Source organism: Gymnogyps californianus, chromosome 17 (genome assembly GCF_018139145.2).
Source record: "Gymnogyps californianus isolate 813 chromosome 17, ASM1813914v2, whole genome shotgun sequence".
Classification (NCBI taxonomy): Eukaryota; Metazoa; Chordata; class Aves; order Accipitriformes; family Cathartidae; genus Gymnogyps; species Gymnogyps californianus.
This window is the reverse complement of record NC_059487.1, coordinates 321,274-591,926: the sequence shown is the minus strand read 5'-3', so window position 1 is coordinate 591,926 and position 270,653 is coordinate 321,274. Positions and strand designations below refer to the sequence as shown.

General features: G+C 45.5%; 8 protein-coding genes and 1 non-coding gene across 15 annotated transcripts; 6 read left to right on the top strand and 3 right to left on the bottom strand.

The window, feature by feature from the left end:
* Positions 1–4,226: 4,226 nt before the first annotated feature.
* Positions 4,227–6,557, top strand: SLA2 (Src like adaptor 2). The gene is made up of 7 exons (XM_050907548.1): positions 4,227–4,300; positions 4,411–4,530; positions 4,669–4,755; positions 5,063–5,166; positions 5,859–6,008; positions 6,177–6,303; positions 6,407–6,557. Exons 1-7 carry the CDS (start codon positions 4,227–4,229, stop codon positions 6,555–6,557), a joined length of 813 nt encoding a protein of 270 aa, XP_050763505.1.
* A 6,370-nt stretch (positions 6,558–12,927) lies between these two features.
* Positions 12,928–87,236, bottom strand: PHF20 (PHD finger protein 20). Of its 4 annotated transcripts, XM_050907062.1 has the most exons (22): positions 87,205–87,236; positions 84,655–84,701; positions 83,171–83,218; positions 79,572–79,626; positions 72,989–73,103; positions 66,445–66,616; positions 66,146–66,230; positions 65,315–65,394; positions 61,363–61,750; positions 60,855–60,962; positions 59,694–59,870; positions 58,689–58,862; positions 48,464–48,742; positions 37,941–38,114; positions 34,499–34,597; positions 32,426–32,587; positions 29,989–30,158; positions 24,302–24,401; positions 20,781–20,976; positions 17,488–17,887; positions 15,884–16,067; positions 12,928–14,805 (listed from the first exon to the last, which is right to left on the bottom strand). In XM_050907062.1, the coding sequence occupies exons 5-22, from the start codon at positions 73,069–73,071 to the stop codon at positions 14,663–14,665; spliced, it is 3,174 nt and encodes a 1,057-aa protein (XP_050763019.1). In that variant the 5' UTR covers positions 73,072–73,103; positions 79,572–79,626; positions 83,171–83,218; positions 84,655–84,701; positions 87,205–87,236; the 3' UTR covers positions 12,928–14,662. The 4 variants fall into 4 exon arrangements, with proteins under 4 accessions (XP_050763019.1, XP_050763017.1, XP_050763020.1 ...); XM_050907060.1 differs by lacking the exons at positions 72,989–73,103; positions 83,171–83,218; positions 84,655–84,701; positions 87,205–87,236 and adding an exon at positions 81,850–81,943; XM_050907063.1 differs by lacking the exons at positions 48,464–48,742; positions 72,989–73,103; positions 83,171–83,218; positions 84,655–84,701; positions 87,205–87,236 and adding an exon at positions 81,850–81,943.
* Positions 87,237–94,747: 7,511 nt separating this feature from the next.
* On the bottom strand, positions 94,748–152,288 carry LOC127023326 (rho GTPase-activating protein 39-like). Its single transcript, XM_050907399.1, has 10 exons — positions 152,236–152,288; positions 124,067–124,465; positions 113,322–114,636; positions 108,857–109,403; positions 107,422–107,511; positions 100,919–100,992; positions 99,208–99,407; positions 98,199–98,290; positions 97,465–97,634; positions 94,748–97,029 (listed from the first exon to the last, which is right to left on the bottom strand). The coding sequence occupies exons 1-10, from the start codon at positions 152,244–152,246 to the stop codon at positions 96,835–96,837; spliced, it is 3,093 nt and encodes a 1,030-aa protein (XP_050763356.1). The 5' UTR covers positions 152,247–152,288; the 3' UTR covers positions 94,748–96,834.
* Positions 152,289–162,534: 10,246 nt separating this feature from the next.
* On the top strand, positions 162,535–162,606 carry TRNAE-UUC (transfer RNA glutamic acid (anticodon UUC)). Its single transcript has one exon. It is a non-coding gene; the product is annotated as a tRNA-Glu (tRNA).
* Positions 162,607–166,393: 3,787 nt separating this feature from the next.
* Positions 166,394–198,706, top strand: RBM39 (RNA binding motif protein 39). 3 transcript variants are annotated; one of them, XM_050907529.1, is made up of 17 exons: positions 166,400–166,678; positions 170,091–170,153; positions 171,999–172,048; positions 175,736–175,930; positions 181,482–181,547; positions 181,655–181,708; positions 183,060–183,177; positions 183,806–183,958; positions 184,522–184,659; positions 186,216–186,281; positions 187,222–187,426; positions 187,631–187,708; positions 193,295–193,327; positions 194,379–194,454; positions 194,621–194,726; positions 197,531–197,609; positions 197,705–198,706. In XM_050907529.1, the coding sequence occupies exons 2-17, from the start codon at positions 170,103–170,105 to the stop codon at positions 197,803–197,805; spliced, it is 1,569 nt and encodes a 522-aa protein (XP_050763486.1). In that variant the 5' UTR covers positions 166,400–166,678; positions 170,091–170,102; the 3' UTR covers positions 197,806–198,706. The 3 variants fall into 3 exon arrangements, with proteins under 3 accessions (XP_050763488.1, XP_050763486.1, XP_050763487.1); XM_050907531.1 differs by lacking the exons at positions 194,379–194,454; positions 194,621–194,726; positions 197,531–197,609; positions 197,705–198,706 and adding an exon at positions 189,425–189,548 and having other exon boundaries at positions 166,394–166,678; XM_050907530.1 differs by lacking the exons at positions 166,400–166,678; positions 170,091–170,153; positions 171,999–172,048; positions 175,736–175,930 and adding an exon at positions 180,254–180,587.
* A 1,983-nt stretch (positions 198,707–200,689) lies between these two features.
* On the bottom strand, positions 200,690–203,554 carry ROMO1 (reactive oxygen species modulator 1). Its single transcript, XM_050907415.1, has 3 exons — positions 203,508–203,554; positions 202,734–202,864; positions 200,690–201,053 (listed from the first exon to the last, which is right to left on the bottom strand). Exons 2-3 carry the CDS (start codon positions 202,862–202,864, stop codon positions 200,945–200,947), a joined length of 240 nt encoding a protein of 79 aa, XP_050763372.1. The 5' UTR covers positions 203,508–203,554; the 3' UTR covers positions 200,690–200,944.
* Positions 203,555–203,634: 80 nt separating this feature from the next.
* Positions 203,635–218,609, top strand: NFS1 (NFS1 cysteine desulfurase). Its single transcript, XM_050907381.1, has 13 exons — positions 203,635–203,750; positions 203,911–203,971; positions 204,967–205,083; positions 205,702–205,785; positions 206,460–206,612; positions 207,646–207,739; positions 209,752–209,886; positions 211,313–211,470; positions 213,513–213,618; positions 213,795–213,876; positions 215,861–215,944; positions 216,071–216,160; positions 216,795–218,609. Exons 1-13 carry the CDS (start codon positions 203,635–203,637, stop codon positions 216,856–216,858), a joined length of 1,344 nt encoding a protein of 447 aa, XP_050763338.1. The 3' UTR covers positions 216,859–218,609.
* A 4,195-nt stretch (positions 218,610–222,804) lies between these two features.
* On the top strand, positions 222,805–266,992 carry CPNE1 (copine 1). 2 transcript variants are annotated; one of them, XM_050907510.1, is made up of 17 exons: positions 222,814–222,865; positions 225,863–225,913; positions 251,387–251,515; positions 252,072–252,251; positions 253,016–253,090; positions 253,320–253,391; positions 254,063–254,146; positions 254,618–254,707; positions 258,590–258,688; positions 259,877–259,963; positions 260,064–260,123; positions 260,451–260,584; positions 261,249–261,303; positions 261,382–261,433; positions 262,833–262,966; positions 264,773–265,009; positions 265,805–266,992. In XM_050907510.1, the coding sequence occupies exons 3-17, from the start codon at positions 251,387–251,389 to the stop codon at positions 265,919–265,921; spliced, it is 1,605 nt and encodes a 534-aa protein (XP_050763467.1). In that variant the 5' UTR covers positions 222,814–222,865; positions 225,863–225,913; the 3' UTR covers positions 265,922–266,992. The 2 variants fall into 2 exon arrangements, with proteins under 2 accessions (XP_050763466.1, XP_050763467.1); XM_050907509.1 differs by lacking the exon at positions 225,863–225,913 and having other exon boundaries at positions 222,805–222,865.
* Positions 225,851–235,044, top strand: RBM12 (RNA binding motif protein 12). Its single transcript, XM_050907508.1, has 2 exons — positions 225,851–225,913; positions 230,461–235,044. Exon 2 carries the CDS (start codon positions 230,483–230,485, stop codon positions 233,123–233,125), a length of 2,643 nt encoding a protein of 880 aa, XP_050763465.1. The 5' UTR covers positions 225,851–225,913; positions 230,461–230,482; the 3' UTR covers positions 233,126–235,044.
* Positions 266,993–270,653: the final 3,661 nt, after the last annotated feature.

Sequence of the window (270,653 nt, the reverse complement as noted above, 5' to 3'; positions counted from 1 at the left end):
GTGTATTAATGAGCGAGTAGTGAAGTGACAAAACGATTAAATGAACAAAAATATAAGTTTGAGTCTGTAGAAGACAGGAGACTATCATCAAAGAGACCAGACCACCAGATACCACGTGAAGTTCATTGCTGCGAAATGCAAGTGCTGGATGCAAAGCAATGTACGCAAGAGAAGAGCTGATGTACGTGCAGCACTGTGATTTAATGCCAGCTAACTACACTGAGAAATGATTCTTCCTCAAGTTCCCTTATGAAAATACAGCAACAGACCAAAAGAAAGGCAAATGTAATATTAAAATGACAATGAAATGAGTTAGAGGAAATAATACCACAGCAGGGGTTGGTGCGAGCTCGCCGAGTATTGTTTATGATGATGTGGAGCAGGAGAGCTCAGAGCTACAGGCTGCCCGTGGACAAGGAACCCAGGAGAGTAAATAAATGAGATGTTAGCAATGTGGAAGGGGGGTGATTAAGAAGAGAGTTTTGTTGCCATGGTGGTTCATAGGCATAAGCAAGGCAAGATTTGTGGTAAGGGTTGTCATATATTTTATTACCCCAAGGATAACTGGAAAAAGTAAACTTGTTTTCACATAAGCAAGTGCTTTTCCTGGTAAAAATACAAAAATCAAAGCTAAATATGAGTTGAGAAATGAGTTTAATTAATAAAGGACAAAATGTTTCTTTGGGTGGCATGAGCAATGCTAACCAAATGCAGGAGCAGAGCTTGAGCTCAGGACGGGCTTCCCTGGGCTGGGATCCCGAACCACACCGGCGCTGGTCCCGCTAGCTGCCGAGGTGTGAGCTGGGCACCCGCCGGCTGGGGTGCACACGGTTGTGCATTTCCACACCTCGAGGGGCAGCACTGAGGTTAGAGTCGCTCCCTGGAAAATACCGGAGTGTTTCCTAGACCTCTTTCTTCCAGCTGGCGTTGGGATGCCCGGGGAGGGGGCTCAGCCGGGGGTGAGGAGGCGGATGGAGCCGGCACTTTGCAGCTCTCCCCTTAGGACTGAATTCCCAGTTGCTCAAAACCTTGGGACAAGCTCATTCAACGGCACTCCCAGCCCAAGATCCCAAATCTTTGTATCGGTAGAAGTGTGCATCCTTTTCTTCCGCAGCACGGGGCGAGTCTTGCTGAGCTCAGCTCTGCTGAAGGTTTCTCGGGCGTCACTGAGGGACAAACACTGATGGTCACAGCCATGGGCTGAGGTTTCTGCCAGGCGGCTGCTGGGCTGCGGTGCCTCCTGTGCTGGAAGGTGCTGTACGTTACCCAGAAAAACCACAGTTCTTGCGAGAAGGCAGCTTCGCTCCGCTGACTCCAGCCCCGTGGCCGCAGCTGCAGCCATGGGCAGCCCCTGCCCAGGCTGGAGCACGCTGCGCACTCACAACTGGACGTGCTCCTTGGTGAAAGGTGATGGAGTCAGACTCTTCTTGGCAGTGCCAGATGCTGCTGTGAGGAATAACGGCCAAAAATTTTGGTTTGGGAGGCTCAGAACTGATACTGGGATTTTTTCCTTGTTTTTAAGCCAGGAGGGTGGTACAGTGGTGGGATGAGAGCTGGGGAGGGATGTCCATCCTTGGAGGTTTTCCAAGGTGGAGCCACAGCCAAGCTGGTGTAGCTGGTGTCAGTCAGGCATTGAGGAGGAAGCAGGACTGGGGCCCTCAGGGGCTCCTTCCCCCAGAACATCCATTATTTGATCTTAACTCCTGAAACAACCTGCAGGGATGGCTGCTGTGGCTTGCTTTGCTTGGAGCCTTGTCCCTCTCCGTTGGATCCGAGGTGCATAAGCTGGCACGTTACTGCCGCCCCTGCCTGCTTGTAGGGAGCTCCTGGGTGCAGCCTGTGGCCAGAGAAACCCACGGTTATGCTTTTGCCAGCCCTGTGGGCCGCATTCCCACCCATGCGTTAAGATAAAGCCCCTTTGCCCAGCCCCACTGGCCCAGTTGGGGACGGGGTGGCTGGGGGCCCCATTCCATTCACCAGCACCAACCCAAGAAGGTGCTGGGCAGCACAGAGCTGGGCTCGGGGGAGCTGAGGTGCATTTGGGACAGGTCATGGCATGCCAAGCATTGTCCCCCACATCCCTGGGGACCCCAGCAGGGCTTCACCACCAGTTCCAGGAGCAAATGAATCTTCTCCCAAACATAATCAGCCCCTTGCAAGCCAGCAGTGTCTGAGCTCAGAGAAGGTTCAGGGGGCCCTGAAACCCAACAGCCGCACAAGGCCCCGGTGGGTGGCTGCTTTCGTAAAAGCTCTTTTCCGTGTGCATTTCACACCGTCACGGTGGTTTATGATTGACCAGAAACTTTCAAGGGCACAGCATAAATTGCAGCAGGATGTTCAGCCGCAGCAGTGTGGCCGGGGCAGGAGGCCGCCGAGCCGCCAGCCCTGTGGCGGGGGCACAGCAGGAAGCATGGGGGGGGACAGTGCCGCACAGCCGGGCTGTGAGCGCCAGCATGGCATGGCCCGTCCCAGCTCAGGATGGCAGCACAGAAGCTGCCGAGAGCAAATCCCAAGGACTTTCCTTGAGGCGGGGAGGGGTGGGGGTGTGCAGGGACAGGGGGGGAAGGGTTCGGGTGTGCTGGCTGAGCCAAACGGGGTTTGCTTTGAAAAGTGAGACATCTACACGCACTTGGAAATGGTCTGTCCCTGCTGGCCCTGGGCTGGGTGGAGGCTGGTGCTGGATGGGGCTGGGACTGAGGATGAGGATGGGACAGAGATGAAGCTGGGGCTGGGGCTGCTCCCACACATAACCCAGCCAGGCGCGGGCACAGCTGGGCTTGCCAGTGCTGGGTGCGGAGCAGCACTGTGCTGGGGAGGCACTGGTGCATGGCTGTGCAGCATCCCACTCACTGCGCCACAACCAGCACCGCGCACCATCCTGAGGGCAGCGCGTGGCCCTGCTGCTGCGGCAAGCAGCTCCGGGCAGCAGCCGCCGCGCTGAGGAGGCACCCTGGGACCCCCTGGGGTTTGTCCTGGCTGGGGACGGTGCTTGTCCAACCTCAACCTCCGAGTCCTGGAGTCAGCTCCGCTCCCGCTCTCATGTGCCGCCCATCCCTCCCTCTTACCCACCCCCAAATCCCATGCGATGACCACAGTGCCTTGAGTGCCCTCAGGGATTTTCTTAGGCCGTGTGCCCCTTACCGAGGTCCCCCGCGGGGCGCAGCTGAGCAACCTTTTGGCTGAGTCAAAAAAGAGAAAACCCAGCGCGGGTGCAGGCACACATCACAGGAAACAGCGGCAGCCCGCAGCCCCGGCTCCCGTCCTCGCACCCCTCGCCGGCAGCACTGCCAGGAGCAGCCCCAGCTCCGGCACCCAAAAACACCCAGCCCTAGAGCAGAGGGACAAGGGCGAACCAGGCAGGTCTTGCGAGGGCAGGGGTTGCCCTGAACGAGGGAGACCCACCACGCCAGAAGGACTCCCTGCAACCTGGGTGCCCTGAGGACCCACACCGCTGGAGCAGCACCCCACGGGGCAGAGCCCAGCTGATGTCTGCCCACCCCTGATGGCTCCCACACAATGGTGACAGCGGCAAGAAGCAGGTAAGTGGGGTTTGCCCCCCTCTGAGGGCAGCAGTGCGTCGGCGGGGGGGGCTCAGCCCGGGGCAGGGCTGGGTCACATACAGCTTCGGCTGCACCTCTCTGTGGCTGAGGAACCGAAACAGGCAGAGGGGTGTCCCCATAGCCCCTGAGCTCCCCATGGGGACCGGCAGCTTGGGGCGTTGGGACAGGGTGCCCCACACACCAGGAGACCCTGGGCTGGGGCGGGATGGCAGCACTCAGAGGGTGAGCATGGCCAGGCGCTGCCCACCATGGGGCTGTGGATGCCCCGTCCTGGGGAGGGCCCCCAGCTTGCCCCAGCTGTGGCTGTGAGTCCCCAGACGCCCTCCGGGGGTGGGGGGAGATGGTCTCCTCAAAGGGCTCCGCGGGGAGCTGCCTGCCGGGCTCAGCCCCAGCCCAGAGCCCTGCTCTGGCCCTGCCTTTCTCAGGAGCCACCGTGCTGGCATTACCCCACAGCAATGCCCTGCCCTGGGGCACGGGGTGGGTGACTGCAACCCATGAGCCTGCATCCCGACACAGCCGTGCCGCAGGGCTCGTGGTTCTGCATGGGGCCAACTGCTCTGCCCAGGGCACACGGTGCTGCTGGTGCCGGGCCTGAGCCTCTCCTCCTTCCCTCCCAGCCGTCAGCAGCCGAGGCTGGGGGCCAGGGGCACGTGCTGACCCCAAGGGATGGGGAGCCTGCCGAGCCGGGAGAAGCCACCCAGCACCCCGCCAGCAGTTGCCGACACCACACAGCCCCCACTGCCCACACAGGCAGGTAAGCGCCTGGCAGCTGCCAGCTTGGTCAGCATCCCCCGGTGTGCACGGTCCTCATGCCCCAGCTGGGGCTGGGTGGTGCTGGGGGAGCTCTGAGCCCCCTCACCTTCCCCGCAGACCCCAGCGGTTTCCTGGCCCTGGCCCTCTGCGACTTCCCCTCTGGCACAGCGGCGGCTGCCGTCCTGAGGATGGGGGAGCAGCTCCGCGTCCTCTCCGAGTAAGTCCCCGCACTGAGCGGGCACTCCCAACCGGTGTGCAGCCCGCAGGGCCATGATGGTGGCACCCGTCCTGGGTGTCCCCTCCCTGCATCCAGCAGCCTTGGCCCCTCAGGATGGCTCATCCCTCTTCCCTGCAGGGATGGGGAGTGGTGGCTGGTGGCATCCGAGGTGTCCGGCAAGGAGTGCCTCATCCCCAGCAGCTGCGTGGCCAAGGTCAGGCACAGGTAAATGCTGGGAAGGGTCCGTCCCAGGGTGGGCCCCATGGGACATGGCCCCACCGCAGAGAGCCTGGCCAACCCCAAGGCCAAACCCTGGCCACCGTGCCGGAACGTCCTGCCCTGTTTCTCTCCCTGGGCCGTGGAGCAGCACTGGGGCTCGGGGAGGCAGCACAGCGTGCCGGGGTGTCCCCACGATGTGCACTGCTGCACCCCGAGCTATCCCCTCCACTCCGGCCGGGGCAGGAGGGGCCCTGGGGTGCTGGGTGTCCCTGGGCAGCCAGAGAGGCTCTGCCAGCGCCCGCTGCCTGTGCAGGTGGCTGTATGAGGGCGTCAGCCGGCAGAAGGCGGAGGAGCTGCTGCTCCGGCCGGGCAACCACAGCGGGTCCTTCCTGATACGGGAGAGCCAGACCAGGCGAGGTGAGAGCCCTCGGGCCCCGTCTCCTGTGCCCCCTCCCAGCTGTCCCCACTGGGGTGCCGAGGACACGAGTGGGGCCCCAGTGGGGTTGATCCTCCATCGCTCGCACCTGGTGGCAACGGCCTGCCCCGCGTGGCGGTTTCCTGGGGCTGCTGCTCCCTGCTTTGTGCTGAGCCTCTGCCTCTGCCACAGGGCCTCAAAAGAAAAAAACACCAGCAGGCTTCCTGCAGCTTTTGGTTAAGCAGAGAAGTGAAAAGGCTCAGCCTCTGAAATGAAACAGGTCCCTATCACAACGAGGCGCTGAGGGGACTCTGCGAGGAGATCCTGCCGGGTGCCCCAGTGCACGTGGCTGATGCACTGGCATGGTGCTGCAGGGCCCCGTGGCTGCCTGGGCACCAAGGGTGCCGTGGGGCTGGGGATGGCCCATCCCTGCACGGCACCTGGAATTGGAGACTCGGGCACAGAGCCACAGCACCTGATGCTGATGGTGCGTGGGACGTGGCAGGCAGCTACCCGAGGTTATCCCATGTCCCAGCACTCATACGTCCCCCGGTTTGGAGGTGCTGGGGGAGAAGGGTGCTGCTGGCCACCCCCATGGGGTGATAAAATCCCTGCTGTGGGAGAGTGCAGGGCAGTGGGGCTGAGTGGGGTGAGTGCCCACAGCAGCCCAGCCACGTGCCCCTCGCCCCGGCAGGCTGCTACTCGCTGTCGGTGCGCCGCAGCGAGCGCGCCTCCTGGGACTCGGTGACACACTACCGCATCCACCGCCTTGAGAACGGCTGGCTCTACATCGCACCCCGGCTCACCTTCTCCAGCCTGCACGACCTGGTGGACCACTACTCTGGTAATGCCCTGCCAGCCCCCTGGCACCCCCAATCTGTGGGGGGGGATGCCCTGCGCCTTGCAGGGAGGGAGGGGGGAAAGGTGGCAGCTGGTCCCCCACCTGCCCGGGTGCCCCCGGAGTTGGGGCAGGTGAGGGGCACCCTGCTGACGCTGCTGGCTCCCTGCCCAGAATTCGGAGAGGGGCTGTGCTGCCCCCTCAGAGAGCCCTGCTCCATGGAAGGGGCAAGGGCAGCCCCGGTCCCCGCCATGCCCGCTGTCGTGAAGAAGCCATCACTCAACTGGGACAAGATCGACAGGTAGGGACGGCCGGGGAAGGGGCTGGGGGTCCCCCCACCGCCCCTGCCAGACACACAGGGGGCTGGGGGCTGCCCGCTGACCGCCCCGTCCACCCTCACGCAGCTCCCTCCTGTTCTCGGAGGCCGCGTCCCCACCAGAGGAGGACTCTCCCATCAGCCTGGGCCTGCGGGAAGCCATCAGCTCCTACCTCCTCCTGACGGAGACGGTCACTCCCGAGCAGGACCCCACAGGGAAGGGGGCAAAGAAGAGCTGAGGGCCAGGCCCCACTTGGCCACAGCCCCACAGCAGACACCTGGCCCTTGTTACAGCGTTCACCTGGTTTTAGCCACAATTGCACATTGACGCCGTGGGAGCCGGGCACCCAGGGGCTGTGGGCCTGGACACAGGACAGCCGAGACCAGGGCAGGGACAGGCAGGCACTGATGCTGGAGGAAGGGGCTGCCCCAGGGCCGGTCCTCCCCAAAGCCGGGTGCTTTGGGATGTGATGTTTGAGCACCCCAAGCATCACCCAGCACCCATGGTAGGAGAAGGCAGAAGCTGTACATAGAAGGAGCCCTGCCTGCCCTGTGGGCTGCAACGGGGCCCCGCCACATCTGCACTCCCACAGCAGCAGGGAAATGGGATGCAAATGCCCAAGCCAAAACCACAGCCTGACGCCGTCAGACCCATCAAGCTCATGCACAAACTTTTTTGGGGTGGGGTGTCAATGCAGGACAGGGCCTGTGAGCAGCAGCTGCAGACCCTCGTGCTCTCACCCACCCGTAACTCACCCCTCTGCTTGTTGGGACCAGCAGAACAGCAGCCGGGAGGAAACCAGCCTCTTACTGCGCCCGAAGGAGCTGATTTTTAAACTTTTTAACACATGGATTGTACTGGGTTTGAGGTCCATAAAACAGGATTCTGCTGGACATGCTGCAATAACCATTTATAATATCTTAATTAAAGGGCATCTCGGTCACAGTTGAGTGTTTGTGAATAAATCATGAACTGCCAGCTGCAACCACGGGGCAGGTTTCCATCCAGCGCAGCCTGGGGGGTTTTGCTGCTGCCGCAGCTGTTGCCCCCGGCCCTGCCAGCAGCTTTGCCAACCTGGGGCGAGCCGATGGCCACAGGTTAGGTCTGGCCCTCAGCCAACACTTAATGAGCCCTAGAGGTTTAAAAATGTTTAACATCACAACTGCTGTTCTAGAATGGGGAAAGAAATGGGTCCATGCCAGGACTAGACGATTGAAAAAGGCAGAATGCAAATACTTGTGTCCAACCCCGATCTAAGCTACACCTCTGGGCTAGAGGGGGCCTCAAAAGCAGCAAAAATGCCTCAGAACAGCAACACACCTGAGCCTTTGCTTTCAACAGCCCCTTATCACCAAAGCACAGCCTGGGGAAAGCACCCAAAGCTTCCTCTGCAGTGAGAACCGGTGCAGAAGCAATTTCGCTGTGTGGCGACATCCCTTCCTTCCTTTCCTCTACGCCCAGAGGCTGGTGCAGCAGGACACCCCTGACCTGCAGATTTCCTGCCTGTCCTGGTTTTGGCCAGGAGAGAGTTAATTTTCTTCCTAGTAGCTGGTACAGTGCTGTGCTTTGGATTTAGTAGGAAAATAATGTTGATAATACACTGATGGTTTCAGTTGCCGCTAAGTAGTGTTTATACTAAGTCAAGGATTTTTCAGCTTCCCATGCCCAGCCAGCAAGAAGGCTGGAGGGGCACAAGAAGCTGGGAGGGGACACAGCCAGGACAGCTGACCCAAACTGCCCAAAGAGCTATTCCATACCATATGACGTCATGCCCAGTATATAAACTGGGGGAGTTGGGGAGGAGGGGTGGATTGCTGTTCGGGAACTAACTGGGCAGGGTTAGGTGTTTTTTTTTTTTTATTCTCTCCCCCACCCCACTTGGGAGGGGGGAGCGAGTGAGCAGCTGCGTGGTGCTGAGTTGCCGGCTGGGGTTAAACCATGACACTGCCTCTGACATGCTCGAATCTCCTCTTCATTTTCATGTCTGACAAGCTTGCTCTTGCAAACCCACCATCACCTTCTCATTTCCTTCCCACAGCAGCCCAGAGCCTTACCCACCTGCTGAGCTGGGGGCCTCGAGCCCAGGTGTCTTTTCAGAAGAGGACACAGAACAGGGTTTATCCCTCAGCCTTGACTTTGCCCCACAGCCGAGCCCACTGCTGTCACCCCTGGGGCCCCCGAGACAGCTCAGAGGGTTTTGCTTCCTTTATTTTTGCCATTAACCCATGCTGTGTGAACGAAGGCCGGCTCTTGGGCCTCCTTCCTCCACCTCCAACCTGGGTCGAGGTTGTTGAACACTTTTACACCACAGTGACAGTTCCACCTCAGACTGGAGGCAGCCACAGTCAAGAAACTGTTTCTCTGCTATTTGTAACCTGGTGACAGGTAAGATGGCAAATACCTGGTTGGAAAGCCTGTTCGAATCCTTCCCCAGCACTGGCAGCCTCCGAGCCCTCCTCCTTCCCAGCCCCAAAAGCTCCTTTTTCTGGGCATGCTTCACTCATGCTGGGAAGCATCTTCACAGGCCCGCAGAACAGCGGGGCAGCAGCACCCTGGGGGAGTGCTGGGGGCGGGGGGGGATCCCTGGGGGGATGCCAGGGTGCCCAGCCCAGGGTACTGCCATCCCCGCTCCCTGCCTCCCACTGTTAAACACTGCAGCCCCAGTTAACATCACAGATGCCAAACCAGGTTTTTAACAGCTGGAAGAGGCAGAGAGCAGGTCCCAACACCTCCTCCCAGCAGCAGCTCTCGCCCCAGACAGGGGAGGGCAGAGGGGAGAGGCAGGGGTGCAGTGCTGCAGCGTTGCTGCCCCAGGTAGCGCAGGACTGGGACGCCGAAGGCTGTGAAGGGACAGAGCAAGCCCCGAGGAGACTCACCGGTGCCAGGGCAGCAGAGGATCTGCCAGCTGCCTCAGCCACCCAAGGGTGGGCAGCCGTGGGGACCCAGCAGGGACAGGGGTTGCCGCCTGTCCTCACCAGAGGTGCTCCGAGTGCCCAGGACGCTCGTTTCCCAAGGAGCTTCTTGGATGCTCTCTGCTGTGTGTCCAGGGCATGCTGAGCTTGCAGAGCTGTGGCCACTTTGGCCGGACCAGCCATAGTGACCTCCTCCGAGAGCTTTGTCACCGACTTCCTCTGAAGTGACAAGCACTTAGCGACACCTGGATGTGCAACCTTGCCGTACAAGCCTGTGCTCTGCCCCCTCACCCACCTGAAACCAAACTGTTCGATCATCTCTTTCACAAGAGCAGCCACCAAGCCTTTGCTGGGATCAAAACGACTTCTGAAGGTATTTGGAGGAGCTGCAAAATAGCCAAGGTACCTTCAGTAGCTTTGGACCTCTATTCAGAGGACACAGCCATTTCTGGAGCCTAGATTCAGCGTGGCATTCAGCAAACCAGTACTCCAACTGACACACGAGGGTACGGAAACCCACCACTTCACAAGCGGGTCCTTCCCTTGGTGTCCCTTGCAACAGTGTATATATGGAATCTGCATTACTTAAAACCACCACAGTCTGAAAGCTCAGGAGGCACACACAACTCCTCTCCTCCTCCTGAGCCCAATGCACCCAACATCCCTAAACGATGGGAAACAGGGCCCACACCGTCCTTAACTTGGTGTGGAGTGTTAACCAACAAGACTCTGTGGCATCATTCAGCCTTCACTGACCAAACACCTCGATGGCACATGAGCACCACCAGCAGAAACACCCTGCAGGCAGAATATGATGAATTCCAGCTTTGTTGTTGTTTTGTTCCCAGTTCTGCTGTCTGCATGTATGTTCTAAGAGGAAAAAAAGTGGTATTTCCTGTTTGAACACAGACTTTTTTTTTTGGTTAGCGTGGCAGGTGTTAACCAGAGCGCGCTGTACGTAGTTTTTTCCCTTCACAAGGGAGTTGCTATGCAAATACTGAAGTATTAGTACAAAGATATGAAATACTCTTCTGAACAACTGTAATAGCTTGAGGTGCTCAACAACGCCATTGGAAAAACCAGACCAAGTCTCAGTCACAAACGCTTTCGCAATCCGATGAAATGCCAGTGCTGCAGCAGCAGGGATGCTACTCTAGCATCAAAGTGAGCATGAACAAGATCCACGGTCTGGACGATGATCAACAGTAGATCATGTAATTAGAAGAGATGATATTTTGGTCAAGTAACAGTAAGAATATTAAAATGGTTGTGTCAGATTTCTTAGGCTGAGGAACTTCCAAGGTCAATCTACCCCATGAAGGCTGACAGATGACTTAGCAACTGCCTCCTGATGCAAGAGACTGCCCCTACAAGAATCTTAAGATCAAGCAAGTACAATAGGGAGCTTGGACAAGCTCAAATCAGAAGGCACACATTCTCAGAAACATAGCTAGCCACAGCATACATTTCAGTAAGTTATTTCAAATTCAGATCACATCTTCAAAACCTGATTTTGACATTTAAGTGATCAGCAAAACCTACATGATTTGACTGAACCATGAAACACATGCCTGGATCTGCCATCAGTGGCAGCAGTTTCTCCAGGCTTCACAAGCCAGGCTCTAGCAGAGTGAGGCACCCCCTGGCCTTAAGATCCAGGAGTTATACAGGAACAGTGTTTTGAGAACAAAATTAGGAAGGCCAATTTGTTAGGGAATAAACTTGTTTTCCTCCCACTGGAGAAACTGAGAGGGGAAGAGATGGAACCAGAAAGGCATCTGAAGGCATATCAATGCTGGCCCTGCTTTCAGACACACCCTGCATCAGGTACTTTCCTCTCCAGCACTTCCTAGCTTCTCCCCTTCCCGTGCCTATGCATTTTCTCTGTATGGATTGTTCAAACGCATCAAAAGCTCCCTTCCTTTGCATTAATGCTAAAGCAGCACTCCCTCACGCAGCAAACACGCAGCTTCTACATCAAGCTTGCTGCTGCTGCCCAGAAGTGACAGCAACTTTCAGGAGAACATAATGGGTGCAGCACCCACGTGTTGTTCCCTTCCAGTGCAACGCTCCCAAACCTACCTGAAACGCAACTGGTAGCCCACTGCTACAAGGGAAAACACGTTTCCACCCGAAAATTGTATAGAAATTACATATTCTTCTCTACGCAGTTCGCACTGCACAGCTAACAGCACTTGTCCTCATTCACCTGGTCTTAGGAACTGTTCAGGGAAGCTACGCCTTCAGGTCTCTGCACTCTTGGAACGAGCATCCTGGCTCCACACTTGTCTCCCGGCACAGAATTCTCATACACACACTTCCAGATGCTACAGCGCTGCGCTGTTCTGGTTAGAGCAGCTCCTTATCCACAACACGCGTCTTTTGTGAAATGAACGATCAGAGGGATGAGCCAGCTGCCCCTCTCTCATCCACACTGCCAAGTGCTCAGCAGCAGCCCTGGTAGGCTATTCGTGGAAATAGGAACAAAAATTAGGGTCAGATTACATATATTAGGATTTGGGAATAAAATGTACAAGCTCCTCACTAAAACAACATCCAACATAAAACAACACATAACAGTTTACCTATTAAGAATACTTATATGAGACAGATCTGGAAAACAATCATTTCCATACTTCAGGAACAGTTAAGATCTATATTCCTGTCAAACTACAGTACCTCCATTTCAATGCTATGTGAAGAAGAGAAGTCCAAAATTATTTTATTGAATAATCATTAATTGAAACAAAGACTTTACTAAGACTTAACCAACAAAAACCTATTTATTTATTCCAAACACCAAGATACAGAAGTTTTCAAGTTTTGCAAATATTGCTCCAAAGCAAAATTCTATGTACAGCGCCCTCGGTTCTAATAGTGCATAAACAAAAACAAATATACTTATGTACCCACAGTGCAATGTTTGCTCATTTCATCAAGGCTCCACGTTGCATTCACTTGCCAGTGATTTAAAGAAATAAAAAAAGTGACCTGCCAGACCGAACAGCTGGTCCAGACTAAGAAATAACAATGTGGAAACTTGCAAAAACAGGGACAAAAATGAATCCAGGCAGAGCACAATAAAGAATCTTTCCTGAACATGAGAAACGCTACTCTATTTTAAATAAATATTTTCAGTCTTCATCTGCAAGGGCTTCCCTAGCTCTACTAAAGGAAAACAAGTCTCTGGTATTTGCCATTTGATCCACCCATCAGAACCGCCTTTTCTTCCAAACCTTAAGTACTGCCCTGAGCAAAAATAAACTGGCAAAGTAAAAACATACAATGAACACACAAAAAGCAATTGCTTGGGAAGGAGAAGTTCCACTCTGGAGTGAAAAGTCTGCTCAGGGATTTAACTGCTTTCACACCCTCAAACTGTAAGCACAGCTGACTTGTTATTAACAACACAGCTATGTTCTTCGAGAGACGCCCGGTCAGAGTGCTTGCTTTACAGATTTTAACCAGGGAACACCTTTCTGGTCGATCTCACCTGAAAAAACCCAAAAATCTTCACAGTTGCCTGGGGTGCTCCTTCTGATGCTGTTCTGGTTGTCTGGTTATTGCCGCCTGTTCTAGAGCTACACAGTACACATGAATTCAGGTGTCATTAACAGGAATGAGACAAGGTATAAGCATTGGTCTCATCTTCAGAGAGCAAAGTGATTCTTAAATATCATGTAAGCTTTATTCCAATCGTGTTACAGAAAAATAAGTTTATTTTTCTGCTGTACATATGTTGTATTCACTATATACCAACTAGTACTATAAAACTGTGAGACAAATTATTCCCTGAAATGAGTCTTGGCACAAAAGCCTCAGTTACTAGAGTAGCCTAATTATTTTGTTTTCTGAAGGAAATAAAATACTCACTGTGTAGATACCATTAACTCCTACAATAATATTGGATATTTCAAGTTTACATTATTCTTCGCAGTATACAAACATTACAGATTCATATCCAAAATTAATAATTTGTACAGTTATGGGCCTTTTAATTACAACTGTGCTTAAATTTTACCCTTTGGTGGTACCATCACACACAATAAAATCAAGGTAACAAATCCAGCTTTTTAAGGACACCCTCTAACTGCAAAAACAGCTTACCATTTTCCACAGTGAACGTAACTCAGCAACATTTGGGAAGGAAAACTAAAGTCACAGTCATTATTTATGGAGCTATGATCTGCAGCTGAAAGACTTTTAACGTCTCAAATACTTACGATACACCAACGTTTCAAAAGGTACTGTATAATGTGATGGGAACATAAGCAGCATTTTCACCTTGCTCTCAAAGTAATACAAACCAGAAAATTAAAACTTAAGGTACAAAAAGGGACTTTGTGAACATACACCATTTAAGATAATAACCCACTCGCTGTCTGAGAGGACAGTACCTCATGCATAGATCTTGAGGCTTTATTTACACAAATATAAAATAAACTGATTCCCAAAACCACACATTCATAGAGTAAGTCTTTACAATGAACACGTTCAGAGTATTGAAAAAAGTCTACATTTCAAAATATAACCGGAATGGCAATTATTAACAAATGGGTAGAAAACTACATAACGTCCATTACAGACCTTGTTGAAGTCTGGAACTCCGAGCACATCTCCAGTCTTTTCACAGCGGTATTTCATACTGCCGCAACAAGGGTGTCCCACTAGCACTGCTTCAGGAGGCACAGTATGGCCATGTTTAAGAGCTCAAGAATGCACATAAACACAACATTAATGGGTTTCCCCAGTACCAAGTCATGTGATAGTGACAGGATAAATATGGAAAACAATCATTTATTCTGAAAATAAGTGCAATCCACCTGTGACCTTCTGCTACATCATTTAACACAGAAGTGGGGTTTAGGCCACTGTTACTTGCAAACTTCCACGTAACACTTTATAGTTAAGAGCTGGACATTCATACTTACTAAGTCTGAAAACTGTTATAACATTTCCTAATGATTAAATACTGTGTGCTATTATGCATAAACCAGAAGGAATAAAACATGACACAAGTCACTTAAACTATGCAAAGTTATTTACAACCTCTGTCAACTAAACATTTTTGGCTCTTAGAACTCTGTTCTTCAGTGGCACAATTTTTAGTCAGTTTAATTATGAAAAAGTCTACCATTTCAATGAGCAACTTGTAAGGAGTGAAAATTTAAGTATCATTTATGAACCAACACCCAACCTCTGAAGACAACAGTATGACCTCTTCCATACGTTATAATTGCCTAATAAACCCGAAATTACGATGAGATAAAATAACCTTTTTGCTGTTCTTTGAACAGCACTTCTTCACAAATCCCTGAAGTCAATCTGCATCACATGCAACCAGCATGCTAATTTCATTTAAATATACAGAGCTGTTCACATCAGATGCTCCAACTTCACACTCAGTAACAGTCTCCAACATTTTCTAGTCTCATGTTGAGCAGCAAAGTGCAATCTGTTGCACTTTGCCTAGGTCCGTTATAAGCTGCTTTATACAATGTTTGAGTTGTGGGAGTCGAGCCAGTGGTTCTGGTGGTTCCAGCTCTCCTGTATAATCCAGCCAGCTCTCCAAAACTGCAAAGAAAAACAAAACTGAGTCACAAAACAGGAATTCTTGAAAGGTGGTCAGACTGAACTACAACGAGTTCAGGGGATGGGACAGTATCGCGGAAGGAGACCAACACCTTGAAGACAGAATACATCTGCCAAGAGATGCAGCAGTGGCCATTGCCACTAACTAGATCAACAGGCTAGTTTAACCTAAGGGCAGTATCTGCTGAAGAACTGATGGGCATTACCCAACTATTGACACATCCAGCCTTGCAATAAGGAAATTCCTGATCGGAGTAGCAACGCTCTGAGCAGTCCTCCAGCTCAGCAGCAGATACAAAAAGCCTAACTTCTGTGAATCAGAGCTTCTTCATTTATGAAATAGGCATTATCATTACAGGCCTGATTGATCTTCATTACCTGAAATATTCCTTTAGTTGTTCAACCTTTCAGTACCTTACTGAACTACAAAGAGAGGACTCTTACTTCGGCAAAGGTTAGATCCCCAATACCCTTGCAAGAAAAGCTGCTGTTGTAACTGCTATACAACCAATGGTCAGACTTAAAGATGTTAAGAAAAAGAACTATCCTGGATTCTTTAATGTAACACATAAAGGGTTTAGAAGTTTTCCATTACTAGGAAAACAAATTTCAAGAGACATTTAAGTAAAGAATTTGGAAGAGACAGGAAAACATAAGAGCCTTGTGCACCAGAGAGGCCACCTAGAACAGGCTAACACAGCCAGCAAGCACCTGAAGAACAGGAAAGTTCAGATACACTGAAGAGCTATGGAAAATGACAAAAACCTGAAAGCAGAAAGACATGGAAGATATTCCACTACATCATCTGATGCAAGTATTTAGAGGTGATCTAACTAGAACTTCTATAAAATTCTGCTCAGTTTTAAATTGGATCTTTGTTTTAAAATCTGCCCCCCAACATCAGCAGCATGTCTACTTTCTATTAGTAAATGCAGTAAATCTGACAAAGCAACACTCATCTCTTTGTAGGTCTGCAGAAGTAAAATTCAAGTTAACAATGTTTTGAACACGTAGTTCAGTTAAATACAGTTAATTTTTGAAATAGAAAAATGTTACCTACCATCTAGCTCCTTCTCAATGAAATCCATTCTGTGTATGACTTCATCTTGCAGCGATTCCACATGAGCTAAAAGATTAAGCTGCCACTGCAGCTGCGAGTTCACAACTCCTTCTTTGTCTTTTTCCAGCAATTTCATTTCAATAGCTTCCTCTGGAGAGACTTTCTTTGAGACAGACTCTCTTACCTAGCAGAAATACAGACATTAGTATTTGTTACAGTGAAACAGAACTGGTGAGCCAGACTGTCTGGCTCCTTACAGTTACCCAAGCTAATTACTCAACTAATCTTAGGCTAGTGGAGGACAGAGAGACACAGGAAAGAGATCATACACAAATATTAAGGCAGTTTGGGCAAGAGGATCTAAATATAGAAATGCTTTTATAGGTATTTTGCCAAGACCTATTCTTTGCACTTCACAAGCATCTGATTTTCAAAAGATAACATATATACACATAGCTAGCTCCCTGCCAACTTCCAGCTGGAAGATACTGCACTTAATCTGTGCATCCTACGGAACACTAAAGCCATCTTTAACATGACCGTAATAAACTAAAGAGCAAATGATTTTGCAGTGAGAAGGGATTTTTCCTGAAGGAATCTAATCTCAATTCTACTAAAACTTTCATTGAAGCACCTAGGAAAAAAAACCATCACCACCACTTACAAAACTTGACTACACTGTCAGCAGTGTTGATTCTACTCCCTTTTTTTCAGCATTCTGCTGAAATACAACAGGATTTAGAAAAAGGCTCCTAAAAGATTGAAGAACTGAAATATATGCCTTTCTGGGAAACAAAGCAATCTCAGTTGATTTGATAAAGAAGTTAAAAAGAACATAAATTACATCTTACATATGCATGAAATAAAAGCTAAACAACCTTTAATCTAAAAAAGGGAGGTGAGGATTTCCCAGAGGCTTTCTAACATTTGTCAGACCGTTATTTCATATGACTTGGCACTAACTAATCGAAACAAAATTTTGGCATTGGGGTGTAGAAAGAAAGGCCTCATAGACCTGACAGAGCTGAAAATGAGAACCAAGAGTTGAAAAGATAAAACTAGAGTGCTCCAGTAGGAAGAAGATACAGGACTATTCAACGGTGATCATTCTTAAAAATCAGTTCAGGCTGCTACTTTTTTTTCCACCATGAAATGCTGCCTGAAGAACCTGGAATTAATTTAGTTAATGTAACTATTAAAAGAAACATGGGAACAAGATGGAAATAACGAAAAGCTGGAATACCAGTGTATTTGGTAGTATCATACATGCTTGCCCTGTTCTCTCTCTATCCCGTTGCTAGTGTTTATTTTGACATTTAACACACATAAAAGTAAGAAGCAATGAACTGCCAGTGGACCATAATGCATGTTCCACAGACTGTGCAGATGACTTAAGGTCCAGAAGTCCTCTTCAACCTAGATTTTTCTTTTTAAATTATTTGAAATGGAGGATTTGATCATGTCTATAGTTTTAATTCGTATTGGCAACTTAAATTTAACAGTATAGGAAAACACTAAACAAATAAACAAACTATTAAGAAGGGTTGAGTTTTGCACTTTGCCAGGCAAACCCATCCTCTATGCAGACAGGGTTATTTTAATACCTTAGAGTAATTGTGTTTGGATTCATTTTCCATCTTGCATATTTCTCGGTCCAGATTCCAGCCAAATCTCTCTGACAGGGCATCATCCCCGTTCTCCCTTATTCTATTTACTCCATCATCCATGGCTGAACCTCTAGTTTCCACAACCAATCTCTGCTCTATCGCAGGGTAGTAGGCCCGAGGCTTCTGGTAACAGTGTTCACTGGTAATGTAAGACTCCTCCACAGAAGGAATGGTTGAGGGTTTCTCAACTGTCCCATTCCAAGTTCTATAACTTGTTGTCTCCTCTTTGCAACAGTTTTCCTCAATGTGAATGATGTGTTTTGTATGAATTTTTTCATCCACCGTAATGTGCTTCCAGGGATGGCACCAAAGCTTTAGGTCAGGATGTTCTTTATTTCTGTTCAAACATAAAAAAAGTAAAACACCCAAATTTAAATGTCAAAGTGACTGAGCAAACTATCCTATTACGTAAAGAAATTAAGTAAGAATATTTGAACTACTACATGCTTTAGTCATTGTATCAGTAAAAAATACCCAAATATTCTGAAATAATATAATTTCACTGACCTCAATTGTGTATCTTCCTACAATGTTCTGTTAGGTTCGCTATTTTCATTTCTATAACATGGTATATAAGCCAAGTGTTGGCATTAAGAAAAAAAACCCTGTAGAATAAGTTTCAAATAGATACATACAACTTTTCACCAATGTTGCCCTTGAAGGAGCATTTTGCTTCAATATTTGCAATTTATTAACAGCATAAACTCATTTTCACTGGGATATTTTTAGTAAGGTAAGTCAAGTACACTGAAGCCAAATGAAGATTTTAACAATTTTAAACACCATTAAAACAAAAAGACCCCCCCAAACCACTCAGCATCAAACTTTAGCCTGTAGTTCCCCAAAATAAACTCCAAAATTCAATTCATTGATCTTTTATAACCCTCTAATAACAACAATTGGGGACATGGGGGGGTATGGGTGTGTGGTGTAGAACTTCTTTATTATTTCCTTTAAAACTTTTAACTTTCCTTTAAATCCCAAGATGCTGAGCAAACTCTACTGCCTGGTACACCACCATGCCATAGTCCCCCCCCCTGCTTCTTCTAAGAATTCTTATTTAATTGTTTTCAAATTGACTAATACATTATTTATTCCAGCAGCAGGGACAGGTTTAGGTATCAGATTCTTACATGGATATAACAAATAAACAAAAAATTTAGAGTGACCATTGTAACTGATACTGTTCTTCCACATGTCTGTCGGGCATTAAAACAGCAGTAAAAAGGAGAGCAAAGCAGAATCACTCTGCTTATTTACAAAGGGTAGGCAGCTTATCTGCTACAGGCTGCAAGAATGCAGCAGAAGCAAATCCTGACCCTAAAGCACCTGCATTCAGCTGCACAGAAAGGAGGGGGTCTGCCCCAAAACGCTGCTTTGTGCTTCCTTGCAAACAAAGGTGGATGTACTTACTCCATTAAGCTGATCCAGCTTTTCCAGCTGTTAGCCAAACCACTCAACAAAACATGACCATTTTACTTCCAAAGTAACTGCTTTCTAATCCATTCTACAGTAGCTAAGGTTTCTTCAGTGTCTATCAGAGGAAACTACAGTTAGTACAACTGCCAAGGACTTGCTCAGACCACTTTTATACAAGCACCTCTACCTCCAGTGACTGCATGTCTATGATATCCTTGGTGAGCAATCCTGAAGGCATGTCTAGAAAAGTGAAAGCCAATGTTCATTTATGGAAGCCGCCTACTCCGGCTCCACTGATATGCTACACCTAAAGGCACTATTTTGCCCAGCAAAAAGCAAGGGATAACTTTACAGAAGACAGAAAATTGAAAGATGATGCACCAGCTACATAAGGATGAAAATTCAAACGCTTAATACTTGAGCAACCTTTTAACTATTGCCTTCCGAAGGCTGGCTCTCCCTCCCATTGCACCAAAGCTGTCAATGTCACCTCTGATCCTTTGCCACCTCCTTGAAATACTGAGTAACACTCTCCTAATTTCAGGCAGCTGTGAAATCATCTCCTCTTCCCCAGATGGCAGATCTACATCAACAATATAATCATTCTTCTAATTCAGCAATTTTTAAAATCCTTTCTGATTTTTGTAATGATAAAGAAAACAGGGGCTATAGCTTTTAACAAGATGGTCCTAACAGGACCATACCTCATCTTTAATTAAACCAGGTCATCAAACCAGCTTCAGGATGGGAGAGAAAAGGAACAAAGTCTGTAACAAGCATCACATACTTGGCCAGTGCTCCATACCTTAGTACTATGCAAATCTCAATTTACTCTACAATTGGAAAGTCACAATCTATAATCTTGTTATTTAAGAAAAGGCCTAAGGAGTGGTCTTACAATATTTATGTCCCACCCTCTCCAAAGAGGAAAGAGATTACTTACAGATCTGACTAAAGGATACCATAATGGAAAAGCAAAATCTTATCTTACAATTGTTGCTCTTTTGCTTTAAGCGTTATTCCACTGTTTAAGCATCTCAAGTACTGCCAGTGGCCCTACTGCATCACCACAGATTAAATTTAAAGGGAAAAAGTTCTAAAGAACACTGGAAACACTAAAAGCTTTGCTTTCCAAATAGCTGCTGCTGTGCAATTTATCAACTAATAAATTAGAAATATGGAAATCACTCAATTTAACACTGCTGGATTTGAGTTAGAAAAAGATTTTTTTAGTCATCAGAACCCAAGGATGACTTTAAACAGGAAAAGATGCAGAAAACTTAATTTCTACAGTGACTACAGAATATGTTATTTTTTATATGTATCTGTAATAATCTTTGCATAGAAATGAATTGCTACAGGTGACTGAAGGTGCAACTGCTCTCCCACTACAACAGAGCAACACATTATGCCAAGCAAAAAGATCTTATTTCTGCTGGAAAAGCTATGATTTAGAATTACTGGAATGGAGAAGGCAAGTGTTACAAGAATGCTGCCATAGGTTATACGCCTATCCTCTTCTTGTTACTTTAATCTATTTAGGTGCTTTAGTAGAAGCTGTTATTAGTTTTCTCCCTCTTTCCTTCATATTTTCCCAACCCTTCTATACACATCGTCAATTTACACTCCTCAAGACACTTAAATAGTTAAGCAGCAAAGTCCTTTTCCAAGATCACGTTAGCAATTCAAACTATGTTGTTATATATCCACAAAGCAGCACAAAAATAAGTCTGAATTTCCGGTTATTTTTCTACTATTTGAAATCTAATTCACATTGAGAACATGCCGACTGATACTTAAATACTGCTTACTGTAATATGCTCATCTTCAGCTGCAGTCCATGCAGTACTTCTATCACTCTCTGTACATCGCCAAGAAGTTGGTGAGTGGCTACTATCTTCTTGGCATTCTGGTGGGAATAATTTTCTTCCAAAAATGCTAAGCCATGCATGTGACCATTACTTAACCACTCCTTCTCATACCAGTACTTTAAGCTGGACCTCTGACCTAAAGCAACAGTAATGAGTGTGTTAAAATGAAGCATTAACTATGGTATGTTAACATTACTGGTAGTAATTCTGATTATCTCAAAGTCTTGCAACACCTTATTTGTTCTTATCAATAGCACCAACAAAGATCCTATAATAGCAGACAAAACCCTGAAGACATGAAGAACTTGTAAAGTGGGAAGTGAGATAAGCTCAGTCAAAAACCTCTGCCCAATTGTAAAAGCATTCAGACCCCAAATTCCATCAAAGGACATCCACAACAGGTAATAGCAGCTGATGCACAAAGAAAAATGTATTTTTAGGAGGGTATCACACTGTCTAGTAGCCATGGTTACAACTAAAGCTACAGTTTGAATACAGCTCTCTGCAGACAGAAAAATGCAGCAAAAGGCAGTTAACTTCCCTTCTCCAGTGGTCTTGTTTTTAAGCATCATACATGTATTAGTACAGTCATTCAAAACTAAATTTTAAAGGAATCAATGATGAGGTTCTGATGGAGAATTTGCCTAAGTCAGGCTATTAATAATGCTAATTCTAGCTTAAGAGGTTTGAGTATCAACAACAGCTGAAATGAAATTATGTTAAATATGATAAATGCATCAGTAAAAGTAACTTAAGAAGCCAAACAAAATTGTATTAGCAGGCAAGAGTGGAACTTGAGATGCCTGCTAAATTGCAAAAACACAAACAAAAAATTCCAAGCCAAAAACCCAACAAAAGCCCACACACCCGCTGTAAAACGTATTGTTACAACAGATGTTCTCAGAAGACAGCTCAGCACCCTGAGAAACACCACATCATTCACTGGCCTATATACAGCCCAGTCTGTGAACCTACAAAATCAGAGATAATATCGGAGCACAGACTTGGAACGATATTCACAAAAAAAGTGTCCAATATAGGCAGGTTAATATTGACTAGAAGTTTCAGCAGTTAAGGAGAAGCTAAAAAAACCCCAAAGAGTTACTAGGCAGCAGAGTAAGAACAAGAGACTGCACTACATGCATATTAGGTAGCACCGCTGCCTATGCTATTAACTTTGGCACAATGAAGCAAACCGACTCTTTGGAAGCCCTACTGAGCAGTGAGCAGAACAGGTGTTTATATGCTTTTGGATGGCAGTTATAGAATGGCAGCAAAATGGTTTCTATAGCATGCCCTGTATGAACATCCATGGACATAAAGGACACTTTCAAACTTAAATTCAAACTAACGCTCTGTCTCGGTAAAGGAGTAAAAAGCAAACGAGTGCACTTGTAAGCGCACTCAGCCACTAGGCTGTATAGAACAATACTCAATGTTTTGAGGCAAGACCTCCAAAAAAACTCTTAAACAGAAACCAACACAGGGAAAAATGAATTTTCAAGGCTATAACAGCTCAACTTTTCAGGCAGGTACACTGTATCAAGCAAGGGATCTTCTAGGTATGGCCAAAACCACTTTGGAGACATTCCTGACATAGCTGTATTAACCCCTGCACAATTATTTTTGTGTTAGAGAAGCTACCGTCTGGGATGGAAAATGAAGTTCAGTCCAGAAGAATAAAATTGTGAATTTTAGAACTCCATGGTGATCTGAACAACATTGAGATTATCCAACTGAAGCCCATCCATGGCCTTGTTTACTGAGGGGTGTACTCAGAGACAAAAAGTGCTCTCTGTCTAGGTATATAACCTTAAGAAAAGACACAAGACAATATCCAACAACGTATGGCTTGAATGAATCTGTCACATCATAAGCATCTTGATAATGTTTAAGCAAGGGTAAATGTTAACAAATCTCTTAAAAATCCCACTTGACTCAAACAAAATGTCTAGAATGACAGTTAGTACTATTTTTAGGCATAATTACACTAATATTGCTTTTATTTCCAATAATATGAATGGTGCTGTTACAAGTCCCAGCACTAAACTGGGGAAAGCTCCAAAATAAGAGTTTGCTGAACGGCTATGCCCAGTTTTTAAAGCAACTTCTTTGCGGATTCATAAAGCCTATTTAGCTCATTTCAAGCCAACAGCAGATTCACTGAAATTGAGAAGCCACTTTTGCAGTCAAAAAGTTGGATATGTTTTCCTTTTCCAAGACAGAGGTAAAAATTAATCCCAAATAAAAACAATGTAAGTTTCAGGATCTTCAAAGTAATAGTTAATAAAAGTGATTAAACTAATTAAGCAAATGAAGTGTTAGTTGTAATCAGTTTTTACCAAAAAGCATTCTGATAAAGTTTCTTACTAAATACAAATAGTTCAAGTGTGATGGCACAACTTCAGTCTGCATTTAAACTTAACTAAAGTGCACGACTAACTCAAATTGACACAAATCAAAGCAAAATATCTTGAAAATAGACGGTTAAAATCCTGGATGCAAGATACTGTAAAAAAACTTAAGTAAGTGTTAAACTATTCTACTACTTAGATAACTGAACGTAAGCATAGCGTGTCTTCCTTGCTATGAGTACAAACAACATTAGTATACGAACTACACAAATCAATGAGTTAAGCTACGAAAGAGTTGGTAGTTTTAAACAGCCTCAAAAAGCAGAGATCACAATCCAAGTATGTATATAAACCAAAAGGGTCTTGTAATCAGGCAAACAGAGGTCCCACTTTCTCATAATTTATGAACATGGACTCAAGCCCGAACCTCATCCGTTTCCACATTCAGCAAGGCTTTATAATTCATAGTGTAGGAAGTCAGAAAAGATCCACCTAAGGATAATGTTACCTGCTGCATAAGATGGACTAAGACATTTTAAAATATATAGTTAGGAGTAGAGAACATATTGCTTAATCAATTCTGACTGCATTACCCAAGATAAATACAAATATGAATTATCTTGGGCAATGCAGTCAGATGGATAAGATCCATGGCTGCTGAGAATCAGTGAGCCTCTTGCTGACTTATTTTAAAGAACGTGTAAGCCTGGTCTTGTTGGAGGAAAGCTGAGGTCACATCCCATAAGATGTGCCCATTGGGAGTCTTTGCTTAAGTTTCCTGAGTGCTTCTAAATTCACTTTCCATAGCCAGACAGTATAATCCTTATTACTGGCAAATATGTGACAGATGGTGACCACAATCAAAAACATTCATTTCTGTTCCTGTCCAGCTGTAATTCCACAATATTGGCTCATGTACATTCACATAAATTAAACTTTCTGTATCTGTAAGTGAATTCAATTACCTATAATGACAGAGACAGCTAGGGGAGCAAAAAAAAAAAAAGTAGTTTAATCTTTGCAATATATATATATATATAAAAATATATATAAACTAATAAAGTTACTACATACATAAGAAGGCTCTGTAACCTTAAATTTCTGTACCTGGAGGATCTTGGCAAATATAGCAGGTATATTTCTCAGGTACATTATCTTCCAGTAAACCCATACAGACTCCATGCTGCCAGCACAGACACTCTTCACACTGTTTAAAGTCAAGAAGTGCACATCAACAGAAATGAAGCCTACAGGAGCTCAATACCTCAATTAAGAGACACATCATCTACATATTTTAAGACAAAAGGCTGTATTAGTACTCACCCCCCTCTTCCAGCTACAAGCAAATACATTAAAGAATCAGACTACAATAAAATTTGAACCCTTCCCACACATTTTTCACATGGATTTCTGGAGAATGACAACAATTACAAAGTGGAGGCAGAGATCCTGAAAGGTGCAAAAATGCTCCCTTTGGAGATGAAAATCCTTCATGAAATGCATGCACACATAATCAGGACAGAAAACAGTATGCAATCAAGCTTTTTTTAGCAAAATATATCAAGTTTTCTGAATTAAAAGGTTTCTCCCTCAAACAGTGAATCACATTCAATTATAAAATCCAAGAGATATTTATGTCACTTAGGACTAGCCAATGTTATGCTTTACTGATACAAGCATCTCTAACATTTTATCTATTTCAAAGGTAGAAATGAACAATACTAATATAAATATTATAAATAAAAAACTAAAGTGCAGATGCAGTTGTACTAGCTTTAAAAACTTCTGACATCCTTCCAAGTGTCAGCAATCATATTGACAAAGACTGAATATAATTTGGCCCTACTTTTTTAGCATAGTTAAGCTATTTAAAATGCAAATCACTGTACTTAGAGTAATACGGTTTTAGAGCAGGAAAAACTATATCCACATGTTCTGTTTCAGTCACTTCCCCGCCCACACACACTCTAACAAGCAGACAAAACTTCAACTGTAGCCTAAAGACCACTGAAACATGGGACAAAACCCAACTAAGAATATTAAGTCAATTTTGATTTGAAACTGTGGTGTCAGTTCAGAATTAGTATTTTCACAAGCAGTGAGACAACAGATCATAACCTTTATTTCTCAGAGCACAAGCCAAAAGCTTAATGCAGAGATCTCATCAATATTGGCAAAGGTTTTCAAAATGAGCTACAACAAAACACAAACAGCAACTGCAAGCAATCTTAGATGCTGCTCTTCACTGACTTACAAAGATGCTGACTTGATAAACATCTCATCTGTGTTGATCACGACTTATTAATGCTCTTATCTGCTGCCTTTCCTCAAGCTAGGAGAGACAGAAAGGGACCACCAGTTTTTGAATATGTCATTGTATTAAGTTAGTGGTCTAGGTGTGGAGGAAATAGAAGCACTGGGAATGGAGAATGTAAAAGCTTAGAGAGAAACAGATTTCTGAAAGATGGGACTAACAACATTTTGCCTTACAAAATGGGTACAGTCCTAAAGCAATAAGGAGATGTTTTCAAAAAAGGCTGAGAGACCATCCTTCTTTCACAAAGATGATTAGTAGGAGCCAGAAAAAGGTGTCCTAAAACAAAGAAAACATTAAGAAAAATAGACTGCATACTAAAAATAAGAAGGGAGCTCCTGGACCTAGTTACACTTGCATCCTATAAATCATGCCATATGGCACAGAGCTGCACTCAGTGATTTTCCAGGCAAATTTGCCTAGAACTCTAATGAAGCATCCCAACTTTTTTTATTTTACTCAACTGATACTTAAATATCCACCCCATCAGGGCACAGGTCCTTCTTTTTATCTGCATGTTCTACTTCACAGCTTGGCTGGCCAAGCTACAAGATATTGCTCTGGACACATGCTACACAGAAGCTACCCCCTGCCCAGGCAGTAGTAGGGAGATTCAAAACAAGCCACCTAAGAGATTTTGAAGACAAAAAACATGCAGAGTTGTGCAATAATATTTAAATCAAAGTTCAAGTGTGAAAGAAATAACCAAACCCAATGGACATGTATTTAAAGCAGCTTTTCATCTACCAGAACAAAAATATCCTAAGTCCATTTACATCCATCACCTCCAAGGCCACCAAATCCAGCCCCAGAATTCTCTACATCACACACAAATTCACCAATGTTTAGGTATAAAAACCAAAAGGGACAGACAATGACATTTTGTCTGGACTTTTCTGGGCCCAGCCTTACCCTAAAAAGGGAGTGCTGTGCCTTCAGAATTAATACACAGCAATGCTAAGCTACTACTTTACACAGGCTCCATAAATGAAATCTAGTAACCTCCTTGCAAAGTTATAGAGACTGGAATGAAACAGCATTAACCAATGATACATTATTTTTCATACTTCTTTCCAGTTTTAACTTCTACTAACTGAGGCAGGTACTTAAATTAAACGCAAAACCTTATTTCTGTATCCCGGTGTAATGAATGGTATTCTTTATGCACAAATCGCTTGAGAGAATTAATTTAAGGCAAGTGCAAGATAAAGGAAGAGTTTTTTGCAAAATCTCTAAGCTGAATTTTTTTGGAGTTTTATAATTAGTTTAAAGACCTAAATTGAACAAACTCTTGGTTTAACTGTGTAAGAGTTTCATTAAACCTTAATGGTCCCTGATCTTTCAGGAAAAATAAAGGTGCTGCTTGTGTTTAAAATTAACATTTTTTTCCTCATTATTTCTAAATTTGGCACATTCATGGAAATGAGCACCGTTCAAAGAGAAAGTGACTTACCACTCTCTTGTAAGAGGGTACCACACATGTATCCTGGGAGGAATGAACCTCCAGTCACATGCATGGAGAAACTGCCTGGGCTCCTAATTTTGATACCAAGTCAAGGCAGACTGGCACACAGGTACATGCTCAAGCAAGTACCCCAAGCGTCAGCATATTTCAGTCAGATCTTGTCACAGTAATAAGCAGGGGCAGAATAAACACCCCAATGGAGACAAATGCAAAAAATGAAAATATTCTTCTAAAAACCCATACACTGAGCAAAATTACATATCTTCAGGAAGAGAAGACAAGTCTAAACGCAAGTTCTTTAGGGTAGACACTTCCAAATTCGAGTTTCCAAGTGTCAAATTAAAGTCTGAGTAAGAAATAGGGAAGAAATCTTTCCTTCTTATAAAGGTATGACAACTACACAGGATTCTCACTCTATAAAGTCCAAGGGAAGGGTCAACCTCGGCACTACACATCTGAACAGCTGAAAATAGGCTCCCCTTGTCATAATTCCATAGTTATATAACATAGCATCTTTGCTTTGTATTAATGCTCTATACTTAAAGAACTAACTCAGGCATTTCTACATCAGCAACAGAAGACCAGACTGTTCAAAACATTTTCCCAAAAACTACAGGCTGACAGAAAGGTGCGGGGAGCACAGCATTTGGTACCTTAAGCAAACCATCTGCCTAACCTACCCCCCCAAAAAATCTTGTTACCAGCTCCTTGCTCCCCAATTCCTATTGCTTCAGTCCCCACAACGAATGCAGGTACTCACCATGCCGTCAATCTGCATCTCTTTTCCAGAAAGAATAACCTGCTCTGCTCGACAATTCTTTTATAAACGCAGCTAAAGTGTTTAAAACTTTGCAATACATGCAAAAAAAACCCCCAAACTAGTTCAACCTAGAAAACGATCTCAGAAGCAGCCCACGAAACCTTATACGAAAGCTATCCATAGACCATGTCCTGAGCTAGCTGACAGTTCTCTGCATTCTGCAATCATAGACTAGTGTTGCGCCTCCTTTTGCCAGAAAATTATACTCCAGGCTGTATCTTTGTGTTTTTCATTGAGCCACCTCCTCAGAAGGCAGCCAGCCCCCTTTATTCCCAACTGTCAGACTCCTTTTCCTCCCATACACTCAGATGCTATTTATCTAATTTTGACCACTGCTCATCAGTGCATTCTTTCCTACTAAGCACAAGGTATCTTTTGCCCTGCGTTGTCAGGATCCAACACTAATACAAAGGTGTGCATCAAAATGAACTCAGCCCTAAGAGAGAAAGTGTCACACCTTCCAGAGCAAACCTCCATAAAACAGTATGGAAGGCCAAAGAAAACTACCCAGTGAAGCTAGCTGTTAAACTTGACCATTGAGGACAAAAATCAAACCTAGCTATGTTAGCTAATCCTATTAAAATTTTTTAAAATTAGGTTGTTGGTGTTCAGAGCAAAAAAGGTGTTTCTACTGTCCTGCTGCAGAAGCCAAGAATTCTTCACACAATTTGAAGTGTACCCCCCTCTTCTCCTTAACAGGTCTCTGCCTCCACTCAAGCAATGAAGTCCACCAAAAGATCAGCAGCACCTCTGAGGTAGGTATAGATCAGCTTCCGTCTTTCCTCCTAGTTCCAAACAGCAAAAAAGAAATGCAGTTCACAGGAACATGCCAGGAACTACCCCAGTAAGGGGTCCCATAAAGCGGGATTCAAACCTCACAAAAATTAGCAACAGAATGCCTGGGAAAGTGAATTCAAAAGCTGCAGATGGGGGTGAGCTTCATGTGCCAGAAAAGTATTTCTGAAGTCAGTGTCATGCCATATCCTTTCACAAATAAAACCACCTCCTCAAAAGAATGCAATTACCACCTTAAAATTTGCAATGAGCACAGCTGCCAAGCTATGCTACTGTCACTTTGAGCTGAGGTCCTACAACAAGCAAAAAAGTTATCTAGACAGGAAGGGTGAGAGCCTCCTAAAAAAAAAAAAAACCCAAAAAACAAACCAACCACCACCAAAACCCCCCCCCCTCATTTCTTCAGAAGGGCAACTATGAAAAGCTCGTGATCTCAGTTCAAGAGCTTAAGCCCCTGCTTATGCTTCTTCTACGACGTAGGGGGAATTACCAAAGGGGACCAGGCAGCTCACGTAAGAAGCAGTAGCAAAATGAACTAGAGCAAAAAATGCTGAAGAAGTTTTTTACTTGGTAAGTTTGACTTCACTATTTGAATGAATAGGAACTGGGTGGAATGGCTCAGAGCAGCTATGTGGGGAATGGTTTCCGGATAATTTACAAACATCTCAAAAGTAGAAGTAAACAGCCACAGCAGTTCCAGAGAGGTTTTTATCAACAGTTTTAAGCAGGAGAGATAACAGACACTGCTCTGGCTGGAAAGAGTTTTCTGTAAAGTTGTTTTAAAAAGAGTATGTATATGGAGAACGGACAGATGGCCTTACGCAGATTAGGAACTTTGAATTTACAAACTACAGAAGCAGCTGCAGAATGAATGAATGCAGCTCTGCTTCAAAAGAAAAGACTCAGGTAATGATTTTTTTTGTTCATCCTATCTAGAGGATTGTATGTTTAAGTCAAGCTTCTTGCCAGGGCAGAGAAGTGGAAGGGTACCACCATCTCATGGCAATGTTCTGAACATGCTCAGAACTAGAGGGAACCAAAAAAGCCAGATAAAAAGCCACTGATTTTAAATACGTGTTCTCTAAACCTAGGAAGTGTTCTAATTTTTAGAAAAATGCAAATCCACAAGTGACAAGCCAACTGTTAATGCCTTGTATAGAATTGTCCCTCCTCCCCACTCTCCTTCGATTAAAAAACCCCAAACTGTATCAAAAAGCAAAGTTTTCTACCTATCATAGCAGCTGCTCACCCTGACAGGTTACCTTAAAATTTATGATTTCAGAGAACAACAATAGTTTATTTCATGTACAGAATGTACCTGTGCATATTTCTACAATAGCTTTTCCACTGACACTTTCCACTGTATTCACTGAAATGTGCATTCACCCTCCACTTCATACCTGAATCATGAAGTCATTTTCTTCTTTTACTTCACAAACACACCGAACAATCTCAAAATCACTTTCTTCAACTTCTTCATCAGGGTTCGTGGTTACATCAACATCCTGACTGCAGTCATCATCACTCCAAAGCAAGCTATCCACAGATGACTCACTCAGGGTGTCATCCTCTGTACAAAAAGTAGTTAGATAAAATCCCGAGTAATTACAAAAAGGTCAAATAACTCTCAAGATGTCATTCCAAGTATACAGACATACATTTCTAAAAGCATGAGTTCACTGTGTAATTTAAGTAACATCACAATGTTACTACACTATGTAGTAACCTTCAATAAACAGTAAGTTTATTGAAGGTTACTACATAATGAAGTTATATTCTCGTTAAAAGCTCCTTCAAAATATTCCAACTTAACAGCTTCTGTCATTAAAACTGTACTCTCAACATACAGTGCCTCAAACCAAAGGCACAAAGACTCTTTAGACAAGTAAGTATAATAAACAAAACCAGATTTATAAATTCAAATACGATTCATACTAGTTTCTGCAATTTGTATAGAATTGTGACTTGGTACTTTAAGTGTAGAGCTCCCAAAAAGATAAGAGGGTTCTGTCTTATGAACCATTCGATCTCACAAAGTAATGTCTCCATTACAAAAACATTCAGAGTGCAACACAGAATTTAATCCTGCTTCAGAAATGATTATTTTCATTTAGTCTCCTGTTGAGGACACATTAATCAATTCAGGAGCAGTGCACTGCCCAAGGTATTCTTTAAGAATGCTCCCACGCTACTTAAAGCATTAATGCATCTCCGTGGATTGAATAAAACCGCCAAGAAAATCTTTATTGAACAACATGCTAAACTGAGATGCTTACCTCAATATTAATGCAATGTCTACACCTTCCTTGGGGACAGAATGGGAGGGTCAGAGGGAGAAGACAAGGATTTTAATTATTTGGGAAATACTCTAATGAGCTGGAGGAGAGCGGAAGGTAAAAATTTTAGCCACTCTTAAGTAGACTGTGGTCTCTCACCTATATTGGGTAGAACTATTGTGATCACTTAGCCCCTAAAACAAGACTGTAGAAATAGAAGAACCAGCCTGTGGTATTAACTAGATCTTTTGGAGAAACACCTGTTCTCAAATTTAAGGGGCTGAGAAGCTAATGCATTAGTTAATTTTCATGTTTAGAAGTTTTATTCCACCTCTGAGATAGGACACACTTTCCTGAAGTACTCTGGAAGCAACAGGTTAAGCACACTGCACTTTTCATTCTACAGAAGAGTTTTACTATTACTTACACCAGATCATGTTTATCTAAGCTCTGCTTTTATTGTTAGTACAAATTCTGCAGATGTAAAAAGCAGCAAAGCAATTGTGAAAAGGATGAAATAAAACCATTTCCAATACTTTTCACCTCTTTCAATGTCTATGAACTGATCAAAAGAAGTCTGAGTAACTGATGGCCAAGTTACTAAACCACAAGTACGTTCTATGCTCCAAATGCTCCAAAACCACAACTGATCAGACTTGCAGAACATGTTTTAAGACATTATCACCATCTGCACTTCAGTAGTTTTTAATGTTTCCTCTTTTCCCTATATAATGGAATTAACCAAAGTTAATTTTTACATTTTGCCTAATACCAAAGAATAAAACAGTTGTGTCAAAAAAAATTAAATGGTCACTAACAGTGTGTCTGTACAATAAGGAATTTAAGGTTCCTGTACATAATCAAGCTGTCATACATTTCCCATTTCAAATTTGTGAGCTTTAAGAATAAAGAACAAAATGTTTGTTGTCGTTTTTTATTGTACCAGCTTGTGACAGTAAATAGCAAGATGGACTAAGACATTAAAAATTATGAAAGCTGGAACACAGCAGCCACATTTTTGTGAGCTCTGTTTATGAAGTATTATGAAGACACTAATAAATAGCTACTCAATAGCTTCTCATCATTATGAAGCTCAGAAAGTCATTATAACCATGTATCATACTGTATCTATACAACTACACATAACCACATCCAGTGGTCTCTCAAACACAGCGCACACTGTATAAAACTTGCATAGCATCTATTAACTCTGAATGAGTTATTACCCATATGAAAAATTTAATTACTGAAGTCTGAACATTGTTATTATAGAGTTAATAAGGTGCTGCAAAAAGGTATGAAATGAGTTTGAGTTCTGAAATAAGGGCAACAGTCTCAAAGCTTCTGTGAAGGTAAAGTCAAAGCAAAAAGCAGCAACATCAAGCTCTGGCAAATGAACTGGGTTCAACTTCTTCAGGCAGGGGAAAGGAACCACATGCAGTCCTGCATAAGAATAGCCAAATTTCCATTATGAGTACCAGCTTTCGCGTGTCTCAGTGCAGCTCACGTTTACTGGTAATGAAAGACAGAACCAGCAAACCATAGAGGAGAGTCATCTTACCATTTGTTTTTGATTTTCCTCTGTGCTGTCCAGAATCAGAGCAGTGTAGCAGTGTGCTTGGATGGGCAGATGATTTATTTGAAGAAATACATTTTGTGACAACTGATTTTTCAGGAGAAAGCTCCTGCGAAATATCTGTGTTTTCTTCACTGCCAGAGTATTCTGTAAAATTGTAAGAAGTGTTATTAGAAATCTGTGGTCAAGAAAAGTTGACAGAAGAAAAAAACAGCACCATGCATGCCCATAGCAGGCATGTATAATTCACTGAGGCACTTTTCACTTCAATATGCTAGGACTCTAGGACTTCACGATGCTGCTGAAAGACTTGCAAGCTTTCTAGAGGCAAGAAAGTTATTGTCTGAACCAGAAAAATCTTATGCAGCTCAGTCATCCTTCACTGCTGACGTAAGTGAGAAAGGCCGAAAGACTGGTTACTTAAACCGAACTATTCTTCAACTATATTAGTCTACAAATGCTTTTGCATTACAGGCACTTGTACACAAGCACTGTTAGCTGGAGATCTCTCCCTCACATCCCGCTATTATTCACACGGGCTACACACGCTCCCTAATCTCACAGACTACAGAGTAGACAGAAAGCATCTCTTATTTTCCTAGTGTATGTACGGAACAGGATGCATGGGTGGAAGAGCAAAGCCCTGACTAGGAATGTGTGGAGAAAAGACCTAAAACAGCTCCTCTATGAAGCACCCATTTGTCACATCCTGGACTGTATATAAACCAAGGCTGTCTGCAGTTATAAGCAGTACCCTCCAATCAGTTATCTGGAGAAAACCTTCAAAGTTCCTGGACTGAAGAACCACAAGGGCAACATCAAAAAAAGGCAAGCAACATTTTAAAACCCAAGGGTAGACGGACAAGCAGTCTCTGGGTACTATTTGTGCAACTATTGCGTAAGTTTACAAATTATACTTTGCATATTATCATTATATTTGAGCACACCATATAATCAGAAACTCACTAAAATGATTTGTTTCAGTGCAATTCTCACTCAGGCTGCCTGTGGTTCTTTCTTCCCCTCTACTCTCTCATGACAGCTTGCCCTATTTCTTCATGGCAGCAAACAAAAAGGTAAGGTATTTTCTTTCCTGTCTCAAACTCCGCCATAAGGAGCTCTAGTTTAACAAATCATGCATGCCAGATTGCAATGTGCTGCATTAATGATCCTAGACGTCCATCAATGGCAGAGAAAGTTGCCATGCTTGATCTGTAAACATTTCACTAGAGAAATCTTTCAAAATCAATTGTGATTTTCAGAAGCGAAGAATCTAATCACCAATAACACCTGGGCCTACATATGAAGTTCAAAGTGTAAAGTGGCCCAAGGAAGCATTCCCAAGCCTCTGTAGATGAAATCAACAGAGAAGACATATTCCTACTACAACCCTATTAATGTAGGTGGAACAGCATGTTGAGACACGGACAGAGGGACACAGCATGAGCACAGACTTTGAATCAGGCTTTTACTTCATCTCTCCAGGAGAAGAGAGATTTATCCTTTAGGAAAAAAAATTTAGGATCCAACAGGTTTAACAGAGCTCACTGTCACAGCCTCTGAAATCCCACACTAAGTGAAGACGTAAGAAACAACAAGGTTAATGGCAGAAAAAGAGGACCCATCAACATTTCCAAACTCCATCATGCATACAGAAGCCCCAAAATTAACTCATATAACTGAGAACATCTGATACACGGGGTACTTGGTAACAAAGAGGATCTGCACCCTCTCTAACTGGGTAAAACTTGCATACAAGTACACTCGCTAATGAAAAGCCAGACTTAAAGACGGACATAGCCATTTTGGAGTTAGATTTATTCTGTGCCATTACAAGCACTACTATAAGCCATCATCCAGCATTAATGACGCACCTCAACCAGGAAACAAATTATCTTGCAAATCACAATTTAATATTAACCACTTAATAAAATCAGAACAGATTAATGAAGAAAGCAGTCTTATCTGCAATGCCCGCTCTTAAGAGCGTGGAACTGGGCAACAGGCAAAACAAAATAATGAAGCCATTTTCCTCTACAGAAGAAAAGAGAGCTTTACCAGGCTTAGTTCTCTTTTTCTTTTTTTTCTTTTTCTTTGACTTGGACCTTCCATAGTCTTTGGATTTTCTTTCTTTGTTCTTCTCATGTTCTTTAACAGCTGAAATTAGACAACATTCCAACTTAATTTTTAAGATATATACACACTTAGTCTACTTATTAATTTTCTTAAAGACCTCCACAGTTTCTTTAGACAATCAGGGCCCATTCACTGCAAAAAACAACAAGAAAACTTATTTCTAAGAATTCCCAGCTCTCATAATTGGAATTGTCTGTTTGAAGTCCTAATTTGACTGTCCCATAACAAATTTACAATAGCATGTGGGAGAAATCAACTGTACACCAATGCCCATTTACTACTTATATGCTTCAGAGATTATTAAAAAAGAAAATACTGGGGTATTTGGTATATCCATTTTCTAAATTATTATGGCTGAACATTTCAGTAGCATTGTGACAGAAGTCTGACAAGAACAAAACCGCAACCCCCCAAACTCTAGTACAGTTCCTCAGTCAATTTTTTTTTTCATTGAAAATGGAGTAACAACTGGTTCAGTTGGCTTTAACTGCTATTCTCTCACCATCTGTTCTCCATCCTGTTTTTATGGGAATAAAAAAACACCATAATTGTTGAATGATTGTTTGATACCCTTCAATCAAGTCCAACCTCAAAGCATGCCTCCAGAGCACTTGCCACAAAGTATAACCCCGCTGCAAGGTAATGTGCACAAACCCTTGCTTTCCATATCCTAGCGTTTGTTTACAACTCATGTCTTTCAGATTTAGGTGTCTGCAGCAAAATTTCTAGATACTTACACAGTTCTGTAAGTAAATTATCCTGACTCAGCTGAGACTACAGGTGCAATCATAAAGTCTACTATGGAAGGATGCCTTGCATCTCAAAAGGGTCCTTAGCTGATTAAGCCACTCACCATCCCATTTAGAAACCTACTTCAATTTTTGATTATTGATATCAGAATAAGCACCTAGAGATACTCTATACTGTAAGAAATCTTCTCCTGCACAAAACATTTAAGAACCTTAGCCAGTCTCTAACCACTCGTGAAGCAAACCAGCAATACCAGCATATTATGTTAACCTCTTTCATGCATGCTAATAGTAAACTCCACAATTCTCCATCTAAGGCTACACATTTATGGTACCAACAGCTCACTCTGAGGAACTGGAAGTCCCAGTCATATTTTACCAGCTGTGATGAGCATGCAGGAGACATGCTGATTAGCTCCTCCTCGTGAGAGTCTTCAGCTCTATATCTCCTCATCCTCTTAGTCCTTGAACATCTCCTGCTACTTTGCCACTTATATTCCTCTTTTGGCATGTTATTAGTGATGGCTGCTAGAATTGTGCATTGCCAGCAGCCACATTAACTGCTGACACTGATGGCAGCCTGCCATACCAATTACGTGTCCTTCAAAGGCAATATGACTGGCAGCACAAAAGATAAACTTCATCCCCCCTCCATCACCATTTGTTGAGGGGGGTAAAAAAAAAAAAAAAAAAAAAAAAGAGGTTAATATTTAAGTCTCAGCACAGGGCTTCCAACTTCCTTCTTAACTTTCCTTTGTCCTCATCTCCTAGTCCTGCAGCGGTCAGGATCCTTTGGGTACCATTTCCTTCTCCCTGCTCACAGGGATGCAAGTAAGTTCTGCCTTTTTATTCTTCCAGAAGGGCAAAGAGACAATAACTGAGGTCAACATAGGTAGGAAAATTTTGCATCTTTTCATTTGATAATTGAAATTTGCATGGTCAGATCATCTGATTTGTTTTAAGATATCCGAGAGCACAGAGTACACTACTTCAGTCACTATCAACATATCTGTGATAAATATGACAAAGAATTGTCACTTTGTTCCATAATTTTTCCCCTTGAGCTTGCCAGTATGTCATTTAAAAATCTGAAAAAATCCAAGTATTTGCAGCTTTTTGTGTACAGCTATCTTAACTGCACAACATAGTTAATGTAGGTTTCCCTAAAAAAAATCTGCAAACAATGAGTATTATAAAAGGGACCTTCCAAAAAACCCTGTACTGAAAAACCTTTTTGTCTCAAGTTGCTTCTTGTAAGCACTCTGAAGTCCAGTGAATTCTCACTGAAAAAAAGACCAGATAAGGAGGCTACCTAGGTTAGGAGCACCCTCATAGATTCACATGATCAAAGAGAAAGGTAAACTGCCTTATATAATCCTAAAAATTCATCACAAAACAACTGCATTTTTAAAAAGGATGTTTTGGCAAAAACATAAAAATACCTAAGCCCTCTCAATTTCCTTGAATGGCAGAGAGACTAACGAGGACCAGGATGAGTACTGAGTCACATCCTCCACCACCACCACTGTGAAAGTTTATTCTAGTCTCTATATGCCATAAATGTCCCACTGAGTCAGCCCAATGAAGAGACACTAATGGATCTCATTCAGACCTTCCTAGAACGGAAGGCAGCAAAGGATGCCCTAGAACAAACAGAGGAGGTAAGTACTGACTGCTATGACCAACAATGACAGGCAAGTAAGGTGATCTTCTCAAGACTATCTCCAGAACAAAGATCCCCTGGTGCAGATAGAATAGTCTAAGTACAGATTTTTGTTTGTTTGTTTTCCTCATCACTGTGACTCAAATTCTCACCATGTATCTGAAGGAAAGTGGTAATGTAGTAAATCTGGAAGTATGCTGAGAATTATTCATATATTATTTATATAAATTTTTAAATATATGTAATACATATGTGTGTACGTATACATACACACACCCCACCCCCTGTATGGCTGCTACCCACCTATACTAGAGTAGATTCCAGTATAAACAGGGTTTACACTATACCACTGATCAAAGTCATGAAGTAAGGTTGCTGAGAGATGTTTAGTAGCAAGGAGTGTTGACTACCAGAAGTAGTCAAATGCTATTAAAAAAAGAACTATAAAAGAAAAAACTAGGTCATCCTGCCACTCCCTTCCTTCCTCCCCCCCCCCCCCCCTTTTGTTTTTTGCTTTATTACATTTAGGTATCTCAACAAGTTCAGGATTACTTAAAATATATAATGCTTTGGACAACCAAAAGTTTAACAGAATTAAGACACATGTATCAAACAAGCAAAAAATAAGCAAGAATCTTTTCATGCCCTTAAATACTTCAGTACTTTTTACATCTTAAAAATATTACATACTGACTGGAAAGAATAAACCCCAATGCGTATAGCAAGAAAACTTATAAAATTCCCTGTATTGATTCTTCATTTGAAACTACTGCAAAGAAACAGTGAAAGAACACCGCTTACATTTTATACTGTACATTCATAAAAAATTAAACTCTCTAAAAGAAGGTATACAGAATACTTTCTTTCAATATTATCAGTTCCTTACAATGCTTAAAACTTTTCCAAGACTTTTCCAAGTTTAACTTTTTCATGTTAAACTAAAAAGGCGTACCATTTTCAATTCTTTCTTGAGGCTTCCGCAGTGATCTCACTATGTGGTTCTTGGTTTGTTCTCTAACAGAATGTCGGTGACTATTTAATGCACTTACAGGAGTTGAAGTTCTTCTCTTTTCTATTTTTTCATCTCTGTATGGGGTACTCCTTAGGGCTATGTGTAGAGGAGCATCTACAAAGAGAATAAAGACGAAGTCCAAGCTTTAAATTCTTTCAAAATGTAAGTCTGCTTCACCAGCAGCAGTTCTGGTAGTCCACGTGGAGCATTTCTGATCAGACATGCTGCTCAATTCACAATCCTAGCAACTTGACCATGGAAAAGCTTTTAAACAGAAGGTGATTTAAAGGCTAAAACCTGTAATGCTTTTGTTGGTTTGTTTTGGGTTTTTGGGGGGTTGGTTTGTTTTTTGGTTTGTTTTTTTTGTGTTTTTTTTTTTTTTCCCAAAAAGAAGCAGTGAATGCAAATGCATTCCCCAAAGCTCTATTCTTCCAGAAATACTGCTGCTTTGAAAAAAGATGGAAAGAGAAACAGCTCAGTTTGGCAGAGATATGCGTCAGGTAATTTTTATTATTAGTTTCTTTAAGAGAAAAGAGGCCTTGTTGCTTTAATTAGAAGAACCACAGCCTGTTCTCAAAAGTATGCTTTGTAATGAGGCATATAGAAGCGGCATAGAGAAACTCTGCACATCTAAAGAAGGGCAGTTTTTAAATACCTACCACTGGAACAACAGTGTTTCAACTGAGAGTGAGATGCAAGAATTCAGGATCACTACCTAAAATTCATAAAATTCATGAGATAGATGTGGCTTCATCTGAGATTCCATCCACTATTTAAGTCAAGCCAAATAGTTCTCATCTTCGTAACTACAGCTAGCAACTCCTACCGAAAGACTCCTGGACACGGAAAAGGAGAGGTGAAGCTGATAAAGAGCTAAGGCTGCATGGCATGTAGGACAGCCAGACTAAACAAGACAAGTACATTGCCATTTTGGAGTATGACATCAAGTATCTTGGTCAATGAGACCCAGTAGCCAAGGTGACAGCTTGCTGACTTTCATCAAGAACGTCCAATTCTATCATCATAAGCATCTCAAAAGTTCAGTGGATACGAAAGGCAACTTCCTTCCTGTCTGAAGACTTATATGCCAGCTGGATTTTCACTTTGACACCTAACTAAATTGTGAGCACTACCTGAAAATGACTGAAAACAGAAGGAAAAAGAGTCCAAGAGAGCATACTTAGGAGAAGAAGTACTCTGCCCTGACCAACACTTCAAATTGAAGCTATAACAAGACACATTAAGACATGTCCTTACAGAGCTTTCAGAATCAAGTGGATCTCTTCAGGCAAAAGAAACTCCAAGATCCAGAAATCTGAAGGCCATCAGATGACCTTTTCCCTGGTCCTCTCACTCTGAAGTTGCATTAGAACTTAAAGAAAAAAAAAAGAATAGGAGCTGTTCATCACTATTTCTGTAACCAATCTGTTATGTTCTAGTCACCTGCCATAGTGCTTTACAGCAGCCACAACAGAAGACAGAAATTCGACCAAACCCCAGATTTCCACACAAGACTCTCTCATAAAGGCACCTTCTGTCCAGTCAGGCAACTCACTGTTGCCTTTCCCTGGGTGCTTATTTACCTCAAGAGCTGCAAGACTAGAAAGTAGCATGTTTTGTCCATGAAGAATTATCAAAACCAGAAGATACTCCTTGATAAGATACGCAGTATGCAAAAGTATCAAAACCAGAAAATACTCCTTGGTAAGATACTGCAGTATGTGTACGGGTTCCATTTTCAACAGGATTAGCTTCTCTTGCAGGAATAAGTATAAAGAGGGAGTGGGGTTTTTGGCCTTTTTTTTTTTTTTTTTTTTTAAATACAGGTCCATTTTTGTAGGACTTCTTGCTAACAGAATTTGCTCATCTGAGGACTTCCACGATTAGTGGGTTGAAAAAGACATCATCAGTTCAGACAGACAACACTTTTTCCCATGTACACGGTAGCTGAAAAATAAGATTAAGGTACTTCATAACCTGTTTGGGAACACCAGTGTCCTAACAAACATTCTGAAATTCAAACTGTTTGTAGCAGTACATGGTGAGAAGTCATATAGACAAGCCTTTCTTGAGCTTTCCTGATTGTCCACCATTCTGCATTGTTTCAAAAATATTTACGGAACACCATCTCAGAGAACCCCAAAATTACAACACAAAAACCTATACAAACCAGACCACCTTCATTTAGGCGTCCTAACTTTCCCCTCTCCCAACAGCTCAACTCAATTTAATGAATTAACATTTGAAGAACCCCATGGCCACCTTGATCCCACCAGTCTTTCAAAGAGCACAAGGCATCTGGGCTTCCTGCGGGCCGAGATCTATGCACATAGACTCTTGGTGGAACAAAACCGTATTTCGTTGTATTGGGTTTGCGTGGCAAGGTTTTGGTAGCGGGGGGGCTACAGGGGTGGCTTCTGTGAGAAGCTGCTAGAAGCTTCCCCTATGTCCGATAAAGTTAATGCCAGCGAGTTCCAGGACGGACCCGCCGCTGGCCAAGGCCGAGCCCATCAGCGACAGCGGTAGCGCCTCTGGGATAACAGATTGAAGAAAGGGAAAAGAAGTTACAGGGGAGTTGCAGTTGCAGCAAGAGAGAGGAGTGAGAAGATGTGAGAGAAACAACTCCGCAGACACCAAGGTCAGTGAAGAAGGAGGGGGAGGAGGTGCTCCAGGCGCCGGAGCAGAGAGATTCCCCTGCAGCCCATGGTGAAGAGCATGGTGAGGCAGGCTGTCCCCCGGCAGCCCATGGAGGTCCACAGTGGAGCAGATATCCACCTGCAGCCCATGGAGGACCCCACGCTGGAGCAGGCGGATGCCCGAAGGATGCTGTGACCCCGTGGGAAGCCCACGCTGGAGCAGGCTCCTGGCAGGACCTGTGGACCCATGGCCCCGTGGAGAGAGGAGCCCAGGCTGGAGCAGGTTTGCTGGCAGGACTTGTGACCCCACAGGGGACCCACGCTGGAGCAGTCCGCTCCTGAAGGACTGCACCCCGTGGATGGGACCCATGCTGGAGCAGTTCGTGAAGAACTGTAGCCCGTGGGAAGGACTCATGTTGGAGAAGTTCGTGAAGGACTGTCTCCCATGGGAGGGACCCCACGCTGGAGCAGGGGAAGAGTGAGTCCTCCTCCCCTGAGGAGGAAGGAGCGGCAGAAACAACGTGTGATGAACTGACCCAAACCCCCATTCCCCGTCCCCCTGCACCGCTCAGGGGGGAGGAGGTAGAGAAAATAAGGAGTAAACTTAAGCCCGGGAAGAAGGGAGGGGTGGGGGGAAGGTGTTTTAAGATTTGGTTTTATTTCTCATTATCCTGCTCTAATTCGACTGGCAATAAATTAAACTAATTTTTCCCCAAGTCGAGTCTGTTTTGCCTGTGACAGTAACTGGTGAGTGATCTCCCTGTCCTTATCTCGACCCACAAGCCTTTCATTTTATTTTCTCTCCCCCTGTCCAGTTGAGGAGGGGGAGTGATAGAGCGGCTTTGGTGGGCACCTGGCATCTAGCCAGGGTCAACCCACTACATTCATGTCCGTTAGTTTTTTTAGCTTCGTGAGACTGAAGTTTAAGGAGATTTTTGCCAAGAGTATGTTGTATCTCTTATGACACATAAAGGTTAATACATTTCTGTAAGATTTTTCAGCCACCAGTAACACTGTCCTGGAGGAATTCAAGGGTACTCTATCATACACTGCATGTATTTTTCTTCAATAGCTGACAAAAAAAAAAATAGTTATCAATAAATATGTTAAGTTCTGAAACACCTTTTGTTCCATTGATAGAAAAGTTTAGAGAGTCTATGAGATCTTTGAACACTCAAATAAATTTTAGGAGTCGAGACTAAATTTGAGGAGATTTAAAAACTGGAAAGTTATCCTAAACTTTTCAGAAAGTAAAACTTGTGCTGCAAAGACCGAAACTTGTAAGCCTTCCACATTTAGTGTCCTGCTTCCTCTCAATACATCATTTTCAAGTATAATTCACACAGGCCAATTTATGAAATTACCCCCAAAAGAACAAAGAACAATTACTTACCATAACAACCACAACCAAGAATTTGTATTTAGGCATATGCCTTTAAAACTTGCACATTCCCCAAGTTCAGACTTTCTGCGTTAGTACCACCTGCAGAGTGTGCCACGTGCTTCCATCCTCCTGACTCCCTGAGCCAACCTTCACTCTCCAGAAGGCTTCGTATTCCTCTCTGCCTCCCCCCAATCGCAGGAACTCCTGATTTGCAGTTTCAAGCAAGGCCAAAGAGCGTGCAATATTTACACAGACAACACCTTCAACTTTTGTTAGTGCTGTAACTAACTTCTCTTGCAAGTCACTTGTCCATGTAAGCACTCTACTGAGACTACCAGGCAACAAGACGACTGTACTGTGAGTCTGTAGTGAACAGCAGGACTATGCTCATAGAGTCTCTGACTAGGAAGTGCATGGCAGACTCCTATGCATTTCCTAAAGCTGTCTATGCAGGTCCCATGAAGACACCTGCACTTGTCTTAGAGATATCTTGAGGTGGGACACAGGTGGCATCTAAGCTACAACTTCCACACATTCCTGATGATGACCAACTCAAAAATCAAAATAGATATTAGTACCCTATAATACCTCTATGATCCAGAATATCATTCACCATCATTAGAATTACACGATTCTTACACGATTCTCCACAAATACACCACAAAAGCCCTCCTGACATCCAGGGCAGTGAACAGTTTCACTGTTCTTGAACAGTGATGTTGTAATTAAACACTAGCAGATTAATTTCTAGCTCAGATGACACTAAATGCCACTAACAGGAACAGGAGATATGTTCATAAAAAAATGGAGAGGGAGAGGAAGAGGCTTGCTGATTAACTGCCCACAGCCTTCTTCCATAGAGTTCTTTCAGGCCTCTCTTCTCTAAGTTTGGGAGAAGTATCCTCTTCCACACAGAAAGGTGATCCAGAAGCAGTGAAGGATCTTAGAAACTAACAAATATAGATCTGAGATATGAAACCACCTCAATCATGCAGAAACCACAAGGACAGAGCCTTAAGAGAACTTACACCTAAGCATGTCAAAACTTGGTGACAGACAAGGCAATAGCCTTCTGTCCAATGGAACACAAAAGATGTCAGACCCCAGTTAAGAAGGTAATTCAGCCTTCACAGTAAGCAGAGACTGAATTCCCAAGTGTTGTGAACTAGACAGTATTCACCATCCACAGCTGTGAGATCATTTGCTGAGAATATCCACTGATATTTTCAAGAACTGAAAGACCACATATTATCTTGACTTATAGCTGAAGTATTTCACACAGCCACTCTCCACAAACTAAAACACAGTATTCTCAAGCCACAAAGACGATGAGCAATTCTGCAGAACACAGAGGGTGTTAACGCAGATCTTCACCTACTCCAATGAGAAACCCTGCGTTTGTAGGTCACCCACACACATTCCACTGCCTAGCAAAGAGGCATCCATCAGCCAATATTCAGAGCAAACAGGAAACCCCCCCAAAGGATCACCCTGAAAACCACTGAGCCACACGCCAGAGGTTCATGTTAACAGTTATCAGTTGACAACTGAATGCCTTAGACATTTAAAGCTGTCAGACTTGCTTGTTTGCCTACCTGTTCCCTATACACGCACAGTCAGGATCTCATCAGTAACACGAGTAAAGACGAGACCCTTTTTTCTTTACATGTATTCCTCGCATTAAGACACTTACGCATTAACATGACATACTGTAACTCACTTTGAGTAGGCAGAATTTTCTAACAACGAGGTCATGTACCAAAAATTTAAACTACTGACAAAATGCATTGTTTTTCTTTAAGTACCTTTTACGGACTCCTCAGTAGGGACAGATTTTCTACAGTCTCTGAACTACAAATCACAGGTCTGTTGCTTTCTTTTCTTCCTCATGGCAAGGAGAACAGCAGAGCCGAGACTGGCAGCAACCTGCCAGACTGAGGCTGCCATTATATACCCACATATCAAAACTGCACCCTAATACTGCATGGCATTTTTAAAGTCTCAAAACCAGGTTTAACTTCCATTAGAGCAAAAGTCCTCAGGGGAACTGAACTATGTCCTAGGAGCCTAAGGGTATCAACTGATGAAGTCCCTGCCAGTACAACAGTTCTGCTGAGGGCAGTACCGAGTCTGTCAGCACTACTAAGTGGTTATTAAGAGCATTAAGAGTACACCAGCCACCTTAGTGAAGGTTTTGATGGCATTTCCTTGCACACACGTATCAACTCCCCTACTTGTTCACATCTAACGAGGTCAGAATTTCCTGACAAAATCTTCAGTACCTATCAAGTATAGAGTCTCTCCAGGGTCTGACATGAGGTGCATCAGGTGTGCCAGCACTGAAGTCTGGCACAAGTTGACTTTCAGATTTCAGAAAAATTGTTCGACAGAAGGGCACGAACTAAACTTTGCTGAACCTCCAAATGAAAAGATTTTACTAAAAAATGAAAGTCACCAATTCAGAAAGACTCAAAGTCAAGATGTTCAGATGTTCAAATTATGAGTTGCAGATACAAAGAATGAAATGAAGTTATTCCGTGCCTCATGCCCTTGGAGTGGTCTAGGTCATGAAACAACAAACTTTATTAAAAATAACCTTTTGCAGGCACTTCACATAAAATAACATGGACAGACAGACATATCTGAAAGAGAATACTGGCACCTTCAGAGGTAGTTCTTTACAGTGAGTGTTTGTAGGGCACAAGTCACAGAACGGGATGACATACTTTAACATTAAACTAAGTGATTGTGCAGAGAAAGAGAAGGGACCACAAAGAAAAACAGCCTATCTTAAGGTTAATGCATATGAACATGGAATGTGGTTCTACTTTTTTATTACAGCAATCAACAAGTAACTAACTGCCAAAAATTTTAACAGATACTACACCACATTCAATTTCTAAGTGATAAATTTGATAGAACATCTCAATTTGAACTGTCAAAAACTTAAGCAACTCTTTCCTGCAAGACAGACTTTGAGCAGCCATCTGCAGCCTATGCTCAAAAAGTCTGTTTTAAGCTTATGCATCCACATACATCTGTGCAGGTCTTGATTCTCCTCTTTAAGAGAAGGGCTGCAGGTGGCTCTGTAATGCCCCTGCAGAGGTGCAACGCAGCCTGAAAGCTGAGGGCAGAAATGCCTGCATCTCCTATATTCCAGGGGGACACAAGATCAACTGCCTTATTCTCCAAGGACAATTCTTTCAGTAAAGACCAAACAGCAGTGATACCCATGGAGGTAAGTATTATAACATGGGGCTGGGGGAAGACTTGTTTCATCATAATGATCTTGTAATATTTCCTGATAAATTAATGAGAAGAGGTATTGCCTGAATGCATCCAGTAGCCATTCAAGTTTGCATCATTCTGTTCAGAGTAGTAAGGCATATCTAAAACACAAGCTGGGCAACGGCAGTTCCTTACCCTCTGTTCAATGAAGAGCCACTACAGAATTTAGATAGATATCTGTCAGTTTTGCCACTGCAAAGGTAAGATCCTTCTTAGGGAAAAGGGAGAGACAGGACAAATCAGTTCCACATTAACCTTTCCAGCTCACTCAAGTTTTGAAGCCAATGCCAAGTGGCACGATTTACATTTCAGATGTTGAAGTTTCACAGTCTCCACTTTAGTGCAAAGTAATTATACTTAAATTATTCCTTCCTGTGTCCCACAACATGGTCATTGAAGGCCACTTACATCCATCTTTTCTATGTGTCGAAATTCTAATTTTAAGCACTACAGAACAGTAGCAAAACCTTTTCCTTGAATATTGCATAATTTCCTAGAACTTCAGGAACAATAAGTATTTTCACTTTAAATCTAGCCAACAGTCCAACTCCAGCATTTATTTATTTTAATGTGCAGAAACAGTAAGGAGTCCCAGAACTCCAAAATAAAACGTGTGAGATAAGGCCTTAAATGTGATAAAGCTTCTAAAGCAAGAGTATCTCCAAGCTTATGGAATAACAAGACTCTTGATTTCTAAAGTCTTGTTTGTTAGAAATTGCCACCTTTTCTTAAGCACTAAAACCTATTTAATATAGTGAAGTATAAGAAAAGGACATTTGTACCAAAAGGTAAAATGATTTAAATATATTCACTTTGAACAGGAGAATTTTTGCTCACAAAAGAATTGTAAAGATTTAAAGTAAACCCACCATGTACCATACTTAGTTATGTATTCAAGAGCCTTCACTCTCACTAAGCAGTACATCCTGAAAAGCCTTTTTAAAAAGGTGACAAAAGTGTTCAGTAGACATGGAGAAAGTCTTGCTTAGCAGGCTGTCTTCCTATACATGTCATCAAGAACAGAAGAGATGCTTGCAAAAAGACAGGAGAACAGAACACAAAATGCAACAGAATGAGCTCATAAACCCCACTGACTCTACTTTAGAATGTGTGGTACCCCCACCACAAAAATTAGAAGAATTAAGAACACATCGAGTTAAAAACCAAATGGCACTTAATATCAGACATACGCTATAATTGATATATAACGACATTACTTTTCCTCATCGAGAAAAACCTTACTGTAGCTCCACAATGGCAGGCTTTGACAGTGAAGGTGACTTGAAAACTTTACGGTCCTACCTTCCACCTTGATGCACTGTTCAACAGCTGTCGGCACACCCCAGGGCTATTTGCAGGGATATGCTATGAAGCACATCATCGAAACAATCCAGGTTAAAAGTATCCATCCACAAATGCGGAATGAAAGGGGTGGGGGCTTAAAATATGCAAATACGGTTACAACTCAACACCATAACGAATTACCTGCCAGTGCAGCCAAGATGATGATAGCAAACCAACAGCGCGCACTTGGGGGAAAGGATAAACGAATGGCTCAAGATCTTGAGTCACTAGTCAATTCATTCAAGACAATCACAGGAAAACAACTTCTCAAACCAAAATAATTATGCAGTTACAAAAACAGAATAGAAGTCTGTTTATGGAAAAGCACATGACATGCAAGAAGCCTGTTCTGATCACTGTGCAGTTGTTAGCAGCCATTCTTCATAAAGGGCTTGTCTCACGTGTGTTTGTCAAGGAGGTACTTCTGTTTCATTTAAGCTGCATGCAAAGTATAACACACACAAGTCGGCACATCCTAAGACATTTAAAGAAAAATCTTCCTCTACCTAATCAAATCTTATGCCTTTGCATTATTTAAAGTTACAGAAGTATTTGTGGGAGAGAAGTTTACATGTAGCAGCAGTATGTTAAGTTACACTTGTCATGTTAGGAACAGCCCGTGGCACCTCAAATGAAAAAACATTTGCTGGACACATTAGGAAAAGCAGACATGAAGCAAAGTAAGGCTAGATATATTCTGCTGTAGTGAGCTGTAGCTCAGTGAACAACTTGCAAGACTTTAAAATTCTTAAACAGAATATTAATGAAAGATCAAATGCAAAGACAAAAAACCACCAGGGAATTCAGCAAAGAGAAAGCTGGGTTTTATAAAACAGGCTCAATCAGAAGACAAGATAGATGACAATTTTTATGGACCTGCAGTACAAAGAGAAGTCAGTCCACAAGAACAAAGTTTCGACAGGTTATCAACACCACTGCAATTCACAGCTAGACCTAGATTGCCATTCTGATGTTATGCAAGACACAAGGAAGAAAGCGCTTCAGAGAATGGGATGGCGAAGCAGAAGTTAACATGATTCTGAAGACTGCAAAGCAGCTGTAACTTAAGCATTGATTTTTTTCCTAACCATGAAGTTTTTATCCCTTTCCACTACTGAAGACTGCAAAGCAGCTGTAACTTAAGCATTGATTTTTTTCCTAACCATGAAGTTTTTATCCCTTTCCACTACCCATCAGTTGTGTGAGGATCTTTTTCAAGTACAGCTGTAGCAACTGCATTTGTTAAATACTAGGACTTTTTTCCCCACAGGTCCAGCAATGAGAACAGTAAATACTGCAGAAACTGGTACTGGATATCTAGCCAAGTATACTCTTGAAGTCAGACCATGAAATGTAAAGACCAAGTAAGAAATAGGAGAGAACTGGAGTTACCCACCCTGTTTCCTTAATACAGAAAAGGACAAAAGTCTTCGAACTATACTATTTAGATACTTGTCAAGCTGGGGAAAAAAAAATAAATAAATGTCAGAAACTCAGGGAATTGTAGTTTTGAAAAAAGAACAGAGTTTTAATACTCAAGTGGGTTGTTACAAAGGAATAAGAGAAGCTGCATAGTTGGTTCATTACAGAACATGATCTATATTTCCAGATGAGGGAACTTCTTCAGTTTTCTTCAGGAACTTCTCTAAAACGTAATGTTCACACGTATTATGCTTCTTCTCCACAAAGAAATATGCTAAGATTGAGCCCTAAGAGACTCCTTCAGCCCAAAAGAAAATCAATTTCTGCTCTTTCCTGCTTGTCCTGTCTGCTGCTGTTTAAAAAAAGGAAGAGATCAGCAACATACTTACACAGTGAACCAGCTGTGGTCCGTCCTCTTTTTGACCTTTCTTGATTAGCTTTTTCAGAAGCCAAAGAAGCTCTGGTTTGAATATTTCTTTTTACAGGGTTCTGCTGTGATTCTGCAGCCTTCTCCACTCCATGAAAGTATTTCATGTGATAATGCAATAACTTGGCTTTGCGGAAGGATTTTGAACAGTCCAAGAACTTGCATCTAAACTTGTGATCTTGATCAACAGTTGCAGCTTTTTTTGATGCAAGAAAATCTGCTCTCCTACAAGGTTTTGTTACTGTAAGAACAAAACAGATAAATTCCCCCATGCATTTGCTATATTTATCAAATGGTTTCCTAAACTTAAAACAACAAAAAAAAGTTAAATGGGCATGCACTCAAACATGTTAGCTATGAAATGTTAAAAATAAAGTTTTAATGCTGTCTGCCTTTAAGATCAATAGGTTTTAAGAGAAAACTCTGCCCTACTGTGCTCTTAAAAATTGGTTGTCATGACCCCAGTGTTTTTATGAATGAGTTATTGTCATAAAACGACGTTTTGCTTCCATGAGTCCCTTGCCCAACAGCTAATATCACTGTATATAGTGCTACTACAGATAGGAGACTGAATTACACAGCGATTGTGTATTTTAGTCAAATCACTGAAGATTATGTTCTATCAAGTATTTATTTAATTGTTTATAATTGTTGACATCTTTGGTGAAAGCCCTTTCCAAGGAAAACAGTTCTGCTTCTTTGCTTATAACTATTTTGCTACCTGCTTTCTGGATGCCTTGTCCTACCACCAAAGTCTCGTTACTTCCAGGAACAATGGAAGCAGTATGTCAGAACTACATTTTTCAAGTAAAATTGAAATTCATTTAATCAATGAAAGAATGAAACTAAGTAAAAGGAAAATTGCTTGCATCTGTTACAAAGTGTCCCCTATGAGCTATAGTTAATTAGTTTCTCAAAAAAAGCAAGGAAAGTCTCAGACTCAAATGGAAGAATGTTTTAAGGCATCTGTTTTACAGAGCACTGCTGTGCAACCCAGGGCTATACCTAAACTTGACCTGGTAAATTCCTATTTCTTCTTCCAGCATTTCAGAAACTTTTAATTCATGTTTTTGCTAAGAAATACACAAAAGAAACATTTTGAACTAAGAGTAAATCAGATTACTGTCACCAGTATCTGTACCCAATACAACAGAGGAGAGGTAGAAATCTGGAAACACACAGATATAAAGAGATGCAGGCAATTATCCATCACTAATACACACACAGCACCAAAAAATCCCTCACCAACTAGAGGACAATGGAAAGGAGGTGTTATTTTTATAAACCAGCTTCCAAATATAATTTTTCCATTTGTTTTGCCAGTACTAAAATAATATTTCCATATTTACAAGTATTCTCAAACTTGGAGGGTTAGGAAAGAAGAAGTGTTTAAAGCTAAGACCCAGACCTAGCAACAGTGATGCAAAACTGAAGGTATGCAGCACATGAATGAAAATTAAGACATTATATTAGAAGTAGTTGAAAACAAGGAACACAAAGGACCCAGAAACATTACAAACAAGAATAAGTGCAGAAAGAATAAGACTTTCCACAAGTGCGCATATGCAGGAACGCATTGAATGGGAGTGTTAAAGGTAGTGTCAACACAATCTTGGTCTAAGAACACAGAACAGCTTGTTCAGAAATTTTTAGCATGTAGCAACAAAAATGGTGTTAGTGAGCTGCATACTTAAAGGTTACATCATAGTGAAGAAAAGCATCCTAGATAGCTGTACCTGAAGAACACTCAGTTTTTAAGTACTGTGTTATGACAAAGAAACAAAACTTGGAAGTCATTCACAGAGAAAGAACAAGTAATGGTACTATGAAGGCTGATGTACAGGGAAGGACTAAGTAGTCATATGCACATCAGACTGGTTAAAAGAATATTCAGTTAATTTTGAGAAGAAAATAGTAAAAATGAAGACACTGCTTTTGGGTGTTTCACAAAGATAATGACAAGAGGAGACAGAGAGACATTTTGGCATAGCCATATTAAGAACATGATGACAGGGATGCTGCTTCAAGCAATTACGGTAATAAGATTGCAACAAAGCCAGACAATTGGATCACACTTGCAGAATGACTAAGTTTGCCAATACCAAAATCAAAATATACTGTACACCATCAAAAGTTGCATTCATAAAGAATGAAAAAATATTTCAGGAACAGTCAGTGAAATGGCCTGTGGGTTTAGTGAAAGCAAGTGCAGAAAGGTTCTCTTGACTGCAAAGCTAAAAACCAGCATTCAGGACAACAAAAGAGAACTTGTTTCTATTTAATAACTAACATGAAGATGGGAAAACTTAACTGCAGCAGAAGGGGGTAATGGGGTCCGAAGATTTAGCCAAAAAAATATTACAAAGATGACAAGGGAAACTATTATACCATCACACAACCATTATGATGAGGCCCTGTATCCAAGCTCAGAGCACTTCCCCTCCATTGAGATGGACAAATTCTGGAGAAGATACAGGGAATGGCTTCTAACTGATCAGCTACAAGTTAGAAGAGGAGCACAGGATCATGTTAGCTGAAGTTTAGAAACAGAGATAACAAAGACACAGGGTAAGGGGAAGGAAAGCAGACAACAAACTTAACTGCAATGTGCAAAAGGAATCTATTCAGAGTAATAAAAACACAGACAATCCCACACAGTTTGAAACAAAGCTTAAATTATTACCATCACCACCACATTTGGGGGCATTTTCCTTCTTTACAAGTAACACAATAGAACTCCCTGCCGCCAGGGCACAGCCAGAAGCTGATGCCCAACTCCGCCACCCAGGAGAGCCTCTGAAGAGCCTGTGCTCCCAGCCAAACACTCCGAAGCCAACTCGTTATGCCAACATCTAAAGCGGGGAACTTCCATCCTTGCACATATATACAACTTTTGCTCACAACACATGGTACTAAAACTGGTTTCTATGGAGAGAAACTTTTGCTGTATTAGCTTCAGATTTTCAGGCACTTGCCTTTTCAGAGGAGCTTGGTGGGCGTTTTCTCTGAGTACAGAGGAAAGTTAATGATAGACCTACCACCTGCTATTTCTTCCATGTTTATAACCAAAATTAAGACTCCTCACCTGGCATTCAATTAGCCATTACAATATTAAGCACAGAGACTCAAGGTCAAACAACAGTGTCTCCTTCAACTTTCACTACGTAGGAAAAAAAAACAATCCCTCCAGCATTCAAGTCAGCAACTTCTCTCACTTCTCATTGTGCTGTATTATCCAAGGTTCAAGCTATGACCATGTTCAGCAGTAAGTTTACAGTAAAATGTCACCGTGTGAAGCTTCTGAGTCCACAAGAGATTCCCCCTCGAGTTCTTTGTTTGAATTGACTCCTGCTGGGACAGGAATGTTTGGCAGCAGCACAGTATCTTGACTGAAGGTCTGCCATCCTGAGGCATCTTCTGCAACACATTGGTAAGCTATCCCAAAAAGCCAACAGTGCACATAACACTTAGCATTTTCCCCCAATTAAAGCTGGCCCTGCTGCAGTTTCTAGCCATTAGATCTTCACACACAATTGCCTGTTAAACTGATGAGACTTCTAGCCTCTATTTCCTGGACTCCACAGAAATATTAAGCAAAGATCAAATTACTCCTTCACCTGCTGTTAAACTAAACACATCAAGTCTCTCTAGAACATATGTTCCCCAGTGCTTCCATCTGTATTATTTTCAAGATTATTTGTCTGTTATCATTACCTTTCTTGAGCTGACACTTTTTACACTGTGCTTTGGATCACTTCACACCATTGGGCTAGCTCCCCCATTAATTACCTATTTCTTTGTTCTTATTCCTTCTGAAATCTTGTGTTGTTTTTCTTGAGCTCACCAAAAGTGTTCCTGTTCATCATTTTAGCACCCAAACTACGTTTCTTCCTTTATTTTCAAAAACCTCTTTCAAGATCTTAGTTGTGAAACAAAGAACATCTTGCCTAATTGCTCTTCTCAAACTACTTTTGTTAAGGACAGCATCCAAGCATTTCCAGTGCGTCCAGAATCCACTCAAGTAGATGCTTAGTGTAATAAATACATACAGTATCAATAATCACAGATCATTACATGTTTACAAAGTTGTGATTTTTGAGCCTGAAACACTACTTGACATTGCAAGAACTACTCAAGACAGTATTTCATATGATCCTCCGCTCACCATTTTCTCCCTCAGCTGGCACTAAATTTGTAACAATAAAAACAGGGAAGTCTGTACTGCACAAAAAGCTCATAAGCATGCAGTGCACTACTGTGCAAACCTCAACATACCTTTAGAGGGGGCTAGCAGCTGGGTGGATGTAAAGGCTCTACCTGCACTTTGAGGTGTAACTGAACCACTGTGTCCAGATCATGGTGTCTAGCTGTACGAAACTAAGTGAGCAAGGCAGGATGGACTTCTTTACGTATTGTATTGTTAGGCTTAAAATGACAACTTTTACACTGCCGTGAAGTAGTCAAAGCCTACCTAGGTAAGCTGCAGGATAAACAGCTGCTCTCTCAAACTGGATGCAAAGATACCATGTTTCTCCTTAACTGAAACCCAAAGCTAGAAGTGACAAAATTAGAAAAACACGCGGTAAGTATAAGGCAAATGGAATCCCTGATGCATGTCTATGCAAATAAAGTAATCTTAACAGTTCTGGGAAATATAACTACAAACACAATAGCAGATCTGCGCAAAGCAAAGGCAGCTCACCTTTAAAGTCAAATCAGTTTGCAAGAGTAAAGCCACACGAACAGCTGTAGACTGCTTCTAAGCCCGTTTTCAGATATATGAAACGGAGCTTTAACTGGCTGCAAAAATCCACCAACAGACTGTCACCTGCTTTTTTGAAAAACAACTTGATTTAGCTAAATCCTAATCACCAATTCTGGTCACTAAATATCAGAAGAGCCAAAAACCAGCAGAATAGGATTTTTATCCTCTAGTACATGTAATTAATCAGAATTTTGCTGAAAATTTTAAAAAAGGAACTTCAGTTTTGACAAGCAATGCTATATTGCCCTTTCAGAACACATTACAGACATACACTTTTTAAAACATAACAAGCATATAAACACTCCAAATTGTATTTGCTGTTACAAATGTCTGCAACTACTAGAAATCTTGAATCATCTACCAACCAGTGACTGGGAAAACACTCTTTAAAGAGAGTGCTTTTGTCCTTAAAAATTCCTGATATTCAAATGATATAAAAATCATGTTCTTCCTGCAAGTTAAAACTAGTACTACCAGGGTGCATCACCCACCCATGCCAAAACAACACTAACACAACACACTGAAGAAAATGAAGGTTATTTTATTATGTTTTGTAGTATTTTCCTACAGGAAGAGGATGAATTCCCATCAAGCGACTAAAATTAAAGCCTACAGACAAATAAAAAAGTTAGTATTGGGTTACAACGTTGCACTTATTCTGAGTATGAGAAGTTATCTTTCCCCTTAGCTTCCATGCTTTATTTTGTGGGAATCTTGCACAGAAGAAATACCCCTTTTTTCCACCCGCATGACCTACTCCGACAATATACTTCTCCCCTTTCCAAACCCCAATTCTCTCTAATACACATGGCAGTCTGGGAACATAACTGTTTGACATACAGGCATTAGTATCTGGAGAGATGTCTATCTGTTCCCTTGATAATTACCTACGAAGTAAGTTAACTCAGCTTTCAAGCCTCCAACACCAGTTATTTTCAGGACAGCATGCTCAGGCTCTTTAACACCCCCCCAAGGGCAGGAAGCCATTGGCGATTTCCTGAGACATTTTCAGATCCCACACCAAGAGGCCTCTGTCACGCTGCTGCACACACACGCTACTACCAGGTAAAAGCCCAAGCCTTACTGTTCCCCCATCAGGCAGCTCATCAGCACTGGAGTATGCAGGCACGATCTCACAAGCAAGACAGAAGCATGTACAGGAAAACACAGATCCACTTTTAACTACAGAAGATTTATCCATGATAGGATCTATGGATTTTGAAACTCTTGTATCAACAAACCACTCATTAATAACATTTTTAATGTTAATTAAGTATGGAAGCGTAGATCTTTGTACTTGGAGTTCAGGCAACAGTATTTACTCAAAAAGACCCTGTACAGTTCTTATGCCCCATCCTTACAAGTTTTCTCCAATAAAAACACCTGCTTGCCACATCTGGATGTCCACCCAGGTGCATATCTGGCATTTCTAATGTTAAATGAGATGGCTTTAATTACATGAAACAAAATCCACGCTCAGAAGTGTGGATTTTTCAGACACCACCACAGTGCTGAACTTCAAGTCAGAATTCAATATGGGTGCATATTCCCGCATTAACTTTAATCCGACTCACTCATGTACTGACAGAAGTGCCAGTGTCAAGAGTGCACAAGCTACACCAGAGGCTTTGGGCAGGCAAGTGAATCAAGTCAGTCCCAGAGCTTTACTGCTGGTATACAATTAAGCAAGCTCAGAAGGCCAAATCCCGCGCATCACATCAGTGCGACTGACACCACACACGCAGGTATTACACATTCAGCTGGAATTCTCCCCAGTTTAAGCCCAAATTACAAATGCTCAGCAATATATACATTAGGAAGTCAGAGGTAAGTGGTAATAATGGCAAAAGGTATCCAAAGGGATCACAGTTTTTTGAACTCCCGATGGTTCAGTCGCACACCAGCATTACACTGGTGGCCTGCCCCATCTACCTGCCACCAAAATTATGCTCCCCAAATGCTGAAAAAGCAGAATTTAGAAATACTACCTTATAAATTTCAAATGTACAAGTGAATTCCTCTCCCTACTTCCTCCCTTACAAAACACAGCATCTCACCCCAACACATATTATACAAGTTCAAGGGGATAAAACAAGGCAATTGCAAACTGCATCTGTAATCTCAAGCAGAATGTAAGTATGCAAGTAGAGGAAAAAAAATCTGCTGGTATTTTAGTTTAACTTAAATCCTTAAATCTGTCAATCATTTCCCTAAAGTTTTTTCATGGAAGGAGAAGAGATTTCCCCATCAGCAACAAATACACAGGGAACTAACATTTTTACACAACCAAGCCTGTTTTGTCTATTTGTTCTTTCATAGTCACTAGAACGGATTTGTTTGCTGTAAACCCTAACACATACTGCTGAGTACATTATAGCCCTGAACTCAAATCCCCATACTTTTCTTTTTTTAAAAGAAGCCTTCTCTGAAGATGACCATACAGCTATGACAACACCCCAGTTCACGTACACCAGTAAAAATTTTTTACTTTGAAAGTCACCTATGAAATCACCTTTGATTTCACAGTTACTTGAAACTAAGACTTTGTGAAACACCCTGAAAAGCACCGCATCCTCAATGAGTACTTAAGTCAGAAAACAGATGCCCTTGCAGGAGGCATTTTTTAATCGCATTTGACCACTAACCCCAAAGCTTTGTGAATACACACATTACGGTACCAAGTAAAATCATCTTTATTTTTGAGAATGTTCCCTGACTACTTCTGGATTATTTGACAAAGGTAATGGCAACAGATGCCTTCTTAATACTGCATTAACTGTTTGGAAGAACATCTGTAACCATTAACAGTTTTTCCATACTGTTAATACAGTGTGTTCTTTCAAAAAGCCAAGACTTACCATTCTCCAAATTCTCAGACCTTATCAAACAAAGCTGTGGTTTGTCAATCTGTAGTTCAATGAGTACCTCCAAAAGATTATACAAAAGATAAGTGTCATCTTAATAACGCTACACTTCAAACTGAAAATTTGCAGGAATTTACAAAATAAGAGGCTAAATGGTTGTCAGCTAAATAACACACTTTAAGAAATGCAGTAAGTTTATCATGCAAGATCGCTGAAGTTAAAAAGCATTTTATCATACTGTTTTCCTACATAAAGTATGTCCAAAAGGTGACTGTATCCACTGTAGTGGAAAGCTTTGCCATACCTTCTCTTCTATTAAATAGTTTGTCAGAGGCTGAAAAGTGAGTATTTTCAGACATACTAAAAATTCTTTCAATTTTCAAAACTGCTATGACCTGCTATATCTCTTAGAAGAGCTGTCTCTAAGGTGCCAAGTCCTGTATACTTCACCTCAGAGCAATTCAGTTCACTGTACCTGTTTGGAGCCATGCCGGTACCTGCACACCTTCTCACATGCCTAAGACTGAAGTCACAACAGTCACCACTCTTTCTGCTTGCCTGAAGCACAAGATTCCAACAGGATCAAGAAGCATCACTGCTTTTTAGCATTTCTTTGCACTCCCAATGACACAAGAGTCTGCAGTCCTTCTGTTAAGAACTCCAGGGACATCTTCCAGAGACCCAATGAAGGGGGGGGGGGGGGGGAAATCAATGCTCCTTTGCTGTTACAGCAGACAGCCCCTCCTGCCATCCACAAAAGCTAATCCAGGGTGAAAATTTGCAAACAGGACATGGCTGTTCATCTTAAAATTACATTCAAGGATGCCTGTTCAGTTTCAAGGGCACCCTGGAGGAGAGGAACTTCAAATTCCAAAGGAAAGAGCTACAAAGCACAGCACTAGCTGCTAACATTGCTGGTGCTGCAAACTTCTAATAGACAGGGTACCAGTTTAGCTAACCCAGATGGCAGACTATTACAGCAGTACCTGACAAGCGCTTGTGAGGAGCTTCACCAGTTGTCAGCACATGAACTTAAGGAAACCAGTGCTCTTACACTGCAATCACTCAGAGGAAGTATTCAACTTAAAGTTTAAAGTGTACATTAAATTGGTTCTGCCTGCTACAAGAGGGGGACGAACAAATTCATAGCCACTGGAAGGAGCAACACTTTTTTACATCCTTCCTTTGCTTCGGAGACTTGCAGGCAGGCTGTCAATAGCTCCTGCACTCAGAGCTAATACAGAGAGTAATGGCATTTCCTTGGTATCAGAGAGATTAATGTTCTGTTCAGGTTCAACAACCAAACAGTGGTTTTGCCTTCGTCAGCCAAAACAAGCTACAACCCATCAGTTTAAAAAAAGTTAAACCCAGAAGTACTTTACAGACTGAAAAGGACAGAACAGCCTGACTAGCAAAAAGAATCTGCAGCCACTCCCTATCTTCTGAACTCACTGCCAGAACGCAGGGAAGGAAAGACATCATCTCAAAAGACTCTGGATATACCATAGCTAGAAAACAGGTGGGTATATCATCAGCCTGGTTAGGAAGGAGAGCAAGATCAAAAGAGCTCTAATTTTTAAATTGTAAAAGACCATTTACACATCAAACCTGAGCAAAGGAAAAGAGGTAAATTCCTTCCTCCACTGAAGGTGCACGTCAGCGGCAAAGGGAGAGGACATTTCATTTGTACAGTTACACAAGAGTGGGTGAAAGAGGACACATGCAAGCAGGAGGGTAAATTTGGAATAACCAACAAACAGGATGAAAGCTAGCACATTACAGATTACTCTAGCAATGTTGAGCAACTGTAAATCCCTCTAAATGCTCTGTTCCACTTAAAATTAAGCTTCTTTGATAGAACATAAACTAGGGAATTTGTAGTTCAAGTTTCCCCAGTTAGCTGCAGATGCAAGTATTAAAGTTACAAGAAATAATCACAGGACAGCACTGTTTTGGCATAGTCTACTATCTGTATAGGAAATTTCAATTTGAAAAAGCAAGGTAAGTACACTCCCCAGCTAAGAGAAAACAGAATATATATATATTATTAAGACAGACACTGAAATGTTGGAACTATTTCAGAAATTTGCACTAAAACCTCCAAATAGTCTAGGATGTAAAGTACAACAGAAGCCAAAACATAAGGATATAGAAATGCACAATCAGGAATCCCAAACATCAATGCTACCACATACCTGCAGCACAGAAATGACAAAAGAACCTCATCTTTTAAGATGTAAGTCCAACTTAATCCAGAATTACAAATATTAAGTTATAACCTGAAAACAAGCATTTGTTAATTTCACCGTTCACATGCTAAAAATATTACACCCAGTCATTTAAAAATTGTGATTTCCACTTTTCGGAAGATTGCTGTCAGTCTCCAAAGCATAGGATCAAAACTGAGTCCATAAGGAATACAAATAGGCATTTCCCCCTGTGGTTAACATCGCAAGAACGCACAATTTTTGTTAGTGACACTCATACAAGCACAAAACACCTGGCATCAGTCGCCTTAAGAAATGCATCAATATTAAATATGAAATCAAACTTTGTACCTGTAGCAGCAGCAGGTTCTTGAGTTCTGACAGTAACAGAGGAAGACACAGTGTCTTCAACTTTTTCTTCCTGTAAACTGGCATCTGTACTGAGTGCTGTGCTATGCGATGTGTTTCCAGGAGACCCTTGTTCACTGAAACTTTGGTCAGATTCAACAGGAATTTCTAACTGGACTAGAATGGAGGAAAAAATTTCACTGAGTAACACGCACACAAAAGCATATTCCAGAACACTCATGTGTGCGTTCATCACATTACAGTGGAGACAAATATCCATCCATGCTCAGACTGCTTGCTGTTGTATTACCACAAAATTAAGTTTTTACAACACAGCTACTTGTAGCAACACTCTAAATTTAGAGCTGCTTAGAAACACACAGGCTGCTAACTCTTTATAGCCTAAAATGGGACAGGTCTCCTCAAACCATTATCATAGCTCCTGCTGAAAGAGAAAGGCAGGGAAGCACAGGGCAGAAAAAGGGAGCATTATCTCCACCCAGTCTAAGAAGAAAAGCATCCCGTTTGATGTTTTTAGCATTCAACAAGAGGATTAAACTGTAAATTTAGCATTTGGGTTACTTCTTCAATCCAGAAGTGTTAAAACTTTGGAATTACCTCATTTTCACAAGCATAACCTGCATCCCGTAAAAAAAAAACAAAACAAAACACCCAACCACAACATTTCCTTTAAGTTATTTTACAACCTATAGAGCTCTCCTTTTGCAAGGGCAGTTATCCCAGCCAGTTATCCCTCTACTGGAAAAGCTCCCTCCATGCAAGGGAAATGCTAGGGTTACTGATGGAGAGGGAACCAAAAGCAAAAGGCAATCAGGGCAGCAGAGACACACATAAACTTTCCTTGAGTTTTCTCTGCACTGCTGATGAAATCAGGCTGTAACTGCAGATATAGAGCCTGCAGGCTATGCAAGTGAAAATACAGTACTTGCAACAACTACATGACTGCCATGCCACCACAAATCCAGAGTATACCAGGAAGCTGCTTACCCTTCTCAGATTTCTTTTGATTACATACTGCATCTTTCAAAGGCTGAATTTCCGTTGAAGTTGTGACATGATCTGTATTTAAAATCTCATGGCTAATACTAGACGAGAGTCTTGAAGATCGTCTCCTGATCTGGTCTCTTTCAGGGTTATCTGAAGAGTTCTTCAATTTTTCCTGAGCTGGAATAGACACATTTAATGGTACCATGCAGTTACAGGATTACCAAATAGCTCACAACCAAACGTTAAAGATCTCCCCTCCTAGTGACAGTTTGAAAGTGTGTTTTTTAAAGACTGAGGTTAATAGCAAAAGCTAAGCAGCCCTGGTGATTAGACCTCTCTGTAAGAGCTACAATCACATTAACAGTTATAAATAAGCGTAAAAATAGAGCAAAAGCCTATCTTACAGGTGTCTCAACTTTGTCTTTTAGTAACAGATTTGAAGAAAGAATACAGATCAATATCGTACTGGTAAAACATTGCTTTAAATAGCAACCGGTCCACAGACATAGAGTAATACCAGAAGTTAGAGGAGACAATTCAGACACAAACAACTTGACCCTAAGCTGGGTAACGTATGTGCCCTGAAGTTTTAAGACTCTGTGGTCCTAAGGAAGGGAAAGACAGCCTTCTCCAGATATTCATCTCCTTGTTCATGATACTGCTATAGAGAATATAATTTTCTTTCCTCGTCAACACACTCAAGTTCTTCAACATCACTACACAGTATACCAAGATAAAGTAGAAGCTATTAGACTGCAGTGACATGAATATTTATCTAGTATTGAAGTTTCTTCGCCAAGCAATGTGGTAGATCCTCCATCTAGTAACTAAGGAGTTTCTACAACTAGAAAAAGGCTTTTATAACCCTCCATGTATTGGAGGCAATATAATCACTGCCTCCCCTATGTCTATGAACTTCTGCATCAAGACTCACAGCTTGTGGCTCCTTTATCCAAACCCAGCTTCCAAGATTTAGGATGAAATTTCAGCATGATGATGCTACATATGAATGGCCAATTTAAGAAAAACACGTGCTGCATTTCAGCCATTCCACATATCACAGTTCAAGGTTAACACTACAAACTTTTTTCCCCCTCCAGTTAAGCTTCAACAACTTATATGTCCAAATACTGAGAGAGTTGAATACCAAAAAATACTCACACAAGTTTTTTTCAATCCTGGGACGCTTCGATGGAACTTCACCTCCTTTAGGTATTTTCCGACGTCTTAACTCCAAAGTTATGGGCTGCAGCGTCTGAGAACTTGGCTCTACATATTTAGGTAGAGAACAAAAATTGACCAGATATGACGTTGCGAAACTTTAAAACATAAATTCCCAAGCCTCACAACTTAAAATACTGGACTTGCATAAATAGTTTCACCAGGCTTTCCAAAGTCCACATATCAGCATTTAATCCTACTGCAGACATGTTTTATAATATATGAAGATTACTTGCCTAAATCTAATCTCTGACCAAACCACTGAAGCCCCAAACCTGACAAGTATGCTCTCAGCTGTCCTAACCAAGCCTGAACAAAGATGAGTTTAAAATTTTTTAAAAGTTTCTAGATACTTAGGCTGTGAAAGAGCAAGACATTTTTTCATTCCTTTAGGTAAGCTTAGAAGGGTTCTGATATATGGCCTAAACATTTAAGTTTAGCTACATACCTGTTGGAGGTGTTATCGGTGGTCTTCCACGTTTTCGTTTAGTTTCTTTTGCGTTTTCCTGTGGACTCTTTACATTGTCATTCTCAGGCTTCTTCTCAATTTGTGTATCTACTGAATATTCCATATCATTCTCTGATATATTCTCTTTATCTTCTTTTCCATTCTTAGATATATTCTTTTCTGAGACCTTGCCTTTTTCTGAGATGACTATCAATTTTCCTTCTTTATCAGGTTGCCTAACTCTTTTCTCAGTCTTCAATGTCTTTTCATCCTTGTCTTTCTTTGCATTACCTGTGGCTTTCCTCTGTTCTTTAAATTTCTCCCGCTTTTCAGGAGACGACGGAATTTCATTACCTCTTTCCTTAGGCTTAGCATTACCCACAATATTCTAGAATGCAGAGAATGACATATGAAAGTTAACTTATTGCAATCTGAAAGTCCTCCCCCACCTTTGTATTTAGCAGACTTGCATCCTTGTCCAATTTTTCAAAGGATAAAAGCATATACTCTATTGCAACCCACAGATTAAAACTTAGAGGCACTTGAACTATTCAAGGACCCATGCAGCTTCAACAGGACAGTGCAACAGATTCACTCTTTTCACAACTCAATGGCCTAAGAGATTTGCTGTTTCTTCGTTCTCATGTGCAGGTTAGGTCCATACTAGCTCGCGCAGTACTACTTAAAGCCTACTTGGGACACTGAAGAAAGAGTGGGAGTCAAGAGCACAGAAAAGGGCAAACAGCTCAATCACTTGGATGCAAAAACTGTTTTCCTTTCACAAAAGTGTCTCATTCAAAATAGACCAGTATTTAGCTTGTAATTATCACTGCTACTGAAACGTGCTAAGTAGAGTCATGTAAAGCAACTGCAATCACGAACTTGATCAGGAACCACATGATGTTAAAATTTACACATTTAAAGACAAAAGTTTAAACTTTGTCTTTATGTAATTTGTGTTCAGCATGAGAGGACGTGAAAATTCTTAGTAGTCCCTGGCCAGCATGCTACTGACACAATATTCAACTGTAATCTCATTTCCCCATAGTTCTTAAACAGTAAGACCAAACCAGGAAGAACACCCCTGTATCAACATGTCACTGCTACTCAACGTCCCTTCTGTTTTGTGATCAGGTTTCATATTAACACCACTTGGGGGGGGATGTTGATTTTGGCTTTTTCCCCCTTCCAATGATCATGCTACAGGCTGTCCCAGAACCTCCCTGCTCTGATGAACAGAAACCTTCTAACACCTGGATTAATAATATATATTTGGTCACGTGTCAACACTGCCTTTAGTTGAACTAACTTCCCTCTTCCTGTTGCCTAATAACTTGAAGAATTACAGAGCAACCATACTCCTTTCTAGCCACAGTTCTGCAAGGCACAACAAGTTTAAACTTTGAACAAGGATCAGAGGACAAGAAAGGCTAAATACCTCTCAATATCTCTTCGGGGAAAGAAAGCAGAACAGCTGATTTGAGTTATACAAAATTCTGAGAATACACTTAAGACTAGCTCCTTGTACTACACTACATCTTGCCTCTTCCCATCCCAATCTTCCTATCTACATGTGGCTTACATGAACTGATACCTTTTAAGATTGCCATTTTCAGACCACAGTCCTAAGAAATAATCTTGATGCAATAAAATTATATATGTGCAATCTGCTCCACCCTCTATGATATTATTTCAACCATACTGGGCACAGAGGTGATAAAAAAATCCCCCTTCAAAAACGTGAGATCAAATTGCTCTATATTTCATGAAAACAGCTAGGCAAAGGGGAATAAAGTCTTTCACCTTCTTAGGTGTCTGAGCACCACTTTTACCAGACATAAAAATCTGTCTTCCGTAAATTCCTTAAATGCCACAGCTATGGGAGAAGCTTCAGTGGAAACTCAAACTTTAGTAAAAAAAAAACTCAAAAAACAACCCTCAGACATTAGGTTTCATCAGCTGTGCTGCTCATAGAACCATCCTGTTTGAATCAAGCATGTGGTACTGGAACACACACATGGAGCATCTTAATCAAATTATTCTCAAGAAACTGAATCATAAATACAGTATGTCTGAATTATTTCTTGATGTTACTGAACTCTTAAAAGCTGTGTGTCCTTGCATAAGTACATTCACACTGTGCAGGTCATTAGCATTTTACCATCACTGTTCAATATAGCACGTTAAGCCCTCTACATAGGGACAGAGTAACACTGTCATTAAACAAAAGACAACCAGCTTACATCGCTCCCTTCAGAAATCAAGTGGTTTGGGGGGCTTTTTTTTTTTTTTTTTTTTTTAAGAACAACTAAGATATGAGCCATGTGTGCCTTCATGGCTACAGTCTCTCCTACTGATGAACAAGAACAAGACACTTTCCCTCCACTGCCAGCATGCTGCTACATTAGTGCTGTACCTGAATCCACACCTTAAATAACTTACATTCACAACTGAATCTTGAGCTCTCCAGTGGCTCAAGTACTTTTTTTAAACTTTACTTCTGATTGTATAAACAGAGCTCACCAGGAAATTCTCCCTTTATGCTTTTTTATGCTAAAGGACAGACCAAAATGTTCTAGCATAACTTATCTCTTGGATTAAGAGAAATCTTTCCAGCCAGCTATTAAATAGAGATGAAAACTCCTTTCAAAACCTACCCAAAGCTATGCAGAAACATGAAACTCCCTAAAGGAGAGAGGAGAGACAAAATATTTTGCCTTTCTTATGCAGAATATTTCTTAAGATTGTTCAACTTCATGTATTTAAGGTTAAATGTGGTAGAAGTATTTCTCGTGGCAATGAAGATTCTTCAGGTAGTTCCCTTGTGAGTATTAGTCAACCCTCAACCAGGCACAATTATTACCATTTGAAAGCTATGAAAAGCATTTCATGGCAAATCTGAAATAGTTTTCCCTCCCAGCCTGGCAGATACACAAATCTGGAGACCTCCAAGGAATGGCATGCCTCTTCACAACAGTGACAGGTTTAAATTGTACCCATTAATATTCATTAATGGAATCTGTATTTAAGACTTGTGTTGGGGGGAAGGATTCAATGCCTTTGCTCAAGCTTAAAGTTCCAGAAAACTAAAAGCAGAAGGCACGACTAAAAACACAGGCTACAACTACCACACAGGAATGTGTGGCAACATCTCAAACTTAAAACCATTTCTAATGAAAATTATTCTGAAGCAGGTACTTAGGAAGTTTTAACCAAGTTACACAAGACTAGAACTTGTCAGCCTTTCCTACAAAGTGCCCACACATGAAAACTGAAGTACAAAGCAGCACTTCTTCCTTCTCACCATGAGCAGGACAATTTTTTTTTTTTTTTTTTTTTAAATAGAATGACTCACTACTACTGTCCATCACAAGCTGAAGGTTGAATCCACAGCACTGAGCAGGTGAAAGGTTGGTAGAACAGCCAAACCATAGAAGCAGAACGTGGATTAGTAAAAAAGCTCATCTTCTCAAAATTGTGAGGTGAAAGATTACTAGACAGCTTCCTTAGAAGTCTCAAGACAATCAAGTAGTTACTTTGGGAAAGAATAGTTTCTGTCCACTCCATAGTTCCCATCCCTTAATTTTTAAGATTTAAACTAATTTAAACTAATTTTAAACTAATCTCAAACAGGTGAAACAACCAAAGTGTGTTTCAATAACCTCCTACTAGCTTTAGTATGTACATTCTGAGTCTTCCAATGATTTTTAGAAAACTGATTTATATGCCTATGACTTCTTTAATTCAAGAGGTGCATTCATGAGAACGTGAACCTGAGAGCTTTGCAAACCATGAAGATTTGCATAACCTTTTCATTTTAATGGATTTTATTTCAGATGTAGTGTGTTAGCAATAGAGATGTTTCATTCATTTCATATTTTATAATTCATCAAATCCAGCCACCTGAACTGTCACTTTTAGAATACACTAGTAGCACGAACACAATACTTACCTGATCTTTGGAAAAAGCTTTGACATGAATGTTTTTGACAGTCTGAACTACACCATCATAAAATTTCACAGTGTATGTACCTAAAATTTAAAAGTAAAGCATAAGAGTTTAAAGATCAGAAGTTATTTAACAGAGCACTTGCTAACAGCTCCAATACTCTAGCTGCATATTTAGATCTAGATAAAAGCTGCCTTATCTGTGTTGTTACAAACTTCAACAGCAGAGGTCTTACCACAGGCCAGGTAAGGGAGAAACAGTGAAGTTACCAAAAATAATTATGGTAAGCATAAAAGTGCATGTCTAAGCTTACAGTTGCTCCTTAGATATACTTTCCTCACAAAACCTCAAAATATTTTTGGTGGAATACTCCAACAGACAATTACACAGACTTCTCCTTGATCTTACAATGTATAGTCAATCTAAAGAAAGCACAGCACAAGAACAAGTCCTTCATGGTTCCTTACTGATATTCAAAAAGGAGAAGCATGGCTGTGCTTCCCCCCCCATTTGTAAAGGGCTTTTGCAGCTCCGATACTAGTTTTACTGCAGTTACATGTGTCTCTTGATAATAAACTTAAGAAACAACTTTTCCCAAATATATACTTAAAGCAATTACTGACTGGATATCCCAGCAGAAGGTTCTTTTATCTCATGAAAAGGCTAAGAGGTTAGGTTAAAAAACTTGATGGCAGACTAAAACATGTAACTGAAAATAAAACTTCACAGTTGTCTTCTGTCTGCTGGACTATCTCTCCACCTAAGCAAAAAGGTTAGAATACAATTAGAAACGCATTACTAACAAGCATGACAAAACCAAAAGTGACTCCTTACCATCTTTGTTAACAGCAGTAACTTTGGCTGGATAGAAGCGACAATCAGACCAGCATGCCAATACCTGATCATTTATATGAAATCCCTACAAGACAGTAGTTAAAAGTGTTTTCATCTGAGAATTACCAAAACATACAACTTCATTAAAACATCAAAATAACTAGTTTTCCAATAGTTAAAATAAATCATAAAACTTATACAGCAGGCAACACAGCAACAGTGAAGCATTTTAATGGTCACAATTCACACAACTGCACATTAAACTGTTAATACTCAAACGTCCTCTATATTCTACTTACTGCACAACCTTCTTCCTCATGTAATCCTTCTTTTCTTAACTGTATTTTCTCTAAGGGACGCAAATAAGGACTGTCCCAACAAAACCATTCATCATATCTATGGTTCCAGCGTTTGAAATGGATAAGTACTTTTCCTTCTTCATAATCAATTTCTTCAATGTGAGCTGGATACCTGGCCAAAAGGTAGATTAAAATATTTCAGTTAAGAATAAGGTAAGCTGTCTCAGACACTTAACTACAGTACAAAACATTACACAAATGGAGCCTTCCGCATGATCAAAAGCAAAATGTCTGAATATCTGCTTGATCAGGTGTGATGGGGAGCCAAGTAACTACACCTAACAACCTTTAGTTCCTACAATGTTAATATTATTTGATGTATCACTTGTATAAACAATAAAGATGCTACAAAATGACTAAGAGCTCAGCACAGGACAAATCCCAAAACTGAACAGCAAAGGCAAACATTGGCTGCAGGAACAGGAGACAACTAAGGAGTTCTTAGTCTAGGGTGGAAAACACGTAACAAGATCAAGTAGTCAGAAAAACCTTCCCTACACCTAGAAATTTCACATATTCACAAAACTGATAGCTTCAGCTCACTCTTTATCAAGAGTAACACCTGGAGGTCAATACACTCACTCCTCTCGGAGATATCCATCAACAGGCATCATGAATCATCTTCCCAGTGTAACAGCAAAAGTCTGGCAGGCGCACTAAACCTGATTTAAGTTTCAGATTCTCAAAGTTAAATTTCATCTGCAAAGTCCTGAGACTTTTAAATAAAAATCTCTCAGTATATCAGAAGCACAGGAATTTGAGATGAGGCAAACTCAGTTGATTCTAATCAGGAAGACCTTATACACTATGCATTTCTTTAATTGCATTGGTAATTTGTAACTTCAGTATTTCAGAATCATAGCGTATTTCATAACATCCCAAGTATTGATGTTTTCCCCTCCACAATAACAGTGCCAGGAGAAAATCTTCACTTGTCAGTGTTTTCAGTTATTTGTGGAGAGGCAAGGCCCCACTGAATTCTTGAACAAAGGGCTGAAGAAAGAAAAAAAAACCCAACAAAAAAACCCAACCCACAGCACAATTCCACAAGTATTCTTTACCTGATAAATCACACTTAAATAGAACAAGTGGTAGAAAGAAATGGCATCTCGAAAGGATCAAGCCTGATGCTAAAAATAAAACCCAGACATATCAGAATTAAGACTTAAATGCAACACAGACTACCATTCTGCAATCCTACACAGATGAAAAGCTAACTACAACTGAAATTCTTCAGCAGATCTGAGACACATCCAGTGACGACTTGTTCAACAAGAGCTACAAATAGGTCACGCTAGAGACTTACACTGCAACCTCAGACTAAGGCCCTGCCTAACACTCGATGCCACATGCCTCAAGCTATGCCATTAGTTCATCCCAATATATTATCAAAACACACAGAGCAAAGGCTGTGGAGAAGAGGAAGACAAATGGGAGGTACTTATGGCAGGGACATCTCTAACTGGTTACCAGCTTCCTAGGAAGGAAGTAACTTCCTTCGTGTGACAGTCAACATATTTCATATTTAGGTAACCCCAAGCACTGCCCTGCACAGGTTCATTAGGGGGAAATATTCACAGTCTTTCCACATATAACAACATAGTTAAATTAAACGTAGTTTAATTAAACAATTAAATGTAGTTTATTCTTAGGTATCTCAGCAACTGCCTACCACTAAGTACAGGTAATGACAAAAATCAGTATCCGCTTCCCCACAAAGTGCAGCAAAAACAGGGGTTGGAATTCCCAGGACCTCTCAACAAGAGTCTAGCCAAAAGGACACTTTTCCCATCAGGACTGCAATGGGCCTAGGGCTTGTCCAGATTCTCAAAGATCAAGAGGGAAGCTGATAAAAATGACAGAGTACTGACTCAACATTAAGCTAAGAATCCAGTCCATGCAGATAACCACCTCTGGTAAACACACTCAATCCACTAACCTTCTCCTACTGGGGAGAGACAAGCCCAAGTGACAAGAGCCAATAACTCTGTGATGCAAGACTGTTCCCTGCTTCACACCCAGTAAAAGGAGGAACCTTCTCCACCAGAAGAACCATCACCCCAGAACCATGCACCAGTATCATTGCACGTATGCCACCTCACCTTCTAAAGACTCCCTGATGGGGAGAGATGCTGATTTATCATCAAGAAAAACATACCTGACAATGAGACCAAATTTCAGCCTGGTTGAGAGCTAGTGTGGGTGAACTGGAGCTCTCAGCCAGCTCCTGGATAACATGCTGCAAGGTCTGAACAAATCTTCTCTTTCTGAAGCAACCAACATCAGCAAACATATGTTCAGTGCTCTTGACTGGAACAGTAAACCTATTAGAAGCTGCGCTAGATCTATCCACAAACTTTGACAGCCCCCTCCCTGATACCACCTTCCTTTCAGACGCAAAACACAGCACTGGCAACTTCGAAACAAAGAAGAAAGGTTCATAGGTTCTCAACAGCTCTGAGCACCACATATTGACAGTGCAAGCTTCCTTCCTCCAATATTTGTACCCTAGCCTTCAAAGCGTTAAGCAAGCATGCCACATCAGGAGGCAAAAGTCCTCACAGATCTATACAGAAGAGGAGTGATACAGCATATCCATATACATGCACCAAAAAGTCTGCGAACAGGCCAATGGGTACAGGTAACTTAAATGAAATTCAGACTCGTTTATCAAGAAAACATACTATGGGAAGATACACAAAGTGAAAGGTCAATAGCTGAAGCCTGGCTAAGGCCTGAAAATGAGTACAACTGCCGTGTGTCCAGGGATGGTCCAACACATCCTCCCCCAAACCACAAAGGAAGCATTTAGCTGACTCCATGGGTTTTCAAGGCAGCTAACTGATCCTGGGTAAGAAATCCCCAACTGGTACTGATTTGAATATTTATCTAACACTGTGAAAAACAAGCTGCAATCAGACACTACTTCTTGCAATACATTGGGAGGCCAAAACAAGTAGTTTTCCAGCTCAATTCAAAAGGAATGATGAGTACCTTTCAAGGCCTTATGCACTGGCTAAACAGTAAGGGAAAACCTCCAAGATGCCCAAACTGCTGGCATTAGTTCTGGTAAGAACCCAAGCGGCAATCAAAAGCTCAAACAGCGTAACTCTCAACACACAGGGGTTAGCAATGACTGGCAACTTCAGACTACTGCTGTCAGAGCACAGCAAACAATACAAAAATGGGTTTCTTGTAGACACAAGTGTAAAACCATCCTCTTCTGGGAAGACATAAATATCTGGAAATTCAGAAACAGAGTGCTGACTGAAGGAGCTCCTATCTCTCAGGCCTGGACTAGTTTGTCCCCCTTCTCCTTTCTTATATACCAAAATGGAATTGCCGCAAACTCCCTCTTCTCTTGGAGGTAGGAAGGAACAAGCTTACTGCAGTCAAAGCACTGCTGAGAGGAAAGGAAGCATCTAGGAGAACCATGAAGGTTCTCCATACTATGAAGGACAACAGCTACGGGGTTTCATCTTTTCAGTACTGAGACACAGTCCTGACAGCATGAGCAATTAAACTCATGGGACTGACAATCTAAACCTTAACAGGGTAGCACAATACTAATCTTGTTTGGAATACTCAAGAGCCTCAACCAGAATCAAAAGTTTCTTCATATCCATTTTACTCGCACAACAGGCAGAAGAACTTGAAGAGGTGTCATCACAACAAGGTAACACAAGATGTGTCATCATTTGCCTACTGCAGGCATCCAGTGCAGAGTCATACGACCTCTTTTCGATAAGAGGTTGTCTGCAACTAGCCAGCACTGAAGAGTTTAAACGATCCAATGCAAAAAGTTTCAAGAACTCAATTCAGCCGGGACAGTGCGTGCATGTACATCGTTACAGCTAGCCTCTCTGGGATCTCTCCATTTAGGACTGCACTACTGGAGCAGTCCCACTACTCCATCCTCTTAACTCCAGCACTAGGTACCAAGAGACCTTTCAGCATGCACGGAGGCATTGCCTGATGGCCAGAGCTCTCCCCCTTTACTGCCCTGAGGTCAACAGACTGTCCCAAGCCTTTCATGACAGCTTTGATGCATCAACCAAGCCCTAAGAACTAAGCCAAGCACCACGAGTACCCACTGTACTCCCTGGAGTTCAAGTCTCGGAGGTGACAGACAACTGCACCAGGAATTGAAGTGCACTTCCAATACATTATGATTCCAGATACAACAAAGCGACCTTTGATAAGAGCTCTAAAGATGCAAAACTCACTTTGCATTTTGGCAAGGAGCAGACTCTGCATTGACTACTCTGCTGGCACACACAAATTTTTTTGCTCTTCAACAGGGTTGGCATCACACCCAAACACTCTGAAAGTCCTGCACTAGCATTTCAGGGCACAAGTCACTGCCATGAAAGGCAGGTAAATGGGGCTCTGAGATGAAGTACTTTCCAAAGCACTACTGCCATTTGAGAAGCAACAGTGGCCCGTGAATTGACTGGTGCATTTGGTACTGAGCACAGAAATCAAAGCCAGCCCTCCGATCAAACAAGACACTTCTGTCTATGTTTAAGTGCCAACATAGCAACAGAAGTACACACAAGAAAAGCTTGGACCTCTGAAGGTCTAGCACTGGGAAAAGCAAGTACCAGCAAACAGAAAGTTTTGTATCCACGTAAAAGCAGTGCATTGTAACCACACCATAGAGTGGTCCTGTTCACGCAGCAGCAGGTGAAAGTAGCGAGGGGGGGGGGGGGGGGGGGGGGGGGGGGGGGGGGGGGGGGGGTGTCTGCTGTCCTCTACAAATCCACACCTGGGGGGGTGTCAGCCTGTTGCTAAGAGAAAATAAGCCCCCAGCTCTTACAAATTTTGGTTCACAAACCCTGAAAACAGAAATACACGCAGATCACCAGTGAAGGAAACATGGACTTTCTGACCCAGGTTTCAAAAGTTTAGTAAGCAAAAGAAAACTTTCAGAACTGGAGAGTTAATAACTAAGTTGTGAGATCAGAGTTGCAAAACACTGTGCATTAAGACAGGTCACTTAAGATCAAGTGTTTTTTAAAACCAAACAACATGGCTTGGTTTTGGACATGCAGCATATCCACAATTCAAATTTAAGCCAAGGGATATGTGGAAAGTATAGTAGGTGTTGAATTCCCCCCACCCCCCCACCCCAAGTTCTCCCATGTGAGAGCAGTGTGCCCATACTTTGAGATACTGTTGGTTGTCCAAACATGTCAGAAGGATAATAGTCATGGACACAAGTTATTAGCCTTAATCAAACATGATCTATACTAAACTGCATCTTTAATAAGCCTGCATTACAGACAGGCTAAGAAATCTCTTTTTTGTAGGCGTGACTATTTTTTTTGCTGTATAAACAAAGCTCAAGAATACAAAAGATGCATGCAGATTCAGATCGAAGCCCTACCTACGCAACTCTTGGTTACACAGGAAAGCCAACATAAGTATGACTTAATGTTCATACTTCATGTGCTTTCCATAAAGAGCTACGCTTACTCATTTTCACAATTCCAATCCCCTTGTACCTGGAAAGTAGAGAAATACTCTGCATGCAACCAAGATGTTTTGGAACAAGTGCCCTGTGTCTAAGGCACTGCTCCGTCCTTCTGGGATGTCCAGATGGTTTTCAACACTGACTTATGCATGCTTAACCTGCTGGCAGGTTCCAGAGTCTAAAGTACAATCATGTCTAACACACAGACTCTTAAATAAAAGTCAACTACAGCTGATTTCAGGAAAGAGAAGATATCTTAAGGAGCTAACAAAACCAAATTAATTCCTGTATTTAAGAAGTGACTCCAGCAATTTTCATTGTATGCCTCATTCACTGAGCATTATTAAATGCTAATTTTTGAGTTGACTTCCTAAAATGAACAGAGTTAGAAGGCTCAAAGTTAGCCCAAGTAACTTTTAGGCCCTTTTTCCCCTTCTTACTGCAGTGCTTAGTCAAGAAAAGTGTTCTTCCTCGTAACTGAAGTCTGCAAGAGACAGGCTCCAGAGCAGACTTCTTAGTGCAGAATGCATTTCCCCACCCACTTCTTTAATTCTAAAGCTGACCACCCTCAAATGAGCACAGGCCGTAACAATTTCAATCAGACTTTAAAGCCTATGAATTCACAACAGCAATGGAAAAGGAAGTAGTGAGGAACTACCTTGGGTATTCTGTACTGCAAAGATTTCTCTCTCCATAACGTCTGCTCTGCAATCTGTGTATAGCACAGAACTTAAAGTGTGAATTCAGAAGTACCGGAGTCTGAAGTCCCACTAGATTTATGAGTAGCCCTATTTCCCAGGCACAGATAACACCAGTACACTTCTTTTTAAGGGTCAGCACAACATATCAGCATCTATCGCCCATTTCAACCACTGGTATATAAACTTTTATAAATTAACTACTTTCCTACAAACCAATGACCAGGACTCTAAATATTGTACCAATACAAAATGTTTAAGATATTAAAGACTTAGAGTTAATATAATATGAATGGTTTTAAAAAAATACCAGTTTTTTAATCTGTCACGGGCTTCCAACTGGGCTCCCACCTCAAAGTTGATCCCTCTTCTATTCGGAGGATGTTTTGTCATTTTGTAATATCAACACTGCTGATTTTATTCCCCTGAAAAATGCAATTAAATATCAATCACTAATCAAGACATACACAAAATAAGCTTATGTACCATAATCCCCAAAAGCTAGATGTTAAGGGACCTCTGTATTTCTGGTTTGCAGAAAGTAATGGGGGCAATTATCTCTTAAACAAGGGTTCCCAAGTGACAGTGTGCAGAATCATTCCAAAAATGTGTTCAAAATGGTAGCTACTGGACCATGAAAGACTGAAGCTCAACCTTTGTCCATCAGTCCAAGTTCCAGGTCAATTAAGAACTCTGCAACCCAATGTTTATTCACAACTGAGATAGAAGTTTCATAACATTCTCTCCCCCCTCCCAGTTTTGATGAAAACAAGGAATCCAGTAAACAGGAAGTGGGGAAAAACAAACACAATAACAATCTTTCAACAGCTACCATGTTAGTGAAACACTCAAGAACACTATGTCTCCTCATCCCTACAAATGCAATGGAGTTCAAATATGTAGAAATACGTGGTTTCTTTAACCAGTTTTAGAAGACTGTCTATACTGCTTGCATATTTGCATTGCTTTCTTCCCACTTCTCTACCATTTTAACCAGAAAATAAAAACAGTCTTCATTACGACATATTTCCAACAGATAATACAAAGGTTTAAGAAATCTTGCCAAAGTAGTTTCTCTCAAGGTACATTTAGTGGAAAGCCTGATCAGGAGCTATTTTTCCCAAATTTTTGTCAGTCGTTTCCCACAATTATAAGACACAAATTATGATCCATTCCTGTAGTCTTCAAGCTCACAAGATCCAAAAATACAAATAAGTTTTATTCAATACTGTCCTCCTTACAAGTAAGGCTGTATCTTGAAGATTCAATTAAAGATTTATAAAATGGATACAAGTTAAATTAAAAAACCTTCTAGTCTTACACTACAAGAATAAGGAGACATGCACCAGCAACAGAAATAAGCAGCATTTTTGTTCACACAACGCATAACCAGCAATGATATCAACTGAGCTAGCATCCATAAAAGGATTAACATTATTTTATGAAGAACTACTCTAAGTTGAAGTGTGGTTCAGAAATCAAAGATCTTTAGGAAAGTCATAAAGCTTCTTTCGCAGGGAAAAGCTACTCCATCAACACACTTTTAAAATCAGGCCATTTGCCAAGGGCTGGCCATGGAGGCACCCCCACCACCTCGAGTATCATAACCACATTGCAAAGAAACTTCTCTAGAGGAAGACAGCAGATCATCTTCTGGCAAAGCACTGCTTTTAGACTTATCTTCACTACTGTTAAAGCAGCCTGCAACGGTATGGGAAAAAAAATGCTACTGCCTGTAAGCTCAACACAGGGATTCACACCAAAAGAAAAAATATTTTAGCCACCTAGGAACTGAGAAACATTGCTAGTTACTTTTCTAGAGTATCTGATAACAAACTGTGAGCTCACCCACCATGGATCTGAATCAGTCCAGGAATGACTGTCTTCTAATATGGCTAGAGGTTGGGGCGGGGGCAGATTTACCTACCACCTCCATAACTTTTAATTGGGAAAGGAGAGGGGGAAGGAAATTAAGGAAAACTTAGGATGGTTGGGGTTTTACATTCTGATAAAAAATAAACAGTAAGAACTAAAAAAAAAAAAAAAAAAAAAAAAAAAAAAAATCACAAAAAAACCAAAAACCCCATGGAAATCCAAGCAGCTAGTGCAAAGCTACATTTTCTTTTTTAAACAGTTTATCCACCCACACCTCAAACATCCACTATTTTCCCTGCAGATTTACATCATTAAAATACCACTTTCTCACACTAGCAATAGTATTTCATGCCTCCAAATGTGGAACAGACACACATTTTGCTTAACACTTGCAAAAGAAATTACAGGTGCAAGATGACTCTTGTCCTATTAAACTTATTTTTCCTTTTCTCTAAGTAGGGACACACAGAGACAACGTACTCCTAAAAGTACTGGAAGTACATTATTGAAGCTCTCTGCAGTGGTCCCCTTTGGTAATAGCTGCAATCCTGAAGAATGGGAGTTATTTCAGCTCACCTACATGAGGCTGAAGAGGAACATACACATCTCCTGACTTCAGTAACAGGGTCTCATACAATAGGGCTTCTATAAACAAACATCAATTTTGGGAGGAAGGCCTTACAGTTTCAGTCAAATATTAAGAAACCTATGAGTATCACAACTAAAGGGAAGTCTGACAAAACAGCAGAAGCCATTTAACCATATTTACAGAGGCTGCAGATCCTGTGAAAAATCTGAACTCTGTCCACTTTACAGCAAGAGTCAGCTGAACATCAGCATTTGTCAGAGCACACACGTACTGCACTTCACTAACTCAGCCAAACTTGTTACAAGGCAGCTGATCAGAAAGTTGAAAGACAGAAGAAATTGTATGGACAAAAGTCTCGTATGACTGCCCCCTCCCCCAAAGTCTTCCTTCCTCTCCCCTCCCAAATTATGAAACTTGGGCTGTTTTGGGTTCTCTCACATCCTGCGACTGGATTTAACTTGATCCAGCAGTCCCTATACTCAGCATGCCTTGCAAAGCAGGCTGTCTTTTTCATTTGCAGCTAATTTCAGGAACAACTTCCTCAAGCAGATACATACTTGGTAGAACATTACACAAGACGAATTACTCAATAGAGGATCTCAACAATTTTACCCTGAAACATACAGCCTTAGAGCAAGACTGAAACCATATGATACAACCTTCACTGGGAGCCATCACATAGCTCTTCACAAACAAGGCCAACAGGCAACACTAAAGCCCATCCACGTTTCACCAGCATGACCTTGACCATATGGAGAACTTCGTTTCTCAGAAAGAAAGCACTGAACACAGGGGCTTGCCTCTGCTTTGAGATTTTATGTTTCAGCCTCTGTCCTCTCCTGCAAGGACTACTTAAAAACCCTGAACTACATCAAAACTGATTGTTAACAACCCCAGGCTAATCAGACACAGTCATAGCTATGACTCAGAAATAAGAACACTTCACCAGAAAATCTCTTCTAAAATTTTCTTCAGCAGAAAATGAATTTGTACTAACTTGGTAACTAAATCGAGACACGAGCAGGCTTTTCACTTTGGTAACTCTGGGGATCCATTTCTCTCAAGTGCTCAAGATCACAATTAAAACAAGTTACTAGGCCTACCTCCAAAGCTGTACGGCTTTTCTCCAAAACTTCTTATTCCACTACAAGGATTAGACTTGTTTCAGGAACAAATACTCCAGGATTTAGACAAGTCATTATTTCCAACAGAAAATATTTCTCAATCTACGTCACTGAAAGTACACATTTCTGTTGTTTAAAAGGGAGAGCCTCTTCTTCCCCATAAAAGTCACCATGAGGTAATTTAGCTTTTAAAGACTATTCAACTAGTCAGATACTTACAGGTACCAGTCAGGAAGGTACACTTATATCAGGCCAATGCAGAGGAGAATATGCTTACATTAATATTGATCCCTTCAGGAATCATGATTTTTATCTTTTAAAACAAGCTTTCACTCTGCAAACAGTGCGGGTCCTGTATACCCACACCTGTAGCCGTTGTTATTCTCTTCAGTTTTAAGCTCTGTCAGTGCTGAGCCCCAAACCTGGCACATCACTAAGTTCCAACAGAAGAGGGGTCCTCTGGAAACGGAAGAAATCTTTCGTATTATCATATAGGGCAAAACCAAGCAGTTATGGCAAACCTTCTCTTTCACTAGTAACAGCCTCTATTGTTTTCTCTCTGGAAACTGCAGAATCACTGAAGTCTTTTTCAAAACCTCACCTACCTTTGCAAACAGTGTCTTCCAAATCACTGGTAAGTATGATTAAACCATTCCCTATGTACTATCACACCAAAATCCCTGCCTTTAAATCAGTCCCACTTCCAAACTTAGTACTGTCTCAATTCAGTACTTCATAAGCAGCTCCGAGGAAAGGCAATTCACTCCCACAATTCAGCCTCTTATTTCCTTCATTCTAGTGTACCTGTGCCAAACCCAGGGATTTCCCACCCCCCCATCAGAGCACAACAGAGGAAAAAAAAAAAAGGAACTCCATGAAAAGCCATAGTTCTCTGACTTGATAAAGGAGCACGGTAAACTTTGACAGTTTGCATAAATAAAAGTTTTCAATGTAAAGAAGTATGAAGTTTTATTCTGGATGGTAAGCTTGCTGTCCAATTCCTGTGAGGCATTCTACATCACTGGTGATTCAGCAGGACTACATAGTAGGACAGGTAGTGGGTTAATAAAAAGCACTGGCAAAACCAAGGAGTAAAAGCAACTAGCAAGAGATTGTCCTGTGTTCACTGGAGATGCAGCACAGGTGTAACTGAACTGGGATACTGAGGGCAGCCCCAAGATTTGAATTGCAGTTCCTATACAAGCAACAAGACACAAGCTTGTTTTGTTTCCTCCATGTATAGCAGTATAAGCAGTTTCTATGCCAAAACAGGTTTACAGTCGATTCCACAAAGCCTAAGCTGACTCTGCCATTCACTCCAGCACCAGTGTTCCAAAACTGCTAGCGTATCTATGTGCCCATTTTGAAACTGCCAAGGACTAAGTCCAATCACATTTTGCACGTAAGGTTTTTATTGCTCTGCAATAGTTAGTTTTGACCTTTTACTTATACCATCTGCATACACGATACCAAGCCTCGCATCTTCATCAGTGGTAAAACAATGAAAGCCTCACCCAGTTCACCCCCTACAATATGCACGCCCCCATCAGGAATGGTCAATCCAGAGAAGTCCATGGTCCCCACCACAATCGGAAGACCTTGCAAGTGGATGACCACAGCCATGCTGTGCTGAAACCACACACCTGCAGATGAGAAAAGGTAATGGCTATATCAGACTGCAAAACAGTATTTACAGACACCATTTATATCATACAATCCTAATGGCATCTTACGAAGACTAAGTACAAGTCTCACAAACATTTAAACACCACTTTTAAAAATTGTTTTGGTGCTGACTTGGGAAGCTGATTACAACAGACTTATTGCCTGCATACAAAAAAATTCTGCCTACCAGGTTTTGCCTACAGCAGCGTTGCTACCATAAAGTATGCCTCACTGTATTTTACCCTACATATAAAAACAGAAATAAAACCCCACAGCTGTTAAAGTATTAACCCAGAAACAGTTTCTGTATTCATCTAAGGATCCCCTTGCTCCTTCCTCATGTTTTGTTTATGCATACCATTTCATAGCAAGGTGAGTAAGTTTTAGGACACAACCATAAGTTTCAGAAGATGTCCTTAGCACTGGTATTTCAAAACACAATGCCTCAGATCTTCAGTCAAGTTTTTTCTTAAATGCAACAAGAGCAGAAACAGGGAAGATTCAAACTGGACATGAAGACCACTAGACACTGCAACAAATTCCAAGCAATACTGCATCACCTCCCTTTTTCTATCCAAGAGACACATTTCAAACAAGACACTGGACTACATGCAGTTCTTATTTGCACCATGTAAGATCCTCAACTAGATCTTAACCCGCACTCCCTTCTTGCTTTAAAAGTTTCCCAGATTCAATCAACAACTACACAGGCAAACTCTTTAACTGAGCAACACAACACTGAAATTGGATCCTGAACCGATACTTACAATTGCCATAACAAGAACACTGTACAGCTAATTCCTCAACACTGAAACATTCCCTCAAAGCACAAGACTTAGTATTTTATTTCAGATTCCTATTTTTCCTCTAGTTTATACAAGTAGACTAGCAAAACTGACACCAGTAAAAAAAGAAATCTACATTTGCTCTCCTCTTCACGCAGAAACTAAGACTTACTCAAAGTACTCGGTGACAAAAGCAAAAAGGTGTCAGTAAACATAAGTTGCCCTCCCTGGATCAAGACCCTCACACTCTCCCTAAGATTACAGGATATCGAGACTGTCATTTTCATCCTCTCAACAATGTCCCATGTAACTGTGCTGTCAATTCAAGTTGGTGGTGAGACTGGGACAGATCAACATGGAAGCAGTAATTATGAACATGGGCAATTCAACAGAACAGAAAAAATATTTTTCTATAATAAACCCTATTTGAATTACCAAGTGCAATTAAAGAAATAAATACTCATTACTGAAAAGAATTCTTTTCAATCATTTGATCATCTCTCATTTAGCTGTTCTGGTTTCCCCTCTTTTTTCCTGTAACACACTAAATGTAAGAGAAAAACACTCTTAAATACTGAACAAGCAAAAAGATTTGGGAAAGGGTTTAAGTCACATGAAATAAACCAAGTTTTTCCTAAATAAAACAACATTCAAGAAAACCTACTTTAATGAAACTGCCATTTTTCCCTCTAACTGAAAATGTGCAGTCTTTAAGAATATATGGATTTAATTTAGAGAAATACTATCCACAGTGCCTCTGCAACAATTAAGAAAAACCTGAATTTTAAAGCAAAACTTCAAAAGCTTAAAGAAAAGCTACAATTAACAAAGCCAAGGATCCGTGCTTATACTCACCAAGAAGAAACTCGTTGCTTATATGGCTGCAAACATTCCAAACACTGTTGTACAACTACAGGGAAGGAAAAACATGTCATGTGAATTCAGAGACTAAAAGCAGTTTAGAGTTAAAAAAAAAAAAGTGTTCTCTATAGCCAACGATATCCCAACCATAGAGTAACACCTCTAGAACACCAATTTAATCTGAAAATATTTTAATACAGAGGGTCAGCAGGCTGTGATCCAAATTAGAGAAACTTAGAGATCCTTACAGACACACAGACAGTCCCTCCACACATCCACATCAAATTTCTCCATCATTTATTTATCCTTTGCCAAACAGAAGCCACCAGTAACTTTATCATTACTCCTACTTTGGTGCACCAGATATTTCAGAATAACCCCATTAACTAAGCAAGTGGACAGTGTAACTACCAAACCTTGTATATGCAAGTAACACAAAACTCAAGGTACTGTCTGCAGACGTTTAAAGAATAGATCACTGGCATGTTAAATCCACCATAGGGGCCACGTTGCACTTAAAGGAAATTACAGCCTACAGTCAGTTTTATCTTGTACGTTGAGAATGTATGATTCTAGGTGAAATGACAGGCTAAAGATCCAGCACAGACTATCATTAGTTCACCACCTCTTCCAACGGATTGCTAAATACGAAAACAAGAATTCCTACTGATGGGTGTCCCCACACCCCTTTATCTCATTTGCTTTTTTGCCTTCCCTTTCTCTGTTACTCCAAGTTGCAGAAATTCTTAACTGCTCTCCCCACTTTTCTATCTAACCGCTATTTGGCAGACAAGACTTTTAAGCAAATGTATCTGAAACATTCAAAGATACTTAAATGCAACCAATCTGCCCCAAATATAACAGCCTCTTTTCCTCCCAGGAGTTTAATGAGAACTACTACTGAGAAACCCCCACAAATATCACTGCATCAATCACACTCCCGTCACCCAAACAGTCTTTAACTCTGAGGACAGTAGCTAAAAAAGGAGAAAGCTTCAATTCTGAAATACCAAGTATGAGAAGCAGCCCAGAAACAAAACCAAAACTGCCAAATCTAAGTCAAAGGGTCAAAATGCCCGAGTGTTCTAGATCTGGAAGTACATCAAAATTCTTTTGCAAAACAATTACAGCAGACTGGGATTCGCACAAGAGAAGTCATAATTTCTGATGTAACACTGTCCTGTTTCAGCTGGGATACGGTTAATTGTCTTCTTAGTAGTTGGTACAGTGCTGTGTTTTGGATTTAGTGTGAGAATGATGTTGATAACACACTGATGTTTTAGTTGTTGCTAAGTAGCGCTTATCTTAAGCCAAGGACTTTTCAGTTTCCTGTGCTCTGCCAGCAAGCAGGTGTGCAAGGAGCTGGGAGGGAGCATGGCCGGGGCAGCTGACCCCAACTAGCCAAAGGGATATTCCATACCATAAGAACTCTCACACTCAGTATATAAACGGGGGGAGTTGGCTGGGAGGGGCAGATCACTGCTGGAGCATCAGTCAGCAGGTGGTGAGCAACTGCATTGCGCATCACTGGTTTTTTTTCCTTTTTTCCTTCTTTTTTTTTGTTATAGTCCTTTTCATTACAGTTATTATATTTGTTGTTATTGTTAGTATTTATTTTACTTTAGTTACTAAACCGTTCTTATCTCAACCCACGAGTTTTACCTTTCTTCCCCAATTCTCTTCCCCATCCCACTGGGAGCGACGGAGCAGCTGCACGGTGCTTGGCTGCTGGCTGCGGTTAAACCATGACAAACATACAATTCCTACTCATACTGGTGGATTTCTGCTGCAGTATCATGGTGGTTAACAAACTTTAAAATAACCCGTATTGAAAGATGACTTGTTAAAAAACCAACCAAAACCCTAGGTCAGATACAAGCCTTCAACAAGCTCAAATTACAGATACACTCTTATTTAACGAGCATGGCTTTTCAAGATATATCATGGTAAGACTGATGCTTTCTGAATATTTAAAAATATCTTTTAAACTATTCAGAGAGACAGAAAAAAAAACCTTCTTGCATTTAGAAATAATTCCAACTGCCACAAAAAAAGCAGCCTAACAAATCAGGGAAAAAAATTACATTAAACACTTCTTTCATTGAAAAAGCTTCTAGCAACTTAAGACTCTAAACATCTCTATGGTTTTAGATTTTCTCAGTTAAGAAAGAATAAATTTAGTGTGAAGGATATTTTAAGGTGTAAATTAATATCAGACAGCAAGAATTCTCTCAAGGAAATTAAGAGTTCAAATGTTTAACAACTAAACGACCTGCAGACGGCTCAAGCAAGCTGTGTTGTTTCTTATGGAAGCACAATCTCCAGATCATGAGAGTTCACCACGTCAATCCATGCATGTCTAGCCATGTGACCAAACACAAGCCAAGATGACCAAATGCAGTCCTCTCCTGTCAACAAAGACATCCTCAGTTGGATAAACCACATTCATCACACAGCAGAGGGATCTGCGTTTTGGTCATACGAGAAATAAACTAGAAGAGTCTCTCCAGAACAGTTTCTTCATCCACAAATCCAATTCATGTCAATACATGCAAGGCTTCTCCGGACTGCAGGAGGAGTGGCAGAAATATGCTACAGCCATTTGAGTTGTTCTGAGAAGCCTAACTTAGCCCATAGATTGGGCACCCCAATGCAATTTCTCCTGTTTTTCTACATGAACTGAAGCTGTATAAAACCACTTCATGATGCTGAATGCACCGAGTGTAACCGTCCTTGAAAAGACACTTTTGCCCTGCCTAATGGGTACCTATGGGCTCACAGTGCCTCTGTCAAATAAAAATGAAATCAGGAAAAGGAAAAAAAGTGGCCTGATTCTCATTGCCATTCTATACTCCCTCAGAAGCAAAACCAACAAAAAACCCACAGAACTCCTTGGACAAACTTACTTACAGTGGGACTATATTTAAATATTTGGTTTAGGGTGGTGTTGCAGCAGCCTAAGGTTGAACCTATTGAACAACGCTGGACAAGGCCCTAACTGTCAGAGAGTGGCCTTGCATGACAGATGAGGAAAAGAACCACATGTGCGCTCAAAAACTCATATGACAATTTCACGATTTTGCAAAGACAACAGGTTTCTTCTTAAAAGACCATACCTTTAAGAAATGGGCAGGGTCCAAGAACATGACTTCCATTTGCTTACATATTGTCTGCTTGGCTACAACACCTAGATCACTGAGTCTAATACCATTTTGCACTCAATGCCAACGTTTTAAAGTCAGCACAAACATTCAAGCATTAAGTGGCTCTGAAGTATTACCACCTACATCCCTTTTGAAAACAATACCTTGGTATTCTAGGGAAGTCCACATTTGAGATAGAAATTTAATACTTAAAGCTATGTGTTGGTCAGTAAGCTGACCAATTAATTCCTCAGTTTTGACCAGAGGTCCTGCCCCTGGCTTTGAGGTTGCTCTGGGTGTTCCAGCAACACGCTATACACTCAGATCGCTGAACCTAAGACTTTTCTTATTAGTGAGCATCAACATGTATTTTAGCTATTAGAGGAAAAGATTACAACTGAAAATGGAAGGAGCCAGTAGGAAAGCACAAAAATTATCTGGTAACAGTACCTGCAGCAGTAACTGGACTTGGACTTCTGACTCTTAGAAGAAGTCTACCTGTAAAAACATCCATAAAAAAAATTTGAGAAACATTTTTCACAGATAATTTATAGCACCTGCAATACTGGCCACTGAAAAATCCCACAGGGCACTGTTTCCAGTCAGTATATAGTGTTCTGACACTTAGACGTGGCATTCTCAGTTTCATTATTCAATTGCTTCCTGACTGGACAGGACCAAATCTACCCTACCTGTTAACAAAGAAGGGGATATTTTCATGAGTCAAATAAAGGGAAATCTTACAAGTTACACTACCATGAGCTGTGATGAAAAATTACATCTTCGTTTAAGATACTGCATTAAGCAGACAAATCATCTGTGTATGTGCCACACTGTAAGAAGGATGTGACTCCCCCATTTTATTACAAGAAGGAAAGAAAGGGATGCAGTTCCAGCTCAGAGATGAAAGGACAGCAGGAAAAACAAACAAAAACAAACAAAAAAAAAATCAGTGCATCTTTTTGCAAGACTGACAACAGCAATACTGAGAAGACAGAGCTGCAATCTAGGCAAAGGACTGATATAAATACAGGGGATCACATAACAAAAAAGCCATTAGCAACCTGCATTATAGTGAAGAAGCAATTAAAGTCTGGTATACTTGCAACCTCTGCTACGTTAACAGAAGCCTTTAAGCTTTAAGCCTTCAGCTTTAAGACTAACTAAAAACCCTAACTCAAACCCTATCAATGGCAACTGTCTTTGTGCCACTGATGCACAGGTCTAGGCTAAGAATGCTCAGTTCTACATCTGGAGCACTAGAGGTGTTCAAGATGGTTTCCCCACTCAAGCACTCTGTGGAACAAAAGGATATTCTCCATTTCCTTGGGAAAGAAGTGCCGAGTACAAGTAGCAGAAAAAGAAGTCTGTTTTGAAACTAGTATTTTAACATCAGCAACAACATCAGGAAAGCTCTTTGGTGCCAACTTCATACTGAAAAAAATACCCCACCCCACACTACGCAGTAGTCCTTCCCCTCTTTCTTTTAATACAGGCTACCTAGCTAAACACACAGATGGAGATGTTATATCTCTTTTTAACCAATTTCATAAACCTACCTGAAACGGAGTTCTTAAAAAAAAAGAAAAAAAAAAAGAAAAAGGCAGACTGCAGCTGGCTGTACTGAAACAAGGCTGGCTGAAAGTTCTCAAGCCCAGTGAAACCACACAAAGGCATGTCAACAAAGTAACAAGCCTCAAAAAGAAGTAATTACATTCCAACATGCATTATTTTCTGCCACACACATCTGCAGTCAGTCAGCATGGACACATTATACACCCGCACGCGCATGATCACTTAAGTCTAGTGCTTGCATCCACAAAAAAACTGAAAAGCCACTGGTTCCAAAAGGTTTTTTGAAATATATAGGCCACGTAGCTATTGGTATTTTGACAGCAAGGACAAACCAAGAGCTCCAAGTCACTATTTCTTACCTGAAAAAAGTCTTTTCCTACAGGAAGCACAAGAAGTCAAAATAAACCTGTAGGCAAGCAAGGAACAGAAGTATGAAGATGATAAGGAATAAATTGAAGCAAAAAAGAAAGTAGTAGACTTGTGCAACTGTTGAATGAACTATTACAAGCACTTCACAGGACTTCTCAATATGATGCACCATTAAGTCCAAAGTGTACGCAACTTTTTTCTTTAATTTAAAAAAAAAAATCACTACACCCACGCAATTAGGCAACCATCAAGAATGCAGTTTAAATACTGGTAACAACCACTTGTAGGGCTGAAGAATAAATCCTCCCCCCGCCCCATGTACATTCTTTAGCTCAGCTCACAACACTTACACAAGTGCTCACATCTGCGCAGGACAGTGCCATATGGGCAGAAATAAGGAGACAAGTGGCAGGACAGCCTTCCTACAGCAACAGCGTCAGCTCCTGTCAAGGTCTGACAAATTACAGCTACGGACAATACCTAGCTTCTAGAGATGCAGTTATAAATAAAATACGCAGTTACAGAGAATTTATCATCTCCTACAATTGAATTAGGGACTGCACCCTCCTTTCCTGACCAAGGGGGAGAATTTAGGTCAATATCATTGCCTATGTTATCCAGGAACTACAAGAGCAAAAGAAAGCACCTCAGAGAACTTATCCAATTAAAGGTAAGAATTAATTACATGCTTCTTACATTTCAGTCAAGGCAGCACTGTTATGAGCAATTACTATTCTAGCCTCATTCCCAACTTGACCTTAATTAATTACTCTGGGTTACAGGCAAGCAGATTTTACTCTCAGACTGCTCAAGTAAAATTTTATTTCCATTCAGGAGACATCAAAGTTATCAGCAAGAATGTAAACTGAACTCTTCCACAAGCTGACTTAGGTAAAATAATGAGTATTCATCTAAACCACCTTAAATTCCAGAACTATTAAAAAAGTCACATAAAAATTAAAGAGAATTATACTATGAATGATCTTTGCTGCAAGTCTTCTCACTTGGTTTTTTTTGGAAACTGGTCCTGTGAAAGGATCCTTGTTCATTATAGAAAATTATATGAACCTAGGTCAAAAGCATTTCTGTTATAGAGATGCTCCGTTACAAGCTTCTGTACAGATACCTACAAAAGGCTACTTCAAGTCATTAGCACTGTTTTTAACATTTGGTTTTATTCTCCTACTGCATACAATACCAAATTCTGTACACAGAAAGAAGACATCTATTTTATCCAGCCTGGACTCATCACCATTCAAATATCCCTCCTGATCTATTTTTAAGCATTTAGGCTAGGAACAAGAGCCTGGTATCACAGCAACATCTCTGGTACCAGGAGGATTTTCAGTAAGTAAAGGAGATATAACTGTTTCCTAAAATTGTACTGACAACCTGCTTCAATCAACCAAGCCCTGCTATGGCTACAGTCTGCACGTCCATGCCAAGCCAACTGGTACAATAACCCATCTTGGTGGCAATAAGCCGTATCTGAACCTAGGCCTGTCAGGAAAAAGAACACGGTGCCTCCCAATTCTATGCATTAAACTGGTGTGACATGAAGCAGCTTCCAGGTTAGCGCAGAGATCCACCGTTATGTCCATTCCTTAAAGACATTTTGAAGGGACAAAATGCAGCGGGATGGAGACGTGCTCCAGACTTCACGGGAGACAAAAACGCCGGAAGCCTCCAGCTGACGGTACCGCCTACGGAAACCAACCCCGGCCGTAGTGAACACCTTGCGGGACAGGTACCTGCCCCACTCGAGGCTCCTCTCCGCTCCGTCCCCCGGGGCCGGGCGAGGAGCAGCCGCCGGCGCCCCGCCGACACCAGCCCCGCCGGCACCGGCCCCGCGCCGCTTCCTCCCGCGCCGAAGCGGCGAGGCGCCGACAACGGAACCGCGCCGCCGCGCCCGCAACTCCCGCGGCCCCGCCGCTCCCCCGCAGCTCGGGGCCCGCCACGCCACGCTCCCGGCCGCTCCCGGACCGCGCGGCCCCCACACCGCCGCGGCGCCCACCGCGCCCGCCCAGCCCCGGCCGCCGCCGGCACAGCCCCCGCGCTCCGGCCCCGGCCCCGGCCCGGGCTCGGGCTCCGGCCCCGCCGCAAGGTCACTCGGCCGCCCCCGCCGGCCGGGCCCTCGGCGCCTGCGCTCGGCCCGCACATACTCACCTGCCCGCGCCGGCCGCGCAGCTCCGCGGGCCGCCGGGCGCGGGCGGAGGCGCGGCGAGAGCGAGGGCGAGGGAGGCAGGGAGCGGGCGAGGCCGGGGGCCGGCCCGCGGCCAGGGCCCCCCGGCCTCAGCGCGCCAGGCCGCGGCGAGGCGGAAGCGGCCCCCGCTCGGCGCCCCGGGCCCGCAGCGCGGGAGGCACCGCCCGGCCCGGCCCGGCCCGGCCCGGCCCTTTGTGCGCGGGGACGCGTGCCAGCCGCGCCGCGCCCGACCTCCCTCCCCTCGCCTCGCCTCCCCTCCTCGCCTCGCCGCGGGCCCGCAGCGCGGGGCAGGGCAGGCGGCCCGGCCCGGCCCGCCCGGGCGCCGCCGCGCTCTTACCGAGGGATCTGTACGGGAAAAAGGATTAGAACGGAGCCGAACCGCCCCGGGCCCCGCTCCGCGCCGAGCCCAGCGCCACTGACCGCGCAGCGCCACAAAATGGCCGCCCCGATGCGGCGCCGCCAGGGAGGGGGCGTGGCCCCGCGGGAAGGGGCGGGGCAGGGGAGCCCCGCCCTCTCGAGGCCGCGGGGCGCGCTTTCCCCGCGTGTCGGCGGCGGTCGCGCGCGCTGGGGGCGCGAGGCGGGGCCGGGCGTGGGGGCGGTGGCGGCGGCGGCGGCGGGGCGGGAGCCACCGCCCCCGGGCCGAGGGCGCTGAGGGAGCGCGGCCTGAGGTGGCCGCGGCTGGGCGGGGCCCCGTCCCGTTACCTCGGCGGGAATGGCTCCCTCCCATGGAGCCCGCCCAGCCTCCTGCCGCCTCAGAGGGCAGCCCCCGCGCCCCTCCCGCGGCTGCAGCTTCTCACGCCGGGCGCCGGCGGCACCGCGGCACCGCAGCGCAGCTCTCGGGGAAAACAGCGCTTGGGTGCTGGAGGTCCTGCGTGCTGGAGGCCGCGGAGAGTCCTGCTGCCCAAAGCTGGGCACCACGCTTGGAAAAAATCCACAGCGCAGCATCAGATGGCATCAGATGGAGCACTCTGTGTGCAGGAGCGTGAGGCGTTTCGGGGTGGCGGGGGTCCGTACTAGGGTGAAATACAGGCCAAAAAAAAGCAGTCTGACACTTTTGGTCCTCCATGAACCTGGATGGCCGGGCTGGGGGCACGCACCAGCCCTCTGACCGTCTCAGCAGCTGTCTGCTGGACTTAGTCCCCTTCGTTGATGTCCCTTGTCCTGGGGAGCCCAGACCTGGACACAGCACTCCAGGTGAGGCCTTACCAGGGCCAACCAGAGGGGGATCGTTAACACCCCCCAACCGGCTGGCTGCCCTTCGGTACAGCCAGAGAACTGGACGTTCTTCTGTAGATACAGAATTCTACAGGGGCAAATCAATTTTTTTTTTTTTTCAGTTTCATGCTAGGTTGAAGCCAAAAGCAGACTGACACAGAAGAGCAAAAATCTTTGCAGGCTGAAATTCTTCATGACAAATATTATGGTATTTGTCACTGTGGGTGGATAAACTCTTCTGGTTCAGGTGGTTTTCCTGGGATAATCCATCATTTTCTGCTCAGAGGCCACAGAGAAGTGGGTGATTGTTGTTTGCCGGGTTTTGGGATCAAAAGAGTAACTGCTGTGGCCAAGGTGTCTGCAGAAGCAGGGCTAGGGCTGCGGGTGCTGCCAGGCTCCAGAGGAGGGCACAGCATGGCTGGAGTCCAAGTGCTTTTCTCTCCTGTCTTCCTCCTGCCGAAAAGCCACAGGAACTGCTGTCACTGCACAAATCTGGCTGCTCCCATGACATCAGCCTCAGCCCAGTGCCATGAGCTGCACAGGACCCACAGAGCACAAAGGATGGTTTAAAGCAGAGTGGTCCCCATCACTGTACAGCAACTTGTGTGTTAATGCTTCTCTGACAGAGCCTGAGCTGTGTGCTGGGAATTTGTGGAAGCAGAGTGGCTTGCTAAAAATACCACAACAGGAAAAAAAATGTGGCAGACAATGTAGTTATCAGTTTGGATTTGTTTTTTAACCTGGAAATCTCACATGGGGTTTTAACATTGCAGGTTTCTAGGAGCAAGAGAAAAAATGCAGAAAGAATTAAAATAGAAAGGAGCTAAAAAAATACATAACTCCGAAGTTTTGAGGGAAATAGATTTTTTTATTTTTTTACCAAAATGTCAGCATAGTGTTTGTGTATTGGGTTTTCTTAGAGCACTATATTTCATTCAGGAGTTTTCATCATTTAAAAAAACCACGGAATCTTAGCACAGGTGCCATGAGAAGGCACATGTCAGAAACCACTTCCTTCTCCACAGAAATGGGTCTTTCTAGATCCCACTGGTTTTGAGATGTGGGAAATAACCCTTTGTTCTGCTGTTCCCACTGAGAGCACACGGCTTTTGGCAGTCCGGGGATGTGTCTATGCCAACTTGTGATGTTTCTCCTTGTGCACTGTCCAGGACTCCAGCTTCAGTATCTGATGTCAGTGGCCATGGTTAACATTATTGGAAACCCTCAGACGTTAGACATACCTGCCTGTTTTGGCTCGCCACAGAGCGGCAGCCCTTCCCAGGGAACGGCACTCCTCCTGCGCTGGCAGCCACCGTAAACACCAGTGCTGCCTCTGCCTGTTCTCAGCCGTGTCTCAGACAGATCCCGGCCTCCTCCAAGAGCTTCTGCTCGACTCAGCTGGATCGGTTGGGCTTCAGTGCTTTCCCACACGTCAAGGAAACCAACAAATGTGAACAAATGAAGCATTGCAGCCTGGGAAGGGTCTGTCTGCCTTCTCTGAGAAGCAATTCGGGTCTCACCTGCAAAGCCTTTATTTATGCTCAGCATGAGCAGCGTCACAAACCCCACCTGGCTTGCTGTCGGGGAGCGGCAGGAGCAGGATGCTGTGCCGGGACAGGCGAGCCGGAGCCGAGCTGGCAGCGGGACAGGCAGGGCACTGACCTACCCAGCATGGTGCAGGCCAGCAGTGAATGGGAGCAGAGCAGGTCCAGTGACAGGGACCAGATGAGCATGCAAGTCCCACAGCGATGAGGCAGGTCCGCGGTCAAGGGAGGAAGTCAGTCCATGGGTTGGCGTCAGGGTCCAGATCAGCACAGGAATGGCTGACCCGGCTCAGGCAGAGACCCAAGGGCGAGGGTCTGCGATTAGGTGACATTCCTGAGGAAGAGGGAGGAAGCTCCCAGTGAGGCATCCTCCAGCTCTTTCTGTTCAAGGCCAACTACAGCTGTGCTATCAAAGAGCTGGCCTTGAGCGCAGGCCGCCACACTGCTGGCACTTCCCTTCCCTGCTGGAGAGCTGAGCTTGTTGGCCGGCCTCCCCATATCTCAACAGAGAAAATCAGGCACGTGCCAAGGGCAACGCACCCGGACAGCCTTCTGCCTCCACTTCGGCACCAGAGGAACCGTGCTCAGAAAACGCCTCTTGCATTGACTATAAAAGGAGGCCAAACCAGCTCCAGCGAGCGGTCTGCGAGGCCAGCCTCTGTGCTCGGCTGGAGTAATCCCCTGCAGGACACTCTCCCTCCTCCCTGACCGGCCACCCGAGGGGCCGACGTGGCAGTTGGGAAGGGGTGGCTCTGTGCCCGCAGGGCTTTATCTTCGCCTGCACAAGGGCCTCTGCCAGCCTGAGGCGGGGAGCCCTGGGCTGCCTCTGCGCAGCCCACGCGGGGTCACTGCAGTCTGCACGACTGCAGAAGCTGACTGCTCTGCTGCCGGGAGAGGCGGTGTGTTGTGCAGATCATCAGCCCTGGTGGGGGTTAGGTGAGGGCCAGGATGGGTCAGGCGGGTTTACAGACTCGTCTGGACATAGTCCCTGCCCTCCACAGCAAAGTGCGTGCAGCAGTCCAGGGATGAGTTTTCTGTGTCCAGCTCTCCCTACCATGCCTCACCCTGCTCATACGTGCTCTTGTCAGAACATTGCTGGAGGTCCCCAGAGGTCTGGCTGACCTCCAGGCCTGGTCCCAAGGTGCACACAAGGGTAGGAGATGAGGGACTCACCAAGTCAGTGTGCCTTCCTCACAACAGCACTCCACATCTGGGCAGTTTCTACCTCAGGACAGTTTCTCATCCCTTCTTTGTTGGCCAGAGCATCCGGAGAGGCTGGGAACCGGCTGCAGATCTCCAGGGAAGGATGTCTACCCTCAGCCTGTGCCCTTGGTCAGGGCAGGCACAGCCCTATCCGTGGAGCGGCATGGCAGAGACATGCAAACAAGTGGGTGCTTCTGCATCAATGCACCTAGGCAACCCCCGCTGATTCCACTGGGAGTAGGGGGGAGGCTGTAGCCCCCTTCATCTCCTTGCCCTCTTTGGGGCTGTCTGCCTGCAGGCGATAGAGACCCTGCTCTATAGGCCCTTCGGTGGTCCCTGGGGCTATAGGGTCTGGCTGTCCTGCACTCTTCTGAATGGTTATCCTGCCCTGAGAGTGAGGAGGTAGCACACACCACAGGGACACCCCAGCCCAGTATTTGGGTACCATTTGCAATTGCAGCACCTTCACCTTTCCCAGCAGGCACGAAGGCCAGGTCATTTCAGGGGAAGCTGTACCTCGTGGCTGAAACAATCCAATAGCTCACTGCCCTCAAAAGAGAGGGCCCCACTCCTTCATGCCCCACCCTCCACATCCCCCCACGACCCACCCGGTCTCCCCTGTTGCTTGTGATCTGAATGAAGCACCAGACCTGGCACAGACGGGATGGAAGAAATGGGGCTGCGAGTGGAGACGAGCTGACATAAGCCACTAGTTCTCCTTTGGGAGAAGTAGTAGCCTGTAAGACCAGCCTTGGGCTTGGGCTTCTGAATATCTTCATGGATTTGGGCCCTGAATCCTGCCAGCACCCAGCCCCGACAGCTGAAGTTGCACAGTCCTCAAGTCCTCAGTCCTCAGACACACACTCCCTTTGCAGTACCAGTAAACACTAAGCACTTCAGACAAAGTGGGATGGCTTTGATGGTGAGACCGAGGAAGCTCCAGGTGGAGGCCAGGGCAGGAGGAGCCCCTGGGACACGCAGGTTCAAAGCTTCGCAGGCTGGGCAGAGTCTTCAGCTGGTGCCCCCTGCTTTGAAAAGAAAAGTCCAGCTGATGTCCATCGAGTCCAGTGGCTCGATGTGTCCCAAAGTTTTCCTGCACAGCCACCTGGAAGCACTCAACTCTGGGGGGTCCGTACGTGGTCCACCTCACTCTGAATGCCTGGGCTTTTCCCTGTCCCCCTTCATGCCTGAGATGGGTCCCCAGCTGCCTGCGCCCACAGCCAGTTCTCTCCACCATTAGCCATGATTGACAAATGCTGTAGGACAACAGGAGCTCTAAAAGCATCAACACTCAGCAGCTAAATCAGCTTTCTCCATCTTCTCGTTGATAGTTGTCCCACAGACAGTCTATGGGTGTGCCGGAGCCTGAGCCCTGCTCTGCAGAGCCCCAGCTCAGTGCCGTCTCCACTAGCCGGTTCTGCTGAATCTGCCAGTGCTTTGCTGCGCCCACATCAAACCTGCACTGCGGCAGCGTCAGGACAGGGACCCTCCCGTCTCTGCCTCCCTCCGGTGCTGCAGGGCTCCTGATGCAGGCTTGCCTGTTCCTCTGGTCTCCGTCTTCCCACAGGGCTGATTTAGTGCAATGCTCGATGTGAGGATTAGGCTAAAAACCTACATGAGGGTTAGGCGAAAAACTGACCTCCCACTGCCCTGGATTTCTGGGGAGGTGGTGCAACCTCTGGGCACTTCTGGTTTGAGGGAGAAATGGAGTATCTCTGGTGGGCCAGGAGGAGGGAGACCCCTCACATTTGCAAGGGGAGGAGAGACTGCAGGAAGCTCCTCTACCGGGAGGGGTGGCCTTGTGGTTACCACATCCTGTAAAACACCAGGCAGTTGCCAAAGCTGAGCCCTACCTTCCTCCATCTCAAGCTGAACCTACAGAGGTCCAAAATCCACCCGTGATCCCTCAACAGCTGCCCAACCTCTTCAGGAGCTGGGGTGGTGCGTGGACAGCAGACCTGAAGGCATGGTGTCTATTAGCTGCAATCAGTAGCTGGGAGAATTGCTTTATCATTTTTATTTGCAGATTCCCAGGACACAATCACAGAGACAGCAAAAGGCTCATGCCAGGCTCTGTGAAAAGGAGACTTAAACTGGCCAGAAATTCAGCAGCACCAGCAAAAGCACCCAGCACTGCAAGGGTGCTGGCCCTGTTGGGACACCTTACCCTTCCACCACCAGTGGCAAGTCTCGGACAAGCTGCAGGTGCCTCCTCTCTACAAGGAGCCAAAGACAAGTGAGCTGTGTCCCAAGCTGCCCTCTGGTACAGGGTCTTACTGCGCTGCTGGTGGAAGCTGAGAAGAAACCACAAGCTCGTTCTGAGCCCAGCTGCTACTCTGGCCGTTGATTTTTTAAGTGATCCAGGTATCAGGCCAAGGTGACTGCAGGAGCCAGCCCAAGTCTCCAAGCCTCAGCTGAAGCACTTGGTTTGTGGGCTTTTTTGATTTGGCCAAAACCAGCTCATTTCACAGCAAAGCCTTGGGGAACACTTAGACATCAGCCTGTAGACATCCACCTAGGCTGCAGGAGGTTACGATGCTATCGGTCTTCCTTCCGCTCTCACTTGTCATTGCCCCTCTCCTGAAGGCTACAGGCCACCTACCACCCTCCTGCCAGCAAGGCTGGTGTGAAGACGCAGTGATTTGGCCAGCACAGGTGATCTTAAACGACGGGAGTGACCGAGCAGCCCTTACCGGCTTTGCCTGAAGTGCACCGTCTTTTCCCAGTGCTGCCAGGACAGTGACCACCCCTAGAGCATCAGCAGCACCGGCCAGACCCAGGGCAGCAACATGTCACTGCATGGCTGAAGCAGCACAGCCAGCACTTGTGTCGCAGCCCCACCGCAGTGTGCAACTAGCACGAGTCTGGAGCACCAACAGAGGCTGCTCCCAGCTGCTCCTTGGAGCAGGGATGGAGGAAAGATCAGAGAATCCTCCAGTCTGAACGTAAAACTGTCCCAGGTGGGTCAGCCCGACAGCCTATCTAACCACATCTCCAACAGCAGAGACTAAGCAGGGGAAGGACGCGTGTGTGGCCACCTCCTGCAGTCCACTTGCAGCACCCACAGCTGCTGGATGAGGGCTATTAGCAGTACATCCCTCTCTTATCCTCTGACTGCCCATTTGTGGAGCTATTGCCCATAAACTTCTCTAATCCCTTTTTGACCCTGAAAGGCTCCAGAAGACCCTGCGTAAAGAAGTATTGTCCTTGATCTGTTTTAACCCGTTCTCTTCCAAGTTTCATTGAGTGTCCCTTAGTAGCTGCCTGAGAGTTAAGAACAACAGAACCAGCCCAGAGCTTGGTTTCCAAGTGCTTACGTCACGCTCGTTCCCAAACGTTATTAATGAATGCTGACATCCGGGCTGAAATCTGCAGCTCTAGGCGGACAGGATCGTGCTTCAGAAATTCACAAAAAAGACAAGAGATAACCATGGAGATTGTATTTATTACTATAACAGAGGAGAGGCTGCTTTACTGATTCGTATTTACAAATCTGCTGGCAAAGAAAATAATATCCAGTGTCATTTATTAGCCTATTTTACAGCCCTGGCAAGAAGCATTCACTTGTAATAGCAGCAAATGCCTATGGTTGGATTGACTGCTACAGCTAAGTGCAAGGAATAACATGGATCACCTACGTGGTGGCTGGCTGCGGGCGAAGCCGACACAGGCACATCCATCTGCAGCCCAAAGAGGGGGGCGGGCACCACATAGCTGCTCCAGCTCACGGGGAGCAGGACGTGGCACCCCCCGAGCCTGTTCAATGATTCAATACAATATGGTACAATATGGCAGAGCCAGTAACCCCCTCCCTGCCTCTACATTTCTGGGAAAGTAGCCCCACATCTGAAGTACAAGTTGTTCAGCGCTTCGAAGGCCAAACCGAGCTGAATGTCTTTGAAGCACTGGGATGGGATGGGATGGGATGGGATGGGATGGGATGGGATGGATGGGATGGGTGTGTGAAACAGATCCTGGCACGTTTTGGGGGGCATGTTTGACAGAGCTAATCCTGACATGGGAGCAAGATTTCCTGGCCTGCTGGACCACAGAAGCATCTGGTACAAGGAGAGGAACCACGACCCTTGTTCAGCTGGGCGCAAACTGAACTCCCGCTGTGGAGTTCACCCAAGCAAACGTGTGCCCTGGAAACCCCGTTCACGCACATCAAGAGATCCTAGCAGCCAGCAGGCTCGGGGCACCTTATGCCCAAACTTTTGGTACAGATGCAGACATCAGCTTTAAACCTCACTGCTGGCTGGGCTCGGCTCCCCACTGCAATCAGGAGAGGATGATCCCAGGTTCCCACTTGAAAGGGAGGGGGGATGCAGAAATGCAAATGCAAAATTGGATGCTACCGGCAGACTTAGCATTGCATGAGTAATCCCAATATGCAGCTTTTTGCAGCAGACCTGCCTCCAGCAAACACTTCAAAGGAAGAGAAGAGTAACACCAGGATGCCACAGAATTAGAAATTGCTGCTTGCTAAGGAACATGCAACAGTATCCAGAGGCTGCGGGGAAATCCATGCGCTGCCTCTGAAAGACACTGTCCTTGCTGTGCCTCACTTCTGGTGGCATGCAGAAAGCCACAGGGGTTTAACAGCAGCAGTGAGAACGCTGAACTGCCCGCCTGACACCACCCCCACGCAGGCTCCACCACACCTCAGCCGCTCAGATCTGCCTCTTCCCTTCCTCCCCCTTCCCTTCCCAACCCCTCTGCAACTCCCGTGGGAATTTGGTGGGAAGAGCATAGATGCCACAGTTGACTCCAGGCAGTAAGTATCAGCATTTCACGAACACGCAGCAATGCTGCTGCTCTGCCTGGAAGGGCACATCTGAGTGCAGGAGCCCTTCTTACTGTTGGGGGCCTTCCCAGCTTTCTTTAGACCTGGGCTGAACCAGGAGGGTTGGCAAAACTGGTATTCAGTCCCTGGCAGAGCAGTCTGGGAAGGACGTGGTACCAGGAAGGGGGGGTGCCAGAGCCATGGAGGCTGCTCTGAGCACGGTCTCAGATGCTCTTCAGGAAAGCCGGTGTCAGCTCACCCTGCCCGTAGCAGAAAGGAGCTGCAAGGCCACTGGGGTTACCCCTCCAGAGGATATGGCCACCCTTAGGAGGATGCCAAAGAGGTTGTTTCTCTGTTTGTTGTCAGGTGTGTAGTCTTCCTCTTGTCCCTGGCCCCATGGCATGGGTGGGTGCTGGTTTAGCTCAGCACAGGGCTGGTCCCCCATGCTGACCACATGCTGCTGTGCAGCTCTGAAGCTGCCTAAAGGAGAAGGTGAGGTGGATGCTGTGCGGATCTGGCCTGCCAGGGCTCCCAGCTGTGGGATGTCTGCCTATCCAGCCACCAGCAGCACAGGCTCAAACACCTCCTCTCCCTGGGCTGCAATGTGCTTCCACTGACCAGGCCAGTCCAAGGAACCCCTCTGCCTCAGCAAACTCCCCGCACCTTCACACCCCTCTACCCACAGCATCGTGGGGTGTCAGAACAACCCTCACGCCTCCAACCAACAGTCTGCAGAGGTGAACCAGGCTGGCTCCATAGCAGTGGGATTATCCCCAATGAGGCAGCATCTCCCCCAGGACCAGCTCATGCCACAACACAGGAGTGATGTCCTCCTATCTGAAGCCAACTCTGCCTCCAGAAGGGAGATGGAGAGTCTCACTGCCCCAGGCAGCAGTTTCTCACGGATGTCACAGCCCTTTCAATGAGCAACCGGTCCTGCAGCTCCAAGGAGGAGGGATGCCCCCCTCTGACACAGACTGGAAGGCCGGGAACCACTGAATCTGGCCTGGCATGTCCAAGGACTTCCTGGTGCTGAACAGCCCGAGCCTTCCAGGAGTGTCTAGTCCTTGTCCTCGAGGTCATATGCCGGGAGATGCTCAGGGGCTAACCCAGGGTGTGACAACAGCAAGGACAATGCAAGAAACCTAGGTGGAGGGGAGAAGACTTCGGGCACCCAGCGACTCCCCAGAACAATGTTTTAGACCCCAGGGCCAGTGGCTCAAACCAGCCCTTTGATGAAGCTCGTGTCCAAGTGCACTATCAGCATGCGAAGAAAGGACATTTCTTTGCGCGTGTTCTCAAAGATAATGCGAGGGTCGTCAGACTGGCAGCGCAGGCAGTTGGGGGCCATCACCATGGCCAGGTTATTCACATCCATCTTCGTTCTGCCCACATTTGATGGCTGAGCAAAGATCTGCAGATAGTAAGAAGACATTCAGCTGGAGCAATGGAAAAGGGCAAGAGACTCCACACACGTGGCCTAAGAAGAGGTGCAAGGAGAGCAGAGGTGTGGCCTCCCTGAAGGACAACGCCCCAACAGCCACACATTCATAGGAGAAGACCACTGTGCTCTGCCATAGCCAACAGCATGGGAGCCTCAGCAGACAGGGAACATCTTGCAGATCTCAACCTTTGGGACTGGCCCCATGCTCTACAAGATCAAGAACACGGTTTATTGCTCCCATAAGAGACAAGGCCAGCAGACTCCCCTCCATCAGTCCCACCTTAAATACAGGTGAGAGTCCTAAAAGCCTGCCGATGGCCCACCACAGCTGTCCCACTACCCGTGCCCTGTGTGTTCCAGGCTCCCGGCCGGCAGTGGGGGCGCAGGGCTGCAGGGGCTGCCTACCTGCAGGAAGTGTATGAGGTAACACAGCACCAGTCTGTTGAGCTCCGGCAAAAGCTGCACCACAGCCACGGCAGCGTCGGGGTTCTCATAGTTGCTGATGCACTCTTTGTAGAACTGCTGGGGGATCACAGGCTCCTCCAGCTCCCGATACCAGAGCTTGAGAAGGGAGGCTGGGCAGAAAGCAGGGTGCATGAGAACAGCTCTGGTTACCTCCCCACCACCTTCAGAGGCAAACTTGGCAGCGAGACTCAATGCCTCAGGAAACAGAGGGCAGAGAAGGGATTCTGCGCTTGTGCTGTTTCACCTTATTTCAGTCTTGGCTCTGAAATTCTCAGGCAGCCAAACTGGCCAGTTAGAGGGAAACGCTGGCTCTTACCTACCTGCTCCTCCAGGAAGTGGCTCTGGGGCCGCCTAAAGCAGAGGACAATGAGACCCTGGAGCGAGGGTGCTGCTCCTAAACGACTCCCAGCTGCTCTGCACGCTGCCCAGCTTGCACAGCCTCACTGCGCCGCAGTCAGCCGGAGGCAGAGGTTCCCCCACCACCCCCAGTGTTTTTATTATGGGCAGTATTTGGAAAGGCAGCGGAAAAGCACAGAATGAAAACCCAGTTAGTGAAGACAGCCTGCGTACACATCCCCAGGCAGCAGCACACCTCCTGGGCTGCTCCCGTACCTTGCCCTCCACACCATACCACGGCTGAGGCTGCAGCACACACGCCTGCCGTGTTCCCCTACCTGGGATGTTGGGGTCACTGAGGCTGCTTGGGATTCTCCACTGATCCACCTGCAACTTCAAGGCATTGACTTCATCTATGTCACCAGGTATCCTGCAGACAGAGACACAGCAAAGGTGCTTTAGAGAGTGAGCAGGGCAATGTGCCTGGTGTGGCAGCTGGCCAGCAAACCGTGGCTCTGAAGCTGCTTCTGGGGCCCCAGGGAGAAGGGAGCATGCACCAGCGGCAGCTACAGAAGCAGTTCCTCAGAGAGAACGGGTTGCCTGTTTTTAGACACAGCTTTAAAGTGGGGTTAGAAGAAACACTTGTTTCAGACACTAAACACTTGTTTTAGACCACTAGCTCAGACATCAACTATCGTTCCATCCTCAGGAGTGATCATTTTCTGTAACTAGGCCTCTCTGCAGCATGTTCAGTCCAAAGATAAGAAGCATCTCTGGCTAAATATACCAAGATATTGGAAACCCTTACAAGGCAAAGTTGAGTCTTTTGCTAGCTGCCTTAAATCAAGTTTATCTACTGAAAAACTAACACAAATCTTAAATAAAGCAAAAAAAAACCAAACCAAAAAACAAACCCAAACCAGAATCCCCTATGTTCACCACACAGATTCTTTGTCTCCCTTGACTCCTCATGTCTTGTGCATCATCAAGGCTGATGTGCTGCATTTGATGAACTGCTCTGCCATGGACCCAAGAGCTCGTCCCTTCCCCGTGCTGGTCAGCTACTACGGTTGAAGGTGATGAAAGTTCAATGCCTTGCCTGGGCACATGCTGTCCTAAGTAGTTCAAGTCACATCTATGCTGTCCCCTCTGTGCTAATGCACGCAAATGGGCTAATGCTACTTTAAGAGGTGATTCCTGAACCTGGGAAAGGTTGGGTTTTGTCTGATCCGTGGCAGAGTGCTATTCTCAGGGAAGAGGAAGCATGTGGAGGTCAATCTTGACTTCTCGGCTTTGAGGACTGACATGTGGGTGGCTCAAAAGTAACACACTGCCCCAAAATCTCACCTGAAAATTCCCTCCGTCTGTTCTCCTCCCAAAGCCAGGACCTGCTGCGATAGTTGCGTCTGCACCCAGGGCAGCTTGTTACCCGGGTACATGTCCTGCTGCCGCAGCATGATTTCCTCCAGAGAGCTGCCGAAGAGCGATGGCGTCACGATGGCATTCCTGGCATGTGTTATCTCTTCCACTGTCGGTTTACGGAGGCCCTGAGGACAGAGAAGAGCTCAGTGCAGCTGTGGCACAGCCAGCACGCAGAGAAACAGCAATCTGGGGACAGTGGCGGTGAGCGGCCAGGACGAGAGGGCTGCACACGCATGTGGACACCTTGCTGGCCTCCTGGCAGCACGGTTCTTGCTCAGCAGCCTCCACCTCCTAAAATCAGGGGGGGTTCAACTCATCAGGCCCAAGAGGAGCAGAGAAGCTGCTGCCTGTTGCAGGAGACCACTTTGGAGAGTTTGGGCTGTTTTTGCAGGGATTCTGTTGCTGTGTTTTGCACATCGGGGGGACTGCTCCAGCTGTAGCTCTACCTGCTGGCATAGCAGGAGGAAGGATGGAGCCCAGCCCGTCCGTGGCTGTGGTGAGGTCAGCAGAGGGCATGTGTACACCAGCCCGGTGCTGGGCGAGCGCTTGGCCACGGGACAGCTGAAAAACAGCCCTTTGGAGAACGGAATTCCAGGTATGTCCAACTCCAGGGAAAGCTTCGCTCTCAGAAGTGCTAAAGCTCTCTGAAAAGCGGGCACCAGGACCTGCTGCTTCTGAAAGATGCCAACACTTGACAGGGGCTTTGAATCTCCCCTGGCAGAGATCTGGAGAAATGCAGAGCACTGTCATAGGGGTGACAGGCTGCCCGGCGCGGCAGCCATTCGGCAGCAACCCCGCGGCCAAGCGGGAAGCACGATGGGGGGGAAAGCTTCCGCCGACCCCCTTGGACGGCGGCAGCCACTGGGGCTGCAGTTGTGTGTGATGCGTGTCTGGACATTTCCTGTCCTGCCCCCGCGGGGATGCCGGGAGCCTTCACCCCTCCCGAGGTATTTCAGCTATTTGCTCACTGTACATGGAGTCCAGATGGCAGGGAGGCCCCAGAGGGATTTGCAGAAATAAAAGACGACCGGATCTGGCTTGGAGACCTAGGACGGACAGGCTGAGGCCGCCTGCCAGCTTTCACAGCCCCACGCAGAACTGTCCAGAGGAAAGGGAGGAGGGGGATTTCCAGATAACGCAGAGCACAGAGGCTCCCCTCTGCGCCAGCCATCTCTGCTGCATGATTTTTTGAACTGGGAATGAACAACTCTGCAGTAAACCAGCTGCAAGATCCGGCCCATGCAAGCTCTCAGTGGCAAAGGGAGACTCTTCCCTCACCTGAAGAAACCAAATGATGGGCATCCCCTGCACAGACAGCTCCTCTTACCCTGGAGACAGGTAAACATCAGGTTTGTCCTCCACATCCCTAAGGCCAGGGAGCACTCGGCCACATGGCTGCCAGCATGGCAGGCACTGCTGTCTGCCAGGAGGATGGCGGGACCTGGGCAGCAGCCTTCTCCCACTCGGTCATGGGGAGCTGAGCCCTGAGCAAGCCTCCCTCGCTCGCTCTATCTCCATTTCTCATCGCTGAATCAGTGGTGACCTCCGAGAGTCACGGGACCGACTGCTCCGGGACCTGGGAAGCAGAGTGTCATGCAGGCAGCCTACAGGCCCCAGAGCCAGGGCAGCCACTCACCTTTTTGCCTCCAGTGATGGCTACTTTCTGGAGTTTCCGGTAGCAGTATTTGGCGTAGGTGCTGATGGGCAGACCTGGCGGGAAGGAGAAACGAGTAGTCAGCCCGCAGAGCCGTGCACCCACCACACCGGAGCCCTTCAGAGAGCACCAGAGCAGCAGTTCACACCGGCACAAACAGCCACCCCCCTTCTGCACAGCCTGTTGTGCGGGCAGGGCAGAGAGACTGCGGAAACCTCATGCTGAGCGCCCCGAAGGCTTGCGGCCCTGCAGCCCCATGGCAGGCAGCGTCAGTGCAAGTCAGTGCTTGGGCTTGGAGGGATTTGTCTTCTGAGTCAAGGCTCGTAGCTCTGCACCTCCCAGCCCCACTCCTGCAGATCTCCACCTCTTGCACAGGCAGCCTGACCCTGTCCTGACTCAATGCAACGCGCCCGTTCGGCATTCATAGCCCAGGCACGCAGGCGAGCGTGAGTCCTCACTCCTGGCGACGCGGCTGGAGTTACGTGGCTCACAGACACAGGGCTGGGTATTCACGTATTGCCAGATCTCAGCCAAAGAGCACACAGAGCCAGTCTCCTGCCAGGAAAGATTTCAAAGTGTTTTAAACAAATTGTTTATGATTCAAGAACTGCAATCCTGGTCTAGTGAGAGAGGCAGCAGCAGAGAAAGGTGTGTGGGGCCAGAGAGGCAGCACCAGCACCAAGAGTGAGCTCAGGACGCAAGGAGAGATGCGGGAAGGTGGCAGGGTCTCTCTCATCTTCCCCAAGCCCTGCAGAAGGCTTCCTCACTCTCCTGCCTGCAGCCTCCTCCAACCCAACCTTGTACCATGAGGCTCAGGTGTGCTCTGTGATACGAGGAAAATCGGACACACCGGAGCTTGGGAACTTCACTGCAAAAGCTGCAGCCTTCCACAAGAACGGCTGCTCCGGTTGCGCTTGGTTCAGCGAACTCTGAGGGCGAGCGGAGCCAGGATTCACAGAGCTAATCCCCCTGTGACACCAAGAGAAATGTTTGCACTGACAGAGCACTGATTGCTGGGAGAGTTTTTCCAAAACCGTTGGCCTTTTGTTCTTTTTCGAGTCAAACCCAAACTGCTTGCTGAAAGCAGTGAATAGATCTGCCCTATTTGATTCCCTGCCAGGCTCAAAGCTTGCAGCAGAGTTCAAAATACTTGTGGCTTTTAAAATCTACATTCTGGTCAGATGCTGCGTATTTCAGATCAGCCTTTTACACACCCTACGGCTTAGGTAAGCTGGTCAGAAGCCTGGAGTTCCTCAAATCCTCTCAATGCAGAGGGAGGACAAGCTCTTCCCAAGCAGAACAACAATTCACAAAGGTGAGAGATGAGCTTTCCCCTGTTCTCCCCTCAGCCAGCAGGCAAACCACAGTCCTTGGCTCCCCACGATGGAACAAGCACCCCCTGCCTCCATCAATCTGCTTGACTGCCAGAGCTGGAGCAGAGCCTCTCCGTAAATGCCAAAGGAGGAAGAAGAGCATCCCCCTCTCCTGCAGGCAATGGGAAGGAGAGTCAGTTTTAAGAATTTCTCTCTCTTGGGAATATCTAAAGCAAAATATTCCCCGTATGCAAAAATCCTGCTAATCCCAGGCATGATTTATACTGGAAATGTCTAAGGATTAAAAAAAACAAAACCAGTGAGCTGCTTTGTGATGCTTCACTGTTCCAGGTTACGGCTTCTGTTGTTAAAATGTGCAGACACACCCCGATGCAAAGTGTCATCCGCTTCATGAAGGAGGGAATGGGAAAAAGACTGGACTGTGTCTCTGCATCACAACAATTACACGGGAGGCAGCACATTCAAAACTAATAAAAGGAAATGTTTTTTCACACTGTAATTAGAGCGTGAAACCCATAATCACCCTAAGAGTTTAACAAGGTTTGCAGAGGAACTGGTTGCCTTGAAGAGCCTGCATGGCTGATGCGTGGGCAGCAGGCAGACACGTTTGCTTGAAGCCTGTTTCGTACTTTCCCAGAAAGCTCCCCGATCCTGGGAAAAGCCTAAAACCTACATCCTGCACTTTCTGCAGCGAGGCATCCTGCTCCCAATGACGACCAAGCTGCAGTCTCTGATCCAGAGGGGACTGTCGGGGCCACGCATGGAGCCGACCGAATTTCAAGCAAATAAACTGAAAACTAAACTTGCCCTGTGCGCAAGGGGCTGGACCCATTACTGCCCATGGACCTGAACCACCAAAAAAGCAGAGGGAGCCCTGAGGAACGGGGTGACCGGCACTCTGCTGCAGTGGGCACAGAACGAATGGCTCCCACTGGGGCTCACACCTTAAACACGCAGCGTGCAGCCTCCCTGCTACGTAGCAGAAGTCATCCTCCCTGACGCAAGTGCTCCCGGCTCCCAGGGCACGTGCAGAGCGAGATGGACAAAGGAGATGTGGAGAGGCCGGGAGGCAAGCGGTGAGCTGCAGAGGGAAATGCGAGGGAGAGGAGCAGAATTTAGCTTTAGCCTCCGCTTTTCCAAACCAGTGACTTGACTCGACCATCTGGCTGCTTTTAAAATGCTCAGCTAGAGACCAGCTCCTGGCACTTAGCTCATCACACACGGTCAGTTCTCCTAACAAGCAGGCCAGGTACTCCCTGCGCTCCCCAGCTCACACCCCTCAGCGCAGGGATGGGCAGCTTTGCCTGCACGGGCTGCAAAGGGCTAATACTGAAGGCAATTCCACTTCTCTGAGCACATCATGAATCTGCAAAATCCAAGTTGATCTGTTATTTCCTGTGGTACCACAGTAGCCCCAGGAGCTCGGGAACAGAAGACTACTAACAACCACACAGTGAAAAATAGTTTGCAAAGGAAAAGATTTTTCCATGTGCTGGCCTAGAAACACATGTGAAGAGCTTCTTAAAGAACCTCTCCTTTTATAACAAGTTAAAATCCAGGCAGGGCACATGCAGGAACGTACCTTCTGGAACAGACTTGAATGCTCTCCTGCCAAAAAACGTCTTAAAAAATGCAGCAAATAATGTGGATTCAGAACCCGGCCATGGGACACGTATTTTAGCACAGCAGAAGCTGTTGTCTCGGTATTTCTCCGATCTACCGCGGCCTCTCACGGACCTCAGCCTGGCACAGTCAGAGCAGGCTCTCAGACCGGGGCCTTGTCTTGCTGTGCTCTTTAGCACAGGGGCAGGGGCCTCCTGAACAGCTCAGCTGGGCTGTGCACCGGTGCCGCTCTCCTGGCTTAGATCTGCCCAGGCACCCCCATTTTACAGCAGTGTTTTAGCCCCTCTTCCTCACACCACTAGTGCATTCTTCTGCATCCCAGCAATGCTGCTCCATCACCATTCCCTATGTGGGAAATGCCGTGCTTCGTCAGCCCAAAGGGCCGTACGAGTCAGCAGCCTGCATCTGCCACCAGGAGGATAAGAAACAGATACAGGATGTCTGAAAAATGAGTGTTCCCCTGTGAAAATCTCCCGGCTAACAGCAGGTGGGAGATACCCTGAGGCAGTGCTGCACCTGGACCATTAACCATCAACCGACAGACCTCCTTTCTCTGAATTTGCCCTGTTTTCTCCTAAACCTGTTTATGCTCCTAACCTGCACAACACCCTGCTTTGCTGACTCTTAATGATTTAATTTTGTGCTTCGGGACAGAGCGCTCTTAAGCCTGCTCCCCAACAACAAAACCAGGCAGTTTCCAATTCTTTTGCTATGACAAACAATGAGAAATTTTCTTCCTCTCGCTTTCCCCAGGCGACCTGCAGTTTCTTTCAGCCCACTGACCTTCTCCCCTCTTCTCTCCTCCAGGTCCAGCTCCTGTGGGGCTTCCCCTGCCGCACTCATCAGCCCTGGAGGGACCACAGGCAGGACATGCGGAGCGGGCACAGCACTACTACGGCCGAGTGCTGGTTTGCTCTCTGTCCCTTTTCTACAAGCTCCCAATCCTGTTTGGTTTCTGACCGCTTCCCAGCACGGTGTATATGTTTCTGGAAATTCATATACAGGCTGTAAAATGTCTTTCCCTCCTTGAAACAGCTATGTAGGAGCCTGCCGCTGCACATGCAGTCAGGGATATCTCCCCCATGTACAATACTTTGCTTTTGTTGACACAATTTTCTCTGCTGCTTGATCGCTCACCCTTGCGAGATCCCTCTGCACCTTTAATTTTCACAATGCTGAATAATTTTGTACCAACACCAAGCTGCCAGCTCATTATTTGCCTCCTTGTATAGACACAAAGCCCAGCTTACATTCCTGCAGGATCAGCTGACAATCCTCCTTCTGAAAACACATAATTTATTTCTACCTGGTATTCTTCTGCCTTTCAATGGGTTACTGATCCATGAAAAGATCTCACACCACCTTCATATTTCATTTACTCACAGAGAATTACGCTAGAAGATGAAGATTGCAGAGGCAAGCGTGGGAAACTTCAAAATTATTTCTTTGGGTGCATGTCAGATGATAAATGTTTACTCACCCAAGTGTTTACTTACAAGCCTCTGCACTGAAGGAATTGCATGTGTGTGGGGGGGAAACCACTGCTTTAACTCCATTTTTCACTGAAAGACTTACATACATGCCTACACATCTACTATTCAGTTCTGTTTGGAGACAGTACATTTAATTTCCATGTGGATTTCTCTGCTAAATTGCTGCTACAGCATCCATAAGCATCTAAGTATTTCAGAGCTACTAATGAACTTCTCACAACAGCCTTGCAACTTCAGGGAACCGCATCCTACCCACCCTCACACTTCCAGCAAGCAAGGCCGGCGGAGCAGACGTAGGCATCCCAAGGAAAAGCCTGACCTTTCCAGCCAGCAGCAGATAGAACCTGGCGTGTTCCTGCAGGATCCTCCCTTACTTCAGGTGAAGCTCTGAGGTCAGGCCCCAGAAAAAATCCTCAGCATTATCAATCACTTGTGAAAAAGCTGGTTCAAGTGACCTGCCAGCCCTCCTGCCTCCTTTGCTGCGCCCCTTGCCATCTTTGCAGAAGCTGGCAGGAGCCTGCAGGCCAGCTCATTTATCCTAAAGCCCCCGTTCACTGCCAGAGCGGGTGTTCCGTGTGCCAGAAAGCAGACAGGGTCGAGCGAAGGGAACAACGTGTGACCTGTCCCCAGAGCTCCAGCTGAGGCCACACAGACACTTCTGACTTTCAAGTGCTTCATTCTGGAAACTTTATAAAGCTATCCTGGCATGCCTTTTTCATAACATTTCATATATATATATTAAAATCTTTTTTTTTTTAATTTTAAATTTATTTTTTATTTTTAGGTAAAAACTACCTCTATCTTCCTAAGCACAACTCCAGCACATGCAATATAGACAAGCAATTGCACAGACCAGCCTGCTCAGCCCACAAACAGAGCACGCCCTGTGCAGAGCAATCTCCGGGGAGTTGTCCCATAAAGATATCAAAGTCCCTCTGAGCACAAACAAAATGACTTTTCGAAGGCTCAGAATGGGCTGAAGTCTCCTGGGCCTGAACAAGAAAGGAAAAAGACATATCCCTACCAGAAATATAATCCCTCTGTGCAATTTCAGGTCTCTGCTCCGAATCCCACCAGAGACAGAGAAGCGATAGACGCTCTCACTGCAGGGGCTGCAACCAAGGGGCCTCCCCAGCCACTTCCCAGGCTTGCAGCTGCCTCGGGGGAGCAGTGACACAGGGGAGCCACGGCAGGAGAGCGCAGCTGCGGTGTCCCCGTTTCACACGCCTGCCCGCTGGTGCCAGGTCGGACTCAGCAATGCAGGAAGCTGGACTCCAGCTCTCCCAGATTAAAAACACCCAGGCCACATGATATAAACTGCTGCCTGATATGAATTCACAGGGCTGGCTCAAGTTTCCTGAAAGCAATATAAAAAAAAAAAATTGAATGGACTTTGTCTAGCAAGACTTTAGCCAGATAAAGTATTATCCTGCAGCCAGCAGTTAAAACCTGAGACTGGAGGAATACGTGAGCTCTTGTTCCTTCAGCAGAGATGCTATTGCAAGGCCTGGACTGCAGCATCCAGGAAGCGTGGACAAGGGGAAGCTAATACTTGAGAGAAAAAAGCAGTGCTCTTTGCCAGGTATCAGTGTCCTCCCTGAAGGTCCTCGGGTTGGGTGGTGGTTTACAAAATCCATTAGTACAATTAGACAGGTTCTTTTCAACACGCTGGCTCGTATGGCTTTTAGCACTGGAATGTGCTATAGGAAACTCTGTGGCATACACAGACCAATTGAATTACAGCCCCAGGTCTGCATCCAAATTAAAATCCCTTTTCCCACACAACTGTGAGTGAAAGGGATCCCCCCTGCCGCCACACTGCTACCCGTCCCACATGCTGCCCAGCTGCCACCCACACTGCTGATCCATGCTCTGGTCAAACATCTCACACTGGCCACCTGCAGTAAAGTTTCCCAAATCTAAGTCTATGCACTGAAAGAAACGGTCTGATTTTCAGCGGAGCTCAGCATCCCTGCCTGTCTGAGGTCAGTGCAGTCCTCCCTCTCGGCTCCCTGCATGCTGTGCCTCCCTTTACCTTCATCCTCGGTGTTTTGTTTCCTCTTTTTCCTGGATTTTGAGTTCTTCTTGTTTTTCAGATCCACAAGCTCCTTGATGCGCTGGGCAACTGAAAATTCAAAAGAGGCTCTGGATTAATAATGCGGAATGATAAAATACCAAAGCCCAGAACTGCCCTTTGCCATGGTAGCCAGCCTAACTCCAGCATGAGGAGGTCTGCCTGCGGAAAGGTCCCGTACCACAGCCAGCTCCAAATGCACCAGAGTGAGGGGCCCAGAGCATCACTCAACTTCTCCAAATGGCCATATAGCTGAGAAGGGGCTCCAGGCAGCAAGCTTATACCTAAACAAACTTACTGCCTAAATACCAGCAGAAGGAACAACCCACTCAAATAGTTCAGATTACTCCTCCTTGCTGCCTGGACCCTCGTATTGGCAGGGTGATTTTTCACTCCTGGGCCAAGCGTAGCTGGAGGGAACGGTTCCAGGGAGAAGCGACAAGGGTTTAGGATCCTCATGAAAACCCAAACCGGTGCTGCACATCCAGCAGTTCAGTGACGGAACCCCACGTTAAGGCTACAAGCATGAAACCAGAAGGCAAAGGCTGGCATTGCACCCCTGCTGCCCCTAGGACCCACCTCCACCGCCGCACTCACTAGCAGAGGCAGAGAGGTGCTGGGGCAGAACTTCTGCGCCTGCCCTGGAGATCTGTGGGGGCTTTAACCTGCGTTTGAAGCCCCAAGTGGAAATAGGTTCTCTGGTTCCTCACCTGAGACTGGACAAGACACAGTGAGCACTGCTGAAACAGTCACAAATCAGCCAATAAATACTCTCCAGGCTGGCACTTGGCTTTTTTTTTTTTTTTTTTTTTTTTTGCACAGGATGCTATAGCAATTTATAATTGGGGTAATAACTGAATATATGCTGGGCTGGTCCCCAAGGCTTGTGAAAGACAGATAAATCGCATCTATTCACAACAAAAGCCAGCATCCTTCAGGATCCCTGACTATTTGCCAAGCTAAGGCCTGTTCGTAATGTTTGCAATGGCTCCCTTAAAAAATTCTGTATTAACATTAATCTTTTTTTTTTTTTGCCTGCTTTAAGGAACTTTGAAGTGAATCATGTCTCCAGAGAACCCAAAGAAACTCTGCCCTTGGCAGGTCCAAATCAGCTCTTTTCAGTGCTGATCTTGCCATGCCGATCGGTGAGATGAGCACAGTCTAGGGCTGGCGTTTCTTTGCCAGACACAAGCGAGAATTGCAGGGAGATGAGCTGGTGGCAGCTTCATCCCGCCAAGGAAGGGTGAACTCGCCCAGCACATGGTGCTCTCACTGACGGAAACCACAGCACTGGCTGGTGACTACCTGTTTTTTTAAAAACCAGACAACCCCGAATAAGTGGCACAACCCACCAGAACGCTGCTGGGGACAGAGTGGGTGTGCAGGAGGCACTTACTGTTTTCATCACTGTCAAGGTGGCGATAAATGTAACCTTCCAGATAAGACTGAAACTTGGGTGATGGAGAGAAAAAGGCCAGACTGATGGCCATCAGTTCCCAGCCCCACGCCAGACTTCGGTAGCATGTATTATCCGTTGTCTGCCGGATCAGTTGTATGTAGAGCTCATCCCGTAAACCTTGCATGCTCCAGCACTTGGTGACCGTGACCAATGCCACGTGATTCCGGTCCATGCGAGTCTGACGATCTCCCATGTAGCTCTGCACCAGTTTGAACATCTCACACGCCTCTTTTTTGATGGTGCGGTTGCTAGTGATGAGCATTGGCTTTTTGATAGAGCCGCCATTCCAGGACAGCATGTTGGAGATGGAGATCCGTCGGCGGAAGATGCCTTGCGTGTGCATGTTCAGGTTTTTAGAAGCCCAGTCTGCCATGCTGCTCTGAGAGATGGGCTTCCGTAGAGTATTGTAAGGGAAATGATATCCTACGCAGCTGCCAGGCTGGCCGCTGCTCTCCTGCTTGGGGTCCAACTCTATCGTCCCAGGCTGCAATGGAGAACAGACGTGTTAAAAGCAGCTTAGATGGCTCCTTACCCTGCTAGGAAAATTATCAACAGTGAGCCATGAAGCTACCAGCAACTGCAAAGTGGTGAATCTGTACAAAACATGATTTTGTGCAGAATTGGTGGCTGACATCAGTAGTTCTGCAAGTGTGGCACAGCCACACACTGATGCTGTCCCCAAGGGAAGCGTTGGGACGTGGAGTAACAGGGCTGATGGTCCAAGTTGTCCTAGCGTGCCGGGGGACAGCCCAAGCAGGAGCTGGGCTGGCTCCCAGAGCAGGAGCACAGCTCTGTGGCACCAAGCACACACCAAGGAGCCAGGTTTCTCCCCACTCTTCACCTCTCAGTTCCTGTGGAGCCACAGGAGCCCAGGAGGTGTGTGGGGAACACCAGGAGGTGGCAGAGACCAGACAGCCACAGCACTATTAGCCCTGTTTCCTTCTCACCTTTACCCTTTGTGGCCCCTACAATCCCATAGCTGGTTCCCGCCTTTACTATTTTTCCAAGTTCTAGCCAAAAAAAAAAAAAAAAAAAAAGATAAAACCAAACCAACATGGCTAGCAACCATCTGGCGCTGCTGAGCTTTGGGCAACCTGTGCCTGGACAGCCTCTGCATTGAGGCACTGAAAACATGCATCTCAATTCCACCATGACCTTCCTAACAGAAATACCGGCCAGACACACAAACGGGACAGGAGAAGCTAAGAGAGGCACAGCAGAGCATGGGCACAGCTATTTTGATGACAAGGCTGTCACCCAGGTAGGATAAATCATGTTTGAGTCAGTGAAGTGAAGGAGACCAGATATCTGCGTCAGTCGGCTTCCACCACCAATGGAGCTGGCTCTCACCGCACCCTACAGACACACCACGACCTCCTGCCGAACAGGCCCTGGTCCTCAGCGTCCGCGGGGAAGATACAGGCTGTAGCTACAGACCCAGCGCCTCTGCGAGTACTGCGGCACAGGACCCGCGGACACCTCTGCGATGGGCTCCTACCATGTTTTCCTATCCAAGACAGGCATAACCTTCCTCAAATTAAATCGGAATTGTTCACAAGTACTGGGTTGTTTTTTCTTCTCAGAAAACTAGGGACAGCTACTCCCCACCGGCAGTCTGCAGTGATCAAACTCATTTGCTCCAGGGACACAAGTTTACAGAGGTAAGCAGCAGAGACGAAGACCTTCCTTCCACCCAGACTTCGTATGCAGTTTTTACATGCAGCACTTGTCCATCCTTCTTCCCCAGTGATCGCTATGGATAACTACATAATTAGAGCTTTGGTAGTACTGATCCCAAGAAAATGATGTGTAATAACTGCTTGTGAGAATAAGACACTTATTTTGCCCATCCAGGATTCTCTGTTTTGGATGGAAGTGGCAGCCTGGGACACATATTGAATTCAAACACCCAACAAGTTGTTTTAGGAAACAGACTTTTTTGTAAGACTTGAAATTCCCACATACAGCAACGAAGAGCTAAAGAGCCCACACTTTGCTCAAGGAGATCTCCAGCAAGTAGGAAAAAGCCAAACAAGATAATCTTGAGGTTTTTGGTTTTTAAAGGAAGACAAAGAAACAGAAATGCTGTAAATTTTGGTTTTGCAGTGGAAAAAGTGAAATAAAACATGCATTTGCCTTCTTTGCAGATCCCCTTTAACTTGCGTGCCACACTCTATTCCAGTCCTAGCCTACAGTCAACCCCAAAATACACGTTATTTCTTAAACGTTTAGAGCAAGTCAGTGTTTTCTTCTTAGTAAGGAAGAACTGCTGAACTCACGACAGAGGCTTGTGTAGTCCAACCCTTCCCTATCTTACACCCAACACGCACCTACATGTGGATGACGCGATTAGCACACATCACACTCCACCTCTTATTGCCAGCCTGGGGCACAATCATTTCTCCTGCTTTTCTACTTCGTTTTGTTTTTTTATCCCTTGAGTTACGCCTCTACCTCCTCACCCTCTCTGAGTTCACTCAACACGCTGCCTAAAAATCCCTGCCTGCAGTTCTCCTCTGCCATCTCCATCCTCGGTCTCCTTCAATCCATCTTCCACGCCCAGGGTTGGTTTTCCTACCACCCTAATTGCTCCTTGAGCATGTTACTTCTGAGGATCCACCTCCTCATACTCTCTAGAGGTTCAACAGGCTCTTGGTTCTCTCCTCTCTCTAGAGTTTATCTCTCAAATCTCATTCACACAACTACCCAGCTATTATCTTTGTGCTGACAGTACACATCCACCTCTGCTCAGCCTGTCCTAGAACTTCTGCCTACCCTCCTCGGATAATGAATTTCCTCGTCTCCCGATTCTCCTCTCCGTCACACAGGCCCAGCACAGGACATCGCTGGTGACTCAAGCCACACACTGCCATTTTCAGGCGAGGCATTGATTTTGCTGCCATATTCTCTGCAACCTCTTCTCCTCCTTACTTGGACTCTTACATCTCAGGGTATTTCTGTAAATAGAGTACTTATTTATTGACTCGTTGCCTTTACCACAACATCCATCTCCTTACATCTTCCACTATATTCTCCTTCTCCATCCTACCACACATGAATTATTTTTCTTCACTTTCAAGGCCACTCACAGCCTATCCCCAACCCACCAGCTCTTGTGCATAATCAAGAGATTAACTCTCACCTCTCCCCATCAATGCAATGAGGTGTAACACATCCTGAAGACCGGATAGCGGTCTTCCAACAAGTCTAAACAGGCTGTGAAATGACATTGCTGAACTATTAACTGTAACATGTGAGTCCTGTAACCTCAAACTGGCCCTGTGCCTGAAAAATGGAAAATGCAGGAACATCACATCAGTTTTAAAAAGGGTTTCAGGTGAAAGCAAGGCACCATCGATCAGAAATTACAATAAAGAGAAGAACACACACATATAAATCTGATACAGCGGGGAGGTGTCAGCCTGGCTTTTAGAGAAAAGTTACACCTCACAGGTCTACTGGAGCAATCTGAAATGGTCAAGGAGCCTTGCCAAGTTTCTTCATGAAAGGTCGTGGACTAGCAAACAGGAGAAAAGACAGAACAAAGGGTTAAAATCAATAGTCACTCTTCACACTGGAGGATTGTTATCAGCTGTGCCTCACAGAAGAGATGCAGAGACTCAGGCTGTTCAGCAGGAGTGAAATAATTGGAAGAGTGAGCAAAGAGAAAAAGGACAAAACCTTCACAGGATATAAAATTACCTATGTAGAACCTAAATCTGAACTAAAACCATGAAAGCAGGACGTTCCTTCAAATCCAAATAGGAGAAAAGATGGCAAACTAAATTCTGCAGAAGTGCTGTGTTATAGAGGAAAAACTACTCCATTTGTGCAGGCACACTAATGGGCTTTAAAATAGCTATTTCCAACAAGAAGATGCTAGAGTCACTGTCACCAGTTTTCTGAATATTTCCATTCAATGCTCAGGAACAATCGGAATGGAGAACACAATATGAGGAACTATTAAAAAAAGAAGAGAGAGAAAAAAGGAGAAAACACTGCCATGTGGCCATGCAAATCCTGACGCCTGCGTCCTGTACCCCACCAACTCCGGCCATCCCAGCGCAGAAAGGACACTGAAGGGCAAGGGCTACCAAAGAAGATATGAGCGCCAGTAAAATGATCAGGCAGTAGATTTACCCAAATAACACAGCAGAGCTACCCGCAGCGCTGAGGGCTTGCTGGACACCAGCCCCTCCACAATTCCCCCTCCTCTCACGCCACTGGCCTGAAATGGGGTCTCTGGGAAGCTTTGTGACCTGTTTGCTATTCTGCAGGCACAGACGTGTTCCCCCTGCAGCACATCCACTAAACCCGCCCGGGAGCAGACTAGGCACTTGGCTCTGCACCTCGGCAGTCCAGCAAAGGCATGCGATTTAACCCGGTGTAGATGGGGAGGTACCTGGGAGGAGTGGCGTGTAGCATCTGATGAAGCCAAACTTGTCTGGCTGGTCACATTCTTTTCTAAAGAATCTATTTTCTCAAAAGTCCTCTTCTGCCTCACTGTGTCCTGTGGAGCAGCCACATCGCTGGGAAAGCTGCCCCTGCTCTCCAGGCCCTGTCTATACAGAGACCTATTACTAGCTGAGACATCATCCCTTGAGCTTCGGCTGATGCATTTTTTCAAGTGGTCGGACTGAAATCTGACTTTGCTGCTCTCTGCCGGGATGCCACTCTCCAGACTTTCAGCATCGAGGCTGGCTTTGCTTCCCCTGCAAGCTGCTGACCTGCCCACCACAGCACGCATCTCGGCAATCAGCTTATCATTCAAAGCCGCGAGCTCGCTGCTGCTGCCCACAGAGCCAGGTCTTCCTTGACCTGTCCCTTGCCTCCGTCCTTTCCTTTTTCTCAAGCTTGGAGAAGGGCCAGTCGAATAACCAGAATCCTGATGGCTTATACCGGTTGGGTACTCTGGAGTTTGCAGGCTGTTCTGCCGACTGTGGTGGGCTTCCATGTTCTTGAGGACGTTGGCTTCCAAGATCCTCCAAGACTGCTTGAAGCTGTCCTTTGAAGTAAGCGGACCAGGCAGTTTAGTAGAGGCATCAGCTGTTGCAGCAGAAGAGTGGCAGAGTTTGGAAGACTGGTCAACGTTGACCATGTGTTTTATGTATTCTCTGCCAGCCGGGCTGTATTCAGTGGAAGAGGGATTTCTTGCATGCTTCTTTGCAGCTTGCTGCTGCTGCTGCTGCAGACCAGGATGCTGCAATAATTTGGTTGGTTGCAGCTGCTTTTTTAAGCTATTGCTTGGCGACCTTGGTGGAGACATCCCACTCATACTGACGCTTTCAGTGTCCATATCTACTGGTGGCTCATCATAAATTGGGGACTCTAAAGATGGCTCATCGTATATAGGTGCAGGGGAGGCATACTTGGGGGATGCAGGCTGGGGGGTTCCTGACTGGCTCCTTGGAGGTGTTTGAGAAGTTGGACCATTCATCAGCACTAGGCAAAACCCACCATTCTCTGTCTTTTTGATCTGCATAGACTGCTTTGTTTCTCCTGTAGGGATTTGCTTTGTGGCTCCAGGGCTCTGGGATGTGGATTGAGGCTGAGCATATATGGCTGGTTTCGGAAGAGATTTTTGGCTGTTGGCCTCTGGAGCACTCTGCAGCTGAAGCGAACTGTTTGAAGAGCTCTGCATCTGCCTCAAACTGTTCACTTTGACCAACATGGCTGCTTTCGTGCCTGGCAGAGGCTGCCAGTGGGTAGGAGTCTCCCTAAAGGAAGAAAGATACAAATACAGGGAATTATTTAAGAATTATATTAACTGAAGTATCCTCTACTTCTACCCAAATACCAGATTGCTAGTCTCAAAGTGCCTGGAGATTCCCCAACCAGTTATATCAGCCCCTCATTGTTTTTTCCTGGAGATCCCCCTTCCTGAAACAGAAACACATCGTTGTTACACACATGATATATTTCTGAGTCATGAACAGCAGAACGACGAGATGAAACAAGTTCATCATACTATAACCTGTCCGGTATCAGCAGCACTGAGATAGGAAACAACCTAGGCTTCCCAAGGCTTATTAGCTAGCATGGCACCCAGAACAACCAGCTGAAGACCAGTAAGCAATTCTGGACCACCCAAGCAGTGAGTTGGAAAATAATCCCAAGTGTCTGCCTTCGGATTGGCAAACTATGATGACAGTCCTTCCAGACCATGTTATTTTTTTGATCTAAGTTTCCAAATGCATGTTTAGTTTGCAGAAAAACCTATGAGGTCTATGGGAGGTGTATGGAGGCGGACGTCCTCGGCTCACAGGATGTGTGTTACACTCCCACACAACCCACCAAGCCTCTGTGTAGAGCATCCTCCCAGGCCGGTCCAGATGCCCTCAGAGCTGGTTCCCTCAGCCAAACCTACCGGCCCCGCTCAGCTCTCACGGCTGTGAAATCCTCCTCTGCTGGGAGTGTCCTCTGACCCGTGGTGGTACTCGGGTTCCACCACAACCCAAAGCGCCCACTGCAACATCCCAGTCCCAAAGGCGCATTCTGCAGTGTGATAACAACCTGCTGTCAGGCTGCGGCTATAGCCAGTCTGTATTTGTGAGCTCTGAGGAAAAGGGAATGGAAAGGCTGTTGAACCAGCCTGAGCTTCCAGGTCTTCAAAGGCACCGCTGTCCCCAGGAAGGTCCCCTTGAACCTGGCCCCATTTCGTGCCCTCCCTCCACGTATCCGCTACCAGCCGTCACTGGGTAAGACCTGATAGCACGCTGCGCGTGCCCCATGTGCAACAGATGTTCCTGTAACACCTTCACAGCCATTTTGCTCTACTTGAACCTTAACACTTGTTCCCCGTCCCGTGCCGCTGACCTGTCCTGCATGGCCCCTGTGCTGACAGACGGACCCACCTCCACCGCATGCCCAAAGCTGCCTCTCAGTGAAGCTCCTGCTTGTGCCTTCCTCGCCAAGCCCCAAGATACCCGCACATCCCAACCCTCTTGCGCTCTGCTCCTGCTCTCCAGAGACCTTTCACCAGCCCCCTCCTTCAGCACGGCTTCCCTGGGGGCGCTCTGCCTGCCCTCCCCCCCGTGGCGCTCCCACTGGCAGGGTGCATCTGCACACACGTTGCTCTCCCCACACCCCAGCCCAACAGGACACATCTGCCCCACAGCAGCAGCCCCACGTCCCTGTGGGTGCCCTATTTCACCTGCTCCCCCCAGTCACCTGCCCCACACCCAATATCCCACGTCCGCTCCCAATCACTCCACTCCTAAGGGGGTGGCGTGCCCGTTCCCCATCCACTGCTTACCATATTTTTGGCAAAACATGCTCTCCGACGGCACTGCGTCGCTGTGAATCCCACCTCAGCACAGTGGCACCGGGAGAGGCACGGGTGAGGCCAGCACTGCCCCGCCGTGGGCGCAGCGGCTGGCTCCCGGCCAGGGTCCAAAGGCCCCCGCCGCCCTCTGGCCACACCGTGCTGCACCACTGCCTTTGCAGGGCCTGGCTCCTTCCCCATGACAGACATGCGACTCTGCCTCGTGCAACTACCCACGTGACCGGAGAGGGTTTGAGAAAAGGCATCCTCTGCTTCCCATCCTGGTGTCCCTCTTGCTCCAGGGACCTCCCCCAGCATCTCCCGCTAAGGGACAAAGGGTTTTATTTTAAGGGAGCTCCTGACACTACTTCAAGGTGGAGGTGCCACCGCTGTGAGGAAGGACTGACCCCCAGCCACTGCCTCCTGCTCACAGCGTTGCAGCCCAGGACTGACCCCAGCCCTGTCCGAAGAGCGGCTGCTTGGGAAACACCGAGGGATTTGGGGATTGGCCTCCCTCCACCTGCCCAAGCTGCCATCAAGCACAGCCCCCGCTCTCCCACTCCTGTTTTGCCATCAGTGGCTTGTCCTCTGCATGCTTCTTCCCTGGAAGGAAGGGGGGTGACCGCCAGCCGTGCCAAGCGAGGACATGGGCAGGGAACAGCCAGCGGTAACGGCAGGATGGGGGTGGCATTCGTGAGGACATGTGGCCCTACAACCCACCAGGCATCCCTCCCTGGGGGCCGCAGGGACCACTCCTCACACCGGTGTGTCCCTCCTGCACGCGGCCAAGCCCTGATCCCAAGCGCAGGCACTGCTGAAGACCCAGTTGTTCCTCGAAGAGCTCCTGGACTAACAGGAAGAACCAGAGCAGCAACATTTGGTAGGCTTCTAAATGAGCATTTCTGACACCCCTCCACCTACCCCTCTGCTTGGCTGTACCTGCAGCTCATTTCGTGGCAGGGAAGCGAGACTGGCAAAGAGCCGTGTCAAGGACAAGCAGGACAGAGCCACTCACGGGCTCCTGACTCGGCGGGCAGGCCAGGAGTGATCACATGGGAGTGATTTTAACTCAATGCTACGGCCAGAGTAGCATCGCATCTGGACCAGCACTATCCAGCTGTTGGGTCCCAGGGGAGAAGAGCCGCAGCCCTGCAGCGCTGCAGCCCCTGAGCTGCAGGCGTGTCCCCCTGCCTCGAGAGCCCTCCAGCTGTAGCAGGGTTGGAAAATAACCCTGCGCTCTGCGGGAAGGCACTGGACCCCACGTCCCATGAGCCACCTCCCGAGGCGATTCCTCTCCCTGACCTACAACGTTGCACCTCCAGCCAGCTCCGTGCACAGCTGAACCACCCGCTCGGCGAAGGCTTGGCAGACCCACCTCCGTCAGGCACGGCACGACCAGACTCGTCCCCCTGCGCAGGCTCAGCTTGCGCCGGTACTGCCCGGCATCAGCAGGCCCACCAGTGCCTGCCACTCCGGTGCTCACCAAACCCCTGCCAATCCAGAGCGGCAGGAACTTAGTCGGAAGCTCTGCTGCCTCCTCGCTCAGCTCTGGGCCACAGCGAGGAGCCTCTCCCTGCCTGCGCAGCAGGCAGTGGCACCACCTCCTGCCCGATCAGTCATATCAGCGCCTGTCCCGATTTGCACCCACGCGGCAGCGCCGGGCATGTCCTGATCTGTCCCTGCTCAGGTGCGGGGCTGGGCATCTGAGCAGCACCACCAGCCCGGCCTCCGGAGACGGGCTCCCACCCCAGCATGACATGATGATTTTAGGGTCCTGTGGGACCCCAGCTGGCAACGACCTCCCCCCCGCATCCGTGAAAAAGAGCAAAGCCCAGATTTTGGCCCTCAGATGAGCAATGAGGGATTGGATCCGGAAAAGAAAAGGGGGTGCTGTGCTTGCGGCCTCCCCCAAAGGACAAGCTGCCTACCTGCGACGCGGCGCCAGCCAGAGGGCAACGGGCACCCCGAAGTGCAACAGCTCCTCGCTGCCCCGAGTCACTTCACCGGGGCGGGAGGAAGGCGTCCCACGCCTTGGCCCTGCCCGGGATGGGAGGACGGGGTGGGGCCTCGGCACGGGCTCGGCTGCACGGGTGGGACGCAGCGGGGAGCGGCAGGAGCTCTGCGCCAGCATGGGGCTCTCCCTGCGCCTGCTCCGCGGATGCCCTGAGACCAGCCGGCAGGACAGCAGGACGGATTAGACAGACGGCCACAGCAAGGCAACGAGGCAAGGGGTTCTGCCGCGAGCAGCAAGCCTCCCCGCAGCAGGTTTTTGGCACTTGCAGTCTACACCCCAACAGGCAACAGGGCCAGAGGAACGGGCTCTGCTGCCTCCGCAGACTCATGTTCCCTCCTTCAGGCTGAGGGGCAAAGCTCGCGTTGGGACCCAGCCCACCCCGGGCCATTTCAGACCAACTGCTGTGAACCCCCGGAGCCAGCAGAGCCCAGCAGTGCTCAGGCAGCTCTCAGGAGACGACAGCACTGGGACTTTTTGCACAACCGCCATGCAGGGTGGCCTGCAAAGGTGCAGTCAGAGGCGGGAGACGAGCAAGGCCACCGTGCCACTGCTCCTCCCCGGCTGCGATTCGGGATGCGAGGACTGGTCCACGTACCCAAGCACTTGCCAGGGGTTCCTCGGTACCCGCTGGGTATTGGTAGCTCCCCGGGGTGCCCCAATGCCCGCTGTGTGCCCACAGGCACTCCTACTTCAAGGAGAGGGTATTGCACCCAGGAGCTTTGCATTCAGGGCTGGTATGGGACTCAGGCGTGTTCCTCATGCCACAGTAGTGTCCTTGCATGGCTCCACCGGGACATCCAGGGAGGTCTCACAGGGCTGGAGGAGACAGGGGAGCTGTGCCGCTCCAGTGTCACTGCGGGCAGAGGGAGCAAAGCTGCAGCCTGACCACAGCCACCACACTCCCCTTGACCAGGAGGTTTGTAAGTGAACACGATGGAGAAATGAAACCTCTAAACGTGTGCCGTATGCCACTTCGCCTGTCAGTCTCATCTTGGACACAAAGTGCCGTCTCCAGCCTCCCCAGCCGCCGGAGATCAGAGGAAAGAGGCACCACTGCAGAGAAGACAAGGCTTTTTTGAAAGGACCATTTCCACAGCCATGAACAATCTCTTGGGGACACGTCTGGATACAGCTTCCCTCAACCCCATCCCCAGGCTGCTGAAAAGACTGAGCAGAGGAGAACGGGGACTTCCTGAATTCCCAGTATGGAAAAAGGTTCAGCCTTGTCCTTCTGAGCAGTGAAAGCCCTGACAGAAAGCAAAGCCAGTGGTGGAGAAACATCCCAATGCAGCCTCTCGGCCGTGCTCTTCAGCCACCAGCAGCAGAGACCCTACCGAGTCCCCCGAGGCGGTTCCTTCGAGGAATGCTTTCAAGTAGCTCCAATATAAACACCGCAACCGGTGCTGGCTTTCCCAGCCCGCACCCAGCTCCAGCAGGCCCAGCGTATCCGGCAGCTCTTCCCAGGCTCCGGAGCTCCATTGTTTGCTCTTCCCTCCCAGAAGCCTGGAGAAAAGGCCCCGCACCTCAGCTCTGCCCTTTCCAGCAGTCGTTTTCCTGGTGCTTTGACAGAGGCGAAGGAACAGGGATGTTTGTATCTCAGCGGCACTGCTGCCGCTGCCTCCGGTGCCCACACCGGAGGCAGGGATGGAGACCCCGCGGAGGCGACCCACCCAAACCCAGGTCTGCATGGCCCCAAGGAGAGCTCTGCAGACACGTGCAAAGCGCCTTCTGTTTGCACGCCCGGCCCCAAGGCCAGCAGCATAAGAAGAAAACAAGGCTGTATTAGGAATCCCGATGGTGTTTCTTGCCCAATTATAAAGAACTTAATATTGGCATTACTTACACTGGGCCTTGAGCGACATAAGCCCATGATGAAGCAAACCAGACTTGGAAGAGGCAGAGATACCCTCATAGCCACCTTCACAGGCTTCATGTCACGCATTCCCTCTAACTCCCCCTTCCAGCACACCCTCCTGGCATGGTAAGACCAAGCCCCTTCTCCCTCCCAGCCCAGGATGCCGGGAAGGTGGGCCATGAGGAAGGTGGGCGAGGAGGGGACAGGCAGCACAACCTGCTGCCCACGCAGAAGGGACCCACACCTCTCCTGTTCTGGGGGATGGGATGTTCCTAGGGATGGTGGATTTCTACCTGGAGGACTTTGAGATGCATTGCTATCGCAAGGGGATCCTCGGAAACTCCACTCTGAAACAAGTCCCCGACCCTAGGAGAACCACGGAAGAGGAGGAAAAGGGCCGGTCCGCACGGACAGCGGGGCTGGGGACAGCAGAGCCCACTCGCAGCCCTGACTGACGGCGTGCGTGAATGCTGCAGACCAGCACACAAGCTCCGCTCCCAGCAAGACTGTCCTCTTCAGGCCTCGGCCCTCAGCCAAGCCCAGCCCTTTCTCACCCATGAGGCCCGAGGAGCTCCGGCAAACCCCAGCGTGGCTGCAGTGGCTCACAAGACACTTCTAAAATGCTACAGGCTGCTTTCAGCCCCAGGCTGGTCTCACGGTCCCCAAGGGAACATGTCTATCCTTTGCAGAGCTTTCCAGCGTGTGAAAGGATCATTTGGCCCCCATGTCACCTGGAGAGAGTCTGTCTTCCTTCCTACTAGGATCCCAAGTGCTCGGGAGGGGTCTGGAGCTGTAAGGCCAGTGCTGCCTGCTATCCTTGCTCCAGCAAGGGAGGAGCAGAGCCGGCGCTGGGCTGGGCAGCCCCAGGAAGCGCAACTGAAGACTGACACGGGAGCAAGAGCACGTGCACGGGCAGAAAACCTTCCCCAGGAGGCTCCAGGGATCACAGCAGCGTCTCCCCCTCAGCAAGCAGCTGCCATTGCCCCGGGGGGGTTGACCTTCCCGTGCCGCCCGGGGATGCCAAGGGCCGGTGTCTAGAGAAGGCTGCTCGGAGCTGGTGCGCTTTAGAGAGCTGGAAGAGCAGCAGCGAGTGGTGGGGCAGCGAGGGAGAGGGTGGGATCGGCATGTAGACAGAGGGAACGGGCAGCAAGGAGCGGTGGTGCAGTGCCCACCTGTCCAGGGAGCATCTCCGCTCCGCTTGAGGCTGTTGAGAGCAGCGCGCAGGGGGTTTGGTCGCACTGAGACGTGGCAGCAGGCACAGCAGATTTAGCAGTGCTGATAGAAGGCACAAGAGAGGAAGGGTGGGAAAAACCAGTCTGCTAAAAGAGAAGAAAAACCCTGAACCACAAAGTATTACTGAAAAAAGGACAAAATCCCTTCCCCCAGCTCTCTGTGGCGTGTGCAAGGAGGCCCCTCTTGGGGACCATGCTGGTCTCTTCTGGCCTCTCCATCTATCACGGGATGACAAACAAGAAGGGAAGAAAAACAAATCTTTTGTGCTGCCGTTAGAGACAAAAGCAAAACTGTCTTGGGCGCAGGTACCCATAAAGATGTCAAATGCTACCAACAGCACTCAACGTATTCGCCCTCTGTTTATACAGCTGTATCCCTGCCGAGGGAAGGAAGAGGACACACTTATGTTTGTCTTTGGAGAACAACACAGACAACAGAGCTGACAAGCTTCGTGTGCTCTTGCTGTGCTTTTGCTGTTACTAGACCAGACATCCCAGCAAGGGCATTAGATCCCATCTGGGAACACTTGCTTTATGCACAGCTCTTTGCTCACCATTTTATGAGCTAGCAAAAGGCAAGAAATCTCTCCTCAGGTGTCAGACTCGGGTAGGGAAATCGTTCTCCGCACCATAACCGGACATGCAACCCCCGCTCACAAATAGCAGTGACAACACGTGATGGATGGGCAAGGAAACAGTGCTCAGTCTCCTGCTTCCAAGAAAGCAGCTTCCACAGGCAAATGCTGTCGGCTGACTGGTGTGAGGATCTGGAATAGCCTCACACGTCCAAGCAGCCTGTTAGCTCCCAAGCGAGCTGCCACTCACACCTTTCCCAGTGCTTGTCCTTCAACAGAGTTTGTTGCAGGCCCAAAGTGCCCCAAGGTTGCTGCAAAAACTTGGGCTTGGGATGGAGTAGGGGAGGACCCCTTCCCACTCCCCTTCCTTGCAGGAGAATTGGCAGTGACGCCCGAGATGCTGCCTGGCACCAGCCTGACTGGCAAGGAAAGGTAAAGCAAATCCCTGCCCACGTTGCGTCACTCCCCTTCCTCCTACCCCAGGGGGCCTGTGTGGGGTCCTCCCTGCCGAGAGAGCCTGAGAGCTGAGGGATGGGTCAGAGCTGGCATCGCTTATCCCTCAAGGCACAGCCGTTCCCCGCACTGAGGCAGAGGCAGCCACGTTCCCCTCCTGAGAGCCTGAGTCAGAAATATTTCGGACCCCATGGAGCTCAGGATATTTTATGCCCTGCAGAAGGCTCCTGCGCTCGCTTCTCTGAAACATGTAGTTTGTCGGTGCCCGTCACGACTGCCCCAGAGCGCTGGGCTGCAGAGGAACAAGGAGGGGAAGCCGGTCAGCTCATGGCAAATCCCACCTGCCTGTGGCTCACCTGTGGTCACCAGGGGGGGGACTGGAGGGAACTGGGAGCTACTGGGGTTCAGCTTAAGGCATTTCTCTCTGTTCGGGTTTCTCCTAGCAGGGCAGGGATCATCCTCTGGATGGGTCTGAAGCTCAGAGGGGCTGCTCGTGGGGCAGGATGCACTGAAAGCATCGCAGGCACCAGTAGAGCTCTAGGCTCCTTCTGGTGCACTTCATGTGCATCACCAGTGTCTCCCAGTCATGCAGATATGAAGTGAATACAGGAGCATCTCGCAGGGGGCAGCAGACAAGTGATAAACCTCAGTTTAGGGCGCTCTAGAGCATATATTTTCCAGAATCGCCATCCTACATGGTTTTCATCATCTTGGCTTTTTTCTTCTGTCCTCACCAGCACCAGGCACACAGAGAGGCAACCCCAATCCAAAAACCAAGCTGTTAAAGAAGCCTGGCTCGCGGCATTGTGCAGAACTGGGGACAAGGAGCACTGGCATGGATGGCAGGAGTGTCAGGCTCACCCAAGCTCTGCTCTAGCCCTTGGGTTAGTCACTTCTCCCCAGCGTGACTCAACTTCGCTCGCCACACGGCCTCCCCGGCTGTTGGTACCACATTCTCCAGGGTAGGATGATGCCCAGACATGGCAGGAGGGAGGCAGGGCAGCCCCGGGCAGTGCTCCAGGTGGAGGGGCAATCCCCACAGAGACCAGGGAGGGGATGCTTTTGTGCAGCTGAAGCTGGCCAAGTTTCAACACAAAAAAACCCCGATTGTTGTCAGACTGGTTTGAGCGTAAGAAAATCTCTTGGCCAAACAAAATAGCATCCCGTTATCATTCTTTTATTTCAGGCTTGATGTGAGCAAATAATTGTGCCCAGGAGCTCTGTCCCTGCAGCCCCACCTCCCGCCCTGTCCGAAGCTGCAAGCACATGCAAGCAACCGAGCAAGTGGGGAGGGAAAGAGCCAGAGCAGCCGGGCTCACCCGCACCCTGCAGCAGCCTAACCCCTTGCACAGCAGCTCAGCCATCCCAGCAAACCCTGCCATGAGCATCCAACAGAGCTCTCGTACTCTTACCTACAGCTCTCGCTCCTACCTGTCCCCTCTCCTTCTGTTTAGCACAAAGGGCTCTGAAGCGATGATTATCTTTTGATGTATGTTTTTATGGTACCTCACACAAACGAGGCCTGGCCCAGACCGGGGACATTCAAGTGGTACTGCACTGGTGAAAGTGGACAGCTGTACCCCGGGAAGAGGAGGGCACACGGTGGTGATCACTGGCCTGGCAGCACTTTGCCCCAGCACTGCACCCTCTCAGGGCAGCACAGCTTCCCAGCCCGTTTGCCAGGCAGCCAGTGCCTGCCTGGCAACTGAAGCCACCCATTAGATCTAAACAGAGAAGGCTAAAGCTCTCCCTACCTGCCAGGGTCTTTCCTCTTCTCCGCAGCACAGTCCCCCTTACCCTTCTCCATCTCCTGTAGGAGGGCTATTTGGATGGGGGTGCTTCTGCCGTCACTGCCGGTGCTGCCCCGGTGCTGCTGGCCCCGGCAGTCCGGCTGGGAGCTGCGCTTCATGGCCTGGAGCTGCGCCAAGGGCACAATGTCGCAGCCCTGGGGCCGGTGCCACACCGTCTGACGTGTGATGGCATTGTAGTAGTAGAAGCGGTTGTTGTTCTGGTCGAAGAGCTCCCACCACTGCTTCTGGTCCGACTGGCGCACCTTCAGGTTGGGAGGGGGCTCCCAGCCACACTCGCCGGTGGTCAGGTTGACGTACATCCGCTCCTGGGAGCGGGGCTCGATGATCTCCACCCAGTCTGAGCTGCAGGGACATGAGAGCCGTGTTAGTCTGGGCCAGAGGCTCAAGGCAAACGGGTTGTCTGGGAGTCCTACAAAGCTGCTGCCTCTGGGCCAGGCAGCCATGCTGCAGATCAAAGAACTGCTTGGGGCCATTCAGCAATCTAACGAGCTCAGGGGAAGATGAGGGGAACGGTTTGAGATGGGGCTGAGTCAAATCAGCAGCTCCCTGGCACATGGAAGGGAAGGTCACCCCCCCAGCCCAGCCCTGACATCAGCTCACACCTCTCACCAGCCCGGGACAAGCGACATGGGGCGGGCGAGCATCATCTGCTGATGCTCTGATAACTCACATCAAGGGCTGGCGCGATCACAGGAGTGCCGGTGCCTGGTGAGATGCTCAGGGGAACTCGCTCTCAAGAGCAGGGAGGATCTGCAAAGCAGGATCTGCTCCTTTTGGGAGCTGCACCCTGTTGTTAATGCCACCTCAGGAGACCAAACCCCTGGCTCCCGACAATGTGGCCAGCCTGCCCATGCAAGTGCCTGCCTGCCTGCAGGGCTCGCATGCTGTGGGGCTGGAGGGAACCTCTGGGTCACCCGGTCCCTGCTCGAAGCCCACACTTGCTTGCACAAAAGATAAATGCGGGGAGTGACTGGTGGATGAAATCATCTCCATTGCAAGCTCTTCCCCCCTCCCTTGGCTGGCGGGACAAAGCCCTCGGTGGCCCTTTAGGTGTAGGGTGACCCAAAGGACAGGCACGGCCTGCCGCTGATCTGTAACCGCTCTGCCGCCCAGAGGAACCCCTCCAGCCCCAGGGTCCCTCACCAGCACCCACGATGGCCCAGCCTGGGGCTCAGTGAGAGAGCAACACGGGCAGTGCTGTAGGGTTGGTTTTCAGGCAGATCAGCGTGATGGTTTTGTGGCAACAGAGGTGTTGGGCTGCGCAGCCCTCATACATGGCACGTCAGCCTTTAACACTGACCCACCTACCCCAAAAAGCTAACCTAGGTGAGAGCAGAGGAGCTCAGCAAAGCCAACGCCTCCACGATGCTGTAGCCAAAACCATTCTGGCTAGCCCAGGTAAACAGAAGAAGGGGGTGCAAACCCCAGCAAGGTCTCCTCCTGCGTGGGAGAGATGCTGCCACTAAAGCGATCCCACTCCCGGTGGCACGCTCAAGTGTGCAGCTGAAAACAGAGATAAAACCTACACGTGCCCCCCAGCTCCTCCTCACACCCCCTGAGTCCTGGTTCTCCACCCGCCTCCTCCACCCTGTGTCAATGGAGGCTGTCAGGAAGGAGTCCCTATTTAACCCAAGTTATTTTTGTTATTAACAAAAGCTGTATGAAGAGGACGGATCCAGGGCCACCCTTGAAACCCGCTCCTTCCTGGTGCCTTGGGGGCTCGCCCCGGCACAACCTCCAGCCGCTCCCCGGCGAGGGCACGGCAGCAGGAGCCATTCCCAGAGGAGCAGCAGAAGGGAGATCCCGTTGCATCCCTCTTGCACACCCTCCGCTGCCGGCCTGCGGTTTCTCGGAGGGGTCTGGGTTGACGGTGGCAGCACTGCAGTGCCAAAATGGCAGCCTGGGCTCCCGGTGCTCAGCCCTCCTGGCACAGTTGTGGGAAAGGAGGTGTTCGCTGGCAGGGCAGCGCAACCCTCGGCTCTGCCCTGGCTTTCTGAGGAAGGTCAGTGCATCCCCTCCCACCGGTCAAGTCTAGGAGGAGGTTTAACTGCACATCACACCTCCCCACTAGGAAAACCACGGGTGTATTCAATGCTGAGCAGTCTAGCATGCACCCCTAGAAAGCAGGCTGCTCCTCGACTCTTTGAGGATACAAAATTGATAGGTACAGTGTCAGTTAAACCCAAAATAAACCTAAACTGCCTCTGAAAAGGTGCAATTCTCCCTGCCACGACATCTACCATGCAATGCTGACCTCCACGCAGCCTCCCGGAGGGCTGATGTTCAGGCTACCTGGGGAAGATCATTCAGGTGAAAGCCACTTCTTTTGTGGCATAGGTCCGTTTTCAGCCAGATCAGCTCACCCAGCCCAGGCTATCACCACCCATGACCATTCGCACTGGTCCAACAAGCAGCTGGGAGCAGAGCACACCGCCTTTCCCCATGGCACCGATGCCTACTGGGCTCCCATCATTGCCAGAGCAGGGCAGGGCGCTGCCAAGAGTGTGCCTGTGAGCGGATCCCACTTGGAAAACCCTGTGTCCAGAAAACATCTGGTTTGTTGTTTGGTATTTTTTGGCCAAAACTACATCAGTTCCCCTATTTGATTTAAGGTGCAACACAAACAGCCATACCAGCACCCCATGCTACGGCTCGGGGTGGGAATCACAGAGCCAGCCCGAGTATTTCCATGCAGTTGCAATGTCAAACCATAGGCACAGGAACAAATCAGCAAGTCACTGCCGTTATCAAGGGCATTGTCAACTGCAAAGAGGTGTCTTCCATAAACAGGGCATAAAAGGGGAAAACGAGGGCAGCAGCAGAGCCCAGCAGTGCTCGGAGGAGAGCGAGATGAGCACGTCCACGGAGACAGCAGCAAAGAAGTGCAGGTAGGACAAGGAATTGGCAACAAGGGTCCGAAGGACAGCTCAGAGGGGACACAAGAGGAGCAGTGACCTCTGAGAGCACCATAACTCTTCACAGGAAGGACAGGCAGTCAATAGGAAAAGGGGCACAGGGGACTGAAAGGGCTTAGACCCAGGTGGCACTCTGGCAGCTTCAGGGGGGGAGAGGCTGCCGCCGGTGCTGGAAGGCGGGGGGCTTCACCCAAAGGTGGGAAGCACGGCACACCGCCCTTGGGAGGGGAAGGGCAGGGGAGGAGGAGAGCAGGCGTTGGAAGGCCTGGAAGAGGAAAGCAGGCGTGGTGGGACCCCCCTCACCGAAAGCAACACAGAAACGCGCACATGGACAAGCTTGGGCGCAAGACAGGAGGTAGTTATGGAGTATTTGCTTGGCAAGGGGGGGGGGGAGGGGGGGACAGACACACCAACCAAACAACCCTGCAAGACCCAGCTGAGTGATCAAGATGCAGCTGAGTGATCAACCTTTTTAATGTTCAAGAGCATGCTGGTTTTGATCTGTTTTGCCAGCAACTGGATTAACAAAGGTCTGAAACACCAACAGCTCTACCAGCACTGTGGCTCCTCGGGAGAGAGGAGGTCAGCTATTTTCTGTTAAGTGCAAGCTATTGAAAATAACGAATTCTTCTCATGGCACTTGGCCACGATCAAGCGTGTGTTGCTAACTATAGTCTTCCGTTTTAATAAGCTTACATTTATCTTTGCGTGCAAAGACACATAAGTGGATGACTTGGGTTGGTGACCTCTTTGCTCCCCTTAAAACTGAGGGGCTGAGGATGACTGAGGTGGAGTTTAACCAGGGAAAAAAATCTGTGCAGAACACATTGAAATACCAAAGAGTTTGGTACAATCACATTCATATGTAAAGAAAGAAAAGGAAAAGCAAGGAGCACATTCCTGGAGCAGGGCCAGCCCCGGGCTGCCACACAAGCCTCGAACATAACATCAGGAACTCTGGAAAGACGTGATAAACCCAGGATTGCAGAGAGATAAGGCCATAACTTGGACATAAAAAAAAAAAAATTAATTCCAACTCCCCTTCACGGGGTTAAAGAAGAAGTTTCCTGGGAATGGTTTGAATGACGCTTTTCCCTGTCCTCTCAGCTCCAAGCGCTGGGTGACACAGCAGCCATGGAGCATGCACCCACTGCCACCGGCACAGCAGCACCTGATCACACCGGCAAGACCACTGCGGTGGTTTCAGTCCGTCTCATCTCTTGGGACTCAACATCCCCAGGCACAGGACTTCCCTACAGGCCCAGTTTGCAAACCCAGACAGAACCGCCACCGCAGCCCGAGCATGGGGACACGCAGCCCACCGGCATCGTGGCAGCACCGGGGAACTAACCCGGTCACCAGAGCCCGCAACACAGAGGAATTTCAACAAAATCCCCACTTGCTTCCAAAAAAACACCCACATTCCAACTGTGCATCCTCCTGTATTGTCGGAGAGATTTCAGGAGTTTCCTCTGTGTCCTGAGCACATACACAAATACTTGCCACGCCTCGTAGCTTGTAAATAGGCCACAGCTCCAGCCGCTCCCCCGGAGCAGCCCGAGCCCCACCTGGCTGCAAAGGCACTTGCCTTGGGCACGCTGATTTTTTGGAGGGGTGGCAGGGCTGTGGGAGGGGGGCTCGGTCCCCGAGCAGTGAGGTGCTGTGTGGGGAGATGGTGCACCAAGCGTGCAAAAAGCAGAAGGAAGCGTAGGGCTTTTTGTGCACAACCACATCTCACACGGGCAGACAGGTTTATTCCCACCTGAAGGCTTAGCCCTCGCAGGCCAGCAGCTTGTTTTTTATGAAGTGTTGTATAGACAGAGCAGGTAAGAGGCCAAGCTGCTGCGCTCTGTCCTGCCAGCCTCTGGGACAGAGGTGATGCACATTTGCAAACTTTGTTCCTTCAAAAACAGCTTGGGTCCCTCCTGGCTGCCACTCCTGCTTGGCAAAGCCTAGGAATTAAAAATAAAAATAATAACAATAATTTTTTAAAAAGGGTATTTCAGCCTGAAAGAGCATCCTGCTAGCATCTCCTGATTAGATCTTCTCACAGAGACTATAAATGTTAGAGTGAGGTCCAGGAAAGAATAAAATTGTTTTAACTAAAGAGAAGGGAGCAGGACTAGAAATGGAAGGGAGCAGACACAGGAGAAGAGAAGAGTCACTTGCAGGAAGAGCTGAGAAACTCCAAGAAGTCGAACAGCCACTACTCCACAGGAGAGCTGGTTTTCTTGCCACCATCACCCAAGTGACACCACAGCCCAGGCAGCCAAGCATGGTCCCTGGACACCACAAGTTCTTCGCAAGGCCGTCCAAAGGTAAGAATAGGAGAGAGACGTTTTCTCAGCTGGAGCTGTCAGCTTGAGACCAGCACGATGTGACCACCCAGCCCTCTGCATGAAGCCTTCTCTCCACTCATTACCCATGCACACTGCTCGCGTGGAGGAGGCGGCATTCACCTGCCAAGGGCAAGAGAGCCCCAAGGAAAGCCACGGGAAACCCCTGCCTCGGGGAGCTCCACACCAGGCTGCAAGCAAACCCCTCTGCGTGGCTACAAGGATCCCCCATTTCACTTCCATGTTCTGTAATTTTTGGACTTCTGTGTTCCGAGCCAAGATCCCACCTCCTTCCCCCACTTCCCTTCTTCGGGATGAGCCCTGCAGAGAGCTGGGACAGTACCAAGTCCTTCTTGGCCAAACATGACTCCATACCAAGTGGGATTTTTGAAGACGAATGCCCTCAAAGGGAGCCTGCTACATGCTCAAAGGTGGCCCCAACACAAAGAAAAGCAACTGGGAAATTAAGCCCTTCCTCCAGGAAACAGGAGCCTGAATGCAGCCAGTATATGGTCTCATATTTAGTATCACAGAAGGATGGCTGCACTCAGAGGACAGGGGACCCTCCTGGACAGCAGGAGGCTGAAGAACTTGAGGGGCCATAGGCCAACACAACCTTTGTAAGTGCTGAGGCTTCCCTTTACATCATCTCTGCACCTTGCAGGGAGAAGGTGTTGCTACTATGCCCTGCGCGCAGTAGCCACCTTGCTGTGTCCTTGCACGAAGAGCTGCAGTTCTTTGCCTATGGCTCCAAGCCAGGGCTGCTGAAGCCTCTGTGAAGCCCCAGGAGGTGGTAGGGCCCCAGGACAGATCCCATCATCAGAGGTCATCTAACCGAGAATTAGATGCCAAGACTCGGATCAATGCCAACACTAAGTGCCTATTAAGCGGTCCTCCTTGAGGATGAGGAACGAAGAGTTTGGCCATCAGACACACACAGAGATTGAAGTACAACTCTCAGAGACTCGTCATGCTGTGACGCTGGCCGGAGGCAGGGATGTGTGCATGGGGGCCAGGGCTCCTCGCTGCAGCAAGCGGCTGGACTGATGGGGATGGGCATCTGAAAGGATCTGTCCTACAGAGACAGGGAGTTCAGAGTCTCCTTCATTTGCTGCTAACAGAGCGTACGACAAGGGGCCCACAAGAGGGAGCAGAAGCAGAAGCCATGTTTACAACCCCGAGCGCTCTAAAGGGAGGGCCCCATCAGCAGACCAAGGCACACCAGTTAAGGAATGAGGGGTAGGTACCATCCCAGAGGCACTGAAGCTGCTGACATTGCTGCTCCTCTGCAGGTCCAGGCTCCCAGCTGGCTGAAGCGCAGCCCGGGCTGTGCTCAAGCTCCCCAACATCAACACAGTTCTGGAGTTGTGTTTTTTGGGTTTTTTGTTTGTTTGGGTTTTTTCTAAGAGGATCATGCTTGCCCCTTCACCTTCTACATGACAGGCAAAGCCAGAACAGCACCCCAGCACACTGGGTGGGTTAGCAGACAGACTCCCTTTAGAAAAACTTCACTCAGTGCAGACGCTGAGCAATAAAGTGCAACCCCCGGGTGGCTCCAAGTCACTCAGAGTTGCACATCAAAGTCAGGACAAGGCTGTAAAACTCATCTGTATCCTGGAGCTGCAGAGGGCCTCCAAGAATGTCTCTAGCACCAGCTCCTTGCAGAGATGCTCCACCAGCTGACTCAGTCAATTTAGGCTTTATTCACTGCCTTCTCTCAGCCAAGTCCAGAAAAGCTGTAATTTAGATCTTAGGGAAAAAAAAGTACCCAAAACAACCCTCTCCCCCCACCACATATATATATTTGAACTTCTTTTGAATACACATGCATCCTTCTAACAAAAATTATAGAGGAACTAAAATAAATATAAAGTCAGCCTGTTCCTAAAACTTTCCTGCTTCCGAAAATAAGCATTATGCAAACAAACCAACCTCTGCTTCGCAGGAGACAGACCAGACTGTGAAAATATAGACCAAATGGCTGCAATTGCTCAAAGCCTGAGCACATATGCTCAGCTCCAGCAAAAGCAGAACAGGGGTAGCCCTCTGAAAGCAGAGCCCAGCCCCGCAACACGTTAGAGAGAACAGAGCACAGCATCATGAGTTGGGTGGGTTAGAGGCAGGAGAGAGCCTGCAAAAGGTCCTATCACGCAAAGCATCTCATTACTTTGGTGGTTTTAATTAAAAAAAAAAATCAAAACAAAAAAACCCCAACCACCAAAGCCCCAAGCCTTCTGCTACGTAGTATTTTCAAAGATAGACACGTCAGATGAGAAACTTGGTGGCCTTTTGGTTGCTCAGACTCTGCTGGTTCTTGCTTCTTCCCCGGCCATTCCCAAACTTTCCCCCAGCCCTCGTGCCAGCACTGCTGGCTCCCATTTTGCTGCTGTGAGTCTCCCGATTCACCCCGACTCCAGAGTAGAACTGATGGCAATGGGGCAGCTCATCCCACGGGATCGGGTCACAGCAGCACCAAAATTAACAGCAGATTCCTCCAAGATCCTGCCTCGGAGAGAAAGAATTAAGAAACAAGAACTTTCAGGACACGGCTGAGATTTCTTGGGGTCTCCACAAGAGGACCTGGGGGGACAGAGGGGAATCCTCCCCCAGGGAGGACAGACACCATGCCAAGTCACACTACAAAAATAATCAACTTAAAATAAAGCCCAGAACAGCCCCAAAGGCATAAGGTCCTACAGCCTGACACCAGCACCTGAACCTTGGGTGGGATGGATGCACAGGCATCTCAGAGCACTGTATCTCAGCAAGGAGAGGGAGGGCAGCACAAACTCCCACCACACCAACCTTCACACTCTCCATCATCCACTCTGCGCTGAGCACCACCCACCAGGACTTGCGCAGCCCCACCGGCAGCACCAGGCTCGTACTGATCCGGACCCTGAAATCACTCCCAGGCAAGCCCCAGAGTCACGCAGAGAGCACTCCATGGGGAGGGGGAAGACAAAGGGACTTGAAGTGCTGCTCACCTCCACCCCATCCTCCATCCCTCCTCCACAGGACGGGGGTTCTGCGACAGAGGGAAGAGCAAGGGGCAGGAAACATCCCCGTTTTCATGGCTTTGGGACAGAGCATAAAGCACCTGCTGGATGGGCACTAACAGAGCAGGAGGAGTTCAGGTACCGGAGATGTGGGCACAGTCGCCAGGGGACTGCACAGACCAACACTAAAGGAAATTGCACCTGCGGGCAGAAGTAAAATCCACTCCCATTAAAATATCTTGACGATGCAGACTGGGCATAGCTCTGCCTGCGCCTGCACAGCCGGGGTAAGCACAGGCTCTTGCCGCAGCTCCTCTGTCAAAGGCGCAGAGCGGGGCTGGCTGCTGCGACGAGGGAAAGGACCCGCTGCTCCCTTGAAGGCCAAGAGCCTCTTGCTCCTCTCTGTCCCCGTACTGTCAGTGAGGGTGAGCACCTCGGACTGCATTATGGCTAGAGACCAGCTGTGGCCGCTGCAGCCTGGGCAGAAGGTGAAAGACATAAGATGTCAAAAAAGCATTCAGCATCAAAAAGGTTACAGGCACTTCCCTCTGCTCTTTGTAAGGGTCCCCAAGCTGGCCAGGGACCCGGATCCAGCTGGACAGCCTCTCCTGCATATCTGTCCCAGCCGACCCAGGGGTTTTACATGACTGGGGAACAAACTCCCTTGTACAGCTTGAGCCCCAGGCCACAACAGAGCAGCAAGCCAGTCTCCTTGGGCTACAGGATCTGCCCGGACAATCCACCTGGTCCTTGAGCTGCTGCGACTGCATCCCCTGGATCTCTCCTGCCACCACGGCTGGAGTTTTTGTTTTGCATGTCAGAGCACGGCCCAAACCCCCAATCCTTAAACAGCCTCCCTAAAGCTCTGCTTTGCCCCAGACGCAGCGGCACCTCCTAAGCTCAGTGAAGGCTTCAGCAGAGTCGTTTTTCCTTTTAAGGGCTGAGCATTTGAGAACAAGTTTCAGAAGGGGGGGGAAAAAAAAAAAAAAAAAAAAAATGTACTGGCAGTTTTCATCCCCTGTCTCTCCTTCCAAAACGTGCTGCATGGATCCACAGCCCCATCCAAGCCTCAGCTGCTGGAGGGGAGGCAGCTGCAGAGGAGGCTCGGTGCCAGCCAGACAGTCCCTGCCCGGGGGCACGGGGTGCCCTGGAGGGGAGCTGAGGCCTGGCGCAGCTCAGTGCTGTCCTCCCGCCTGCACAGCCATGGGCTGCATCAATCCCAGGACACGTGGTCAGGTCCGTTGCCGGCAGGACTGGGAGCGATACCAGCGGCGCCGCCCTCTGACAGTGACTGCATCCCACTTCAACATGCTCGTAACCGGACTTTGTCCCCAACAAACAGCATTTACATGGGAAAATCTCAATTTTAGCAATACCCTAGAGAGGAAATACTTCACAGCTGCTTAGGTGAAGGCATTACGGGACAACCTGCAAGTTCAGCAACAACTGACCACCACGGCTGGGGCGTATCCTGCCCTCCCTCCATCCCCTGGTGCTGCCCGACCGAGGCATCCCGAGCTCAGCCCCAGGGCAGCAGCCTGACGCCTTCCCATCGCCCCCAGAGGCAGTGCCCCCAGTTTCAGGGGGGATTTGTACAGGCACGTACGCTGTAAGCACGGCTCGATGAGCGTTGCTGCGGCCATCCCACCTGTACAGGGCCCCACCGAAGGGGCAGTGGGTACTCACGCAAGGCCATCGCCAGCTGCACCAGCCGGATCCTTTCAGGCGTGCAAATCTGGGCAGTGAGGTACCCGAGGTCACACATCTGCTTTCTCCTTATGTCTTCTTGGGACGCACCAAGCTAAGACGGATGCTTCCAGCTGGAGCAGAGCTGGGCTTTATCCACCTCCAGGAGCATGTGCTGGCACTGAGCCATACAGGATCTGCCCAAGATGGGACCCAAAGCACCTAAGAGCCTCCCAGTGTGAATGTAACCCTAAAATTAAGCCTGGGTTGTTCCCGTTTTTATCAGGGGGACGGACACACGGCAACAGGAAGGGACAGCGCCAGAACCCACACATGAGTCTCCTGCCTTCCCAATGAGCCCCAGCACCACGGGCCTGACTGAAACCCTGGTCAGTGACCAGAAAGCTGCACATGGCTTGTTCCTGTTTCTGTGGACCTCTAAGTCCCCCACACCTCTTGCCAGCCACTGAACAGAAGTAAATCAGACCTAAGCAGGGTGACATTTCCCACCGCTGACAAGACTGCGCCCGGGGCCAAGAGCATCATGCTGATACGGCTGCAGGAACGAGGCGGAGAAGATGCACCTGCCAAAAGGATGAAGGGCAAAAGCCCAGAGCCCTGGAGAAGCAGCACACGCCAAGTGCTCTCCCTATGCCAAAGCAAGTAATGTCACACAGACGATATCCCTGCTATTTCAAGGACACAGCAGCACCCGCTGCCCCCTCTGTCATTCTAGGAATTACTGACAAAGGTCCTGATTTATCCAGCTCGCTGCCCAGCTGCTTCAGGACTGAGATTTACTCTTCACGGCCTCCTATATCACCACTACCAATTTCAGGGATTCCTCCCAGCATTGCCACGAAGCCCTTGCATCCAGGGACCCTGCAGCTGCTGCCTCGACCAGTCGATGCCAAGGAGAGCAGCCCGGGAACAGGAGGCTCCACAATCAGAAGCTGTTCTGGAAAAGCTGCCCCACCACATAAACCCAGCAACTGCTCCACCACCCCGGCAGCAGCCCACATCACTCACGCTGCACAAGGAACACGACTCTGCAACATTAACTCTGCAGCCAACTGATTTTCATCATTTCTGTGCACAGATAGATCATCCTGGGCTTAGTGAAACCATGCGAGGCATTGCAGGGCCACAAACATGCTGCAATGCTACGGGGCGTATAGTTTCCCCATACAAGAGGGGGAAAAGAAGAACAATTTTTGTACCATCTTCATTGAAGAGAAGAGAGAGCCCAGAGCAGCCATGACAGAGCAAAGCAAACAGCCAAGTGCCAGAGGCTTGTTTACACCACGCACAGAGATGTTCGTTTGCTACACAAGGGAACACTGAGCAACAAGGAGAAAACATTTACAGAGGTTTCTGAATTATGTCGGTGAGTGAAGACTGGGAAGACAGGAACAGAAAAGAAACCTACAAAACCAGAAAAGGGAAATCCATCAGCTGGTACCTCAGGACCGAGCAGCTGCCTTAGCAAGAGCACGCAGGGACAGGAACTGAAAGGACCTCTTGAGACACCCACCTCAGGTCTAAAATAACTCCACCAGACCATAAAAAAACCCACCACAACTTCAGCTTTTCTAAAGGAGGCGCAGGAGCCGGCAGCGGTGGGAGGCAGGAGCAGACCAAGGTTGTAATTACGGGGTGGAGCACCTGCAAGGCAAGGCCATACACAAACGGCCCGGTGTCACCAAGGGTGCCAGCGGTTGACTCCCTACGAACAGCCAGATTGCAGAGCATAAGGCTTTCAAGCACCAGTTTGCAAAGCTACGTATCTGAAGCAGCGACATTCCTAAATGCGTGGCATTAGCAAAATAATGGCCCTCTGTCTCTCTTCATTTAAAGGGCTGCCAGTCATTTATTAGCTGAAACACAGAGTCCCTTGAAAACTCATGCACAACACAGATGCAGTTTGCAAGGGACTGGGTTATTTCTCAGCTAGCAAAGCCCACAAGACACTGGTGGCTAAAAGTATAAAACAAAGGTAACAGTGTTTCATCACAACTTTTTTAGGCCATTTCATTCTTCCGCAAATCTCTCCGGCTGCAGCTGTCTCTGCCGACTCTGCTGAAAAAACTAATGCAGGAACAAATGCAGAGAAGCTCTTGAAAGTATTAGCTGTCCAAGCTTGTTAAGCGTGACTCAAGTTAACCGCTACAATGCCAGGATGGCAGAGGAATTTGGCAGCGAGTCAAAGGCAATAGGAAACACAGAGTCCGCAAGCAAGTAACTCTCCCCTGCGCCCCGAGCTGCCATCAGGAAACTCATCCCGACAGGACTCCGTGCAGAGGAGCTGCTTCAGACTCATCATTTTCTCCAGCCCAAAGCACACTAATTTCCTCTGGCAAGGGAAGAGAGGCAGTAAATAAATAGCCGAAAACCTCAGCCACAGAGTTCATAAACCCTTCATAAAACAATAAGCAAAAAAACCTCTTTTCCATGAGAAATTAATTTCTTACATTTGTTTTGCCTACAGGAATCGCTGAACGAAAAGTGCATTGGACATGACAGAGCAAGGATGCTGCAAAGTCAACGAACTGGACCGCACAGCATCGGTCCCCTCCCGCAGCCCCGGAGCTTCCCCCTCCTGCACGCTTGCCCCATGGAGCAGCGCATGGTTCCCTGCTCCATGCACACCTCGACCTCTGAAAAGCTCACCTATCGATAAGTGAATTTGCAGTTTGGGATGAAAAACACAGCCTGTGTTTGATTTTTTCCATTGTTTTTAATTGTGATGTAATAAACCATGAAAAAAGCTTCCTCTGAAAGGAAAGGCGTGTTTAAGTGTTGCCCTGAACTGACATTCTTTCCCCAATCGTCTCCAAAACATTGCGGTGTGGATAGGAGTCACATCCCGTGAGCTGTATTTCAACTTCTGCTTTGTGCGCTACACACTTGTGTCTGTAAGATTAGCAGTGACTATAGTAACACCTTTGAACTCCAAATCAACAAAAATACTAGTTATGTATAGTTTTGGTGCTTTGTCATTAACAAGATCTGGCCTGATTTAATAAGAAACAAAGACTGAGTCGCTCAACCTTGCCTTAAAACACAGTCACAGCCTTTTTAAAACTGAACATCTCTGCAATCTCACATGTCAGAACAAAGCGCAATTAGTTACAGCCCAAAATCTGCCTTTGCTCTCACCATGTCATAGAAACAAAGGTGGGATTAACCTTCCTGAGAGTCAGCAAGAAGCCAGTTATTGGTGAATGGCTGTGTCAGTCACCGAAGGCTCTCGCAAAGGGTCTCAGTTGTTTCTTGGAGACGTGCAGGAGAAAAACCAGCTGGGCTGTGTGAGCCGGTACCGCCCCAGCCAGGCTCACTGGGCTGAACTCCCGCATCGCGTGTGCTGCCTCCCCAGGGAGCCGCAGCCCTTGGCAGCACCTCCGGCGGTACCACGTTCAACGGACCCTCCCAAGAAACAGGTAGAGCAGCAATAAAAGAAGGATGCAGTCGCTCCCTGCAGACAAGACTGAATTATTTCTTCCCTTGGACCAACCTTTTGCAGGGCATATGCTCATTTCTTCAGCTTCTCCAGGGAAGTTGGTAGGATAAAGATTCTGTGTTTTCACTAAATCTTTTTCTCTCAGTTATGACTGTAGGCTGTCAATCCAGTGGATCAGGGAGATCTGAGGAAGAGTGATGTCAAAGACAGTGACATCAGAAGAAGCTGTAAGACTTGAGAGCACCAGAAAATAAGGAAAACCAGAGTGCTCATAGAGTGTCTTCCTTTTCACCCTCGAATTGGTGAGGAAAGGGGGCAGGGAGGCTTTTACAGTTAAGAGCTACACTTCTGCAGAAGAAAAGCAAACTCCCTGGGGGAGAGGAGATCGGCCTGGCAAAACAACTTGTTCCTCTGGAGGGATGAAACTGGACAACTGCACAGTTGCAACTTGTGTACAACCAGAACCAGAGCTGGGGACAGACTCATGACCCTGGTCTGCAAGCATCACAGATGCTCAGGCTCGAGAGGAACCACTGGCATGAGCAAAAGCCCAAGTCCCACCTTTTCCACAGCTCCTCAGCAGGTGCCAAAAGACCTGGCGATGATATTTCTGACAGGCTTCCAGCTCAAAGGAAATTCATACAGGCATGCTAATGCAGCTGGGAAAAGGTGGATGTGCACTTGGGGATTTTAAACATAGCTAAATTCAACTACTGCCAAGAACAGTTGAACTGCAAATTTGAATACACAGGGTTTATCTTGCTTAAATGACCGGGAGATAAGTAAAGAAATCATGCAGACCAGAGCCTGGCCCAGATCATGTTTAATTGGCAGCAGGTTCTCCCCTTGACCAAGTCAGCCCGAAATAAACACTTAAGCTTCTGTGCATAGCTGGAAGAGTAAATATGTGTCATCTGTTTGTCGGGGGGGGGGGGGGGGGGGGGAGAAAAAAAAGAAAAGGAATAAAAAATTCAGACTGAGCTTTCTTATAAATAGCACAAAAGAGACAGCTCAGCTCAGGAGGTGGCTGCAGAGCTGGCAGCACTAGACAGGATCTCCAGAACAAAAAAAATCCAGGAAATCCCCAGTGTCACTTCTCCCCACAATTGATTTAAAATGAGCTTATCCCTTGCACTTGGTACATGAGGAAGAAGAAACTTCCTGGCTATGAGGGGGGGAAACACAGTTATTAATAGCACCACAATGAGCAAGTATCAGAAGTTATGTTGCAGCCCTGGAAGATCTTGGCTGGATCTTGAAAATATCTGTTGCCATGGCAGTAATTGCTATACATGGTAACAGCGAACAGTGGTGTGAGAACAATTTACTTTTTGATTTGGTGCCCAAAACAAGTTCCTTTTGTTTTCTCTTACCAACAACCCAAGCGTTTATTAGCTTGTGTTCAGTCCAAAACTGAGCTTTTCACTTTCAGCAATGGTAAGGAAGGCAGCAAAAAAAGAGGCAAATTCAGAAAGACATCAAAGTGGGCAGTGCTCTCTCTGTCCTTCTTTTACGGCATATCTGATGGATTGGGGCAGAGATCTGGACCACATTCAACTTCCCTTTATGTTTGATGTCCGCCTAGACAGCCCTCATCTGCCTCCAGTACACAGTATTTGCCACTGATTAAAAAAAAAAAAAAAAGAGCAAAAAACCACAGAGGCACTTATTCTACTTCCAGCAGTTAGAAGCAAGGACTTTTCTGAGACAGGATGACCTGACACTCACTTAATATTCAACGTGACAGTAGACCACAGTGGTGTCATGACTTTTTCATTGTCCTCTGCTCCCCTCTTTGCTGTTCACAACCTCCTCTTCCCTTCCCGCTGTGGTGCCGAACGCCAGCCGATACTTTCGCAGAAACACCTGTTACCCCCAACCTCATTCCTGAATTTCAGTGCTTAGGATTTCTTACCTCATTTGCTCAGAGCCCACCACTGCACACGCAGACCACGGCATGCTCTTCCCCAGCCACCGCTTTCATCCCCGTTTCTAGGTCACGTACAAACGCTGTGAGCGGCAGAGATCCCAGCCTGGCTCCCCGAGGGACTTCCCTCCACTGTGAAGTCTGACGGTCTACTCCTCATCTTCGTAGCCTTTTAACCATTTATTCACCCATGCATCCCATGATGGACTTTTCTTGGATAACCCGTGCTGAAACCTTTCAGAGAGGTCCACTAGACCACGCCGCTGAATCACCCCTGCCATGTGCTCGCAAACACCTTCCAAGTACTGGTGGAGTCATGTGGCTCAATTTTGGTCTACAAAAGCCATGCTGGCTCTTCCGCAACAAGTCATATCTATCTACATTCCTGCTTAATGTTGGTTTCTGGAAACTTTCAAGAACATAAGATACACATCTTGGGTGAAACCAACTGTCCCTCCATCCTGTCTACAGTCGGGACAATCACAGAGGTTTGTTAGGCAGAGCACATGAGCCTGGTCATTCCCTCTCTCCATCTTCTTCCTCATTCCCCCAGAATCCACACTTGTATTACGGATGCTAAATGCACATCCCTGGCTGTTCTTCCTAGTATCTGTTTCAGACTGGCTGCCCGTAAGTTTACCCAAATGCTTTGTGAACCTGCTGATGCCTTTTGCATCCACAACTCCCCAGGACAATGAATTCAGAAGTTCATCATACATTGTGTAAAATAAAAGTACTTCCTTCTCCCTGCTTGAAACCAATCTCCTATAGGTTTCATCAAGTGCCCCTGGTTCTTGTGCCACAAGACTTGGTAGAGAAAATACAACTTAATCAGTGCCTTCATGATTTTGTATACCTTGATCATATGCTACACCAGACTTGTACTCCAAACCAATGAGTCACAATTTTTTCTCCTCTCTCCTCATAAGGCAGCTGCTCTGTCTCTCAGATATTTTAATTGTCTTCTCTGCAGCCTCTCCAACACCACTGTCCTTCTCAAGATGCAGAAACCAGAATTGCATGCAGCCCCCAAGATACACACCAAGGTGTTATAGAGGGTCAAAATGATGCCCTCTGCTTTGTTATTATCTCCCTTGCTGATGGTGACCAAAATTTATTGGCTTTTTTTGGCTAACATTGCACACTGAGCTGATGAGTTCAGAGAACCGACGATGAGGAATCCGAGCTCCTTCCAGAGGTGTAACCACCAGTTCCAGGTTCAGCATCATACAGGCCCGGTGTAGATAATTTTCCCCTACAGGTACCCCACATTTTCCTACACTGAAGTTCATCTGCCACATATTTGTCCACTTGCTCAGTTCTGTGAGGTCCTTCCAGATTTCCTCACCTTCAGTGACGTATCCAACCACCTGAGGGAACTGAGGATCCTCTGCAAACCTGGGGATTTCACTGCACCCCTCCATGCCCGAGGTTACCCATAGGATGAAAACCAGTCCCAGCACCAGGCTCTGGGGCCTCACTGCTGACTCTTACCCATGCTGAAAAATAACTATTAAGCCCTACCCTTTGCATCCTACCCTTTCACCAGTTCTCGGTCCATAACAAAAACCTTTCCTCCACGCCCATGGTGACTTAGTTTCTTAAAAGCCTTTGGTGGAGAACCTTGTCAAAGGCTGTTTGAAAACCCAGATATATGAAGTCTATTGGTCCTGCTACCCACGTGCTCACCAAGCTCCAGCAGGTCCGTGAGGCAGGGCTTGCCTTTGCGTTAGCCCTGTTAACTCTTTTCCAAGAAGCTGTGCTTGGCCGTGCCTTCAGTGATCTCATTCCTCATTGCAGAGGCCCAGGCATGGAGGTGACACCCACCGGTCTGCGGTCCCCAGGATCCTCTCTACAGCCCTTCCCTAGCAGTGCGCCTGGCAGCGGTATTGAGCCACCTCATGTGTATCTCCCCGATTTCCCCAAGATCCCTCTCTTTTAAAAAATGCCATCGCATTTGCCACCATCCATTTCTGTGATACCAAGGGCACTTAAGCAACAGGATACACACAAAAGTATCTCAGCAATTTCAGACTTAAGATCCTACGGCACTCTTGAGTAAACGCTATCTGTTCCTTATAGTTTCTTATCAGTTCCTCTGTTTGCTCTAAAGCTACTTCTACTGATATTCAATGCGAGACAACTTCTTAGACAGCTCTTTTGTAGTGAGCTTGTAGCTTGCAAAGCTACAAAGCTCCTCCACAGGAGTCAAGACAGCCAAAAAATGGTTTAGATTTTTCTGTGATGGCTTTATCTTCTGTGCCTCTCACACCTTCATCTCTTCTGCTGCCTGTCTCCAAAAGGTTTCTGATGCATTTGACAATTAATGATATTTGGCAAATTCACTCTTCACTTTTCTGGCCTGCCTTATTTTGATTTTACATGTAATCTGCGGAAATATATACTTTTTTTTGGTCATCTTGTATGAATACAGCTTTCCCTTTTTGACCAACATCCTTCTCACTCCATCAGCCTTCTTTCCCCTGCACATTTCCTTTTGTTTTCTGTCTTTCTTTAAAAGAATAAAAAAAGTCTTTGATCTTTTCCTGGTGGAGGTGTCCATTCCTTCTGAGCCACCAATGTCATCACCAAATAACTTCCATACCACCTCTGGTCCTATCAGCTACTCTTTAGCAGAGGGACAGAGCCGTACAAGGTAGACAAGTATCAGGGCTCTTACTTGACTGCAACAACAGATAGCCCCTTTTTAGCAGACTCAGGAGTAAATGCCAGATCTACAGCAGGACAGACATAATTAATTAGTCTCATTAATTTTATTAATGCTGCCAGTCATAAAGAGCCCATCATACCCACAGGCTCAGAGTTGTCATGACTGTTCCTGGGCACATACGTACTGAGTTTTCACGGGTAACTGCATATTCCCAGTTGCCAGATGCCCAAACTGAGATGTGTTTCCAGCTGGAAACACGTTACGTGACCAAAGCACCTCCTGAGGCACCCACCAGATGAGAGGCAGAGGGGTCAAGGCTCCTCCTTCCTAGGGGAATACAGGACCACATCAAAGGGCAGCCAAGATCCCAGGAGAGCAGCGCCCTGCAGCAGCGTCTCCCTTCCAGGGAGGGCCACAGCCTGGACCTTCTCCCTTGTTTTCGGCACTGCTGAGCACACAGAGCTGCAGTCATGGTCAAGGCCCACACAGCTCCTGCCAAGGTCCTGCCAGAGACAAAAGGCAGGGCCCAATTGCTAACAAACTGCAAAACAAGTTTAGTCAGCAACAGGTTTTAATTAAAAAAAAATTTAAAAATTCACCAATTTTTGCCTGAAGCACAAGAAAAATGAGGGTTTGCATCTCCCAGCTGTCCATTACTCTTCTTGACATCTTCTGTCACAGCTTAGCAGGTGTGAAGTTGAAAGAGATGAAGCCTGATACTCTTCTGCATCTTGAGCAGCATGGAAAGCCCTGCTACGACAGGGCTGCACCTTGGAAAGGGGCTGGCTGAAAGTCCCCCCAGCAGCACCCAATTTTCACAGCCAGCTGCACTGACATTGCTCTTTGTCTGCGGGCCCACATACTGCCTGTCCTAATGAAAGGCTGCCCTTCCACGAGGACCAACAGAGCAGTCCAAGCTCTAGTACAGACACATCTCACCATTAAAGCTGTTTATGCTCACAGATGTCATTTGCCTTTCCCAGGGGAAACAGCCACACCATTAGGACGGTTTACAGCTATATCCCTATAGGCAAAGCAGCACAAGCTCCTACCACAGGTAACAGCCCCAAAATGGTAATTTCAGGGGAATACTGTTAATTCATGTAAAGCCCCTCAAATCCTCTCTGCAGTCCACAGAAACTCCAGGTTTAACCCAGGTCCAGCTGGGACGCGGAGGGCAAGAAAGTAGCACTGCAGGCAGCCCCACAAGAAATCTGTCTGTTCTCTGATGATCCCCACACATTCACTTGAAGAAATGGTTACGGCTGCAAATAGTAGAGGTTTGAGCAAGGTAACAGGAATTAAACGCGTGCCCTCCCCTGCCCGCGCCAAGGGCCCGCAGCGTGCCGCTCCTGGGGGCCGAACTCCGCTTTGGGCAGGCGCCGCACACGCTGCCAGGACCATGGCAAGGGAGCTGCCGCGGCCAGCTGCAGGGGCTATTTTATTTCAGCACCCAGAGTACAAGATGTTCATGGCATCAAGAGACACTCTCAAATAGGAAACTGTGCTCTTCCCCAAAGAGCCTCCGGTGCAGGATGCAGCCCAAAATCAGCACACCCCGAGCACAGTTCACCGCCCGAGCCATCTAGGCCAGTCAGGAACGAGCACAACCACCACTGGAAGTCGCCCATTTTTACATTTTGAGCTGAACTCTGGGCTGTTTCACTGAGCTATTTGGTGATCACCACGCCATCCACCCTCTTCCACCTGCAGTCTTTGCTTCATGCTCCAGAGACAGCGGGGCGGACAGAGAAAGTAGCCCAAGATGAAGTTTCCCTCTAGCCCTGCAGCAAGCATGCCTTGCACCGAACACACTGGGTTACTGAAAAACTTCTCCTCCCCCATGCACAGACAGCTCTCGCAGCACAGCAGAAGCTTTCCTTATCCAAACGGAGACAAAAGCGAGTGATTTCATCCCTCCAAGACCAAATAAAGTTTAAGCACACAAGTGCTCAGCCATTAGAGGCAGCACTGGGTGGCCGATGGGGGACTCTGCCATGGCACCTCGAGAGGCCGCCTTGCCGGGGAAGAGTTATGGGGAGCCAGAGAGGCTGAAATCACTGACATCTCCCCCTCTGCCAGACTCATCTAGCCCTCCTTGTTTCAACAACAAGAGCAACCCGAACAAGTGTCCCCCACCAAAGGGAGCTCTGCCCCGCAGTGGCTCTCTGCCAGCCTCCCCCTCTCGCAGCGGGGTTTTGGCATTCAAGGCCAAAGTCTCAACAATGTACCCAAAGTCACCCCTCCAGCATGGCGTCCAAAGCTGGCCCCACGGACCATGGGAGAGGGAACTGCACGGTAACATCATGGTACACTGAAAGCAGAGCGGATCCAATGACTTGCTGCTCCTGGAAGGAGGGCTTCCCCCCTGCGTCCCCCCGCCCTGCTCTTTGCCCATGGTGCATCCCCAGCACTCATCACACAAGGACACTGGAACACCTCAAATCCTGCACGGAGCTAATTCAGCTTGCTAACTAAAAAGCAGCCAGTTTTCTCTTGCTTTAGTGAACTCAACCATTCTGGTGACAGGACCCAGGGCCAGAAGAAACGAGGGTGGCAGTGCACAGCTTCACCCCCAGAAGCCCATCACTGTCTTTCTTATCTTCTATGCTTATTGCCACCCCAAAACAGATTTTTGCTTTGGAAAAGCCTTCAGCCTCCAGAACCTCAAACCCATGTTTTAGCCTAATTTCAAATTACAGCTTTAGTGAATTTAGGCTGAGTTGTCAGACCGCCACCTACTCACCAGGCATTTCCTCAGCAGCTTCTAAACCCGCAGTACAGGAAGGACCACAGCACTTGCTTTTCACCCTCATTTTCAGTGATTTTGAAACTAATTCCATGAAAACTGAAGTACCTTATTTCAGAGGCAAGCTTTCTAAGGAGTTTCCAAGCCAAAACTGCAACTCTTCTGCCATTTGTGCTCTAATGCAGGACTGCAGGCAAGAGCCCAAGGGCAGCACCAACCCAAGCACAAAGCTGCCCTCCAAGCCCCAACGCTACTTGCTTCACACCCATTTTACTGTACCGACTAAATGCAACTCAGCCATATCCCAGCCAGACCATCCATTGTATTACGATGGTATAAATTGCTAAGAAAATGTACCTCCATATTACAACGTGTTTAGCATTTGTCCTTAGGCATACATTAAGCACTTCTCATGCTGGCCGCACTCCAGGCTCTGCACCTCAGCTCACAGCCTTTCACCATCTCTCTTTGCTTCACTTGATGTTGAATCATCACCAAGAATTTGTAAAACACTTGGAGCTTCTCCTCTCGCCATAGCTTAGAGCAATGCTTGGAAGGCCTAATAAAAAAATCCCAAACCTAATTACTGTAGCTAGGGAGCAAAGAAGAGCTCGACAGTGTGGCTGATACACAGGTGGAAATCTGTAGCTATCAAAGCAAAGAACTACAACATACATGAGGAGCAAACAGTCGCTGGATCAGAAGAGGACCAAATAAAGCATTTGCAGTTTTACGACAAACTGAACCTGTTGAAACTAACAGCTGGACCTTGAGTTACTGTTTAAACGCGTATAAGGGAGACTTAGAGCCTGGATTACAGTGCGCGACCACACGCAGCTTACCCCATGTCTGGAAACAACCCTGCACTTTGTATTTCCCACACAGCACCAAAAGCACTTGGGGGACAAGCCCAGAGTAGATAAGGCTGCGTGAGGGAGCACGACTGTGCAAGCAGATTAGCAGGGGGGTGAGGACCAGGCACCGGAGCAGCTGGGGTGGCCAGGACCAGTTGGCTGGAACAGGTTGGGGTCCCAACAATAAAACCAAGCCAGCCACCCCGAGGGGCCAGCAGCCACTGCAGAGGCACCAAAAACTGCAGCCAACATCCACCACCTGGTCTGGCCACAGCCTCTGGAGGGGCATCTTTCCAGGCAACACTACACAGCACTGCTCACCCACTGCATCCCCTGGGTCTGTATTTAATTATTCAGCTATAAAGTCTCCTATGATAACTTCTTCTCTGACTTCACTTTGTTACTGAAAATATTTTACGCCAATTCATCCTTCTAAACCGAGCCCTGGCTGCTGCTACACATGAAAACCCACACACAAGACATTGCACTGCCTCAGAGTCAAAAAACCCAAGACAGCTGAACTCCATGTGGTTTAAAGGGGATTTGCTGAGCTCGGTCTCAACTCGTCGGGCAGCATTGTGCAGGGCTTTTCTTGGTATCACTGGTGATGGAGACAGTAAGCCTCTTTGTCGTTCTTCTGGGAAAAAAAATAAACACAAGCAAAACCAAACAGAAAAACCAGATCTACAGAACAAAGAAGTTATCCCTGCTACAGTGCACCTGGCCCTCGGCCACCGGTTCATGATGTCCAAGATGACACAAAATCCCACTACACTGAGTCTTTTCTGCCTCTGTAACAGGTTTCCAGCCAGAAAGCAGCAACCTTGTTTGCCCTGGTAGGAAACAGCCCCATCTGCCAAAGCAAAGTGCCTTATGGCAGTGTCCCACATCTGCCAAGTTACACACACAAATGAGCCCAGCACAGGTTTGGGTTTTTTTTTCCCCCCATCCCGCTTGGCTTGTTTGTTTTTGGTAGATCATAAACCCTGTGGCTAAGAAAAAGGTTGGTTTAGAGGGGCCCAGGACTGCTCTGCTCGAGGCTGAAACAGGAACAAACGCGCAGCAAGTCCAGGGAGCACAGGGCACTTGCAGTCATCTTCGTTTCATCCCACCTCAGAGAAGTTTCCATCGAGGAAGGCAAAGTGCGGCGAGAGCTTGGCTCGTGGAGCTGGGCACAAGCAGAATATGAGAGGGCTAAGAAAATACATCCTCTATGTAGAACCAGCCTTCTATTTGCCTCTGGTGGCTGATGAAGATGCCAATGAATAATTTTATTCAGAGCTCTCTATTTCAGAAGTTCTTCCCCAGCGCTCTGCAGCCCTCAGTGGAATTTCATACAAAACCTTAAGTCCAAAAAGACAGAAGAGCCTGAAAAAAATAATCTCAGCATCTCCAGTGCTTTGGTCTCTCAGCTTGTTTTTTTCCAGGGGGAATTTTCTAAAGTTGATATTGTCCAACCCAAGTCCCTTCTTTTCGCCTGAAGCACTTAACTGCATGAGGCCAGACACGCCGTGACTCCTCAAGCTGCTACACAAGCCGTACCAACGCTCCCCCTGGGGATCATGGAGTCCTTCCCATCTCCCATGCTTCATTGCAAACAAGCAATCTGGATCTTCAGCATCCTCATTATAAGCTTCCCAAACCTCTTTTGGCTCTGTGCATTGCATAACCAAAAAATGGCAGCTGACAACACACAAAGAAAAAAGTTTGGGAGAGTAGCTGGAGGATGCTTGACACCAGCTACACTGGAATTCGCTGGTCAATATTCAACTGGAAATATAAAACACTTATTCCTTACATGAGTAACCTCAAACACTTGGAACAGTAGTCAGGATGAGAGAATATATCCCAAATAATGGTATTTTTTCCATTCTCCCACAAGACAAAGACCAAGTGCAAAAAAATTTTCTCTTGACCTACAGTGTCTCGTTCCAGATGTACGAGCCAGATGGACCTCATGTCTGCCGCTTTAGTTAATACTTTCCTGTCACTCCAAAAACTGACTGCTTTAAGAAACTGCCCAAAGCAGAAGACTACTCTTCCCCATGAAAAGTATAAAACCAATCAGACAGGCAGTTTGCTTCAGTGGACACTCATGACTGAGCTACTAAAAAGCACAAGAAATAACTTGATCATTGACGTCGTCTTTCCTACGAGGGAACTGCCTTTCTGCACACCTTGACAAAGGCAGGAATTAACATCAAATGTGTCAGTAATGACAGCAGAGCTCAGAAACCCTCTATGAATCCAGCTAAAACCAAATCCCAGTGTCTGCTCTGGAATTTATTTTTATTACAAATAAGAGGCACTTCACTAACTATTCCAATCTGCCCGGAGGGCTTTTTAAAGAAACCCGAGCGTATACATGTCACAACAAGGCACAAAAAATTGCACTCCACCTGGGAAGAATTGATGGAGCCTAAATGGAGCACTTCAAATTCTGACGTATTTATTTGCTGAAAGCTTGCAAGCATTTCCTCCTAATTGCATCATCCACTGAGAAAGCCATTTGGGTAGTACGACAGGAAGGGAAACACTGAGAAAGGAGGCCACAGGGAAGGAGGAAATGCTGCTTCTTTCCTTTGAACTTCTGATTAGTTTCCATCAGAAGACTCTGATGTGTCTGAAGGTGTTTCCCAAGGACCAGGCTTTATCTGCATAGAGTCGAAGACTGTAACTGAAGGCACGACTCCACCTCAGGAGCTAGCTCCAGGCCATGCTGGACCTGCTGATGGGAGCAGCTTATCCTTATATGGCAGCGATGGTGGACAAGATGACGACCTTGTCCTCCACAGCTTATCACCCCTCTTCTGCTTCTGCCAGCAGAGCTACTGCAGCAAAAACGCCCTCCTCATTTCACTTAAAACCAGTCAGTCTTTCACCCTTAAACCATTTCATCCCAAGGAAACTGCCCTGGCAAGCTCACCGTAGCTCCAGCAGCACGTTCAGAGGAGCAGGGATGACACCAGGAGTGCGTGGCAGAGGTGGGGCTGCCGATAAGCGCAGGTGGGAGAGGTTATCTCCACTGATGTCAGAGAGCAAACAGACCTTCACTACCCCAGCTCATTTACTGTGAAGTGAGTTACCACATGCTCATCCAGCAGACAAGAGTGGGACAACCTGCTGGGAGCAGAAGCTTGTCCTGCAGTCACACTAGCTACAGAGAAGACGTTTATTCATGGCCTTACCTAAGCCACTTAAGAAGAGGGTAAACCAGAACAGGGCACATGGACCCAGTTCAGAGGATGTAGGGGGGCTCTGCGCTGAATAACAGCAGGAGGTTCAGATGCCCTGCCAAAACTAAAGACCCCTTTGCTGCAAAGCCACAGCTGAGTTCAGACACAAGGAGTCCGTCAGCGGCTCCAGGGCAGGCTGATGAAATGTGGAAGTTTTCACTTGTTCCTAAATTAAAGCTTCTGAAAAAACCACAGAAACTAGCATTCAGGCAAATTAAAGCCTGAATTAGTCTGAATTAACTATATGCAACAAAATCCTACTCGAGATACTGAGATTCAATAACAAAATTAAGAGCCTTCATCATAATCAGAACACAAAGCATGTGAATCCTTTATATTTTGTATTAATCAAATTAAAACAGCCAGCCAGACCAGCAGGTTTCCTACTGAACAAGAGCACTCAGTACCATCCCCAGTCCTTCCAGCCACCCAGCTAACAGGACTTCAGCAATCCCCAGTACTTCTGGCACAGGCTGGAAGGTCTCCCTCTGCTCACATCCCGAGGCTGTTTAATTCAAACAGCCAAAAACACGCTGCTAAAACGGCAAGTCCAAACTGAAAAGCTTTCTTCTCCATAGGTAAAATGGCAACCAAGTAGTATTCTTACTAATGCATTTACCTATCAAGAAATATAGATATGACACATCCTTTTTGTGACTTCAAAGAAAGGGTTCATGAATATGAATATTTATTAAACTGCACTGCCAGGGGAAAGAAAAAAAAAACCAAACACCCTCATGGGCCAAAAAGCCAGAATCCTACAGCAGTTTATGCTTCATTATCTTGTAATTACAGAAGCGATTCCATTAAAGCTGATTCGGATCTTACAGTCCTTCCCACAGTCCCTCAACGATGCTAATAGTTCTTTCTCCATGGTCTATGGGAAAAAAACCTGTTCCCTGGTTCACAAAACTTCACCTGGTTGTCAGCAGGCAGTTGCCCCAATCCTACGAAGCCAACCCCAAAAGAACAGCAGGACTGATTAAAAAAATGCCTCAAAGCTCAGACACAAATACACTGATATCTGCAAGATTTTCTTACCCATTAGGCAGTTCACTACAGGAGTCTCAGGCTCTCCTCCTTTCATCTTTGCACCACAGCACATTACATTTTTCTAGAGATTGCGTACATCAGTTGAATGGGAAGCATTTGCCTTTTGTGCACCTAAAGCAGAGCAGCGTTCAGTGAATCAGATTCTGCATGTCTCGTTGGCACATTAAACGTGCAAGTCTCTCACGAGGTTTCCAGCTGCAGATCCAGTAACAGTCAGGCTGAAAGCAGCCTTTTGCATCACAAGGACGACCATAAAATTCTCTTGGTTACAAAATGCACCAGGCCAGTATATTTAGATCTCCCTGTAGCTTATGTGCTCCCAGCTAAGGCCAAGACATCTGTTTCAGCTAAGCAAACCTGTTGTGAATACAGAAGGCACGTGAACTATCCAACCAAAAACCTGGCTTCAAAATCTGCATTCCTATAATCCGCTGTGATCTCAGCACCACTCCAAATAGCCTCCATCCAACTGATAGCAAAGAGCTGTCTCATCAACCCGGCAAACACCGAACTCGAAAAGCACCAAAGAGGTAGTCAGTGGGGATACGCTGGAAAAATTATGCTGAAATCCAGTGCAAGAAGCCCTGTACTCCTCTGCACTGGCTAGTGGAACGATAGCCTCAAATCTACGTGGCTTTGTCAGGTTTTCTAGTTTATCCCCTGAAACGAGCAACCTGCAACCTCGATCCCTGAGCGCCGAGTGCCCTTGGCTGTCACGAGCAGGGAGGCAGAAGCAGCCGCTATGAGTTGCTGCTGCTGGCAGAGTGAGAGCATGCTGCTGTGCTAATCATTTTGCTCTGGATGAATTCTGGTATTCTACATCCACTCTCAAGGGGATTTGCTATCCCTTTCCAAGACGCTCCTTCTTACGGACTAACTCAAACTACGTTCTGCTGGAGAAGATGCAGAAGAGACAGAAGAAAAAGAAAAAAACAACTTCAAACACAAGAGCAATAAAAAATTATTCCAAACACCTTGCACCGTCACCGAGGTACTGGGCAAAACGCCAGCACAGCCCTCCCTCCTCTGCCCCAGACAAAGAGAATGTGAGAAGCCAGCTGAAATCTGGTGCCCCTAGGGAGAGCTGCGCTCACAAGAATGTTACAGCGTTCTGAGCTTTTCATCTAGGATGAAAAAAAACGCTGGCAAATCAGCACAACAGCAACTGGCATCAGCCGCGGGGAGGACAGTGCTTCTGCCAGGCTCTGTACCTTCCTCCCAACAGATCCAAACTTAATTCAACCACTTCTGGCCAACAAGCTGAGGTGCAGATCAACCAGGAGGAATTCTCCCTGAATGGGGTTATTCAGAGGAGCCATAAAATCTGTCTGCATTAGCTGGAAGCAGGATGCAGCCTGGGAAACTGGCCTGGCTACCTGGCCCTCTGTTTTCACTGCCAACAGGTGATCCTGGCTCCCCACTCGCTTCCAGGTGAGGAGCAAACCCTCTCCTGGTCACCCCTTTCCAGCAAACCAAGTGCAACAGCCATTCCTGTGCTCGACCAGGAAAACATTGTCATTTTGTAATTGTGTTTGGTTTTTCAAGCAACAGAGAGCAACCTGTGTGCGCCACCCTCCCCGGAGCATGCAAGCCGGGTACAAAATCACAGCGTGCTTTTGATTAACCACTCGTCTTCAGAGGTGCAAGGGCACCCGGGAGAGCCCGGCCGCAGTCTCCGGGGAGGGCGATGCTGCCAGTTGCCGCTCTGCCGGGCCCCCAAGGCCAGGGCAGGACGGGGAGCTCTGGGTCAGGGTCGGGCCAGCTCAGCTCAGCGAAACTCGCGGCCACCCGTCTCGCTCGGAGGCTGCGAACAGCCCGGTCCTGGCAACGGCCGGCGTGCCCCAGCGGGAGCCGGGCCTCGCGGGGAGGCGATCTGGTGGAGTCGGGAGGGTGCGGGAGTTTCCCCCCGCAGACAGGCCAGCACAGGCGGGAGGGCGGCGGGAGGCGGCCCGGGGAGCGGCTGCGGGAGAGCAGCTCCTCGCGCAAGCTGCCCGCCCGGCTCGGCCTGGCCCTGCCGCCGCCACAGGGCCCGGCCCCGCGCCAGCCGCCCCTCACCTGCCCGCCGGGGCCCGCGGCTCGCCCGGCCCCGCGCCCGCCCGCTCGCCCACCCCGGGCCGGAGGTGCCTCCCGGCCCCGGCCCGCTCCCCGCGCCGGCCCGGCAGGCCCCGAGGGGACGGCGGCGGCGCCTCCCGCCCGCCTCAACAGGTGCGCGGCGACCACACTCACCTCTCCGCCATGGCCCGCTCGGCCGCGCCGCCCGCTCTGCCCGCGAGCGGGGCAGGATGTGAAACCCGATCCCGGCCCCGCCCGGGGGGCGGCGCGGCCCGGCCCGGCCCGGCCCGGCCGCCGGGACCCCCGGCCGCTCCCCGGGTCCCTCTGCTGGGGGCCGCCGCGCCGCGCCGCGCCGCGCCGGGCCGGGCCGGGAGGGGCGGGGCGGGGCGGGCAGCGGCGGAGCCCGCGGGCCGAGGGCAGCCCCTGGCGGCGGCTGCGGCCGCTCCGGGGCCTTCCCGAGCCCGCCGAGCCCCTGGCGCCGCGGAGCCCCGGCTCCGGCCCCGGCCCCGGCCCGGCCCCTGCCGCTGCCCGGCCCTGCCCAAGCAGTGGGAACGAAGACGGCAGAAGCGGAGCCGGGACCTCAGTTTTGCAGAAGCTGAAGCGTTATTTGAGCTACAGGTCAATGGCGACGGTCAGCTGTCGTGACCAGGTTTGCGAGGAAAATCGTGGTTAGAGGCAGGAGCCGTACCGTCGGTCGCGGGTGGTGTGGGGCTCTCGGGAGCGCAGGCGGGTCACAGACCTGCCCCCCTGCTTTAGGGGCACAAGACCACCCGGAGACTGTGGTTGGTGCAGGTCCCAGATGGAGCCTCTGCTTGCTCCTGGATCACAGCTGCCCCGGTAAATCGTTTGTCCTCGTGATGGGTGTCCCCGACACTGCCTCCCGCTGCGCCCGGAGCTGGCAGGGGGGGTCCGAATAGGCAGCTGCCCCCCGCGGCACACGGTACTTCAACGGCTCTGCTCTGCCCTCTGTTATTCCTGACATCCTCCAAGAGCAGGGATGGAAATCGGGACTTAGGCAAGTGGACTTGAACCAGCGTGCAGCATCGAGAGGGGAAAATGTCTGCGCTGGATGCCGGGCTGTCCCCGCGAGGTCACACGGTGGGATTTGTCATCCCATGCCAACCCAGCCTTGGGTCAGCCCATGGTGTAAGGCTGCCACGCATCTGGGTTTGCCCAGACGTGCCCTCTTTTTTGCCCCGGCAATTTTGTCTGGGCAGATTTTGGGGACTTTCTGTGTTCATCTGTGTCCTGAGCACATAGTAGTCTGGTCAAGGCTGTGCAGGAAGACCAGGTGTGTCCCCCGCGCATGCACAGATCAACCCTCGGCATACGAACAGCAATTCAGAGACCTCTGGAAAAGGTAGAGCCCTGCTCCTCGACCAGCATGAGTAGTCTGAATAAGCAAGCCGTGCACTAAAGGTCAGCCCCGCTAGATCAGCTTCTGTCAGCCACCACTTTGGAGTATGTCACTTGGCACGGTGGCATGGCAGAGCCCCTGTTATCTCAGTGACTGCTGCAATGTGGCACTGCTCCCAACGAATTTCATACAGGGTCCTGTTATTCCAGAATAGGAACAACCCCATGTGGAGGCAAATCCTGGGGGCTGAGTTGCCTGGATGCCTCAGACCCCTCTAACTGGGGGTGCCAGATTTGGCAGATACTCGGTGGATTTTGCCACTAACAGAGTGATTTTTGGCCCGTGTCACACCATGCAGCAGATTTCTGTTACAGTCAGAAATGAGTCTGTTCAGCTTATTAATCACCTCGTGCGAGCCAGCGGACGGGGTCCCTGCACAGAGCGATACGGCACTCGCGGTGCTCTCTTGCAGACGGCGTTTTGGCACTACCGAAGAACTTGAGAGTAACTTAATCTGAAGACATTCACGTGAAAGTCCCACTGCACTTTTAAATAACAAATAGAGAGACAGTGAGATCATGGCCGCTCCGCTTGCTGGCTGGACGCGCAGCTGCATTGTGCTTACCAGGGGGGTCTGTGCTGCGGGGGCCAGCGGAGAGCCGGGCCCCGCGGGGGCTGCGAAGCTGCTGGAGATGCCCGTGGCGCGGCGGGAGAGCGGGCAGGGAAGGCTGAGTTTCGCGGGGCTGCAAAGCTCGAGGACTGAGGCATAGGCTAGCAGGGAAGGAAAGGAAGAGTTAAACCAGGTCTGTGTTGGAAACAAAAGTTTGCTGGTGTAGTTCTAACGTGGTTAAATTGGCGGCTTTCCTTGTGGAGATGCAGATACTACTTGCCTTTGCCAATAAAGGCTATACCTGTCCTCTGAGGGAAACAGCGATACTGGGAAAATGCTTATAGCAGCCTGACAGTCTCTGTTCAAGGGCTCTTGTAGATACAGACTTGGTGTATAAAAACTTCAACAGCCTGCATGACATTGCTGTGCTAGCAAGAGCCTTTGGACAGGCTGAAAATAGAAGCTGGGGAGATGGGAGGTTGCAAGAGCCCCAGCTTCAGGGGCCCCCCAAAATGCGTGACCCGACGCGGTACACGGGAAGTTGGCTGCAGGAGGGACCAGACAAGCATTCATTTTTTCTGCGATGTTCTCATTTTATTTTGCATATTTCAGGGTTTGATGATAATGTGTAGGCTGTTTTCAACCTACAGCTCTGGCAGGCTTGCTGGAGAACCTGTAACTTCATTGTTTAGCTGCTGCGGCTAAAACTCTCGGGACGTGATTCTGCACATAGCGCGATAAGAGATCCCCTCTCTCTTGAGGCCAAAGTGGGCGAGCTGGAGGCACTCAAGGACGCAGAGGACGCACTGAGATGACATCTCAGATCAGTCCTACTGATCAGCCCCTACCACAGCAGCCCTGTGCTGTCTTGCACAAAGTCATGCAGCAGGAGGGCATCAAAATGAAGAGCAAGGAAACCACCGTGAAGGCAGAACCTCCCCACCAGAGGATGGTCTCATACCCGCTGGCACCAAAGACACTCTTGGGAGCAGAGATCCCCACTGCTGGAAGAGGAAAGCTGGGTGAAACGGGGTTCAATGACCAGGCACGATAGACGGTTGTGAGGCTGTGACTGGCACACAGGTGCAAAGCTGCCAGACCAGGGTCCACCTCTTCGGGAGAGCCAGGGAGCGCTGGTGGACATGAGCTGTGTTGACACCAGCGACTCAGGGAGGGGGAGAGAAATCCCAGAGGGGAAAAATTAAGCAGCTAAGGGAAAAGCTTCTTTTGTGGGACCTATGCAGTGACTTTCTCAGAGGCTTTCACAGCTCAGGCAGTCATGGGCTGAGGAAAATTTCTACTAGTGGTACCTGGTACAATAACACAAGGAGGTCCTCCTCCAGAGATACAGGTGTGTTACTCTGTGACACATACATGGGAGATCAAGCCCACCAGTCATGATGCCTGCCATCAATACACCAAAGATGGCAGCAGGAGGTGAATATGAAGTGTCTGAACAGTCTCTGAGAGTATGGCAAAGACATCACAGTGTCTCTGAGAACAGAGGGTTATAACCCCGGCTCTTTTGCTAATAACAAAACCACACTGCCTACAAGAAGAAACAGCCTTCATGAATTGTGAGGCTGTGAGCACTAGATCACTGTAAGATGAATTAAGAGATGTATGATCAATGTTTCCAGGCCAAAGTATCCCCTTGCTGCCTGTTCTTGGCTGAGGGATGTTTCCTACAACTGTCACTGAAGAACTGCAAAAGGAGCCAGCTCCCTGAGATCATGCTCGAATCATTTCTTCAGATGCTGTTCCCAGGTGGAAGAAACTGTATCCGGAGTCGTACACCCACCCCCCTTTCATGAAGCTGCTCAGCTGGTGGACGTTCGTACTGGTGTACACACTCCACATCAGGAAATGGCAGGTGGAGGACCTTGCATGAGGGGTCTTCCTCATCTGTGGGTGTGGAAGAACTGATGATGCTAAAGGTAAGGAAAGCTCGGTATTGCACTGCTGCTGCCCTGCCCGCATGTACTGGGCTGCGGAGATGGGGCAGTGCCCAGGCAGATGTGCTCCAGCTGTGAGCGCAGCCAGCACGTTGCCCCAGAGGTTTGGGCCAGCGGGCACGGCCCTTGCTCTGCCTCTGTTAACAAACTGGACTGCGCAGCCTGGAGCCAGCGCAGCCCAGTACCAGCTCCACAGTAAGTGTCTCCATATACAGCAAGGGGGGAGTAACAGCTCCAGTCAGGTGTGAACAAACCCTGTGTTGGGGAGAGACTGGTGACACTGGGAGTAGATGCCTAAAATGCTTGGCAAGGTTTGGGTGTCTGGGCTTACAGCCAGCACTGACCCAGTGCCGCTGCAACCTTGGATCAGCCTTCCGGGGCACCAGCGATCATGGGAGGATGAGCTGGGAGATGCTTCATCAGCAGCTCCCTGCTCCGCTCGGGAGCTGCATTTAAGCTCAGGTCCTCACCCTCGGCCCGGCCTGAGCTACGTTCGAGTGAAGCTTGTGCCAGGCCTGGCACCTTGCTGACCCCAACCCACCAGCTGGGTCAGCAGTCACTCGACCATGGCTGACCCTGGTTACCATCACCGAACCTCCTCTGCTCCTCTTGCATGGCGGGTATGGCACTGCCGCGCTGTCACCTCATCTCCAGCTTGCCCATCACCTCCTGCTGCCAGCACCACGAGCCTGCGTGGCTGGGAGGGGGAGCAGGAGCAGGAGCAGCTCTGTGCGCTCTTGTACCGAAGGAGCCAATAACACCAGAAAACGTTCTGTACTGTGAAAGCCATATGTTAAACAGGTCAAACTACTACCAAGCTACTACTGTGAGTGCCTACACATGGGCAAGATTTCTCACCATGGGCAGCTCTTTGTTGCAACAGGAAACAAGATAAAACTGCTAGGTTGACCTGGGGGTACAGTTCACACATACGGGTGATGGGATCTCCGTCCTTGGAGATTTGCAAGGTTTGGCTATGCAAAGCCATGGTTGACCTGATCTAGTGTTGGTGATGGTCTCACTTCAAGCAAGAGCTTGGGCTAACGCCCTCCAAAGGTCCCTTCTGATCAGCACATCTCTAATTCTATGTCAAGGGGCTTGAGGTTTGAGCTGGGCAGGCAGATGTGGTGAATTCTCCATTATTTCAGAGCACAGACATCTTGTATCAAATGTCTCAAATACCTTAGTGAACGGGACCAGGCTGACCTGGATGCAGGAGGTGCTGGCTGAGGTTCGCTGGATTGTGCACTGTGAGAGTCAACAAATGGTCTTAGCACGTATGAGGCAAAGAAAAAACATCCCTGTTCTTAATTAACCCTGTCTGTGTTTTGAAGCTGACTGAAGATATCGAATAGCCCAGGACTGTCCTTTGGAAAGAGCTAGTTGGAGATATTTGGCCATTTGTAAAAATATGTGTTTTTAAGCAGCAATCAGCAGGTTTTTTTATAGTGGGCATGATGTAAATTTATATAACAAGCCAGATGTTCTGCAATGGGGCTTTTTAAAAATCATCCTGTCCCAATTTTTTCCATCTTACTGTCTTTAGCTCCCTTGCAAAGTAAGCAGTCATGCTATCGCATTACCAATTGGCAATGGCAGCAGCTGGCTGTAACCCAACCTTAGCAGCATGGGACGCGGAAACAGATGGAGCAGCAAATGCTCTTTGTTTCCTCTCCTGCTTTCTAAAACAGATTGTGACTAAAAACATACAGGAGAGGTTTCTGCCATCTTCCCTGCTACCGTGGCTCCCTGGCTGCTGACAAAGCTACGGGATGAGCTCTAGTGGGATTACTGCTCCCCCCCCAGCAAAGGAGAGCTCTGCCTTTTTAGAGGGGAGCTGCAAAGAGGGGAAGGGCATCAGATACGACGACTACAGGCCCTTGGAGGGGAAAGAAGGGTGCAGTGGGTGAGATGGCTGAACTGAGCTGAGGGCTCCCCATACATCAAGTCCTGCTCCTCCTGCTGCTCTGAGTCTTGGTTCTGGCGTTCATCTGAGCCTGGGTGAACCACATCAGCTCATTAAACTGCACAAACCAGAAGTGAGTGGTGTTTTGCCAGGCTGGTAACCTGAACTGGCCTGATGGATGATCAGGCAAGCACTGAGATGAGGATGAGGAGCAGAGCCACACACCAGAACGGGCCGGAACAGAGAAGAACGGGGGAGGAAGGTGGAGGTGGGAATGTCCCTTGTGAACCAGGAGATCGACTCTGCTGTCCTGGGTAGTCCTTGTCCCAAAGCTAGGCAGATACGGGGAGGGAAGTCCATGCTCCCAGGTCACTTTCTATGAGCCGAACTCTGGGGCTGCTGGCAATGAAGGTCAGGAAAATGTCCACAGCAGAGCTTTGCCTGTCTTGCTTCAAAATGCCTGTGGGACGAAAACTCCCGAAAATAAGGTGCATATGTCCCTGCCACCACATCAGTTACAGGTTCCCAAGGGACTTGTACTCCGTCACAGCCTCTCACACCTCTTTGTGTCTGGTAAGAGCTCTGCTGCTTTCAATCTATGTCCTCTAACGATTTACCAGTCGCTCCAAATGCACGAGCTGGGCAATGGTGCTCTCTCCCCTGCAGGAGACATTATACACTGGAAAACATGAAACTGCGTGGGTCAGCTACACGAGTCCCGCCATCAGCTGCCTTGAGGTGGGGGACAGCTGCCCAGAGCAGAGCACACATGCTGAGAGGCGGGTGGCCAAGGCCGATGACACGAGACTGAGCTGGCACCGCCACGTGCACCCAAACAGCAACGTGAGCGGTGGTGACACAGCTGTCCCATCTCACTGTATCTCCCTGCTCCCTCTCCCACCGGGCTGCACGAGCTGCCTGACCCATCTGGCTTTGCTGTGGCTGATGTTTGTGCCAGACAATGTAATATTGTTGTAGGTACTTGCCAAGAACTGAGTTTATTTTTTAGCCACAGACAGAACCTGTAATTCCTCAAGCTAATCCTGCACTCTGATGTTTTTTTCTTACAAGCCTTGACAAATGAATTGAATCCCCATTTCTGTGAGAAACCTGGAAGGAAAGTCCCACGGTCAGGACTCCAGAGTTAAAGAAAGACGGGGATTTGCGAGGTCACCTACCCCATTTCTCACCAGTGCAGAGCCTCTTCTGGGGGTATTTCTTGCTGGCCTTTTTGTCTCCTGAGGCAATCATTCAGACATCTATCTGAGATCTTGTCAGGGTATTTTGCTTTATAATCTGCCTAAGTTTTCTCAGCTTCATCCCATTATTCCTGTTCTTCTTAACTATCATCAAAAAATCTGTTCCATTTTGTTGTTTATAGATGTCCCCAACTGAAATATCTGCAGGTTGTTATTTCTCACTGTATCCTGTCAGTGAAATAATAGACTTGATTTTTTAAAACTTAAACTTAATCCATTTTGCCCTCAGATAGTGTCTTGAGTTCTGCCTGCACACTGCCTGCTTACTAATACATACTGATAACAAAAAGTCCTATAATGAGCGCAAGAAGTGGTTTATTACTCTTTATCTTTTATCCTTTCTCATACAGTCAAGGGTTTGAGGACCAGCCATGTTCCTGCTGAAGTCAGTGGGAACGGCAGCAAGTTCTTTGCTCTACCATGTAACCGCAGGGAGAAGTTAAGTTTCTGAACCTGTGGTTGCCAGCGTTGCAATGCCAAAATGCCAAACCCCTGTTTGCATTTGCTGCACTGACTTTGTCAGGCAAGCTCGGTTCCTCTCAGCATCCAGGTATTCAGCTTTAGGCAAACCACTTTGAAAGCTGTTCTTTGCTAGTTTTTTAAACATCTTGGATATCTACTAAGCAGACCAACTCAACGAACAGGTTCCTGTGTTTTGAGTGCTATGCACACGGGCTGGGTGCTGACAACCTGAACGCGTGCATCTCTGTCCAGGTACCTCCGTGGCCGCCCTTTGTGAACAGCTGTTGTTAGAGGAGAGAGAAAATGCTTGGGCTTACGCCTGAGCAGTGTCTCAGGGGAGCACCCGATGCAGACCCTGGCTAATCTCCCCTGACAGCACATCTGTAGGAGGCCACGGTCAGCCCCACCGTGCCGGAGCGGTCCCGTGGGGCAGCCCGGAGCCCAGGCTGTCGGGCAGCTCGTGGGGATGAGGCAGGTCTGAGGTTAAACTAGGAAGTCAGTCTGCAGGTCGGGGTCAGGATCAGGCCAGTGATGGTGACCGGGGTCAGACACAGCACAGTGACAGCCGTGCAGGTCTGCAGTGACAAGGCAGAGCTGAGGCCAGCCAGGCAGTCAGCCTGCAGGTCAGGGTCAGAGAGACCCAGGGCTGGGCACGGCCATGGGCACTGGCACATTGGTGAGAGCACTGGAGACAAGCACACCTCCAACACAGCTCAGATGGGGACTGAGGGCCCAGAGCTGATCTGAATTGGGGCTCCTGGGCAGGGCAGGGGTGCAAGGCCCAGGTGAGGCTGGTCAGAGCTACAAGGGCTTGCTAGCACCCTTGGGGCCCTGAGAACAGCTTCATGGGCAGGTACGATAACAGCATGAGCATGGTCAGTGTAAATGAAGCCAAAGGTCTGCCTCCCCCAGTGTCCTGATCTCCAGGACTGGTCAATAAAGGGAGACCTTCCCCCTTCCCTCATACACAATTCCTGGGCAAGCAGAGGTGGAGGGGTGTAGGTGCTGGCACTACTGCTCTTTCTATTGACACCTCCCCAGAGCTTCTGGAAGAAGAAGCAGCATTGTCCAGCACCGAGACCAGAAAAGCAGCTGAGGGCAGGCAGGTTGATGTATGGGAGAAGCTCAAATCTCACCACCAGTGGTGCTGAGTCCTTGGGGAGCAAATTGACCCTCATCTCACGGAGACGGACTACAATCATCTCCTGCCAAAAAAGCAGGGACTTCTGACTGCAGCCAGTCCCTCCCCACATCCTTAGCACAGACCACAGCAACTTCACGCAGGCCAGTGGCTGCAGCTGGGATCCACGTGAGGAAACAGGATCTGCTCAGATCTACCTGATGCAGTTACCATCAGATCCATTTGACACCTTGGAACCTATTCAGGATCTTCTCTGCTGACATACGGATATGGTCTGCACCAGCTTCACATTTTGAAGGTATTTTATTTTTAATTTAATATTTCAATAGCTTTCTTTACTGTGCTTTGTAGCCATACCAGCCTATTTTTAGTCTTTTTCTTCCTGGTGATATAAACTGTTCTGAGCCATTTTAGCAATCTCCATGTTTCTTACAAGCATGTTATCCTTTTGGCTTATTCATTTTTTAATAAGCTCTTTTGGGAGGAATTTCTTTGTTGCCGTTGTTCTTCTAATGATACCAGATTGAATACATTATACTCACTCTTATGCATAGCTTTTTTAATAGCATGGTTCTGAATGAAGCCCCTCACCCATCTCAGCACTAAACCCAGTTGCTTCTTTTATATTCCCTAACCAGCTGCTCCAAAAATCAAGCCTTTGTGGCATCTAAAATGTACCAACTACATCGTATGCTGATGTGACATTTACTCACTCAATGTGGGGGTAATTGGAGACTCTTCATTATGATGATGTTTTCTGCCTCGGCAGCCTCTCTGATCTCCTAAATATATCACCGTCACCACCACTGGTTTTGAAGACTGTTCACTACAGTAGTCCTAACGCTCCCCTTTGCCTATTTATGTTTGAATTTTCTAACTATATGGGTTCAGTGTTACATGTTGGAAGATTAAAATCGTTTAGGCACATTGACTCCAAGGTTTCTTTGGCATCCAGCATCGCTCCTCCACAAGCACAGTTTAGCCGGTTCTTCCTGTATAATCTGTAGCCTGCTATTGCAGTGTCCCACTGATTATCTGCCTTGCACCAATTTCTGATAAGATTGTTCTTGGTCAAAACTGCGTAGTCCAGTTGTTCCACCTTATTTTTTGATTGCTAGAATTTGTACAGAAGCACGTTTGTGCCTGTTACCCAGTTTCTGCACCTTTTTAGGCTGGCCTAATTTGTTCATCCTCCCATTTGTCATTTCCTTCTTCTTCAGTTTTGTCAACCTCCGTCCCCATCTTTTGACTAAGAGAATTTTAATGACTTAGGGAAGGATGACCCTAAATTTTGTGGGGTTTCGCACATCAGCCTTCTTCGCTTAGTGCGAAAACTCCCCTGCAACTTGATGAAGCGTCGGCAGCCCGACTCCTTCGCTTGCAGCCCGTGGCCGTACTCCCACGACCCGCTCCTGGCCACCTGCCTGAGCTCTTGCCGGAGAGACCCTCCCGGCAACCCCCGATCCCGAGGGTTCATTACTTCAGTCGGGCACGTCTGCACGGGGAAACGCGTCCAAGCGCCCCCAGCGCAGCCCCCGGGCGCGGCTTCTCGGCGCGGCTGCCCGGCGCGGCTGCCCGGCGCCTGTGCGGAGGGGAGCGGGCGAGGCCGAGCGGGCGCCCCCCGCGCACGCCCCCTTCCCGCACCCCTCGGCTCCCCGGCCGGCGCAGGCAGCGGGGGTGCGCGGGCGCAGGCAGGCGGCGCAGGCAGCGGGTGGCGCAGGCAGGCGGCGCAGGCAGGCGGCGCAGGCAGCGGGTGGCGCAGGCAAGGACAGTAAGCATGCGGTCCCACATGGTCTAGCGGTTAGGATTCCTGGTTTTCACCCAGGCGGCCCGGGTTCGACTCCCGGTGTGGGAAAGCACCAACCTTTTTGCTTTCCACCTTTTTTTTATTCCCCCCCCCCCCCTTCTTATTTGTTAATTCTGCGAGATCCCTTCCACCATCCGCAGCGCGGGGTAACACGAACGACTCCCACCCCGACCCCAGACCCTCTGCATCTCCCCAGGGACGTCCGTTAAGTGAACACCCTGGTGCTCGTAGCAGAGGGACAATGAAGAAACACCAGCGGTGGCTGGCATTCCCTGCACAGCACCGCAGCGAGAGCCAGTCTCTCCTACGGATCAAGTCATCCCGCAACTGGGAAAACTTTTGTTAGGATATGTGTTACTGAGAGCTTCCCCCTGGCCTTCTGTCGTGGTTTAACCCCAGCCGGCAACTAAGCACCACGCAGCCGCTCACTTACTCCCCCCCCACCCCTGGGATGGGGGAGAGAATCAGGAAAAAAACCCTTGTCAGTTGAGATAAAGACAGTTTCATAGGACAGAAAGGAATGAAAAACAATGATAATGATGATAATAATAATATGACAATAATACTACTAAAAGAATTAAACTCTACAAAGCAAGTGGTGCACAATGCAATTGCTCACCACTCACTGACCGATGCCCAGTTAGTTCCCAAGCAGCGATCCGCCCCTCCCAGCCAACTCCCCCAGTTTATATACTGGGCATGACGTCATATGGTATGGAATAGCTCTTTGGCCAGTTTGGGTCAGCTGTCCTGGCTGTGTCCCCTCCCAGCTTCTTGTGCCCCTCCAGCCTTCTTGCTGGCTGGGCATGGCAAGCTGAAAAATCCTTGACTTAGTATAAACACTACTTAGCGACAACTGAAAACATCAGTGTGTTATCAACATTATTTTCCTACTAAATCCAAAACAGAGCACTGTACCAGCTACTAGGAAGAAAATTAACTCTGTCCTAGCTGAAACCAGGACACCTTCCCATCAGCTCCAGAGGTGAATCCAGCCAAGCGCATAGCGACCACGCCGACAGCCCCGCAGAGCTGAGCGTCCGCAGCCCATCGGCCAGGGCACACGGCCCCAGGCGCCGGGGCTAGACATGGAGCTTGTGCAGCTGCTTGCCAGTCGAGGTCCCTCATTAGCCACCCCCACCCAGTCTGTAAGTACCCAGCCCTACGTGTGTTGGGTTCATCCTTCCTCCCACACCGCCCGGGCATCAGCCAAAGGCGAGGCGGGTGTTAGTGGCGTAGAGAAAAAAAGACACATCCGTGGCCTCCTTCCAGAGCCTGGCTCCATAGGCAAACAATGGGAGAGAGAACTTTTAGGGAAATCCACCAAGATGAGCCTAAGCACATACTTAAGTCGCAATCATATGATGAGGGAACGAGGAACACGGAGCTGGTTAGACCTGACCTTCGGGTGGCTGAGTGGGAGCAGCGCTAACGAGCAGCACGGCAGCGAGGTGAGGGACACGCAGCCTGTGCCGTGCTAGGGGAACAACCACAATAAACCTCATTTTGTCTGTGAGAAAATTACTAATTTTGTTTACAACCAACCTGTACAAAAATGATTAGGTTGGAATAGACCTATTATAGCCATGCTTTTTTTATTTTTAAACAGCTCATTTTTCCTAAATGTCCCAACTCAATTAAGTTGACCAGTTCAGCTTAGAAAGACTTGGAAACTCTGTGCGAGAGCTTCAGGATCTTTGTAGGCTATTAACATTTCGAGAACTTTGTTAGAAATGACATTAAATGACACAGTAGCCTGGGAGTTTTGCGAAAACAGGTTTTCATTTGGAAATCTATGGGCCTGAGTTCTCATACCTTAATTGGTTTAAGTATTTCTATATGCAATAGTAAAATTATCATTTCAGGAGGCAAAGTTTGTTTAGAACTTCTCTTTACATTGTTTCAGATTCGTAGGACAAAAAAGAAATAACCTAAACCCCCAGCCATTATTGCTTATCTTGTGCTGACTTCAGCAGGAAACCCACTCAATGTTATCTGCATTACGTTGAACAATTGGCCACAACTTACTGTGTATTATTAAATACAAATGAGCCATTTTGTGGGCTCCTGGGGAAGCAAAGCACTGTTAATGAGACAAGCGGGTTTTGTTTCACGAAACGCTACTTACCTTCTGAGTTAAACCATTCAGCTTCAAGGCTCCAGCAGTCTGCAGTGGCTTGGGCCAAAAGCCACACCAGAACACCAGGTCACTGACATATTAAGTTATACTTGGGACTATAGTAGCTAAAAAGTTGTCAGACAGTGGTGGCCCATTAAGGGGGGTGTAGTTTCTGGCAGAAAGGTACAGCCGTAACACCTTCAGATGCTGTTATTCTTAATGAATCCTGTCAAGCCCTCAGCCAAACGGAGGGAGGTCAGACCACAGGTGCTGTTAAATCGTCATGTCAGAGGAACCAATGGTGGAGGAACACACACAGTTTCACCCCTCTGCCCAATCTATGACCTAATCTGCTCTATCCCTCTCTCCTACAATAAATAACAAGCTTGAAACAGCAAATCTTTAATGCTGCCCCAGTCCATCATCCATTTGGCCCAAGACAAGATAAAAGTATTTCAACAAGGTAAGCACATACGATGCTTCCTCCTGTGCTCTCAGGCTCCAGCATCAGCAGCTCAGGGACTTCCTGACCCGGACATGACTTACATACGCTGTGTGCTTGTCACAACAGTTCAGTTTTTTTCACCTGTCAAAAAGGCAACAGGCTTTCCTCCTCTGGCATGAGATCCCCAACACGATTCTCACTTGGCACTGCCACCCAAGATGTCATGCTTACACTGGAAATGTTAGCGTAAGGGTCAACTGGGATCTCAAAAAAGGTGTTTGTTTTCTTTTACAGCAAGTGCAGTTATTTGATGTAACAGATGTGGGTAGAACATGGATACATGTTAAATGGCCTGTCTACACAGGATACACTCTTGTTATTCCAGTAACTGTATAGCGCAATAAGCATTTAAAGAGCTAACACAGCTTTCGGGGCTAAGAGACTGTAAAACCACTTAGGGCAACATGGTGCTCAAGATGGGGAAAAAAATAACTCTTTCCATAGCAAATACACCTAACCTGGACAAGACACTTGCGTACAGCCAGGAGAGAGGCTGGGGCACACGGCAGAATCAAACTTGGGGAGAGGAGGAGTTGCAACAAGTTTGCTGGAAGGCAAGAGACCATGACAGGGCTCCCCTCACGCGGGGCTCGGTGCTGGGGCTGGAGGAACGCCCTGAAGGATCCAGGACATGGCTGCTCCCGAGCCAAAAAAGGAACGGAGGCTCCGAGCCCGCAGGCACGCTGCCGAGCACCCACGCAGGACCGCGATGGGCTCTCGGACACAAGACGCACCCGCTGCCCCACTCTGGCTGCGGGACGGCGCCCGGGGCCCCGCACAGCTCCGCGGAGGCGCCCGGGGGAGCCGGGCCCGGGCTGGGTGAAGGCCGCAGCACCCCAGCGCTGCCAGGGAAGGGGCTCGCAGGCCCGGGGGCGGCGCAAGGGTCCCGGCCCAGACCCGGGGGCGGCTCTGCCCTCCGCGGTGGCGGGGGAGGGGGGTGGCGGGGGTTAGCCCCCGCGGGTCACCTTTGACCTTCCCGCCGCGCCCCAGGCGGGCGGGGGCGCTCTCGCGAGAGCGCGGAGGCGCGTGACGGCCCCGCCCGTCTGCCCAAGTCTCGCGAGCGTTTGAGGCGCCGCTTCCGGGCGCGGTGTCTCGCGAGAGGCGGCGGGCGCGGGCGCGCGGGGCCTTGTCTGGCCCTGCGTCTCGCGAGAGCCCCTGCGCCGGGCGCTGGGCGCCCCCGTGCCGTGCGCGGAGCCTGCGAGCAGCGAGACGCGGCGGGCGCCATTTCGGGGAGCAGCCGCCGGTGCCAGAGCCGGGGCCCAGCCCGGGTCCGGGGACCGCCCGCCACGGTCGCGCTGCCCCTCGCCGCCTGCCGCCCTGGGGCTGGCCGAGCGGCGCCGTCCATCTGAGGTTTAGACGCCTGGAGAGGGCTCCTGAGCCCTCGGGCCCATCCCCCACCGTCAGCGCAGCCAGCGCCGGAACCGGGAGCCACCGCCGCCGCCGCCGCCGCTGGACCTCGGGCGCCCGAACGAGGACAGCACCCGCCCGCGGCGCAGGTAACTGCCGGGCGGGGGGCCGGGCCCCGCCGCTGGGCGAGCTGCGGCCTGGCCCGCGGAGCGCCGAGGCCCTGGCCTGCGAGCGGCCCGGGAGGCCCGCGTCCCTCCCGCCGCCGTGGTCGCCTCTCTCCGGCTGGGCGTCCCCGTCCCTCGCCCTGGGGGGCCGCCGCTGGCTTCCCCGCCGGCGTCCGCCCTGCGCCTCTGTGGGGCCGGAGCGCCCGGCGGGCTGCCCCCGCCCCGAGGCCGCGGCCCGGCTGTGCGGGGTTTGGTTGTTCCTATGGCCACGTAGCGGGCGGATCCGTCTGTCCCCGCCGCGGCGCTGTCCCTCCCCGACTCCCCCCACGATGGCGCTGTGCGGAGTGACCGGCCCCGGCCGGCGCGGGGCTCTGGCCCTGCTGTCGCTGTCGCGGCCGGAGCTGACAGGGCGCGGGCGGAGCGGCGGGGAGCGGCTCCGGGGCTGTTTACGTTGGGAGGCGGGGCGGGCATGAGGCGGGGGAGCGCCGGGCCGCCGCGGGCGGGCGGCTCTCGGGGCTCGGCAGCCGGCGGGGCGGACGGCCCTTCGGCCGGGGCGCGCAGGGAGCGCGGGCCTCTGGAGTGCGCTGGCAGCGTGCGGTGCTGGGAGCAGGCCGGGAGCCCCGGCGGGGAGGGGCGGGTTGGTTGTAGCGCAGCGGTGCGTTGGAGAAGCCGCACTCGTTAAGTGCCGATCGCATAGGGAGTGCGCGGAGGACTGCGGGTGGGAACCCGCTGGGCAGGGGTGTATGTGCTGCGGAGAGCTGAGCTTCCCTCCCGAAGCGCCGACGTTCTCCCTAAACTTCCCTGGTGCTTTTCCAGGAGGCTCCTTGCAAAGCGAGAGTGGAATTGTCATTTCTTGGAATTTCCAAAGCTGCTAATTTCGAGGGGAGGACCTTTTTAAACTCCTTTTATGCAATATAACGTGGCAAAAAGAGATGGAATCTGCCTTCAGAATACTGGCCAGATCACTAGCAGTAAATTTCATGTCCCTTTAGGTTTTCTGTAGACCCACAAAGTTTCGAGTGGAGTTCATTCCTTGTTTGTTTTCATGTTTTGGGGTTTTTTTTTGTTGTTGTTTTTTGTTTTTTTCCCTCTACAGAGATGTTGGGCATATGCAGCTTTTTTTGAGTAAGCTGAAAGGCTTTTATGAAAATTGTTTTGAGCTTCTTCAGTGTTTAATGAAAGATACTTGAAAATCTGTCATAATTTTCTACTTGTTTGAAATTAATGACTCTTATTTGTGATTTTTTTTTTTAAAAAGAATAACTATATGTAGCATCATTATATGCATTACATGAATTACAAAGTCAGTAGTAGGTCTGTGTGATGTGAACAGAAGGTATTCCAATAAAAACCATGGTATTATACTAATGAAAGTGTTTTGTACAGAGCACAAAGGGCACAGATTGCAGGGGGTGAGACCAAAGGTCCGTGTAACGCAGGATCTTGTCTGTGATGGTGGCCAACAGTAAATAACTAAGAAAGAATAGGAACACAGGGCAATCGTACAGTGATACTTCTTTCTGTGTGCTCTTAGTCATCAGCTAGTTGTGGTTCAGGGTCACGAGGCATGTCTCTTTAATGAAAAGCTTTTTCTGTAAACTTTTGTGCTTTTTTGTTTTGGGTTTTTTGAACACTGCATGTGGGTTTTTTTTTCCTTTGTTAGTATCCACAGTGCTTTGTAACAGTGAATTCCATGGCTAAATGCGGTGTGAATAAGGACCTTTGTTGTGAACCCACTGGATGATCGTTCATTCACTCTTATTATTTGGGTGAATGTGGTAATAATCATTCCCTCTTCACTTTTCCATACCACTCATGATTTGATGGTCCCTATTATGGCCCCCATCTCCTCCCTGTGGCCACTCCTTTTCAGGATGAAGAATCCCACCCCAGGTGTAGCTGGATATGTTAGCTAAATTACACATATGAAAATGTAATTGTGGGTGGGAGTTGTCACTGGTGGGAGTTTTCTTGTAGAATCCTGGGTTTGGCCTCATGCTTTTTCATGGTCCTTAATCATACTGATGTACTTGTTCATACCAAATGCTGGTAGAGCAGTGGTGAATTAAATCATATGCATGTATGTAGATGACTTGAAAAGCTGAATGTAAATGCTCTAGTAGAAAGTAAAATTGAGCCATTACCCATAAACTAAGGATGATCATATTTGTAAGTGATAGCACTATAGCCCAAGAGGTAGTAGCTTCAAAATGAGGTTAACGTCTTGGTTAAGTAATTGAGTATGAACTTCCAGTGCTCTGATACTGCCGAAGGATTATGTTTTATTCTTGATCGTATTAATGAGCAATGGTCAGATGTGGGTGGGGGAGTCACTTGATTCTTAACATGTGGTGCAGCTCTGGTATAATAATCTCAGTTATGAGCGAACAGCTTAAAGGATCTTGAAATGTTGGAATAATTTCATTATGCTGGCTGAGTCTCTGGACAGCACGGTTCCTGCAGCAATGCCCGTAACCAAGGTGCAAGAATTAACGTGTATGATTAAAAATCCATTTTATGGCACACATGCAGGAAAATCTGCACTCGGGCTGTCTGACGTGGGCCTAGAGGCCTGGCCATTTTTGAGCTTAAGAAAGAAAAAGGAGAGAAACTGTTTTATTAAGAGATTTGAGGAAGTTGAGTCTCTATAATGCAGAGAGTCTTGAGAGATTCTTAATAGCATACCTGCATAGGGAAAGGGATAATAAACACAAAAATACATTAGGGGGTTGAAGGTGAGAAATAAGAGGAACAATTTAAAAAAAAAAGTTTGTGGTGATTAGTATTACATGGCATGGTGGATCTTTTTTGTCTGAAAACTGAAGTTCCAGACTGGATGGATCTTGTGTATGCTTTAGTAGCTCTTAATGCTTGAATTGTAACTGTTTCTTCTGTGGCCCCTATTACGCAGGAGGCTGCATTTCTTAAAGGACCGTAGTGTTCACTTTAAGTCTTCAGATTAGTAAATGAGATGGTAGCAAATGCTAGGAAGCTGTGAACAGGTTTGCCTGAATGTTTGTTCCATGTTCTTTACGTGTCTCTCTTGGGTCCTTTGGTCAAGCTCTAGTACTTCTCAAGATGGTCACCAGACTTGTGTTTCTGTGTCATAAATGATCTGTGCTCTTTGTTTTGAAAGAAATAGGTGGAATACCTCTGGGGTTTCCACTGCCTAATTGTGTTCAATAGCGTTTTGTTGTTCGCAGCTATAATTGCTTTGTGTCACATTCTTTATCATCTCACTGGGCAGAGCTTCATTCCAGTTCTTGTTGGAAATGTCTTCTGAGACACTGCTCTGTGAATTTGAGCCAATGCAGTGATGGCCTCTTAAGCAAAAGCCTTTGGAATATAAAGCACAAGGGTGTTTTCCATCTCAGGTGGATTTTGCTGTTTCTTTCAGGTGTCCTGAAAAATGGCTGATGATATTGATATTGAAGCAATGCTTGAAGCTCCTTACAAGAAGGTGAGAAAAATGTGCCAGTGAGGTCCTGTTTACCTTAATTTAGCATTATTCATGAAACTACTGCTGAACTGTAAACTAACATCCCTGGAGCCCTCATGATTTATCTTATTGGAGATGCATTACATGTAACTTACAAGTAAATATATACTGTTAATGTAATTATATTGTGCAGTAGTTTCACTTCAGCGTGATGAATAAATGCCCATCTATCTCTCTTTGTAGACTTGCCTAACGATATCTCACCTCTACTCCCATGAATTCACCTTTGATTCCAGTGTGAACTGTCAATCATAAGGTAGTAATTGAGTGACGTATCGCTGTACCGTGGTCCCCTAGGTTTAAAAAAAAAAAAAAAACCACAAAAAAAAACCCCCACCCAAAAGCAAACAAACAAAAAATCAAAACACAAAAAAACCCAAAAACCAAGAAACCAAAAACCTCTCCTAAAATTGCCAGGTCCAGTTTGGTATAGCAACAAGGTGAATGCAGTGGTTTGGGAAAACAGCAGGGTTCCAAGAATAACCTTTTCACCAGTCCCATGGCAAGTAAATATTTGAACAGTCTGCTCAGTGCAAGAAGAGTGAGACTTGCTTTTAATGCAGAAGACTGGTGGTGGTTAATCTTTTAACAGGGCAGATGGAAATCTATTGCTGAGTGAACGAATTTACGGAAATTCTTGGATCCCTGAATAGAATGTTCTTAGCAAGTAAAAGACAGTATCACAGTCTGCGGTGTCATTCTAAAATAAGCTCTTGTATTCTTCTGTCCTAGTTGTTTAATTAGGAAATGTCAATTTTTATGCAAAATTTTTATCAATTAGCGTAGTGATGTCTTTTACCTAAACCAGCAGCAAATGAATACTGTCTTTTTTGTTTTTCACCAAATGGTGGTGAAGTGTTAACTTTATGCATGCTTTAGCACTGGTTTCGCAAGAAATGTATATTAAGTTTAAGTGGCTTAGGAATTGTACTTTTGATATAACTGATGTGATTAAACTGTAAAGCAAGTATATAAATTATATAGCAGCTATTGTTAGTCTATTCTGCAGTGTTTATTACAACCATGTCATGAATTTTGGATGAGCATTTGTAAGTTTTAAGTGGTATATTTAGTTTATGTAATATTTAGCAATTACGTTAAAATCTTGAAGAGAAATTTGTAAATTGTTATGTTAAAATTCTTGTGTCCTGGTTTAACATGGATATTTTCCATGTAAACAGGTATGGAAATAGGGAATGTTTAGGCTGGACTGGTGGATTATTGATGACTTTCTTGGGAGTCGACGTTACTAAAGCAGTGTGAATCCCTGTTTGCTTCAGGGCGAGATGTGTGACAGAGGTGACATCAAGCTCTTACAACCCTTCAACGAAAATGAGCGAAGATCTCGGGAATGGCATCGGTCACAGGAAATCCATAGTGGCTGGCTGCTAGCGTAGCCACTGGGGCTTAGGCAGAGATATAGCCTTGGTACTGATCAGAGGGGCACACAAACACAAACCTGAAAATTCCTCTTACATTTTATAGAAATAACATTTAACCACTTGAGTGCTGAATTCTACAGGATAACTTGCTCTCTAAACCATGTAAGGAAGTATCTACAATTTAATATACACTTTAAAATGATGTAAGTCTTGTATTTTGTAATTGTATGACTTAAATTTAAGCAGCAAAGTGGTTAAACATGCCTACCTAAATTTTCTAAAGCTTTCCACATTAAACTGTAAACAAATAATTTAGTATTAAAATTTTTGTTTTGTATTTTCTTATTCCTATTCCCATTACCCTTTGACCACTTGAAATGTTTCCGCTTCGTCCTCACGATGTTCTTCTATCAACCCTGCTTAGGATGAGAACAAATTGAGCAGTGCCAATGGCCACGAAGAACGCAGCAAGAAGTAAGTATTTTCTCAATTCCGTACATTTAGGGGGAGGCCGCTGATTTTTTGTAAACTTGCGAGTGCATGTCAGTAGTGTTTAGGGAAATAAAATGGAAGAGCTTGATATTTGCAATTGCTGCAACTGCAGCAATTATGAAATTTTCTTTTGTTTACAAATGTGGTTATGCCCTTGTCACTGATGTCATCAAAGTTGTGGAAACATTTAATGTTAGCATCAGATAAAAATACAGACTTGGTAGGTTCAGCATATTTAATTTCTTTTTTGTTGCTTTAGCAATGCAATGGATTTTGCATTTTAAAAATGTATTTGGTGTAGAATTTTATGTGATTTGGAACAGTTCAAAGCATTTGAAGATACCAATGCGTGAAAAGGTTTAGGGTGTTGGATCCCCTCCATCTATTCCCCCCCCGCCCCCCATTTGAAAATTTCTAAATTTTTTGTTTCTAATCGAAACTTTATAAAATTATACTGTAACCTTTTTAAAGAACCAGAGTACAAGCCCACCTTCTTCAGGAAGCATAATTCCAGGGTCTGAGCACCTGCTGATGACCCAAACACTCTGGAATCGGATCAGAAATTTGAAGAAAAATTTAAGAGTCTCTTAAATACCCCATATAAATGGAAGGTTTTTAAGTCTGTAAAATAAATTCCTTACCTTACAAGCATCATTTGGTGATGAGATTGTTGATGTAGGAAGAACAATAATGAATTTGATAGTTGAGTAAACAGTAACCAGTGCTTTTTTGTAACATACAGCTGAGTTAAGTCGGCATGTATGCTGTTGTCATCTTCTGAAATCATACAGCTGAAGTGCTGAAGGGATCCAAAGAACTTTTCTTCTCAGGTGTATAAATATTTGGGAAATGAGAAGTCCAGTTCCAACATCAGACTTGTGTTGGAATCTAATAATCTAAAATTGGTTATACCTTGTATCTGTATTCTAAACAATACTGTGAACATCGCTCTCATGCTAAATACTGAAACCCCTAAAGCCCCATCAAAAGCAGCTGCTCCCAATATTTTTAAGTTCTGAATTTTAATTGCTTTAAAACCAATATATATATATACACACACATGGCATGTAAAACCCTGCTTTTGTTTGGATGGCTAGTCTCATAAACTGGGATCTGAAAGAAAAGCAGTAGTTTTCAAATTTTAGAATTGGTTCTGACCTTGGTTCATGGTAGAATGATGAGAATACTAGAACGTATTTCAGTTCATTTCCTTAGTTGCTGTAACCTCTCTAAGAGTAAAGCAATGACATTTGTTATCTTTCTGCCCACGGTCCCATTTTCAGGTTGGACCTGTATGCTCTGAGCTTGTATTTCTAATTCAGAAAAACAGTAAACTAAGTTTAGAAAAAAATTATATTCTTGTAAAATAGAAGAAAGTCAAGGTGTTTTGCTACTGTTAGTCTTGCAATGTTATTTGTGTGGAGTTTCGCCTCTTTTACTGCTTTCCTAATTGTACCCTCGTGACCATTCAGAAGTGTTGCTCCTGTGGTATCTCCCCATTTCAGTTTTTGAGTTAGCAATTGCTGGAAGGTTAGTTATTCTTGTACTGCAGTTCTCTGATAGTATGAAGCTTTTTGTCCCAGAATTTTGATTTGATGCAGCTGTTGTTCCCCCTAAATCTTTAAAGAACGAACTACACCATTTTGTATGTGACTTGTGACAGTGTACACTGTTGCTGAAGACTAAGGTGTATATAGCCTTTACAAGGCTTCCTGCTTTGCTTATCAATTACATTGTTTGGAGTGTCACTATCTAGAGGATATTCTTTATCTACTTCAGTTGGACAATACTGAAAGAGGATTGAAACTGTCAGAAAAACCATAATTCATGGCAAACATCAACAACTAAAAAAATAACATTAGATGCAGTGTATTTTGCAGCTTTCAATAATTGTCAAATCATACTAAATTTCTGTTTTAGAAATTGGAAGGATTAAGAATCTGCAATTTTACTAGATGCCTCTACTGTATGTCCAGTTTAATCATGATTGGAAGGCAGAACGTGGCTCTTGACTGCTAGGAGTCTTTGCATGCAGAGAGGGTTCAGCTCACAGTTGGATAGTGAATAGTTGCTATCTTTACTGAAGACTAGGTGCAGTTACTGGTTACTGGTACTGGCCAGTATATTGAGCTACAGGTAGTATTTTTTGGAGCTGTTACGGTAGTGAGTGTTTGAGGGTTTTAACTTAGGGAGATATTGGTAAGTGATGGATCCTAGGAGAGAGACACTACGCATGCCTAAGTGTCACAAACTGCATTACAGTAGGAAGTGTGATTAAGTGATGATGATGCAGATCATTCTGGATTTCTGGGTGGTGTCATCTTATCAGAGATTGTGAAGCTTCTGAATATCAGGTTTTGAAGCAGCAGCTTCTCTGTCCATACAAAAATATTAGAGAAACTGATGGGGTGTTGTAGATAAATAATAAATTAAAAATGAAATATTCCAGTTTTTAAAACCAAATCACAAAATGTTTCTCTTGAGAGGTAAATGCTAAGATAGTTTTAATGGGTCTTCCTAGGTGGAGATTGGAGAGCAAAAGCTGCTGGTGATGATCAGGCTCTGTTAGATGTGGTAGCTGAGAGATTCTTTAGTAATTGAAACTAACTAGAAGTCTTAGTTTATACAGGGCCATAGAAAATAACAGGGATGAACTTTTTTAAAAAAGAGGGAGGTGGCATACAAAGTTTTTAAGTGTACGAGTGACCACTTTGAAAAAAGACGGTGTACCTAATCAGAAGGCCCAGAAGGAGGAGAGGAAAAATTCAATAGCAAAGGAGGATTTGAATTTCAAAAGTTTAGCAGCACAGTTGGTTAATCCCAAAATTTAGTTTGAGGTAAATTACTGTCTTAAGTAATTGCTTGAGCATCTGTTTAACGTGTGTTTTATGTGTACATATTTTAAAAACTAGGAGACTGTAGGTTTTTATGGTCTGAGACTGAGATAGAGGAAAAAAAAAATCACACGTAACCCAAAAAGTAGTCTGCCAAGAATGGAACAGTGGCTCACTGGTTTTCAAACATGAGGTATAATTGACTTACAGATTTTAAAAGTTTAAATTTTCTAAGTAAATGGTTAAAATTGTGAAGATCTGCAGTTTGCCCCAAACCTGTAAGAGCCGCAGACTTAGAAAAGCAAGTGGCTTATGAGTGGGAGTAGGAAGCAGAACTCTTAGGCAGTGTGTTAAGACTGATGGCAGGGAGTATCAAGGGAAAACAACCTTCCTTTCCCTCAGACTTGCCTCTTCCTTTCTATTTTAGTTGTGTTTTGTTTTACTTTGCTGTAAAAATACAATTTATTCTTAGCATCTTGATGGTGTATTTAAAGTATGTTTGAAAGACACATGAAGTACTGCATTTTGTGTGTACTAGATCTAATGCAGGAAGTACTTTTTCAGTCCTTTTACTCTTCCTGGAAGCCTTCTTTAGTGATTACAAAATTTAAAGTAAAAAAGTGCTTTGGAGTGCTTTATGTTGCTTGTGATAAATTTTAAAAGATTGCTGACATGCTTAACCACCCATTTAACAAAATAAACTTGTATAAATACCAAGAGGTAGAAACTTTTTCCTATCAATGTCTGTGACATCAGGTTAGAGGAACTGTGGAATGTGAGGTAAGTAATAACACTGAGCTACATGTGTAACCAAAGTTGTACTTTTCTTTCTCAGGAGAAAAAAGAGCAAGAGCCGAAGTCGAAGCCATGACAGGAAGAGGAGCAGAAGTAAGGAACGCAAACGGAGCCGAGATCGGGAAAGGAAAAAGAGCAGAAGCCGGGAAAGGAAACGGAGCAGAAGCAAAGAACGCAGACGCAGCCGTTCTAGAAGTAGAGATCGCAGATTCAGAGGCCGCTATAGAAGTCCCTAGTAGGTTATTTATGTAGAGTTGCATGTGTGCTGCTTCAGTGTATGATGTGGAAGCTTAAAGTTTCACACTCTGCTTTCTAAATTGGTCACTAATCACCTCAAAAAAGAAGGTGGGAGGTTAAGGTTGAAGAGTGTCAATAAATACGGAGTGAAAAAGAAGAGGACAGTAACTTACCCAGTTCTTCCTGCTAGTTTTCATTCCTACCCGAACACAGAAAGATGCAAAAGCAAGTGAAAGAATGTGTACAACTGACTGGAAAACGAAGTTTATCACAAAATTAAAATAACGAGCAAGTTTTCGACATGTCCTAACTATCTTCAGTATATAAACCTGATGGTTTAACTGTCAAAAAATGAATAGTAGTCTGTGACTTTGGTTACAGGCTCATAAAACCTTTTGCTTGTATTACTAAAGGTTTTTACTGGGTTGCTGCTCTTAAACACTTACTGCATAAACACTTCCTGTATTTATGCATCCAAACTGGAAGCGTCTTGTCTTGGTAATGCCCATGCATTACATATTTGCCCTGCTTTTTCTCAGGCTTGTTTAGAGGCTGTGGAAGAGTTCTTCAGTTCCTCTCAAATCTTTGGCTTGATATAACTTCTGCTGTAGGTAGTTCCCGACAGTTGTAAATAATTTCTCAAAAAACAATTTTTCATCGGTATTTATTGTGTGTTTCTGCTGTTCTGTATTCCTGCCCTCCCGTTTGCTCCCCATCACCTCTTTTTGCCTTCAAAGAAGCAGAAAAACAGTGAGAACTGGGCTGTATGCTTGGCTTTCATTGATTACCTGAGGCTGCTGTTTGTGTCTGCTTTTGTCCGGGTCTCATCTGAACTGTTGTCAAATCTCAGAATGCAAGATCATGTCGGAAGCAGGCATTTGAAAACGATGTATTTTTTAAATCATGGCATGTAATGTCATCTGCAATGGAGAAATCTCTCTCAAGATGTTTGAGAAGACAGTGTTTACCTTCTGATAAATTGCAGGCTTGTACAGTTTTCTGCACATGAATGTTTTTCTAGGTGGCTGGGTCCCAGCCTGGGGAATGCATTCCTTTTGATGCTCTTGGAATGCAAACAAAAAATGCCTGAGGTCTCAGGGTCTCATTTTACACTAAGTTACCTGGATGTTGGCATTTTCATAATGAAAACATACTGCAACTCCTGGCTCTGCTAAGATACAGTGGCATCCTGTGCTTCCATCAGCCCTGTATGTTTGGGGATCATAGAGCGTATCAGCCATGCTTTTACTTTGTCTCAAGTATCAAGCCTGTCAGAGCCTCTGTAAAGCTGCTCTGGGCTTCAGCTCTGAAGATTTCAGCTGTGCACAGTTGGCATGTTTTCTACAGCTCTTTGGCACCTGTAAGATTACAGTAGCTAGTTAGGTTGTGCCACTGTTGTGGCTCCAGACTGCCTCATAAACAGAGGACCTTGATCAAGATCTTCAGCCTTCCATATGTGGAGTCTGCCAGTCTTCTCACCTCCAATGTGACATTGTGTGGAGAGGATGTCTTTCATCTCATCACTTGATGGGGAGTTGCTGCGTTCTCCTAGCTGCGTCAGAGGGTTTTGTTCTTTGTTTTTACTGTCGTCACTTGGGTGAGAAAGTTCTTCACCTGGAGAAATATGGGAGTTTCAGTGTTCCAGTCTTCCAAAATAATTTCCTCAAGTAGAGGTTGAAAGTATGGACATTACTACAGTAACCCATGCCTGTTTTAATGCATCAAGATACGTTGTGCCAGGAAGGTAAATGATTGCGAGGGGTCTTTTTCATTGTTCTGGTACACTTCCGTAGGTGTTCTGGGCAATTTCTCTGGTATTGAGAGACAATGAACAAAAAGGCAAGATAATCTCGTATGCCCCTGAGGATGCAAGGTTGTGCTTATTGGTTTGGCAGTGTTGTCTTCTCTGCTTCACTTGCTGAATTGTTGCTTTCATTTAACCAAGTAGAATTTTAGTTTAAAGTAGTTTAGTGGAAGACTGGTATAGGGCAACTATGTGCATCCCAGAGGCATTGGCATTGACTGTTGTATAGCCAGCAGTTGGCTGTTAACTTCTAGGTCATGAATGATGCTGTTGAAGTGATACACATGCTAACGCGATTCCAAAATTCTAGTTTTGGCTCAGAAGGTGTGAAAGAGAAGGGACTTCAGAAGGCATGAGGGAGAACTCTTCATTTCCTGTTCAGGACTCTTCAATGCAGAGACTCTTCTTTAAAAGCTGTATAACAGGCGCTGACTTTCAGGGAGACACAAGTTCTAGAGATGAAGCCTCCTGCGTCATCAGCCTCCTTTGGATCAGATACCTTTGAATCTACCAAAAATGGGGCTTCCATATGAAGAAACTGTCTCTGTAGCAGTGCCATCAGCTCAGCGTTTCAAAAGGAGCTACCAGAATGCTCTCACTGGCTGGAGAATTTGAATCTGGAGTCTCACCTTGTGGGGCTGTTCAGATAGTTCTGAGTTGGTGTTACTGCAGACAGTGTTGTAGCTGACTGCAACACCTGGTTCAAAATGTTTTGTGGCTGTATTTTTTTTTTTATTTTACTCTTCCTCTTCCTTGTGATCTTTCTCATTTGCTTTATAAAGGCCCCTTTTCAAGCTAATATCTCTAAACTGAGATGTTTTTGCTGCCGGGAGTGATGTGGAAGTGTCTCTGCAATAGTGAGAAGAGAAAGTCTAGTATAGGTAATTCTGAAGGGAAGGGAGAAGAGTGTGCCACAGAAAACCTGAGGACTTTGAATTTGTCATCTTAAGCATGAGATAGTGATTAAATGTTTTGATTTTTTTAAAATTGGATGACTGGCTTGCATTGCTTCATGTTGACAGGGTTTTTTAATGTTATTCTTCTCACATATCTTGCCCCTTAAGTGTTTTACAGTTATAATATTAGGTCTCTTAGGAGAAAGAACTTGACCAGGTATTCTTGCGTAGACATCTGTCTGACAAATCCCAGCTACTGCTAACACACAGAAGTCATCACTTAAACTGTCCTGTTGCTCTTCTGGAACCAAGAATTTAGGCAAAGCCGCTTGGAAAACAGGGTTATTACATGAGGACTGAAAGTTCATCATGATTCTCTTGGACTTTGTTAGCCAAAGCTTGCCTTGTCTGAGACTCTTTTGTTGGAGTCTTAGATATGACTAAGCAGACGAAAGCTGATATTTTACTATCTTCTGACCTGGCTATTGTTCTTGGGCCATGTGGCATCACGTAGGTTTAGGAAAACGTGTACCTAGCTGTGCTTTGGCTATACACAAGACTTAGTGCATTTGGCTTGTGAAGAAGGTAACCCCTAGACGTAAAGATAAATTGCTTGTGACTCGGTGCTTCCATACATGATAGCAGGAACGGGGCAACAACTGTAAAGAGTTCTTAGGCAGTAGGAGGAAAGAAGAAAATTCCCCTGAGATCTGCAGCTTTACAAGCAAGTCTCCTTAGGAAAACCCAAAGAAATGCATCCTGCAGAATACTTTTGAAAAAGGATCTTCAGAAGGTAACTTGGGCCATCATCTTGCCCCAGGCAGCTTTCTGCTCGGTCTGTTCCAGTGGTCTGTTACGGCTTTAGTTTGCTGCGGTTTTTTAATGTTTCTCCCATGTAGTCATGTAAATAAGATACTACTTATTTGTCAAGAGTGAAAATGGAAAAGAGATTTTTGGAGTTGTGGGGTTTTGGGTTTGTGGGGGTTTTTGTTGTTTGTTTTTTGTTTTTTCCTCAGAACTTGTGCATGTATTTGAAAACTGTTATTGTGTATCTTCTCAGATTTTTTTCATTGGGTTTAGTCAAACACTTAAAACATTTCTTACACTGTTTCCTTAAAAACTCATGGTCTTGATTATTGACCGTCATTTAGTTGGTCTGCATGTTAATATGCTGGAGTCACTGTAATTGGTTTGTCTTGCTGCATTTGAATTGAAATGGAGAACACCATGTTCTACATCAGGAGATACGAAGATGCAAGGCAATCTGATAAGAAGCCAGCCTCTGGAATTAGTACCAACATTTCCAGATGCAGCTTTTGGCAGTGTGTGTCATAGACATTGGAGAACCTGAATGGACTCTCTCAGCAGTCATTTGTCTGAACTTGAGTAGGAAGTGGAGTAATTTATCCTTGGCAAAAATAAGTCTGTTTTTGATGAATAGTGCTCTCATCTCAACATGTGCCTGTTTTTTATGTCTTATTTTCTCTTAATAAGTAGTTATTTTCTCTTAATAAGTAGTTATTTTCTCTTAATAAGTAGTTTCTAAATGGTCTTTTTTCTTTATTTTTTTCCAGTGTTATACAGGGCCATATTTCCCTTGCTTTAACCTGACCAGCACGGTTTTGGATCTTGGCCCACTACTTCCACCTGTGTCATGACATGTTTAAAAATGGGCATCCTCCTCCTTGTTGTGGATGCTGAGTTTAACTATAAGCATTACTGCTCCACTGAGTAGCAAGAAGACGTTTATCAGACAAATTGGTTGGCTAAATGGATTTAGTGAAAGACTACTTAATGTCTTCAGACTGCCGTGTCTTTCAGGGTGTTTTCACATCAATTTATAGCCACAGCAGAAAGAATCAGTTCTGTGCAGATGGAAAGACAAACCCCCTAGCATTCAGTCTGTGCAGCAGTGCCTCTGCCGTTCGGTGGATATACAGGAAGAACGTTAACAGGTGTTGTTCTTTGCCTTGTACCTACAAGGAGATCAAGTTCAGGGAGAACATGATAGGATGAATCTTACTGTTCATGTCAGTCTGTTACCCTGTGCCACAATAACTAGCAAGAGGACTGTCCTTAACATGGAAGCAATGGGCAGATTGCCACTTGTTCTAACAGCCTCTGTGAAGCCTGGAGAACTAAAATTAGATTCAGCCAAGAGATTAGATTCGTTCTGTGGTGACATGTCTATATAAGGTTAACTGCTGGCTTAAATGGTTCTGTATTTTGATGTCCATTAAGAACTTTACTTAAAGGAAGCTGCATTTACATATTCATAGCACTTTAGTGGCTAGAGCTGAGAGAACATTAGTGAATGTGTCCCTTGCAGTTGTCTGCAGGGAGCTACTTTGGTTTCCACTTGCACCTTAAATTTCATGAAACTTTCAGTTTTAAAATGTTACACTTGAGCAAATAGCTGCCAGCACCACTTTGCTCAAAACTCTGAGGCTGAGTTCCAGGCCGTTAAGGTACTGCTTTGCAGTCATCAGTAGGTAGAATATGCATGTGGACAAAAAAAAAATGTAAAGAAGATTACAACAGTAACTGTAGCTCAGAATATTTTGCACATGCAAATGTGCCATGTCTGGCTGGCTCATGATTCAGTTCTTGGAGTCCTGCATATTCTGGGATTTTGTGATGCAGATGAAACTGAACAGGGAGCATATTCTGTGCCTTATGGTTTGGAGTGCTGCACGTAGCTTATGCATGCTATGGGTGCTGCTAATGGAAAATGTTTACAAGCTCAGGTGCAAGGGTGGGTGAGCACTTGCAATGTAATGTGAGTACAGACAGGAAATCATGAATCCAGGTACTCTGGTGAGTAATGTCTGTCTTTGCTTTTGCCGTAGTTCTGGTCCAAAATTCAACAGTGCCATCAGAGGGAAGATTGGTCTGCCTCACAGCATCAAGTTAAGGTTTCTGAATTTTCTCTTCTCTTTATTGCATCATTAATAGGTTTTGTTTAAAATCAGACTGGTATATTTGAAGGTTTTCTTATAATCTTGTTGATCTCTCTTTATAGCAGACGACGCTCCAGAAGCAAAAGTCCCTTCAGAAAAGACAAGAGCCCTGTTAGGTAGGACTTTTTACACACGTTTCGGGGTTTTTTTTGTCCAGTTGAAGCTGGAAAAGTCATGGTGAAATAATACATGACTACTTGCTCTCCAGCTTATACTCACAAGTAATGCTGGAGTTCATTCAGAAAGCCCATGAGAGGAGAGCATTGAAAAGACGTTGCTTTCTCCCCATGTCATAAACTATCTTCCCCCCCCATAACAGTGTACAATTGTAAATAATGTCAGTTTGCAAAACATGTCTTGCTTTGCTTTTTGTGTTTCTATATTCTCAATCTTTTTCCTGTTAATTGTGATTTAAATTAGCTAGCTTTTCTGCTAAATCGTACTTAATAATCTTAAGTGTGGAATGGAAAAGTACTGTACAAATGCTTCTTTTTCCTATTCAGTGTGTATTGATGTTATTTGTAGAGAAGCCAGGTACCTTTGAAATCCAGGAGGTGCTTATCCATTCTTAGGCTTCTCATTTAAGGGAATTGGATTTAGATAGCTGCTAATGAGATTATTCTCTTATGCAGTTAAATTTAACCAGTCTTGCTTTGTTTTTTTAGTTATTAGCAAACTCTTGCTGAGATAATTTAGTTTAAATTTTTCTTGTGTATTCTCAGTGATTTTTAAAAAATATTTATAAAAATATAAATACATATTACATGACTGGAAACTCAATCCAGGATCCAACATGCTAATTCTATCCTGTACTTAAGTACAGGTCAGATTTTTTTAGATTTGAAGCTTTAACACCTTAAAAGCAGTGCATCTAATTATTCACTATTCATACTTTTTTATGGGTTAACAAGCTGAAACTATAAAATGAGGACTGGGAATTCTGTTTGTATAGATGTCAGTATTGCTCATGCAGTGGCTGCAGTGACTCCAAAGTGACTGGGTAGATCTAAGATTTTAGTTTGCAAAGCCACAAAAAAAGGTTCGTACTCCTTGTCTGAGAGTTCAGACAGCTAGTCTGTGCTAATTAATCCTGTTTTCCTTTGTTTTCTTGTCCTTTCATCTCATCTTTTTGACTGCAAGCTCCCTAGTGGTACTGTTACCTGTTCCGGACAGTAGCAAAAAGGCACCTCTGTTTAGTTGGGACTTCTGTACTTAAAGTACAATTTTGCAGTCATATTTAATACTTACAGTTGAAACATGATATTTAGTAATGTTAAAGAAGTAAATATATTATTATAATAATATTAGGTATTCTTTTCAGTTCTTGTCTCTGCCTTTTTTAATATGGCAGGCGTTTTTTTTTCCTCATCAGACTTTGAAGTACTGATTATTTAAAGTTTCATGCATGGTCCAGAGATGAGTTATTTTAATTCAGATTATTTTTTAACTGAACTTTCCTCTTTCCAGAGAACCTATTGATAATCTTACCCCTGAAGAGAGGGATGCTCGAACAGTATTTTGCATGCAGCTGGCTGCAAGAATTCGACCGAGAGACCTGGAAGAATTTTTTTCTACAGTAGGGAAGGTAATTAATAGGGAGGTTACAGTGATTCTGAGTACTTCCTCAAGCTGTCCTAGTACAGGATTGATATTCTGCAGAATTGTAAGCAAGTGGCTTTCTGGAGCTTCCTATACAGGTGAAAGGGGGGATGAATGATGACCAACTAATTCTTAAAGGCTCTGAACATGAAAATGTAATTCATCAGGAGTTCATTGTTCACCATATGATGTGATGCAAAACGTGTCAATGCAATTCTGATTCAACCAACTTCATTTTTCAGAAGTTTCAGTCTTTTGCAGATAGGTCTGCCAGTTACAGTGAGACTTAAATTTGTTTAACTTTTAGTTTTTGAAAACTTTATTTGTTCTATCAGCTGTAAGGTTCTGGCTTAAATCACTACAGTGCTGCAAGTATTCTATTGCCCCTGTTCCTGTAGCATACTACATTTGACTTTGAATGGCAGCTTTTAATGCTAGCTTGCCTCTGGGGTATGTTTGTTAAGATAGCTTTACACCACTCTAGATTTGCAGCATAATCACAAAGCCATTGGCTTGGCAAGTAATTGTCTGGTTATTAATACGTTCCTGAGAAATGGACTGCATTAGGTTTTTTTTCCTTTAGCTCTAATGGCATTTCTCTACTTGCCTTTCAGGTTCGTGATGTGCGAATGATTTCTGATAGAAATTCCAGACGTTCAAAGGGAATTGCTTATGTAGAATTTGTTGATGTTAGTTCAGTGCCTCTGGCAATAGGGCTAACTGGACAGAGAGTCTTGGGTGTACCAATCATAGTACAAGCATCACAGGTAAGGAGTTGTAAACCTCATTTTTATTGGTGTTGAGTGGTACCTCTTTTATCTTGCTGGAAAACTTACTGTTTGAAAATTTGGTTACCATTGAACGTTTGGAAAACCTTAATAAGAATGATTATTTAAGCTAATTATAAGTGGACCTTTGTTTCTCATAGTTGACAGGCAAATTAAAGCAATTCAAAGTGATATAAATGCATTTTGAAAATACAGATGTTAAGAAACTAGTAATAATGAAAATGTAATAGTGTTACAGAATTGTAGTATGTATTATGTATGCTTTCCAGCATATGTAAAAAGTAAAGTGTTAATTTACTAGATACAAGCCAGAATTCTGCATGAAGTTGTTCAGTTTGAAGGCTTTTGGAAGCTGTGTCTTTATACTTAGTCATGGTCTTGGATTTTGTAGACTTTAAGTTAAAGTCCAATGGATAGGATGCAGATAAAACAGCTTGTATTTTTTGGTGAATCTGCTAGTTCTAATCTGGTAGATGTTTACTGCTTATGTTAGGGTTTTTTATTAAATTCTTACAGAAGATGAGTTTTTCTTTTTTCCTTAGGCAGAGAAAAACAGAGCAGCAGCAATGGCAAATAATCTGCAGAAGGGCAGTGCTGGTCCTATGAGGCTCTATGTGGGATCATTACACTTCAACATAACTGAAGATATGCTTCGAGGAATTTTTGAGCCGTTTGGCAGGGTAAATTTTAATTTGGCATGTTGTGTTATGGTAGTTTATCTGAAAAACCTAGATTAGTTGTGGAGTGCTCACAGCTTCTGGGAATAATTCAGCTTCACACCTGCAAAGCATTTGTTTCTTTTTCTCGCTCTTCTGTGCCTGAATACATAGGTTAGATACATAGTTAGTATTGGAGAACAAATGAGAACCTTGATTTGTGGTGTGGTCCACTGATTTTGAATGGCAGGTCTTATGAAGGAAAGCTGAGAATTCAGTGAGTACCTAAAATTACAAAACAAAAAACTCCCCCAAATAAAAAAATCCCTGTTATATCCTGCTTCTGCAGCTTGTAAATATCTTCCACCCACATGTGATTGTTAAAGCACAAAGCACAGAATCGAGTCTGAGTTCTGTTCACTGTGAATGTAGTCATTTCATCTGTTTCTGAGGATTTTTGCTTAAGCTTTAGCTCGTTACTACCATGAACTAGCCGTGTGTCCCATACAGCTCTGACACAGGCCCCTTTTTCGCTCCTGATCATTAGGTTCCAGTTTGTGGCATGGTAATATGTTTTTGTAGAGAGAGTTATGGAAGTGAGCAGATCGACTCCACGAGAAACTTCAGATTCATAGCAAATGTTAGCCCTACTGTGCTAACTAAGGCGTCATGGATATATCATTATTAGATAGGGGAAAAGTAATATACTTAATATGCTGCTTAATGGAAAAAAAAAAAGAAAAAAAGTCCATTGATGTTTCTTCATACTATCTTTGGATATTAACCCCTGCCTCATACATACTGTAACAGTGCTTTTCAGATGCTGTATTTAGATTCAGTATGTGTACGTATCCCTTTAATTCTGTTGTGAAAAAGCCTGGAAAATTGCAGCAATTTATTAAATTTTAATCCATGTGGCTGTTCTTGTTTTGTTTTCTCTCAAGGTCTGGCAGTATGATTAATGTAGTTTAGGAGGCTTACGTGTAGAGCTGTGAAAGTTTTTCCTTCTCCTGATTTCATATGCTGCAGTCTTAAACTCAGTTCTTCCTCTTCTGTGTTGCTGTCTGTTCCCAACACTACTTTATGGCTCATGGATGACTTACTAATATGTTTTAAATTCAGTAACTGTAAACTTCTAGGAGTTCCCATATGCCAGTAGCTATTTAAAATATGCACCTTTTTCTTAAAGCCCCTGGTCAAAGTCATGCAAACTGCTTTTCTTGCCTTGTAAAATGGAGTTTCTCAGCGTATGGGGTGCCATGACTGTAGTGTTTCATTTAGGATTTGATGATGTCTGCTAGAATGTTGCATCAGAACCAAGCCTCTACCTGTAGCTGGACTCAAAGGATAAATTACAGATAACCCTTATGTTTACCTGCTTCTGTTTTGGTATCGAAGTATGTATCTAGCTGCCTGTACACTAATTTTGACTTGAGGAAGGAATGACGAACTGATCAAAAAAACCCAACAGTGGTTTCACATTCATATATGTATATTTGGCAGGGTTGTATGCAGGTTTTGTTTTGATATCTTGTGATTTGCTCCGAAGTGTCTGATAATAGCTTTATTCTTATTTTTAGATTGAAAGCATTCAGCTGATGATGGATAGTGAAACTGGACGCTCAAAAGGATATGGATTTATTACGGTATGACTAGAATTGCTGGACTTCTTAAACGATTTCTGAGTGTAACCTTCCCATGTAGTAGTATAGCTCACTCGGCAATCTCTGTTAAGTCTCATCTTAGAAATGTCATGTTGCAGGACATGCAACAATGGCCTTTTTCTTTTTTTTCTGCCAGTTCTCGGTGGGTATTGTGGTTGAACAATGCACATGTTTAGAGTGGAATAGTATACTTTGTGGTCAGTGCCTGGTAAAGCAATGCTGGCTTCTGCAGACAAAGATACTAGTAAAGACTGGCATTTTCACAGTGCTGTGAAAATGATTGAATTTGAGCTTTTTAGGGGAAATAAAATTTTAGAGGCTGAAACTCAGTTGAAGACATCTTTCCTCTTTACCCTCAGATACATAATTTTGTGAACTTGGGTTTCTTGACTGTCCTGGCAGTTTGTCATGGGGGGAAAAAAAGTCTCGGCTGGGACCTCTGGCACTTGGAGACAAATGAAACCAAACTAACTCTATAGCTAATATTTGATGGTTTTAACACTGACAAAATATTTGTATATTTAATTTGATGTTACGCACCATAAAGCAGAACATCTGTTAGGAATAGCCAGTAAATGCATGGCAGTTAAAAGGTTACAAAGGAATTAATTGTCATTCTTGGAAAAGTGTTGAAAGAGAACCACAGCCATGAGTTCTGTTGATTGCGATATCTAGATGCTGTAGCTTCAACAATAATATGTATTTAAATATATTCTTATCTAAATATAAGAAAGTAAATATCCAACCTTGTGTGTGTTCTGTTTAAATGGAAAATACGGAGCACATTTAAGTTAGCTTGTAGCTATTGTTATCTTAAATTTAGTGTTTCTCATGTCTACGTAACGGTGGATATTACATACCGTAGAAGTGTTGCTGAATCCTGTAGGCAGTATTACTGAATTTATATTTTTCCAATCTACAGTTCTCAGACTCTGAGTGTGCCAAAAAGGCCTTGGAACAACTCAACGGATTTGAGCTGGCTGGTAGGCCAATGAAAGTTGGGCACGTAACTGAGCGCACTGACGCTTCCAGTGCTAGTTCGTTTTTGGACAGTGATGAGTTGGAACGGACTGGAATTGACTTGGGAACAACTGGTCGCCTTCAGTTGATGGCACGACTTGCAGAAGGTATGTGTGATGATTAATAGGAAATGTGTGAAAATACAGAAGTTTGCAGAATTTGAATTAATACACCGCACAGAATATTATGCTAAATCTATGGAATGGTATTTTTATGCTTTTGACAACAGTTAGGTTTCTGATACTTCTGTTACTGCATCCCTAACTGAGTGAAAAGTGCTTGCTACAAAGTACGTTCGTATTCTGTTCTAGGTACTGGTTTGCAGATTCCCCCAGCTGCACAGCAGGCTCTGCAGATGAGCGGATCTTTGGCATTTGGAGCTGTGGCAGGTAAGAAATGATGACCTATTTTTGAAAAATTTATGCTTTGTAATTTTGAGACAAGAGGTACTTAACTACATTTTGTGATCTTTTAAAATGAGAATATAGGTATTACAGCATGTTTTACAAACTGTAAAACGTTACAAATCCATGAGCAAATAAACAGTGGCAGTGTATGACAGCTTTGATGGGCGTGATTCACTTTGCATTATTTTGGGCAAATCTGTTGTAGTTCACTTAATTCATCCCAAGCCTTCATCTCTTTATCTTTACTATTCCCTGTACTAACGGGGACTTATATGTTCTACTGCAGTGCAAGTGTTGACTGTTAAAAGTGGCAGGCTCATAATTGGAAGGGGATTGACCCTTCTGAAAAAAGAGAGCTGTACCAGGGTCAAGAAGGTTATTAGGACTTTATGGGGGACGTGGCAACTAAGGCTACGGTAGTGTTAGGTTTATACAGTGTATGTCCTGGTGAGGAAGGACACTGTACGTCAGGGAATTTGTGTGTTGCTTGGAATTGGCTATAGTTTGTGTGTTCTGCAAGTGGGTATGTTGGAACTGTTACTGACACTTTATTTTGTTGTGAGAGGAAATAAGGCTGAGGATATGATTGCTGCTGCTAGTTCATAGCTGGCCTAAACAACAAACTGTTCAAGAGAGCTTCAGAACTAGAGCAATGAGTAACCTCCTGCAGGAGATGAGGAATTTACAGAGTGGAATTTCTTCTTATTATTTTTTATTAATACAAGAACAAAGGGCATGAAACTGTCATAGCAGTAGAAAAGACTTGAATGTCACAACTAACTAGATGCTGGAATGTGAGAGAAGTGTCAGGCAATCAACAAAGAGTAGGTGGCATTGTTTTGTTTGTCTTCCAGCAGAGTTTGTGACAGAAGTGATTCAGACTTAAGATACACCTGAATCATGTTACTGAAGTTCAGGTGCAGTTCTGAGAAGAGCATACACATGAAACTGTAGACAGTTGCTAAGAGAATATAATAGGGTCTTTCCCTATTTCCCTACTAGATACACCTTTGGAAGGAAAAGGAACTGGCTAGTGAAAGAAAAATATGGGTTGAGGAATAAGGGTTTTTTCCTATCTGAGAAGAAAAAGATGAAAAAGACACAGTGGCAAGGAAAAAGCATATCTAGTCCAGAAAGAGAAGGGAAGATAAACAACACTAAAATTAGATCACCTTTAATGTAAGCGATAAAGTGGTGTGACAGTCTTGCTTGGAAACAGGTGCAGTCAATGAGAAATGAGAGAAATATTTTTAAAAAACACCAATGCTTTTCCTCACCCCCATATTTGAAAGAAACAAGCCAAAGAAATCCAAACTCCCCAAATCAGGAACATGGCCAAAAATGTCTGACACAGCTGAACTGTTAGGATAGCATGGAATCAGTATGAGACAACATGGCTGTGGAGAAATAAATGATAAGGCTGAATACAGGTTTTTGAAGAATGTGCATGTTTGGTAACTGTAGAAATAGAAGTGGTAGGAGTAGCATTGTTTATTCCACTTGTATTGTACAAAAGGAATAATGCAGTCGTGCAACTTAAGTAACTTTGGAAAAAGATAAAGCTTTTTACTACCATAGAGTCATGAGCTATCCCCAAAGTGAGATTTGGTTATGGATTAAAGATCTCTTTACTCTTGTTAGAGAAAATTACTACCAGGAATTATGTCATTATGGGAGACTTTAACTTCCCTGATACAGATTGGAGAAGAATTGCTAGTAATAATGGTGGGGCCCAGATATTCCTGGATGTGATATCCGACAAATTTCTTCATCAAACACTCACTGACTCATGAAGAGGGGATGCTATTTTAAACTCAATTTGGTAAGTAATGAAGATGTTATGGGTGAGAATAGAAATGACCATTGACTTGAGGGATCATGAGTTGCTCAAGTTTAAACGGAAGGATAAACAAAACAGGTCTGTAACTAAGGCTTCTGATTTCAAAAGCGGTGGTTGAAGAAACAAGGCAATAAAGTCATCTGGTCTAAGCAACTTGGGTGTTTGAAGAGGCAGGATGTAAGAAGTTTCTTCAGTTCCAAATTGCTAATGCTATATTGGATCTGTATTCCACAGAAAGAAGAAACAGTCCTGTTAGAAATGGGCTCCACACCAAACTGGGTGATAAACTACCTGAAAAGAAATAAGGAATAAGCACAGAGCCGATGAAGAATAGGAAAAAGGACTGATAACAAAACAGTATTTTTAGTTTGGGAAATAGATGAAATGAGAATTACCTACCAACAGTCAGATTGAGTTAGACCTTGTAAAGGACATGAAAGCATAGGTGAAGATTCACCAACTCTTGAAGAGAACAAAAAGGAAGCGGGGCTGAGGTTGAATGAAAAAGTACTCCCAAGATGTTTCAAAAGAATCTCATTGCCTCAGTTTGTAGTGGGGACACTGGCCATAAAGTTTGGAATTTGAGGAAGGGAAGCTAGTAATATGGATTAAAAAAAAGAAAATTATTCACAAGGTAGAAGCAGAGCTAAAAGTAAGAGCTGAATGTACTCAGTTCAGAGAAGTAAGAAAACTCCCATCAAATTAGTGAGGGAATAGGTACATGAAATATGAGGTCTGATACCTGGTATTGTCAATAAATAAATATTTTAAGTCTGTAATGCAATATATAGCTGGAATATATAGCTCTTCTCTCTGAACTTTGGACTTGTGTCATTTGGAAGTTATTAAACTGGAGAAGTGGGTAGTACAGGAAGTAAAAGATGTGTAAAGAAGCTGGCTCAAAGACAGAGGGATTTTTTTCAGGTGAAAGCTGGGAAGGTTAGAGGCTGTTGTTGAAGCCAAAGTTCAGGTGTTGGGCTGATCTTGCTTAATATTTACATGAATAACAATGGTCAACAAGAGTAGAAGTGAGGTGAGTAAATACAGAGGTGCTGTCAATAAGGGATTCTTGGGGTGTTGTACATAGTTCACCTGTTCAGGATTGAAACAAATTCTAGTTATACAGCCTGGGAGCTTAGCAGTGAAAGATGGCCGAGGAGGAGAATATCTAAATACTCCACTTTATCAGTGAGCGAATATGAACTGTCAGCGTGATGCATTTTTGAAAGGGCAACTGCGTGTTCCTAGAGGTAGCATACTTGAGCATCTGAGATGTAATGTACACATTCGTGAACAGTTCTGGTTACCAGTGTTCAAGATGGATTGAATCAAACTAAAATAGGGAAGCTAAGGAACTAGTTTTACGGAAGACCTGAGAACTTGGACATTACTCCCATGGAGAAGATTCCAGCAGGAAAAAGAATTGAAGCTAAACAGTCGTAGCTGTGTACTTTCTGTTCTCTAGTAAATTTTGTCTGAAAATCTGAAACTTAAAATAACCATGAGGCTATAGAACATTCTTCTAATGCTTTGTGGGACAAAACCTTCCTTACTTTTGGGAAGGAAACTATCTGTTCATGAAAAAGATTGAGATAGGGTGCTGCAATAGAGGGACGAATAGGTGTTACCATCCAGGTATTTGATCTGCTGTTCTGTTCTAAGTAATTACTTAGAAAACTGGGCAGTTTTCTTGGCAGGCTTTTGTTTATTTAAAGCTAGCTATGTTTCAAAATAAACATGCAACTTCATTTTGTTTTAAGACACAAAATGCTTTGACAGATATTTCTGTACTTCTGCTTTCTCTGTACTAAGCATGTACTTCTTAGTCATGCTAAACTCACTACTCTTACAGATTATATATACAGAACATACTGAAAAAGTTACTTTGATCTTAACTTGACATATATTAATTTTAGTTTCCATATATGATTTGAAACTGCACGTAGGGAAGAACTAAGAGTTGACAGTGAAGAGTGACAACTTCTAAATTCTGAGTGAATTTAGAAGTGAGAGGAGAGGACCATTCTTCAATCATGAGCAACAAGAAAATTCACTTAGTTGATGAAAGATTTGGTGGACGGGGGGGTTATGTTTCGGAGGTGGTAGATAATTAACCTGTGAAACTTGTTACCACAAGATACTGTTAGCTGATCTTTCCATGTTTAGAACAGATTTGACTCTCGGCCCTAGACAGAATTTGAACTGGTGATCTTTGTAGATTTGCCAGATTTGGTGCAGGTGGCCTAGAGCATTCGGCTGTAGAGTCCCAGGCTGACCGACATTTGGTGAGTTCAGCTGTACATGATGTGTACGTGCAATTGGGTCAGAATCACGGAGGGAGAAGTCTCTGTCCTCATCTAACTAGAGTGATTTAGGAGATTTGGGGTTTTGCTTTTTTTTTTTTTTATTAAACATGTTTGTTTACAAAAAAGTTCGAGTAGTAATTAACTAGGTAATTAGTTATAGATTTGGCCAAATCCATGCAGTTTCTGTAGAGAATACAGGCTAAGACAGTCTTCCCCATTATGGTATTTCTCGCTTTATGGAGCTGAGGATTTCTTTGTGTTCAGTTCCAGATGGAAAACATGCTAAACGTAGCTGATTCTTGTTACAGCTCAGCCTTCAGAGCTTGCTCCTTCCATCTCTTATTTTTCAATATGGTTCCCAGTACGTGTTGTTCTATGGAAGGCACTTGGGAAGTCACTTGAGGAAGACTTGTCTTTGGGGGTCTCACTGCCTAATACTTAGAGCAAAAAAAAATTCACTCCTGTCGGTCCCCCGCTGTTGTGGAGGAGGGTTTATTAGAAAGGGAAAAAGTATGTTGATTCCTGATACCTTCAGGTATTTCCAGGTAAGCTTGGAAGCTTACTTGGGGTCCATCACTTTACTGCTTTCTAAACAAGTGAATTAAGGTGACGGTTAACTTTAGTCTTCTAACTCCTTGTGTTTGTGTGAATTAAATTGGAACATAAGTGAAGAGGCTTATGCTTAAATTTCTTGCATTCTGAAGTTTTCTCTTGGTTTAAAGATGTCGAGTATTGGAGTCATATACTTGGAAATGGTTAGAAAGTCTGCATTCGTCTGTTCCCATTACTTCAAATTGGGACAGCTATATGTTATTAAACCAGTAATTAGTGTTTTCTTGGCAAATTAAATGTTCTGAACACTTTAAAATGTTTTGAATTAGAAAAATACCAAAGTAACTTGTGTCATTATGACATTTATATGAAAAGATAACAGGTGAAGTATCACCTTATTCTACTTGAAATTAAATTTGATATCTGCTCTCAAAATGTCACATTTGGATAACTGTGCTTAAATGCTTTCTGTTAGTAAAGATGCCAAACTTCTAATGCCTGTAAGAATTGCTGTAATTATTTTCTCATGGAATAAAATACGTCTTACAAAGATTTCAAGCACAGCAGAGGCAAGGTGGAAATGATACATTGAATTAAAGGACATGGTCATGTCTTTCCTTTTAAGGTGGTGTTTCTCTTTGAAATATGCTTACCTTTGTGGTCATGGGATCTCTATCAAGTACAGAATATTCTAGCTGAGAAGCTGAAATTAGTGAAACTACTCACAACTAGAGAGGAACAGTGAGAGTGGGTTGAGGTACTTGAACAAGCTCTTAACCACAAAAATATAAGCTAAACAACCTGGCTGGCAGGTAATGATACAATAATGCTAGCAAGCATACTAATTAACTTCTGTATATTTTTCTTTAGATTTGCAAACGAGACTATCTCAGCAGAATGAAGGTAAACTAGCATTTGATATCACTTGTTACCAGTAGGTTTTGTTGCAGATGTCTGTAAGTGAAATGCTTCTGGTGCAGTTTGCCAACAGCCTGAGAAATTGTATTGTATTAGTAGAAAATGCGTGGGTTTGCGTTTTTGTTTGTGGGTTTAGGTGTGGTTGGGTGTGGGTTTTTTCCTGCCTTAGAGGTAGGGACCAGGGGGGTCATTTGAGAATCAGGAGTTTGGGGTTACTGTCCCTGGATTAGTCATCATCTTACTCTGACTGCGCAACCCTTAATGTCTGCGTATATAGAGAGAAGGTGGCCGTTATTTCAGCTAAATTAACAGAAGCTTGCAGCCTATGGAAAGGGCAGCCTATAGGACAGTGCTTATCTTTCATAAGATGTACTGTGATGACAAGCAACAATAAATGACAATAACTTCATCATTACTGGGAAAGAGTAGAGATCTATTCTACAGTTAAAATGTTTATAGTTTTATAAATAGTTGTCAAATATTTCCTACGTTATGCGTTTCCAAGGGACAAAAGTACAGATCTACTTTTTTGAAGGCTAATTCAACATGCTTAAAATACGTTTTGAGAATTCTCAAAGATGTCTGTCACTTCCTGTGAAGTCGGATGGGGTGGTGCCACTCCATCCTGAGCTGCTGCTTGGCTTCCATGAGGAGAGAAAAATTAACGGTGCTGCTGGCATACAACTCAGGCAGAATTTTTAGATGCATGTGAAGGTGCATGTATCTGCATTTACATGTTTAAATTGAAAATCTGCCAAAATCAATGTACAGGGTTATCTTTTCACTTTTCAGCTTCAGCTGTAGTTCATCTGTGCTATTTTCTGTATTAATTTAAAATTTCTCTATCATAAATAGTGTCTAGTTATGAGTTTTGCTTTCCTGCCTTCAATTTTCTAACTGTTAACTAAACAGTTAGAACTGTTGCTATTAGTGCTGAATGTTGGGATTTTAAAGAATAGGTAGAAGATACTCATTTAAATTGGAGCCATGCATAGCAGGTTCTTAGATTTGTTACTGTTTTTTTCCATTACAACAGTTCTGGCTGCAGCTGCTTCTGTACAACCACTTGCAACACAGTGCTTCCAGCTTTCCAACATGTTTAATCCTCAGACGTAAGTGATTTATCATTGTCTGTTTCTGTTTGGCATTTGTTGATGACTTTAACACCTGAGAAAGGAATCAGAATGTTGCAGAGGGTTTTTTGATGGGTTTTGGGGTGGATTTTGTCCGAGTGATAACAATTCCATCTCTGTCCTGTTCTTCCTCCACCCCCTACAGTGAAGAAGAAGCTGGCTGGGATACAGAAATTAAAGATGATGTGATTGAGGAATGTAACAAACATGGAGGAGTTATCCACATCTATGTAGACAAAAACTCAGCTCAGGTATGCCTGGTTCCAAGGAGACACCGAGCAGGTTTTAGGAGTGTTGTTCCTTTGTCGTGTGTAGAGGGAGCATTACAAATACCTCCCCCCCCCCCCCCAAACTGGATCTAAATTTCTTGAAGTTACTTTGCAGTTTTTGCAGAGCGTAGGTGGTTCCCTCCTGTTTCGAGTCATTGTGTGTATCTCGAACGCAGGTATGAGAGAGGTTTTCTGGTGCTGCAGTCTGCTCTTAGAGATGTACACAGCTGAAGTTACTGTGGAAATACAGGCTGAAGAGTAGTGACCTCTTTAATTCTGGCATTTGGCTTTTCCCTTAAGCTGTGCATTTCCCAAAAGCCAGGGACTTCCAGTTTCCTCTGTTTCTAGAGAATACAGGCTTTAGCACAAAGGACACCCTGCTCCCGCAGACTTGAGCTGTGCAGTTAAATGTGTGCCTAATCCCATGGTTGGAAACAGTTGTGTTCACTAGTAATGTTAAAGTCTTGCAGTGGGCAGTAGGAGCGCCTAGAGTTAGAGAGGAGAAGAAAAAGGGCTGCTGATGCAGCCTTAATTACAAGTTAATGCCTGTTTGAGGGACTCTCAGCCTGCATCTTAAAAAGGCTAATACATTTTTCTTCTGTGTTCAGTTTGTTTACACAATCCCCAGACTGGTTATCTCTTCCCCTGTATTTCAGCTCTTAGAATATAAACTGTGGAAGGTCTGTAAAGAGATTTGGCCTTCTTGAACCCCTGTTATATAGAATTCACAGCCCACACTGAAGTACAGTTTTCAGACACTCTCATAGTCAGATTAACTTGTAACCATCAGACCCTGGAAGTGCCCTGTTGTGTTCCATTCTGTTGTGCGAGGCTGAAATCTACACTCCTGTCCCTGTCAGTATTGCTTAGATGGGATTGTTCTGCCCTGGTAACGCACTTGGCACTCGCAAACCTTTGTTACCGTTGTGCTGCTTCTACAGAAGACTCTTGTCACCTGAAACCCTTTCATGGGGATTACTGAGATGTTAGATTAGAGATGCGCTGCAGTCTGGTACATAAAACAATGTACAATCTTCCCTAGCATTTTTTTAATCTTTGAGATCACTGCTATGTTGGACTACTGGGCTGATGGGAGGTAGAAGCCTTTCCCACAGTATATTAGTCTGTTACTATCTTAGAGAAAACAAAACGTCCTTTGACAGATGGAAAAAAAACCCAAAACCAAAAAAAACCCACACAAACCCCCCAAAACCCCACCACCCTCAAACCCCAAAAAACGCAACAGCCCTCAACATACCTCACACAGGTTCTGAGCACATAGAGCTGCAAATCTGGTTCACGTTAGCAAGTGGATTTAAAAGAAAAAAAACTACAGCTACTGTATCATTGTCACAGTAGCACAGCGATGACCCAGATATAAAATACCCACTGATATTTAAAAATACCATATTTGAACGTAAGTTTCCACTGTGCTGTTCTGTTTTCCAGGCTTAGATTCTGGTCACGTTATCTTTTAAGTATTTTCATCTCCCATCTTTTTAGGGCTCTTTCCCAGACAGACAGACTTCCCAGGCTAAGGGCTGTCAGTAATCAGCCATGAAAATGTGATTTGTTGTGGGTGAAAAGATTGCAGTCCCAGCTGAACACATGGTCTCGCGTACCGCACCAGTCCACACTGTGGTGTGTTAAGGAAAACTAAAGCTTTATGTTGCTGTATCTCATTTCAGGGTTTAAGCAGCTTGGATGCCTGTGCAGGGGGAGGCTGAGAACAGAACTGTGCCTGTTAATTGCTTAATGCCTTAAACATCAGCCCCGATCTCAAGTTTCCCCCCTGAGAAGGAATGAGTTAGATCACAGTGGGAAGAGTTAGTACGGGCTGGCAAAGGCTGCTAAAGGGAAGGCTGGATTCTGTTTCTTAATATATTCTTTTCCTGTAAAATCTGTTTCAGCCAGAATCTGATCTGGTTCAAGAATTACTGGTAGGAGTCTATTTTTAAGCAGGCAGGCAGAAAAATGCATACACATTACTGTGGGCATCTGTGTGTCTTGCAGTTGTTGAATGTGACTATTGTGGTACTCTGGATTAGGCTGGTGTAATGCTTAATTTGCAGATACAGGACTTCAGGTATCTCTGGCAAAGTTAAAAGATCAGTCTGTCATTCATGTTCGATACCATCTTAGGCTCTTCTTGCCCTGCTGTGATGGGTTTTCTCTCTTCATCTCAGTCCTTGTTCAAGTAAAGACAGACAGATGCTGAAGTTCACGTAGGAGGATTTTCACAGTACCAGTCTTCCTTGAAGTGCTGGACGTCCTTCCTGCCCCAGGGAGCAGGGAGTGCTTTTAAGCCCTTTGAAAACCAGACTGTGAACTTGCGTATCTAGTTAAGCATTTGTGGTTGAAGTTGGTGATTTACAGAACCTGACAGCTAGCCTGCAGTAGAGGTAGCCAGACTCCGTGTGCTTTCTGTTATGCATGAGATTTGTAATCGGGAGCCATTAGATGCTCTCTTTGAAGGGTTATCATGAGCAAGTAAGCAATCCATTACTTGTTGATTTCAGATCAAGCTCACATTTGGTCTGTTTTGCAGAATCCTATTTAGAAAAGTTTCACGCTAAGATAACTGTTACAGCGTGGTAATGCATGTCAGTAAAACCTGTCCACTACTCCGTTGTCTCATGCTCATTCTGCGTTATGGGTTGATACCAGTAGGAACATAGTGAGGCGGGTTTGCTGCCTCCGCAGCCACGCCGAGGAAGTGTCTTGAGAGCAGGCGGTGTGGGACGTTTCTCCAGCTCCTAACGGACTGTAACACTTGTGTATTACAGGGCAACGTGTATGTCAAATGTCCTTCAATTGCTGCTGCCATTGCAGCTGTCAATGCGTTGCATGGGAGGTGGTTTGCAGGTGAGTGGATTTCATGTGGAGACCTACACTTAGTCATCAATTACAGAAATGACCAAATACTGATTATTTTTCTTTTTTAAAAATCTTCTGATTAGGTAAAATGATTACAGCAGCGTATGTACCTCTTCCAACGTACCATAGCCTTTTCCCAGATTCTATGACTGCAACCCAACTACTGGTTCCCGTTCGACGATGAAGATGGATTTAGTCAGTTTTGTACATAGTTATTTTTTGGAGGAAGATTGAGTTATCTTTTATTTAGATAAAACTAAAGGAAAGGATTTAATGTCATTTTGTGTACACTTCCTGCTACCTTTAAAAATAAAATGAAGTAAGCAGAAATGCAGTGTGTTCATTCTCCCTAACTAGCATTTCCACTGTATACAAAGCTGTTGACTTCTTGTTCTGCCTTGTAATTCTTGTACATTTACTAAGGTGATCTGTAGGAACTGAGAAGTAGCTCATAGAAAACAAGTTCTCTCTAAAAGGCAGATGGGACATAATGACATTTTTAATGTTTCACAAGCCTTTCTTTTAATGCAGCAATTACATTTTACATTTCACTAAATGTAGGTGATCTGCTAAAGGTTAATACCAGAGATAGACTTTATGAAGGGACATATTTAGTGTTTTGTATAAATGGAAAATTCAAAAGGCTACTGAAAGCTGACTCGAGACAGCCACTCAGCTTGCTTTGTGCTGAATAATTGGTAAGAATAGAAGGATTGAAGGGTTTTATTTCTTGATGGTAACTTTTGATTAATGTATCTGTAAAAGTTTCTTTGTAAATACTGTGTGAGGTGTGTCTAAGTTTCCAAACAAAACGATCTCTGCATTTCCAGATAAGTTTCTATGTCTGCAGTGTGGCACAGTTGAAGGATTTCAGTCGAGTCTGAAAATCGGTAGGAAATACAGAAACGTGTTTTGTTCTGGTTGCATATAATCTTTGCTCTTTTTAAGCTCTGTGAGCTCTGAAATATATTTTTGGGTTACTTCAGTGTGTTTGACAAGACAGCTTGATATTTCTATCAAACAAAGACTTTCATATTGCAACAATCTTTGTAAGAACCACTCAAATAAAATTCTCTTAAAAAGGCCTTCATGAAGGTTTATTTCTCCGTGCCTCTAATGTGACTTAAGCAGTGTGTGCTCAAGACTGGAGGTGAGTGATATATGCTTTGAAATGGCAGATGTTTGGAATACCGCTCCTCTGGGAGAAAATGCAGGAGCTGGTTCCTGCCCTTTTGAACCCTCCATGTACTGCAGCCGTGGTTGTTCAGGGCCTGTGGGTTTTCTCACTGCCCAGGCAGTGGATGGCCCTTGCCCTGTCTCAGGCCTGCAGATCCATTCCAGAGATAACTCCCCCTCCCCACGTCCGCCCCTGTCTCTTCACAACCATTTGCAAAATCGCGGGGATGTAGGAGTAATTTGTGTTGGCTTTCAGACTGGTTTCTGATGAGTCTGGTAGTGGATTGCCCTCTTGGTACCCCTTTTCCACCTCCCTGTTGCTTGTAACCACCAGCTAAGAAAAGCTGTGTTTGACAGAGGTGTGGAGAGTGTGTTCCACCCAGGTGGGCAGAAGCAGGCTGGGCAGGGCTGCTGGTGGTGCTGCAGGTCTGCGGCCTCTGGGGCGCTGCCATTGGGGCTGTATGCAGCTGTGGCTGAGCTGCGAGAGACTGTCGTCAGCAGTCCAGGAGGGAGCCACAGGAGGAAATGGGACTGGGCAACTGGAGGTAGTACAAAGGCCAGTGTGGGGAGGAGCCAGGAATATACCACAGGAGGGTGCCTTAGGAGTACGTGACACAGCTGAAGAACGCTAAGCAAAGCTGCTCTCTAGTTTTGCTTGACCTTACTTTTTTAGTTGCCAGTATTAATCCACCAGTGGCAGTTGGAGTAAAACTGGAGCTGTTCCAGAGCAGCTGTGTTGCTCGACTTGGTGGTTGTTGGCGCAGTTTCTCTCTCAGGTTACTGAGCTGCGTGACAGCAGACAGAGAGCAGGCTTTTAGTGGCGGATTTGTGTTTCTCCTTTAAAAAGTGGGGAAACAGCACTCGTACTAGGTAAAGGTTGTATAGGTGCTGGTTCTGGTTCTGCTGCTAACCTGTGCTCTTCTACCCTTAAACAGAAATAAAGGAGGAGCAAAGATAAGCCTTGTTTCAAAAGGTAAATAACAGGAGATTGCAACACTAAACTAAACAGTTCATAGATCAGCTGTAGGCAGTGCCACAGAGGCTGGTGAACGGTGGGGAGTTGTCCTGGTCTCCCCGCAAAGTGTTGAGCACCTTGTAGACCCATTAAGCAGCCTGTAGGGAAAGACTCTGGCTCTGGTAGCCCAGCTCCTACAGGTGAAGCCCCCTTCCCTTGCCGAGGGAATGAAAAAAGCCACTGCAAGTTCCTGTCGCTGGAGGCAGCCGCAAGCACTGCTTCGCCCTTCCCTTCTCTGGCAGGGCTGTACAGCAGAGTGCCCCTTGCCTCACAAGGGCTGTAGGGCTGCACCCGGCCGAGCTGCGGAAGGTGGTGCAGTAACGCAGTAACCTGGGGCACAGCCAGTCCTGAGGGGAGAGCTTCAGGAAAGGCATCGCTCCAGGCCTGACAAGGAGGTTACATCTCCCACAGCCGGTGCTGCCGTCATCCTTGTGACTCATCACCAAATCCCTCTAGCTGTCACGTGACAGAAGCAGTTTTCCATTTTCCAGCAATTTAACCATTTCCAGCTCTAGCAGCACGGCTGTACCTGTAGCTGTTCTGTGCTGTTCCCTGACTGCTTCCTGCACCCACGTGCTGCCAGGCTGGCTGGAAGAAGGTGCCTGAGCTGCTGTAGTTTGCCCTTGGTTGTAGGACTTGCCCAAGTCCTTCAGGGTTCCCTCGCTCTCTGTGAGGACCTCAGCCCCGTACTACCTGGAACTCAGAAACAGGGCCAGCTTCAACCCACCTGTTCTTGCAAGAGAGAGAAATTTGATCGTTGATGTGAATTAGCCACAGAGTAACTCCCCTACACTTGGGAATGCACGAAAGCAATGGAGCGGTTCCACATCAACATATCGGGAGTGTGAGCTGCCCAAGTACCAACGGGAGAAATGTGTGCGCTGTACTGGCGCCTGTGAGACAGGAACTTTAATGTAGTACAAAGGATTATTAATTCTCATTGTCATAGGAGTAAGAGATGGGAGAAAAGTAGAAATTTGGTAAAAAGCATGTTTACAATCAGCAGAGCAAGGAGGATGGTACTTCACCGTTTCATGAAGAGCTCTCACTTCCAGGTATCTAAAGATTTTATTATGGTACAGAGGAAGAATGGCTGGACGGGGGCACTCCGGGATAAAGCCCAAGCTCCAGGTTAGCAGCGGATTCCCATACCAATAGCCATGAATGTCCCAAATGTCCCACCACTTTGCATCATCGTTTTGCCAACTCCACCCATCAGCTCTCGTCCTCTCATGCCAATCCTGAGATAAAGAAAAACACAGGAATTATATAAAAGCTGAAGCCTGACAGGTAACAGACATGCAGCAGAAAACATCTGATACAACCAGCTAATGGTTGCCTGAGCACCCAAGTCGAATGCCTCCTCTTCAATGTAAATTTAAAATGGTGCCTCCTGCCTCCGCAAGGAGACCGGCTGCGGTGCCCCGTGCCTGAGCTACTGCAAAAAACCAAATGGAGCTGTTCTCTTTGGGGCACTTGAGTGACCTTTACCAATGGCCCACGTGTATTTTTTCCCTGCAGCGGTACCAGCTGATGCTGTACCCTCCTGTCACGCTGCTAGCAGGAACAGCTTCACCTGCTAGTGCCCCAAATACCCTTAACTTGGGGAAAAAAAAAATTGAGCTGTCCAAGTATTTGACTTGCCAGAGAATAAAAAGGGTCTGAGCTGTTGTATTGCCACCCTGCCTGGCTGCAGTGGCAGTATTTTTAATACCACCAACTTAAAACCATGTTGTAAACTAACTTGCTATTTATCATTGACACCGTATTTTTAATATGAGAGAAACCTGGAAGGCCTAGAAATGCCCAGAGGCATTTCTGTTCTCCACTTCCCATTTACCTGAGATCAGACCGAAACAAAAAGGATTGTTCCTTCTCAGGAAGCTCTTGTAATGTTTGGCTTTTCAGCACCGCAGTGACTGTAGGGTCTAAGGAATTTCATGCACTTGATTTTTAAAACATGGAGATTTTCCCTCAAAAATGGTACAGCAGAAGTAACGTTGCTGTGTTATTCAAGTACAACAAACCACTGTCGCTGCTTCTTCTCAATACCCTAAATCTGTATTTTCTGCTAGCGTTGTACCCTTACAAACACTCTCCAGGATCTGAGAGAGATCAGAAAACTTTTCAAAATCAGATTAGACTTTGTGCTTTTTCCTCCTTTTAGGTTCACTACCAAATCATCGCCCGTGTTTGATCACAGATTAAAAAACCTCAAGCAGAAAGAGCTCTGCAAAATATGAAAGAGCTTATTTCAGTAATTCCTCTGCACAGATGATGTGTGCCAAAACCAGTCAGTGAGCAGCGCAAGAGCTAACTTGGAGCAGCGAGCATCGTTTGTTTCCGTGCTGGCACGCCGGGGAGCACCAGGGGAAGGTGGAATATTGTCCCTCTCTGATTCACAATGGCATCGTGCCAGTGCCAGCCACAGCTCTGCCCATGCTCTTGCAATTAAGACTCGGGGTCAGTACGGTAATTGCCTCCGTGCAAGGGGATGGGACACCCAAAGCAACCACGAGGCAGACACCCGAGAGCTTGCAGAGTACCTCAGGAAGCTTTAGAGCGAGGAGAGGGCTGCACGTGTATCTGCACAGATAATTCATCAAGCTGATCTTCCACAGCCTCAGCTTCCCAATGCAACCTCCCTTACGAGCGGCAGGAAAAGGTCTGCAAAACTGCGACCTCCTTGTACACAACTGACCCAGAGGTGATGCCTCGCCATTGCCAGACGTTCCCATTTGAGGCCGGGGCTGACAGCAGGCTCTCGAACTGTGGCTAATTTGGAGCCACTGGCAAAGTTTCACCTCCGTGACAACACAGGACCGGACCCACACCTCCCTGCCCAACCCCAGAGCGGGAGTGTTCCTCTCTGGCTGTCGCTCTGTCACGACCTGTCCACAGAAGCCATTTCCTCGGCGTACCTGAGGCAGGAAAACGTGCCGAACAGCGCTCCTGCTGCCATGCCCACTGCAAAGCCCATCATGAAACCCATCTTTACTCTGTCAAAGCAGCTAGGCTGCGATTGCCCGTATGGGCCCACGGTCACAGGCATCTAGAAAAGAAAGCACAAAACCCCACATGGATTTACTGCTTTGTCTAATATGCTTCTATAACCAAACGGGGCTGGAGCGCAGGCCCGCACGTTTCAGAGCCTCTCCTAAGTGTAGTGCTGGAGGCTTTGCAGGCTTTCAGACTTGTCTCCTCGCCTGTCAAGTAGGAAAAGACAGGGAGGGAATGCCAGTGCCTGGATGACGGCCCCGTTTCGCCCTCAGCACGCCTCTGTGAGCGCCGCTCTGGCTCCGAGAGCTGTTTCAGGACCTCACTCTCTGCTCTTCAGCTCCCAACGAGCCGCGCACGGCCTCACCTGGCAAAGCCTCCGCTGCCGCGCCCGTCCTCCCGAGCTGCCACCGGCCTGGGAGGCAGGGGAGCGGGGCAGCGAATCTGCCCGCCAGGAGCCCAAGGCCAAGGCGGGGACCCACGCCGCAGACCGCCCCAGCGGTTCCCCCGGGAGGGGCGACCGCCGCCGCCTCCCGCCCGGCGCAAGGCCTCGCACCCGGCGCACCAGGGCCCTCGGCGCCCGCTTCACCTCACGGGTGCTTCTGCCGCGCCCCGCCCCTCCCCCGGGAGACCCAGGCCTCCGCCGCTGAACCCCCGGGCCCGCTGGGGAGGGGTGAGGCCCGGCGCCCCGCCCGTACCTCGCTCCCCCCGGCCGCGCCGCGCCCTCCGCCGCTGCCCGCTCCGGCCTCCACTTCCGGCGCGTGCCGTGACGTCGCCGGAAGGGGCGGGCAGCCGCCTCGCCCCGTCCAGCCCAGCGCCGCGGCCATGCTGCTGTGGCGGCGCCTGGCGGCCCTGCGGGCGGCACCCGCCCCCCGGCGGCTCTCGGCGGCCGCGCCGCGACCGGGACCGGGACGGGGGACCGGGACCGGGACCGGGACCGGGTAAGGCCGCGGTGGGGGCAGAGCAGCTGCCCGGGCGGGGGGCGGCGGCGGAGCCCGAGGCGCGGCCGGCCCCGGCCGGCGGAGCGCCGTCCCGCCGCTCCCGCGGGCGCCTGACGGCGGCTCGTCCTCTACCCCCTCCCTCCCTCCCTTCAGGGCGAAGCGGCGATGGAGGCGGCGCCCTGCGGCCGCTCTACATGGACGTCCAGGCCACCACCCCGCTGGTAAGGGCCGGGCCTCCCGGGGGCCGCGGTCTGTCCCCGGCCTCTCGCGTTCTCGGGTCGCGGCGTCGCGGCCTCCTGGCTGCCCGTCCTCCTGCAGCCGCTGCCTCGCCCCCCGGTTTCCCCCCAAAGAAGAGGAAGCGCAGGGGGAAGGAGAGAAATAAACTTTGTTCCTGTCTCTTTCTTCTGGAGCGCTCGCGTGTTTCCCGAGGTTAAGGCTCTCCCTGCACTCCTGGGGATGGCTGTGGGTAAAGCAGCGTCCTTTAAAGTTAGCTGTAAGGCCAGACGCTCGTATCTGGGGCACAGGGGAAGTCCAGGTCATCCTCCAAAAGGCCTTTTACCTTCGCCGTGACAGTCTCATCGCTGTCGGCTCTCCTGCCGCTCCCCAGGGTGTGCAGAGGCTCGGTGCCTCCCGTCGTGTTCTGCGGGTGCGGTGCAGGACGGGAGCAGTGGCAGAGCCGTGTTAGTGCTCACACTGACATCTGCGGGGATGGGTATTTCTTTGAGGGGCAGCAAGAAATTAATTTAAACAAAATACTTACCTGTGTAATTTTTCCTGACTTTTTAAGACCTTGTATTTCTTCTACTCAGAAGAAAGGCTAAGCTGGACAGGGCTTTGAGCAACCTGGTGTAGTGGAAGGTGTCCCTGCCCACGGCAGGGGGGTTGGAACCAGATGATCTTTAAGGTCCCTTCCAACCCAAACCATTCTGTGATTCTATATGTTCAGAAAACCCCATTCTTCTGTGATCATCTTGATGCAGATCAAGGTTACGTGCAAGGGCACAGAACGTAATTGCCGGATACTCGGATTTGCCGGAGGCTATGTTGTATACACCGTGCAATAACCTCAAGTTTTGGAGATCTGTCCTGAGCTAAACCTAGACACTGCAGCAGAAGTGCTGCTAATCCTGGGGCAGAGGGAGAGGGGGTGTGCGTAGAGGGGACAGAGATGCTTTTCGTTCTCCGTTTCTAAGGCTGAGTGGTTTGTGTCCTGCAGGATCCCAGAGTCCTGGACAGCATGCTCCCGTACCTGACGGCCTACTACGGCAACCCCCACTCCAGGACCCACGCCTACGGCTGGGAGAGCGAGGCCGCCATGGAGAAGGCGAGGCGGGTGAGTCTGCGGCTCTCCGCAGCTGTAGTGGTTTTCCTGCTGGCGAGGAAATTCAGTGTCGAAAGAAAATCAAAAGCAGTGATAAAACTGTTGTAGTTAGTTCTCTGCAGGCTGGATTTAGCAGCTTCCTCTTTGCTTAGCTATACTTTAGCAGATTTATTGCAAGAAAAAATAATGAGACTAGAGCAACTGAAATGGCAGAAGCCAATACTTTAGGCAGAGGTGCATCAGGATTTTTGGTTTCCTGAGGTCACGAGTGTGCTGCTGCAGTAATTGGGCTAACCTCATATTTTATCATTCTCCTAATCTTAGGTATGGGTCTTTGTCATTTTTTTTGGAAGTAATATGTACTGTGTTTTTTTCTGCTTAACTTTTATGTTCTTTTATGACAGGCTAATGCTTAATACCACTGCTGCTAATGACTATGAATTCCTTATGCATTTTGTATTAATGCAGGTATTTAGACTATTGTACCTGTAGCATAACTTTGTTAGATACTAGCTGTAATCCTTTCGAGGCTCAAGGGGGTATTCTTGAAAACGTTTTGCATGTGTTTTGCTATGGCAAAGTCATTGTATTTTATCTTAACAAATCAAATTTGTATTTCTTTTTAAATAGCAAGTTGCGGATTTAATAGGAGCTGATTCGAGGGAAATTATATTTACCAGTGGTGCAACAGAATCGAACAATATGGCAATTAAGGTAAAAGGTTTATACTGATAGTTATTTATTATGCTAAAATTATGCTCTTAAGAACTGTATGCATCTTTCAACAGTTTAAATGTTAATATGTTGGCCTAGTTAGCAAATATTTGCATTCCTGGATTTACTCCTTGTGGTATTCTGCTACATACATGGAGGAAATACTGGGATGTTTTGGCGCCCAGGGCATGGTTTTGAGGACAGAGTATAATACTCAATGTTTATCTTACATGCACCAAATACAATACGTTCTGCTTACGTAATTAAAATCTTTATCATGAAATATAGTGGAGATGCTGATTACAAACTTTTTTCTGACTAAGACTAGGTAGTGTTTTAACCTTTAGTATGTGGTTGTTCAGACTTCTCATTGTATATGACACCATTGCAAATGTTTTTTAAAAAAGTATTTCTGTTAATAGTGGCTAGAAGATCAGTTAACATTTTCCCAGGCTCTTTGAAAAGTGAGATGCTTTGAAAAATGAGTGCTGATGGAAATATGTAGTGTGACTTACATGTCCGTACCTTTCAGATTCATGACTTTGGGGCAAACAGGGAGGATCCAAATGAATTATGTCTAAATACTAATTTCTTGTTTCTGATCATTTTGTGTAAAGCTTGCTTTTTTCAGTAGTCTAACGGCAAATTTCTTGTTCATGGATTGTGCCTGACAGGGTGTTGCAAGGTTCTATAAATCCAGAAAAAAGCATATCATTACTACGCAAACAGAGCATAAGTGTGTGTTGGATTCTTGCCGTTCCTTGGAGACAGAAGGTTTTCGGATCACCTATCTACCTGTTAAAAAAAATGGGCTCATAGATTTGAAGGTAGGTTGTTTACGGACAGAAAGAAAGTGAAAATAGAAGAGTTTTTTGCTTCAAATTGGTGCTCAAGAGGACCTTGTGTCACAAGGAGGACCCCTAATATCACAGGGCAGAGTGAGAATCACAGTCAAATCTCCATCACAGCTGGAGAAGGATTTTCTGTTCTGTCTGATGCTCTAGACTTTTTCTCAGCCAGAACATCCGTCTCATCCCACCGTTCGCCTGCTGTCATTCATACCCATGCAGGTGGAGCTGTTGCGTACCCTACAGAGAGCCCAGTACATGACTAGGATGGAGCTGGCTTTGATACAGGAGTTAGTGGTGACATTTCATGACCTCAGCTACTCAAGGCATCGGACACAGCGATTACAATACTCCCTTCCGATTGCTGTCCATGAACTGACCCTTCTGGGTGTACTGGCCGCAGTCCTGGGATTTAGAAGTTGTATACACATATTTCATCATTTGTGTCCTGTAATACAGGACAGCATCAGTTTTGTTTCTAGCCCCGTCATCTGGCTTGGAGAGATGTTGTGTGTACGTGGTGGGGTAGAGGGATCAGGCCTGCAGGCGCAGAACTGTTAGTCATGTTCTCCAAGAACTTTGCTGGCAGACTCCTTCTTTGCATGATGCTTTCTTGTATATAGTGCAGTTCCTTTATGGCCAGCCTCACTTTGTCTAGATCTGGCTTAAGCTGTTTTGTGGGTCGTTAATTCATTAAAGAAAATAGTTCAGAGGAATGTATGAGCCATAGCAAAAGCCTGTTCTGACTTGGTTTAATCAAGTCAGGTGGCACGGTGCATACCAGGGTTAGGCTATGCAGAAAGGTAATTGATTATGCTCCTCCTCCGACAGGAATTCCATGTTCACATGGATTAGTGCTCTCACTGGGACTGTTTGTCAGAACCCAAGGGGTTTGTTGGTAATGCACTCGTTAGGGGGCTGGTGGTGAAGATTTGCTACAAATTGAAGGTGTGCACAGGAATCTTGCTTCTGCTGTTAGTCACAACTTCTGTCTGTTTGAATATTTCACCAGGAGTTGGAGGCTGCGTTCCAGCCAGATACAAGTTTGGTTTCTGTAATGACTGTGAATAATGAAATAGGAGTAAAGCAGCCAATTCGTGACATTGGTAAGTACACCATGGCTTCCAGAGGCCAGCTGATGTCACTTCTGCTTCATTTTACTTAATATTTTCATAGCCAAGTGCTACTGATGCAAAAGATTAAGTGTAGTATAGTTAAGGAATAAATAATAATGCTGTCCCAAATGAAAAATTATTTTAAAAGGGAAATGAGGACAAAATTCAGTACTTTTACAGTGAATATTGCAGCAATTATAGCCTTGTAGTACAGATCAGCTGCAGTGTTTCTAGTTTCATTCTGAATTGTATGATGGATGAAAAAATTGCACAAAATAACTGGCCAAATTGAGTTTACATACTCTAACAGTTTATTGAGCACTTGTAGTGTTTAAGAGGAGAAATGTGCAGAATTTGGGGCAGCAGGGGATGGTGAGCACCACACTTAGACACCCCTTCCCCCCAATGTTGCCATGTACAGTCATGAACAATTGGTTTGGAGGTCAAAAGGCCACTGAAGAGCCAGGTTTCTGGAACAGGAGGCAGGGAGAGAGTGAGCCAGGCTCTGAGCAGGCAGATGGAGTGACAGGGACCTCAAAGCAGTCTGGCCAAGCAGGTGAAGGGAGAGCTGGAGAACCAGGGTCGTTGGAGCAGGCAGGGTGAGCGGGTGGCCCACATACGCAGCTCCCTGGATCCCACGGTGATTCCTTGATAATGTTTCCCATGACAGTGACGGAACACCCTGCCCCCTTCATATTCAAGATGTCCTTTCATAAGATGTTTGAGTTTTTAGACAGATTGTAGGCTTTGGCCTCTGTCCTGGAGTTTATACTGCACAGTTCTGGAGGGTATTGTTTTCCCAGGCTGTGGATTCTTGTCCTGTTGTGCAGCTGGTTTTCCTCTTGCTTAGCTGCTGCATTTTTTTTTTTTTTTAATTATGCTCGAAGCAGCGTTTTCCCCAAGGCTTGCCAAGATTATATTTCTTCATTGACAAGTAATTGACTATCAGTGAGTTGCTTATAGGCCTGAGGGCTCTTTTCTTCCTGTGCTTATATTGTCAAGGCCATTACTGTTGTCTGACGCTTAAATGCCAGAGATACCTGGTACCAAGCTCTGGTTCCCACAGTAAGTTCTCATAACACCTTGATAACAGGTCTAATAGGCCAGGACCGGGGCCTTGCAGAGTTAACGTAAGGCCCTGTTAGCCTGAGGCCTGTGGCCTGATACTAGCAGTAGCAATGCTGTTCCTGCTGGCCCATGGGAGGACAGCTGCTCCTGTGAAAGATAATGCTGAACTTGTGCAAAGGAGAGGTCTGGGATGCAACTGTGCTAGGTACGGATTCTGTGGAAGATGAGTTGTGAGTTTTCTGATGACAAAAACAAATAATATTTAAGTTCACTGCCCGTGAACGTTACGTTATTTTGTTCCTTAGTGTATTTTAACTCTGGATGCAAAAACATTGATTACAGGCTGAGTGACTTTAGGTGGGAGTAATCGGCGTGTGTGAGGACTAGTGACAATTCTGAGAACATTTTTGAAGCTGAGTATTGCAGTACTTGGAAAATAGAGGAAATGGCATAAAAATACTTGACAAGTATAAAATTGAAAGTAAAGGTGGCTTGTACTGGACTAGTGTTGAGGAGAAGAAAGAGAATCAAGAAAAAAAATTTTAATTTTGTCCAGCTGTGGAGTCATCCCTGCGGGGAAACTTGGATGTCCCATGCAGCCATTTTTACTTAAACTTGGTAGGTGTGGGTTTGGAAACAATCTAGCTTCTTAACAGCAGATGACTTTTTAACTTCTCAACTGAAGAAATTCACCGTAGACTTACCTGCTGACCTGCCTAAACCTGTGCCCAGCTAGGCATCAGCTAGAATAGCTCCTACACAGCTTTAGACACTTTACTGTAAAAGAAACATGACAACACCCATTTCTTCTTTTGTCACCCCAGGACTGTTCCCTGCTATAAACTGATGCTTTAGATTCATTGTTGGAATCATTGGAATCATGACGATTAGATGAGATAATGTGAGGGTTTTTTGCTTTTGTGTTTTTATTGCAGGTGAGATTTGCCGCGCGCATAAGGTATTCTTCCACACAGATGCTGCACAAGCAATTGGTAAAATTCCTATGGATGTCAACGACATGAAAATTGATCTAATGAGCATCAGTGGCCATAAAATTTATGGGCCCAAAGGTACTTACTGAAGTGCTTTTCTAGAGAATTGTTGTTTCCATGCCTACCTTAAGGTAACTATACAAGGTATGAAGTCAAAACTGTCTGTCATAGTGGCTGTTACTTAAACTGTAGAAAACTATTCTAAGACTGGTATTGGACTGACTTTGGAGTAGTTCAGGCACTGCTGCCAGACTTAGAGCTGCCTTAAGTGGATCTTCAGTGCTGATGGGTTGTGAGGTGGCTTCACCGAAGGAAGAAACAGTATCTTAGAATGGTGGCAGCATTAGGAGGAGTGGGTTTTCAGGAGTCATCTACTTGGTGTGAAGCAGCATTGATGCTGAAACGGTTGAAATGAAATCACTGCGTTATAGGGCAAAGTATAGACCTAGGTGTAACTTGCAATGAGGAGATCAAAAGGTAACTGGAAAGTTTAAATTCTTAGTGATTTTGGTTGTCTTCTACTTCCAATGGCTTCTTCCCTCCCCCCACAACCCCATTTGTGCATCTTCTTTGCAGAATGGGGTTTGAAATCCGGCTATGGATTTTCTAGTTGACTCCCAAATAGTAAAAGTTCAGCTATTATCACTGTCATCGTCCATTTAGTTTGTAACACTGGATGTAGAAAGACAGAAATCACGTTTGCTGTATTCTATGTGCTATTCAGAAACAAAACGCAAAATTATTATGTTTTCAATATGTCGTCTTTTTCTGTACGAGCTCTCCTGAGAGCTGAAGACGTATCTCTGGACGAGGACTTAGTTTTCAACCAATAACTTTGGGCAGGTGACAGACATAAATTTTCACAACTTATTACGACCAGAAGTTGCAACCATTCTTCCTGTGGTGACAGTCACCCGTTAGGTATGCCAAGGCACATGAAGACATGGAAATCAAGTTTCTAGGTGAGGAGACTAGAGAGTGAAATTGGCTGGCTGTCAAAACTGGCTCATCTAATCTGCCTGTTGGAAATTGGTGCCACTGATGTGTCTCCCTAATGAGAAGAAAGGGAGGGGACTCCTGGGACTGGTGCTGGCCTGGTAATCCAGGGAAAGGAGTTCTTCTAGAGCTTTCAGTTGGAAGTCAGTATGGCAACATCAATGAATGAAAACTTCAGTGCAAAGGGATGAACTTCAGCTGTGCACAGGAATTGTGAGAAGTAAGGGAAGGACTGAGTCCTTGGGTGGCTGAAGCCCACTGGGAGAAACCGAGCTTCTCCCATGGCTGAAGCTCTGGGAGCCTGAATGAAGAGGAACATGAACGGTGGGAGCAAACACCATTTCCTAGAAAATATTGTGCTTCTGTATGTGTTCACTACATTTTTCTCCAGTGAGGTGTCCAAATAAGTGTTTGCTGTGGAAATAAGGAATGTTTCCAAACCTTGGAGTCCCTTTTCATCATTTCAGAACTGTGGGTGTATACTAAAACAGCTTTCCTTGTTTTCAAGGGGTTGGTGCTATCTATGTTCGCCGTCGACCGCGCGTCAGGCTAGAACCCCTGCAAAGTGGGGGAGGCCAGGAGAGAGGACTGCGGTCTGGGACTGTGCCCACTCCCTTAGCAGTGGGCCTGGGGGCAGCGTGTGAAGTGGCACAGCAAGAGATGGAGGTATGTGGGAGAAGGTATTTGTCCTGGATTCCAGAAAATAATGCAACAGGGCCAGTTAGGTCTTAGATTCCTTGGGTCTTTTTGTGTCCATGTGCCTGAATTAAATTTGATTCTCGTGTTGTAACGTTAAGTAAATGTTTTGAGTTTTTCAAGGATGTTTCTGGGTAATTGGAAGTTGATTTTCAGCTTTCTTAAGTTTCTTTTTTCTTGAAGTGTTTTGAATCATGGTTTTCTACAACAGGTTTACAGTTGACAGTTTTAGTGAAATACGACTTTAAGTGCTTGTACTCATCTCTCCATTCTGCACATATGTATTAGCAGCATCTCTGAAGTGGAATAAATCATGCTTATGTAATGTATATTGAAAAAAATAAGACTTCCGAGTCCATTATCATACCTATGAAATGTATATAAGTTGAAGTTTGCTGCAGCTTTGCAACTAATGTCGTGGTTTAACCCCAGTCAGCAACTAAGCACCATGCAGCCGCTTCCCCCTCCCCCCTCCCAGTGGGGTGAGGAGGAGGAAAGGAAAAAAAGTAAAACCTGTGGGTTGAGATAAGAACAGTTTAATAACTAAAGTAAAATATATTACTAACAATAGTAATAAGGAAATATAATAATAATAGTAGTAATGAAAAAGAATATAACAAAAAAAGGAGGGAGGGGAGGAAGGAAAAAAAACCAGTGATGCACAATGCAATTGCTCACAACCTGCTGACCGACGCCAGAGCCGCGATCCATGCCTCCCGGCCAACTCCCCCCAGTTTATATACTGGGCATGACGTTCCATGGTATGGAATATCCCTTTGGCTAGTTGGGGTCAGCTGCCCTGGCCATGCTCCCTCCCAGCTCCTTGCACACCTGCTTGCTGGCAGAGCACGGGAGACTGAAAAGTCCTTGGCTTAAGATAAGCGCTACTTAGCAACAACTAAAACATCAGAGTGTTATCAACATCATTCTCACACTCAATCCAAAACACAGCGCTGTACCGGCTACTAAGAAGAGAGTTAACTCTGTCCCAGCCGAAACCAGGACACTAAGAATTTTTTTTTTTTTTTTCCTAGCTTGGACAGTAAAGATTATTTGCTAGGTCTGGTGCCTAAGCCTCTGTGTGCTGCTGTATCTGTTTGTGGGCACCAATGCATTCCTTACAGCTGGAATGTAAAAATCCTTTAATATAGTGCCAATGGGATGCATAAGCCAGATATGTGTACGCATAGGGTCAGGCTTCTTCCTGGGAGACAGGCAGAGATCTGCCGTCTGAGCTGGGTGGCTACGGAAGCCTTGTTAGAGGCTGGAGAGCCTGCAGAGCCTGAATTCTGCACGAGCCTCAGATTGGAATTCTCTTCCTTGCCTGGCAGAATTTTGGCATTTCTAAACCAAGTAATATTTGAGATAGCCTTGTTTTCTTCTAAAGCTTTTTCAAGCATGTAAACAAGCATGAATTGCATGTGTGCGTCTGGCTGTTTCTGTGCACCAGAGCTGATAGCATACCTTACTGCTTTTTTAGTGTAAGTGACCTCATTTTTCAGTCTGGAACGAGACGCTGCTCGTGGGCAGTTCTCATTGCATAGGTTACCTGTTGTAAAAGCTGAGTTCACAGTAATTTGCGAGTCCATGTCTTCATGTAGTACAGTCTGAGAGCTCCCAGGGAAATAAGGGGCACTTACCATAATAGATGCCTTTCCTTGTGTTGCAAAATGCGTCATCTTATGCATTACCTAACTTGTCTTTAAGCACAAAGAACTCGGTGCTTTTATGAAAGCCAATTTGGCAGCTTGTATATGTAGATCTTTCTGAATGGTTTGGAATATTTTTGAAGGCTGAGCTAGCTACGACCCAACTGGTAATTCTCTTTTAAAACAGCCTCTAGAGTAGGCAAAGTTTGACAGTTTCTTTTTATGTTTCAGATGTGTTCTTTCCCTAGTCTAACCAAACCCAGCTACTTCAGTCTGCTCATGGCAGGTGACACAAAGCAGTTTGAGTGAGGTCAAACTGTACACTGTTCATTATTTTGGTCTCTTTTCTGGTTTCTTTGCTAGTATGACCATAAGCGAATCTCACAACTGGCAGAACGACTGGTTACAAAAATAATGAGTGAAGTTCCTGATGTGGTTATGAATGGAGACAGAGAGCATCGCTATCCAGGTAACGTTAGCAAAATCGTGAGCCCATTAGAACTGTCTAGCTCCTCGGTGTTAATGGCCATGAGTGAATAATGCACTTTAGCTACACATTGTGCAAGTACTGCCATGTGGGGTAGGATTTGCCCTAGATTTCAGTTGATGGAAGTTTTTTTTTCTATTTCATTTATTTGTATGTAGGATGCATCAATTTATCTTTTGCATATGTGGAAGGGGAGAGTCTTCTGATGGCTCTGAAAGATGTGGCTCTGTCTTCAGGAAGGTAAGTGGAATGTGTGGGAAGGATAGCAGTACATCTTGGAGAGAAAATAACATCTGCTAATGGAGGTACAAACTAAGGAGTGGTCTCCTCTGTGCCCCATATTTGCGTATTCAGTTAATGAGTCAGCCTGGCATTGATTGCATTCTAAGATGGTGTTTCTCTGAAGGCATGTTTCAAATGAAGGTCAAATTTACTCATCCTTGAAAGCAAAAACCACCCCCCAAAACCCCCAAACAAAACCAGAAAAACCAACTTAGAAATTCCTACCTGCCAGCCTTGCAGGCTGGTTACCTGTGATCTGAGTAGCCTTGACTTGTAACTGCCGGTGACACTTTCATTCTAAGGGCCACCAGTATTTGAGCAGCTTCTGTCCTTCAGCAGGATTTCACGCAAGTGGCAGATCGTAACTAGAATCTAGCAAGGCTGGACAAATATCTGAATTAAATTAGCCCACAGTGCCTGTGCGTAATGCAAAAGCAGAAAGAAAATTGAATACACTTTTATGGAGCTCTGTTGACTTTATAGCAGCGACAAGCAACGTTTCTGTTACTAAGACAAACTTGATGCTTGTGATGAAGTTAATGGAGTGTAAAGATGCCCTTCTTTCCTCGCCTTTGAGAACAAAGCGGTCAGCATATCTTAATTAGAAATATGTTGGCACTATGAACAGGAAGAACAAGCCTCCACATGACTGCCTCTGAAGCCGAACACTTCTGTAATTTGTAAATCTCTTCTGAGGCTCTGCTTTGTGCACCAGAGAGCTGTAAACAGCTCTCTGGTTTGTGCTGCATGTTGCTACCTGTAAAAATTGAGTAACAACATGTAAGCAGTTTTGCCTACTGCTTCAAGATGGAAGTTCTCTCTACTGATGACTATAACTAGATCATCTTGCTCTGGATTCCTCTGTGCACTGTGTTTCATTTATTTGTTCTGCTGCCAAACAGCAGCTTGTGAAGTCTTTTTTTCTTTTTTAATATTCCTGTTGCCTTCTCTGGCTAGTTCTGTCTTGGCTCCTTTGTCTTTTTTTCACAGCCTTCACTTCAGCTACCTCTTAGTCTGCATTCCCGCTTCTGTTTGGCATTGTGTTTATTCTTACTGCGTTATCTGTGTTCTCTCTTGCCTCATGCTCCTAGTTTATTACCCTCTGTCATGGTTTAACCCCAGCCAGCAACCAAGCCCCACACAGCCACTCACTCACTCCCCCCCGGTGGGATGGGGGAGAGAATTGGAAGGGTAAAAGTGAGAAAACTCGTGGATTGAGATAAAGACAGTTTAACAGGTAAAGCAAAAGCCACCCATGCAAGGAAAGCAAAACGAGGAATTCACTCACCACTTCCCATTGGCAGGCAGGTGTTCAGCCGTCTCCAGGAAAGCAGGGCTCCATCATGCGTAATGGTGACTTGGGAAGACAAACGCCATCACTCCAAATGTCCCCCCCTTCCTCCTCCTTCCCCCAGCTTTATATACTGAGCATGACATCCTATGGTATGGAATATCCCTTGGGTCAGCTGGGGTCAGCTGTCCCAGCTGTGTCCCCTCCCAACTTCTTGTGCATCCCCAGCCTGCTCGCTGGTGGGGTGGGGTGAGGAGCAGAAAAGGCCTTGGCTCTGTGTAAGCACTGCTCAGCAATAACTAAAACATCCCTGTGTTATCAACACTGTTTCCAGCACAAATCCAAAACACAGCCCCATACCAGCTACCGTGAAGAAAGTTAGCTCTATCCCAGCCAAAACCAGCACACCCTCATTCCCCTCTAATGGCTGCCCCTTCCATTCTTTTTCTTCAGCAGCAGAAGTACCACTCTTCTTGCTTGTATTTGCTGGTGGTTTCTAAGAGGCTGGGGAAGCTGATATAGGTTGTTGTAAAGAGTCATAGTAATATTAAATGTCTGTTCTTTGTTGGAGGAGATTAGTGAAGTGTTACTTCAGTGTAGCATCTGCACATGAACAAAAGTTTAAAATTTGCCTGCCCTCCCTTTCCCCAGTGCTTGCACATCAGCTTCTCTGGAGCCTTCCTACGTTTTGCGGGCAATCGGAACAGATGAAGACTTGGCTCACTCATCTATAAGGTGTGTGGAGTGGTCTTCCCTAATGCTTCCACATGTTTTTCTTTTCTGCTAAAAGTAGGTGGTGGATTTGTTCCACCCTTCCATATGCACGTTATTCTAGTCCTTAATGGTTTTCTTTTGGTTTAGATTTGGCATTGGTCGTTTCACTACAGAAGAAGAAGTGGATTATACAGTGCAGAAGTGCATACAGCATGTTAAGAGGCTGAGGGAAATGAGGTGAGCCATCTTCTCATTGAATGTAAAGACTTCTTAGGTATGAGAATAATTTGAAGAGTTGGATTTAGTTGGAAGTAATTGTTTGCTTCAAAAATCTGGTGGTGTCTCTGTATATAAGCAAGCAGTGTTGCCAGAGTGGGTAGTGGGCCTGATTTTAACAGTAGTGACAAATTTTTAAGGAAACAAACCTGATAACAAACCTTCTCCCAGATCCTGCCTTTGTCGGGGAAAGAATACAAATAGGGCAAGCACGTAGGGCAGTACCTGGAAGTTTCTAAGCCAGAGATGGTATTACTGAGTTTATGTATCGATAAGTTTTATTTTGATGAAGACTCCTGACCCGTCTGGACAGTGTCAAATGCAAGGGCTCAGTCTCTAAGAGACACGAGTACTTTATGCCCAAAGTGGGAGCAGGAAATGAGGTGGAGCACCTGCCCTCCCACCTCATGTCCTCAGCCCAAAACACAAAGTTGAGGACTGATCGTCTGAAGCTCAGTGACCTCCAGAAGGGGACGGTAGGTAGACAGGTATCTCTTAATTTCTTGTGTTGTTGATGAAATTGTCTGTTTGGTTATTGTTGTTGATGTTGTCCTGTGCATTTTAGATAGCCCTCGTTTTTGTCCTTTCTTTACAGCCCCCTCTGGGAAATGGTGCAGGATGGAATTGACCTCAAAAGCATTAAATGGACTCAGCACTGAGAAAACATCGCTATCCATGGACTAGATGTGGATGTGGATTAAAATGCATTTTCTGTACATTCCTGAACAAATTATGCAGCACTTCTGGTTTTTGACACTTGCAATTTGACTGGAAAACTACCCTTTCTGATTGCAAAGTCTAAGAAGCCAAAAATGAAGCTAGTCTTTATCCTGGAGAAAGGCAGGATGATATAACCACCCATTGCATTTGTATTGACACACAGAAATTTATGCTAAAACATTATTTATTTGGAAATGTATTTTCTATTAAGAAAATGAAATCAGTGTGTTACTCCTGGGCCAGTGGAATCCTGGCGAGAGGTTGTTGCTTCTCAGTGTAAAACATCCTGTGTAGCTGTTCTGTTTGCAGCAGACACCTATTGCCAGGCCTCCCGTTCTTTCTGAGGCGGGCATCCTGCAACAGCAGCCAGTTTTGTGCTGCTCAAATGCGTTGTACCGTGAGAATTCCTCAGATAGGAAGAAGCTTGGCATTTCTAGAGGAAAAGGATGGCTCAGCGTGGCTATGTGCCTTCACAGTTAAGTTGTACGTGCAGTTAAGAACAACTTTTTTTTCCTGAATCTGAGTATTTTGGCTCTTTTTCCTTGGTTTTATCTTTTTTTGGGTGATGCTTCTACAGACCAGTGTGCATTAATCCAAAACATCCTTCTGCGTTACAGAGTTTATGATACCATGATGATGCACTTTGCTGTCCCCTCCATTGCGTTTTTTCCATGCAATTTTTTTCTAAGTAAGGAAAGAAAACCTGAATGCGTGGGGGAGGGGGACAGGCAGAGTACGTCAGCTTCGGTTGCAGTACCAGTTTAGGTGGAACATGAGTGCTGGAGGTGGTGGGGAGAGCAGCTAAAGTGCAATGTCTTAATGCAGTCTGGGTTTTTTGTTGTTTTGGGTTTTTTTTTCCTCCCCTTGTGATGAGTCCTTTGCTGTGACTCAGAGTTTGCCTGTGGGCCGTTGGTTTCTGTCACTTTAGAGAGTCTTGCCCAGTTGAGCCTGGATGTTTTGTCTGAAGATAAGAACAGGCGGCTCTGGAGTTTTCTCTGCGTGACAGGCTGTACTTCTGTCTGACTGGAGGCTTACATGGGAATCCATTCCCTGCAAACGCTGGGGAAAAGTGTCTGTTAAAACGTGTTTGATGAGATTAATTCCTATCAGTGTTTCTCCTTTCTGACCTTTGTTGATCTTTCCAGTAGGAACCTTAATCCCGTATTACGAAGTGCCTTTGTTTCAGCTGCATAAGCAGACGGCTCTCAAATTAGTTTTGTTGATTGATGGATGCTGTATTAGCTGCTGAATTTCATATACCCTATAGACAGTACGTCTTCAGTTCTGGATGGTATCTACCTCGAGGATGAACCATGTAATGTAAAAGCTGAAGCTAAGTCTCACAAGGTGGATTGTGTTACAGAAGCTTGTGCTTTTTTTTGTTACCAAGGACAGATTTGGTTGTTTGTGATGCAAAGCTAATCCTCAGTTGTTCTATTTGAAATTATTAGCTTTAGCAGTTTTAATATTGTAGGGCTGGCACCTTATATTTCATCACAAGATTTTTAAAACTACCATATGCATAAATAGGTTTTAGAGCTGTTGTATGTACTATGTTTTATCCTTGGGCCATATATGTTTTCTGGATTAAGCATGTGATAACACTTTCCCAGCATGTTTTAGAACTGTATGTTTATGAAATTGTTCTTTGTGTTTCATGGATGATAAAAAATTATAGATAAGACTTAAACTTGGCTACTTTCAGTCTTTTTGGATCCACCTTTCTGGCTGAACTATGCAGCACAATCAGTAAGTTGCTAAATTGTAGCCTTTCATTAGAGAACAGAGAAAGATAAACTCCTACATTTTCTGTGAACACTGTTAGAAGCTCTTTCTGTCATCAAGTCGACATTTGACTTTTGATGAGTCATTCTTCTCAAACTCAATGCCTGATTAACTTTTTTTTTTTAAAACTCAAATAGCTTAAACTGTGATTATTTTGAGAAAAGGGAGCCCCAAATCTTGAAGATTCTGACCACCTGTTACGTGCTAAAATTTAAAATATAAATTCTACATGTAAAGGTTTGGGAAACTCATTCACATTGTTAACAAATGTTTGTTTGAAAATGCTTATAGGACAAGATGAGGAAAAATTTATAGTGGAGATAGTTTTCCCCATGACAGAAAGAAGTAATGCCAAGGATGAACGTCTAGTTGTGGACCACTGAATGCAGTTAAAGCGTTTTGTATGGGGAAGTAAATTTCTTTGGGAGGAGAATATTTACAAATGGAACTGCCTGTAACTCAGAGGTGAGGGAGCTGTGGGGTTTTGTGGGGTTTATTTTTTTGGTGATTAATTGGAGCCATCTGCAGGGCATTAAGTTAATAATACAAGGTGAGGATACCAGGAAGGTGAGGATTTAGCGTCACCGTTTTGCAAGTGTCATAAAAACTGAACTGGTGTGACAAATAGGAATAGAAGAAACTTCCAGTAGTGCAAGATGGTTAGGTAATGCACGAGGGGAGCAAAAAATTCTACTTGATGGATTTTTAATGTTTCTAAACGCTGATAGAGCATACCACCTAACTACAAAAATTACTGAATATTTCTTCAGGAAGGATAATACAGAATTAGAGGGTTACCTGTTCTGGACTTGAGACAGAGGAAGAGGGTCAGTTAACAGATTTGTTGACAATGTTACACAGCCAGCCATAAACTTACTGGGGATTTTTAAAAATTATAAAGTAACATAAATGCTATTGCTCCCAATAAAATACCGCCTCTCATCTTCGATCTTATATCTGCCCGATTGATTGGCTTGCTCTTCTGTCTCTGGTGTGACGTCACTCATGGTCCAACTGTTTTCAGTCAAATTGCTTCTTCTAACAACACGTATGCCCCGTGCTTTGAATTGGTAGTTTCCCAAAACTGAGTCCCAAAAAGTTGGCCTAAAAGGTCTCTTCTCCACTAAAGACAGTTTTGGTTAAGTTTCAGGATGGTGAATAAGGTACTGCACTGGAAGAAAGCAAATGCCAGATTTTAAAATTAACAAGCTGAGTGCTTGGGAGAACTGAGCACTCTGGCAGCTGATGTTCCTCCTATCTATCTGAAACAGAGTAATAAAAAAAGGCTGGTACAAGGTGCTCTTATAAGAAGAAAAGCTCATACTAATGAGCAATCAAAGTGGTTTTGTGCTGAGTAGGCGTAGTAAAACCAACAAGGTGTTTAATTTTAGGAAGTAACTACACAGGATCAATAAGGCACATCATAGCTGACTGACAGATTTTAAGTATAGATAAGAATGAGGAGAGTATTTCTGGGAGGCGTCTGTGAGGATTATTTCTGTTGAACATTTTTCTAAACGATCTGGAAGCAATTAAGACTTGCAGTTGACATGTAGTAATCAGAAAGGAAAATACAAAGTAGTATGAATCATTTGTTAAACTGGGTTCATTCATCCAAAGTACATCCTTGTCCAGATGAAGGAATAGGATCAGACGTTATGTTTACAGAATGGTACCTCCAGGGTGCTGGAGAAGCAAGGAGCCTGGGATTTGGGGTAATGCTTCCAGACTAATGGTGTAGCAAAAGTATAATGCAAGGAGGAAGACATTTTTATTTCAGATGTGGAATTGGCACAATGGGTGCTGGTTCCCTCAAACTTTACTTTAAAATGTCCTGCGTACATTTTTTTTCCCCTAGTTGCGTACCTAACACCCTACTTCAGTTTTGGTTTACGTGGAGGAGACAGACAAATTAACGCGCTCTCAGTAGTTTCCTAGTACCTAATGAAGGCAAATCCCATTCTTTTCTAACACCGTTTCTCTCTGCCTGCCTTCCACCACATGCGTGTTACAGGGAGCATAGTGGACATGGTTACCAATGATCCCTGTCCTCCAACCTTCTGCCCACCAGTGTTTTGTTTTCCAGAGACACTTTCCCCCTGCTACTGGTACCTAACTGCATCGTGCTGCCAACTCCTCTTCGGTACCCTTGGTCACTTGGCATGCTCCTAATACTAGTCCAGGATTTTGTTCCCTCTCATCCACTCTACAAACAAATCTGCTTCTGTTAATCTTGAGTGAACTAAATATTCTCTCCCCATGAAAATGTGGGTATAGCTGAGAAGACAGTTGGAGACCTGTGGAGGTAATCTGTGTCACAGGCATCTGTTCCAGACTTTGCTCCAGCTGAGCTGCAGTACAGACCAGAACGCCTGAGGTGCAAGGACACGGGCTGGTCTGCAGCAGCTGTCCAGGACATCAGGACTTGCTCTCCAGTGTGCCTTTGTGGAGTCAGTACAGACACAGTCTAGAGGCCTACTGAGGATTACGTAGCTTGGTCCTGGTTTTTTTGCTGATCCACACAGTAAACGTCACAAGTCTCTCCACCAGACTTCATTTCAACAACAAAAAGCAACATGGTGACTCATCACATTGCACAAAAGCTGAAAAGTCTTAGTTTTCTTCTGACCTGGGATACTCTAGTGCTGCCCTTTCATTATCCTACACCTTCTCCCTGCTGCAGGGTGGCCGGTGCAGCCCGGGAAGTGCTGCAGGTGTTCCTGCTGCCCCTCGCATACTTTGGGCAAGCAGCTCTCCAGGGGGTCCAGCAAGCCTGGCCTTGGATACCTCTGGTGACTTCACTCGCCTGCTTCTCTCAGCTATGTCGAGGGGGGCATGCTGACAGCTAACTCTGCCTAGTGTCACTAACACTATAAAATGATGAATTACTGGATACTACCTACAGCAATCAAGGAGTGATATGTAAGCAGATGGCACACCTAGCAGGAGAAAAAGGAGGTGTTAGCTTGACAGAACTGATAGATTTTCAGGGCAGCCATTATCATAAATGCCAAATAAGAGTACAAAATCTGTAAAACCAGGGATAACAGGGAGAAGATGAACAAGTGTGGGCTATTTATTGGGAGGAGATGAGGGTGGTAAAGGAGAATTTGGGAGTAGAAAGAGGGGATATACAGGGAAACAAATCATGGAGTGGGGGTTATTGTAGCGCCGAGCAGCCCCAGGCCTGATCCCATTGTCTCAGGATAACACACCCATCACACAGTTTGGCCCTGGTTTCTGTTAAGTGGTGAAAAACAACTAAGTTAACAGAATTGTTGAACTCCCAAATTCGCTGGAAAAGTGTTTGCAATGTGAGGTGATGATTTATTTTCATTCGTTTCTTGCAGCAGACTATGCACGGTTTTCTCATTGAAAATGGATGCTGCTGCAGTACCTGTGTCCACTGAAGTGCTGTGACAAGAGCATCTCCTGAGGGGTGCCTAGCTGTTCTTCAGCTCACGACGCTGTCTAGTTATTTGTATTGCACCTGTATTTAGTCAAGCAAAGGACAAACATATCATGGGGCAGTTACACTCAAAAGGGCATCGACCCAGGGTAATCTGACTTCCATTTTAATTCTGCGACCTCGTCCTAAATGAAGAAGTCAGAAATAACCACTCGCCTCAGGGTTCTTTAGTTTGCTGGAAGTTCGATGCCTCCTTTTGTGTCCCCGTTTCCTCAGCAATAAACCTCAGTTACACCATCATTAATTTCCAGAAAATGTGTCACACTGTCACCGTATTACTATTGTACCAGAGGCAACTGTACGAATCTTATCCTGTGGGTCCGACGTTGCTCTCTTCAGCCTTCTAGCCGTGGTGTTGCCACTTTCTCAAGAAAGGAGTGTGCTGACAGGGCAGGCAAAGGACGCTTTTTCACGACGAAGCCCGCCGCTTCCCGCGCCGCCCCAAACACCCCTGAGGTGAAGGGCGACCTGCCGCGCGGCGCATGCGCCCTCTGCCCCTGCGCGCGCCGGCGGGCCCCGCCCTCCTCGGTCCGCCCGGCCCAGGCCCCGCCCCTCCCTGGCGGCGGGTGGCGGCGCCGCATCGGGGCGGCCATTTTGTGGCGCTGCGCGGTCGGTGGCGCTGGGCTCGGCGCGGAGCGGGGCCCGGGGCGGTTCGGCTCCGTTCTAACCCTTTTTCCCGTACAGATCCCTCGGTAAGAGCGCGGCGGCGCCCGGGCGGGCCGGGCCGGGCCGGGCCGCCTGCCCTGCCCCGCGCTGCGGGCCCGCGGCGAGGCGAGGAGGGGAGGCGAGGCGAGGCGAGGGGAGGGAGGTCGGGCGCGGCGCGGCTGGCACGCGTCCCCGCGCACAAAGGGCCGGGCCGGGCCGGGCCGGGCCGGGCGGCGCCTCCCGCGCTGCGGGCCCGGGGCGCCGAGCGGGGGCCGCTTCCGCCTCGCCGCGGCCTGGCGCGCTGAGGCCGGGGGGCCCTGGCCGCGGGCCGGCCCCCGGCCTCGCCCGCTCCCTGCCTCCCTCGCTCTCGCCGCGCCTCCGCCCGCGCCCGGCGGCCCGCGGAGCTGCGCGGCCGGCGCGGGCAGGTGAGTATGTGCGGGCCGAGCGCAGGCGCCGAGGGCCCGGCCGGCGGGGGCGGCCGAGTGACCTTGCGGCGGCGCCGGGGCCGGAGCCGGAGCCCGGGGCCGGAGCCCGAGCCCGGGCCGGGGCCGGAGCGCGGGGGCTGTGCCGGCGGCGGCCGGGGCTGGGCGGGCGCGGTGGGCGCCGCGGCGGTGTGGGGGCCGCGCGGTCCGGGAGCGGCCGGGAGCGTGGCGTGGCGGGCCCCGAGCTGCGGGGGAGCGGCGGGGCCGCGGGAGTTGCGCGCCCGGCGGGCGCGGCGGCGCGGTTCCGTTGTCGGCGTCTCGCCGCTTCGGCGCGGGAGGAAGCGGCGCGGGGCCGGTGCCGGCGGGGCTGGTGTCGGCGGGGCGCCGGCGGCTGCTCCTCGCCCGGCCCCGGGGGACGGAGCGGGGCAAGCGCTCTGTACTTTGCGGGGAAGAAGGTTCCTGGTGCCTGCGGTGCTGCCACTGCTCGTCAGGGTTACCCTGTAAACACCAGCGAACTTGCCGTGCAGTAACGTAATGTTCTTCTCCACTAATAAAAATCAAGTCTGTAAAAAAAAAAAAAAAAAAAAAAAAAAAAAATCCCAACCGAACAAAAAGACTCAACAACAAACAAAAACAAGAAAAAAAGAAAAACCGACTAGTGTTGAAGTGGGTCCCAGAAGTACACCAGAAGTCTGTGTGAGCTTTCTTTCGAAAAAACTCTTGGCTCTGGTTTTACTCAGTCTTAAACTTATCCGTTCTTCTTAGTAATTTTCTTACCCACCTCGATGTGCTGGGGTTAGGCAGAAAAATCGGCAGGTTGTTTCCTTGGTGGACTCCTCTTAAGGTTGTTTCATCGGGTGTTTTGTGTCCAGTGGAAGGTGGTTCTTTCTCTATAGCTGACAGAGTGTTGTGTAGAGTCTCTCCCATGAAGTCCCAGAGATGTGGTGTCAGCGTTGTGTGGGAGCACCTGTGCTCTAGTCGATGTTTGCCTAGTTCATACGCTCTTGCACATCAGGTTGATTGGAAAGGATGTCTTTACCTACAAGAGTGATGGATGGTTTCCTTTCAAGTTGGGAGAATTGAGGCTTGCAAACAAAAGCAGGTGATGTTTGGAAAGGTTAAGCATAGGAGAGTGGAGTTTTGCACCTTTTCTGAAGAATGCTGCTTGGTTTTGTTTATGTTGTTTCACATTATAGCATCTTGTCTTAGTCCACTGCAAATCTTCAGCTCGTTTTCAGTGTTGTGAAGAGGAACATATGCAACACTGTGGTTGCTATACTGGAAATACATCAAATGATTTGGGTTTTTTCTTCCAAGTGGAAAGTACCTTGTGCATGAAAGATTTATCTGCTTCTTGAAGCAGGTGTGTTTTTGCATGAAACTGTTTTTCAGGTGATTACATTCTCTTCTGCATTGTAAACTACTGTTTGACGCTGCTAGATATGAAAGTATATAGTTGAATCCTTTTAATATAGGATTGCTTGTTTCTCTTAAAGGTCTAATAAAAAAAAAGGTCGTCTTTTCCTAAATGTGTTTGCCATTTTAATATAAGTCTGAAGAGCGTAGTTGTATCTTTCTCACTTGTAAGTCTGCTGTTAACGTCCTGGAAGATCTGTGAATATCTGTGTGTGTTTTAATTCTCTCTGTTAGGGAGTTTGTGGATGGTTTGGTAGTACTTCTTTCTCTAAGTTCACTTTGGTAATGATGCTTATAACTGAAAACTGCTTGTTTGGGTTGTGTGAGGAGGAGACAGTTATCTGTTCTTAGTGTGATTCATTCCTGGATAGTTTTCCAAAGAATCACCATTTTAGTATGGGATGGTCTACTAAGCAATGAAAGAGCAAGGGTTTTCCATCCCTTCTTTAAATACAAAATATATATGTTGCCACTTAAAATGTTTGGCTCTTTTGTTGAGTTGCAGTCCCAGGAGGACAATTTTTATACAGGGATGAAAAAAACAGGCATTTGATCAGGATTTGGATAATGAAATGACAGATTACAACTGAAAATGCAGTATCTTGGTGGGGAGTTCTTACTGTGTGCTCTGTAGAGGTGACTGCCTAGAGGTGGCTGTGAAACGTCACTTAGTTTCACTAGTTTGTGTGACTCCTGAAGAATTCTTGACGTGCAGCTATAGGGAGGTTTTCTGAGGTGCAGCTTACGTTGCTTTGTTCAAGTAAGAAGATGTGCAGTTGGAGGAAGGAATATCGTTATTGATGGAGCAAGGGTTTGTTCATTCAGGGTTTTCAAGTATTTAATTCTCTTTCTTTGCCTTTGAAAAAGTGATTTGTTCACCTATTGGTGATGGGAAAATTTGAAAGATTCTTTGAATGTTTTCTGGTTCTTTTTATATTCTTTGTGGAAGGCATATTCATGTCTCTAAACCATAGAAAAACTGCAATGCAATTGCCAACAACTCATACAGGGATAAGGTATTAGAAAATGCACTCTTACTCTTGTGGTTGTCGTATGTCGCAGTGCCTCGTGGTGGTCGCAGGTTTGAACTTTCTGTATATACAGTTCTTTGTGGACTGTTACTGCTGTTGTGTTGCCTGCATTGATTTTTGCCTCCATTTATTCTTTATTGCAGTCTAAAAGTTGGTTTTAATTGGTTGCCCACAGGATTGGCTTGGCTTCTGCTACTTGTTAAGAAAAAAACATCTGTCTTTGCAGGTAAGAGCCTTTGAATTGAAGACTTCTTTATATGCATATTGAGTATATCTTAAGAAATATTTGAAGCTTTTGGAATCTGTGAATTGGTATCAAAACACTTGGGTCAAATAATCTATAGCTAGTCTCTTTACTTTGACTCCCACTGGTGATGGTGGTTCTGGCAATGTTGTTCTTGTAAACAGAATTTTCTGCCAAACTAATGTTTTGTTGTTTCATCAGTATGTGGTAGTCCGGAACACTCTCCCAGTTATTTTGCACTGTTGGAAAATGTAGCTACTTCGCTGCAGGCCACAGGGCTGCGTGTTTCTAACTATTGGAGTTTAGAAGTGTACAGCAATTGGTTCTAAGTAGGTTTTGCAGCATTTAAAGGGATCAGATAGTTTCAAATTACCTCAGAGATGACTGTCTTAATCTAACAGGTTGATTTTAGCCTTTTAAAAAAAAAAAAGGCAAAACTGTAGTCTGCAGTTTTAGCTTTTGCTAGACAATCTCAGCCTGGTTACTTAAAATTCCTCCTACAATACCAATGTTATTCCAGTTCTTAGTCTTCATCCAAGAATTGCCAAATATTTTGTGTGTGTGTGTACCGCATGGGTGTTGTACTTTAATACTCCCCAGGGACTAGGTTGAATCTTACAAACTTTTCTTAATTTGAAAAATGCATACATCTTAAAAGGCTAGTCTGGTGTTCTTATCAATTTGTGCATGTGACCCAAATTCTTATTTTACTCACTAGCACATAGATGGAAGAAGTAATATTGTCATCTTGTACACCTTCTTCCAGTGTAACATCAACGTTTTTAAAGACATTACTGTCAAGACATAAACGTGCTGTTAAGGCTCATCAAATGACTTGAATCAGATTGAATGTCAGCAGCCCTTTACTCTCCATTTTTGATCTCAGTTTGCTAATGGGGATGGATTGTCCATAGTACAACTCTAGGATTTTGTGCTTCTGGTCTCTCCAAAAATATACCAAACACACAAAATGACAACAAAACCCACTTTTGCCTTAAAGTACCTTTTTGTACAGGGGGAAAAGCAGGCATCCTGAGAACACCTCTAACAGCCCAACAAAAAGCCTTCAATGCACACTTAACAGGCGTGCAGCCCGTTCTGCGTCTGAAGTTAATGTTGCCTCTGCATGTATGTTAATCTTTACAAGTGAACAGTGAAATATTTAAGCAGGCTTTGCTTTTTCATTAGTTGGAAAATTTGAGTGGATTATTGTCTCCTAAGTGCATTTTGGGAAAAAAAAGGACTTGTGAGTGCTTAGAATGTGAAATTTGGCCCTTTTGGTCCTTGTGATTTTTCTTTAAATCACAGCAGCGAAACTAGTACTTTGTTAAAGCACTGAAATCCTGAAAAAGTTTGAAGCAGTTAGTTTTGAGTTGACAAAATATTCTTTTGCCAAAAATATTTGATGGAGTAAAGTCCTTAAAATTCTTTTTATTCATACCATGCTACTGTTAGCTCTTGCTTAATAGCAAGCATTTGCTTAATATCATGCATGGAATTAACTACACTGAAGTCATTGCAGCTAGTTTTTCTAGCAACTATATGCCTAAGCAGCTGTTTGGCTTTTTTTGTCAATAGTGATTTAGTGGACGTGAATAGAATACTTAGTAACAAAACTTCAAGGTATCTCTTAGCATTTATAATGAAGTTTTGAATTTAGTGCAAGATTGGAACACTTGCATTATCCCAGAAGTTATGTAAATATTCAAATGCTTGAACTCTTAAGAATTCTTTTGTGACCTTATCTGTTAATTTGTCTTCTGGGCTAGATTTATGGAATCATTGGTAAATGCAGTTATCTAGCAGGTGTCAGTTCTGATAAAGAATACATGATGTTCTAAACCAGCAGATCTGAGCAGAAAAACCTTCCCAAGTTGCCTTTGTTCAACTAATGGCCATATCAGATTGTCATCCCTTTTGCATTAGTAAGGAAATAACTACAAGTAATCTCCCATTTAACACAAGAAACTTCAAATATCTTAACTCCTGATACATAAAAACTTCTGAAACACATTTCTTCATATAATAGGTAATAGAGAAAATGTAAACCTCCTAGCAAGATTTGCTGTTAGTAGGATTTTAGTTTTCAAAGCACAGGTGCAAAACCAGGGATGCTTTTATACTGCTTGCTTGCCTCGGGATCATATAATCCAAAAGCAGCCCTGTAGCATAATGTAGTAAACTTCGGTTTTACAATACCCTTTAGTGGCTTCCGTAAAGCAGGCAGAATTTTCATTTTAACTTTAGTTTCAGAGATTGCTATCAATGTTAGGCAAATTTAAAAAAAAACCCCTACAGAATCACTGAAAAATACTGCTGTTTTAAAACAGTGCAAAAAGTCTTATATGCTTTCTTAGATTTGTACATAGCATAGATAATTCTTACTTTGACCTGTTTTTTTTTTTCACATGGGCCAGTTATTTTGCTGTTGGAAAATGATTGGGCAATGAACTTTATCAAGTTAAATGTAAGTGTCACTATAAGAGATAAATGCAAGGATGTTGCTTTTGTTACCTCGCCATGGAGATGGGAAAGTTGCTTTTAAAAAAAGTAATCCCTGAGGCTTAGTATATATTCCCCTTTCTGTTGCTTCTGTCCCTTGGTGGAGTAGGGATTTTCTTAGTGGTATGTACAGCTAGATTTTTTTTTTTTAAAGACCTTCTCATGTTTGTCTTGCAAGTTCCAGTCTCTCTTTCAAGATGGTGTAGTAGGGAATCGGATGTTCATTCACAGCGGCTAGAGCAGCAGAGGTGACTTTGTGCCAGTGGGCTTGTCTGCTGTTTCCTTGAGGGAGGAAGGTCCTCTGCACTTTTCTGGTGTCAACTGGATGTGGGCCAATGCCCTGTAATACCGCAGTATGTTGCTTGAGTTCATTAGTGTATGGAAGGGGTTAGCTCTGCTTTACTGGGCAACAAAACAAAATACTTAAGTACCCATTTGAGTAATCTGAAGTTCCATCATGCAAACAAAAGAATTGCTTCTTTTTTTTCCCTGTAGAAGAATTGTTACTCTTGTTTTCATTAAGTACTGAATTCAGCCTTACCTGATGTGGTTAAATTATTGGATAATGGCTTTACCTAGTAGTTAAGGAGGTATTCAAGACGTGTCTGCTCTAAAGCGATTGGAAGACGTGGACAGGCAAATTCAGCTGACTTAAAAGATTTGACTGTATGTTGGCATACAATACTTAGCTGAATGTGAGGTGTTGGGAGATAGTTACTGATCGTAGTTGGTCGTAGCTTTGGTATACGGCCAGAAGTCTTTGGTGCAGTGCCTCCTGGTGTTGCATTATATCATCTGGTTCTTCCTTGATTTCAAATGCTTAGTTAACACCATTTGTGTGTGACTAATGGGAGCCTTGGAGGTCTTCCATGCAGATGCTGAACTGGCTTGTACTTAGGAAGTCAAGAAGTTTCAGAGATGAAGTGGCTCAGGTAAAACAATATGCTGCTGCTGACCATTTAGGATGAGAGGCTGGCTTCTGAACTGGTGAATTGTGCTAGTATTAATATGATGCTTTCAGTCTTTACTGAAGGTTTGTCAAGACTAAGTGAGAATTACCTAGTTTCCTGTTTGTCTTGAACTTCTGATGTGACCTCAGGCTCTTCTGTAGAATGTCTACAAGGTAACTGTCAAGATCTAGCTGTTCAAAATTGATCTTAAGCGTCCACTAACCTCAGCTGCAGAGGTAAGACGGAAGGTGTAATATTAGACAGACCATCTGTGACTATTAAAAAATTATATCTTGTTTTTGAAAGTTCTAAAGGCCAAATACCTTGCTAGGATATGCATAGATGCTAATCTAGTGTAGGTGAGGTCTGTATAGTCGCAAAATGCTTGGGGCTAGTTTATAACGGTTAGCTAGCTTCATGGTCACCTAGACCTCTTGCTTGCCTTTGCTAGGAGAATAATGTAAGATCAGTATAATCTAGATGGTCCCTGTCAGGATGTTGTGTGAGTCTTACTGTTGCTAGTTGTCCATAATGGGTTTTTGTTTGTAACCAATCCACTGTTATGTTCCTAGTTGTCTTCACGTGGCAGGAGATAAAGTCCCCCCCCAAATGAAAGAGAACTGTTTATTTCCCATAGGTGTGCAGAATTTCTCGCAGTCACTTTGCCAGGTACAGTGGATACCATATCAGTGTATGGTAAATTAATTTTGTTTGCTTGGCTAAAAATACTCATTTTTCTTACGTTCCATTAAATATTCAACTACTGATATAATAGTTCTGATTTTTGCTGTTCCTTAGGTTTGTTTTCTTTTTTTACTGACACTTGTGGGTCTTAGTTTAACAGTTATTTTGGAATTTCTAGTGCAAAATGTATACTGATTGTGTTGGTAAATGTTTAATACTTCAATCTGTATGAAGTAAAGAAACATGAATAAGGAACTTGGAATATAAACATGCTTAATCTTTGCAAGATGTTGTTAGGTGTATGTAAACAAGTATAGTAGATGGTGTCTGTAGGTAATTGCATGGTGTCATAAACAGTAGTCTGACATAGCCGTTGCCTTTTCTCATCTGCAGGTGTGTGTTGTTTCAGCGCAGCATGGCTGTGGTCATCCGCTTGCAAGGTCTCCCGATTGTGGCGGGGACCATGGACATTCGCCACTTCTTCTCTGGATTGACCATTCCTGATGGGGGCGTGCATATTGTAGGGGGTGAACTGGGTGAGGCTTTCATCGTTTTTGCCACTGATGAAGATGCAAGGCTTGGTATGATGCGCACAGGTGGTACAATTAAAGGGTCGAAAGTAACGCTGTTGCTGAGCAGTAAAACTGAAATGCAGAACATGATAGAACTCAGTCGTAGGCGTTTTGAAACTGCCAATCTAGATATGCCACCAGCAAATGCTAGCAGGTCGGGGCCACCACCTAGTTCTGGAATGAGTGGAAGGGTTAACTTACCTACTACTGTACCTAACTTTAATAATCCTTCTCCTAGTGTAGTAACTGCTTCTACTACCGTGCATGAAAGCAATAAAAACATATCCACATTTTCTACTGCCAGTATGGGGACTGCACCTCCAAATCTTGGGAGTACCTTTGGTAGCCCAACATTTAGCTCAACTATACCTAGCACAGCATCCCCAATGAACACAGTACCTCCTCCACCAATCCCTCCTATCCCAGCTATGCCATCTTTGCCACCAATGCCTTCTATTCCCCCGATACCTGTTCCGCCTCCTGTACCCACACTGCCTCCTGTTCCTCCAGTTCCTCCGATACCCCCTGTGCCCCCTGTACCTCCAATGACACCTATGCCTCCCATATCAGGAATGCCTCCTATGAATCCTCCACCCGTAGCACCTTTACCCACTGGAATGAATGGGTCTGGAGCAGCAGTGAATATGAACAGCGGCTTGAATCCATTGTTTATTGGTCCCATGAATCCTGTAAATCCTATCCAGATGAATTCTCAAAGTAGTGTCAAGCCAATTCCAATCAATCCAGACGATTTGTATGTCAGCGTTCATGGAATGCCCTTTTCTGCAACAGAATCTGATGTGAAAGACTTTTTCCTTGGGCTCCGTGTGGATGCAGTCCATATGCTGAAGGATCATGTAGGTCGAAATAATGGAAATGGACTAGTTAAGTTTTTTTCTCCTCAAGATACATTTGAAGCACTGAAGCGAAACAGAATGCTGATGATTCAGCGCTATGTTGAAGTTAGTCCTGCAACAGAGAGACAGTGGGTGGCTGCTGGAGGCCACATAACTTTCAAGCAAACCATGGGTCCCTCTGGGCAGTCACACCCTCCTCCTCCCCAGGCTCATTCTAGGTCTAAATCTCCTAGTGGACAGAAAAGGTCAAGGTCGAGATCTCCCCATGAGCAGGGTTTCTGTGTTTATTTGAAAGGTCTTCCATTTGAATCGGAGAACAAGCATGTGATAGATTTTTTTAAAAAGCTGGATATAGTTGAAGACAGCATTTATATAGCTTATGGACCTAATGGGAAGGCAATCGGAGAGGGTTTTGTCGAGTTCAGGAATGAAGCTGATTATAAAGCAGCTTTGTGTCATCATAAGCAGTATATAGGGAATCGCTTTATTCAAGTTCATCCAATTACTAAAAAGGCAATGTTAGAAAAGATAGATTTGATTCGTAAAAGATTGCAGAACTTCAACTATGACCAGAGAGAAATCCTCATGAATGCTGAGGGAGAACCAGGCTCGCCAAAATTGTGTGCACATATATCTAATATTCCATACAATATAACAAAGATGGAAATCCTTCAGTTTCTAGAGGGACTGGCAGTAGAAGAAAACTCTGTACAAATTCTTGTTGATAATAACGGGCAAGGTTTAGGGCAAGCACTGGTTCAGTTTAAAGCTGAAGATGATGCTCGTAAGGCAGAGCGTTTGCACCGTAAAAAACTGAATGGAAGAGATGTTGTTTTGCGTTTGATAACTGTAGAAGAAATGAGAGATATTGAGAGAAACCCACCATCTCAAGGGAAAAAGATACTGAAAATACCGATACAAGGAAATGCGACTGTGCCAGGAGCACAGGGCGCTGGTGGGGATGAGCATGCCTTCTTGGGGGGAAGTGCTAAAGATGCAAACAATGGTCCTCCGTTTAATTTCCCTGGTAACTTCAGCGGGTCTGGCACATTTGGTCCCCCTCTACCACCACCTGGAATAGGTGGCTTTCCTGATTCTAGACCAGGCATACCTACAGTTGCAACTAGCGGTTTACCTGGTGCAGGTATTGAGGTCCCAGGTTTTGCAGGTGGTCCTGGTAATCTGAGTGGACCGGCAGGTTTTGCAGGGGGTCCTCAGACTTTTGGTAATGGTCCTGGCAATTTAAGTGGACCCCCTGCCTTTGGTGCTGGTCCTCCGGGAATTGCTAGTGGTCTTGGACATTTAAGTGGACCTCCAGGGTTTGGACCTGGACCAGGAAATATACATATTAGTGGACCCCCCGGTTTTGGAACAGGGTCTGGAAAGCCAGGACCAACTGTCATTAAAGTGCAAAATATGCCCTTTACTGTTTCGGTGGATGAAATTTTGGATTTCTTTTATGGTTACCAAGTGATCCCTGGTTCAGTGTGCTTAAAATACAATGAAAAAGGCATGCCCACTGGAGAAGCAATGGTTGCATTCGAGTCTCGTGATGAAGCTATGGCAGCTGTTGTTGATTTAAATGACAGGCCTATAGGCTCCAGAAAAGTAAAACTTGTTTTAGGGTAGCTGTTAATATGAAGTAGTTGTAGAATAGATATTCATAGTGCTGTGATAAATGCATCTGGATTGGTTTTTATAGTATTTCCAGGATAGAACCTGTGGATTGTTTAAATTGTAAAACAGGCTGGTTTTGATAAGACAGAGCACTGGGTTAGCCATTACATAAGAAACACTGCGAGGATAGATGCGCAGTGGATTTTCCCGTACAAATATGTGGAGAAGCTAGACAGATTCTTATTCATCATAGAAGTTTGGTAAACTATGCTGGACACAGTGCTTATCAAGGAATCTAGATTGGTTTTATGTAGTTTCGGATAAGGGAAATAGATGAAGTCAGTGAAGCTCTTCAGTGGGTGCTCTTGCAAGCCATTGTAAAATAGATAGCTATTTCTAGATTTGGTTAAAAGCTGGCTGAATTTGCTTTGTTTACAGGTCAAAGCTTTGTTTAAAGTCCTGATTTTACTCTGCAACTGAACGAATTCTCAGTGTACACAGATTAATTGTTTTGTGTATGTATCTTTATTTTTTCCAAGATCCTCACTGTATGAACAGTTGAATTATGCCCATTGCTGATGTGTCTACCAAACTAATTCCTATAAGTATGAGCAGAATCGTTCTGTAAAATTCAAGCTGTTCTTTGTGGAATAACCTTTAGTTATTTATATATTGCAATTATAACTGTGCAGAATAAGACTTTTGCCACAAGTATAGCTAACCTCAAACATTATCATATGAGTTTTATAGTACACTTATAAAACATCTGCAGTAGAAGTAACAACTTGAAAATACTCATTATTGTTTAAGTAGCTTGATTTGTTAGGATTACATGAATCAGTTGGGATAGGGTCTTTGACACTAGTTGGACATTGATGTTGTATTTCTCATGTGTCTCTTGAACTCCTTACATAGTCTCTGCTAAGAGAACCAAAGTGGTGATTATTAGTAGAAGATTGGAGTCCAGCTCAAGTTTTAAATTAGTTTATATATGAAAGAAACTTTTATCTTCAGCAACTCTGTCGTGAATTACTGCTATGGGTGAATTCAGAGATAAAATTTATTTTTCTCCAAAACTTGAAAATACTGAGTTTACTATATATTTTTGCAATAAAGTTGTGCTGTTGTATTCAAAGTCTGTAAAGAGTTGCCATTTTCTTTGCTGTGCAGTAAAACCTTCCATGGAGAAACAGAGAATTGGAAAGGAAGTAATTACACAAGTGGAAAGTAGAATTTTTTTGGTTCATCCTTGCTTGGCTTATGATAAATTTTAAGACTTGGGCATTGCCTGAAAAAATCCTGCTATTCCCTGCAAATCATTGTACTTAAACATAGTAAACTTTAAACTATTTTGTTTTTTGGACAAAGAAAACCAGTGCCTTTTGGTGTTGCATATCATGGAACACTGAAGTGTATGGTCAGGCAAAATTGAGAGGTGCAAGTGGCAACAGTTTTATTCATGTGGTGTGTAGGAGAGATTTGAAAACCTGTGCAGCGCTGCATCCTGAGAGGATTTCACAGTACAGGAATATGTGGAAGGATTGTATAAAGGTGTACTTCAATAAAGAGGCGGTCACATTACACAGATGCTTCTGTAATTCATTAGCATAATTTTGTTTTGACAGATTACTAGGTGGTCCCAACTTTGGAAAAGTCATGTGATTTGTATATACTGTTTAAAATTAAGCCTCCTGTTAATAAAACTGTCTGTCTCTGAAGCTTCATGTTATGCGTTTCAACAGTCTTTGGGAGTAATGTTTCAACAGCAGATCTTTGTTTCTTTTTTTTTTTTTCCCCCCTTTGAAAGTCTGAAAGTACTCTTGCTGATGTCAGAAAGATGTGTGATTAGGAGTCAAGCCTTTCAGTTTATTTTTAAAATTTTGCTCTTTGTTTTTTAAACAACTTTTATTAAAGTTTCATACTATATTGGAGTTATTTGGGTGCTTGTTTCTTCCTGTTTCACATTAGAATAAAATTACTGAAAAGGAAAACTTGGCTTCATTGTTCACAGAATTGATTTAAGATATTAGTGTGTGTTGACTTGCAGAAACTGGTGATAACTGTTTTTTCAAGTTCAAATGAATCACAACAATGCTTGCCTTGTTGTGAAATGTAATTAAACTACAGGTGTCTGGAATTAGATACACAGTTCTGTGTTACTGTCTTTTGATTTTATGTCTCGATCCTCTTGGTAATGGATACAGGGTTATTAGTGTTTGTTAGACACAGCATATGCTGTGAAACATGCTTTTGTGCCCGTTCCTTTGGACTTTCTAAAAGTGCAGGTTTGTTTTGGAAATCTTTCATTTTCTGATTCTTGATTTTCTGTATGGTCTAAAGATGTTTAAATACTTATCTTAAAAAAAAATGCAAAGCAATACAAAAAGCCATTGGTGTTGGGAACATTGACATGGATGCAATGCTTAAGTGGAGGATTTGGGGTGGGGAAGGGGCTCTTCATCTAGCCAAGCAGTTGATGCTCCATATCTTTTAGTGTAAATTAGTAGTAAATTAGTTAGTAAAGATCCCCTCTTCCTTGAGAGTAGGCTTTTGGAAACAATAGGAAGTCATAGCATATTTAGAATTTCTGTATGTACTATAAACAATACAGCTGCTGTTCCAAATAGTTACGGTTGATCCTTTAAAACATATATAGAGAAAAATTCATTATCCAGCATCACTTGCAAATATAAGAAGTTTTCTATAGCAACTTGCTTTCATGTTAGAAGCAACCTTAAACTGCATGCCATGCTAAATTATGAGGGATACCCTTATATTAACAGACTACATGGCTAGATTTGATAAAATTGCTTACTTTGCACCTGTTTATATTCATGAACGGCCTTGAAAATAAGGGGTAGGACCTCTGAGGTCCCATCTCTGATGTGGAAGATATGTAACTGCCCTTGCATACACACCTCAAGGCTGGCTGCTAACAACAGGTAGCAACAGAAGGAATCAGCTAATGGACACTGCTCAAATTCGCAGTTGTTTTGGCCTTGATGCTTTGAGTGTCGGGGACCGACATCCTGCTTAGCGTTGTTGGAACAATACAGTCGGTGACACTGATGTCCCAATTTCTCCAAGTTATGGAAAGAGAGTACTTGTGTTTATATAACTGGCTAAGTTGGTGTTTTTAGCAGTTCCTTAAGTGTTAGTGTCTAAGTACTACTTATAAAAAAAAAAAAAGTGGTAAAGTGTTACATTCACAACGTGATTTCTGTTAAACGTGCATATTTTTGTTGTCCCATTCACAAGAGAAAGTATGAATATAATAAACTATTCGGTTATAAACTTGTGACCTACATGGAAGAACTGCAATGGTTAGATGAAAGTGTGACTTTAAAGTTACCAAGTTTTCAAGCAGTTACACGTAAGTGTTGCAGTTGGATTTTGTTTTTAACACAAGTCAATTCTGTAACATCACAGACAACATTAAAGCCAGTTCTTTATGATGAATTATTGTTGCCACGTTCTAAATGTAGATTTATGAGAGGTCTGAGGCTTTGTAGGTTTAAAGAAGACTGAAGGATGATACTTTTTTATTCTAAGTAGTGTTCCTTTCATAGCATTTAATGTTTTCCTTGAATGTCTATGCTCTGAATGTGTTGTGAGTGGAGAGGAAGATCGATGCAAAACTGAAGACTATAGTCGTGCGCCAGTTGACATTGGAGGTCTGCCTTCTAAAGAACTACGTGCTGGTCAGTTCTGCTAAATTGCTCAGGCTGTCCTTAAAGAAGTTGTTGCCTATACTATGTGAAATTAGCAACTTGTTTTTCTTAGAGTATTTTGGTGCACTGAAGACTGCAGACTCTAGAAAAAAAATATTTTTCCAGTTACCTAGGCACACCAGTGGTGTGTTAACTGTAAATAACGATTTCAGTTTCTGTATTTTATTCCTCCTCAGTCTTCTGCTGTGGTGGTTCCAAAGCTGCTGCTTCCCGCAGCTAATGCTGTCGGTCCTCAGCGTGTTGTTCAGCAGTGTGTGCCTCTGAACCGTGTTGGCCTTCTGATCTGCAAAATTGAAACAACTACATGTTATGGACCGCTTAAAGCCTCTGGTTGGACAACGCACGACTCTTTGAGAGCAGTTGTTTTAGGATGATTATCCAGATACATGGATTAGAACCTGAATCAAAGGATTGCAATTTCTGTTTAATACAGACTCTAGTGCAAGCAAAAGACTAGTTTCTATCTTTGACAATATAATTGGTCGGAAGGAAGCAGTTTTGAAACTGGACTGGTATATTAGTAAACATTTAGTTTGAGTCTAGAGACATATACAAATTAGTTTATGTCAGTTTGCTTTTTTAGATACTGTGCAGGTCTTGGAAAAAAAAGAGAGATGCTAAATTCTGTTGCTGTAGGAGGTTTTTCAGAAACAGTGTCTTGGGCCTGGAAGCAGTGTTGCCAAATGTATTTGCTCGTCTTTGGCCTTTTGCAGGTTCGCTGATGCTCCCTTCTGTTCCGTGGCTGTATGTTCTTTCATGGTTTTGGGAAAACTGAGCTAGAGTTTGTGTACAGAGCAAGTGACTCTTCCTCCTGGTAGAAGAGGAAGGGAAACTGACTGTTAAATGCTTCTGCAGGAAGAGTAACCTCAGGGGGTTCTCTTCCTACCTGTTTTTGGCAGTGAGAATGTGATTGTAGTTGAAAGATTTGACTTTCCCATGGAATGAAAATCTGTTACTTGGTTGTATGCATTCAACTTAAGATTTGTGGCTGTGTGCTGAACTCGCTACTCTTTCCCTATCGTATGATCAGGTAGGTATACTGTAGCTTATTTTCTATACAGATGACTTTGTCAGTAATTTTCTCGGAGCTTTGTTACTATGTGGAATGTTTGGGTGTTGTTTGTGCAGGGAGTACTCTTCCCACCTTCCTGACTTGGATCTTTTCACTCATGGGTATAAATACCGTATGTAAGAAAAGCAGCCCTAAAAGCGTTCCTTTTCCGTAGCTCCAGACTGAACGCGGGTGTCGGATGGTTTAGCTGTGACTCTTTTCACTCACTGGTGCTCACTTCTGTGCAGCTTGCTTTGTTATCATTCTTCTGTTTTTATATATGTATTCACAGCATGGCAGCTTAGGAGAGAAGCAACCAGATGAATTCTGCCCTGAGTTCCTTTACTGCTTCTGCAGAGTCAAAGCTTACTCCTTTGTGGCTGTTTTTCTCTTGTATGCTCTCATGTCTACAGCCTTAAGTTCAAATGGTCTTACCAGTCGCTTCCCAAATATATTAAAGTAAGCTTTCAGAAACAATGAATATATTCCTTTTTAACATGAGTCCGATTTCCACAAAATCAGTTTTGAAACTCTGTATTTACTACTCTCACATCAGCTTCACTGTTTTTCCCCAACTTTTGGGACGTCTTTTGTTGGGAGTTAGCAGTGAACTAGGCCGTAGTTCCTCATTCAGTTGATAATAGATCACAGCCAGGATAACTTCAAGGGGTGGAGTGGGAATTGCCTTTACAGTACATGTTGGGGGAGTACAATTTCCCTGTAAAGTTTAAAACCGAAAATGTAGACTTGGAAGGCTTGCACAGGGAAAATAGGAATTGATCCTGCCTAAAACTCTCTTGGTTGGCATCGTCTGGCTTTTTGGACTGGTGACTGCTTCTGGAAGGCTGGTGACTTTTTGAAATCTTCATACTGTAGTTACAGTATTGTTAACCAAAGAATCGGTAGGATGGTATTGCTCTGATTTCTGACCGTCTGCAGGTAGGTGGAACTTCAAGCTAGCTATTTCATAGTTTCGAACAATTAGTTTAGTTTCAACCATTTCCCATTAAATGTGACTATGTGGATGTAGTGTTGCTCTGTGTGACAGTAGGAAGCTTAGAAATGCTTTCTAGTCACTTAGAAATGAAGGCAGATTTTGGGAGGAAAACAGCGACATAGTCAGAACCTAAACTACTTCAAGAATTCCTTTTAGGTAATTTTGATTGAGTGCCTTTTATGATAAAATTCATAGGACCACTGTCACTTACTAAGATTTCAAGCCTCTGTGTAGCACCTATTTGCTTAGTGATCTTGCTGTGGTGGCATTTGCCAGAATGTGGTCCATAATGTGAGGTTTTTATGAAACTTCTGTTTTCAGCAGTGTAACCAAAGCATTGCTGCTTGTTTTGACAGGAGGATGGATATGGGATGTGAAAAGTCCTTGCTTGTTTGAACAGGAAGCTCAACTTGAGAGTGAAAATGATGGTTGCCATTACCATTTCATTATTAGGCAAATGTTTCTAATAAAAGGGCAGTATTTATAAATCCCGTCTTCTTGAGGAACACTCATGCAGCCAGCTACAAAAGCAAAGGGGTTAATTAAAGTAAAATTAGGCACTGGCAGTAGTACACTGAATGTAGGGGAAACCCCCTTCTTTAAGGAGGGGAGGCAGAGTTGTTAAATATTACTAATTCACTTGCTGAGGATTCCCCCACTACATTTCAGTGTATTTCTGCAGAGCCAGTCTTCTGTGTTATAGGTCCAGTCTCGTATGAATAAATGGAGTGGTTTTTATAGCACTTAGAGCTCTTTTCATCTGTGGACTTGAATGCTTTTAGGAGGTGAGGTAAGTGTGTATGCAGGGTGGTGGTGTATAGCTAATTTGTCCGAGTAACCAGTAAGCCAGTGGCAGAATGTTTTCATCCTCACGTTAAAGGCACATCAGCATTAACATCAGTGAAGTGGTATTAGGGTTGAAGTTGAAAGGTTGAGGCCAGACTTTCACTCTTCAGCTTTAGTAAAAACAACCAAGTGATGCCCTAATCTGATGAAGAATGTTTGTGGTTCAGAAGCTTCAGCACTGAGCTTGTGTGAAAAAGACCAGAACAAAACAGTGAGTAGATAGTTAAATTCTTAAACTAATCTGAAATTTAAGTTCAGTCGTTAGTGATAGAATGTATGAGATACATAATTGATCTAAATGGTTTGCTGCTAAATGGTTAAACCTGAGCCCTGCAGTCTTACGTATTCTTAGATTGTAAATCAGAATTGGTTTTGATGGTCAAGTCTGTTTTAAGGTTTTTAAAGACAACTGTAGGTGTTGTCACTTAAGGCAGTGATAACCCCTGTGTGTATATAAAAGCATTTTGAGTAAACTGGGTGCATCTCTTAAAGAAAAAAGCCTTTCAAGTATGTCTGAAAAATTACATCCACAACACCATGACGTACTGCACAAATGTCCTGGATTTTTTGAAGGCCTTTTTTGTCATCTGCACACTCATCCCTCCCTTTGGGTAACTGACACCGTATTTTTATTAAGACAATAATCCAAACGGCATTTCTTCCTTGCAGCGCAAGCAATATGTCATGTTATTTCTTTGAATGAGAAGGTAGTATTTGGCTACCCTAATTACTCCAGGAGCAGAAATGAGAGTGTGCAAACAGTGTTTTCCTTCTGCTGGATGGCTTGTGTTACTTTTCATGTTAAAATTTGTCCTTAGTTGTGCCTGTAAAAATAACTTCAAGCAGAAATAAGAGTAAGTTTTCTGAAACCAAAAATGCTTTAAACAAAACAATAATAAATCAATGTAATATAAATCGTAATATGAGTCTGCAGATAATGTTGTATCTCTATGAAATATCGGCTATTTTCAGTGCAGTGACTTGACTGAACACGACCGTAGTATCATCATTTAATTCTGTTATTGTGAAAGGTGAGAGGAATCCCTGTAATCGAGTTCTGCGCCAGCCATGGTGTGGTGGTGTAGTATGTAACCTTCCTCTCCATCTTGTTTAGTCTTGAAAAGGTAGTAAGGACCTGTTGTTTTGAATATTTTTGAGCAGCCCACACTCCAAGGTTGCTTACGTGTATAAAGTGAAAACAGATTCTGTTTTAATCTTTGTGGTCTTCAAATCCCGCTGCTACTGCATTAGGTATGCATAAAAGCCCTGTTGGTGAAGAATCTGCGATGTGCAAACTCCTAACGTGCTGAGCTTGGGTGATGTTTTGTCCTGGCTGCTGCCTCTCGCAGTTATACAGCCGTTCTCTTACTATGCAGATAGTGCTCTGCTGCCCAGAGAATGTGCAATTTGTAACCTGAGTTTCCACGTTCCACCTAATGGTGATAACTCCAAGTCTCTCTACTTAGAGTAAATGTAATTCAGTTCATGCTTTTACAGCTGTTAAATTTACTCTAGGTTTTTCATCAGAGAGGTTTTTGCTCAGAGAACTTCTCTCTGCCTTAGTTTGGTCATATTTATTAAAAATTTGTTGGAACTATTCATTTGACTTTGAGAAAATAAAGATACTCACCTGTGGGAGAATCTAAGGCTTACCAGTATTGGGTTATAGGGGTTTTCAGGTTCTTAACTTGCAGAGACATGTTTTCTAAAGGGTGTGGAACACCTTTGTAGCAAACTCAATGACAACAGACTTTTTTAGGGTATAGGTTGAAAAGTATTGCAGTACGTATACTATGGATAGCAGACATGGAAGAAGCACTTGAGGAAATACCTGTCCGTTTGCAGTTGTGGAATCTCTTCTCCCTTCATGCAGGGAGATTATATGGTCGTTTTGGCCCACCTGGCGCTGAGACAAGCAGAACAGCTTGAATCCGTCGTAATGGGTTTGTGCTTTTGGGAAGGTACACTGACAGGAGAAGTTGGATCTGGAGGAGAACGGAAAAGGGACATGAGGTCAGTGTGGTGTTTTGTGGCCTTTAAATACTTCTGTTAGTCTGGATGAAGGAGATAAAAACCAACTTTTAAAATCCCTTGCCGTATCCTTTCCTTTGTTCTACTTCCTTGATGTCAGGTTTTTGTGGTGGTGGCTTTTTTGTACGTTTTTCTGTTTTGAAGCATCATTATTCTGCAACAGATTAGCATGGAGAAGTGAAGATGTTCATACTACAGATGGTAATAATTAAGTAGCAGAAAAGTATTATGGGGGTGTGAATCTCTTGCTTAAAAAGAAGCATGTACTCAAAAGGAGAAAGAAGAACTGAAAGACAATGTTGGCATAAGAAGGGCTGAACTTGCAATGAATAAATTGAAAGCAATTTCTTATGAGTACTGCAGAAGCAATATTACGGGATTTTTTTTCCAGATCATATTTCATGAGGAGCTAGATTTAAGATTAAAGTCCATAAAGAAGAAAGCCTGAATTTATATAATGTGAGAGATAGTGTGATTCTGTATTGCATGAGAACTTGAAAGGTTGCTTCTGCTTTATATCCTTACTCATTTTTTTAGGCAAGAGTTGTCACTGTGCAGTAATAACTCCAGGGCAACTGAGAATAGTCTAAAGAATTCATCTGGGGTCTCTCAGCCTTTCTTTGGTGATCATTCAGCAGTGCAATACAAACAAGAAATATGGCAAACTTTTCAGTAACTAAGTGGCTACTGGTACTATGTGGTCACCAAAATTCTTCAGTAATGTGAATTTGTTTGATAAAACAGCAAAGGTTGGTAAAATGTATTGCTGGAATATTTCTTTTTAAAGTCTTATTTTGAACTCATGCTGTTCATACAGTGTGTACTAGTCTTGACAGATGGACCTTAATGAGTTTGTGCCTTGAATTCATCTGCGTAGTAACGTGGCTACGTTTAGGGGAATGGGTAAAATCATGCGGGCTCTAGAGTAAGTACAGGATGGTTTAGATTTCCAGCCTTTGGGAAGGGTAGAGGTTGCTAAAGGGATGAGCAGAATGAACGCCGAGACGTCGCCTCAGAAATCGTAGGTGCATGTAAGTAAGAAGTGGTATGTTGAGGTACTTGCAGGTGAAGCTGCAGTGTAGTTGAAGAACCAAAGCGGGGGTGGGGGCTGGGGTGGTGTAGTCTTCAGTCTCAGTTTAAGGAGTTCGGACTCGGAGGATTGAGCCATAGCCAGCTTGATCTAATCTGGGGCATGGGACAGAATGTTTAGCTATTTGTGCCTGAGATGGGAATAGCTGGTTTTAACAGAAAGAATGAGGCCTTACTTGAGGCAAACATGATTTGCAATGTAAAATGATGTATTTGGGGTTGTTACAAAGGTCAGTGTGGTTGAGCTTTTGAGTCTGTTTTTCAATTAAGTTGTTCTTTACATTTCAGTAATAAATACTTGAGAATCACGGGGTGTGGGGGGGAAGCAGCTGAATAAAAGAATATGAAAGGAATGAAAAAAATCTTCTTTGGTGGGAGAAGTCAGTGAGCACTTCTAGGATTGCAGTTACTGTTCCAGGTTAAGCCAAATGAATGATTGACTCCAGAGCCCCAACCTGCTTTAAGCTAGATTTTCAAGGAAATGGTTTTTGATATTCTGCTACTAAATGCTATGAAGAACTTTGAAATGCATTTTCTTTTGCGTGAAGAGCTTGGAAAAGTAACTTAGGTTTTGCTTAAGTTCACGTGTTAATTTGAACCCCTTTGTAATTTAATATATTACAAACTAATATTTGAAATAGAATCAATGTTGACCTATCAGTTTGTTTACTTATTTCTCAGAAGAGTGGAGAATATATATATAGTAAAGGCACGCACAGGCCTTTCTTTGAGCTTGTTGGTTGTGATTGAGGTGGATACTGGTGGTGCATAAGTTAAAGGTGAACATGGAACAGTGTAAAGGTGAACTTGTAGAAGGCGGCGGTGTTTCCCTAGAGTTGGGACTTGGCTCTTGTTTGTTGGGGGGCGAAAGCTGCCGTAAAGAAGATGAAATGACTGAAGTTCTTGTTAGCATTTTCTGCTGGAAATTACAAGCCCATTTGTGACTTTTGTGCTTTATTTCAGCTTTTTTTTTTTAAACTGTCCTAAACTTGTTGGTTTTATTGTCATAAATGGGAGCGTTGCCTTCTCAGTCAGTTTCCACGAATGTCTTGGAGGTCGGGTTGCCACAGCGCACGCTCAGCACTCGTACCTGTGGGCTGTCTTCAGATACAAAAAACTTGAATTCTCGTGGTGATACTGGAGCTTCAGGGTTCATGTGGAGATAACCCAGTAAGTAGAACTAGGTCATAACTTCCATGCGTATTCAGTAGCGCCTTAGGTGCGCAATAGTCAATAACCTCTTTGCATAAGGCTTGTAGTCAAATCCGGAGCTCGGAAAGGCTTGTCTGGGCTGGTGGCTGTGCCTCTGCTTACCTCTGGTCGTGGCTTGGAGTGGTTCAGTGTCAGCACAGCCTCAACGCTTCACCACTGCACCCTGTAGGAAACCCTTGTCAGCTTTCTGCTGTGTGTCCCTCTTCCCTGGGAGCTCTCATGCCTGAAATTAAGGCTATCTGATGGACCATGGACACTCCTTACCGGAACTGAATCAAGCTGCCAGAGCAGTTTGGTTAGAAGGGTGTTCTTAATAGTATTCAATATTCTATTTCTTTTCTAACAATTAGGAGATGCCTTTTGTTTCAGGTTTTATGTCAAATTTGTAATAACAGTTAATTAACCCCCTTCCCACAAAGTTTTGATTGATCAGCCAAAATGTATGGTGACAGATAACTTGGAACACAGTATAGAGAATACTGATTTATTGTCTGCCTGTAGTAATGCTGGTCTTAACCATCCCCGCTCCAAACCCCCAGGAATGATGAAATGGTAGAAAAAATTGCAGCCGTTTATATTCTCTGCAGAGCTTCTGGGCTGTGGGATGAGGCTCTGTAGCCCATAGAAGAGTTGATGTGCTGGAAAGAGGCTGTATTTATTAATAATTTTGGTGGACTGTGGTGTTTCTCATGAGACTCTCTTAATCTCAGCTTAAAATAAAGATGCTTTTTAGTGCATCTAGTGATACAAACCTAGCCCTGTGATTTCTTTTAGAGCCTTGTGGGGTTCAGGAAAGTAGGATCACGTTAGAATTTTTATTTTGATAATACATCTAGAAAGTGATGCTGACGCTACCTCGGCACCAGCGTCAGCTTTGTAATATCAAAACCCGAAACGTAACAGGCTGCCCCCTAAAAATTGAACTAGTAATCTGAGAAAGCATTGCTTCTGATGGGCTGCACATTCAGGGATCACAGCAGGAGAAGAGAGAAGCTGTTTTGAAGAAAGTAGGGTGGTAACTGCAAGATGTGGGATTAACCTAAGCAATGGACAAGAAGGGGACTACATTAGGTTGTTGGGAAGTGCAGGCTTTATTAACTGGGATGGTCTGTTACATGTGTTGGGTGTATTTCTTGAGTTGTTGGGTAGCATAAGGCAAAGATGGTGAAAATTGCAGTTGGTACATACTGCTGGCAGGATTGCTGGCATTTCTGTTGTGCTTGTAAGCAGAATGTCAGGCAGAAGCTATGGTTGGCCCAGTACAAAATAAGCTCATTGGAAGTCAGCTGTCCTTAAGCACATGTATTAAAGCCTCAAGCTGGAGTTAACCAGATTCTTAATGTGTAATATTTGGTGTACGCTGAAATAGAGTGTGTTGGGTATCCTGTACAGAGTGATGTAGTTGATGAGCGTTTATTAGTGTGATGAACTAGGAACAAACTGCAGGTTTTCTTGTGCTGAATCCTTGCTTATATTCCATCTTATGTGGAGCAGTGAAACCAAGCTGACCCACAAGACTGGATTCTGTGATAATGCTAACATTTTCTCTCCAGAAGACATCACTCCTGGCACTACTAAAAATACTGCTGGTGGTGGTTGATGCCATGAAGTTACTAGATTTTTCTTGTCCTCCGAGTGACTCTGTGGGTTCTGTGAGCTGCCATACCGGGGTGATCTGAGTCACAACCCCCCCCTTGCCCTGTGCTCCCCTTCGTCACCCCATCTTCCCCAGCCTAAAGGGAAAGGGGAGCCTCTGGCTTTCAGGCTTAGTGCGGTATGGAAGCATACAAAAACAAATGTTGTAATTCAATAATTCTCACCTTATGCGGTCCAACACTCAATCCTTAGTCAGCTAAATGGTGGCACTCCTACTGCAGAGGGATAAGTACAGAGGAGTTTGTTCATGCTTCAGACACCCGTATGTGGTGTTTTGGGGAGACACGAGACCCTCCAGAGCTCTGAATGTGGACAGTTAAAATCTTTCAACACTCTTGTTGTGGTGCTTGCTTCAAGCATAGGTGGACAGTGCTTTCTTCTCTTGGATTTGCTTTGCTTTTAAGCTTTGGTTAAGCAGAATCACTAGAAGAATAATTAGAAATTAATATTAGACTTGTATATGGATTTTGTTTACATTGGAGAATGTTCTGTATGAAAGGAAGTTGATTTTTCTGTAGAAATATGTGAAAAGGGTTGGAAGTTCTGAAATGCTTATACAAAACTTCAGAAAGTAGCAGGTAATTCCTTATTCTTCTGAATGTGTAACATGGATCTCCTACGTGATTTCCTAGAGTGTAGCAATTTTTGGTCTCGGTTTGATTATTTAGGCCCAACTTCTTTACTGGTGTGCTTCAATTCAGTGTAGAACAGCTTTGTTGGAAATACGAGATTTATCATTCCATGTGTATTACACAACTGTTGGAGTTCATGATCTTCTTTACAGGAAAGAGGTGGTATGCATAGCAAAAATAATTTTGACTTCCTAAACTGGACCTCAGTTTCGTTGTCTGAGCACTTCTTAAAGCATACTTAGTCCGGAGCCATTCTGTGTTTTACTTGAATAACTGGGAATGACGTCTAGTTGAGCAGTGAAAGACTTCTCTGGAGTATGCGCTCAGGATCTTACACACTTCTGTGGATAGTATTTTGCTCTAGAGTTTGTAGGGATAACGTGGGTGATATATTATTTTTCCTCAAAATGTAGTGTTATATCATGTGCAATTCTAACTAAAGGCAAAAAATGTAGGTGCCTCGTGGATCTGAAGCTGAGTGTTGGAAACTCTTCCCTTGAGAAAGGAATGTGCAGAATTCGGCTCAAGATGAAACTCCACAGGCGATGCCTCTCAGCAGTGAGATCCCCGAGTTGTGAGAGCATTGGATCAGATGTGTGTGGCTATTGTCAATATAAATTGTTGATCGTGGGGGTACAACATAACATCAGTTGTGATTTTACAGGCTATTTCTCACAACAGCACTTAACCCAGTGGCTTGCTTACATTGCCTTTTCTTCTGAACCCGCTATGCTGGGATGCACCCAGTGGCTCTGTTTTATGTATTTTAAATAGAGTTTGAATTTATTATCACGTTTGGAGTTCATTTTTACTTGGCAAACTGAATTTCTGCTGCTAGAATAGTTTCGTGACTTCCAGACCATGCTGTAACTTAATCTGCCAGTGGCGAGTCAGTTGGAGAGATTGTTAAGTTGCCATCGTTGATCCTTAACAGCTTGCAATCTATATCTATATGATGTGTTTTAATACCTTTATGGAAAGTAGTTTGCTTTAGCTGCTGTTTTTGCTTTGGAAGTATCCATTGTCTTCTGTAAACTGGAAGTTTCAAATAATAGACCTCAATATTAGTTATCAAGGGTGGTTGTGAGGGGGAAAATAAGAAATCAAATGAATTTTAGAATTTCTGGAACTGTGGGAAAATAGAAAAATTTGTGTTGCAACAAATGTAAATAACATTCTGTCATAGTAAAGATTAATTGTTGCAAGTCTAAAAGTAAATTTATTTTGTGTGTATGAATGGATATAAATATAAGTATGCTCTACAAAAACTCAGTGAAACAACATGAAATTTGTTTTTGAAATCTTGACTCGAATCTGCAAGCTGAATGAGATTGGTGTTCTTTGTGTGCATGCCAAGGAAAACAGGAAGGCTATTAATAAAAATAATAAAACCCCAAGTTCTTTCAGTTTAATTACACCAAACTGTATACTTAGCCTGGGATCAGAGCCTTCGTGCACTGTTTGAGCATAGTAACCACTAGAACCTTTTTCTCTCATCATGTGTCTGTTACACAGCACTGGTAAGTGATGAAGCATTACTGCTCGGTCAGTGGTGTTCAAAACCGTGCTGACGGTGCAGTGCTTGCTCCTTGGGAGTAAGGTGGCACGTGCCAGCTGGGCAGCTTTCAGAGTGATGAAATACCAAGAAGATGTTGCAGGGTTGTGTGGAAGTTCAGAACACAGAAGCTTAAGAGAGAAGAAAAAGCATCGCAGGCTTCTGCTTAAAGAGAAACAGGATGGGAGGTTGTATGAGGCGTGGGGTTGTTCTAAGTACAAGTGCCGATTGCTGGCATTTTCAAAGCTTTCAGGATGGTCACTTCTCTCGGAGGAAGTGAACAGAGCCTTTGTGGAGAGAGGTGGAGATGAAAGTCAACTGATACATTTCACATAAACAATTCAGTCTTTTTCTAGGAAGAGAGATGCAATTACTATGGTAAAATACAGTTCACTATGAAGAATGAAAGTAAATTCCAGAATTCTTGCTTTAGGAGGAAAAGAGAATATTTGAGCCAATGCTTATCATCATTAAATTCTGTTTAAAAATAGCTGATAACTGAAGTTGGGGCTAATTTGCTGAGGAACTCCACTTCCCCCCCCCCCCCTTCAGTATTTTTGTGTGTGTGTGTTTGGGAATGAAAATATATTAAGCTTTTGATCTTTTTAAGCTTTTCAGATGCAGGCAGGTTTCAAGAGATTTGCGCTTCTCCCACTAACTGCGTGAGCAGGATAACTGGGTGAGGGTGCTTACCTAGAGGCTAAGCACATCTTCAGGCTTGACTGAACTGGATGTTGTGTCTTAACAGACCACCTGCTCCTTGCTCTTGCTGCTGAGATACCTAGACTAGTCTGATCAGGATTTTCTGCTGCTATCATTCAAGGAATGGATTGAAACTGGAGAACACCATACAGTGTATTTGGAAAGCTGTGAAGTGAAAAAGCTTTGTGTGGGCTCTTCAAGGATGTCTGTAGGCAGCAATATATAAACAATTGCTGGCTGAGGTTCAAACTGATGTTTTCAGATTAAACATGATTTTTTTCATCTGAATCTGTTGAGGAACTATCCCTCTTCTTTCCATAAGGGTTCTGTCTATAGTTGTTAAACCCGCTTTCTTGTTATCCCCCGAGTTGGCGAGGAGAGAGTACAGCCTGTTAGAAGAATAGTTCCTGCTCAGCCGCTCCAAACAACTGGCCTGGCTGTACTCTGTTGCGTCCCGGTTGTCACGTGCATCAGCTGGTGCCCTGCGATCGCCGGATGGAGCAGGAGGATGTAGCGGGAAAGGATCCCTTGTGGTTTGTAACTTCCCGGGGGTTCAGCAGAACATCTGGGCTGTGTTTCAAGGGAAATCCTATGCCATTAGTAAATCCAAAACAGTAGGATGAGACAGCCTTCTGGGTATTAGTGTATTGAAAGATAAATCCTTGAAACAGTGGAGTATTTTCATAATTTCATTGCTGCTGATCTGGAGAAGAGATTCAAGGAGCAGATGGGAGGTGGTTGGGTTTGAGGACTTGCGTCACTTCACCTCCTGGCTTCTATTGTGTGGTTTAACAGTTCCTGTCTCAAACTCTTAACTTTTCCTTATTGGTGTCTTTGTGACATGGAATAAATACGTACAGACTTGTTCTGTGTGCAGCTTGAGACCTGTAGTAGTGGTTTCCTCCCAGAAAGGGACCGCTGCTGTGTGGGAATGCTAAAGTTTACGGGGAGCTGTTTCTTTGAGGTTAACTTTATTCCTGATCCTTTGTGCTCTAGTGGGGAGGAAAGGTGGCTCCTGCTTCTGTCTCCTGTTGGTACAGAAATCTCTGTTGCGGTAGAGGAAAATAGAGGAGAAATGTTGGCACGGGAGCCAAGGCTGGCTGTCCTGATCTTCCTTGTCGTCAAACAACTGGTGTCATACAAACATGCACGGTTGTCTGTAGAACTGCAGAGTGCACAGATGTAAGACTGTGTGAGATGTAAGCTGGTCTGGTGGAATGGTATGTGTAGGGAAAGAAAAAAACAGATACCTGTGACTTGGAATTTTAAGAGAAACGTATTTATTAAAGGCAGTGGTTTCTTTGTGAATCTTATTTGGGGTTGAAGGAAACTGAAGTGGAAGATGGATGGCTCTAACTAGTAGTTTGAACAGTTGACCAGACTACTTCAAACTAGCCTCTTTGAAAATGCTGACGTTAAAGCAGATGATGATGACAACCTTAGCAGAAAGCTGAACTACGATCCTCTTTGCCTAAAGCTTTGCTAATTCTTACTGAGCGCTGGTTTTGTCCTGCCACCATCGCTGGAGCATCCGAGTGCCATGCAATAGCATATTGAGTGATGTCGTTAACATCTGTCTAGGGTAGATTGCAGACTGGGAGGTCTAAGGGATTAAATGTTGTCTAATAAAAGTTCATCTCTTCATTGAGATAAATATTTACACCCTGCAAGTATGAGAAAGCCATGTGGACACTCTGGTACTAGAAAGACCAAACAATTATTTCCTTATTTTCTGAACTCTGAAGGAGCTTCTCTGTGAAATATTCACGTTTGAAGTACTTGTTAGAGCTCTCAAGCTGTCCAGTCTCTTGAATGTTTTGATGTTTGAAGGCTTATCTTCTAAATGCAGTTTTGAGAATTATAGCTGTTCCTTGAACAGAAGTGTCTTCAGATTGATACGTAATAAAATTTAGTTATCGCCTTGTTACAAGATGATGGTACAGTTTTCTCTGAAGGCAGCCCCGCAAAGAAATGGGGTCCTAGCTCCCGTGGCCGAGCGTGTAAGGATCGAAGGGAGGTCTTGCAGGCTGGCGGGGCTGTTACAGCTCTTCCACCGTGTTGAGCAAATTTCAGCCTCTTCAGTTGAGGGTGGCTGCTGCTGCGCTGCCTGGACCAGGTTTCCGTTCCCTGCGAAGTGAAGGGCTGAGAGAGCGTCTGCACAGGCAGACCTTGAGCTTCAGGAATTGTTTAAGCAACAGCTGCCCCGGTGGAGTGGCGACAAGCCAGAGAGTTCTTAAAAACTCGTGTCCCCCTGGGGAGAGCAGGGCGGTAGGGAAGGGCCCTTTGCTCCGGCGCCGGCCTCCCTGCACCCGCCCGCAGGGAGCCGGAGCCGCCGGCAGCAGCGGGCAGAGCCCGATAACAGCACATGGAGAAAGGAGGCGGAGGGAAAGGCGGCGGCGGCGGGGCGCGGGGGCGGGCCGGGCCGCGCTCGGTGCCCGGCGGCGCGGAGGCCGCGCTCCTCCCTCCCGCCCGCCCGCCGGGGCTGGTGAGCGGGCCGCGGGCCGGCGGCGCTGCCCGGCCGCGGGGGAGGGAGGCGCCGGCCCCCCCGCCGCGGGGGCCGCGCTCCCGCCGCCGCCGCCGTCTGGCTGTGGCGGCGCTGCGGGCGCGCTCCGGGGAGCCCCGGCCCCGCCGCGGCGGCACCTGGCGCGGGCCGGCCCCGCCCCCCGGCCGCGCGTGCCGCCGCCTCCGCGGGCACCTGGGGGTTGGCCGGGGGGCGCGGGGCCGGGAGCGGCGGCGCGGACGGGCGGTCTGACCCTCTGCTCTGCCCGCAGATGGCCGGGTGCGTGTCCAGGGTGGAGCTGTCGGTGTCCTGCCGGAGCCTCCTCGACAGGGACCTGGGCTCCCGGTCGGATCCCCTCTGCGTCTTGCTCCAGGAGGTGGGCGGCGGCCAGTGGGCTGAGGTAAGGGCGGCGGTCAGCCCCCGCCTTGCCGTCGGGCGCGAACACACCGGGTTTCCCCCGTTTCCATCCCGCTGGCTTTCCTAGCGGGTGCGTGACACGTTTAATTCAGACTTGCGTTCAGTGAGCAGTCCCCGATGCCCGCGCTCCAACTCCGGGGTTTGACGTTCATTGGTTTCATTAATTGCTCATACATTTGCTTAGAGTTGCGTCGGGAGGTTCACTCGCCTGTTACAGTATGGCCTGTCCTCTTTCCTTTGCCCCAGAGCACGCGGTCCGGAATACAGCATTTCACCAGCCTTTTTTCCTCTAACTTTCAGAATTTTCCCGTACACTAACGTTTATTATCCAATGCAATTCCCTTTCTTGGCGAGCCGTCGGTCAGCCTGGCGGCAGTGGCCTGGTTTGTCACCGAGCACGAAGCACGGTCTGGGGTGCGTAGCCCGGCTGGTGCCTGTGTTCGACAAGCGCAGAGGCCCAGGCGTGCGGATGAAAAGCTGTGTGGGAGAAAGCGTGCTTCTTACTCATCATCAACGGCTTTGCTTCTGTATTTGTGCAGCTAGATCGCACGGAGAGGATCAAGAACTGCCAAAACCCTGAATTCTGCAAGAAACTGGTTGTGGACTACTACTTTGAGAAAGTGCAGAAGCTGAAGTTTGGCGTGTATGATATTGATAACAAGTCCTTTGATTTAAATGACGATGACTACCTCGGAGGGATTGAGTGCACGCTGGGACAGGTATGCATAGAGGCGTGTTAAGTGATCTACAGAGTAGCAGCAGGCCTTGGGTTTATTATGAAAAATGGGGTGAAAGACTGCTTTATCAAAGGCTTCAACATTCAAATTTGAAAACGTCTTGTTGAACAGGTTAGTTTGCGTTACTATTGAACATAGTGAGAGAAATCATTGTGTTGATCACAAAGTGAAGGTTAGAAATATACATGGTTTGCAATTAATTGCTTAACTTAGGAGGCGCTTGTAGCACTAAGGGCAGTCTGGGAGTGAGGAAGGCATGGTGCTTGGAGAGCTCTAATGGAGTTTCCTTTGCACAAAGTCGTCGTTAGGCAGTAAATTTGGGGAAAGAAGGCTATTGAGATTCTGTATTCATTTCCTGAGGAGGGTTTTATATAGCTAGGGAGGAGAAGAAAAGTGAGGTTCATGCTATTAAAGGAAGACTTGATGAATTAAATAGTCTTTTCTGGGTTTTAATAGCTTTTTGGCTGCTTGTGATGAAAATGTCTCTTGTGTCTTGGCGGCAGCAAAAATAGGAGGCTAAAGTTAAGTTTGGAGACATGTTAGTGGGTACTGTTTTGTGGATAGTAAGAGAAGATAATTTTCAGACTTCAGCCATTCAGAAGTACAAACTCTGTTGGCTGTCACTGTTGGAAATGCGTTTAAATCCTTTTAGATCTTTTAGGAGAGAGTGAAAATTTTGCTCCTGAAGAGTAATTCTTTGCTCCTTGTCTACCTTGATATTTATATTATCTGTTTTTTCATCTTAGGTTGTGTCCAGCTCGGTGTTTACCCGACCGCTGGAATTGAAGCAGGGAAAGCCAGCAGGAAAGGGCACCATTACGGTAAATAAGGTTTTTGTGTGGAAAAAATGGTTTCTCATTCTTTCATATGTTGTCTGGGACAAAGTAACATTTCTGATTTTCTGTCAGTATATCTTCAAATGCTGCATATGTACAGGAAAGGTAGATATTTGTAACTACAGTTTCTTTCATGGACGAAGTACAAGCAAAACTCTGTGGGGTTTCTTGTTTAATTTTCTCTCCCCCCCCCCCCCCAATTTATGTGGCACAGATTTCAGCAGAGGAGATTAAAGATACCAGGGTTGTGTACTTGGAAATTGAAGCCCGAAACTTGGACAAAAAGGTATTGATTTTTTTAAATTATATCGCATGCTTCTGTGATATTTACAGTTAGTGCCTTTTGGCCAGGAATCTCTGTATTTGCAGAGATTCAACTAGGCTAGGTAATCCACATATGAAAAAAGGCTCACTGTGTTTCGTTACTTACAATGAAGTAAACTGGAGACATAATTTTGTGTTGAAAACCACAGTGTCAAACCAGAAACTCAACTGCCAGGTTTAGGTTTGGGGGGATTATTTTGGCTTTGGAATATTCTGTATATTAATACAGCTCAATTACATAGTTGTCTCCGATGAATATTGTAGCTGTGAACTGAGCTTTCTGTAATGTTATTAAGGAAGAAAAGGTGGATATTTAGGTATGCTGCCTCGATGTTATTTTAAGCCAAAGACCAATCCAGGGATTTAGTGACCTCACTGCTCAGTCAGCAAAATGACGTGATTTGTAGTGACAAAAATGGTCTGAGGCGGCAGTCTTGGAATCAGAGCTGATAAATTCTGATGACTTAGAAAGTGCAGCAGTTTAAAAAGAGAAAAGTAAAAGAGAGGAAAACAAATGTATAGTTTGTCTGACTTTGTGCTTTGGTTGAAGTATTGTGTACTGATTAGCCAGCTATTCTCTCATCTGAGTAAAATATAGGAGGCTGATTACTTCTGTTGGGTTTTTGTTTGCAGGATTTCTTAGGTAAATCGGATCCGTTTTTGGAGTTTTACAAGCAGAGGGATGCTGGAACGTGGCAGCTGGTGTACAGATCAGAGGTAGTATTTCTACGCTGATGGTTTTTTTGAGTCGATCAGACAGCTTACTCCTACCAAAAGTGGGAGTCCCACTCGTGGTCATGCTTTGCACCAGTTCTGCAATGAAAGTTGTCTTGTATCTTCAAAAAGGGATTCTGCTCGCTGACCTGGCAGAAAATTGTTTATTTGCTGCCTGGTGACTGGATTAAGCTGGCTCAGTGAAGAGTCCAGCCGTGCACCAAGTGAGAAGAATGGCAGGACTCTCCTCCATTTCAGTCGTGATGAGCTGTTAGGTTGGCTTGGCTCTAAAATTTAACTTTACCCTGAACTTCAAGCTTTTATTTCTTACAGAGCTTTTGCTTGGCCGTCCATGCATGTCAGGGTTGAACTGACAGGCTGTTCTTAGATAGCTGTGCAGAACCCTCATGTTATGTTTCTTACTGACTTGCACGCCGCACCCCTCACATGCCATTATGCTCTAATTTTTTTAAGGTGATTAAGAACAACTTAAATCCATGCTGGAGGAAGTTCAGTGTTCCTTTGCAGACGTTCTGTGGTGGAGATTTTAATAAACCTATCAAGGTACAGCCTTCAGAAATTCTCTTTGTTTGTTGTTATAAGTAATCCAGTCTCTGTTGACGTTAACTATGAGTTATCAGGTTGTCTAGTCATATTTAAATTTTTAGATTGCCTTTCTAGAACAGTAGTGTGGCAGATAAGTGATTATATGTCTATTAAGTATGAAGTCTGTATTAAAACATTATGAGTTGTCAAATTGAGAAGTCAGGAAATGCAGAAGTGACACACTTTCTAATGATTAGTCATAACAAGAATTATAACTGATTTTTTCACTGTTCTGGCCAGGGTTTCAGGTTGGGTTTTGGTGTTTGGGGTTTTTTTGTTTTTGTGTGTGTGTGTTTGTGTTGGTGGGTTTTTTTTGGTTTGGTTTTTTTTTTGTAAATTGTGGCTTTCTAGCACTGTTTCTAAGTTAACTGAGAAGCTCATATAAGTTGGACAAGCTTGAGTGCCTTAGGATACTGACATAGAGAGGACCTTAATGCATCTGTCAGATTCATCCATTCATGAGACTGGCAGGCTTGTCCCAGCTCTTTTTCAATCTGTTCCACCTAGAAATTTGGTTTTGAGTCAGAACTGCAATTCCTTGTGGTCTTGTATATGATGACTAATTCTCTCTGGTCCTGGCTTATGGGCGTGGTAGCAGAACAATTACATCTTTTAATAAGTTTCTACAAAACAGAATCTGATAGCAAATTAATTTGTTAATTTCTGTCCAAAGCAATGCATTGATAATGTAAAGGCATTTAAATCCATAGCTAGTTCTATGTGAGTATAGTCTCTCTCTGCTTATCCAACTCCTAAACACTTTCCGTTTGCAGAATTTTCCTGCCTCATCCTGTCCATGAAGAAATCTCATGCTGGAAGTTTGATCTGAAAGGTTTAGCAAAAAGCATGCATGCTAATGTTTTTATTTGTGCAGCATGGCAAGTCCAAAGAATTACTGAGATTATTAACCTGGAAATAGAAGTTCAGGTGTGCTGGGCTTGTTGATACGTGGCAATGTTCTAAGTGGTGTTCATGAGCTTTTATTGTTGGGGAATCAACAGTCTTAGGTCAGAAAAAAGTCCTCTTGGTCCAAAAGTGAGCAGCAAATGTAGAAAGGAGATGGCAGAGAGCTGCATATTATCATTTGTCAAAACTGACACGAGATGGCATGATTTACACATTCTGTTACATGAGGCTGTATTTGGTATAGTCCAAAAAGATTTGTGTGGTTGGGTTTTTTTTTGTTTTGGGTTTTTTTTGGTTGGTTGGTTTTTTTGCTTTTGTTTTGTTTGATTGGTTTGTTTTGGTGTTTTGTTTTGCTTTGGGGGGTTTTGTTTGTTTGTTTTCCAGAAGCTTTCTCTGCTTTGGAATTCACTTTGGAACTACCTGCTTCTTAAAAAGGGTAGATTTTTGCTGTTAGTTCGTTTCAGCCAGAATTCTGGATGCATGTTCAAATAAATCTGTTAAGTTTCACAACGCAGCTGTGAAAAAGGATTATACTGTTCTTGTACTTAACAGGTTAGGGAAGTCAGTCAGAAAGGGGAATCCAGGCTGACAGGCAGGAGTTTCACTAGCAGCACTAAAGAATACAATATTGCACTGGTGTTTCATTTTTCATCTGGTATTTGCTGCTCTGAACCTCTTGTTTGAGGCTTCCAAAAATTTACGTAGGAACAATTACGTGTGAAATAACGGTAGTCACTGAAGGGAGAACTCCTTGTACTTCAGCGCAGTGGAAACAGCCATTTTGATGCGACCCCTAAACATCAGCTTTGCCAGCTATGTATGAGGATTATGTACTGAATATGTGCATGAACATAAATCTTTTGATGAAATTAACGATGCTACTTAATATTTTGGTAATTCTTTCTTCATTGTGATGCAGAGTGATGTTCTCCTTGTTCTGTGTTAAGAACAGCTCAGATTTGTGACACAGCCTAATCTTGACAGTTTTGTTAAAAATAGGGGCAAATGAAAGTAGCGTCTCTCCCCCATAGTTATTTAAATGGAAATAGCAAATGTGAAATTTGTGGGTGTTGGTATTGGGACTAAAGCTGCCAGTCCACGTGTTTGATGGCATATACATAAAGGCAAATCCATTTTCTGTGAATTTTGAAAGTTCCTCCTGTAGATGGAAGGGGCCTTTTACATACTGACTGTATTCCAAGGCTCAGAATGAATATTGGATAGTTCATTTGCGAAGAAGTAATTCGTCGGTAAGTAACTATATATGGTGTCCTGCAGTATTGCTAGCAGGATTCTGTTTGCAGCAGCACCGTGCTTTGGGCTGCATACAGTGAATCTTGGCCAGTTTTAGAAAACCCTTGCAAAAAGAGGTTTGTTTTAATCCGTATCATGCTGTGAACTAATAACGAAACTGGTCCTAAATACAGTTTTATTGACGTGGCTGAGAGGGGGAGCAGGAGCAAGCAGGATGGGAGAGGAGGTGCGTGGTGGTGGCAGCTGCTGAATTCTCTGCAGCTCTCCAGGTATATTGGTGCGAAGGAGACCCTGCAGTGGGAGTCTGCACCCTGGCTTCTGCGCTAGAGCCTCCTTTGTTGGCCTCCCTGGCATAATCTGCTTGCTTTTGGGTGATGTTTAAACGTCAGAATTGTTGAGAGAGCTGGAGTGGAGTTCAGGCAGGAGGGTGGGAGTTGCTTCATGGCGGAGCGTGCAGAAGAGAGGATTGGAAAGGTGGTGGCTTGGGAAGGATAAAGGGGGAGAAGGAGAGCACAGTCTCTAAGGTGATCTTGTTTTCCCATTAAGCAACTGAAGGATGACACAGTGCTTCCCATTTAGGTGGCTAGATTAGGCCATAACTCACCCGGCTTTTTGTACAGTTTTCCCACTGATACCAGTGGCAGATCCGTAGTGGATCAAAGTAGTCCCAAAAGAACCCCATCTCAAATTCAGATATATAGCTGTTGAATTTGACATCCTTACCGAGGTGTTACCCATGGGTTCATCTTGTCCCTTGGTCCTAAGGAGAAAGCTGCCACTGTGGTTTATACTGGAGCAACATCAGTTTCTTGATTACTAAAGGCAGATCTCAGAAAGAGAGAGCTTTTGAATCTGTGCAGCATATGAACTTCAACAGGGAGGAGGCAGCTGTTCACAAACTGTTTCTTGATTGACTGCTTCTGGAATGACTTGTGTTCTGCGGTCGTGTGTATTGTGCATGTTATAAATGCTCCTCATAGTTGATTTTGTGGGGAGCTATTGACAAGATAAGTCTTACTGTGTTTGCTCTAAGCCATAGTTATTAGCATATTTTTATTTTTAAATGCATTGCTCTTTTGCATTATCTAGTTCTGAAGCTTTCATGCGGATTTAAACAGGACTGGTTATTAATTAAGTATTTATAATTTGATTGGTATAAGATGCAGAAAAAGACAGAGTTAGTGCTCTGTGGAAATTGCAATTTCTTTGTAAATCGATGCTAGTGCTGGGCAGAAGAAAAGAGTATATTCAGAATGTGCTTAGATAACAAACTTTTAATTGCTTCTTCCCATTACCCCAGTTGCATATCTTGTCCTGAATGATCTTGCATTTCTACATCTGGGCTGTGAAGTGTTGGGGGTTTTTGTGGGGTTTCTTTGTTTGTTTGTTTGTTCAAATCTCTTGTGTTTAAATTGGGGAAGGCTTTTAATTAAAACTTTCACTGCGCACACTTAAATGGGTGAGCAATTTAACATCTTCTGTTTTCTGAGATTCACTCTGGGTGTCTCTCCTACTATCAAGTTTCGGTTAGTGACATGGATGGCACCACCAGTTCAGGTGTGATAATGGGGTTCACTAGCATCGCTGCAAAGCTGTCAGAAACAGGAGATCACGCGGTGAGCAGCTGCCGTTCCCCCTAATGCAGTATGCCTGCCCGTTGCTTGCTCTCTTCCCTTTCAGGTACAGTGTGCAGACCACGACAGTGACGGGTCGCATGACTTGATAGGCACTTTTGAAACTAACCTGACTCAGCTGCAGAAAGCAGGTGGCGGCTCTCCGGTGAGCTTTCTCAATCCCCCGCTTAGTCCATAATTCAGTCTTTCACAAACCCTTTTTAATATTGACCTCAGAGATATATTTTTAGTTGTTGCCTCCAAAAGTGAATTTTTCTGTCTGTATTTTTGTATTGCTAAGCCAACATCTGGGAAGAATAAAACCTGGTGTGGGAATTATATTGCTCTGTTTTCCTTGGGTACTGTTGCCATTCCTATTGCTAAAGACATCCTTGAGCCCATTGTCTGCTGGCCGCTAGCCACTTTTCCCAGCAGTTCAGCTTGCTTTTGCCTCTGCTGAGTCAAGTGGAAATAAAAGGGCTTGTTCATGCTTTAACAGACGAGTCCAGAGGTAGGGCTTGTCTCAGATAACATTTGTGCTTGAGCTGGTCACCCTCACGAGCACTCTGGTCACCTTTCTTAGCTAACGGAGAGAAGCAGTGCTTCCAAGGGGCACTCTTCTTACCTTGTCTTGGGCATCCAGTTTAAAATAAGTTGAATCATTTGCTGGTGGTGCCGGTTTCTCTCTGTTGTCTGCAGTGAAAACCTGAACTCTCATTCTTGTGGAGATGTCTCGTCTGAATTCAGACAGATGAATCCACACACAGGACGTAGCCTAGGACTGCTTCCAGTTGCCAGCCAGCTTGATTTCTGTGGTTGTAATCCAAAAGCTGGTGGAAGATTCTTGCCTTTTTCCCTAGCCCGTGTGAAATCAGAACTAATGCGCGTGAAACAAAACAGTGAAACACTGCAGCCTAGGCTTTTTTGGCCTCTCCCACCCTGAGATTTTGCCTCCTCATCTCCTGTTTGAGTGCATTCCCTTCCCTTAACTGAAAAAGAACCTGATGATGTTAAGAGAAATGCTCGTATTTGTGATCGACTTTTTTTCCCTCTGATACAATGACACTGTTCCATGATTGCATACAGAATAACAGTTATGTTGTTGAGGAGAGAGACTTTTCTGAGGTCTTTCCTCATGTTTTTCCCAGTGCTGGTAGCAAAAGTATCCCATTTAACTCGTCAGATAGCAGCCAAAGTAGTTGCAAACCTTTTTAAAATTAAGTTTCAGAATTCTGCCAGGTATTTGGGTAACTCTGAAATTGTGCGAAGTCTGACACCGTTCTGTTTCAATAATTTGCTCTGCTGTAAATGCAGATATTTTGGAACTTGCTTCTTGCATGCTTGCTTTCCGTAGGTGGAATTTGAATGCATTCATCCTGAGAAAAAACAAAAGAAAAAGAGCTACAAAAACTCTGGCATTATTAGGATAAAATCCTGCAAGGTAAGAAGATTTTTGTTGGTTTTGGTTTTTTTATTTTCTGATTGTAATGAAATCGGTTGTTGTGGGGAGGAGGTGTAACACTGTCTGTCTGTTCCTCTAGATTGAGACAGAATATTCGTTTTTGGACTACGTCATGGGAGGCTGCCAGATTAACTTTACAGTGAGTTGTTTCCCCACTGCACATCTTGGTAGATGACAGGACAAGAGCAATGAAGTTGTGATTAGTATTCTAATGTGATTCAGTCTATCAGTATTCTGTGATTCAGTCTATCAGTGGAAAGGATTACTACTTCTTAAACATGCGTGTACCCCAGTGGGAAAAGTACGCAGGCTTTTTTGTCTGTTCCTGTATAGGGCTGCCTGTGTGCCTGGGAGGAAGGGAGCTATGTGGGCCTGGTCTAACCCTCTGTTTCTGGGCATGGTTAGTTCTTCTCATTTGCTTATGGTGGTGCATCAGTGACTTGCTGTTATCGTCTTGACTGATTAGGTGGGTGTAGACTTCACTGGCTCGAACGGAGATCCCAAGTCACCAGATTCTCTTCACTACATCAGCCCAGACGGGATAAATGAGTACCTGATTGCCATCTGGAGTGTGGGAAGTGTAGTCCAGGATTATGACACGTATGTAATGATCTTAACTGATCTAGCCACGGCATCAAAAAGGTGTCACAGCGGGCGTCAGTGATCAAGGCTGATAGCTTGTTCCAGAGCTGTAGTGTTTGAATGACTGAGGTCCTACCTTTTCTTGGGAGATCCCTTCAGGAGCTGCTACTGCTTCCTCCTGCTTCTGTCACTGCCAGGGAGGGCAGTGGCAGCCCGTCGTAATTTGGCATATTCGCTTGGTTTGTCCCTCCAGGTCTGCCCTTTTATGGCACTGGGTTACTCTGTAATGCTGCTTTAGCTGGTCACTAATCCCTTGTTGCTGATGGTGCGTTTCAAACATGAATGCCCTGTTTGATTCAATGGGAACATGTTTGTCTGCTCTGTCCTTTAGCCAGGCTGTGGTTGGGTTGGCTTTTCTCTTGCTACTTTGAAATCTCCTGAGAGTCCTGAGAGTCCTGAGCACCCTGTGGGGTGCTGCACTGAAAGAAATTCTGGAACTGTCAAGCCCAAGCCTGAAACCCTTGGGTAACTGGTGACTGGCCATGGGGAGCTAGATGGTGTACCCATTCCTTATAGCAGGAATTGAACCTTGGTCTCCAGCTGCTTTCTGGGAATAAAACAGAACAGTGAGTTATTAAAGAATTGCTCTTTCTCATTTCTTGTTGTTGCCCTTTCTCTCCAGGGACAAGCTGTTTCCTGCGTTTGGGTTTGGAGCTCAGGTTCCTCCTAGCTGGCAGGTAGGGCCTTCACAACGCTGGGCAGTTGCTCTGTCCATGTCTCCATTCCCTAACTGTTTGTCATGTCCCCTTTCCTAGGTATCTCATGAGTTTGCTTTGAACTTCAACCCCAGTAACCCTTATTGTCAAGGTGAGGACACCTCTTTATTAATATTTCACTGAGAGGGACAGATGTTTGAAGTGTTGTATTTCTTTCATAACCGGTGAAAAACAGATGCAGCACCAAGATACGCAGCAAACTAGATTTACTCTCACGTGGATGCTGACAAGAGTGGATGTGTGTTGATGCAGACTTCTGTGTGGTCTAGATAAGCTCCAGCGAAGGGGTCTAGATTTAATTTGATCGTTAGTCTGTACTGAAATTTTTGTTGCTGCAACTTGGTTACTTCTGGTATGTTATAGGTGGCAGTGGATTCAGATCAGCAATGTGCCTGTGCTAGTCATGCTTCCAGAGCGACCATCTGCTAAGGCTGTTAGAGACCATGGTTACTTCATCAGCAATGTGTATATGTTTGAATGTTATATTTTAAAGTGTTGTCTTAAAAGCTTATTTTCTTTATAGCCATCTTTTTTAGTGGAGGTTGTTTCAGCTGTTTTTAATGGCAGCTCTCTAAGATGGATTATGACCTTTTAGGACTAAGAACTCTCTCAGCATGCAGTGACACAGAATTGTTCTTGAACAAGCATTTTTAACTCAGTTCAGTTTTTTACTGTGGTCTAAGGCCAACAAAAAATTGAATCTGAGCTTCAGTGTTAAAATGCAAGCATTTCCTCGGTCAGTTCAGCATTCTGCCTCATTGGGATCTGTGTCTTTGCTCTTTAAGGGTCCCTGTGCAGTAGTTTTGAGAGGTACCGCACTAAAATCTGTATGGTGAACAATGCCAGCAGCAGTGGCAAATGAAGCTGCATTGATACAAGCCAGGACTAGGCCAATTTAGATGGATCCACAGAAGAATATGCATCATTTAAAATCAGACTTTTTAAAAAACTTTGTTTAGTTAACCTGAGAAAAGCTTCTTGCATAGGAAGAACCTTAGGGGTTGCTATTTCTGTTACTGAAACGTTTGAATCCTGAATCAGGGATGATTGTCTAACTTTCACACAAGGAAAATGAAAAGTTGCTATTCCAGAGAGCTTCGGACCTTGTTGTCTAATTAGACTATAAGCAATGAAACAAGACAAATTGGATGACAGGGTAGAAAGGACAAGGTAAACATAGTCATCAGTGTGCCTTCACTGGATTATTTTTCTCGCAACTCCCATGAGCTTTGTGATGTTAGAGGCACAAAGAGTGATGTGAAGAATGTAGAATGGGGGAGAAATCTGCAAATCCTCTCTCTGCAGATGTCCACTGGTTTCAGCCCTGTGCTTTGTATATTTGCTGTTATCCTGCTGCTTATTTGCCCTTTAGGAGTTCACAGCTGCGTGAGAGTTATTATCCTTTTGCTGAAGTATTTAGTAATACTTATAAAATAATTACTGGAGAAGTTGTGAGGCTCTTGTGGCAGCTTGCCTTCTTTGTGTTGCAGGGATCCAAGGAATAGTGGATGCCTACCGCCACATCCTGCCTCAGATCCGACTCTATGGGCCAACCAATTTCTCTCCTATTATAAACCACGTGGCAAGATTTGCAGCGCACTCAGCACAACAAAGAACTGCTTCAGTGAGTGCATGTCCTTTCCTGTGGATCGGCGTTGGGTTGATGTTTCTGTTTTCCATGTTCATGATGGGATAGAAGGGAATGGTAAAGTGACACTGTCTTCCTTCCTTAGGATCCCAAGTTTGGTCCTCTCTTACCAGCCTACAGAGAGGGTGTTGGTACTCTCTTGGTACATATTGATATGAACCTGTACTCGGTAGACATTGACATTAGTTTCCATTGCTCAAGTGATATTTATTTCCCTTTTTCATAGTTTGCTGGCATTGTACTTACTATTGAAGTATACAGGGGTGCTGTGTTGGCTTTTAGACCAGTTGGACTCTGTCAGGAGTTGCCTCACTCTAACCTCTCTTGCCAAGCTCCATCACCTGTAGGGAATGCATTCAGTACAGAGGGGCCCTATATATTTTGTTCCAAACAGTTTTGCTCTCAAGAATGTACACAAAGACTGCCTCCAAGAAAAATATCAGAGGGCTTGACTACCCATCCCACCATGGTGGCATGCAGAATCAGGATATCTAGAGGACCAGATTAACAAAGGAGTCTGAGAACTGTTAAATCAGTATGCTAATTGCATTGCAGAGCATCCATGCTACCCTACAGCTGTGTTGCATGTCTCATTTGTGTTCTTGCATGGCCATGGCTGCTGTTAAAACTCAACTCCATTTCTTTAAAGTTCATTCCTTTTGCTAAAGCATGAAGGACTCGCATTTCCTGATAGATTTAACTCATTCCATTTTGACAGACCAATCAGAAGGAATTTTGCTGTACACTCTGATACTTGCTCTATGGTCTAGCTGTGTCAGTATTTTTGGTTCCACTTATGTTTGTGTGCATGTCAAATACATTTCCCACACTGTGAGGTGCTTGGTCTAGGGAGATCCATTTCTTACATTTCTGAGGGTATTTTTTAGCCTTCCCAACACTTGGGGGAATCTTATTTCTCCTTGTATGTTAAATATCTCTACTTTTTCTTACAGATGAAAAACGAACTATTTAAATAAAGAATCTGTCAGTAATGGGGTACAACCATAGTAACGCTTGTGTTAACTGGGTTTTGGAATTGGAAATCCAGTTTTCTTTTATTTTCATTGTGTGTGTCTCATTTTATATTTTCATTTTAAGTCTGTAGATAGCTGCTATAAAACAATGGTTGCTCATTTCAGAACCAGGTACTAAACCTTAGCCTCTGAAAAAGGAAGGAAATTTCAAACACTTTACCACAGTAATGTGTTGGTTTGAGGTATTTTTTTCTTTCTAGAAAAGCTCCTGTATTCTTCCCCTCTTGTTATCTCTTAGAGTGTCTTTGTGTCATGACATTTGTCACTGCTGTGTTTTGAGATTTCTAATACTTATAATTTAAATTATTGGTAACTAAAAAAGAAGGCTTTTTGAGTTACACTCCAGAGATATTAAGTATTAAACTTTAGCCTTTTTGAGATGTCAGTGAGTAAAGCAGCATCCGTCAGTGAATTTTGTATGCAGCTTTCTTGATTTAGTAGTACTTTGCTTATCTCTAGTGCTTTCTGCCAATTGATGTAATTGTTCTTTATAAATTGAATTTAAGCCTCTATCTTTTTTCTAGTACAGAGGAAATCTGAAGTGCACAATGAAAGGGGTTAGGCATATGAAAAAATGGGAATAAACATAAGTTTCTTTAATGTTCTGGTTTTGTCTTATCCACAGCACCATCTGATTTTTTTCTTAGAGTAAGAAATTGCTCCATTTGCCTTCAGTTATGTGAGCTTTGGTGTTGAACTCCCTAACTAGTTCAGTTAATAGAAACCATTGCTTTCTAATGTTTTTCAGCAATATTTTATCCTGCTGATCATCACAGATGGAGAGATCACTGATCTGGACCAAACTAGGCAAGCGATTGTTAACGCCTCTAAGCTGCCAATGTCCATCATTATTGTTGGAGTTGGTGAAGCTGATTTCAAAGCAATGGAGTTCCTTGACGGAGACAATGGTGTCCTGAAGTCTGTGACAGGAGAGCCAGCTGCACGAGACATTGTCCAGTTTGTGCCTTTCCGACAGTTCAAAAATGTAAGTTGTCTTTAACTTCAGAAGAGTCCTGGTGCCAGTAGATACGCAGTTATTACATCTAAAAAATGAGCATGGGTCTAGACAAGGCAGCAAGCTGCATGCTCAAAGTCCTCTCCTAGCTGCTTGTTCCCAGTGAGAGCTGAGATGTTTGCTTCTGTGTTCGAAACAGTGTGCCTTGTTGCAGCTCTCTTACAGCTTTTCTTAAAGAGCTCTTGTTGTATCATTGATGTAGTATACTCTCTCTTGGCTATTGCAGAGTTAAAGGAGTAAAGGAGATATTTTCTCTCCTGGAATGCAAACATTTAGGCAAGGAACTGAGATCATATTGCCAGTCTCTGATGTTGAGTCCCATGAGTGATTTAAGCTGAGATAAGTCTTCCCTGCTGTTGAAAGCAGTCCTGTCGTTCCCCAGCTCCTCCCTACTTCCACTGTTGGCACTAGCATTCATGCACGTTGCACAGTGAATTGGGTTGAAGAGTGGAGTCAAATGAAAACCCAAAATAAGAGAGATTGCCAGTGGCTGGGGCAGTTTCCCACCCAGATCAGGGCCATATAAAGGCTGTGTGAGCCTGGGCTTGAGGTGGGAGTAGTGCAGGGCTGGGAACAGGTGATTTTTATCAGCAGCGCTCACTGAGACTGACTGGAAGTGCTCCTAAAACTGCAGCAAAGAACTCTTGGAACAGGGAGTGAGACGTGGCAGGTGGGGGGCTGTGCTCTGAATTCTGTAAGAGAGTTTGTCACTGGGCTGATAAGTTTTGCAGTATTTCCGATTTATTCGCCCTGTTCTCTGTGCAGGCCCCCCGGGAAGCGCTTTCCCAGATGGTTCTGGCTGAAGTGCCTAAGCAGCTGGTGTCGTACTATAAATGGCAGGGATGGCCGCCCGTGAAACCCCCGGAAATAAAGAAGACGTAGATTGCAGCCTGACCCTGAGCACCTGTATCACTGGGGTGAAGAGAGCTGTCTGCACCCACGCTCTCCCTTGCACGCTGTCGTGCTCAGTGCCTCGAGATTGTACCATTCACACTAATTCTCTTACCTGCTTGTGCTCTGTATCTTTGATCGTTCCTGTTCCTAATCGGAAGAAATGTAAATATGGAAAAAACCACAGCTGCTGGCAGTTTTTGTCACAGGAAAATAGACCTTGTTGGTTTTCCACCTTGCAACAGTGACACATCATACCACGCATCATTGCTTGACACGGCCCATCTGCTGCTTAGTATTGGAGTGGGCACGTGCACTGAGCTGCTCACGCAGCACTGCTTCAATGCTGAGTTTGGTAGGAGAAGTATTGCAGTCGTGTATGCTCTAATGATGCTTACCATGTGTTCCTTGGTAGGTTTTTTCCCTTCTGTCAAGCTGCCTTGGGAATGGGGACCCTTCTGTCCTGGTTGGTACCAAAGTCTGGTGGTTGGATGCCTGAGGTCATTCCTGTTGTGCCTTCGTAAAGTGCCAGTATATTTTTATATGTACAGGTTTATTTTTAAATTTCAGTGACCATACTTTGTAATCTTCTTTTCAGTCACATTTTTCGATTAGCAAAAATTGCTTCTGTGATGGCCTCTTGCTTGGAGCCATTGTTGCAATTTAAGAACACAGCACTTTGCTTATTTGTGGGGGGATTAATGAGGATTAATCATTAATTAATCAGGGGTGGGATTAATGAGTCACATTAATGTGACTTTCAAAATCCAGCAACTGGAAACATTGAAATAAAGATGCTTTGAGTGATTTCTTTGTGTCGCAGAAGTTACAAAATGAAGAAGTAACTATCTGCACCTCCAAAGAGGTGCCTCTCTGTCCTCAGAAGTGTGAAGTGTGTATTATGTGGTCTGGGCCTGTAGAACAGAGAGATGATAGCAAAGCACAGTTGTTTTGAGAGACGGGAGTTGATAGTTCATTTCAAAATAGAGATAAAGAAACTTGGGCTTGTCATTGCACTGCAGGTGGTCATCACTTTCATAAATAAATAATCTGCTTTGACTTACATAACATGTCTGGACTCTCATTTCCTTTCTGGGCTTTTCCTTTTGTTGTCCAGCAATGTGGATGTTTTGATTTATGGAAGGTCTTTGCTGTCGTACTAGCCTGGTGGTGATGCAGCATCTGAGTTAGCCTAGGTTGAGTGTGATCAGCTGCAAAAGCAGAGCAAGTTGTCCGTCATCATTAGTTTTGTTACCTGTTAACCACGAAGACTGCTGAATGTATATCCTGCAGCCCTGTCCTGCTGTAAGATGAGCTGTTTCTGTACTGTTAAATTACGAAAGAACTTGTCTGTTCTACCAGGTAAAGCGGGAGGTGGTGAGAATACATTGGAAGACTGCCCTGGTGATTCAGGCTATGACACTGGTAGGTTACAAACCTGTGTGAAAGCAGAACCTGGGTTTGAATCGACATCCTCAACTAGACTAGTCATTCGGGATGGCATCTGCCACCAAACTAGTACGTAGCTTGTGCTTGAAGGGCTGTGGGTCTAGGACCACTGCTGAGCAAAGATGAATTTGTGCTAGTTTTTTAGTCAAACCTAGTTTTGACCACGATGTGTTCTCCCAGGTTCCACGGGCAGCAGACAGCTTCCTCTAGAGAAAGCTGGGCTGTCTCTCCTGAAATACTCCCATCATCTAGCCTGCAGCACCCAATTTTCTTGCACTTACTTAGACTCTTGAACGAAACCAAGCAACCTCTCTTCTTGAGTGGCTGCCTAAACTAAAATGTGTTACAAGTGTGGAAGAGAGGGAGGAAAACTGCCAAGTCTTCTCTGAGAAACCGCACTGTGGTTGAGAGCATCCTTTACTCATGTTTTCAGCTGCTTACAACCTGTGGGCAGAGCTCTCCTTCCCTGTGTTACACATATAGGAAACCTAAGGCTGGTTTTTGTGTGTGTGTCTTTTTTTTTTTCTTTTTTCTTTTTAATAAAGTGTTCTTTAAAGGATATATACAGCAGTAGTTCTGAAGGCTCACCAATCCTTTGTTTGGACCGAGAAATACCGGTGGCATTGTGTAGTGCTGTGTAGTGCTTGGCTTCAATGAATCGTTTCTTTGGCAAGTCGTTAGAAGCACGTTGGGACTTGCCTTTGCTCCAGCCTTGAGGGGCAGAAGATGAGCTCTGGGAGAGCAGAATGCATAGTGGGAAATCTATTTCACCTCTCCTTTTTAAACCTCTGCCGGTTCCCACTCAAAAGGAAGAGAGTGAATCCTCCGTCCCTCTGCACTGGCTATGAGGAGTGGAGTCACTGTTCTGCAGCTAGCCGAGGTGTCTCCAGGTGCTGGACTCATTGATGGTAGGAGAGACCTTCCCTGTTTTGGGGAGGAAGAGGCCAAGACGTGCTAGAGGCAGGTCTGAGGAAGTTCTTCCCCTTGCGGGAGCTGAGGAGAATTTGGAGGAGATGCTGTTTACCTGCAGTAAGTGGCTGAAATGTGAACGAGCAAAGGGACACAAGTCCCGTGGTTGTCACTTGAGAACAAGAGCTGCATGGGTGTGGGCCCAGGTGAAAAGCCATGTGAGAGTCAAGCTTGGAAGCTGCTGAACCAGGACTGGCAGAGTTCTGCCCGTTTTCTCTCATTCTTGACTCTCCCCAGGGCTCCTGGTTTTAGAGGCAGTGAAGATGGCTGTGGGCTGCTTTGGTGAGAGGCTGGGAGGTATGTCTCCTGCCTTGTGCTGCCCTGCATGTAGCTGGAATGCAGATTTACAGCATGGTTGTTGCTTGAGGTAGACAAGAGCTCAGGTCTGAGCTCAGGTTTTCACTGTGCCCAGTGCCGGTGCGCACTCTCCATTGTCCCGGATCACTCTCTCACTTTATCGCCATGGTAAGCACAGGGAACACCCCAGAAGTCTCTTTACCCTGGCCTTGGCCAAGGTTGAGCAAGCACCCTTGTACTTGCGGTCCCCAAAGCTATTTCAGCCTCGCAGCTTTGTATACATCAAAAGCTATCGCACGTGGGAGCTCATCGAGGAGGGTTCCTCTTGCTTCTAGGACACCTGGCAATAAATAGTGGAGACATTTCATGCCAGACTCTGCCATGCTGCCTGACAGAGCTCCCTTCTCTATGGGAGGTAATGCTCCATCCCTCTTCTTTGCCCAGACAGCTTGTTGGGCTAAGGGCCCTGCTTGGGGTCTAAAATGTTTGGTTCCCCCAGGGACTGTTTCACCAAAACCGAGGCACCGTCTTCAGGTGAATGCAAGTGATGGGACCGCTCCAGGTGTTTGAGGAGGCCACACAAACTCCACTGGGAGATGATGGGTTTTGATCAGCTTTGAGCAAATACTGGATCCACCCATCAGCAGCACACTTTGATGGTCTGAATATCTCATTAAACAGCCTAAATTGCACCCCTTGCCCCCCTCCAGCCATGACTGGGTGTGGGGTCAGTGCACTGAGCTTTCTCTGCTGCCCTAAACTGATGGGCTCACTCATTTGCGTTCACAGAAGTGGCGCCGAATGCTGCTGGCTTGCTACCTTTTGTTGCTGCACCATGAAGTGGCATCCTCCCCACCGTGGCTTGTTTCAACCGTCACCGGCGCCGCTTCCCTGGTGCTCCAGGAAGCTCTTGTGTAAGAGGGAAATAAAGGGAATAACCGCAGGGCTTGCTTCGAAGCAGCCTGGCATTGCACGGGCATGATTCATTCCTCGGTGTTTGCGGAGCTGGATTAGCCACCCTGGCCTGCTGCAAGGCACCCTGTACGGCGTGTGTGGATGCAGGAGTTCAGTGCTGGACGCTGACTGGGAGAGCCAGACACCCAAGAAGAAGAAATGCTTTCCAAATCCTGCTGAGCTCATGATTGTACAATTGCTTTAATCTAGCCTGAATCTGTGCTCCAGAAGGGCTCCAGCATCTCTCATTTACCAGTTCTTGAGCCGGTGAGCGCAGCTGTGAGCACAGATGGCTCCTGGCATGATGTGCCCCAGGTCTCCCTCCTGCAACCTCCCTGCTGTGAGGGGCCGGTGCCAGCGCCCTGCGGAGCAGCTGGAGCTCCTACCCCACTGTCCATGGATTTCAATGCTCATCTCTGTCCTGCAGAGAGCTGGCACCCGGGCTGCAGCTTCTGTCCCCAGAAAGTGCTCTGGCGTCCCACCTGCACCAGTTTAGCTCCTCTGGTCCCTTGCATTAGCATGCTCCTATGCAGGGTAGGTGGGAGGTGAGTGGGGCTGCTGAGCACATGCCGGTCCGAGCGCAGTTTCCTCATGTCAGGAGAGCCCAACCCTCCTAATCAGAGGGCGGGAGCTGGCCCGGCCAGCTTTCCTTCCCCACCCTCCCTCTGTTTGCTTTGGAGGGTTTTAACCACAGAAGCTGTGATTTTGTGCTGCAGACGCCGAGCTCCTGCCCTCGCTGCAGCACTCAGGCCAAGCGTCCTCCAGTCCCAGCTTTGGAAGCCCCTGTCCCTCGCAGGGCATCAGGCCTGAGCTGAAGCATGGCCGTGTGACGGCCTCCACTGGGGGATTTTCCCTCCTCCTTCCTGTCCCAGCCCTGGGAAGGGTGAGCGCCCACCGCTGCGCTCCCCGGCTCCCTGTCTCCAGCGGGCCTGGGGGTCAGTGCTGCCACAGGGTGTGAGGGGACGCTGCCATCGGGGTCTGGCCAGTGCAGGGCACAGGGCAGCCATCTGCGAAGGGCCTCCCCGAGCCCCCCGTGGCCGAGCGCTCCCCTCTG

Excerpts from the sequence above, each read along its gene's own strand:
- NFS1 (XM_050907381.1), top strand. The coding sequence starts at position 203,635 with ATGCTGCTGTGGCGGCGCCTGGCGGCCCTGCGGGCGGCACCCGCCCCC. Across the intron at positions 211,471-213,512 it reads TGGCACAGCAAGAGATGGAG|TATGACCATAAGCGAATCTC; the intron begins GTATGTGGGAGA and ends TTTCTTTGCTAG. Across the intron at positions 213,877-215,860 it reads GTGGCTCTGTCTTCAGGAAG|TGCTTGCACATCAGCTTCTC; the intron begins GTAAGTGGAATG and ends CCCTTTCCCCAG.
- PHF20 (XM_050907060.1), bottom strand. The coding sequence starts at position 81,907 with ATGATCTGGAGATTGTGCTTCCATAAGAAACAACACAGCTTGCTTGAG. Across the intron at positions 66,617-79,571 it reads AAGCAACGAGTTTCTTCTTG|GTATCCAGCTCACATTGAAG; the intron begins GTGAGTATAAGC and ends CCTTTTGGCCAG. Across the intron at positions 17,888-20,780 it reads CTGAAGATGAGCATATTACA|AAATAAAGAACATCCTGACC; the intron begins GTAAGCAGTATT and ends ATGTTTGAACAG.
- ROMO1 (XM_050907415.1), bottom strand. The coding sequence starts at position 202,864 with ATGCCTGTGACCGTGGGCCCATACGGGCAATCGCAGCCTAGCTGCTTT. Across the intron at positions 201,054-202,733 it reads GGCACGTTTTCCTGCCTCAG|GATTGGCATGAGAGGACGAG; the intron begins GTACGCCGAGGA and ends TCTTTATCTCAG.
- SLA2 (XM_050907548.1), top strand. The coding sequence starts at position 4,227 with ATGGGGAGCCTGCCGAGCCGGGAGAAGCCACCCAGCACCCCGCCAGCA. Across the intron at positions 4,301-4,410 it reads GACACCACACAGCCCCCACT|CCCCCTCACCTTCCCCGCAG; the intron begins GCCCACACAGGC and ends GGGAGCTCTGAG. Across the intron at positions 4,531-4,668 it reads CAGCTCCGCGTCCTCTCCGA|GGATGGGGAGTGGTGGCTGG; the intron begins GTAAGTCCCCGC and ends TCTTCCCTGCAG.
- RBM39 (XM_050907529.1), top strand. The coding sequence starts at position 170,103 with ATGGCTGATGATATTGATATTGAAGCAATGCTTGAAGCTCCTTACAAG. Across the intron at positions 181,709-183,059 it reads AAAGACAAGAGCCCTGTTAG|AGAACCTATTGATAATCTTA; the intron begins GTAGGACTTTTT and ends TCCTCTTTCCAG. Across the intron at positions 186,282-187,221 it reads AAGGATATGGATTTATTACG|TTCTCAGACTCTGAGTGTGC; the intron begins GTATGACTAGAA and ends TCCAATCTACAG.
- LOC127023326 (XM_050907399.1), bottom strand. Across the intron at positions 100,993-107,421 it reads ACAAAACACCGAGGATGAAG|GTCTGCCCATCAGCACCTAC; the intron begins GTAAAGGGAGGC and ends CCTTCCCGCCAG. Across the intron at positions 98,291-99,207 it reads CAGACGGAGGGAATTTTCAG|GATACCTGGTGACATAGATG; the intron begins GTGAGATTTTGG and ends CTCTGTCTGCAG.
- RBM12 (XM_050907508.1), top strand. The coding sequence starts at position 230,483 with ATGGCTGTGGTCATCCGCTTGCAAGGTCTCCCGATTGTGGCGGGGACC.
- CPNE1 (XM_050907509.1), top strand. The coding sequence starts at position 251,387 with ATGGCCGGGTGCGTGTCCAGGGTGGAGCTGTCGGTGTCCTGCCGGAGC. Across the intron at positions 259,964-260,063 it reads TTAGGATAAAATCCTGCAAG|ATTGAGACAGAATATTCGTT; the intron begins GTAAGAAGATTT and ends CTGTTCCTCTAG. Across the intron at positions 265,010-265,804 it reads CTTTCCGACAGTTCAAAAAT|GCCCCCCGGGAAGCGCTTTC; the intron begins GTAAGTTGTCTT and ends TTCTCTGTGCAG.